We start from the raw sequence: 203,676 nt of genomic DNA on the forward strand, positions 1-203,676 counted from the left end.
ATTATATTATATTATATTATATTATATTATATTATATTATATTATATTATATTATATTATATTATATTATATTATATTATATTATATTATATTATATTATATTATATTATATTATAATTTAATATTTTTCATTTTATATGTAATGATCTTCTTTCTAATTTAATTCATAACTATCTATAAATATTTTTCATTATAAGGCATTATGTACATAGGAAAGCAAAACTTTATTATATTTTCATTTTATTTAATATCTTCTTAAGATTGTCCAAAAAAATTATGGGAAAGAATAATCTTATTATGACATTTCTTTTGATCCTTATAGGTAAATTATGCTTTTTTTTTTTTTTTATCGAAGCGTAATTCTTATTTTTTTTTCTTATATTGATCTAATTTCATTTATGATTTTGTTATGTATGATATTTACAGGTCTATTGTTGTCAGGAACATTAGGATTAAGATGTCACACAGCAAAAGAGTGTCCTAAATGTTTCTTTGGTGTTCCAATATGCTCTAATGGAGTGTGCGGATGTTTTGAAGAAGTAAAAATGATATGTAATCCGGAGAAGTGTTTACCATGTGGCCATGGTACTCCCAAGTGTGTTAAAGGAAAATGTGTGTGTATTAAAGACATATAATTCCAAATATTATCTTGCTTATGAAAAATGTAATCACATTAAGAGAATAATACTCATTCAATACAATTGCTTTTGATGAAGATGTTTTATTTTTTCATAATGGTTAATCTTTCATGAATTCCACTCAATTATTAAACAATAGACAAAATAAAACAAATTGCAAGCATTGAAACCTCATTTGTTATAATAAATCATGTACTCATTTATATTTGAACAATTATAAATATGAGTCGTGATGGGATAAACGAAGTTAATAACGAAAGTAATGCCACGAATCTGACGTGTTCTGTTACTTGTGTAGTAAATAAATAAACAAATTCTGAACATGTTAATTTTTCTCTCTCCTGCACACGGCAATGTTCGGGACAAAATTTTTTCGAACATCTCCATTTTCCCAGAATTTTTTTTTCTCACATGACCATGTTCAGGACAAATATCTCCCGAAATGGTTATTTTCTCGAAAAAAATAATAATTAAGAAAATAATATATTTTTCTTAAAATGTTTAGAATAAAAATGTCCCGAACATGTTAATTTTTCCGAAATAAAAAATTCCTTTCTTACCAATGTGGAAGGATACGTCTATAATTTTCATTATAACTTCGTTACCCAAATTATTTTTCTATAAATATATTATCTGATAATATTGTATTTAATGTTGTGGGAAAAGAAGAAAAAGAAATTTGGATATTAATGTTGGTGGTTATAAGATAAATTATTTGGGATAGGCTTAAGAAATTAAATGAAAATTATGAATAAATTGAGTAAATGAATATGAGTTTTGTCTATTTTTTAAAATTAAATAAGCAAATAGTTAATTAAATTGAAAATATGTTATGAAATTATGAATTATGTCACATTTCTACTGTAAAGATATATATATTTTCGATGCAATTTCTTGAACTTTAACTCATACCTATTATTATACCGGTTGGATATCCGATCATGGCACAAGGCAAAATTTTAAAATTAAATTATTATTTACATTTTCATCTAATTATATATATAATAAAAATCAGGAAAATATAAGAAACATTTTTTTTAGGAAACATAATTAACCTAATCAATGATGCACTTTTGAATAAACTTCTATTTATGAGGTAAAAATTTGATTTGAAATAAGAACACAATAAAAAAATTTATCTAGAAAAAAATATTACTTTTTTTATTCAGAAAAATCTTCATATTATTTCAAAATTAGTATGGATTTGTAAAAAGTATAGTGGTCATTTTTTATCTAGAAAAAAATATTACTTTTTTTCATTTAGAAAAATCTTCATATTATTTCAAAATGAATTTGTAAAAAGTCTAGTGGTCATTTTTTATCTAGAAAAAAATATTACTTTTTTTCATTCAGAAAAATCTTTGTATTATTTCAAAATGGATTTGTAAGAAGTCTAGTGGTCATTTTCATTATATATATATATATATATATATATATATATATATATATATATATATATATATATATATATTAATAACAATAATAATAATAAAACTTAAATTGGATTGCGAGACATGATTAATTTATTTTAGCGTGAGAATAAATAGGTACGGCTGTATGGGTCTAACAGTTGGTCGATTTAAATAAAAAAAAAAGATAAGATTTTTTATATTCCTTCTTCCATTTCTCACTCTAATTAATAAATAAAAAGTATAATCAACATTAACAATTTAATAATTTTTAAGAATAAAAATTTATATATATATATATATATAATAATACTTAAAAATTGGATTGTCGGATCGAGACAAAGGTTAATTTGGATCTTAACGTAAAAGTAAATGGCGACCCGTTAAGGTCAATCCGTGGGTCGATTTAATAAGAAACGAATAAATTTTTTTATATTACTTTTTTTTTGTTTATCTCTCTAATTAATAAATAAAATTATAATCTATATTAACAATTTAAAAAATGTTAAGAATACAAATTTAATTTAATTATATTAAAATAATAAGGGTTCATTAATAAAATATATTCTACACCATTTTTTAAAATTATATAAATTTATTTATTTATTTTTCACTTTTTATACTTAAAACATTAAGGATTTAATAATTAATCAATTTTAAAAATAAAAAAATAATTTAATTATATTAACAAAATAATTATTCTTTTATAAAAAAAATAAAAAAATAAATAAATATATATATATATATATATATATCAATAATTCTATTTATATTAATTATTTTTATATTATTATATTATATATATATTACACTATTTTTTTAAATTATATATTATATATATAACAATCTATTTAATACTTAATTTGTGATAAATAAAAATAAATTATTGTTTTTTATTATTTGTCTATAATTTATATTTAACGAGTAACTAATATATTTTATTCTGAAAAAATAGTTAAAAATAAATTAATCTTTTTGATTATTTATCTATATTTTATATTTAACACAAAATAATAAATAATATTTTTTATATTGAAAATATAATTTTAACTTATTAATAAAAAGGGTCTAATATTTTTTTGAATTTTATCAAGAAAATAAAAAATTTGAAATTTTATTAGTTATAAAATATATATACAACAACATGTATACACAAAGTTATAAATAAAACACATCAATTTGTTTGCTAAGAGATTTGTGAAACAATGAAAGTGTGATTGAGATTTGTGGTTGATTTGCGGAGAGATAAGAGGTTCGTAACAAAAGATTGTGAGTTCACGAGATTAGATGTCTAGTAAGATTGGTGGTTGGATTGTCGATAAATAAAAGACCGGTAACATTGGGATTGAGATGTGATTTGTTGATGAATAGGAGGTGGATTGAGATTTTATGGTTGGTTTGCTCTTGCGAAATTGTGAGATTGGAATGTGGTTTATCGAAGAATAAGAGGCGTGTGAAAGTGATATTGAGTTTGGTGGTTGGTTTGTCGAGGGATAAGAGGTATTAAAGTGTGATTAAGATTTGTGATTGGTTTACCAGATGAGGCCTGTAACATTGGTTTGTCAATGATAAGAGATTTGTTGTTGGTTTGCCTAGAGATAAGATGAGAGATTAGTAACATGAGAGACTAATTAGAAAATAAAAAATATTGGTGGTTAAATAAATGAATGAGATTGTTGGCTTACCGAAGAAGTTAAGGTAAAGAGATTAATGATATGATAAGATTGTTGGTTTGTCAAAAGTGGAATTAAAATATGTTGATACGGTTGAGATAGTTGGGTGCAAAAATGATATTACGAGATTAGTAATATGAAATGTCAATTATGTAAGATATGATACATTTGGTTCACTGAAAAATAAGGATAAAATCAGTGAACTAATGAAAAAAAAAGTTAAATGAATGTCTTCTTATCAAATTTGTTATTTTGTTTCTCTTTTTTGATGAATAACAAAAACAGCATTGTATGAGAGGAGTAAGTCGACCACTATATTGTCTCAATCATTAAAGTCCCTCATGTTCATACCATAGTTATTGTCGACGAAAAGATAAAGATGATAAAAACGATAATTATAGCAACGAAAAAGATGTGAGTATTGTCTATTTTAACTTTGTAATGTAATTTTATTTATTTTGCAACGCATGTTTAGAGTTAAATTATATATTTTAAAAATTATACTCTTCAGTTTTTTAATATTAAATCTCTTTTAATTTTTATAAAATAATATATTATATAATAAATTTAAATATATTTTATAAAATAATATATTATATAATAAATTTAAATATATTATTTATCTTATAAATATATATATAATTTAAAATAAAAAATAATTAATTGACTTCACATATGTACACGTTAACCGTGTATATACTTTATTCTATGCACAATTTTCACTACTCATATTATATATATTTATATATATAATATAAAATAATTAAAATATATTTATTTAACTAATTTAAAAAAAATTTTGAGAAATTATAAAGATTAAAAGGGTTAGTGATTGTGATATATGTGTTAAAATTTAATTTAATTATACGTGTAAGGAATTTATTTTGAATGGTTATAAATCTTATTAACGTGAATTTCACATAATATATGTGAAATAATTTATTTTTTTATACTTAGAAAATAGTTCTTAAATATTCATATAAAGTGAATTAAATGTTTTTTAAAGTATTTTAATAAACAAATTTTAATTCTAAATAGATGTTTTTTTAAATGTACACATATATTAAAAATGATTTAAACACAACGACAAAGTTTGACCTAAAAAAATAATTATTTAATAGGTTATCGAGCTCATAAATTCTCGGGAAGAACAATTAACTATTTAATGGATTTTACCGTTTTCCGAAATAAATCTTAAAAAACGACAAAATAATAACATTACGAATAATACACATCAGACGACTACGATCATTCAAATTCGACAATTTATTTCTCATACTAGATAATCCATCAAAAGAAATTGAGATGTTAACACAAATATGTAGATTATATCGTATAGTCGTATCAATTCAAACTTCCTAACAATTCGCGAAGATCTCAATAATACTTTAAAAAAATATATTATATATTTTAATTATGTTATACTACAAATTAACATATTTTTAATTTTTTTTATCAAAATTTATTTTCATAACTTATATAAAATTATTAATAAATATAAAAATACTGATATCTAATTTTGTTTAATTGAATAAAAATATATAATTTAATTGAGAATAAAATTAATAAATATGAAAAATAATTTTAGAATATAATTTTTATTTTAAATATATTAAAATGAACTCATTAATAATTGAGAAAAGTAATAAACATAAATACTTTTTAAAATAAATTATTTGACTGAAATTTATATAATTAATCCAAATATAGAATCATTTGTAAAATTAAATTGAACAATAAAAAAATTATTGAGAACTTTTTATTTTAGATTATTTTCAAAAATAGAAATATTTAGTATAAAATGTTTGATGTAAACGTTTTTATTTGAATAAAATGTTAAAATATTCATAATATACAATAAAAATATTTTTCATATTTGAATATAAATTAATAAAGTGAAATTTGATGGGCATTAAATTATTTGAATATAAAATATTTCAAATAAAACAAAAGACTAAATTGATATAAGAAAAAAACATTTATATGAAAACATCTTTATACTTAATTGAAAAAAGAAAAGAAAAACATCTTTTTATACTTTAATTCATTACTATATTACATTTTCATGAATAAATTATTAAAAGAAAAAGTATTTATATTGTTATACCTTTATAATTTAATTCACGGACCAGTTTATTTAACATCGACGCTAACTTATTTAACTTATTCGTAGATACGTTTGATACGATTAAACTTGGGTATATTTAATTAATTTTATACGCTCAGTTTATTTATTTTTTATATTTATTAATATTATTTAATAATAAATATTATATATATATATATTAACTTAATTTTAAATATTAATAAATAATTAAATTAAAAAATAGTATATTTAAAAATAAATTATATTAATATATTAAATTTTATAACTGTTTTGTTAATATATAATTTAAAATATTTATAAATGACTTAAATTAAAAAATAATATATTTTAAAATAAATGATATGAATATATTAATTTTTATAAATATAATTTATATAAATATGATAATATATATATATATATATATATTTAATAATATTAAGAATAATTTCTATATTCATATTATATAGATTACTTACACTAAAAATTAGTTTATTTTAAAATAAATAATATAAATATATTAATTTTTACAAGTTTTTATTAATATATATTTTTAATTTAATTAAACGTAGTTGATTTCTAGTGTTCATACACATATTAATTTTTTTATTGTCTCAAATTTTGTTTACAATTTTTTTTAAAAATATTCGATGATTCATTGATGTATTTACCTATTATTTAATGGTCATATAAGTTTATCATAGTTAATAAATAAAATTAATTTATTATTATTATATATCTTTTCTCATAATTTTCACACTCTCCTTTTTCTGACATAATATTTTAATTGTCATTTTAGGGTACTCTTACTCTACGACAATCTAACAAACTCGTACTCCTTAATAATTAATTAAGGATAGTTAGTTTGATTTTCAAAACTATAATTATAAATTAAATTTGTGTATTTATATTTTATATTTTGTTTAATTATTTTATATAATAAAATATATATATTATAAATAATAAATAAAAAATATATTTAAATGTATGTTTTATTATTATAATATTTTTATATAAATATATAAAAATATTAGAAATAGATAGAATATAGGAGAAAAAATGAATAAAATAATTATAAATAAATGAAATAAAATAAAATAATTAGAAAAAAATGAAATTTATAAAAAAGAATGAATAAAAATATATTTAAAAGTGATGAGAGAAATAAACGTTAAGATTATAACTTAAAACCTGATAATGGAAGTAGAGAGAAAATTGAGTTTAAACGCAAAAATGTGTTTGATTATAATTTTTTTCGTTAGCTTATTACGCAAAATTATTATAACAGCTTATTAAGTAAACGCTCAAACGCAAACGATCAAACACAAACGCAAATTATAAACGCCGAATCAAAGAGGACCACAATCTATCTACATTTATATTATATTATATTATATTATAATTTAATTTTATATTTTCACTTTATATATAATGATCTACTTTATAATTTAATTCATAGTTATCTACGTCTATAATTTTCACTTTTTATATATATATTTTGTAAAACATGTACATAGAAATTAAACTTTATCATATTTTTATCTTATTTGATTTTTTCTTAGATTGTAAAAATATTATGGGAAAGAAGTTTTACCATGGCATTTTTTATGATTTTTCTAGGTAAATTATTTTTTTCTTTTATCAAAATAATACTTATTTTTCTCTTATCTTGACCTAATTCATTTATAATTTTATTATGTATTTTTATTATCTATAGATCTTTTATTCTCATAAACGCTTAGGATAAACGCTTAGGATGTAACATACAAGAAGAGGAGTTACCTTGGTTTTTCAGTGTGCTGGAAGGTGTGGATGTGTACCTAAAAAAAATGATAGGTAATCCGGAGAAGTGTATACCATGTGGTCATGGTACTTCCAAGTGTGTTAAAAGGAAAATGTGTATGTATTGAAGACATGTAATTCCAAATATTATATTTCCTATGAAAAATTTAATCACACTAAGAGAATAAAAGACAACAAATACTATTGTTTTTGATGAAGATTTACGAAGTTGTTTCATTTTTCTTCTTATATATTCTATAAACCCATCAAATCTTTTATGTCTGCGCGTTATAATGACTAATTTTTCATGGATAGATTCTACTCGTTATCAATCAATCGAACACACTTAATAATATCTTTTAACTAAAATAAAACAAATTCTAATTTATTTATTTTAGAACGCTGAGTTCAGATTCTCTTTTGGTGTGCGATTAATCTCCGTAAGTTAAACGCATAGCCCGTAAACACATTTAACCATTAAATTAAATGAAAAACTTGTCGCTTGAAATACTCGAACTCAGGACTTTAGAAAGGCTGGGATATCCCGTTCTTGTGACCTCATTTGCTTAAGTGTGATTTGTGTCGCATAGAGATCAAATTGATAAAATAACATCATTATAAATGAACAATTATAAATATCTTGTCTAATAATAATATGTATGTGTTTCCATGAAAAAAAAAGGATATTAAGATAAATTATTTGAAAGTTCAATGCCTTAATTATCTTTGGATATAAGTTCATGGATTTAGTTGGTCTTCTCTAACTATCATTTTTCCCATTCCCAAATTTTACACTTTTACTCCATTGCTCGCTTTCTGCATCATCATCATCATCATCCTTTTGCCAGGAAGTTAAGCAAGGTAAACAAACTCTTATATACTCACGATCAAATTGGAGATCCTTCGTACGAATTTCCGGATAGATCAGTTGGATCGCGAACTCAGCAATCTCCTTATTGTTGTTATCATCACTAGAAGGAAAGATGAATATATTCCGATTAGCCGGTGATATGACTCATCTCGCAAGTGTTCTCGTATTGCTTCTCAAGATCCACACCATCAAATCATGTTCTGGTTTGTTTATCTCATATACTTACTTCTGCTACTTCTTCTTCAATAACTGCAGTTTCAGCAAAATTTGGTCATCTCGAGCTTTAAATATTAGGGTTTCAGCTAGTTTTACTTAGATCTTTTTATTTTCTTTCTTAGGTGTCTCCCTGAAGACTCAAGAGCTTTATGCCATTGTATTTGCAACACGTTACTTGGACTTATTTACTGACTATATCTCGCTTTACAACACCTTGATGAAAATAATATACTTGGCAAGTTCTTTCTCAATTGTCTGGTATATAAGACATCACAGGATTGTTCGCAGATCTTATGACAAAGATCAAGACACATTTCGCCATTATTTCCTTGTTATTCCTTGTTTCTTTTTGGCCTTATTGATACATGAGATGTTCACTTTTAAAGAGGTATAACATCTTCAATTTCTTGTAGTTTTACTAGTTAGCTATCTGCATATGGGCTCATGTTTGTTGAATTTCCATGTATCTGCTAGTTTTCTTATGTCCCCATGATATTCTCTATACGATATTGATAGGTGATGTGGACATTTTCCTTGTATTTGGAAGCTGTTGCCATACTTCCTCAGCTTGTGTTGTTGCAAAGGACTAGAAATATTGACAACTTAACAGGACAATATGTTTTACTACTTGGGTAATCTTTTAGACATTGTTTTTGTTGGATGAATACCCAGTTCAGATCAAAAGAGAGTTTCTTATTTGAAGATTGTGGTTTTCAGAAGATGACCAGTTTCTTTGAATCTCTTTTTTCTGGTGCAGTGCTTACCGAACATTTTACATTCTTAATTGGATTTATAGATTCTTCACTGAGCCACACTATGTTCATTGGATAAGTAAGTATGATCTTTCCCTTCAGCCTCTTCCAATCCTTCTCTATCGAACTGTGTAATTGTTATTGAAGCATCTCTATGATTACAGCTTGGATATCAGGACTTGTCCAGACATTATTATATGCTGATTTCTTCTATTATTACTTCCAAAGGTAAATTTGGTCTGTTTTTGAATCAAACACTAATATATATCTTATATTAAGGTTGCTTAATGTAAGGGTTTTGTTGGCAGCTGGAAGAACAACTCAAAGTTACAGTTACCAGCTTGAGAGATCATATACGGGTATGTAATAGAATTATCCATCTATGTAATGATACTTGCATTCTTTCATTCATTCCGTTACTGTACAACTGAAAATCTTATTATATATGTTTTAAATACTTAAAGTTTATTTGTATTCAAGTAACAACTTCTTTATAAGCTAGAGTCTTGTATGTAGGATAGTGTGTATAGTATTGAAGGATTGACATTAATCACTTGCATTGTATTTGTATCTTTGTTTTTCGATTTTATTTCTAGCTTTCTCCTTCACATTTTTACTCTTTTTGCTTATTGTTAGCTTATATAAATTAACATTCTTTTATGTTTTACTAGGAAAATTTTCCTAAGCTAAATGATAATTTGAAACTGATAAATTTATGGTGAGACATGTTGAAAGCTAAAGAAATGATCTCAAAGGAATGAGGTCAGATATGCTGAAACTAGTTTGAACAAACTGGTTCAAAAATATAATTCGTGTCACTATTGTAGTCTTATAGAGTGAAAAAAGATGGAAGAATTGACTTATTATAGGGTGAATATTACACATTCTTAAGTTTGGCATCAAATTTAAATGTTATTGCTAAAGTAAATAGGCAAAAATAAAATTTTACACTAAGGCTTGTTTGATTTTTAGGTTTTTCTAAAGAATTTTTACATCCAATCATCATTTCATTCTCTAATCACTCTTCTTATCTATCAAAATCATAATTTTAAATCATCACCCGGTGATTTGATGGGTTTGGGTCAGTTCCCTGGTTCAATTAATGAATTTCATATAATAATAAAATAATATAAAATTAGCAAAAAAAATTCTATCAAAAGCGAAATCAGTTGAAGGTGAATGAAAGAATTTGTAATTCTCATTTTTTTAGAATTAGAAATAGATAAACTTAATGTGAAACAAAAAAGGGAGACGAGAACTAAGAGAATGATAAGTGAAAAAAAAAATAAGTGATTTTGTTTAAACTATAATAAATCTGTTGGGTTAACCCGGATTGTCGGATTTTTTTGTCAAACGGCAAGTTGGTCAGAATTAACTAAGTTGAATGCATTTTCAAAAAAACTTAACCCGGTTTTACAATCGGTTCATCGGGTTTCAAAACTATTATCAAAATTACCCTTTATTTTATTTTATTATATAGGATTTAACTTATCGTTTAATTTTGAATTTTTGATAGATAAAAATTAAGATTAATCTTTTTTTTCAATAAACACTAAATTTTTGTTTTTTAAAATTATCAAACAGGGTTTTTAAGGAAAAAAAAAAAAAAACTGATGCTGCACTATTTATTCACTACCTTGAGGGAGTGAGAGAAGGAACAATGAGAAGTCTTCATGCTCTCTTCAGATCGACGACGGCAGAACCAATCAGGAACACAATCCCAATTGCTTCAAAAATCTCTGAGAAATTCGGGCATACCTCTAATGGAATCAATGATCAACAAGAGACCCAATTCATATCCCTAATCCACTCCTCGAGAATCACCCAGCATCTGCAACAGATCCACGCCCAAATCATCGTTCGCGGCCTCTCTTTCAATAGTCGGATCGTGACCCAGTTCATTTCCGCGTCTTCTTTGCTCAAATCGTCTGACTATGCTCTCTCCATCTTTAAAGAGTTTGGGAATCCTAATGTGTATGTCTTCAACGCCTTGATTCGAGGATTGACTGAGAATTCTCGTTTCAAAATCTCAATTTCCCATTTCGTTCTCATGATGGGGTTGAATATTTACCCAAATCAGCTTACTTTCCCTTACGTTCTGAAGTCAGCTGCTGCATTGTTCGAATGCGACCTCGGAAGGGCAATCCATGGAGAAATATTAAAACTCGGACATGAGTTTGATTCCTTTGTTAGAGTTTCTCTAGTTGATATGTATGTGAAAATGGAGATCTTAAACTCTGCACTGCAGGTGTTTGATGAAAGTCCTGAAAGAAATAAGAACGAGAGTTTACTCTTATGGAATGTTTTGATCAATGGGTGTTGTAAAGCTGGGGACTTGGTGAAAGCCATGGAACTGTTTGATACAATGCCTGAAAGAACTTCTGGATCTTGGAATAGCTTGATTAATGGGTTTATGACAAACGGGGAAGTTGAGAAGGCTAAAGAACTCTTTAATAATATGCCGGAGAAGAATGTGGTTTCTTGGACTACTATGGTTAAAGGGTTTTCACAGAATGGGGAAAATGACAAGTCGCTATCGATGTTCTTTACGATGTTAGAACAAGGCGTGAAGCCAAATGATCTTACAGTTGTCTCTGCACTATCAGCTTCTTCTAAGATCGGAGCACTCGATTCTGGAGTACGAATTCATAACTATCTCACGAATAATCATTTTGCGTTGAACAAAGTCATTGGAGCTGCTCTTGTTGATATGTATGGAAAATGCGGGAGAATTGATACAGCAAGTCAAATCTTCGACAAAATCAAACACAAGGACTTGCGAACGTGGAGTGTGATGATTTGGGGATGGGCCATTCACGGCTGTTTCGAGCAAGCTTTGGATTGTTTTACGAAAATGATATCAACCCGTACGGTGCCCACCATTCAAAGTTTCACAACTTTTTAGTTCCAAAATCGAAAATCCGATAAATCAATCATCTTGATGATTTGTGCAGGAATCAAACCGGACGAAGTTGTATTCCTCGCCATCTTAACCGCCTGCCTACACTCAAGACAACCCGACAAGGCACTGGAAATCTTCGACAGTATGAGAAACGATCATTCAATAGAGCCGGCTATGAAACATTACACCTTAATAGTGGATATCCTCGGACGAGCAGGTAGATTGGCCGAAGCCCGAAGCTTTATAAACAAAATGCCGATGGATCCAGATTTCGTAATATGGGGAGCACTTTTTTCAGCCTGCCGAGCTCACAAAGACGTGGAAATGGCAGAATTAGCCTCTAAGAAGCTCCTGCAGCTTCAACCAGATCACCCTGGAGTTCACGTTTTCTTGTCAAACGTCTATGCCGACGTGGAAAGATGGGATGACGTGGAACGGGTAAGAAGTTCGATGAAGGGTAAAGGTGTGGAGAAAGATCCGGGATGGAGTTTTATAGAGGTGGACGGAAAAGTACATAGTTTTCATGCAGGCGATAATGGTGACGACGATCATATGATAAAGATATACAAAATATTGGAGGAAATGAGTAGGAATGTTAGGCGAAAAGGGTATTTTCCGGGGACAGAATGGGTATTGCATAACATCGAGGAAGAAGAAAAAGAAGGAGCTTTATGGAGTCATAGTGAGAAATTGGCGCTTGCGTTTGGCCTTATTAGTACGGAGGCGAAAACGACGATTCGGATTGTCAATAACCAGAGAATCTGTGGCGATTGCCACTCGATGATGAAATACGCCAGTGAAACGACCGAAAGGGAAATCATACTCAGGGATATCAAGCGATTCCATCATTTCAAGGATGGAGTTTGCTCGTGTGGTGATTATTGGTAACTTTCTCAAGCTCTAACGATTTATACATTTTTAATGAGAATGATTCTTGACACACCTTACCGTAGTTGGTTCATTCAATCATATTTTTGTAACAACAAAACAAAAGTATTTGTATTTGTTAAATATTATTGATGAATTCACATAGTGATCAAACATTCAAACTACAGCACAAATTTACTTATAGAAAAAGCTCTCAACTTTACAAGAACTCAATGAATTGAAAGTTGGTTAGTAGCCTTGAAATTGAAAGTAGGTTTTCTGTATTATAGGTCATAATAAACTGATTCGGGTTGACTGTATATTGTCGAATTTTAGTTTGCATCAATAGTTTAGTGGTGAATTCTAGTTTTGTGATCAAACTAACTATAACTACAATAAAATATGAAAAACATAACAATAATAATGGGAGATGAACAAAGTTAAGATCCATGTCTCAAATTTGTATATGAACTAAAAATAAGTTGTTTATCAATAAATAAAATTTAATATTGTTAATTTTGCTAGATTCATAATTAAAATTTTGAGAATTGGGATCCAACTTTGACAGAAACAAAATTAACCCATGATATACTTATTCATAACTAGTCACATTTTCGTACGATTAAAAATAAAATAACAAAATTATCATAATTATATACAATTAATTATATAATACTTCTTGACTACTAATCAACCTATCTTTTTATTATCCAACCATCTTCTCTTTATCGACTTTTATTAACTTAATTCGGTCAACCAATAATCTTATTTTCACTTACTTATCAACTCACTTCTGTCAACTAATATATTCTTTATTACCCAAATATCTTCTCTTTACTAATTTTTATTAACTCACTTCAGTCAACTAACAATTTTATTATCACTCACTTATGCAACTCACTTTCGTTAACTAACATATTTGTATTCCCTCTTTTGCACCGTGTGAGATTTAAACTCTCGATCTTTATTATGTATAATGAACACTTAATCATTACGTCACTTAAAATTGTTGGTTTTTTTTATAATTTTATATATAATATAATTGATATAACTAATAATTATATATATATATATATATATATCATTAATTAAAATGTTGAAATTATATTTCTAGAAATGTTTATCAATTTTGAAGTTGAATTTAAAATATATTTTAAAGTTGAATTTAAAATATAAAACGTTATTAATCTAGTTAGTTAAAATGTTGAACTTATATTGTACTACTACTCTAACATCTCTTTATACTACTCACTCAAACACATTAAAATTAATCCAATTATAAAGCAAATTAATTTTAAGTTGTATACAATCAACAACTTAATTTTAATTCAAATTCAACACTTTTAAGTTCAACTAGTATAAATTTTAAACTTTCAACAAACTTTATAGTAATATATGATATTTCTTTATTTCTTTTAAATAATTCAATCTTGATTTGAAAATTGGCTGCCTGGTTTGAATTTCAAACTATTATTTAAGTTAGCTCGTGCCAAATGTTCTTGGATATTTTAATTTTGATTTCCAATTAAAAATACTTTGATTTAAAAGTCATTAAAATGAAGATAATGCTAGCCAATATGAAAATAAATCACAATAAAAAAAAAATAATTAACTTGTAATAAAAACGTTATATTTTTTTAAATAGCTCAATTATACTATAATTAACTTTTATATATATATATTTAAATATTAGTATTTTAATAGAGGATAAGTAATGATAATAAATCCAATAATGTTTCATCAAACAAACAAGGAAGAATCCTGACCGTTGATCTGACTGTTTCAAAGCCTATAAATTGTTCTTCCCTCCACCTCCATTTTACACGCCAAAACTTCCTCTCTTCCAATACTAACAAAACCAGAGAGATTAATTCTCTGATCAGATCAAGCCACGCCAAGCCAAGCCATGGCTCTCCTAGTCGAGAAAACCACCTCCGGCCGCGAATACAAGGTCAAGGACATGTCGCAGGCTGATTTCGGCCGTCTCGAGCTCGACCTCGCCGAAATCGAAATGCCCGGTCTCATGTCCTGTCGCACTGAATACGGACCTTCTCAACCCTTCAAAGGAGCAAAGATCACAGGATCTCTCCACATGACAATCCAAACCGCTGTCTTGATCGAGACCCTAACCGCCCTCGGCGCAGATGTCCGTTGGTGCTCATGCAACATCTTCTCCACTCAGGATCACGCCGCTGCCGCAATCGCCCGTGATTCTGCTGCCGTGTTTGCCTGGAAAGGCGAAACTTTACAGGAATACTGGTGGTGTACTGAACGAGCCTTGGATTGGGGACCCGATGGCGGACCAGATCTGATTGTTGATGATGGAGGCGACACTACTCTCATTATACATGAAGGAGTTAAGGCTGAGGAGGAGTATGAAAAGACAGGAAAGTTTCCAGATCCGAATTCCACTGATAATGCTGAGTTTCAGATTGTTTTGACTCTGATCCGTGATGGGTTGAAAATCGATCCGAAGAAGTATCACAGGATGAAGGAGAGACTTGTTGGTGTATCTGAGGAAACTACTACTGGTGTCAAGAGACTTTACCAGATGCAGGCTAATGGCACCTTGTTGTTCCCTGCCATTAATGTCAATGATTCTGTCACCAAAAGCAAGGTATAAATATATATATATATATATATATGTTTTTGTTTTCTCTGATCAAAATACTTACATATGTTTGTATTGTATGAACAGTTTGATAACTTGTATGGATGTCGTCATTCACTCCCGGATGGTTTGATGAGGGCTACCGATGTAATGATAGCAGGAAAGGTAGGTGTGGTTTGTGGTTATGGAGACGTGGGTAAAGGTTGTGCTGCGGCATTGAAACAAGCTGGTGCCCGTGTAATCGTAACAGAAATTGACCCAATCTGCGCCCTTCAAGCCTTAATGGAAGGTTACCAAGTTCTAACTCTAGAAGATATAGTCTCAGAAGCAGACATTTTCGTTACCACAACCGGTAACAAAGACATAATTATGCTTAGTGACATGAAGAAGATGAAGAACAATGCAATCGTGTGTAACATTGGGCATTTTGACAATGAGATTGACATGCAAGGGCTGGAGAACTACCCTGGTGTGAAGAGAATCACGATTAAACCACAGACTGACAGATGGGTTTTCCCTGAAACGAAGACTGGTATTATAATTTTGGCTGAGGGGCGACTAATGAACCTGGGGTGTGCGACGGGGCATCCTAGCTTTGTGATGTCGTGTTCGTTTACGAATCAGGTGATTGCTCAGCTTGAGCTGTGGAATGAGAAGAGTACTGGGAAGTATGAGAAGAAGGTTTATGTTTTACCCAAGCATTTGGATGAGAAGGTGGCGGCTCTTCATCTTGGTAAACTTGGGGCTAAGCTCACTAAACTGTCCAAAGATCAATCTGACTATATTAGTATTCCAATTGAAGGACCTTACAAACCGGGTCACTACAGGTACTAGAACAAGAACACAAGAACCAGCCATTGGGTTTTGTTCTGCTTCCATTGTTTAATGTTTTGGATGAATTCGTGTTTAGTTTAGTTGTGTTTGTTCTATCCTCATCGGATCGGTGAAATAAAATATGTTGGTTGTTAATGCTGAAATCTTTAGTTTATCATGAATCAAATCAAAACCATTTCTTTACAATTATTCAACAAATTTGCCAATATACTAGATCCAAATACTACAAGGAAAGGAAAGCACAAAAGGACATTTGTCTATAACTAAAAGTTCAAATCTTTCAACCCTAACTTCACAAACAAATAATCAATTTTAATAAACAAGAGAAGGGCAGCATAAACCCTACTATTACAATCTCATACAATAAACAAACATGGAAAGAAACAATCAAAATAACGATATGATCAAATTCAAGAAAACAAAACAAATCAAATCAATTTCAATCCATAATTCTTCTTCTTAAGGATGTTGGTCGTCTCCACTAATGCTTCTGGCACATCCAGAGATGATCTCACAGCCTCTGTTGTATGGATTTGCTTCATCCTCAACTGCTCTACAATTGTAATAAGAAGCTCCAGGTCTTCTACATGGAACCACATCCTTTTTCAAAGTTGCATAACTTATATACCTCCTCTCCTCCTCCTCCTCCTCCTCCATCATCAACACTCTCCTCCTCCTTATGCCGATCTCCACTTCCTCGATCTCCAATGCTGAACACTCACTCGCATTTCCATTACATAGACTAATAATGGCGTCCGATTCACTGGTTGCGAATGAATTGGGTCCCATATCTGAAATCTCAAGACAGATTGTGAAATGGGTATTGAAGAAGAAAAGGGTTGAAGTTGAAATCAGAAGAAGAATGAAGAGAGAACGAATTTGGGGTTCGATCATTTTACTGATCTGAATGTGAGAAGTGAGAGCTTCACTCTCTCTTGTTGGCTAATGGGATTGCGATTGGGATTAAGGGATGGGCCTGCAACCTTTATGTCAAAAAGAAGAAACCACGTGAAGTTGCCCCTTTTGACCTGATTAAAATTAAGACATGAAAGCTATCTCTTTTCTTTCTTGATTTCGATTCATTTCTTCTATTTGTATGTGGTTATTTCATAAAATTTAATTCTAATCAAGTCATCTTGAACACTCTAGCTACAAAATTTAAGAATAAAACACATTTTAATTAGTAGTTTGACTTATGTATAATATATATGGACATTCTTAATAGCATATGACCAAAATATTGTCTATTTGATCTAATATATGTACATGACGGGGAACATAAATCATCGTCACATAGTTTTATAGGGAAATTTGAAGAAATGACCCTAAAGATTGATGAATTTGTATATGTGGTAACACACTAATTTATATTGATATGGTGGTTACTTTATTTTTTTTAGACGAAAATACCCTATTCGCATAAAGAAGTAGAAAATGAAGGAAATGAAAAAAAATGAGTATTTATACAAACTCTAATACATTTCGCACTTCGCGTTACGCGAATAGAGTATTTTTCGTCCAAAAAAATAAATGACCAACAGATCAATATAAATTAGTGGGTTACCACATATGTAAATTCATCAATCTTTAGGGTCATCTCGTCAAATTTTCTTTTTCATAAGGTTATTTGATTCTTGTGATTTTTAACTTTTTTTTTTAAATCATGGGTTAACTGGGAGTTTTTGTTTCTTTTTGAATGAGAGTTTATATTTTAATGGAAGATATATTAATCTCTACCATCATGTCTCGGGACTTTTTTAAGGAAGAATTATAGAAAAAAAAAATCTTAGTTAAACTATTCTAGTGATTGAATTTTTAAGATGTGAACCAGAGATTCAATTATTTTAGATTTGTATAACAGTAAAATTAGGTTAGACTATAGGACTCTAGTTTAAATGGTAAGAGATTTGTCATTTGTTTAAGGGGACCAATTGTATGTGTTTCATTAACAACTCTACTATGTACAATCGTGGAAACTCTTGTCTAAGGCAGGTTAGATAGCAGTCTAGACTCTAGAGTCCCCCACTTACACGGCAAAATGTTGAATTTGGCTACATTATTTATTAATAACATTTAACAAAATTGTTTTTCATTATTAAGAAAATGTAACTATTATTATATTTAATATATAACATAAAACAAGTCGTAAAAAGAGGTGGATACTATATCGTAAAAACATATTAAATTTATTGCAAGAACTAATCGTGTTCCGAAAAAGAAGAAGAACTCAACATTTAAAAAATACTAATAATATGAGAAGTAAAAACAATTTTATTTCCAAATTAGGACACAACGTAGTTTTTTTTTCTAAATATGTGCATGTATATTAAAAATGAATTTTTTTTATCATAACGACAAAACATTAAATAAAAATAAAATAAAAATAAAAAATAGTACTTAATAAGTTATATAACTAGGAAATCTTCGAGAAAAAATGATTAACTCTCCGATAAACTTTATTAACTTTCATGAACGAATCTTAACAAACGTCATAATAATAACATTATAAATTATACGCATCGGACAACTACAATCATTAAAAGTTCGATGATTTCTTTACAACCAGATAATCCACCAAAAGATAATTGGGATGATAACTCAACTATGTATGTCTGTCTTATAAGTCGCATCAATTAAAAATTTTCAAAATACTATTAACCTCTCAACAATGCACAAGTAAGTGAATTGTCGATTCAACTTTTTCGTGACACATACGACAATAACTAACCATAATACAACTTTTTTTCATGCACATACTATCCGTAAAACCGTGAATAACGTTTCATCCAAAGAACGAAATCTTGAATGAAATTTTTGACTCCCAAAGTTTTTTTAACAAAAATTATATAGAATCATTTTAGTAAACAATTTGTAACAATGTCCCATATGAAAACTATTTATATATGAAGATGTTTCAAACGGGAACACTTATTTGCACCTTATTAAAAGTAAAACGGAAAAAGTCTCCATAATATTTAATTTTCTTTTATATCTAAATCGGTTAAGAAAATCACCGTTCTGAGGATCAAACATCTTCTTTACTATGTCATTTTTGCATATAAAAATGAAAACAAACTAATGTATACGTCGTATTAAACTTATATACAATGTTAGAATCACTATGATATTCTTTTTCATTGAAATATCAAATATGAAATCTATATTTCTCCTTGTAAAAACACAAGATTTACAATTACAAAGACCAAAGCTCGAAAGAAGAAGAAGTTGAGAATAAAGAGCAACAAATCCTAGATTCTGAATTTTCTTATGTGAGCCTTTTTCATTGTTCATCCTATTAACTAATGTTACCAGAATTATTATCATTCGTTTAGTAGATAACAGGTTTCATCTCCGCCAGTATTCCAAAGAAAGTGTGCATAATTTGCAGAATAATAAGAATTACTTGGCTCTGCAGATATTGCCTTCTGATAATTCTCCTCCGCCGCCCAAAGATCCTTTTTCACCTTCCATAGAAATATTGCATACTTGTTCAGAGCTTCAGCATCCACAGGATCCACTTTACAAGCCTTCATGAAATACTCTTCCGATCTGAAATTAATCCAATCCAAATTCAATTCTGAGTTCAAATTCAGTTCTTCAATAAATAATCAAATTTAACACTTTTCTTACCTTTTGTAATCACGGGAGACCAGGTAAAGAAACTGAGCATAATTTGCGAGTAAGAGAGCATTATTCGGATCATGGGCAAGACCCATCTGGTAAAGGATCTCCGTCTGCTTATACTCCTCCTCCGTACTATCCGCCTCAATCTCCGACGTTCCGTTTGGAACTTCCGTCCGATCGCACTTCCCCGATGATTCGCCGTCTCCCTCCGTTCCGTTAGCAACCGGCCGGTATTTTCCGCCGTTGTTTCCTCCGATTGAAGCAGTATTCCCGCTGGAAGAGTGCGAAATCATCGAGAATTTCTTAACCGATGATGAATCGAAGCTGAATTTCTCCTGCTGTTCGTACGCAGGGGATGCGATGATGGCGGCGTTGGCAGACATCGAATGAACGCTGTAATTTGCTAGCAAGATCATAACGTACATCATTAGAGTGGGGGTGTGGGAAAATACTTGCTGAAATAGCCAAACAAATGAGGCGTGCATTTCCTTCTGTACGCGAAGGATTATAACTTGAAGATCTTCGTATAGAAGCTTTTCTCTCATTTGGAGAGTAAAGCTATGGAGCTCACGGATGATGAAAACCATGGAGGAGAACGCCTTCTTCACGGAACAGTAAGCTGATTCATCTTCTTCTTCTTCTTCTTCTCGCCACTGCATCTTCCGTTTTATTATCCGTATAGAGTGAGGGAGTTCTATTCTGTTTACCTTATGCTCAATGTTTGCCGGAATGCGTTCCGATGTATTCATCGGATCAGATGAAATCTCCGATCGATCGAATCTAATCGATTCAGATTCAAATTGAGATTGAGATTCTGATTCGGTTGTTGATTCTTCTTCTTGTGACAAGTGGAATCTCGTAACAATCTCTTGGACACGTTTGGAAAATTCATCATCTGAAAATGTATCCAGACTTGCGATGGAAGCTCGTGACAATATTGTTCTCTGTCTTGTACTACTGCGGTGGTTAGAGGCTTCTTTTCTGGAGCGGTGGAGATTCGTTCCCCAAAAGAAAACAGAACTCCGGCGTCTGTGACTGTGAGAAGCTAAGGCTTGCGACGACGACGAAGAAGAAGACGGTGAGTGATGATAAGACTGAGATAAATGCATACATGTCGTAGCAACAATCTTCATTTCCATCATCATCATCTCTCAAGGTTAGAGAGAACTGAGAAATTGATAACAAACAAACAGGAAAATCAGAACAAAGATCTGCAGAAAGAAAGAAAGGATTGAAAAACGACTTTTATGATTGCTGAGATCTACCGTTAAAAACGCTTATACTTTTCCTTCTATACGTAAAGAACCTGCAATCAAATCAATGAATCAATCACGAAGCCATAGAAGGAAGGTAGCAAGCATCCACACGACACGAATATGCAAACAAGCTCAGGCAGCTTTTGTCTCCGGTGAGGTTATTCCCCAAATTAAACAACGGAGAACGGTTACGGCGGCGATTGACGATTGTCACCGGCGCGGCGGCGAATGAGTGATGTACAGCCTTCTTCACTTATCGTCAAATTGTGACTTGAGAGCGGCGAGTCTAAAAATCTAAGTGGGGGCAGTTTAAATACGAAGAAAATATTTTAAAAATAAAAATAAAATAAAAAATCTCTCCAATGCGTGGAGGGAGAGAGGAGAGAATATGGAATCGGGTGCCACGTAGCAATATATATAGACTGGCAATTGTGAGTCAAATAAGTGAGTTAAATATCTTATTATTATTATTATTATTATTATTATTATTATTATTGTTATTTCCTAGGAATAATTAATTAAATATCTTATTATTATTTATAAGATGCTAATATCAAGCGTCATTTGTCCCCATATCAATAAAATTCTGTGGTCATTGGCCACCGAACCTCTCGGTGTAGTACAGAGAAAATGAATATTTATTTTATTTATAATTCGGTTTTTATTCTACCAATAAATCTTTATTTCAGATTTTGGAACTTGTACATATTTGGACTACAGTATCTTATTTTTAAATAAATTATTAATAATCTATTAATTTAAATCAAATGACAAATATACATGTTAACATTTTTTTATAGAATAATTTCATATTTAAAAAATATATATATATATATTGGAGAGTTTTTGTTTAAAAATATTTTAAAATAACAAAATTTGATAAATGAATAGTATTTTTTTGTTATATTTATATATATTATAATAATTCAAATTCTGTCTGATTTAGGAATTTGAGAGATAATAAATGCAAAAACTAATGACAATGGTGGGCAAAGGGTAGATAATAATTCAGAGATGTTAAAGTGAAACAAATTAATGAAAGCAGAAGGAATTAGGATGTGTTTGATAGGTATAAATTAATAGTGTTTTAATATGGTGTTTTGTTAAGATTTTATTATTGGTATAAATTATATTTCTATATAATTTATATTTCATATTTAGTATAAAATTGTAACTAGTTCTCTAAATACAACACTTTTCTTATAACATTTAATTTTTAATTTCTCATTATAATGTTTGTTAATATTATATATAACTTATTATTATATAATATATTAAATATATTTTATTTAGTTTTAATATTATTATTATATTTAATATATAAAATTTTAAATAGTTCAATATTTTAATTAAAAATTATTTATTTATTTTTATAACGATAATTTTATTAATTATTAATTTATATATTTACTTATATTATATATAATAATTTTATTTTAGTACAATTATTAATAATATTTAAATTAAATAAACATATTTTATGATTTATATTATAATTAATTTTGTATATGTTAATTAAATTTACATGTATAACCATTTATAATATAATAAACAATATTATTTATAATATAAATAAATATAAAATAATAATAATAATAATTAAAATTAAAATTTTAAATTAATATTTATACAAGTTATACTACATCCTTGTACTATATATCAAACACAAAATTATAAACCCTATACAACTTATATTATTTTTTATAATTCATTTCAAACATCAATATATAACCTATACAATTTATACTACCTATATTATTTATACATTGTTATAATTTATATCTCTATACAACTTATACTAACACACGTACCAAACACGTTATCTAAAAATATAAATATTTTTATTTTTCTTTTTTCAGTAAATACTTACATTATAGAAATGCTATATGATTGTTTTGACCATATGCTTTGCTATTAGAAATGGGTGCCTCTTTTATCCTACCACCTTCTAGAAACATGCACGTGCAGTCCCTTAATTTACGTTCTATGAAAAAAAAAACTAATTTTTATGTTATATTCAAAATAATATTCAAAATATTTATAGTTATAATAATAAAAATAATCTAATTTAATTGTTTAATATTTGTAGAAGCCATGGTAAGTGTCACAAAGGCAATTATGCAGCGGAATTTTTCTAACTTTCTGCCCTTGTGCGGCCTGTTTTGCGCACCAAAACAGTCAGCCCAACTCCAACACCGAGGTTAGTTTTTCGCACAGAAACTAACCAGCAAGTTCACAACACAATCAAGAAGTATGCAGAATATGAAAGACACAGAATTACGGGCGAATGCCCAACTTTGAAATATATTCACTCACAAATATGATTACAAAGAAGGCTATAAATCTCAAGGCTGCACACAAAAAGACGCTCACTAGTTGTGGGTATTTCTCTCTACCAAAACTTGACTATTTCGTCTTGTGCAGCTCATGATATATTTATAGCCCTTAAGAATAACAGTAAGAAACTTGGAGACGGAGAAAGCTCTTGGCTAAGTCTTGGCTGAAAACGTCATCCAAGACTTGGCCTTCCGAAATTATAGGGACTTTGACCGGGCCTTCCCGAAATACTCGGTCTCGGCCAGGACTTTGACCGGGCCTTCCCGAAATACTCGGTCTCGGCCAAGACTTCTTCCATCTTTGACTTAACGATGCGCCTTTCTTCGGTCGCCCAGAGGATCGGGACATTATCGGTCCACAACTGGCCCAAGGCCCAATCTCTGGTCGAGGCCTGACCCATGCACAATGATCTGGCCCATGCTGAAACGCTTCGGTCCTCGGTCATCGGTCCTTCTCGGTCGGATGCTTCCGCAAGGCTGACCTTCTCTCGGTCCCTACTTCGGCCAGGCTACCTTCTCTCGGTCCCTGCTTCAGCCAGGCTACCTTCCCTCGGTCCCTGCTCTCTTCTCCACACTTTTCCCACCTTCTGCGCGCACACTCAATGCGCCGGCTGTTGTTACTCTTTCGGCCCTAGGTCGCACGCACACGACCCCCTTCGGCCCGGTCTCGGCACTCCTCATCGTGCCGAGACAAACCCGCATGCTTGCATCGATCTCTCGGTCCTTGTCTTTCAAAACTCGCGCCCCGACAGAATCTTTCGACACTTCGCATATCGCCACTCCGGTGCCCATGCCGCACACCCGCGACATTCTTTTTAGGCACCACTCGGTCCTGGCCTTCCGCAATCAGGCCAAGACCGAGGCCAGCAAGTTACGCTTGTAACACACCACCCCCACCAGACGAAGCCAACGTCCTCGTTGGGGCATGCACTAACCCTGCCTTGCTCAAACACACAAAAATTATTTTCTCGGTCTTGCTAGCTGAACGCACCTTCAGCTTTCTCATCAGGACCGTGTACTTGTATAATCTGCCCCCTCCTGGGACCGAGGTCTTCCTGCTCGCCTTCAGGAATTTCGCCGCACCCAAGTATCTAGAAAAACATTCATCGGTCCCCTCTGCTGGAAATACCTTTAGCACCCCCATTGAGACCGTATACTTGGCTGCTCTACCCACACACGGAGTAGAGATCTTCCCACTTGCACTTGGGAATTCGAGAACGAAGCCCTTTGAGAGATACCTGCCCATTCTCCCCGGAATATGTGATGGTCGCTGCAGCAGACCCACTTCCATCTTCTTCTCGGTCTTGCCCAGTTTACATACCGAACAAGCCATCAACTTTCCCCGCGGCTGATGTTTAGGGCCCTTCTTGGTTACCTTTTTAGCAACTTTCGAAAATCTAGACCCCACAAGCGTCGGGACCTTAGAACAGGCCGACCCTTGACCCTTTCTGGCTTTCTTCTCCAACCCAGTCGACGCTTCTGCCTCCTTCTCTCCAACACAACTTTCAACTAGCTGCATGGCTGCAAGGCATCCCGACTTACTTTTTTTTAGAGATTCATAAGTTTCTTTTATAAATGAGGGATTCTTGGGATCACCAACGAAAATCCCTCCCAAATGAGGCATCACCACCACCATCGCTTGGATCAAAAACTCAAGTCCTAAAATGACTTCATAATCATCTAAAGGGACAGCCATAAACTCGACCTGCCCCTGCCAACTTCCCACCTGGAGATCGGCCTTGGCCATGCCTTTATTTGGCGTGGCTTCAGAATTCACGGCCTTCAGTCGGCCCTTGTGTGGGGACATCACCAATCCCAGCTTCTGAATTTCTCGGTCTGCAACAAAGTTATGAGTGGCCCCTGAATCCACCAGCGCCATCACCTCTCTTCCATTGATACAGACATTCACAAACATCAATCCCAACCCTGGAACCGATTTCTCCGCATGCAAGGCACTCAATAGTTGAATCGGATTAACCCTGGCTTGAAATTCTTCACTAGGTTCCTCATCTTCCTCGGCCAAGAGTGCTGCTACTCTTGCACGCTTTGGACAGTCCTTCATACGGTGGTCGCCATCACAAAGGAAGCACCCCTGGTTGGCCCTGTCCTTGAAAACAAAACTTCCTTTTGTCTCTTTCTTGCTGTAGGATCCCTCAGACTTGGCTGCCTCTTTTCCAAAAGATTTGGCCTTTCCCTTGTCTCTTTGCGTGTGCTTCTTGGCATCAGGGTTCGCACCCCCGATTGCTTTAAAGTCCACTAGGCGATCCGCTGCAGCAACAGCCGAAGGCAAGTTCTTCACATCCTGCCTTCTTAGCTCGGTTTGCGCCCACGGTTGCAAACCCGATACGAAATTAAACAACTTATCCTCTTCAGACATGTCTTTTACATCCAGCATTAAAGAAGTAAAATCCCTAACATACTCCCTGGTCGAGGCACCATGTTTCAAGTTTCGAAGTGCCTCTCTCGCCCTCCAAGATGAGTTTCGAGGCAGAAATTGTTCTTTCAGCTCACCCTTTATGCTTTCCCACGAGTCAATCCTAGCACGATTTGCACTCGTATCATCTGCTACGCGAGCTCTCCACCACAACTTTGCATCCCCCGCAAGGTACATGCTTGTGATGGAAACTTTCTCCTCTTCCGGGATCTTCGCCGCTGCAAAGTAAGTTTCCATGTCCCATAGAAAGTTCTCCAGCTCTTTGGCGCTTCTCACACCACCAAAAGGCTTTGGCTCCGGCACTTTAAATCTAGATGCAGAAACAGGGGCTGTGGCATGGCTGCTGCCAACAGCTTTCTTCAAGAGCCTGATCTCTATGTCGAAGTACTCCAATCTGGACACAAAGTCAGCTTCGGTTACCATCGCTCCCTGGCCAGCCGATTTTGAAGTATCAACCACTCTCTTCAAGAGTTTTATCTCATTCTCGAAGTGTTTCAATCTCGAATCTAGGTTTTCTTGAGTTACTAGTTGCTCCACTCTGGAATCTAGTTCCTCATCCGTCACCAATTCTTCTAGTCGGGCCTCTAGATCCTCTTCAGTCACTAGAGCCTTCTGACCAACAAACTCTGAAACAGCAGCAATGGAATTTCGCGTGGAGACCCATTCTGTATTCAGGTCGCTGATCTGCGCAAATATGGAGGCCTCCTCTCCATTAGTAGGGACTCCGACCAGCGCTTCCAAGCGCTTTAGCCTTGGCTCCAACTCTAAGGTCAGGCTTCGGGTTTCCCTTCTCTCTGTCATGCTTGATAGAACTCGGAAACAGGGCTCTGATACCACCTGTCACAAAGGCAATTATGCAGCGGAATTTTTCTAACTTTCTGCCCTTGTGCGGCCTGTTTTGCGCACCAAAACAGTCAGCCCAACTCCAACACCGAGGTTAGTTTTTCGCACAGAAACTAACCAGCAAGTTCACAACACAATCAAGAAGTATGCAGAATATGAAAGACACAGAATTACGGGCGAATGCCCAACTTTGAAATATATTCACTCACAAATATGATTACAAAGAAGGCTATAAATCTCAAGGCTGCACACAAAAAGACGCTCACTAGTTGTGGGTATTTCTCTCTACCAAAACTTGACTATTTCGTCTTGTGCAGCTCATGATATATTTATAGCCCTTAAGAATAACAGTAAGAAACTTGGAGACGGAGAAAGCTCTTGGCTAAGTCTTGGCTGAAAACGTCATCCAAGACTTGGCCTTCCGAAATTATAGGGACTTTGACCGGGCCTTCCCGAAATACTCGGTCTCGGCCAGGACTTTGACCGGGCCTTCCCGAAATACTCGGTCTCGGCCAAGACTTCTTCCATCTTTGACTTAACGCTGCGCCTTTCTTCGGTCGCCCAGAGGATCGGGACATTATCGGTCCACAACTGGCCCAAGGCCCAATCTCTGGTCGAGGCCTGACCCATGCACAATGATCTGGCCCATGCTGAAACGCTTCGGTCCTCGGTCATCGGTCCTTCTCGGTCGGATGCTTCCGCAAGGCTGACCTTCTCTCGGTCCCTGCTTCGGCCAGGCTACCTTCTCTCGGTCCCTGCTTCAGCCAGGCTACCTTCTCTCGGTCCCTGCTTCAGCCAAGCTACCTTCCCTCGGTCCCTGCTCTCTTCTCCACACTTTTCCCACCTTCTGCGCGCACACTCAATGCGCCGGCTGTTGTTACTCTTTCGGCCCTAGGTCGCACGCACACGACCCCCTTCGGCCCGGTCTCGGCACTCCTCATCGTGCCGAGACAAACCCGCATGCTTGCATCGATCTCTCGGTCCTTGTCTTTCAAAACTCGCGCCCCGACAAAATCTTTCGACACTTCGCATATCGCCACTCCGGTGCCCATGCCGCACACCCGCGACATTCTTTTTAGGCACCACTCGGTCCTGGCCTTCCGCAATCAGGCCAAGACCGAGGCCAGCAAGTTACGCTTGTAACAGTAAGTAAGTAGGTGGCGCTAAAAGTAACCTAACTCTAGACATGTATACATGTTACAAAGTCCTTTAAAAAATAAATACAAAATTTGTCCATATTAAAAAAAATCAATTTTTTACTTAAATTACACATTTTTTAAATCACTTAAACCAACTTTAACAAATTAAAATACGTAAATCTCTAAAATTAATTTTAATATAATTTTATTTAAAAACGTGATAAATTAATTAGAAAAACAAAAATTATACATTAAAATAATATGACAAATATTTTGTCAATTTATAAAAAAAATACAAAATAACTAAAATTTTAATAACTAGGAAAATCCATGCGCGATGCACACGGATAAAAATATATTGTTACAACATCCCGCGTTCATCAAATTTGGTGTTGAATTAAAAATATAAAGTGTTACTAGTCTAGTTGGTTAAAAAGTTGTACTTGTTTTTGTTAGGTTGCGAGTTCGAAATATATTTATAGTATTTTTTATTTTATTTTTAACCGTTTTAAGTTTATGGGCGGGTCAACCCATAATCCGATCCAAGTATCCATTTACTCTCACATATATATCCAAATTAACCACAGTTCTCAACCCCCAATCCGGACACTTTCAAAATTAAGCATCATTATATATATATATATATTTGACCCATATAACACAATCCCATTAATGAAGATGAGTTTGAATATAAAATATCAATTTGATAATTTTTTATACAACTTTTGATAGTTTTTATGTTTGCAAAGAATAATCAAGTGTAGACATTGATTTATATTGTTTTGGAAAAAGAAAAGATGAACATTAGTTTCTAGCTAGGACTATATAAACTTGTTTTTGCACATTTTGCCATTCGTTCATATACATGTAGTTGAATTGCAACATTTAAGTATTTCTAAAAGATTACCCACATTTGATACCTTAAAAGTAAATTTAATGATGACTTGACACCTTTTGAAAAGATAATCTGTTTGGGGTGGAAAATAGCTAGTTTGATGAGAAATGAATGAATATAGAATTGATTGATCCAAGAAAACAAACAAACAAACAAACATGCTGCACCGGATTTTCCTTTTCTTTATTTTCTTTCTTCTTTCTTGTGTCACTTTATGTTTAACTCTAGCTATCTATGATATGATATTATTGGTTTATACTTTATAGAGAGATGAACCACTCTGTTTAATTAATTAATTAATTGGTTTCTGTAGAGAAGTAGATGATTGATCGATCGGTTGGTAGTATTACTTTTAATTACATGTGATCTCGATGGAATTAAGGGTGTCTGGACTCGGGTTGTTTGGGTGTGAAAAGTGGGTTGCAGGCAGCAGCAGGAGGAGGGACCTTCTTCACATGTGCAGGTGCAGCCATGCTTAATTAATTAGATACGACAACCATTTCAAGACACACAACACAACCCACCGCCGCCACCCGACAACAACCCATCCATCTCTCTTCTCATATCTAATTATGCTGTAATTACAAATATATCCCAAGCTTGATTTTTTTACCCTCATTTGGGGGTGGGTGGTCCCAAATTTTAAAATATCTAGCTATATCATATATAGGAAACTCTTTTTTCCACGTGAGAATAATAATAATCACTTTTCTTTTCCTACACCTAGTAGTAGGCTTACCTAGTTACCACACAAAAGGGTCAAGGTAATTAATTGAATAATATATATATTGACCTTTCATCCACTGATTAATATATTTATATTATTTAATATATATATATATAATGAAAAAACATTTGATCAAAGCTAACAATTCCTTAGGATGAGATCAGTGCACATACACAGATTGATGAGTAAATTCATTCTCAATTGGTAGGACAATTTGACAGAGGAAGATTACCTCATTACAAGTTGTTAGAAGGTTATTGAAAATAATTTTATTATTATTAAAGTCACAAGAGTTTATGACTAAAATCTTATTAGAAATTTAATTCTTATTTAAAACGTTTAATTGAAGTTGATATACATGATATTACTAGTAATGACATTCATTTAGATTTAGGGTGTTTAAATAAGAATTGAAATTCGTGATATTTGATCTCTTAAAAATTATTTTTTACGCTTAGAATTATTTTATTGAATTAAATCATAATTCTCAAATTATATATATATATATTAATTAGAATTAAAGGATTTTGATGAATAATAATGAAGGGTGGTTGTGATGGTTCAATCATATTTAAGACTATTAAGGAGATATTTTAAGTAATTGGGATTTGAGAAAAGAGTTCCTATTTGACTTGTCTCTCGGCCCATAACACTTATTTAGTAGCTAGGGATGTATTTTCTTCATTGACTGCTGTTGGCCAACTTGGCCTTATTGATCAACTACATATTACTTGTTCTTCTTTTAAGCATTTTAAGGCCTTTTAGTCAGCATTTCAAATTCATCATTTTAGGATATTATTCCTTTTATTTTATCAATAAAAAAATGTTAGAGAATGGGATATTAAATAAAAAAAACAATTTGTCTAAGAATAACAATTAAATTAACCTCATGTTCCAGGAAATAAAGTTAACAATGGAACTCAGGTCACAAAAAATAAAATAAACCTTTGCAATTCTCCTAATAATTTATAACAGCTTAACTTTATTTTTATACAAATAAATAAGACTAACATATGAATATGTATTGTGAAATAATAAGGTAAAAATATTGAAATTAAACAGTTTGTTTGACAAAAACAAATTGGGAAAGAGAGTTGATATTAAAAAAACATAGGATGTTAATTTCTCCAAAGAGAAAAAAGTTATACAAATTTAAAAATAGCTAATAGGGTTTGAATTTTGTAAGTTAAATATTAGTTTTATGATTAATTATTTTAAAACTAATTTGTAAATATATCAAATTATTATTATTTGATATATAATAGGATATTTCAGAAAATACCAGACCAATATATGATATATTTTCAATTACTAAGAAGAAGGGTTTGATAGAGAATAAATTAGTGTTGGACCAAATGACAGCAATTCCAAATGTCATTTTTAAACCAATTTTTTTTTTTTATAACTGCATATGCAAATTGATCTTTTAATTTATTTTGTTACTGGTAAGATAAAAAAGTTATAATATTTTTTAAATGTATAATTAAATAATTAAATTGTATTATACTTGAAATTTTATCTAATTTATTTATATTTTATTTATAAATTATAAATTTATAATTTTAAATGATACAAATAATATAGAAAATACATTAAAAAAAACAATTATCTGTTACATCATAAATAATACAACAACTAAATGTACAACATAGATAATATAATAGTTAAACGTATTATTGAATTATTTTGTTGTGGATGAATTATTGATGTATAATTAATTTTATCTTAATTTTATTAAATGAATGAGAAAAAATTAAAATTAAATATGTAAAGTTGATAAATATATAGATAATATTAATAAGATTAAAAAGTTAGTGTAAAAATGAATTATTTTAAAAATATTTGTTTGAGTTTGAAAATGAATTTTGAATTAGAGATGAATTACGGTTTGACAATTACTATATTTTTTATTGAGAATAGTTTTATGAGAATAGATTTATGTGTTAGAGATAGTTTTATATATAAATATTTAAGTTTAACCCAAAAAATTGCATCAATCCGTTCACAATCACTTTAATAAAATCTAAGCTTCAATCAAAATAAGAAAATCAACTAATTAGTAATTAGGTATTTTTTATGTTGGGTAAATTTTAAATAATTCATAATACAATATACATGTATATACTTACAAACAATTAGTTATCTAGTTTTGTTTGGTTGTATGTTTAGCGATTTTAAAATGAGGAGGGATAAAAGGAGAGAGTTAGGAAAGAAAATGAAAAAGGAATGATACTTAAAAAAAAAAAAGAAAATTGTGAGTAAAGTTAAATTATTTTATTTTTTTAGCCAATCAAATTACAATAACATTCTCTTATTCACCCCACTCATTTCTCTTTTAAAATATATCTAATCAATAATCATTTTTATTTATTTGTTCATAAATTAATAAGTCATAAGAATAATTTATTTAATATATATAATACAACTATAGAGAAAACGTTTTCGACCAAATGTTACTTGAACAATATTGGCAATCGAATATGTTGAGTGATTTACAATTTCACATTAAGAGTTTGATAATTGGTCAAAGGCAAATTATAATATTATATGATCACTACAAAATTCAAAAAAAAAAAAAGGCAAGAGTCAACCATTAAGATTATTTCCATTCTTTTTTTTTTTTTTTGCGGTGGGTCACTAAAGAAATATAACGTTATTTGATAACAAAAGTTTTTTATGCGAGAAGAATGATAATTATTTATTTTCATGATTTTATTTATACATTACATTGTATACATTTTTTTTTGTTTCTTAAATGATGTTTTTATCACCTTTGATTTAGGTCATAATAAGTTTTGATAAAAATGTTAATATTCATACTTTTAAATCAATCTCTGGCTTTGTTATATTCATACGGTTTATCTTTAAATTCTTTTCCAAAGTCTAACACCATTTTTTTATGAAACTTTATTTCATTTTAAAGTCAAATACTTTTTTATAATTAATTTAAAGTCAGACCCTTTTTTTATTAAATTTTATTAAAATGTTAAGCTAATATAAATTAACTCACTAAAGTATTGTAAGCAAAAAGAAATTTTGTTAAGTGATCAAAGTTTATACTAAAATTACCATGCACAATTTAAGTGTGTATTCTAAATTTTTTATTATAGTTACTTACAAGATTCTCTTTGGAATGAATTCTTTCAATAAATCCCAAATCTCATAATTAAGCTAATCGAATCTAAAAAAAAAAAAGACCAAACATTTGAAAACATTTTTTTAGTTTCCTTACGTCAAATTATCAAATACTGATCAAGATACATATACACATTTAAATATAAACTCAATCAAAGACAAAAATAAAATGTTAAAAATAGTTATTTGCATTGAAATATAAACAATTTTTATTAAAGAAATATTAAACTGGACTTAATTATATATATATATATTATATTAATATTAATATTCAGAAACATAAAATAATTCCCTAATTAAGTTAAAATGTAAGTAATTAAAACTATCTTCTTAAACTAAAAAAGAAATAGAAACATAAAATTATTTTATTGATCCTTTTTTATTATTATTTACTTTTGCAAATACTGATTTTTACCTATCAAAATAATATTAGAGTACTAAGTTAGCAAAAGATTTATTTTATAAACTATAATACTTTTTTTTTTCAAATATAAGATCTAACTTACAGTCCTACATATAACTACGTATAAGTAATTTTTAACTTTTATAACTTAAATACAAAAATATTTCTCAAACATATAAAGTTATAAATTCGATTCTCACTTTTAACGTCTTTTAAAAGAAGTTAAAATCATTGACCATGTTAATATCTCTTCTTGTTTTTGTTATTGTTTTGAATAACAATTTTTTTTATATATAAATAAGGTATATATATAAAGTATGTAAATTTTAGTTTTTGTGTTATGAGTAATGATATATACAACACCCTTATACAACACTTTTGTATAACACCTACCTCATTTGGAAAGAAAGAAAAAATATTTTTCTCTCTTGTATTTTTTTAAAATATATTTTTTCTTTTTTTCCAAATGAGGTAGGTACTAAGCGAAGGTACGGTATAAGAGTGTTATATATATCATCAATCTTCTTTGTGTTGATTAATTATATTTTTCTAATAAAAAAAAAAAAATCCATATGACCCAAAGCAAGTGGGTAACAGCAGCCAATAAAGAAAAGATTCCTACGCGTTATGACCCTTAATTCTTATGGCAGCAGCCAATAGTTTTATTTTATTTTATTTTTTACTAATGAATATTGAGCCAGTCAACCTCGATCCACTTTCTTTAATCCGTATCTATAAATAACAAGCCAAATGTGATCCCTTCCAAACTCAAATCATCTCAATTTTCTGTTTTTCATAAGCTTAATTCATCATCATCATCATAATAATGTCTTCTTCACTACAACTCCTCTTTTTCTTTATATTAATCTTAAATCCATTTCTCAATATGATCTCGGCTCAGTTATCTCCTACTTTCTATGCCACCACTTGTCCAGACGCATTGACCACGGTCAGGACGTCTATCAGACAAGCAGTCTCCCGCGAGCGTCGCATGGCTGCCTCACTCATTCGTCTCCACTTCCACGACTGCTTCGTCCAAGGCTGCGACGCCTCCATATTGCTTGACGAGCAAGCAACCCCCACCAGCGAGAGGAATGCCTTGCCCAACAAGGGATCCGCCAGGGGTTATGAAGTCATTGATAACGCCAAGGCTCAGCTCGAAAACATATGCCCCGGAGTCGTTTCATGCGCTGATATCCTTTCCTTGGCTGCACGCGATGCTTCTTTTGCTGTAACTATCTTACCTTGCATGCATGCTTTTCTTAGTTAATTATAACTTAAGCTTATCAAATTAATTCATGATTTTTTTAGGTTGGTGGTCCTTCATGGACGGTTAAATTGGGAAGAAGAGATTCCACAACCGCAGATATCGATTCGGCTAACGCAGATCTTCCTAGCTTCAAAAGTAGCCTTGATCAACTTATTCAAAACTTTGATAGGAAGGGTCTAACCGAAAGGGACATGGTTGCCTTGTCGGGAGCTCATACAATAGGTCAAGCGCAATGTTTCACATTCAGGGATAGGATCTATAGCAACAACACAAACATTATTGATGCGGGATTTGCCAGTACTCGTAGCCGCCAATGTTCGCAGACTTCCTCTGCTGATGGAGATGCCAAATTGGCACCTCTCGATTTGGTCACGCCAAATTCTTTCGACAATAACTATTTTAAGAATCTTATTCAGAAAAAAGGTCTTCTTGAATCAGATCAAGTGTTATTCAACGGAGGATCTACCGATAGTATCGTAAGGGAATACAGCACCAGCCCGGCTAAGTTCAGTGCGGATTTTAGTTTGGCTATGGTTAAAATGGGTGACATTCAACCCCTCACCGGCCAAAATGGAGTCATAAGGAGGATCTGCAGCTCTTTAAACTAGGGCTCAATATTTTATTTGTAGCAATTGTATAAGTAAAGAAGTGTCAATAATTAATTTGTTTTATTCTTTCTCATATTCAAGTTGTGCTTTTGTTTATAATCCTATTTTGTATCTTTCACAAATATTATATCATTATCATGTTATTATTTTCATGCAAAACAAGAGATATTTTTCACTAACATAATTTAATATATGCACAAAATTTCTATTGAGATTTAGATGATGTATAATTTAAACTGTTAGGGCATAATATATATAAAGGCCCTATATATTTATTTAAGTTTTAAATATTTCCTTATTAATTATTATTTGATTTGAAATTGTTTATTTTTATTTAAAATTATTCATTCTATATTTATTTTTATTTGAAATAGTTTGAATCTTTCAATCAGTACAAAATAAATAACATAACTTCAAGTATAAATAATTTTTATTCTATAGTAAAAATTTGACTCTCTTATAAGTTATAACTAATTTTAAATAATTGATTAGTTAAGATTTCAACTAGACTGTGTTTCTCGTATTTGGATTATAACTTATTTTTTACTAATAAATTAATTTCGTTTTCAAATAAAAATATATTAATTTTCACTAAATGGATAACCGCAATTTTGGTGTAAGTCCTATTTAACGGGTCGATTCAACCATATTATAAATTTTGTATTACGATATCATATTTTATATCTCGCAATCTCTATCATATTATTTATATATATAACTAAATAAGTATTAGACATCTTTCTATTATTCAACAATAATATCCTTTATCATTTAGAAATTATTTTGGGACACAACACAAACACAATATATTTAAATACGGAAAAAACGAATGAGTAACACCTCGTCGTTGTATGAAAATGTAACATAGTAATGCGTTATCGTTTAATAATGAAGTTAAAAAAGTCATTTCAATCAAAACGAATGTGAAAATTTTATCCACAACCAGATTTAGAAAGAAAATGAATATATCACCCATAATAAGAATTTATACATATTTTAAACACATATTTTATAAATTCAAACAAAAATAAATGTGTAAGGAGTAATTTAAAACAAAATAATGTATAAAGATATTTAAAATTTAACTAAGGCATATGAAACGTTATACTGGTTAAAAAAACTATTTTGTGACGACAGTGACAAAACAGTGACAAAACAATGTAGAGGCTCGGGTGGGCTGAAGTTCACCCCCGAAAAAAAAAAATATATTTTATAATAAAATGTGACATTACATTTTTTTTTTAAATTCAATATAATTAACTATTTATTTATATAATTATTTAAAAAATTATAAAATTTACACTTATTTTATCCAAAATTTCTTAATTATTTTTGTAAGTCCATTATAATTTTTGTTTCAAACCAGCAAACTCTCAATCCTGACTATATTGTGATACAAACTACACACACAATACACATTGATTCTTAAAACAATCAAACACATTTATATTTATGACATGTGATAATAATTTATAAATGAACTTATACATAAAGAGAAACAACTAAATGACAAACTCAAAAAATAAACATGAAATTATTAGCACAAAAGAAAATGAAACATTAGACCAATCAAGAACATCCAAGGTTAAGTCTCAAGAAAAATCGATACAAATGAAGAGATTACAAACCGAAGAATCTGAGAATTATGATAATGGAATATGCTAGCCAGCCAGTCATCAACTCATTTCGTCACCATATAATCAATCAATTACAAGCAATCATAATCGACTGTTTACTTTACTCTTGTCCTATCCTATAATCGGAGGAGGAGAGAGTCTAGGTCAACGACTGAGTCGAAATGCTTCACCGGCGGAGTATCCTTACCGCCGCCGCCGTCTTTTACCTTTACCTCCTTCTCTCCGTTCATTCCCTTGAAGATCTCACGCGCAAACAGAAGCACCAAATCGATGGACCCATCAAAACCCTAGTAGTTATAGTCATGGAAAACCGTTCTTTCGATCACATTCTCGGCTGGTTGAAGACCACTCGCCCGGATATCGATGGACTCACTGGAAAAGAATCGAACCCACTCAACGCTTCAGACCCTAATTCCCCTCAGATTCTTGTCTCTGATGACGCTGTCTTTATTGATTCTGACCCAGGTCATTCCATTCAGGCAATAAGAGAACAGATATTTGGGACCAACGATACGTCCGCCGATCCGGCTCCGATGAACGGTTTTGTTCAGCAGGCTCTGTCTATGGAAACAGAAGGAATGGAGAAAACGGTAATGAGCGGGTTTAAACCGGAACTCGTACCTATCTACACCGAGTTAGCAAACGAATTCGCCGTGCTCGACCGTTGGTTCGCTTCTGTTCCTGCGTCAACTCAACCTAACCGATTTTACGTCCACTCCGCGACTTCTCATGGAGCTTCAAGCAATGTTCGTAAAGACCTCATCCATGGCTTCCCTCAAAAAACCATCTTTGATTCCTTGGAGGAGAATGACCTAACATTTGGAATTTATTACCAGAACATACCCGCAACTCTATTTTTTAAGAGCTTGAGAAAGTTGAAGCATACAGTTAAGTTTCACGACTACAAATTGAATTTCAAGTCTCATGCCAGAAAGGGTAAGCTCCCAAATTACTCCGTGATCGAGCAGAGGTATTTTGATATCTCGATTGATCCTGCAAATGATGATCACCCTTCACATGACGTTGCGCTTGGACAGAAGTTTGTGAAGGAGGTTTATGAGATACTTAGGGCTAGCCCTCAATGGAAAGAGATGGCTCTTTTAATAACTTATGATGAGCATGGTGGGTTTTATGATCATGTTCCCACACCTGTAAATAATGTCCCCAACCCTGATGGGATCATCGGGCCTGAACCACATTATTTCCAGTTTGATCGGCTGGGTGTTCGCGTCCCCACTTTCCTTATTTCGCCTTGGGTTGATAAGGCCACAGGTCAGTTTTATATGCTTGGCTTTACTGCAGTTTGTTTGTTTATTAGCTCTGTCAATTAATTTGTATCTTAGTACTAAATAACTTGTAGTCAGCTTGAATATTGGATAAGTTTGTTCTTGAAGGAGATATTCCCTTGATTGTGTTTTAGAAGGTCATATCCTTTATTTCTATATTGGGATATTGATGCTGAATCTCATACATTATTTAATAGACTCACATATGACCAAAGAAGAACTTTCTTAAATTATTAGCTTCTTTACATTGTTTTATACTATATTCATTGGACTTATTATGGTTTTCAAATAATTGTTCCAACGCTGTACTCGTGCTGAGTATTTGGGAAGCTTCATCTTGAAGAGGATATTCATATTCATAGATTGTTATTTTTCAGTTTTTCTTCTTAAATTTTGAATATAATTTTTTAGATGCAAGTCATATTTCAGTAGCCTTTCATTTTGCCCTCTTTGAAGTGGTTTACTAAGAGTTTGATTTATTTATTTTTGTGTGTGGAGCAGCATAATAATTTGATGTAGGCAAAACAAAACTCGATCTTTAGTTGTGGTTATTTTCTATCTTGTTTGTACTTTGAATATTAAGAATGTCTTATACGTGAGACTCTGCTGGATTCTATACCATGCACAAAGATGGCTAATACTAAGTTATCATAAAAGTTTTGGTAAAATGTAATAAATGTGGGATGTGCATTAAGTTGTTAGAAAAAATTAGTGAATTAAGTTTGCTGCACTTGCTTTTTTTACTAGTTTTACTTACTCTTAATATAATCTGTTCATTCCAATTTTTGGTTTTTGCATGCTTTGGCATTCAACATAGACAGTTTAATGTTTTAGTGATGTTTTTGAATTTGTTTGAAAGTCAGATTTGTCGTGATTTACAATTATTGGTCTTTGGAAACATATGGTTTGGTTGAGCATTGGAGAAGTTTCCTTTTAAAAAGGACTGGCTATATAATTGATTAGTTTACTGGATAGAATCAGATTTTTTTAATGGGCACACATCTGGACAAGGAAGTATTTTGTCAATTGATTAGCTCTAACGTTTTCGTATCGCTACATATTATTTGAATTTATTTAAGTTTCCATAATTGGGTTTCCTAAACTTCTGTGCTCACATTGAGCAACTGGGAAGCTTGATGTTGAAAGAGTCCATAAGATTGATTTGACTACTTTTAAAATATTGATACTTAGTAGTTGTTTTGGATACAAAATTATAATTATTTATGGAATCTGGCCAAAGAATTCAGAAAAAATAGTCAGCAACAGAAAGTGGTAAGCCAATTAGTCGGTGAATTGAAAATCTGCTTGAAAATAATAGTAGCAAGTGTGGTTAGCTTGCAACAAAAACTTAAGATGTAATTGAAGCCTTGAAATGCTATTTTTATTTTCTTAATTTGACATTTTAGCTATATGATGAGTTGAGAGGTGACAGAAAACATATTATCTAGGAGGTTATGATGAAGTTCTATTTTTCTTTTGAAATAATCTGATTGTTTAGTACAAAAAAACCTTGTTTGTTTAACATTTTCTTTTGTATTTAATATTTTAAAATGTTATAAAAAGAATAAAATAATGGTATTTTAGTTGATGATTTGATTTGATTAGGTGATTGAATCCTTCATCAAACTTGGCCTAGTGTTTGGGGGGCATGATCATATAATTTTGATATTTCTTTCCAGTGATTTTAATTTTATATTAAGTCTGCTTGTTCTATGAACTTTGTCTGTTTATTTCATATACTAACATTGACACTCCAATTGTCCTGTACAGTGATCCATGAACCAAATGGTCCAACCCCATATTCACAGTTTGAACACTCTTCTATTCCCGCCACTGTGAAAAAGCTTTTTAACCTGAAATCGAACTTCCTAACTAGACGAGATGCATGGGCTGGAACGTTTGAGAATGTGTTCCACATCCGTAATACTCCTCGTGATGATTGTCCAGGTATCCCACTACTTTTTTCTTTCAGTTGACATGAATAATTTTATTTAATTTGTTTACTAGTCAAGTCTTCTTCATTACAAAGGATAATACTATTTTATGTAGGACCAAGAACAAGCCACAAAAAAAAGTATAATCACATTTAAGATGCATTAATCTTGATGTGACATTCTTTTAATAAAGCTATTATAGTTGTATTTATATATAGCTATAGTTAGATAACGATTGTCAATTATAAGCGTATGAACTTTATTTGAACAGCACTGGCTTCATCAATAACTTGGCTCAACATGAGTTGAGCTTTAACATCTGCAGTCTTAGGACTTGTCTGATCAAGGGTTATTTGAAAGAAAAAAACTAGTTTATTTAAAAAAAATATCGTTTGATGTAGTTGATTGAAAAACAGTTTAGTTAGGCATTTTTACTAAATTACCCTTAGATTTGTAAATTTTAAAAGTTAAAATAGGGTGTTTTGGTATTTTAGTTGATGAGTTGATAGAAAAAAATGATGGATGATGGGATAGTGGGTTATTTGAAAAAAACTCCAAATAAACCACACCACACAAGCTCTTAAGGTGGCATTTGATAGGGTACATAAAGACGAAAATTAAAAGTAAGAGCCTTACTAGATTGGTTGGGTGAACTATATTTACAGAGAAGCTGGGGGATGTTAAGATTAGTCTTAGACCATTTGGTCCAAGGGAAGACTCTAAACTGACAGAGTTCCAAGAGGAGTTAATTCAGCTTGCAATGCAACTTTCTGGTGATTTTATTCTGAATACTTACCCGGAAGCTGGGAAAAGGATGACAGTCGGCGAAGCTAACCAATACGCAGAGAAAGCAGTTGAGAGGTTCTTGGAAGCAGGAAGAGCAGCTTTGAAGGCAGGGGCTAATGATTCTTCTTTCGTCAATATGAGGCCCTCACTCACTACCAGAACCTCCACACCATATGCAAGCAGCTATTGATCTCTTATTTTGTACTATATCTGTAAATATGAAGAAGCCTATTTGAGAACACCATCATCATATACTTAAGGACATTATTGTGTAGTGTAAACATTAAATCAATCCCCATAGCTGTTGGTTGGTCTATCTATGGGACCACTATACATTAATGGATGATCATCACCTTATTACTGTAATTTGTAAATCAGCTTGTGTGATAATAATAATAATAATAATAAGTAAAGCCTTCTTCTTCAATTGGGAGTTTTGCTTTCCCTATTTGCAGTCATTTTTAGTTAAATTTTTAGGATTTATTGAGTAATGATTAAAGATTATTGTTTGTATGAGTCCTGAGTTGAAACGGACGCCTGACCGAGTTAGATGGATATCCTCAGTTGAACAAAAGCTGTGAATAAGAGTGCGCAACCAGTCAACATAGCAATTGGAATGTACCCACATGCAACAACCACCCTTCAACCCTTGTGATCATCCACTTGATATCTAATGCATTTAAGCCATCTCAATAATATCAAATTTCAAATAATCTCTTCTTCATCTTCATCATCATCAATGGACTCTGTTTCATGGGAGACCAGCGTCACAGATTCAATCAACACCATCTATCTCCTCTTCTCAGCCTACCTCGTCTTCGTAATGCAGCTCGGGTTCGCCATGCTATGTGCCGGCTCAGTCCGAGCTAAAAACGCTATGAACATAATGCTCACTAACGTAGTAGATGCAGTCGTTGGAAGTATTTCTTATTACCTATTTGGCTTCGCATTTGCATTTGGTACTTCAAACCCCTTCATCGGCACCGAGTTTTTCGCTCTCAAAGATGTCCCAAACAGTTCCTACGATTACAGCTTCTTCCTCTACCAATGGGCTTTTGCCATAGCTGTTGCAGGCATAACCAGCGGCTCAATTGCAGAACGAACCCAATTCAGCGCCTACCTCGTCTTCTCTTTCTTCCTAACCGGCTTCGTCTACCCGATTGTTGCTCACTGGCTTTGGTCGTCCAACGGCTGGTTGAGTCCGAACTCCACGGCCCTATTGTTCGGTTCGGGTGCGATTGATTTCGCTGGGAGTGGCGTCGTTCATTTGGTAGGTGGGGTTGCCGGATTCTGGGGTTCGCTAATAGAAGGACCGAGAGTGGGTCGCTTCGATGCTTTCGGAAAGCCGGTTCCAATGCGAGGTCATAACGCGACCCTTGTTGTTCTCGGAACGTTTCTCCTTTGGTTTGGATGGTTCGGGTTCAACCCAGGTTCGTTTGACAAAGTTCTAGTGGCTTACCCAGATGCATCCGGGCAGGGGAACTGGACTGGTATTGGCCGGACGGCTGTAGCCACCACCTTGGCCGGTTCCACGGCTGGGCTGGTGACCTTGTTCAGCCGTCGGCTGCTGGTTGGTCATTGGGATGCTTTGGACGTGTGTAATGGGGTGCTTGGTGGGTTCGTGGCCATCACCTCAGGTTGCTCGGTGGTGGAGCCTTGGGCGGCTATTCTGTGTGGGTTTGTGGCTGCTTGGGTTCTGATTGGTTTGAACATTGTAGCGTTGAAGCTTAGATTTGATGATCCGTTGGAGGCGACACAGTTACACGGCGGTTGTGGTGCTTGGGGTTTGATATTTACAGGTTTGTTTGCAAAGGAGAAGTTTGTGGTTCAGGCTTATGAATCCGGGGAGATTGGGGTGAGTAGGCCTTATGGGCTGTTGTTGGGAGGAGGGTGGGGTTTGTTTGGAGCTCAGGTGGTGGAACTGGTTGTGATTGTGTTTTGGGTTAGTTTAACTATGGGACCTCTTTTTTATGCTCTTCAAAAGCTTAAGATCTTGAGGATTTCGGTTGATGATGAAGTTGCAGGTCTTGATATCTCTAGCCATGGAGGTTATGCATATTCTACTCATCATGAAGATGCTCCTGGTTATGCTGATTATGTCAGGTTGCAGAATCAATTCATATAATATACAACAATTCTCCATTTCATTTCATTCCATTCATCACTGTAAATGTAAATGTTTGTATGTTGAAAACTGCAATCCAATTTAATTGCAGCATCGAATTTAATTGAAGACTTGTTAATAATGAAATCAGAATTACTCATCTTGTAAACAGTACCATGTTCTTTCTTCTGATTCCTTCTTCGAGGGCAAAAGATCGGGAATGAACAATGTATGAAGAATCAAGGTTAGAGCCAACTGAATAGTGAAACAAGTGTTAGACACAATAATATTGGATACTTAGAAACCTAATCATTCGTTGGCCAAACATTGGAAAATCACGGCATTAATTCACAGTTTTTCCGCATAATTTCAGCTCAAGCACAATGATATCTTTTTTTCGCAGACCAAATCCAAGGGCTCATGAGTCTCCCCAACCCATAAGTTAGAATATTGGTACTCCCCAAACCCATAAGTTAACATAATGGTGCAACATGCAAGGGATAATAGGACAATGCCCTTAAGGTTCAGAAGTCATTTTATCTAATTTCAGCACCATCTCTTATATATAAAAATTTATAGTTATACAACCAAATATTTCAAATATTCTCCACATTCATATTTCATACAAATTATATACTCAAATATGTAGCATATTTTTAAACATTCAAATTATTTATATTTCTCTTCACATATAGTCATATTATCAAATATCTACAATATTTTCAAATATTCAAAACATTCATATTTCATATAAGTCATATGACTCATATCATTACATATCCCTAATATATTTGAATATTCATATTTCATATAAATTAACCATATTATAAAATATATACTATTTCTTCAAATGCTCCAATTATTCATATTGCATATATGACTTCTTTATTCCTTTCAAAATACTTTTTAAACTTCATAATTTCATTAATCATTTTACTCATCTTCATCTTTCCTATTTTCTAATCATATTTATAATTTCATCATTAGTCTTTTCTAAAATCACACATCAACCCTAAATATATTTTTTTTTACAAATACTTTTTTTTTCTAATAAAGGAGAACTAACATATTTTCTTTTACAAATACTTCGTGGTATCAGATTCGTTCATGCATTTTAGTTTCCTTTAACAACTTATCATTATCTCTAAATAAACTTTTATGACATTAATTAATATAGTTATTTAAGACTAAGAAAAATAATGAAATTTTCATAACAATTCTTTTGTCTTAACCCAAAACAAAGTCTTTTTTATTTTATTTTTCTTACTATAACTTTCCTCTTCCCTTCTAGAGGCTTTACATAATTAAAAATAATAATGTCAAGTGTTACATATGCCCATTTAATAAATAATGTGTAACACCTCTTTTATTATATATAATTTGTTATGTTTGTTGCTTCAACCACATACCAAGCTAGTACACACTATGAAGAAGAGAAAAATACAATCCGAAAAAGGCTCTACTAATTTTCATTTATCCACCAATCAAGGGTTAACAAAAAGGAAAATAATTTAACTAATAATTTACTTGAAAAAAGATGAAGAGATGAATACTATATCTATCCCTGAACTTCCTCAAGATGTTACCTATACCCTAATACTGTAAAATGTAAGAAAAATATCTATATTCTTAATCATTTCTCCAATCTAATACACGGAACAAGGGAGATCATAGAAAAAAAAAAGAAAAAAAAAAGTGTACAATTGAAATAATTGTCCGCTATCCCATGGAAATCCAATATTTGTTAAAATGTTATATGTAATAAATTTTATAAATTTTGTTTTTGTGAATAAAGTTTATTTTCGAGATAGGTAAACATGATATTTTTATTGAAAATAATTAATTAATTTTTTAATGAGAGTAGCTAATAAGTTCATTTTTTTAGAAGTTTTTATTATAGGTATATATATTAACCCACAAAAATAGTTTAATTAAGTGGTAAAAATTTTACTTAAAAAATCAAAGATTTTCAGATAAATCCTGTCAAAAATAATACTTGTCACTGTCCATTTAATAAATAATGGGTAACACCTCTTTTATTATATATATATTATTTATTTATTTATTATTGTGTTACAATCACACCTCTTTAAACAAAAATAAAATAAAATTGGTCTTTCAAGCTTTACACAAGTACGACTCAAACAGTTTAAGATATTTCATAATTACTGCTCATATGTTACATCATTTAAGAGATAGTTCGTTAACGAAACACATGTTTTTTTTTTCTGTCCATAATCCGAATTGGGTTCTCCTCATATGTTAGATCATTTAAGAGTTTTAGCGAGATGTATTTGATGACATGATTAATATTAGGAATATATTTCTTCAACATTGATACATGAAAAATGTTATGGATTCCAACTAATTGTGGTGGTAATGTAAACTCATAAGCAACTTTCCCAATTTTCCTTAATATTTCAAATGACCCGACAAATTGAGAACTCAATTTCCTCGTGCTTCAAATCTTAATACTCCCCTTCATCGGTGATATTTTAAGAAATACATGATTGCCTTCACTAAATTTCAAATCTCTTTTACGATTATCGGCATAACTTTTATGTCTGCTTTGAGTGGTAGCTAATCTTTCTGTAATTACACGCACTTTATCTATCATTTTTATAATATATCTGACCCAAAACATCTTTTCTCGCCCACCTCGTCCCAACATATCAGTGAACGACATCTTCGACCATATAATGCTTCATAATGAGTCATCAGAATACTGATTTGTTAGTTGTTGCTATATGCAAACTCTATAAGAGGCAAATGTTTATCTCAGGAGCCTTTTATATCGATGATGGACACACGAAACATGTCTTCCATGACTTGATTGATCCTTTCCATTTGGCCGTCACTTTGAGAGTGAAACACTATGCTAAAGTTCAGTTTTGTCCCCAAACATCGGAGTAGACTTTTCTAAAAGTGAGTGACAAATCGATTATCTCTTTTAAAACAATAGACGACGAGATACCATGCAAACATATAATCTCCTTAAGATATAGTCGTGCTACATTGTCTAATGAAAGTTTTGTTGTTATCTCCTTAAGATATATTTGGTCAGTAATCCAGTATTTCCTTTTTTCTTTTTTGATAGTCCAGACACAATGTCCAAAGAAATGTCTTGCCATTTCCATTGTGGGATCAATAATGAATGTAATAATCTCGCTGACCTTTGATGTTCTGTTTTTATTTCTTGACAAATGAGACATTGAGAAACGAAATCGATCATATTATTTTTTCATGTTGTTCCACCAATAATTCTCTTTCAAATCTCGATACTTTTTTGCGCTACTCGGGTGAATCGTATTTCGTGAGCAGTGTGCTTCCTATAGTACTTCCTTCTTCACAGTCTCATTATTCGGAATACATAATGATTTTAGAATCGCAAAAGTCCATCATTATCCAATTGAAATTTGGTGTTTTTCCCCTTTGTTAAATTTATTTTAACATTCGATAATTGAGAATCATTTTGCTGAGCACTTTTAACTTTCTCGATTATAGTTGGACGGATCATTAAACTTGAAATCAGAAGATGCTCCACTCTTGACGGTCTCCTACTCAAAACATCAACAATCACATTGACCTTTCTAGGGTGATAATTTATTAATAAATTATAATCTTGATGAGATCTAACTATCTTCGTTGACGCATTTCAAACTTTTGTGATCTGTGAAGATTTTCACTTTAGGCCCATATAAGAAATGTCGCCAAATATTTAATTCAAATTCAATTGCTTATAGCTCAAAATCATGAGTATGATAGTTTCGCTCATTCGACTTTATATTTCAAGATACATAAACAATAACATTATTATTTTTCATTTAAATACAGTCCAATCCACTATGTGAAACATCACAATAAATACTCAAATTCTCATCCTCTATAGAATGGAGAATGTGATCAACCATTTCTTCAATTATGAAAACTTTTTTCACAATTTTCAGATCATTTAAACTTCACACATTTTTTTGTCAAACGAGTTAATGAGAGTGTTAATTTAGAGAATTCTTTCACAAACCTTTTATAATTACTAGCTAAACTGAGAAAACTACGTATTTTTGTAATCGTAGAGGGTTTGGGTCATACTTGCATCGTTTCAACTTTCTTTGGATCTACAATTATCCCCTATTTAGTTATAACATGATCTAAGAAAGATATGCTTTCCAGCCAGAACTCACATTTAGAAAATTAAGCATATAACTTATTTTATTTTAAAACTTGTATTATTATTCTTAAATGACTCTGGTGTTACTCTGTGTCTCTAGAGTATACCAATATATCATCGATAAAAATACTATCAAATTTATCGAGGATTTGTTTAAACACCATATTAATGAGATCCATAAAAGTCGTAGGTGGTTAAACCAAATGACATTACTATGTATTTATAATGTCCATACCTTGTTCAAAAAGTAGTTTTAGAGATATCGTCTGACTTGATCTTGAGTTGATGATAGCCGGTCAGTTTTGCTAAAAGCTTGGCCCCTTTTGGGTGATCAAATATGTCATCAATTCTAGGTAGTGGATATTTATTATTTATAATCATTTTGTTAAGTCCTCTTTAGTCAAAGTCAATACAAAGACGCTTGTCCTATCTTTCTCTTTTACAAATAGGACTAAGGCTCTCCAAGAAGTGACACATAACCAAATATAACATTTTTCTAATTACTTTTCTAACTATTTGCGCAACTCCTTTAACTCTGTAGGGCCATACGATATGGAGTTTTTTGTACCGATGGAGTTTCGGTGAAGTCTCTAGTACAATATCGATAGAAAACTCTATTTCTCTATTAGGAGGTAATCCTGATAGATCATTTGAAAAATCATTTTAGAATTAGATCACAATAGCTACTTCCTCTATAGATTTTGCCGTATTCTCGAATCCCAAAAAACTACATTATAGAATTGACATCATTTCCTTAACATATGTTCTACTTTTAAGGCTAAAATTATTCGGGGTGGAGTGATAATAGTTCAACCCACGAAAAAGAAGGTGGGATTTTCAGGAATTTGGAAGATCACTTTTTCTTATTGCAATCAATGGTAACAAAGTATTTTGATAGACAATTTATTCACAGTATGATATCAAAACTACACATATCAAGTACAATAAGATTGACATGTAACTTTTTATTTTCTATACACACATGACAGGATTTGTGAACTATATTTGCAACCACTTTGTCACCTAACGGATTTCACGAATAATATCAATCTCCACAGTTTATGTAATTCAACTATAATTTTTCACGAAAGACTAAAATACAAACGAATTTGTCGCACCATAATCAAACAATATTAGAGCATAAACAAATTATATGAGAATTGTACCTAAAACTGTTGCTTTATATGCATCCACTTGTTTTTCTAATGGAAACACTCATGTCTGTCTTCTTAATGAATGTGTTGTCTTATTGCTTACGTTTATCATTGCTCTCAAACTCAATTGACCTCAAACTCAATTGACCTCTAACTTCTTCTTGATGGAAACTTGCTATGTAATGTCCAAGTTGTTCGCAATTATAACAAGCTTTAAAGATCCAAAGACAATCCTTAGTTTGATGATTCTTTCTGCAATGTGCACATTGCGATGTAGAATTTTGTGGTTGATAAATCTCAGAACGTTGCACTATCGGTTGACCTCAAGTTGGTCTCTTCGACCAATTGAGATACTAGTTTCCTGTAAAAACTGATGGCCTTGTTTTGTTTCCTAAAATTATCATAGTTCTTTTTTTCTGATTTAATTACCCATCTCTCTACGAGTAACGTTTTATCCACCACAATACCGAATGTTTTTAATTGAAAAAGAGTCAAGATTACACTAATCTTTGCCCGTAAACCTAACTCAAGTTCATTTACCCTCTTCTCCACCCGTCCAAGATTTGACAAATTTTGTAAAATGTAAGAACTATTTAGTTCGATACTCCGTCACCTTCATGTTTTCCTTACTTTAATTTGAAAAACTCAATTTTCTATTATTGACGAACACTCAATGGAAAATACGTGAAATATAATTTCTCTTCTTTCCACCAATCGTTTGCATCCCCACGTAATTGAAATACCGAAAAACGCATTTTTTCCATGTCTTTACAATCAAGTACTTCGAATATCTTCTCCAATTCATTCATCCACATCCCGACTTTCAAAAGGTCGATTGCATCCTTAATGTAGGGTGGAGCCATCTTTCTAAACATCATCATGCTGTCTTGCTAATCATGTCTCCTTCTTTCAATCCAATGGTTGAAAAATGTTCCATCTCATTCTATACCTAAGATCAACATTACATGTATTATCATGTGTTAGAGATGAATCTCAATAAAGTTATTTGTGAAAGTCTTTGTCCTAATTTGTACAGTTTGAGGAACCATATGATTTGATACCACTTTTGACTTTACTGCTACGCTCCAAACCCATAGTTTTATTTTGGACGTGCATTCACCGCATTTTATACATATATGTTGTTAATAACACGTTGTGCCGAAAGTAAATCAATAATGTTATATTCATAAATACAAAATACAGAGTGTAAATGCCTTATCTATAATAACTATATATAAGTACTTACATATATATGATTTGATCATTTTGATCCTTATAAACTACTCTGATCTCTGTCTGGAAATAATTAATCCAATTGGAGTGAGTTAAACGCGCGGTAGAAAATAACAATTTTATTTAGTAGTTAAACTAAGTTACATATATTATGATGGAAAAAAACGAGACATACATCACATAATGTATTTACATTTGATAATTACTCTAAGACTCAAATAAATCCCTTTATCTTTATTTTTTTTAACAATATCATCAACATAACACAAATGCTTATGAAGTAATATTCAAAGTTAATTTTACGAAATTAGTGTGATTATTCTAAAAGTAATCTTTATCAGTCTAACAATCAACTTAACATTACAAAACTCATACTTATTCGTTTGTTAGCTTAGCAGAAAAAACCATTAACAACTCATAAGCTAGCAAAATGGTACAATGCCTTTCAAAAATTAGCATAATGGCGCAAGACCCTTAAGGTTCAAACGTTAGCATAATGATGTAACACCCTTCAAAAGCTAGCATAATGCCGCAAGACCCTTAAGATTCAAACGTTAATATAATGGCGCAACACACTTCAAAAATTAACATAATGATGCAATGTTCATTAGGTTCAAATGTTAGTATAATAGCACCAGACCCTTGAGGTTCAAATCATTTCATCTAATTTCAGCACCACCAATAAATATATATATATATCCAAATATTGTCAACATTCATACTTATATTTTCACACAAGTCATATCATTTCAGCACCACCAATAAATAAATATATATATATATATATATATATATATATATATATATATATATATATATATATCCAAATATTGTCAACATTCATACTTATATTTTCATACAAGTCATATCATTATTTATTATTTATCTATAATGTCTTCAACTATCTCAAACATTCATATATATTACATCTAAATCTAAGTTATATACTCAAATTCAAAACATTCATATTTTTCTTCATATATATAATATCTACAATGTCTTCAAATATTTTCAACATTTATATTTCATATGTCATATAATCCTATATCCTTAATAATTAATATCTTCAAATACTCAAAATATTTATATTTCATATAAACCATATTATCAAATATCTATTATGACTTAAAACACTCCAAACATTCCTATTGCATATATGACTTTTTCATTCATTTCAAACACTTTTTAAACTTCATAATTTCGTGAATCATTCTACTCATATTTACATTTTCTATTTTTTATTCATATCTATAATTTCTTCATCACTACTCCTCTCTTAATATCATACATCAACCCTAAACATATTTTTCATTACCAATACTTCATTGTCTTAGATGTGCTCAATGCATTCTTAGTCCTCTTTAATAACTTATCATTATCTCCAAAATAAACTTGTATGAAAGTTTTCATATCTGGTTAATGCTTCTTTGTCTTCACCCAAAACAAAGTAGCTTTTCTTACTCTTTTTGACTCCCTCCCACTTTCCTCTTCCCTTCTAGAGGCTTTAAATAGTCAAAAATAAATAAATAATGTCAAGTGTTACCACTTATCCATGTCAATTTAATAAATAATGTGTAACACCTCTTTAATTTATTATATATATATATATATATATTTTCTGTTTGTTACCCGATCTGCTTCAACCGCACACCATGCAAGTACACACTATGAAGAAGAGAAAAATACAATCCGACAAAGGCTCTACTAATTTTCATTTATCCACTAATCAAGGGTTAACAAAAAGTAAAATAATTTAACTATTATTTTACTTTGAAAAAAGAAGAATATATGAATCCCTGAACTTCCTCAAGATGTTCACATATACCCCCAAAAAAATATCCCTATTCTTATTATTTCTCCAATCATTACACCCGGGAGATCATAGGAAAAAGTATATAGTTGAAATAATTGTCCGCTGTCCCATGGAAATCCAATATTTGTTAGAAATATTATACGCAATAAATTTTATAATTTTTGTGACTCAAAGTTTATTTATAAGAGTGTTATTAGTGAAAATAAATATTCAATTTTTTTTAGATTAGAAACTTTAATTAATTAAATATATATATTAACCCACAAAAATAGTTTAATTAAGTGGTACAAAACTTACTTAAAAAATTAAAGGTTTCAAGATAAATCCGGTCAAAACATAATAATTTATATTATTTATTGAATAAAAGGTCATTATTTTTCTCAAAATAATATTACCTAACTGTGCATCAATATGTGTATAAAAATGTTATTTTAACCGGTCATTAAATTAGAAATAAGAAAAAAATGAAATGAAATGAAAAAAAATACAAGTTATTTTCGCGGGGAAAGTCTCTCCTCCACCTTATTTCAAGCTTTGCAGTTACGTACTCTCTCTCTCTCCTAGAACTCTTCCTTGTAAGAGAGAGAAAAGAGAGTCAGAGTTCGTTATAGTTTTACACTGATTTATTTTCCCTTCCCAACACGTGTATAATAACTACACGCTAGGGAGAGAGAGAGAGAGAAACAATCAGAGCCGGACCGATCATGGCAGCTCCCGGTGGGAATGACTACCTCGGTGTATTGGAGCTAGAGAGCGGTCCAGATCCATTTACGAGACAATCGAATGCAGAGTCCTTGAACGACGAAGATGAGCTCGTTTGGGCGGCGCTTGAGAGGTTGCCGACGAAGAAACGGACGAATTTCGCATTACTACGACGTAGTGCGTCGGAGGCAGTTGGCGGAGAACAGGTGGTGGAGACGGTTGATGTTCGGAGATTAAATCGTAATAGTCGAGAACTCCTTGTTAAGAAGGCACTTGCCACCTCTGAACAAGACAATTATCGTCTTCTCTCTGCCGTTAAGGAACGACTCGATAGGTAATATTTGAATCATCAGTCTCGATCGATTCTCTTAATCCAAACGTGAAATTATTGATTTAGAAGAAGCATTTGGTTGAAATTTGCAATGATTGTTCTTATTTGGTACATTTCTTTTCTATATGTTTGATGATCCGTCTTTAATTTATCTGAATCATGAAGTAGAGAAGAATCATCAGATTGACTGTTGTTTGATTAGACGATCGATTAATTAACTGTGTGTAATGATGATGAACATGCAGAGTCGGAATTGAAGTTCCGAAGGTTGAAGTAAGATTCCAGAATCTGAATATAACAGCGGAGGTTCAAGTTGGATCAAGAGCCTTACCTACTCTAATCAACAGTGCTCGTAATAACATTGAGGTCTGTGTGCGTGTATACATAGTTTTAATTAATTATGAGTCCAAATTGAATTGAAATGATTAGTTCTAAATGATTAACGAGTTCTTGATCTGGCATTTAAATGCAGCAATTGCTAACATTCTTCAGAATATGCCGTCCAAAGAGACATTCTCTTACCATCTTGAACAACATCAATGGCGTGGTTAAACCAGGGAGGTAATTAATTATCTTTTCATTTCACATAGGTAGAAACAGAATATGCCTTTTCAGCAAATTAAACTCTCTCTCTCTCTATTCAGTTTGAAAACACTTATGACAATAACGTGAATTTGTTAGCAGTCATGTGAGAACACATAAGGGTTTAGAAATTATTGAAACTATAGCTTAGCTAATTAAGAGCATTAGAGTTGATAACTTGTAGAGATCGATCACGTTAAGGGACCTAATTTTGCCGCTTTTAACAAAATAAAAGGCAGCTGGAAAGTTGTTAGAATTTGAAAGCACTCTTCTCCTAAACCCTTGCATTTCCGTGCTACCCTTAATGTGTTTCACGTTTGTTTCTAACCGACTTTAAGATATATAGCATACAATTGCTCTACGGAATTTAACTGTTTGTTGTAACATTCAAGCTTCTTTCTAGCTAGGTTTTTCATTATTTGAATTAATTACTAGGAATTTAACATCAATTGGTAGTAGAAGTAGAAAGGCTGCTAGCTAAAATTAAATCTAATTAATTATTGTTACGTACACGGAAAATATTTATATATGCCTACATGCATGTGTTACTTTTTTATTTTGTTTTTAAAATGGCATGTCATTTATGATTAATTGGTATCTCTAGTTGCTATAAATGACAAAGTGTCTGATTGAAAAGAATGCATTAATTTGATCAAACATTAAGCTATGAGGAATATCTGAGTACTTAAAAAGTCTTATTTCATGGCACTACTATTATATGTAGCATTATTTAACTGATTATCAACATAGGATGAGTACCAGTTACCATCTATGTAGATTGTATACTATTTTTTGACATGATTGAATATTTTAACCAATCTAACAAAGTAGGACCAGTGAGTTAAATTATTATTATAATTTTTTTTGTTTGTTTATGATTGAAAACTATAATTCCCCTAATTGACTTTTATTTCAACTCTTATGACGCCAAAATATGTCTTTTATCATTAAAGAACATGAAAGACATGTCTCCTGATCAATAAAAATGATTACAAACAAAATATTGTACAAATTAAAATTCTAAAAAAACAATGAAAATTAACTGTAAGGAAAAAAAAGTGAGAAATCCCCGCTGCATCATGTCAAAAAAACATGTGTGGTATGAAACTAATTACATGGTAAAAAAGAAGCCATAATCCAATTAAGTTGTGATCATATGCATGCACTTAGGTTAACATGAAGCCTTATCTTCGAGGTTTCTCATGGAGTAATATAATACTTATTATGTCGATCTATCTTCATCTCATACCACTCAGTATGTAAATTCAATATCCATCTTAAATTATGTAACCTTTTTCTTTCTTTTTTTGTGATCCTTATTTTTTTTTATTATCAATTTTTACCTATTTTTAATCTCTCCTTTATATATCTTCAACCTCTATTACAATCCTCTCATTGATCAGTCCAACCTTCCCAAAAGTGGAGGGTTGCCCCTTTACCTATGGACCCAATATTGCCAATTTTGTGGATCTCAAGCATAGAATTTGATGTCCTTTTTGCCTTCAATATCCCGACCGTTTCCTTAATTAATTTGACAAACAAACTTAGGATCATAAAAAAGTGTTTTGCTTTAGGAAATCCGCTTCTCCTATTCAGCAAATTATAAAAAAATTACTGTTTTTGTTCCTCAATTCACAGCAGAAAACTTGACTCCTAACTTTCCTTAAAGTTTATTTTGATCTCAGCATTTTCGTTAATATGCAAATTAAATTTGTACTTTTGGTAACTCGTGTGATATTGTGGGTTGATTTTCAGGATGACTCTACTTTTAGGTCCACCTGGTTCTGGAAAGTCCACTCTACTCTTAGCCCTTGCTGGAAAATTAGACCCCACTTTAAAGGTAAATATTCATCATTATTAGACTGAGTTAAAATTTTGCTTTTGGTTATCTTAAGTTACAATAGCACTAAATTTTTTAGTTTGAGGTAAATATTTCAGAACAATTAATTCATTGCAAGAAACTTCAAGAAAGACAAAAAAAAAATCTAGTCACATGAAAAAAAAAGACATGTATAAGTAAATATCCTAATTTCTACTAAATAATAACTAAACATTAAATTTATAATTTCAAATAAATCGTGGTAAAGTAACAAATTATTATGATAATAAATAAAATCAGATATAGTTAAGTGATAATTTAAAACAAATAAACATATCAAAATACAATAATCAACTTTTCTATATTCTTATAATACATTTCTAAAAAATAAGTAAATAATAATATGGATATTAAGCATGTGGTAAACGGACATGTATATTTTATTTTATTTTTAAAAAACGGGAAAATAACCAATTTGAAATTTGGCTCCTAGCTAACTGTACAAAACAGTTCAAAGCTATAAAAAAAAAATGTTCTGATATTTGCATTTAATAAAAAAAAATATAATTGAATTTGATAAACTTTTCCTAGGTAAAAAATAATTATTATTTTGGGACAAATTTGTAAATTATATTATACATATATTTTTTTAATGTTTTTTTTAAATATTTATATCGTTATGCTTTAAACATTATTTTTTTATGGCCCATTTTAAAATTTAAATAAAAAAGGCTTATTGCTAAGTAACCTGACATGCTTTTATTTATTAAAACTAAAATATTATGAAACTAAATTTAAGAGTGATACACTGATACTAAAAATGTCTTATTTTAAAAATTGTGTTAACTAAATAATGCTTATTGCTCTATATTAAAATTGTTTGGCTTTGGGAGATTTTGTAACTTTGTCACACATAATAGTAACCATTAGAAGTTTAGAATGTGCAAGGCAAATATAATAGCGAGAAAAGTTTACCCTTTTCCCTTCACAGCAAAAAACGTATCCATAAAGTGGGTAAGAGAATTCTGCATTCTCCCGGGAGGGTTCTGTGTACAAGCACACTGTAATTAGAGCTCCAGCTATGCCGAACTCTCTCGGGAGATTACTGGTTTTGTTGTTTGATTTGGATATGAAGATTCAGCTATACTTTGAGTTCATCGACGATTTTAAACGAATCATACTCTTGAGACACCTAGGAGGATTTGTGTGTCAGACAATAGTATTCAAACACGAAGTTCTGCTCTCAGCGAGGACTCGATATTTAGATGACAGAGTCCCAAGACTTCGGTCATCAGGAAGATGAACAGTAGTCCATAGGCGAACAACGTACGATGCTAAAATCGTGCCCGTCGAATCTTGTTGTTAGATGACAGTACTTCTTTTTACATGACACAATACTATGCTATATCATGCTCCTTATTTTCTTTTTCCAGAAAAGCGGGGACATCACGTACAATGGGCATAAGCTTAATGAATTTTGCGTGCAGAGGACTTCCGCATACATAAGCCAAACAGATAATCATATTGCAGAACTAACTGTCCGGGAAACACTGGATATTGCTGCTAGATTTCAGGGTGCAAGTAAAGGATTTGCAGGTCTGCTTGTTTTATAAGTAATGCAAAATCTGGAATTTGGAGATTCTGGGGATTAATATAAATCTTTTAGAGTAATCCTTTCACTTATTGTTTCACTGTGATGCTTAAGATGCTAATGTATATGATCCAAGGAAAAGTTCGGTTGGGCTGTCTCCAACATCATTCATTTTGTCGCTCATTTGACGTTTGCACAAATGTGATGCTGAAGTTGAAATACGTGTTCATAAATGCCCTTATTCTAAATGTTTTTGTTTCTTTTTCTTCTACAAAATAAGTAAATTCCTTCAACTGCTCCCCCACTATTTGCAGGATACATGAATGATCTAACCCGTTTAGAGAAAGAAAGGAACATACGTCCTAGTCCAGAAATTGATGCTTTCATGAAGGTAATGTTGTTAAATTCCAATCGTTAGCCAATTTTTGTTTTTGCATCTTCTTTCATTCCAGGTACACATGAGTCACCTGTTTATTCTGCTGATGCTGATTAGAACAGGCATCTTCTGTTGGTGGCAAAAGGCATAGTGTATCAACTGAATATATCCTGAAAGTTCTTGGTTTGGATATATGCTCAGACACCCTTGTGGGTAGTGATATGGTAAGGGGTGTTTCAGGTGGACAGAAGAAGAGAGTCACTACAGGTTTCTTTCCTCCACAATCATACAATGCAAATTAATATCAATTTTCAATATGATGCTGTTATGCTTATATGTTATTTTAGCTCTATTGAGCTATTACACTTTATAAAGTTAATGGTTCAAATGTTGTGTTTATCTTTTTTGATTGGTATGATGCTGTCTTTGCATCCAATGTTGGAATTACGATTCCTACACTTCCTCATCAGAACACCTTAATGGATGCAACATAGTATTCATTAATATCCGAACTAATTGGTGGATTCCTAAATGATTGTGATGCATAGTATTATAGATTTAGATGAGAAATAATAATGGTTTCATAAATTTGAGATTGGATGAGGATGGAAGATCCTAAGTGCTAGGGTTGAGAATTGAGATACAATCTTGAGATGAGAGAGATAGAAACTCTAAGAAGAGATAACAAAACATTCAACTAACTTTCAGCTTGCTAAAACATAGCCATTATTCCTCTATTTATACTGTTCTATTACTAACCACCACTCTTTATAACCGTTAGACGTCTTTACTCCTTTCCTTAATTCTTCCTTCTTCAATTGGCCCTACCCTACCTCCCGTATCAGATTGTTCTGAGAAACAATGGGAGATGAAGAAAAATTCCTCAAACACTAGGTGAGAGAGCCTCAAAAAATGGAGAGTACTAAGCAATTCAGAACTCAAAATACAACAAAGAAACAATGTCAAACATCTATGAGCACCAAACATCAACATCAAATCAAATTGGCCACATACTCACAAAGGCCCGTCCAAGAATCAATTTCGATGAATTATGTAGTAAGTTGGGCATGTATGACATGTACTTACCCAACTTGAAGGGGAGTATGGAGTATATGTAACTATGGTAGGATATGTGATTGAAAGATATAACTTGAGTTGAGTTTCTTAATTGTTCTCATTACATAAATAGTTTAGAACTATTTGTATATATATATAAGTACAAAATATGGAAGCAACTATGTACAAAATATTCGATACATACAGGATTCTTCTCTCAATATTAGCTCCTGATGAATGATGATGAAATTCACCTTACAATGGGAAATAACTTTTGTGCATGGTTAAGAGTTCAAAATAAGTTCCTCGTGATAATTTTAATGCATTTGTGTGTTTGTGTTGCTAGCTTTTTCACAAACAATGATGCTAATGGTGTCAGTCATATATACAGGAGAAATGATAGTTGGGCCAAGAAAAACCCTTTTCATGGATGAGATATCCACTGGACTTGATAGTTCTACTACCTATCAAATTGTCAAATGCTTGGGGAACTTTGTACACCAAATGGAGGCTACAATACTCTTGGCTCTTCTTCAGCCGGCTCCAGAGACATTTGATTTGTTTGATGACCTTATATTGTTATCTGAGGGATATCTAGTGTATCAAGGTCCCCGAGAAAAAGTACTGGAGTTCTTTGAATCTCTAGGATTCCAATTGCCTGATCGTAAAGGAGTTGCAGATTTTCTTCAAGAGGTTAACTTCTTTTACATTACATTTAAGATTGTTGGTTAACTGGTCTTTAATTTTCATTTTGACATGTCTAGGTCACCTCTAGAAAAGATCAACAACAATACTGGGCTGATTCTTCCAAACAATATGTGTATCTCCCTGTTTCAACTATTGCGGAAGCATTTAGAAGTTCTATATATGGGAAGTCGTTGGAAGCTTCACTTTCTGTTCAATATGATAAATCCAAGAACCATTTTTCAGCGTTGGCCAAGTCAAATTCTTCTGTTTCATTGTCAGAACTTTTCAAAACATGCTTTTTCAGAGAGTTAGTGCTGATTAGCAGGCACCGGTTTCTGTACATTTTCCGTACTTGTCAGGTATGCATTATGTTGCAGTTTTCCACATGTGATTATTTAACTATTCAGAAATTCGATTGGGTTCTGCTAGACTGGCTGGTTGACCCATTCTATTTTCCATCTTTCTTACCCCATCTTTTGTCTGTTGATACATAATTGTTTTCATATATTGCAATGACAAGATTATATATAATTGAACCATCATATGTTTCATCTTGTAATCAAATTGTGGTTATTCTCACCAAAGCTCCCTCTAGACCAAACTTTGACTAATTAAGAGGCAAGTTGGGCGTGCACAATTTATTTTACCCAACTTGGGTTAGTGGAGAAATAAAGTCAACCAATCCTATCGTGAATTCATTAGAAATCAAGACATATTAGAGGATACTAATTTTATTTGATTTCATTACTGTAGTCTTTTATATGAGAGGTTTTGTATGCATACAATGTACAATGCACAACGTAAATGTTTATTCATTTGATCTAATATAAAAAAACAGCCTTTAAGGTCTCTCTCACTGCCTTAATTAACAAATTCTTCAAAATAAAAGTAACTATTTTTGTTTTCTTAGTTTGGAAATTCCGAGGACAGCAATGTATGTCATATTTAAATGCTGGTTGAAAATTAAATTTTGGAAAAACTGGCTATGTTGGATTGAAGAAAAGGTGATTGCCAATTTATCTTCCTCTTCTGTGATATATGTGTTTCCTACAACTAGTTTCTTGTGCAGTTTGTCTTTACTTAGATATCTTTCTGATTCATTACTAGAGATGTTATCCTCCCTCAAATGTTTATTATACAGGTTGCTAAGCATAACCTGCATAATTTGTGATTTGTTTTCTTATCTTTTTGGAGATCGGCATCTGGGGTATATCTTGAATTCCTGATCTACATTTTACAGGTAGCATTTGTAGGATTTGTAGCATCCACGGTATTTCTAAGAACACGACTACATCCCACAGATGAGAATAGTGGTGCCTTATATCTTTCTTGTCTTTTCTATGGTCTCATACACATGATGTTCAATGGATTTAGTGAGCTGCCTCTGATGATATTCAGACTTCCAGTTTTCTATAAACAAAGAGACAATTTCTTCTACCCTGCATGGGCCTGGTCTTTATCTAGTTGGATCCTTCGTATACCTTACTCTCTTGTTGAATCGGTGGTGTGGTCATGTATTGTATACTATAGTGTTGGTTTTGCCCCTTCTGCTGGAAGGTACCTTCTGCCTATTACTATTTGGATGAAACCTTTCTTTAGTATCTCTACATGCTAATCAGCTTCCTTTAAATGTTTCAGGTTTTTCCGGTATATGTTGACACTGTTTTCAATCCATCAAATGGCACTAGGTCTTTTCCGAATGATGGCTTCTCTTGCACGAGACATGATCATTGCCAATACATATGGATCAGTTTCATTATTAGTTGTATTCTTGTTGGGTGGATTCATCATTCCAAAATGTAGGTATCTTTAGATTTTCTTCAGATATGATTGGATTGCGAGTTTTCTTGACCGAGTTCCTTATGTTTCAGCAATGATACAGCCCTGGTGGATTTGGGCTTTTTGGTTGTCACCGCTATCCTATGGGCAACGAGCCCTTTCAGTGAATGAGTTTACTGCTACAAGATGGATGAAGGTGCAATTTTAGTACTACTTATTTTTATTTTTGAAAAAGGGTCAACGTTGTATTAAAATTGAAAGCGATCGCAAGGAGCGGTCATTTTTTACTAGAGGGGGGAAAGAAAAGTCAGTGAAATATATTAATTTTTATTTTGCTGAATAGTCTTGAACTATGATAACGAAATGGTATATTTGTCTTTATAAACCAACAAATGAACTAACTGAGCTCAAAATATCTCGTTCTTTGTAGAAATCAACTCTTGGAACAGGCACTGTGGGTTACAATGTTCTCCAATCACATGGTCTACCAATCGAGGATGACTGGGCCTGGTTTGGGGTGTTTGTTTTGTTGCTGTATGGTGTTCTTTTCAATATATTTGTCACTTTGGCCTTGGCGTACCTCAATCGTATGTCTTGATAAATACACGTGTTTATGTTTATGACCATTTTTTGCAATGTAATAGAGTACATATTTTATTAATTATATTTCTGTGATCTTATTGCAGCTATCAGAAAACCTCAGACCATGATTCCATCTGATAATGATGACATGAAATCAGGTTCAGAGGGTGAAAAGCATTCTTTATATATATAGTTTATTGCTTTGAATATTTATTTTACTGTTTTAAAAAAAGAAATTCAATATTTTGTTTCTATTTCCACTACTGTGCAGGGGTTACCGACCAACATACTGCATCAACTACATCTGATAGGAAGAGGGGAATGATTCTTCCATTTCAACCCTTAACCATGACTTTCCATAATGTCAATTACTTTGTTGATATGCCAAAGGTAGTTGATTGTGGTTTTATTTTCTGAAGTCCTTTATAATCTCAAACAACAATTTTTTTGGTTTATCAGGCAATGGCTGCACAAGGTATACCAGAAAAGAGGTTACAACTTTTGTCGAATGTCAGTGGAGTATTTTCCCCAGGAGTTCTAACTGCACTAGTTGGGTCAAGTGGAGCTGGTAAGACCACCTTGATGGATGTTCTTGCTGGGAGGAAAACTGGTGGATACATTGAAGGGGATATTAGAATCTCAGGTTACCCAAAAGAACAAAGAACTTTTGCTAGAATTTCTGGATATGTTGAACAGAACGATATACATTCTCCCCAAGTTACAGTTTACGAGTCTTTATTGTTCTCTTCCAATCTACGTCTTCCAAAAGAAGTGGATGGCAAAAAGAAGCATGTTAGTTTCATTTGGCAGCTGACACCATTCTTTTTATTTTTGAGTTATACAGCTTCAACAGAAAAGTCACCACCATATCTTGCAGGAATTTGTTGAAGAGGTGATGCGGCTGGTAGAGCTTGACCCGTTGAGGGATGCTTTGGTAGGTTTGCCAGGTACCAGCGGCTTATCCACAGAGCAGCGGAAAAGATTGACTATTGCAGTAGAGCTTGTAGCAAATCCTTCTATAGTTTTTATGGATGAACCTACCTCGGGTCTAGATGCAAGAGCTGCAGCTATTGTAATGAGGACAGTTCGTAACACTGTTGACACTGGAAGAACAGTAGTTTGCACAATACATCAGCCAAGTATCGATATATTTGAGGCATTTGATGAGGTAATGCTGTTATATATATCAAATATATTCTACAGAAGTGTGGTTTTTGCAGATATATTTTATTAATGACCTTTAAATTGCAGCTGCTACTGATGAAACGAGGGGGACGAGTTATTTATGGGGGAAAGCTTGGTCAGAAGTCAAATATTATGATAAACTATTTTCAGGTGCTGCCAATATTTGTCCCTGAAGTTTAATAACATTTTTGTAGTTCATTTTGTTTCTAAAGAGGAAACTCATATTCAATTGCTTCTTAAATACCTCATTCCAGGTTTTGATTTGTGACAGAATTTATAGATTTCACTTTTATTGTTAGAATTTCTTTTTGGGAGTTTGTCGTTAAGATGTGCAGACAATATTTATCTTGTAGGCAATTGATAGAATTCCTCCTATTCCAAATGGTTACAACCCAGCTACATGGATGCTTGAGATTAGTACACCAGCTGCTGAAGAAAGAATCGGTAGAGACTTTGCAGATATATACCAAAGTTCTCAACAGTTCAGGTGTCTGCAACAGTATTAGTATTGCATTAGTAGTATGAGTAGATATGCTTTGATTACATACATGTCTGTCTTAAAAAGAAAGCTAAACTAATTAAACCTTTTTTTTCTTTTGATAATTAGGGATGTTGAAGCTTCCATTGAGCGTATGATTGTCCCGCCTTCTGGTTCAGAACCACTAAAATTTGATACGATGTTTTCTCAGAGCTCTTGGTCTCAGCTCAGACTCTGCCTGTGGAAGCAAAACCTTGTTTATTGGAGAAGTCCACCCTATAATCTTGTGAGGCTTTTCTTCACTATCATTTGTGCACTTGCACTTGGATCAATATTTTGGAAAGTTGGTTCTAAGAGGTAAGCAATTTAGTATCATTTGCAACAAATATCTGCTGCTAGCTTTCCACTGTTTTTCTTTAAAGGATGAAGCCATTTCATTGAACCACATTTCTGCAATGACCACAAATTTGCGGTGAAAATATCCAAGCAAAAAACATATCAAGTTATTATACATTTTACGTGCCCACACAAGTCAGACCTTTACTTTTCCACAGATTTTGATTTTATTAATGGGACACGCCCACTTAGATTTGATTCTTGTATTCTCATTTTCATTCACACTAACAAAAACCATCTACATAGTCTAAATTTCAACAATCTATTATTATTATTATTATTATTATTCTTTGGCATCTCTCTTAAATGAAGTGCGGTTTAAACTTGTGCAGGAACTCAACTAAAACCTTAAGGGTCATACTAGGGGCTCTTTATTCATCATGCATGTTTCTTGGGGTAAATAATGCCTCTTCAGTACAACCTATAGTTTCCATTGAAAGAACTGTTTTCTACCGAGAGAGAGCAGCTGGAATGTATTCACCATTTCCTTATGCTGCAGCCCAGGTTAGTATCTCCTATTTACTTGGCTTCTATTTGTGGTGTATCCTGAATACAGGATCTTTCATATGTATTTCCAAGATCCATTATGTTGCCTATATCCATCCAGGCATTAATTAGCAAAGATGAAAAATTGAAAGAAGTTATATATATTTATATTTAATGATTTTTGTGTTCCCATTTGTAGGGACTTGTTGAGATACCATACATTGCTGTGCAGACCATAGTTTACTCTGTAATTACATACCTGATGATAGACTTTGAGAGGACTCTTGGTATGTTTTATTTTCTTATTTATGCGGTGGGGGTGGGTGTTGGTAGTGAATAATAAAAGATGAATGTGGTTTTGCAGGAAAATTTGTTCTGTATGCAATCTTCATGTTCCTGACGTTCACCTACTTCACGACGTATGGGATGATGGCGGTTGGTCTTACTCCTACACAACATTTAGCAGCAGTGATATCTTCAGCGAATTACTCGTTATGGAATCTTCTGTCGGGATTTTTAATTCCAAAACCAGTAAGTAATTATTATTAGTAATTAATTAATTAATGTAGTGGTATAAGGATGATAACATGTAAACAAAAATGTAAAATGGTTGGTGCAGAAAATCCCAGGGTGGTGGATCTGGTTCTACTACATCAGCCCAATCCAGTGGACTCTTCGTGGAATAGTTACATCTCAGCTTTGGGATGTGGAGACAATGATCGACGAGCCATTGTACAAGGGTACAGTGCAGGGTTTCATAAGGGAATCGTTTGGATACGAAGATGGGGACACTGGTCTATCGATTGCCGTCCTAATATGTTTTAGCGTTGTATTCTTTAGTGTTTTTGCAGCTTCTATCAAATTCATCAACTTCCAGAAGAGGTAGTAGCAGTAGTAGAAGATTATTTATGATGACTGCTGATCTGGAAACTTGGTACGTGAAATGATATTTCACTACCCCTCTGCTACTTAATTACTCTTCAGGCTTGCTTAGACTTTCTTCTTCTATTATGTTCCTGAATAGATCCATCTATCTATCTATTTATGTTTTAACATTCTTTTGTAGTAGCAGCAGCACCAGCTCCATCTATCTCAAACCAGAACTTTTATATTATTTTGAATTAAATGCTTCAGTTATTTTATCTTCCTTTCTTCAAGTGCCAATATTAATTGCATGCTATTATATATTAATACTTTTTAATTTTTTTTATTAAAACATATAGAACTCCTCAAAATCATTATCAACTTTTTAAATAACTATTTTTTATTTTAAAACCTTAGTATAAGTTACCTTCCCACATGAATATTATTATTTTTTCTAATTAATAATGATCATCAATATATATATATATATATATATATATATATATATATATAATTAAATAAACATATTGATATATAGATTAAAATTAACAAATTTATATTTAAGTATATTAATATATATAACAACAATATATAAATATATAATTTAAAATAGATTTAAATATATATATATATATATATATATATATATATATATATATATATTATAATACTTTAATTTCAAAAGATTATATCATATTTTTTAATTTAATTATATATATAATTAAAAATTTGATAGATTATGAAAATAATCTTTATATTAGGAATATAAAATAATATATGTGAACAGATTATGAAAATAATTTTATATTAGGCATATAAAATAATATCGTTATTATATTATTAGTTTCCTTATTAATCTTTTGTAATATATATATATTGGAGAGATTTCCCTGATGTAAAGGGCAACAAGATTAAACAAGATTCTCCCTATTCTTTTATAATCTGTTCACATATATTATTTTATATTTCTAATATAAAGATTATTCTCATAATCTATCAAAATTATAAATCATGAATTACTAGTTTGTATTGTAAGAGTATAAATATGTGAATTTTAAGTTAGATTTTAATAAAATTATCACCAGAAAACAAATCCTCTCATTTAGGCCTCTTTTTAGGGTCATTTGTTCAAATTTCCCCCTTAAAGAAGTCCTTGAATTACAAACTAAAGTGTAGCCGATGTGTGCAAGCCATTTCGTATCCTTTCACTCAAGTCCTTTGTCAAACAACTAACAACGGTGTAAGCTAAAGAAGTTAAATGATCTATCGTGAGGTTTTATGCAAAAGGGAAAGTGTGTCAATGATTAGTCCGACGTTTATAGAATCAATAATGATGTGAAGAGAGGCGACATTAAGTCAATATTGTGAACCATTGGTTGTGACATATATTGTTTTAGTGAAACTAACATTCGAAAGATAAATAAGTGAATTGTAAAGGATCTATGTAATTGATAGTTGTATAGATGAGAAATTCTTGATTCTATAAGGGTGTCTCGTGGGATTCTTGTGGATTATGGAAAAAAAGTTATATTATGATAAGTCATTGTCGTATGAAGGAACAATCTAAGAATTTGAGTTGGAATGGGCTTGAAAAAATAATAGAAAAGTTATAGATAAAATGAGTGAATAAACGTAAATTTTGCTCTATTTTTTATGATTTGGATAAACAAATAGTGAATTAAATTGAAAAATTAAGAAATTATGGGGTCATATCACATTTCTACCGTAAAAAAATAAAAATGAAAAATCGAGGTGGGCTAATTTTTTTGTTTTTTTTCCGAGGTGGATCTAACCATAAACCCCTGGTCGTATGTGTCATAAGAAAGTGAAATCGACGACTCACTTACTTTTGTAGTGTCAATGGTGACTAGTATTTTATATTTTTTTGTGAAGTATAACTAAGATTTACTAGATAATGCTCGAGTCTTTGGATAATTACTATAAAATTAGGATTGAGACGGCTAATATGACATAAAACGTTTTTGATTATTATTTCAATTATTTTTTTGTTGGACTATCTAATTGAAAAAATTTGTAGAGAACTTTCAATTACCGTAGTTGTCCGACGTGTATCATTCATAATTTTATTATTATTACGCTTTCTTATATTCATTCTGAAAAATCAGTAAAAAAAATTTTTTTTTACAAATTTACGAGCTTAATAACGTTTGATTTGGATATCGTGTTTATATTAGGTTCTTATTTTCTTATTGTGACTTTTATTTTTTTATTTTTTTTCTCCTATTATATTATGTTTTGTCGTTAATATACCTCAACTTCTTTCTAACAAAAATGTAAGACATTTTAATAATAAAATGTGAGAATAATTTATTTAAAATATTAAATAATTTAATAATAATAAATTGTCGAGAATAAATTCTTATAAAAGTAAAATTTTAAAATGAACATAATACAATCTCAACTCATTAAACAATTTTTTTCTCATTTAAGTCATGATATCTAATCAAGTTCTATGAACAACAATAAATCATAATGGATATAAATTATAGTATCAATTATCCCAACAAAAATTAGTGATTATTTCATATTACTTTGTTAGTTATTTATCAGTATCAAAATATATTTTACATCAAACTGTCAATTGGTTTCGTCAGTCTAATGTTAGACTGAAGGTCTCCGGTTCGAATCCGGGCGAAGCCATTATTTTTTGTAAATTTTACTGCGAACAAACAATGTCATGTTTTACTGCGAACAAACAATGCATATTACACTTATTATTATGTTCTATTTTTAGACAATGATATTATAGATTAAGGTGGAAATGTTGTTTACTTATTTATCTTTTTTATCTCTTGAGTATGAGTGCATGCGAGATTCTAAACAATAAAGGATATTAAAGAGAAAAAAATGTATAATATTTTGTATAGTTAAAATATAATTAATATTAATAGAGATTAAATATGATAGTGTAATATAAAACTGTTATTCTCCCTATATATATATATATATTTTTTTTTAAAATTAATATGAACATATTCTCTACAATATCCAATCATGCATGTTACCTTAAGAAATTTCATATTTTCCCTAGTGAGAAAATGGGGTAGTTTGTTATGGCCATTTGGAGGAGAGAGAGAGAGAGAATCGGAAGTGGGAGGTTTTGAAGTGTTGTGAGAAGTATAGATTTCAATGGCTACGAATGAAGAGATGGGTAGAGAACATTAATGGAAGGCGAAGGATCGATCGATCCATCAATGGAGGAGGACACCTTTCGCAAATGGATGTCAACAAATATCTTCCTGCCACCACTTCAGCCTGAATCATGGGCGTTCTGTCTCGGACCACTACTGCCGCCTCCGCCACCTCCACCTCCACTCGCTCCTCTCTCTTTGCTCCCCTTCTTGCCATCGTCTGTTTCTCCATAGTCCTCCTCTTTGAGGTTCGATCTTTCATTCATTACTCTCTTTTTCTTTTCTTATTTTATTGTGTTCATTTTACCTAACCCAATTCAACAACAACAACAACAACAGGTGGAGAGCTACATTTCACGGACCAAAACAATCGCAGGTCACAACTTAGACCCAACTCCCTGGCATCAATTCCCGGCCAAAAACTTCACCGACGAATCCCGTTTAACCCTTGCATCCAAAATCATACAGTGCTCCTATTTCTCTTGCCATTCTTCGCCGGAGAATAATAATACTAATACTGGGTCATTCTTTAAAACCGACAAGGCAGAGAAATGCCCGGAATTCTTCAGATGGGTACATCAAGATCTAGAGCCATGGGCCGAAACCGGCGTAACTCTAACTCATATACAGAAAGCCAAAAACCACGCATCAATGAGAGTGGTCATAGTGGAAGGGAAACTCTACGTGGATTTATACTACGCCTGTGTGCAGAGCCGGACCATGTTTACTGTTTGGGGATTCTTACAACTTCTTAGAAGATATCCTGGTTTAGTCCCCGACGTAGATTTGATGTTTGATTGTATGGATAAACCCACCATTAACAGGACCCATTACGGATCATTGCCGTTGCCCATGTTTCGTTATTGCACCACTCCTGATCATTTCGACATCCCATTTCCAGATTGGTCTTTCTGGGGTTGGTAAGAAGAACAATTTAAGACAACCCATTTCTAGATTGTGTTGTTTTTGATTTGTTTCAATGTTATTAGGCCAGAGGTTAACATTGGAGCTTGGGATGAAGAATTCAGTAGCATTATTCAAGGTTCTTCACGTCGAAGCTGGCGGAGGAAATGGCCTGTCGCTCATTGGAAAGGTAATCCTGAAGTTAGCTCACCTATTCGCCAGGAGCTGCTGAATTGCAACCACTCTCGTCTTTGGAGGGCACAAATTCTTCGTCAGGTATATAGATAGAGTCATTGCTGAATCCCAAAAACAAAACATAATTTTCAATTGATCATTTCTCAGGATTGGGAGGAAGAAGCCAAGGATGGATTTGAGAATTCGAAACTCTCTAGCCAGTGTGAACACCGGTTGAGTCTCTGTTTCTTTTTCTTACAAGTTTTCATTCCTTAAAATTTCTTAAAACAAAACATTATTGTTGTTGGTGCAGTTACAAGATTTACGCAGAAGGATTTGCATGGTCTGTGAGCTTGAAATACATATTATCATGTGGCTCACTTCCACTTATAATATCTCCTGAATATGAAGATTTCTTTAGCCGTGGACTCGTCCCCATGAAGAACTATTGGCCTATTTCCACAACAAACTTATGTCCCAACATCAAATACGCGGCCGAGTGGGGCAATGCGCATCTGCGCGAGGTATATATGTTCACACAATTTCATCGAATCTATCTATCTATATGACTATATGTATGTTAATCAAGTAACAAACACTCTTTTCCTTTTCAAGGCGGAGGCAATGGGGAAAGCTGCTCAAGATTTCATGGCATCTATGAACATGGACCGCGTTTATGATTACATGTTTCATCTTTTGAACGAATACTCAAAACTACAAAGATTCAAACCCGCACCACTTTCATCTGCCCTGGAAGTCTGCCTTGAATCATTGTATTGCTACGCCGATGAAACCGAGAAAGAGTTCCTGGAGAAATCGGCTTCCATGACAGCCTCCGCCCCTCCTTGTACACTTCAGCTAAAAGATGATAACATCATTGAGAGCTGGTTAGATAATAAGATTAGAGTCATACAAGAAGTTGAGAACTATGTGTCTATTGATTATATTTGATTTCAGATCATTGCTTCTTCTTTTTGTCAATATCTAAGCTTCACCTTTTATAGAATTTAACTTTTCATCAAACTAGTGTTGAGAGAATATTTGATCGATGATAAGTGAGTTTTTAAAATTTTATTATTAAGAACTAATAGAAGAGATGGTGGAGGATGAATCAAATTAAAAATAAATATAATTTATAAAGAAAACTGACTTTTGCCTAGATCAATATTCCAAATTTTCATATAATTTTATATTATTTTCATTTCATATGAAGTTTAAAATTTTTTTATTTTCTCATTTTATTTTATTATAGGGAAGAATGTCAATTTTATCACTGAACTATAATGGGATATACATGTATATCACTGAACTAATTTTTGTTCGTTCATACCACTGTAGTTGAACTTAATATTCATCTATGTCACTACTCCACCAAATCTCTAACCCCGTTAAGTTTATGTTAAATGAGATGACATGTGGGATTGATATGTCATCTTTTTTAATTAATATATTGTAGGATTGACATGTAATCTTTATTAATTAATATATTATATATATATATATTTATAATTCTAAATAATAATATTAATAATTTTTCTCTTCTACCCTAATTAAGCTCACTATTCTTCTTCTTCCCCTATTTTGTTTTTTTTTTTAATTTATGATATTATATGGATTTTTATTAATGTTATTTATGTATGTTCTTAGTTTATTTTTTTGACTACTTAGTGAATTAGGGTAATAAATGATGAGAAAGGTAAAAGTGATTTATTTTATTATTTAAGAATGTTAATAAAAATAAATGTTGAAGATATATTAATTTAAAAAAAAAGAATTATTGTTAATGTCCCTCCAAATGTCTAAATTATTTGGTTAATGAATCTAAAATGTAAACGTTTTATTATTTAGAAATATGAATAAATAAATATAAAATATATATTAATTTTTAAAAAATGACATGTCAATCACATGTGTCATCTTTTAACGAAAAACGTGACGGATTTGGATGTTTTGTTAAACAAATGATATAGATGAACATTAAGCTCAACTACCGTGGTATGAGCGAACAAAAATTAGTTCAGTCATATATGTGAATATTCCGTTATAGTTAAGTGATAAATTTAGCAATCTTCCCATTCATTATATTGTGTATATGACACAACACCAACACCAAATTTTAGTTCTTCAAAATGAGAATTCCTAAAAAGAAAATGCATAATAGTATTGATTTCTACCCAATGAGAATTTATATATATATATATAATGAATAATATTAATAAAATTATAAATTATTAATTTATAATTAATTTTATCATAATTTTTTTTAATGAGTGTGAGTTTAAAAAAATATCAAAGTTTAATTTGTAAAGTTGATAAATATATAATTAGTTATTGAAAAAGTTAAAAAGTTGTTGTAAAAAAGAATATTCCTATAATATTATTTTAAGTTTGAAAATCAGTTTTTTGGTTAGAGATAATTACTATTTTATGTGATATTTACTACATTTTGAGTTTGAGAATAATTATATGGTTTGAAGATGGTCTTAAGTCTACTTGGGTATAAGTTATTTAAATAATCTTTAACCCAAAAATTCTCTCATCCATCACATTATTCAATTCATTACTAAAATACTAAAATAACATTTATTTTAAGTTATTATTTTTTATTTTATCATTATTTATTAATATTTTTAAATATTTTTATCAAAAATATATCACCTCAAAATCATCGCTAATCATTTAAATATCTCATTTGTTTAAATAACCTAAATTTGAAGGAGCAATAGTTTAGACTTGAAAGAAGTGACTTCAAATCATTCACTCCATTTATTTAACTTGGGCTATGCAAAAAAATATAAAAATGATAACTCAAACGATCGGTTTATTGGTTAATCGGTTATAATGATTTCGGTTAATCAATTTTTTACCAGTTAAACGGTTTAGTTTTTTATTAACTATTTTTTTAGCGATTCAACCGATAAACCGGTAAAAATTTAATCATATATATTTATATTAGTTATTTTTATAAATATTAAATATATTATAAATAATATTTAATAATATATATTAGTTTTTTTTATAATTTTAAATTATAATTTATATATAACTGTTTTAAAAAGAATTAATTTATATGGTTATTAGTTTAAAAATGAATAATTTTAAAATATATTATATTGTTAGAATAATATAATATATTATAAAATATTTCTAAATACATTTATGAAATATTATTATAATATTTATAATATATTATATTATAACAAAAAAAAATAGAGAATAATATAAAAGTACGGCACAAATAAAAATTTTGAAAAAAAAAAACTTTAATAAATTTAATACTTAATTTAAAAAAATTGAATTGTCAGTTTACGATTAAACCGGTTAATCGACATAAACCAATGGTTCTAAAACTGATAAAACTGATACCAATACTGGTTAGTTAATCACTTTGTAAAATAAGAGATAAAATCAGATTTAACCAAAAACCATTTAACCGACCAGTTGAATACCTTTATATTTAACAAGTTGTAAAGGAATTTATAAATATTACAATAAAATAGTGAATTGAGTTAATTATACTAAATAATTATTTCATTTAAAAACATTTATTTTATCTTGAGCCTACATTCAATTGAAATAAGATATTAAAACAAACATAATACAAATACATATTAAAATATTAGAATCATATAATAAAAAATATAAACATTGATATTATAACCAGTATAATTTATTATATTAATAAAAGAAACTATTTATAAATAATATATTTTAATTTACCAAATAATATTCATAGTATATAGTATAACAATACTTTCCTCATTTCTCAGATATAAAAAAAAAAACAATATTTCTAGGCAATAAATTACTAGAAATGTGAGATAAGCCAAAATCTTTACAAATAATTTTGTTTAAATAATACAATCAAATAGAGTATAAAATATATTAAATGAAATATTTGAGTAACCGTAAATTTAAGAATGAAATTGACTTCAGTAATATAATTTTGTTCACTCATTTCCCATCTTCATAACCAACCGCCGCTCGTTCTTCATATATCTCACTACGTACTCTTACTCTGTTTCTTTCTTCTATAAATGTTGATGCTTTATTAGGGTTTGATTTTCAATCAATCAATCATGTCTAGCAGCAGCAGCGGCGTCGTCACAGTCTATGGAAACGGCACAATCGCTGAAACCGCCAAAACGTCTACATTCTCCGTCAAGGTTGGCCTTGCTCAGATGCTCCGCGGCGGCGTAATAATGGACGTCGTTAACGCCGAATAGGCACGCATAGCGGAAGAGGCTGGCGCCTGCGCCGTCGTGGCATTGGAACGAGTCCCAGCAGATATCCGCGATCCGCAGCTGATCAAAGAAATCAAACAGGCAGTTACAATCCCTGTTATGGCCAAGGCTCGAATTGGTCATTTCGTTGAATCTCAGATCCTTGAAGCAATTGGAGTCGATTATATCGACGAGAGTGAAGTTCTTACTCACTCCTGCCGATGAGGATAATCATATCAACAAGCATAATTTCCGTATTCCATTCGTCTGTGGTTGCCGTAATCTAGGTGAGGCTCTCCGCCGAATGCGAGAAGGAGCCGCAATGATTCGAACCAAAGGTGAGGCAGGGACCGGAAACATAGTGGAGGCTGTGCGACATGTTCGTTCGGTTATGGGTGAAATTCGTCTTCTCCGTAATATGGATGATGACGAGGTTTTTGCTTATGCTAAGAAAATCGCGGCTCCGTATGACTTAGTTATGCAGACGAAACAGCTGGGGAGACTTCCTGTTGTCCAATTTGCGGCTGGTGGCGTGGGCGCTGATGATGCAGTTGGGGTGTGATGGGGTTTTCGTGGGCTCCGGTGTGTTCAAGAGCGGTGATCCGGCGAAAAGGGCACGAGCTATTGTCCAGGCTGTGACTCATTACAGTGATCCGGAGCTTCTTGCGGAGGTTAGCTGTGGGTTAGGTGAAGCAATGGTGGGGATTAATCTCAATGATGAAAAGGTCGAAAGGTATGCTAATCGCTCAGAGTAGTATTATATATATATATGCTTTGGTTGATCTGGAACTGGAATTGGAACTGATGATCTATAATGGCAGCATACATCTTCTTATTCTTCTTCATTTTATAAATGGGTTTCTTCCTGTTCTTGATTTTATCACAGTTTGAACAAATGGTAATCTTGAATTGAAAAAATTGACTTTTTTGTAAATGAAAGAGATGGGAAGGGAAGGGAAGTCGTCTTCTTCAACAACCTGAACTAATTGAGTCCCCATCGATGATGGGTCATTGTTTATGAATACATTTATTTAATAATAATAATAATAAATGTGTGCAAACTGATGATCATGCACACACATATATATATATATATATATATATGCATTTCAAGAAAGAGATAGATAGAGACTAGAGAGAGAGAAAGAGAAAGAAAGAGAAAGTGGGGTTTCAAGTCAATGGGAAGTACATACAGGATATGTGTGTGTTTCACGAGGAAATTCAGGATCACAGAGGTTGAACCACCGCCGGACATTAAAGAGGCTTTTACTAACTACTCCAATGGCGGCGCTCACATGACAGCTGACCAGCTCCACCAGTTTCTCCTCGATGTTCAGGGAGAATCCGCATCCACGGTCCCCGATGCCCAGCGGATCGTCGATCAGATCCTCCAGAAGCGCCACCACATCGTCAAATTCACCCGTCATGGACTCACTCTTGAAGATTTTCACTACTTCCTCTTCTCCGCCGATCTGAATCCACCAATTCGACCTCAGGTATGTATGTATAATCATATAATCAATCCTTTCAGCTCTAGTAATCACACGATGTTTTCACATTTATTGGATTCATGCGATTTGGCCTCAAAGCAGTTAGCTGTGGGATTGACGATTTCTGTGAACTGGTCATTAAATAAATACGCTGTTTGTTGAACTAAAGTTCTCTGATATGAGTTTTTTATTTGGCACAAAGTGATGATGATTGGCAGGGAGCAGAGCAGAGTGTTTTTTCCCCTTATTTGTGGTCCTCAATCAAAACAGATTCTGAGTCTCTTTATTCCATCTTTCATTGTCAATAAATAAACTACATAGATCCATTGGTATTTTGATTTTAGTGTCATAAAACTCTGTTACAGGTCCACCATGATATGAATGCTCCACTGTCTCACTATTTCATCTATACTGGTCACAACTCTTATTTGACCGGAAACCAACTCAGCAGTGATTGTAGCGACGTGCCGATCATTAATGCGTTGAAAAGAGGCGTTAGAGTAATCGAACTGGATTTATGGCCTAATTCCTCCAAAAACAATGTAAATGTGCTACATGGAAGGTATAATATTATGAAGCACTCACAAGATTAGCTTTCTACAAATTACTATAAAATTGGATGTCATGTCTTTTGTTCATATACAGGACACTTACTACTCCTGTGGACCTAATGAAATGCTTGAAGTCTATTAAAGAACATGCTTTTACGGCCTCTCCTTATCCAGTCATAATAACCTTGGAAGATCATCTTACACCAGATCTTCAGGCCAAAGTAGCAAAGGTTATGTCCTTTTGTAGATACCATATTATTGATTGAAATACTCGTTTGGTTTAACATTCTACCGTTTCATATCATTTGACTGCAGATGCTTACACAAGTATTTGGGAAGTTGCTTTTCTACCCTGAAACAGAATTTCTGAAAGAATTGCCTTCACCAGAAGAGTTAAAACACCGTTTTATCATTTCCACCAAACCTCCTAAAGAGTACCTTGAAGCTGAAACTTTCAATGGAAATAAGTCTCAGAAAGACAAGGATTCTGATGAGGATGTTTGGGGAAAGGAGCCTTTGAAACCTGCTGACAAAGATATAACTGTACTTTCTTTTTCATTTGTGCCTTTTGCAATCTTAGCTTGCTCCATTTGCTTCTTATGTTGTGGGAAATATCTTGCTCTTGCAGAGTGTTGTTAAGGGCAAGAGCGGGGAAAGTCAGGATGATGAAAAAGACGACTCTGAACAAATTTTACAGTCATTAGAACCTCCTGTTTACAAGCGTATTATAGCTATTCATGCGGGAAAACCCACAGGTACACTAAAGGAAGCCCTTGAAATTGATGTTGATAAAGTAAGACGGCTTAGTTTGAGTGAACAAGCACTTGAAAAGGCTGCAGAAACTCATTGGATGAATGTTGTAAGGTAGAAAAATACATTTCCAGCATGAATATCATTTGAACTTGTATATTTTCAAGTTATCAGAATAATATTGATCCTAAAATCTTTTCCACACAAATCTAGGTTCACTCAAAAGAATCTTCTTAGAATTTACCCAAAGGGTACACGGTTTAACTCGTCCAATTACAAGCCATTGCTTGCTTGGACTCATGGAGCTCAAATGGTTGCCTTTAATATGCAGGTTTGTCCCTTTTGTGTTGAGCTATTCTATAGACTTCGTACGTACTCTTTTACTACATGTGATTAAAATTTTGCCTTGCCTGAGCCACTGTGTATTTTGATATTTATAACCACCTTTTGGTAATCGGCTCCAAAGAAGATTATAAAGGTTAAAATGCAGTTTAATTGAGAGGAAACAGTTGTTTTCTGTATCAAACACTTTTTAGGACTTTCAAGTCTGATTTTGACTGGACATCATGAATTCGGGTGACTTCTAAAATCAAACATGGAATTCCAATAACCCAATATCCAATCTACTCATCATTCAAATCATCAAACAAATACCAAAATATCATTTATTTGATATATATTTATACCTAATATCTTTTTACCCTACTAACCTACAACAACAAAAATGTTATATTTGGAAAATAACAGCTTGGTTATTCAAATAACCCGTCCTACTGTTGTGGTTACCATCAAAAGGCTGAAAGTTCAAGAAGTCAACACCTTCAAAAGTCGAAACTAGTAGTTTTTACAGAATAAGGCCTTTGATTTGGGCTATTTGAGATTAACCTACTATTCCCATAATCAATCACATCATTCAAATCATCTACCAAAATACCCTATATTTCTTTAAAAATAAATAAAATAAAATCATTCTATATTATTAATACCTCTGATGTTTTTTTTACCCGAGTAAACCCCAATTTACATTACCCTACACCCAACAAGGTTATTTAGAAATAACATAACCCAAGATCGAACAAGCCCTAAATGGTTCTTTAGTATATAGTTGAATATAAAATGTGGGCACAAGGGGTTAAGTACATCGCCTCTAAACACACTTAACCATTTATGGGAATTCCATAGTTATATAGTTGAATATTGGTGTTTAATTGCAGGGTTATGGTAGGTCTCTGTGGTTGATGCATGGAATGTTTAGATCCAATGGAGGCTGCGGTTTCGTCAAGAAGCCTGATTTCTTGATGCAGATAGGACCAAGTGGGGAGGTGTTCAACCCCAGAACAAAGTCGCTTGTAAAGAAAACCTTGAAGGTGATATTATTATATTATCCCCAGAGCAAGTCAGATTCATATTCTGTATGAGTAAATATCTTCTTGACAATAAAAAAAGGTAAAATCTATATAACTCATCAGGTGAAAGTATATATGGGTGATGGGTGGCATTTGGATTTCAAACAAACACACTTCGATAGATACTCCCCACCTGATTTCTTTTGCAAGGTAATTAAGTTTATGGATCTAAAATCTGGATAATTTCTGAATATGTGGATTTTGATGTACGTAATGATTAACAGGTTGGCATAGCGGGAGTGTGTGATGACGTGAGGATGAAGAAAACAAAGACAAAAGAGGACATGTGGACACCTGTCTGGAACGAAGAGTTTGAATTTCCGCTAACTGTTCCTGAATTGGCTCTACTTCGGATAGAAGTACATGAACACGACATGGAGAAGGATGATTTTGGTGGGCAAACATGTCTGCCTGTTTCGGAGCTAAGGCAAGGGATCCATGCGGTTCCTCTCTTTGGTCAGAAAGGAGAGAAATACAACAATGCTCGTCTTCTTATGTGCTTTCAGTTTGCCTAACAAGCCATTTCCTTAAAATCCCACAAGGATGTTTCTTTTCTCCATGTATGTCCCCTGTAATTTGTGTTTCATGAGAGAGCTGTATCGGTTTCATTTTTTTTTCATTTTTTGTATGTATTTACATGTATTATTTTGCATCTCCATTTGGCCTTTTCTTGTGTCTAGATCCAAAATGTATTATTGTACCATTCAATTTTATATATTCATTTGTAATTTATAAGTCTTTTCGTTCTTACTTGAATTCTCGATAGATCTTTGTGGAAAGGAGTGTCAATGTTTTATCTTACCATTTGGCTCACGAAACTTGTTGGCATCCTTAGCCAAAAAGACCAAAAAGTTTTTTTTTTTTTTTGTAGTGACACTTTCTTAGCCAAATAATAAGGGACTGTCTGATTGAATGGGAGAGTGTCACATATTTTGTTTTGAAAGGATAAAATTTATTCTATTGATGCATCTAATTAATCACCCATTATTTGTCCTTTTCTTTTCAATTTGGTACTCGTTTAACCCTTTTCGAGTGGCGCAAGTCATTTCTAAAAAAAAAAAGCACCCATCATTTGTCATGAGTATGAGTACACGACTTGAGAAACCGGTGAACGGGGAGATTTAAAAAAAATATAGATTCAACATCAATTTCTACTCGAGTTCACGACTCAAGAAACCGGTGAACTGGGAGTTTTTTTTTATAAAAAATTGTGTTTGATTTTCAATAAAAACGTTGAAAAGAAAATGAAAGATAATAACTTTACGAAGTCCTACTAATTTTCTAAAATTAAAACAAAAAATTAGTATTGATTCTTCAACTAAGTTCTTCTTTCAAATTAGTAGATTAGAGTTTAAAATACATTTATATAATTTATATGTTCTCAACTTCATTTCTAATTTAAATACATATAGTTGGAGATTAGACAAGATTAATTATACACCAAATTATTTCTAATTTAGATGTGAAAAAGTTTATTCTTACTAATATTCCAAATCTTCAAAAGAGCGATCTAAATCTCATCTTTGTTCTCTAAGAGCACATTTGATGTTGACTTTGTATTTATTTATTTATTAAAAAACAACATTTCACCTCTAATTTACTTTCAACCACTCAATTCATATAAATTTTTAATACAGAAAAAACATCCAAGTAATTCAACTAATTTAAAACCCCAATAACCAGATAAGTTTTCATCAAACAAAATTTTTATCTAAAAAAACCCAAATAACCCAACATTAAACTATCTCTAAGACATTGGCAAAGAATAGTTGGACAAATACCTCTTTTTAGTGAAGTGGTTGGTTCAACTTCATTGAGATAATCATATAATTAAAAACACTTCCACTTGAAGATGACTGAAATGGCAAGATCGATCTTTCTCATAACTAGTCATTTATGCACAAAGATAAAAGATTGGAACTTTACTTCAGTCATGACTCATGGTCCATCTTCATTAATTACATCTAGACCCACCATCAACCAACTTTGCAATTATGGTGTTAGCCTCTATATGGAAACCCTAAGGAATAGTTAGTATAGTAATACTAGGATCGTGAAGATTCATATTCAAGTGGTAGAACAAATGAACTCATAAGCTTATGGTCATGGATTCGAGTTTTCATTTTGAAAATAATAAGTAGTAAAGCAGGGTAAGGACTAAGGATAGAGACAATAACCATTTTTTTCAAATGAAATTTTAATAAATTGACAATTTTAAAAAAAAAGTTTGACAAATTCAACAAAAACACCATATACTATTCTTACAAAAATAATGCATGGCACTTTAAGCCAAATCTGCTTAACACCACATATATTTTTTGTTGGGTTGGGGGTAATTTTGAGATATTTTCATTATTTTGTTGATGGATAGATACATCCTCTATAGAAGAAAGGGGGGAATCACTTGTGATAAGAAGGGCATGATGGTCATCTTCATCTGGTCAGGTAAAGTTGTAAAGGGGAGCTGTCACAATAATCACCTTTTTCAAGTGGGGGTATGTATGACTTTCTTGCCCCCCACCATCCTTATTCTATTCTTTATTTTAAGGACTTATTAAGGAATACCAAAAATATATTACCAAATATCAATACATTGTATGTATTTTGTATTCAAAATTAAACTAAATTATAAAACTACTTAATTAAATTTGTCATAAGTGTAAATTCTTTTCTTACAAGTCATTTTTTAATACTTACCCATTCATTACTATTGTTATTGTGATTGTAGTTATGGAAAAAAAAATCTTTTTGTTTTGGGAGATTCATATAATTTTGAGTTTTTTTTTTATATCAAAATCATTTTTATCTAATAATTCAAAATACTTTTATTTTATTTTTTTTATAAAATTTATATTTTAAATAGAAAATAACATTACAATAATTCATAAAATAAAAATCCAATAAAAATTCTAAATTACCCAAGATCAAGCAAGCTCAGGTTGATTGAATGAGTGATTCACACTCTTCTTCTTTCTTCATCATTGTATTTTGTTTTGATTTTCTATATATTTATATTATTTTTCTGATTTGTTGTCTTCTTAGTGAGAATTATAAAAAGTATTCCTTGTTAAATAAATAAATGAGATGGTTTAAGTTTGAAATTTTAGAGAGAGAAATAAGTGAATATTGTTATTATACTGTCAATTTCATAATAAATCCAAATTGATATTTTTAATTATTAGAGAATTCCAACCAAACAAACAAATTCACGCGTCTGGAAATTAGAGTGGTTAATCTTTTTCAAGCTTTCCTTTTCAATTGTTCTTTTTCCACTCCCTTAAATAAAATAAAAGTAACAAGAATGTTTGGTTGATTTATTAATAATATTATTTATTTATTTAATAAGGAAACACAAATTATTTTTATGATATATAGGATCTGTTTGGTTCACATTGAAATGAGATTAAAGACAAAGAAGATCAAATCATAGGGGGCCTTTAAGCACCCTCGAAAGCTAAGAAAGAGTTTGAGACGTGGAGATACGGATCAGGTCTTTTGTACAAACCTGCCTGCCTGCCTTCTCATGCATATAATTCCAAACACATCACAAAAGTTATGTCTTTTTCTTTTTTCCTTTAAAAAATATTTGTTTGAAAAATCATTATTTTAATTTTAAGGGTAATTTTTTATTTTTTTTAAACACAGGTTTCGTTTTTTCTTTAAAGTGCGACTAATATTATTCCAAGCAGGTTAAGGTTAAGTACACAAGCCACAAACACATTTAACAATGTGCATAATTTGTTGTTTTACAGGTTAGAACTCAGGACATCAGGGAGGCTAAAAATATCCACATTTTGTTAACACTAGATTAAAAGAGGGATCTCTTTTTATATTATTATAATATTTTCTTATACATCTAATTATATTTCAAACCAAACAAATAATAATCTATATAAATTCAATTCAATTCTTTATACTTCTTACCATTTATATATACTTCATCCTCTATGGTGATTGGTGAAGAGTAGATACCGCAAATTAGCAACGGGTAGGGAGTGAAGTACTCATTTTCGAACCTAATTTTCATTTTATTATTCGATTTCGATTCCGAACCGACAGGTATTTCTATTTCTATCCCATCCCCAATTCGTCGAGTACCTGATCCTCGATGGGTATCCTATTATCCGATTAAAATACTTTTAACATTATAAAGATCGAAGAAAAAAACACAACTTTAATAAATATTTTTAACATTAGTAATATCAAAATATTAAAAATAAAAATTAAAACATTACTTATCTACCTCATAATTTTTGTAAATCTTAAAAAAATAAACTAGAGTGAGAAAAAGTGGGATGAATATTAAAAATAAAAATTTAGTAAAAAGACTGATGAGAGAGTAATATTGTTATTAAAATAAAAGTTAAAGTTGAAAATTTATGTAGAGTAATATTTTTTTAAGGAAATAAAAAGATTAATGTTGAAGTGTAGTATATATATGACTATGATTGGATTGAAGTGTGGATAAGATCAAATTAAATTATGTATTTATGATACATTTATAATGATGAATCATTTGAAAAATCACACATTAACTTTTAATAAAAAAAATATATTCGGGTTTGAGTTCCGCACACTCCCTATTCCCGACCACATACCCAACTGGGTACCTTCTCTCTCTCCTCATGCCCGACCTTGTTTCCGAACCCGATTTAAAATACCTGAACCCAACTATCGGGTATCCACAGGTATCGGACATACGAGTACCCATTGTCAGGATAGTTTCCCAAAGTAACCTTATTTCGCGTTCACTTTCCCAAACTAACCTAATTTGTTCATTCATTCCCAAACTAACCTAGTTTACTATTCAATTTCAGTTTTTTTTTTTATTTATTTATTCTTTTTACATTTAAAATTTATTGTATATAAAACTAAATTATTTATATTTTGATATATATTTTAAATTATTATTTTTATAAATTTAATTATTTATATTTTAATATATAATTTAAATTTAATTATTTTTTATAAATTTGATTATTTATATTTTAATATATATATATATATACATTTTAATTATTATTTATATATATAATAAATATTTTCTTTAATATTCTAATAAATAAATAATTGATAAATACTAATAAATTTAAAATATTTTAACTATAATAATATAATAATTATATATTCATAAAAACTTTTTTTAATTTATCAATTATTTATTAAATATAATAATATTTTTAATTAATATTTTAACCCTAAAAATATGGTAATCTTTTTATTATATTTAATAAATAATTGATAAATTTAAAAATGCTAATATTTAATTATTATATTGTTATGGTTAAAATATTTTAAATTTATTAGTATGTAATTATTTATTAGAATTATTTAATATTTATTACACTATATAAATAATAATTAAAAAGTAAATATATATATATATATTAAAATACAAATAATCAAATTTATAAAAAATAATTATATTTAAATTATATATCAAAATATAAATAATTTAATTTATAAAAATAATAATTTAAAATATATATCAAAATATAAATAATCTAGTTTATATAAATAATAATTTAAAATATATATCAAAATATAAACTTTATATATAATAAAATTTAAATGTAAAAAAAATAAAAAAATAAATAAATAAAAGTGAGTTTGAACATTAAACTAGGTTAGTTTGAGAATGAATGAACAAACTAGCTTAGTTTGGGAAAGTGTACGTCAAACAAGATTCCTTTGGAAAACCGTTCCCCGTTGTCATACAAATGAAGAGGTATAAAATTATTTTAAATTTAAATTAATTACATATTCTTTTATCTGAGTTAACATAATAGATTTAAAGAGATAACTCTTGAGTGACCTCCTTTTCAATACTTTTATATCGTTTAAAAATTGAAATAACTAATAGGAGCATGCTGATAAGAATTGAACCAATGTTTTTTTTTTTTTAAATAATCAAATTAAATATATATTTTTAAATGTGTTGTAATTGTACTCGTATGGTGGACTGGATCTGTTTGGTTCACATCGGGGAGAAAGTGACATGAGAAGGAAGGACAAACAAGGTCAAATCACAGACCCACGCAAGTTTGAGACTTGGAGCATCTAAATACATGGTAATAACATTTTCATCTTTTTTATAATTATTATTTTGGAGTAATATATAATTGCATGAAAATAAAATCAAAACGTTTTTTTGTATGGAATGTTTATTTTTTCTTAAATTAATAATAACTAGAAAACAAACTTTACTTTTAACACAACAATTTTTTTCAAATCAATTACAATTTAAGTAAAATCTTGACACAACTTAACTTAACCTAACTGATAATAAAGGAATAAAACTGGGATAAATACTGATAACTATTATTTTGTATAGTTTTTTTAATATTAAATTAAAAAATAAAGTGTTCAAACAAAATAATAAATTATATTAACAAAAGTTGTTAATAATATATTGTCAATAATTATGTAAAACTAATTAAGTTATTCTGAAAATATATAAAATTATTTAGGCCTTGTTCCATCAAATAAAATTAAATATCATTTTATTATTCTTTTATTTATTTAAATTATTAATCAAAATAATAAAAATACTTTATATTTTAAATTATTATTTTTTATTTTATTTATATATATATATATTAATATTCTTTAAATATTTTTACCAAAAATATTTGTTACCTACTCAAAATCATCAACGATTATTATTTTTCTCTCTATCTAGGTTTTTCAAACAACCCCAATCCAAACAAGCTAATATACAAATAGTTCAAATAAATCCCCTCTTCTAGCCTAGTGGCAACAAGAGGTGGATATCCCCCAGGCCTCCATGAGGTCCTGGGTTCGAGCCCGTCAGGCGGCAAGTTCTGCGCCTAGTTAATTGGTTAAGTATGTTTGCGGGCTATGTACTTAATCCGCGAGGATTAGTCGCACTCCATAAGAGCAGCGGAACTCAGCGTTCTCACACAAAAAAAAAAATAATAATAATAATAATAATAATTCAAATAAATGATATTTTAAAATAAGATATTACCAATAATTAAACATAAAATATGTCATTATTCTTATTCTTATTGAATTAAGATATTTTAAATAAAAAATAAAGACATATTGAGTAGATTGTATTTTAAGAAATACACATTTTACTATATTTAAAAAAATACTATTTTAATAAAATAACAAAAACTAATAATTTTATAATAACAAATGTTATTAATAAATAAAGACAAAAACAAATAATAATTATTTGCTTGATTTATTATAGATTTATTTATAATATTATTATTTCATTTATTTTAAAAAATATAAATAAAAAAGTTTGCTATTATAATATTATTATTTTATATTATTTATTGCAAAAAATATTAGCCGGAGATAAATACATTTAAATAAATACAGGTAAAGTGTCTATTAATCTCTAAAACGTATTATATTAAGTGTCCATTTCATAATGTGTTTTTTTTTAATAAAATATTTGTCATAAAATTATGGTATTCTGTTTAAATATATATTAATTTATCTTAATTACTAATATCCTATCCATACTTTAAAACACGCCTAATGAAATATATATTAATTTATCGAAATTACTATTATCCTATCCTCACTTTAAAACACGCCTAATTACTTTTTTCATGAACACATCCATTGATGTATACATATAAATTTATATACTTTTTCAAATTTGAACTAACAGAATTTAAATTTGAATTTTTAAGTTAGGCGTTATGGATGGTAGGATATATCTTACATGTCGGGGTGGAGTACCTATCTCGGAACCCGTTTTTTATTTTATTACCCGACTCCGACCTTAATAGGTATGTATCACTATTTCTATCTTTATCATCGTTCGTCAGGTATCCAATCTCCGACGAATATTCATAACCCGATTAGAAGAAGCGTTTTGAGTTTAAACGAGGGTCATGACTGTAGGGTGACATGCTAGTTCTCTTTTAATTTAAAAATAATAATAAAAAAGAACCGATTAAAAACTTAGAAAACCGTAGAAGTTGAAGAAGAAGTAAATAATAAAAGTAGTAATATCGAAATGTTAAAAAACATAAAATAAAATATAAACATTATTTGCTATTATATAATTATGTTGTAGATCTAGAAAAATATACTTTATTATTACTAGAGTGAAAAAAAGTTAGAATAAATACTGAAGAAATAAAAAGTTAAATATTGAATTTGAAAAAAATAGAAGAAAATACATTTATATGACATACGTGTTGTCATGTGTTTTTCATCGCACACCGTTCAATTCTTTTGAAGTCAACCATCTGCGACCTGTGATAAAATTCACTACCCATATAATAATTTACAAGTTACATACCACTAAAGATAGACAAAATTTGTTAACACTTAATTTGAAAATCTTATTTATTTTTCTAAAGAGATTTTAAATTTTTTTCACTGTTCTATATATTCTTGTAATTCCTAAAAGTGGTTGTAATTTTTTTTAGGTTTCTCTTATAACATCATGTCATCACTAAAACTCCTCTAAATTGATATACATACAATTAAAAACATAAGACAGAAATATTTGTACAAAACAACAATAAAGTCAATATAAAATTTAAAATTTATAAACAAGTCTTGTTATTAGAGACAATTTAAGTAATACAAATCTTGCATAATAGAAAGAAAAAAAATTGAGTTCTAGTCTTACTAAAATCGTGTTAAAATAAAAAGTTAAAAATATATAATTTGAAATGAAACTAAAAGAGTGAAAAAATAAGTCTTAAATGTTAGTCAAAACTTAAAAACCTAACAAAAATGAAAGAACATAAAACTATATAAAACTATACGTAAAAGCCAAATGCAAAAACATTTATATTATTGTGAACTTTTGTAAAAGTAACTTGACACAATTGAAATTTTTTTCTTAACAAGTTTACAATATATCTATTGTTTTAATTAAATAATGATATATATATATATATATATATATATATATATATATATAATTATTAAAGTTAGAATAAACTTAATAATATTTTAGGTATTTGGGTCACTTATATTTGTCTTATTCTTTTTGTTTTCTTTTATACAATGTGTGTGCCTTATTCCATTAATATTAATGAATGCTGTTTAAATTTGTAAAAAGTAATAAAACAAAATAAAATAGTTGAAAATGGAAATAAAACAACCTTTTTTTCAAAGAAAAATAAAACTGGAAAGAAAACAAACTTAAGAAAAGTACATTTGAATAATATAAAAAGTCATTTTCAACCAAAAAAAATCTAAGATTTATAAATATAAATTCAATATAAAAGGTCTTTTTCAAGAAAAAAGAAGAAGGTAATGGTCTAATTTAATAATATAATTATAATTTCGTGGAAGGTCTTTTTCATTAAAAGTTTGATTAAACCTTACTAACAATACTTAGATTTACTTATAAGAACTCAAATACGTTTTATTAAATAAACTTAATGTATTGGTCATGAAGAATATTTAATCAATTTTAAAATGTATTTGAAAAAAATTAAAAACCTCACAATATTCCCCAATCATGATCAAATTTTAATTTATTTTGCTAATTTCTTATCATATATTGCTAAGAAGAATTATTAGCAGGATATGATTCTAAGTTGATGGGATGTGATTCAAAGTCATTTGTGATAATTGAAATTCGACCTCTTATTTTTTTGAATTTAAATTAACATGCTTGTAAAGCTGATTTATGTGGTGTTAAAATGTTATAATTGAGAAAATTGTCATTATTATATTTATAAAAGAAATGAAAAAAAATAGATTAAGTGTTAGCATTTTATTTTAAATCGTGAATATATATTAAAAATAATAAGAATTGTTTAAACATAATAATAAATCATTATATAAAAAATGATAATAATAATAATAATAATAATAATATAAACACGTTACCTTACATATTATCGAGTTTATAAATTTTGAAGATAAATAAATAACTCTATGTCTTGTTCCACCGACTTTCTATAACGAATATCAGAAAAAATTATAATAATAACATTATGAATGATACACATCGGACGACTATGATAATTAAATATTCGACGATTTCTTTCCAACTAAATAATCCATCGTAGAATAATCTATGATAACCCAAATCACTTCACTCAAACACAACAAATTAATACATAAAGACACGTCACATAATAAATCTCAATCATCCTCAATCAAAGACTAGGTAAGTCGTTAATTCCACATCCTTATATCACACACGATAACGACTTGTCATAATACAATTTTTTTTCATAATGCCACAAAAATCTAACGAGACACTTCTATAGAATCAAGAGATTCTCAACTACACGACTGTCAATTATATAGTTCCAAAGTGGTGAATTAATTAAGTTTCTCCTCCAACTATCTACAAGTTTCAAATAAATTATGTCTTAACCTTCAAATATAAAATAGTGATAATTGAAAAAGAAATGATGGTTTATTATTATTGATTTAGAATAACTTATTATTATTATTATTATTTGTTGTGAGGATTAGGAATTTAGGAGGATAGGATAGCTGGCGTGTCTCCACCACCACCCAGATTGTTATCACTCCTCCTCACATTACCCTCTCTTTCTTATCTCTTCTTATCTTTTATCTATTCTTACCCATTCAATTTTTTTTACTTATTTTCTTATAAAAATATTTTAATTAAGTATTTCAATATTTTAGTAACAAATTTAATTAAGTAAATTGTAGGTATTTTTTTTTTAAATTTTATTATTTGTGGTCCAAAACAATAAAAAGTTTCAAAAAGGGTGAGGCAAGAAAAGATATGTTTGAAACTTTTGCATCCGATTTAACGAAAAGTTTTATTATTTTTTAAAATAAATAAAAAAAGAAATAGAAAAATTATTATTATTATGAGGAAAAAAAGGCAGCAACAGCGACGGCAGTGGCGTCGTTTGATTGGGCCATCTTCTTCGTGGTGGTGTCAAGTGGAGAGTGGACATGGCGGCATCTCTCTTCCAATTCTTGGTTTGGGTTTCTACTGTGTGAAACAAACAACCATCTTTTTTGGCAATAGGTGGATGAAAGCAAGATCTTTCCTTTCCAGTGAAAGGGAATCTGTGCTCCACCAAGTTTGCGTCTTCATTCTGGGTCCCCCATCCATCCATCACCCAATATGCTCTCTCTTTCTCTCATCTCTCATCGACCCACATTTCCATTTCCATTTCCATTTCTTCCGTCTGCTTCTTCTTCCTTTTTCAATCAATCAATACCCTCTAGGAAAATTTTTTATTTTTTTTAAATTTTCATAGCAAATCGGCGATACATATATATAGTTCGTCGCCGGCGATGCCGACGCCGGTTAGTACTGCTAGACAATGTTTGACGGACGAGGCGGCAAGAGCGCTCGACGAAGCAGTTTCCGTCGCCCATCGTCGGAGTCACGCCCAAACAACTTCACTCCACGCCGTATCAGCCCTTTTATCGCTTCCATCATCATTCATTCGCGACGCATGCGCACGCGCCAGGAGTTGTGCTTACTCTCCACGCCTACAGTTCCGGGCACTTGAACTCTGCGTAAGTGTTTCGCTAGACAGAATACCGGTGACGAAGGCGGTCGCGGATGAACCTCCTGTTTCGAATTCGCTCATGGCAGCGATTAAACGTTCTCAAGCGAATCAGAGACGGCATCCGGATACTTTCTATTTGTACCAACAGCTTCAACAGTTTAACAATTGTAATCAATCGTCTTTGTCTTGCGTTAAAGTTGAGCTCAAGCACTTCATCTTATCGATCCTTGATGATCCAATTGTGAGTCGGGTTTTTGGAGATGCTGGGTTTCGTAGCTGCGATTTGAAGTTCGCAATTCTTCAACCTCCCCCAATTTCTAGATTCGCAAGGTCTCGTCTTCCTCCTTTATTTCTATGTAATTTACCAGATTCAGAATTAGACCGATCCGCTTTCACTTTCCCCTACGCTGGACTGGAAATTCAGGACGAGAATAATAACAGAAGAATTGTCGAAATCCTTACGAAGAAGACCAACCCGTTACTGATTGGGGCTTGTGCAAAGGATGCACTAGTTAGCTTCACCGAATCCTTAAGAACAGAGAAACCCGGGACTCTACCGGCTGAACTTGACGGATTGAGGTTGATTTCTCTGGAGAGAGAGATATCTGAGATTTGTGAAGCGAAATTGGAAGTTAAGTTAAAGGAGATTGGCGATTCAGTTGAGCAATGCTCTGGGCCGGGAACATTGATTAATTTGGGGGATTTTAAGAGGTTGATAGTAGAAGATGGGCATGGGGCATCATCATCTTCCATTGATGCTGTAAAGCTTCTTGTTTCAAGATTGACAGGTCTACTTAAAAATCATGGCAGAAAGAAGTTATGGGTAATTGGGGCTGTGGAGAGTTACGAGAATTACAAGATGTTTCTTGCTCAGTTTCCTTGGGTAGAAGGAGATTGGGATTTGCAGACTCTACCCATCACTTCATCAAAGCCATCGCCATATCCAAAATCCAGGTTTGTCCACTTCAAAAGATAGATATAATTTCGCTTTTGGAATCTGAATGGCAGATTTTTAATCTTCATGATGATGATGATGATAACAGGTTAATCGGGTCATTTGTCCCACTTGGTGGTTTTTTCTCTGGACCAACAGAGTTTGAGAATCTACAAAGTGGCAGTGGTGCTCATGGGTTCACTTTATGTGAGCTTTGCAACCAAAAATACGAGCAAGAATCTGAGCAAACAATTGGGGTGCAGTCAAAAGATGATCATGTAATATTAAAGGCCAAGTTAGTTGGTTTAAAGCAGAAATGGAATGACATCTGCCAACGCCTTCACCCAATTCCACGATTCAATCATGGACCTGCGGAAAGCTCTAGATTCGTTGCTAAAACGAAAGAAAATCAGTCCACGAGCTCAAACGAACCATCTGTGGTTCGTGTACCTGAAAATGCAGAGTCTTTGGGGCAGCGACGGCCATCCACAGATCTTGGTTTGGGCTGCTTCAGCAATGAGCAGCATGAAGGGCAGACCAAGAATTTCAAATCTATCTGTAAATTCCTGAGCGAAAGAGTTAGCTGGCAAGACGACGCCATTTGTCAAATTAGTCAAGCCATATCTAACTTCAGAAGTGGAAACAGAAGTAACAGCCAAGGAAGAAGAAGACATAGAGGTGACTTATGGCTTAGCTTTCTTGGACCCGACCAAGTGGGGAAGAAAAAGGTTGCATCTGCACTAGCTGAAGTAATTTACGGTTCAATAGAAAGCTTAATATATGTGGATCTAAGCAGAGAAGATTGGGCTGGTTCAAATATTCGAAGAGGAAAGACCGTGATCGATTATATCTGCGACAAGCTTAGTCTAAAACCTCATTCAGTCGTTCTGCTTGAGAATATAGATAAGGCTGATTTTGTAGCTCAAACTAGTTTGTCTCGGGCAATAACAACCGGGAAATTTGCCGATTCCCATGGAAGAGAGATTGGCTTGAACGACACTATCTTCGTAACAACCTCAGGTTCTTCAGAGTACACAGAGGAACAGATAGCCAAAAGGAAAAGGAAACAGATTGATGTCAACATTGACTCGTCTGAACAGGACAGGCTGGGAAAGAAGAAGAAACACGATACTAGATCATTCCTAGACTTGAATCTGCCTGCAGATTCATTGGAAGAGGAAGAAGAAAAGAGTGACTCGGAAAACTCCAACAATGGTAGTGATTCTTGGGTAGAGAGTTTCTTGATTGAGGTGGACGAGAAGGTGGTTTTCAGGCCTAGAACTTCTTAATAATATTCTTCCCATAAAAGTTTTTCTTTTTTGTATGCAATAATAATAAATAGGATTTTGTATGTTTGTATGTAATAATTGCTGCTGGGCTGGGTAATTTAGTAGCATCTACTTATAATATGGTGGTGCTCCAAATGTAAATTCCTGTATAAAGAAACTAGAGGAATTAATGATGAATGAGGTTTGTGACATTCTTTGGATTTCATGTGTATCAAATGTAAGATGGACAATGAAGATACAATTTGAAAACTACTTCATGTAAACGGTTTCTCATCTTGATCCAGATAGACAACAAAACACAGGGGACAGGAAGAATAGGAAACAGAGAATAAAAGATCAAATTATTCGAAACAAACAAAATTTGAGGTTCGACATAATGGTAAAAAATGTAATCTTAACTAGGAAGAAGACTACTCAACCAACAAGTTCTACATAACAGTAATAATAGATGAGATAAGGGTAGGTGATCAATCACCCACAGCCACAACAAGATCACAATAGAAATAATAGCAGCAGCAATCAATGATGACTTTCCTTTCCTTTTCTTTCTTTTTTTTTGTTCTTTCAGGGTTATAAAAATGGTGTAAGATTACTTATTCTTGGTTGGCTCTGGAAAGCCATAAAGACGAGGATCGGTTTGGTAATAGACCACATCTCCCTCGTTGCTGACATAGTGGTCTTCCCTCATGCTTCTTGAGAGATTACCAAACAGGTGAAACGGGAACAGACCTGATCTCTTTGGCTCTCTGTAGTACTTACCCAGTATCGGTTTAGCAGCCTTTGTCTGAAATGAATTATAACAATATCGATAACAACATCAACAACTGTAATAATAATAATAATAATAATAATTTCAAACTAAATTCTTACCGCTTCAACTAAGTGATAATGTGGCATTTGTGGGAATAGGTGGTGGATGACATGTGTGCCGATGTCGTGGTGGATGTTGTTGATCACACCATAATCGCGGTCCACTGTCGTTAGTCCTCCCCTAAGATAAGTCCATTCCTGCATTGTCGAGAGGCAAAGACAAATCATTCAAATTATCAACTACAAAATAACTTACATCAATCAAACAATAACAATACCTTGCCACGATACCAGGGGAGCTTTTCCTCGTGACCGTGGTGATGCAAATAGGTGACGAGATCTAGCCATGCCACAAAAATCTACATCAAAGAAAAAGATAATTTATATGAAAGTGGAATTTGGGTATTGATTATTATTATAATATAAATTGAGAAAGAAAAAAACTCACCAAGTATGGGACTCCATAAACCTTAAGCAATTGAGGAAGGCCTATTATGGTGGATGAGATGAAAAGAATGGCAGCCATTAAACTCCAGCAAAGAGTTGAGACAGTGACTTCATTCTTCTCACTTGGATGGAACAGATCACTGTAAGGATTGAAATGTGAACCTGTCTTTCCTGGGCTCCTCCACCACTGAAATTACAAAAACAACTTTCTTTAACAGAATTTCCCAAATCAATCTGCTAGCTTATCGAAAAATAAATAAAAGAATCCTCACCAAGTATATTGGATATGCAAACAGAGGGAAAGGAATTTTGAACCTCAAGAACTTGGTTGAGGAATCTAGACTATTATACATTTTCTCCGGCAACTACAAAAATATAAACATGTTACATAAATAAAACCAAGAACACTTGTTTTAAATGAAATCAAAATGGCACTAACCGGCACCCATGACTCATCTTTCTCGACGTTCCCATGGTTTTGGTGATGAGTTCTGTGGCTGATTCTCCTGAAATGTTTACATACTGTGAGAAAGAATAATAATAACAAGAACAATAAATGGGGTTTAATTTAATAAGTTATCAAAACCCTGACCAGCCATGATAAGGGACTAGGATGAAGCTATGAAGAACATGGCCAACCACGCTGTTCAGCAGAGCACTATCCGAAAAGCTTCCATGCCCACTATTTACATGAAAACAAAACGACAATTAGAGGTAACAATTCAATTAAATTCAATAATCATATACATATATTATTATTATTGTTACCAGTCGTGTCCTAGAACAAAGAAGGCCCAAAACATTGTCCCCTGTGCAACCCAATAAATAGGCCAAAACGCCCAATTGTCGAGGTAAATAGCTAAAGAGGCCAAGGCAACAACAACAATGATATCCCTAAAAACATAGCTCATGGACCTCCATGGGTTCTTGACCCAGCAGTGCTTGGGGATAGCAGCCCTTATGTCAGCAATCTTAAACGGTGGAGGGGCACTTGGATCAAAATCAAAGTCATATTCTTCACCACCACCACTACCATTCTCAGTCTTCTTCACAGCACCAGAGTTAACCTTGCTCAGTCCATTATTAGCACCTGCACCACCCATATCACAATTCAAACCAGATTCCATTATATAAACAAAAACAACAACATTACACTTTCAACATGTATGTTTGTATGTATATGTATACCTGCCATTCTTTAAAATGAAGAACAGAGTACAAGTAAAGTTAAAGCTTCTCTTACACTAAATAAGGGGATGGATTATGATGGAGCAAAAGTGTGTTCAGTAGTCACACCAATTTGATTCCTCCCCATTTCAAGGGTTTAATATTCTACATTTCAGTTTTTTTTAAATTCATTCCTAATCAAAGAACATGATTCCTCTTAAAAAAAAAAAAAAAAAAACAGGAATCTGATACTAGGTTTTATCTATATTTTCTTAATATTACAAATATAAGTTAGATTTGATTTCAATAATTGACTTCCTTTGAATATAAACCAAATAAGGTGGTGTGTTAGTGGGGTTTAAAGAAGACAATATTAGAAAAAGGCAATAATAAAAAAGAATTAATTGAGGAGGCAATGCGATGGCACGTGATGAGAGGCGAATGGTGGCCCACCACTAGTGGGGAAAGAATACAAAAGATAGCAGCCCAATTGTCGAATCTCGGCCCAGATAGGCATGTGATTTGGTAGGTCACTTTAGCCCTTAAATGGGGCCCACTTGATTTTTTTAGGGCAGAACCCAGTACCCAGTAAAACAGGGAATAATAATAATAATCGACCATTCCGCCGCCGCCGCCCGACCCCGACCGACCTCCACCGGAACTTTCTCTCTCACACACACTCACACACACACATTACAATCTTAGATCTTGGATTATATCCATCGATACCCACATTATTTGAGATAGAAAGAAAGGAAGGAAAGGTTTCAAATTTTAAATCTAAATGAAACAGGATGCAGAGCAAGAACAAATCCATCATGAATCGATCCCCCATTTCAAATGAAAGAATTACAAAATACAGAGCAAGAAGAGATCAATTGGAAACAGTTACGATATGGAAGATGAAGGAACAATGCAATCAAATTAGAAACTAAATGAATGAATGAATCTATAGAGAACCCATTAATATGAATGATAAGGAAATCTGAAGAAAAGGAATAGATAATACCTTGAACGCCCTGCATCTTGGAATTGTCCCAAGAAAATGGCTAATGGAGATAAGCAGCCACCGTTCTCTCTCTCACACACACACACAAAAACACACACAGAGAGAGATATAGAGAGAGAGAATTAGGTTATAGAAAATAAATGTGTGAAATTGGCAACTCCAAAAGCGGAGCTGCAGAGGTGAGAAGTAAGAAATGAATAGAGAGTAGGTTTGTGTATATATATAGAATTAAGAACAAGAAGAAGAAGAAGAAAGAGAGAGAAATCATGCAAATTTTAGAGAGAGAGAGATTCACGTGTGGAGGAGGAGGAAGAGAGAGAGAGATAAATGTTTTTTTATTATTAATTTTTTACAAAAGTAATAAATAAATAAATAAATAAATATTTGTTATATGAGTAGGTGAAGGTGCTTTGCAATTGCATCCACATATGGCCACATCTCTTACGAGGTATATAACAAAAATCTTTTATTTTGTAATTTCATTTATTTATTATTATTATTATTTGAGTAGTGGAGGCTAACATGAACTTACACTAAAAATAATAATCACAAATAAGCCAATATATCTCGAAATATTTATTAATTAGCAATGTGATGTGTTATCACTTATCAACAAAAACAAACAAAAAAAAATTTACAAAATGTTAACAATTGTCATGCTTCTAAATAATATCACATTTATTTATCAACCTTGCCTTTCCATTTATCAAAATTTTAAAACAATAAAAAATTATGAATCAATTATTATACATAATTTTGTTAAGAACATCTTTAATATACAGAGCTAGATCCCATATATCCTTGATCTTTTAGATAATTTTCGTCACTACACTAGTAAAGGGAGTAAATCATTAAATTTATAATAAGTACAAATACAATAAAATTGATAAAACAGTTGAGCGAATGGTTAAATTTATAATAAGTACAAATTCAATAAAATTGACGAAACAATTAAGGGATGCTGAAGAGATAAACTTAAATACAGAAAAGAGGAAAAGACAAAAGATAAAAACTATGATATAACATAGAAACTAAATTGTTCATCCTCAAATACTAAAGTAAAAAAAAACATTGACAAAAACCTTGAAATCCTAAAAAAATAATACATTTTATCATATTAGTACGAATTCATAGAGGAAAATTAAACAATGGGAGGAAACAAACATCATTATCTGCTTCAATTTAATCTCTCTTCATGAAAAAGGAAAGAGAAAGTGAACGTGGAAGAAGATAATATGATAAAAAAAAAGACAGATATTAAGACAATATATGTTGTGATAAATAGATTAATTTGTGTTTGTAATGTGGTTTTGATTGCTACCATTTAAAGTTTTTGGATAATTTGTTTGTTATCTTACAATCAAAATTAAGATTTGTCTAGATCCTCTCACTTTTTAGAATTCTTAATGAATGTTGTTAAACCATTTTTAAAAAATAAATATTAATTACAAATTATATTTATTTAATTTATAATTTAAACCATTGAATTTGGATGGTTTTTTAATATGTTTATTTTATATTTTATTTTTACTAATTAATGTTTAAATAAAACATTAATTGAAAAAGGATTTAACTTTGTGTTATAATTAAATTTTTATTTATAATAATATTTTATTTGTCAGAGTACTAACTATAAATTTATTATATTTAGATTGGTTAAAAATGCCTCTAATTTGATATAATTAGTGAAATGTATTTTTAATTTTAAAAAATAATTGACTTTAAAAAAATTACAGAAATATTTTTTGTGTGAAATATAATTATTAAAAAAAATTAAAAATATAATTTTGTTTGAATAATATAGATAATTCTAATCCAATTCGAATTTAATCAGATTCGATCTCAATCTAATCCAGAATACTTAATCTAAATGAGTATTTCGGATCCGAATTAGTTTAAACGCTCTACCTTAAAGATAGTTAGTGTAGCACTGTAGCCTACTAGGTTATATTTAATATAACAAATATCATATTGAAAAAGTAGAAATAACACTTCAATTTTGTTTGTTTTAGGTTTTTGAAAATAATTTTAGATGATTTTACAATGTTAGATGAACATAATCTAAGTTAGTTATTAAGAGTAGAGTAATGTACACATTATTTTAAATTGGTTTCGAAATAACTTTATTAAAAATATATATTTAATTAGTATCATTTTGAAAACGTTTGATTTCTTTGTGAATTGATTATCTTATTAATAAAGAGAATATAACCAACAACTCAACTAGACATAAATCATATTGCTTAAGTCATTATCTATATATTAATAACAAGTGTGGAAAAAAAAAGTGTAAAAGAAAGAGACAATTAAACAATTAAAAAAGAAGCCGAAAGAAAAAGAAGGAGAAAATCAAAAGGCTTGGGCTTTGTTAGTGATATTTTATTTATTTTTCTAAAACACACTGATTTTTCATTAAGTAAAGCAAACAAGATTAACCAAAAAAAAACATAAAACCAATCTAATAATGACATAAGCAAACCCCATTTTGAGAACTCTACCCACCATCAAACTCATATAATAGGTTTTTTTTATTTATTTCTCTCTTGGAATCCACCAAAACACTATTTTATATATATTACCGACGATTTTATATATATTATCGTCTTTATCTATTTTAATATTTATAAACTGAGTTTAAAAGTTATAAGTTTAATTTTATTTTTTTATATAATTTATTTATATATTAATCTTATTTATATATATATAATCTTTTAATATATTCATTTTGTTTTTTATATATTATATAATTTATTTATATATTAATTTTATTTATTTATATATATTTAATTATTTTTTTCTTAATTATTTTTATTATAATCTTTTTTAATTAAATAGAAAAAATATTGGGGTTTAATTTGTAAAATTTATAAATATGTAGATAGTATTAAAATGTTAAATAATTTGTAAAAAAATGAGTATTCTGATAATATTCTTTTTAATTTGAAAATAAGTTTTTGAATTCAAATTAAATTATTGTTGGTTTAATATGACATTTATTGTATTTTAAATGTGAAAACAGAATTAAGGATTAAAAATAATCTAAGAATAAGACTATATATTTGTAAGATCATATGTTATAAAAGTGAAATTTAGTGACTAGATCAATCTGTTTAAGTCCTAAAAACTAATTACCGACAAACATCTACATTTGATTTATCCCAAGAACACATGTACATGTGGTTGGCAGGTTCCACTATATATATATTGATAGATCTGGGATCTAAAAGAAATGATTTTGTTTGAATATTTTATTCATCTTTGATCTATATATGATTTGCATATATTTTATTTTAGTAATTGATCAATTTACTACTCGTAATATATATGTCCAAGTGATTCCTGCAAGCATATACTCTGTCCTAACTCCTAATTTAACCATATAAAATGACCAAATAAAAAAATATTTTATAGGCATCCCAAATGATAAAAGTCATCAATCAACATCCAATTTTAGAGATGAAATCTCTTGTAGAAATATGATAACAAACCCGTGCAGTTTACCAACTCCAACTCAAAAACTTAAACTTTATTCTTAAACTAAAAATTACTTAAAATTTAAAAAATGTCAAATTAAAGAATAATTTATCTTTAACTCAAAATTCATTTTTAAATTTAAAGAATATTCTTGGAATATTCTTTTTTACACCAATTTTTTAAACTTTTTTAATATTACCTATATATTTATAAGTTTTACAAATTAAACCTTAATATTTTTTCACACTATCACCCATTAAAAAAATTATGATGAAATTAATTATAAATTAATAATTTAAACAAAAATAAACATATAAAAACAATTATATATATATATATAATTGTATTATATAAAAAAATTAAACATATAAAAACATTATTTAAAAAAATTAAACATATACAAAAATTATATAGAAAACTAAACATATACAAAAATTAAACATATAAAAATGTTACATATATAAAATTATCATAGTTTAAGAATTAGAAGACTAATTTAAAATTAAAAAAATTGGGTTTATGATTAATAATAAAAAATGGTGGAAAATTCAAAACAAGTTTAAGTTTGCAATTGAGTTGGAGTGAAAAAATGATTTCAGGTAAGAGAATGCAATTGGGTTTGGAGATAATCTTAGGACAATCAAGATCAAGTTGAATATATAATTCTCTTTAAATAATGAAGCATATGCATAATGGTGATACTCTTAACTTATTATGATATTTGTTTTTTAATTCAAAATCTTTATTTATACTTGACTTATCTATTTATCATATCAAATAAAAAAGATATGAGAGAAATTAATAAACATTTTTGTTGTGTAAGCACCTTCTCTTCTTCGTAATAATATAAAATGTACCCTAAATTATATATATATATATATATATATATAAATATATATATATATATAAATAAATAAATAAAAAGATACTAAAGAAAAGGGACCACTTACTTTGTTACGTAACTTTCTTCTGATTATATATATATATATATATATATATATATATATATATAAAATGAATTTCAAGATATTTATATGAATATGATGAGATGAAAGATTAAATAAATGTGAACAAAATTAAACATTTTTTTACCTCTTTTGTTGCAATTGTGCCTTCTAAGGAACCATTGTAACCCCCCAAGGGTCAACCTCAAATACATTTGAAAGATGTTTTTGATTTATTTAATTAATATGTGACCATCATTATTCCTCGTGATTTCTGATGATTCTTATGTTATTTATTGTATTAATATATTGGTATTTCAGACATACAAGCTCATAACAGGATGCTCTATTATATTGTATTGCAATTTTTGGAAATCTATTAAAAAAAAATAAAAATAGAGGAGCTTAAATAAAAAGAATAATATTTAAAATATCAATATCTTAAATTCTATTCTAACTAAAAATATTTTAGGTTGGAGTAATAATACTTATTTCCTAAATTTAAAAACCAAAATAAATAAATTTGGAAAGTCATTAATCTTAAATCATTTTCAGAAAAACAATCAAAAGAAAGTTTTTGAAATTTTGGTATTTTACCCTTCACAAGTCATTTACAAGATTTTTTTCATTTAATTTGAAAACATATATTTGTTAGATTTTCATGGTAGTAATGGAATTCCATTTGAAACAAATTTAATGTGTCATAAATTCACAAATTTCAGTTTTTAATATATATGTGCAGTATAAATGTTACAAAATTAATTTTAAATAACCCACTAGAGGCTATGCCTAAAATTAAAGTGAATTTATATTTATAAAATTTAAAATAAATTATTACTTATTTAATTAAATGAAATTTTATAATTATTGTCTATTTCTATTATCATTTGTTTTTAATGTTTTTTAAATTAATTTTATATTTAATTATATATATATATATAGATAATAATAATAATATATTACTATTTTATAATTTAAGTAATATATCATTTTTGATAGCATTTCTTAAACTAATAAAATCAACCGGATATTCTGAAGTACAATTTTACAAAGAAAAAAAAAAGGATAATCTAGCTACTTATTTTATTAAGTTCAAGGGAGCGTAATTGCAAATATCGTTTTCTAAGAACAGTGAAATTGGGCTTGATTGATGTGAATTATTTAGAAAAATTCAAATACATTATCATTAGTAAATCAAAATTTCAAATAAAAAGAAAATAGTACTTTATTCTTTATAATATTTAAATATTAGGAGTATTCTTATTATTTAATATGACCACCATGTGAAACAAACCCTGCTTGTAATGTCTTTGTCTATATCTCATTTATTAACATAATAAAATCATTATTTTTATCAAAGAAAAAATATATAATATATTAAATAATAAAAAGCCATCATTGATAATTATGGTGGCAGTGGCACCACATAGTCAACAAAAGTATGAATCATAAAAAAAAGAAAAAAATATATGAATTTAAAATATCTTTATTATTAGATGGATTCTAAACATGTTAATTATTATTTTTCTATAACATACGTAAATATTATAAATTATAACACTAAATAAAAAAATGTAATTAAATATTAATTATAAAATATTATTCTAATATCATAAGATAATATAATATGTTTAAACAAAAAATAAATTAAGGGACAACCTCACAAGAAACAATAATTTTTATCTTCTACTCTTCTAATTTTGATGTTTTCTTTAATTATTGTTAAGAAACTTCCTTAAAAGTAATTTTTACTACTCCAATTGATTCAATGTCATTTAACACTCAAACAAAACTTCTAAAATGAATAATCTTATATCAGGTTTATGTGATTTTTTAATTCACGCAATAACCAATCACATTATATTATTCCTCACACAATCTATAAGATAGTTTTATTTTAAATCAAATTTCGTTACATTTCTTAATTTATGTAGATAGTTATAACAAACTAGCAATGTAAATTCGTGAAAACATCTTCTAAAAAGAGGAACCGGGTTAAACTCATCCTACTATGTTTGTGTATCCTATACTTTAACTACATCTTAATGTTCATATATAATTTATAGAATTTCAATGAGAATAGCTTTTCATTTCCATTTGGAATTGCTTCCTCATAAGTGCTAATTTATATGTTCTTACTCCCTCCCTCATTTGAACCCATTTGAGACACACCAAATTGGTAGTAATTTCATTTTGATCTTTAAAATAATTAAAAAAATATGTTAGTGTTAGTTATTCATTCATAGAAACTCATTCGAAGTCGGTTTAAATTGAATCATTCGATACAACAAGTTATTTGTATCGCTGACTAAATTTACTCATAAATCAAATTTCTTTCTAAGCAAAACTTGTCTATTTGGGGGAAAGGGGCCATAATTTCATTAAGTGGACATTTGATTTGAAATTAAATTACATTTGGAATGATAGAAATAGAATTAATAATAATAAAAATAATAATAATTGTGTGGAGACAATTTGAATTTTTGGATTGCCTTTATCAAGAAAAGATGTGACCTTCCTTTTATTATTAGTACCCCACACTCAAGAAAATTTCAACCTCTCCTTGTCTTTGAGAGGAGGACAAAGTAACATATTTCATGTTCATGCCAGCCAGGTTGTCCCATACAAATCTACATTAAACTATATATCTAATATTTAATCATTTCATTATAAATTTATAATTTGCTACATTACAATTTAACATTATTTTCTCATTCTATTTTAATAGTTATTTCAACTGTTTAAACATAAATGGAATTCTTGTAAGATATATCATGTCTATATCAATTATCAAATATAGGCCTGGTTTGATTCAACATTTAAACGCTGCGTTTGAACGTTTGCGTAATAAGCAGAAGCCGTCTGTTTGTGCGGAAGGTAAAAAAGTGTTGATCAATGACGTATAAAAAAAACAGATGAAGAGATAGACTTGTTATTATCAAAGATAAAATGTGTACGACAAATGAAAAAGACTACAACTATTAAAATACTAATTACAAGGAAATGTAACCGTGGAATAAATATGATGTAACGAAAATTAATATAAACCACAAACAATTAATGGTTAATATTAATTCACATATTAAAGACAAATCATTACAAATCTCCACCTTACCTTAGTATCACACAACAAGAAGAGTCTTATTAGGTTATTTTCAACTGTCAACATTTAGCAAGTCAAAATATTGGGTGAATTTGTTAAGTGAGACCGGATTCGTGAACATGTCAGCATGATTATGATGAGTGTTGATCTTCTTCAACTTAATTTTTTCCTCGGTACGAAGAAAACGATAACAAACATGATGCACTTGATCTTTGGCCAAACAGATAACACTTAAGTTATCACAAAAAACAATTACCTGATTATGATGGATACCAAAATCACTGATTAATCCTTTCAACCATATACTCTCATTGGTTACTTCTGTTAGCGCCATATACTTAGCCTCGGTAGTGGACAACGTCACAGTCGACTGTAATGTTGCCTTCCAACTAACCACAGAGTCACCAATGGTGTAAACATAACCATACATTGATCTTCTACCATCGATATCTACAACATAATTTGAGTCCGAATAACCAGTTATGAGACGCTGTTATTACTCACATAAATGAGACCAACATCTAATGTGCCTCTTAAATAGCAAAATATTCGATTTACCACTTGTTAATGTTCTTTACCAGGTCGAGACATAAACTTATTAACAGCACTAACTGAATACGCAATATTAGGTCTAATGCATACCATGACATACATTAAACTAGGATAATAAGTGATAGCTAAAAGTTCAGAACAGGTAGTTGTTAAGCCCTAGGTTATGACTGTATTTGTGTAGAAGTTATACAAACCAAAGCCTTCTAGTGGAATTCTTCTAGAAACAGAAGAAGGGATGGCAGAGGAGTTTCGTCTTCGAACATCCATAAAACTCTGGTGTTATTTCCTTATTGCATCTAACAGTCTTGCATTTGCTGCTTCAAATCTAGTAAGCATTTCTGCACTTAAATTCGTTCAAGAGCTTGCGATAATTTGTCAAAGAATAGAAACAAATTTTAATCTCTAACATGATTAAAATCGCATTGCAAGTGAAAAATAGCTCAACAATATTCAACCCCCCTTCGATTGTTGAAGTCGATCCTAACAATATTACAAAATAGTTATAACATCTTATACCTTCAACTTGAGCAAGACCCATCAATCAGAGTGTATATAATCTAGTGTGCCCTTAGTTTTATGAACTCCATTACCGAACTTATTGCGATGTTTTTTTTTCTTTCCGAAAATGCATTGTTCACACAACTCAAGGTTGATAACTTTGTGGCCAGATAGAAGATCCCATTTGGATAAAATTTGCATCCCCCTCTCCCCCATATGTCCAAGTCATATATGCCACAACTTGGTTATATCAGGGTGCCGATTCACAAATTTGGATGTGACCGCAACGGAACTTGTCAACATCTTACCTTGTAGTTATACAAGGTATTCTGTTTGATATCTTTCTGTATTACTTTTGAACCTTTACTGATGCAGAATGTTCCTTTTTCATCGCCAAACTTGAAACCTTTAACATCTAAAATCCTTAAAGATATTAAGTTTTAGAGTCATTTTTTACCATCATAAGTCAAAATCTTAATAATCTCAATACCCACAATTCTACATATGACATCATTTCCCATGACAATGTTTCCACCATCATAATCTTCATAGGTATCGAACCATTCTTTGTTCAGACTCATATGATATGAACCCCCTGAATTCAACTCCCATGTATCAATAGGGTATAGAGAAGCGTTAACTATAAGGGCAATGTCCTCCTCAGAGTCGGTGTCTCTGTCTTTATGTGTTATAGAAGACATAAAATATTTGCCCATTTTTTCTTAGGACAATTATTCTTTCAATGACCAAGTTATTTTTAGTAATTGCATATGTCTTTAGCACTAGGACCCTTAGATTTGTATTTTCGATCCTTCTTCTTTTCAGATCCTTTGTAGTTGACTGTAATGACAATCAACACCTATAATTTCACTACTCGCCTTATGACGTAGTTCTCTAGTATAAAGTTCTAACTAAACTTCCTCTAAAGTCATAGTGTCTTTACTCACAATGGATGATTGAACAAAATTTTCAAATGAGTTGGGTAAAGATACCAACAGAATTAATGCAACATCTTCATCTTCGATCTTAATATCTATATTTCTCAATTCAAATATATAGTGTTTAACTTATCGAGATGTTCACGAAGAAACTTACCTTCAAGCATACGAATAATGAACAAACGTTGCTTTAATAACAACTTGTTAGTTAGTGACTTTGTCATTTACAAAGCCTCTAACTTTGACCACAAACTAATTGTTGTATCTTCATCTGATACCACAATATTCACTTCATCAGCTAGATAGAGTAAAATCGTTGAGTGTGTCTTCTCTTCCAAGATCTCAAGCTCAACAGTAATTTTACTAAAGGTAGACTCTTTTGTAGGACCTGCAACAATTTTCACCTTGTCCTTAGACTATGGTGTCCAGACGCCTTATTTTTTAAGCAAGACTCGCATTTTGATCTGCCATAGACCAAAACTATTTTGCCCTGTGAATTTTTCAATTTTCAGATTCATTGAAGACATCTTCTCGCCAGATAACAAATATTGATAAACTAATCGGATATAACCCGCTCTGATACTAATTGTTGTGTGGAATGTAAGAAAGTGTTGATTAATGACGTATGGAAAAATAGATGAAGAGAGAGACTTGTTATTATCAAAGATAAAAATCTTACGGGCAAATGAAAAAAACTACAACTATTAAAATATAATTACAAGAAAACGTAAACATCTAACTTAAATAAGTATAACCGTAGAATAAATGTGATGTAATGGAAATTAGTATAAAGCACAAACAATTAATGGTTGATATTAAATTCCTATACTAAAGGCAAATCGTTACATTGTCTTAGGAAATGTTTAACTTAAAAGACAGATTCCGCTAATGTGAGGGAGCAACTTGCGGTGCACTCATTCCTGTTACGAGAATTAAATGATGCCCCACCCCAGCTCGAAAAGAGACCAAGACTCCCTCACACCAATAGCGTAATGCTGAAGATGGATTGAAAAGGAAACCCTTTAACCCCTCCCCCTCCATGATGCCTACATACTTGTGTTCGTAGCTTGACCGGTGGTCAAGCCTGTAGTCCGACAGAAAAACAGAAGTCGTCCGTAGAAAGTGATACGTGAATTGCTCAGTAGTGTTCGTCACTATCGTAACTAGCGAAAGTAACTTAATGGTAGAGCATAGCCTTGCCAAGGCTGAGGTTGAGGGTTCAAGTCACTCCTTTCGCTCTTGGCTTCGTCGTTTATTTAGGACTGCTGCTGATGATTTTTTTGTCTCGGCTCTGTGCTTTGGAAAATGCGGTTACACCCAATCCAAGACAATGATATGTCATGCAAAACCCTTTTCTATAGAAATAAAATGAATGATCCCCGCCTCATTTGCAATGAAAGATTCGAGAAGGGACCTATACTTTATTTTATAGAAGACATGAAAAGAAAAACTCATATGCTTGAGTTTGTTGAATCATTCTCAAAGGATCAATGTATTCATGTCCAATCAACCTATCAGGGGTGGCATCTTTTTAGAAATTATACATATGTGAAAGGTATGATACGAGGAAGACCCGTTCTTGTAAGGGAAACTCAGGGTTTAAGATCTCTTGGGATAGTCTCATTTGCATAATACTTCTGGATTACAACTTTGACTTGCTTTAAATAAAGCGCAGTAAAGAGTAAGCCAGAACCCCGCCTTATTTATCCTAATAACTTCGTTACCAAAAAGGAAGCTATGCAGAGCTCTTTTGATAGACCATCAGTGAGTGCTAAGAGTTGTTTGTTAAAGATTGATCTTAGCCGAGAGTTTTCCAAAACTCTCTGCAATGACAATCAAGTTTATATCATAGCGCAAGAAGGAAATATGACGTATGCTCGACTTCGGTTGTCAATGCTATAGGTAGGAGTACATTATGGTAGAGGATCAGTTACCCGAGCAAACTAACCTTCCCCAAGAAGAATTGTGCTATCCCCCATCCCTAAAGAGCAAAAGAGTTGCTTGGTGATCCTGCGACGTCCTTGGTGCCATCGCCTCCTCAAAAAGAGAGTGAGTGCTTGGAAAATAAAGATTTTGGACATATTATTACCAAGAAAAACAGACTCTATGTGAGGCTTCCCGATATAGGTAAAGGTATGGTCAAAGACAATCGTTGAGTGAACTCTATCTTTATTGCATTCCGCTACAATAATTTTTCATAATAAACTCACGCAAACAAAATTATTTAAACACATTTTATGTTCAAACTCAATTCTCTCTCTACCTCTCTCTTCAGCGTTTAAGCTTATAATTTCAAAGTTTTTATCTCTCATCACTTTTAAATATTTTTTTATTCATTCTCTCTTATCTATTTCATTCATTTCTAATAATTTTATGGGAAGAATGCCAATTTTACACACCAAGTTGTAAGAAGGTGTCAAATTTACTTATTAAGTATCAAAATTCCATTTATATGTATGAACTTGTCAAAAAGTGTCAAATATATTTAAAATAACAGAAATGTTAAACGGCGTTAAAATTTTTGCCACATGTAATATCCACATATTTTTTATTTTTTAAAATTGACATTACTTTAACTATTTTTTATTCAAACAAAACATTAAAATCTTTTCTTATTTATTTTCTCTCTCTCTTTATCCTCACATCTTACCATTTTCTTTAAATATTTCTCTCTTTAATTTTATTATTAATAATAATATTTAATTAATTAATTATAAAAATTGTTCTAAAAAGTAACGAGTTATTAGGAATTCGCCACAGCGCTGGCAATTTAGGATTCGGCCAACAAAGATTTCACCACAACATTGACAATTTAGGATTTGATCAATGAATGTTTCAACCAATGACGATGGTAGTGTAAGATTTAACTGAGAAAGACTTGGATTTGGAAGTTACGTCTAGGAGCTGATAAAGTTTTACCTTGATTCGGCATTGTCCGCTAATGGCGACAATGATTTAGGGTTCGACTAATAAAGATTTTGGCCACAACGTCTATGATTTAGGAATCGGCCAACAAAAACTTCCATCAACGACGATGACTAATGACTATTTAAAGTTCAGTTAGGGAGCACTTGAAGGTTAGAAGAAGGTAAAAATTCAAAAGAACTTGGGCTAATCAAAGAGAGAAAAGTTAAAAAAAAAATGGAGAGTTGTGGAGGGATGAGAGAGAAAGTAAAATAAGTTTTGTTTGAATGAAAAAATAATTAAAGGTAATGTCAATTTAAAAAATAAAATAGGTGGATATTAAATGTGGCCAAATTTTTTTGACGTCGTTTAATATTTCTGTTATTTTAAACACATTTGACTTTTTTTTGACAAGTTCATACATATAAATAGAATTTTGATACTTAATAAGTAAATTTGACACTTTCCTACAATTTGGTGGGTAAAATTGACATTCTTCCCATAATTTTATTCATTCTCTCTCATAGGGCTAGTTTGATTCAGCTTATTCTCAGTTTATTGACTATATACAGTTTAATATGACCTCAACTTATTTAATTATTAAACTTGAGTATGTTTGATTCAGCTTATATGCCTAACTTTTTTTTATATTTATAATATTATTTAATGATTAATATTATATATATATATATATATAATGTTATATATAATTCTAAATATATTTAATATAAATATGATATAATATATATATATAAATTAAAATATTTTAAAATTCTCAATCTCTTCTCTCTTATTAGAATTTTTTTTTTTTTTTGTCTTCATTTCTATTTCTATTTTTATTTCAACCAATATTTAGATAATTCATTCATGTATGTACTACTCCATGGTCATATAACTTTCATAGTCAATAAGAAGTAATTTATTATTATTATTATTATTATTATAAATTTTTTACCTTTCCTCTCTCAATTTATTTTTAGGTTTGTTCACCTCCTTCTTATCATCATTCATTTTGATCATGTTGATTCATCTCAATTGTAACAGTTACTTTAATATAATTAATTAATGTTAGTTTATTTCTAAAATTATAATTCTAAATTTAAAAAATTAATAATTTATTTATATTTCATATTTTATTTGATTATTTTATATATTAAGATATATATTATAAATAATAAATAAAAATATATTTAAATGTATTTTTATTATTATAATAATTTTATATAAATATACAAAAATATTATAAATAAATGTAATAGATGAGAGAAGGAATAAAATAAATAAAAAAATATTATTTATGGTCTAAAATTATTGTAGTAACTTATTAATTAAACTATCAAAAATGACATATATTTAATATCTTTTTAATTATTTTATTAATTATCTTTCATCTATTTTTAATATTTTTATATATTTATATAAAATTATTATAATAATAAAATATATATTTAAATATATTTTTTAATTTTTTTATAATATATATATATATATCTTAATATATAAAATAATTAAGTAAAATATAAAATATAAAATATAAAAACCCTTTAATTTATTTTTTTTAATTATAATTTTATAAATTAAACTGCCAATAATTAATTAACTAAAGGTACATTGAGATGAATCAAATTTGGCCCAGAATGAATAGACTCAGAATAAATCAAATAAATCAACAGTTAAAAGATTGGAGAAATTTGACGAAATTTCCAAATTTAGCATAGGCAAAATGATTTTTTCAAATATAATTTTTTCTCTATGGAAAAAGACATTTTTGCCCTTATATTAAAAAAAAAAGTTTTCCATCCTTTCCCTTCCTCCCCTTCAGTTTTCCCCATTTTCCTCCCTCTCCTCCTCTTTTCATATTTCCAAACGACAAACTCTCCCTGATGACGACCGATCCAAACCCCATCTCTCCCCGACGACGATCCAAGCCCCTGAAACCTCACCTTTCCCCGACGACGTTCCAAGCCCACGAAACCCCACCTCTCCCCCGACCCCCGACGACTATCCGAGCCCCCGACGACGATCCAAGCAGAACGACTATCATTGAAAGTGAGTTTTTCCTGTTTTCTGTCTTTTACCTTCCATGCATCTGTCGAAGGCTTTAGTGTTTTAGTGTGAACGATTATCCAAGCAGAAGCAGAACGAACGACTAGTGTTTTAGTGTTTATTGTTTAAGTTTAGTTTTAGGTTTAGGTTTAAGTTTATTGGCTGACTGAATCGTTTTGGGTTTAAAATGCATATGTCGAAAGTTGTTGCAGGCTGTCGAAGACGAATGTGCATTTGTCGTAGACGAATGCGCATTCTTCTACGACAGATGCGCATTCGTCTGCGACAGATGCACATTCGTCTGCGACACATGCATTTTTCGTCTACGACCTTTTGGTTACTTGGTTGTTTGTACAAACAATGTTAGCTTGTTTTCTGACATTGTGATTTACTTATCAGATAACTCAGTACAATTGGGCATGACCCTTTATGCAGTATGTTGATATTGAAGGTCTTGGGTTGGATGAATACTATGAGTTAAGGTACTTTTTTCTTTTTTGGTTTACATTTCTATTGATTTTAATGTTGGAAAGTGTGTATAGGTTATTGACAGACCTATGTACTTCAGTACTATAAAGAATCAAATGGAGGCCAATGATGGAACTGGTTATAAGAATGTCTGTGACATTTTTACTGATATGAGGCTAGTGTTCGACAATGCAATGCAGTATAACGATGAAAAGAGCGATGTTCATTTGATGGCGAAGACTTTGTCAGAAAAACAAAGATATTTTTACAATTGTTTAGAACATTCAAATTAAGTGTCTTACAATAAATGATACATGGTGATAATTTAAATAATGATGAGAATGATTAAATCTTAGTACCCAACTCTAATTGATTGTTTTCAAATAACACTCATTTTATGTACAAAACATCAATAATATAAATATTTTGATTAATGATTATTAGATTGGATAGTAAATTATTAATTATCAATATCATGACATGTCTGATTGGTTTAAATGAAACTTAATTTCTCAACACATATATCAACAATTAAACATCATTTCTAGTAATCTGATTTCAATAGAAATGATTATGACAAAAAAAAACTGCAACAACAAACACCACCACACAGTGATAAAAATAAAACCCTTCTAATTCACAAACATATCAATCAATCAAAATATCATTCTTTGGATTCAAATTTAGAATTGTTCCTCTTTTACTTAGCATTTAAATCAAACTCACCCCCTCCATCACGCCAATCGTTTTGCCCATTATAAGTCTCCTCGTCGTTCAGAAAATCCTCTAAAGGTTCTTTTTGATCATCCCTTTGTGCATTCACCTCTCCACACCCATTGTTATTATTACCCATTTCATTCGGGCTCCCTTCATCCTCAACGCCCATTCTGTGTGCCCACCCATTGTTATTATTACCCATTTCATTCGGACTCCATCCTCAACGCCCATTCTGTGTGCCTCAAAAGCATTCAAACGTACAAGCTAGTGAAGTTATGCTCATTCATTGATTATAGACATCAAAATAACACATGCATAGACCAATAAGCAAAACATAAAATGGAGATTGAGAGATACATATCGCAAACGTCGCAGACGAATATGCATCTGTCGCAGACGAATGCGCATCTGTCGCAGACGAATGCGCAACTGTCGCAGACGAATGCGCATCTGTCGCAGACGACAGATGCGCATTCGTCTGCGACAGATGCACATTCGCCTTCGACAGTCTGCAACAACTTTCGACATATGCATTTTAAACCTAAACTTAAACAATAAACACTAAAACCCTAGTCGTTCGTTCTGCTTATGCTTGGATAGTCGTTCACACTAAAACACTAAAGCCTTCGACAGCTGCATGGAAGGTAAAAGACAGAAAACAGGAAAAACTCACCTTCAATGATAATCGTTATGCTTGGATCGTCGTCGGGGGCTCGGATATGTCGTCGGGGGCTCGGATAGTCGTCTGGGGTCGGGGGAGAGATGGGGTTTGGATCGGTCGTCATCGGGGAGAGTTTGTCGTTTGGAAATATGAAAAGAGGAGGAGAGGGAGGGAAAATGGGGAAAACTGAAGGGGAGAAATGGAAAGGATGGAAAACTGTTTTTTTTTAATTTAAGGGCAAAAACGTCTTTTTCCATAGGAAAAATGTTATATTCGAAAAAATCATTTAGCCTATGCTAAATTTGGAAATAACCCTCCTATCAGGGTTATTTCGTAAAATTTCCCAAAGATTTGGTCAAAGAGAGTGAGCGTGTGAAAATATAAAATGATATATAATAATAAATTAATTTTTTTATTAAAAATGATTCACTTATATGAACATTTAATAATATGTAAATAAATGAATCTTCTAAAAAAAAATAGAAATAAAAATGAAAATGAAGAATTTTCAAATAAGAGGGAGAGAAGAGACTAAGAATTTTAAAATATTATTAAATATTTATATATAATTTATATATTTTTTATATCATAATTATATTAAATATATTTAAAATTATATATTTATAAAAAATAATATATTTATATCATTTATTTTAAAATATATTATTTTTCAATTTTAGTCATTTATTAATATTTAAAATTATATATTAATAAAAATTATAAAAATAAATATATTAATATAATTTATTTTCAAATATACTATTTTTTTTAAATTTAAATCATGTATTAATATTTAAAATTAAATTAATAAATGTGTATAACATTATATATATATATATAATATTAATTATTAAATAATATTATAAATATAAAAAATAAATAAATTTAGCATATAAGCTAAATCAAATATTCATAAATTTAACTATTAAATAAGTTGAGATAATATCAAAACTGTATCTATGAATAACACGAATAAGGTGTCAATAATCTAATCAATAATATATTTTTTTTAAGTCCAATTATATTAAAAATGATAAAAGTTGTTTGAAGACAATGACATAACATATGTTATTAAAAAAAATATATACTCAATAAGTTATCGAATTCGTAGTTATCAAAAAACGATTAACTCTTACTAATACTTTTTGACGATTTGTCTACAACAAAATAGTCCATCAAAAAATAATTGAAATGGTAAAACAAATATGTAGCTCAATCTAAACTTCTCATTAACTACCCAAACTCAGGATTACTCAATAAATTCCAGTATTACTCCATAAATGACTTCAAATACTACTTACCCCTAAAAATGCAAAAGGATGTGAATTGTCGATTCAGTATTTTAGTGACATGTACGATTAACCATAATTCAACATTTTTAATTAACATATCAAATATAATTTCATTTTTCATCGACATATCAAATTTTTTTTTTAATATTTACATAAATAAGAAATACAAATTAAATTATATTTTAAAAAAATTACATTATTGTTATTATTATTATTATTATTATTGTTTAATGAAAAATTAAAAATTAATTAGTACACTAAAAACAAATTCAGAAGAAGGATGCAATAGTATAGATCAACAGTACTAGATGATTTCCTCTTGAGTCAAACTTAATGGAAAACTCATCGGAAAACCTCTCCTACCCTCCGATCTTCCGCCCCTCAGACGTCCACCACCGCGGCGTCGAAACCCATGGGCTGATGGGTCCGGAGGCATCTGGCCCAAATCATGATATCCCCGCGATTGATCTGGAAAACCTAATCGACCAGGAGAATCTCGAAGAGGCTTGTAGAAATTGGGGAATTTTCCGAGCAATAAATCATGGGATTCCGGAGACCTTGTTTGGACAGCTCCTGGAGCATGCCAAGAAAGTGTTCTTGCTTGACTTTGAAACCAAACGGGACTTATTCAAATCTCCGGTGACCTACTTTTGGGGCTCGCCGGCGCTTACGCAGGAAGGGGAGACCATAAATGAAGGAAACATAGACTGGGTCGAAGGTTTCAACTTTCCTCTGTCTCAACTATTTCACCTGCCGATTGAACAAGATCCAAACATAAGAACTTTCAGGTAAATTGCAGAACCGACCTCGTTTGATTGTAATTCTTCAAAATTGGTTTTTGTTTTTGCTATAAATTTTGGGTGTTTGACGTATAAAAAGGGTGTTGTTAGAAGAATATGGGATGCACCAATCCAGATTAGCTAAGACAATTTTCCAAGCCATGGCTAAGAACCTTAACTTGAGTCCAATGCAAGTAAATGATTACTTGTCTTTGAAAACCGGATTCATAAGAGTGTACAGATATCCACAATACTATTCAGACTCTAGCAAGATATGGGGAATGAATCCTCACACCGATAGCTCGGTTCTGTCAATAATTGGACACGATGATGTTGGTGGTCTTCAAATCAAGAAGGATCATAGTTGGCTCGATGTAAAATCAAAGTGTGAATCTTTGGTGGTTAATGTTGGAGACATGATGCAAGCTATGAGTAATGACAAGTACAAAAGCGTGAGGCATGGAGTAAGGGTAAATAATAAGAAAGAAAGGATATCAATAGGGTATTTTGTGTTCCCAGCTGAAGAATGTGTGATCAAGAGTGACATATACAGACCTTTTACTTACTCTGATTTTCATAAACAAGTCCAAGAAGACTTGCTTACTAAAGGCTTCAAAGTCGGCCTACAAAATTTTTTGCTCACCAAAGCGCCATGATGAAAAGAATAATATGTCTGATCTCGACGTTGTAGCTTTCTTTTGGTTTAAGTTATGCTTGTAAATTGGAGTTGTTTCATGGGTATAGAAAATAATAGCAGTTGACATGGAAAGATTATAGAGTGACTAATATAAGAGAGTAAAGATGTCTAATTTCTTCATCCAACATAATTAAGTGGTAAGATAATGGTGTATGCATTAGTAAGTATTACCTTAATTCTTATACTATTACTTGGGCACAACCAATTGAGTATATTATTGTAATTTGTATGTATGTATATACTCGGAGACAAATTAAAAACATGGACATTTGCAACAGTCAAAAGAAATCATGGGCTCAATTTTAATCTCAAGTTCTAGGGTTCCTAAACCTAAACCTCAGAAATAGGTGAATGATCCTACTTATGAACTAGACAAGTTGGTCCCGAAACCAAAGTCAATATATGTCCCCACACTCACAGTGTCATTCTGGCAAATTTAAATCTCGGTGTCAAGTTACCTACTACAGTTTAATGATTTAATAAACAAATTTTGACAGTTTTTTTTCCTCTTTAGAATCTGCCCACGGTTTGGATTAGAAAATAGGATAAACCAAATAATCATGTTTGAAAACGCTTTGGGTCTGGAGCTGAAGCTGTGTCAAAATGAGAAACCGAAAAAAAAAATCTGGTTCTAGAGGTTATTCTAGACATTTTGAACACATATGGTTTTACCAAACTAATGAGATGTGTCGAAATGTCAAAAGAGGCCAAAGGAGCTCCGATCAGAGCCTCAGAGGGCCCAAAAATAGTGAATAAGCAATGATCATCAGGCTTGAAGATCTATTTGCAGAAGACTATAAAAGGTTTCAGGTATTGAATTTGTGTCTATTTCATTTAAATGATAGTCCTAAAGTTTGATGGAGAAAATTGAAGAATAGCTTGTATTGATGGCGCAATGGCTGGAACCGGGAAGCTTGTTACTTGGAGTGATTTAATCGCGACATACAATTTGAACGCTTTAAAACGTATATTGAGAATCAAACTTTTGAGAAAGGAGACTGAGTTAGAAAATTGTTTAGTACAACTAAAGTGTTCAAATGTTCAAATACAGAGGACATGAGTGTAAATACTTTTTTTTAATAAAAAAGTATTTCAAAATTATATATTTTAAATAATCATATACTTCTTTGTATATGTAAAATTCAATTATTACCTCAAAATCTAAAAAATCAATATATCGTATTTACTATAGTTTATTCCTAAAACAAATTGAAACCAATAAAACAAGATAAATAAATAAAAAAAAAACATACAAAATTCAAATTATTTAGACTATGAACTAACTAACAAATTGAAATTAATTACCACCACTAATAATTAATGAAAGGGTTAAAATTAATTAATTTATTTAAAGAGGTTGGAGAATGTAACTAGTTAGTTAGACAGGATTTTGAATTTCTTTCTTCCTACTTTCAAATTCCAATGATCGTTTACAAAGCAACGAATAACAAATAAAAAGTAAGTTTTATTTATTTAATAAAAAATAACTTTTGTTTTTGTTCTAGAGAATATATGATAAACACGAAAACCCTCGAATAGAGGAACATTGAAATTAATGGGCAAAAATTTGTACCAATTTCATTTAATTAAACACGATATGTAGTTATGTACTAACTTTTTTGAATTTTAAATTTTCATTCACCTCCTGTCTTCCAAAATGTAATTGAATTATGTTATGATAAATTTTGTATATACAAGGTTACAAGTTAAAACTTAATACCTTTTATAATATGAATTCTATAAGAACTTGTTTGATAGTGAGTTATTAATAAAAAAATGAATTGTAAATTCAAATTCTTTTTAATGAAAAAATAAATTATTTAAGTTAAAATCAATTTATAATTAGTTAATTTAAAAATATATATATATATTTTTGATGGTTCGAATTTAATAATTTGATTATTAGAATTAGATTTAATGCGATTTGATAAAGATTTATATGAATTTTGTTTGTATATTTCCAATTTTAATATTTTACTCAATTTGATATATGAATGTTCAAACTTTGTTCGTTTTAATTATATGAACTATATTATCTAAGTCTCGAATTATTAAAATTTTAACAGTTTGAAACTTTTTTGAAATGGACAAAATTTTGATGAGTTTATTTGAGTGACTAAAAAATTATAACGTAAATAATTTGAATGTATTTCTATTTTAAATTAATTATATTTTTGAGATATACGTGATATATGTTTGTATGTCTTGAAATGTGTACCATGTTTTAGAATAATTTAAAAAATAAAAAAAAGAAGAGAAATATCATTTGATTTTATAAATGTGTTAATTAATTAAGAAAAAAATAATATGTTAAAATAAGAAAAAAATTGTGAGAATATTTTAATGATTGATATTTAGAATTTTGTGTAACAAATTCAAAATTTGAATCTCATACACTGAAAACGAACTAAATTAGAGGCAAATTTTAATAAAATATCACAATTATAAATAGGGTTTAGTTTAATTATAAGAATAAAGTTTTAGTGTTAGAAAGAAAATGTGACAAGGGCACCGTCAAAAAAGAAAGAAGCTGATTCTTTAATCTCATATCACGTGAACCAATCCCAACCCTGTCCAAGCTATTCCTTCTTCATTCACAGTTCATCACATGCAATTCCGACACAAAACAACAAAACAAGAACACCCATTTTTATTTATTATTATTTTATTTTATTTTTTGTATAAAAGTCGTAAATGCCTTTCTCTATCTGTCCTGTTTTCTTTTATCAGATCATATACTTTCACTTTTCCTCTTTCTCTTCTCTCTCTCCTTAATAATAATAATAATGCCTCTGGCCGCATCGTCTCTTCCCCGCCATGCTTTTCTGTCATCCATTTTGGGTACTACCCTTTTTCTGATTATTGCGTCTCCTCTGCAAGTATCGGCGGTTCTACTTGCAGGGCTGAAGAACCACAACTCCGGCGACTTGCACCACCGGAGACCATCTTTCCAGTCGACCAACTCCTGCTCTATCTTCGTCGGGAACTGGGTCCGAGATGACTCCTACCCCATTTACGAATCCTCCGCCTGCCCCATTATCGACGACCAGTTCAATTGCCAGTTGTACGGCCGTCCCGATTCCGACTATCTTAAGTACCGCTGGAGACCTACTAACTGCGACCTACCTAGGTATGTATAAACATCTTTCCCTCTTCTTCTTCTGCTCTTTAGGTTTGATTTTGGATTTTGGGTTTTTTAAAACATAACATGTTTAATTATAAATTCCCACATTTTGGACTTCTTTCTTTTAAATTTCTACTACTACTACTCTTGACTCTGAGTTGACTCCATTGGGTCATGATTCATTGAATTTATATATATAGATTAGTATGTCATAATTAAATGATTTATATATGTTAAACGTGTCTGGTTATAGAAAGAAATTGGGATTGAATTATTATTGATATTTGTATTGGGGGTGTTGTAGGTTTGACGGTGTAACTTTTCTGACGCGGATGAAAGGGAAGCAGATTATGTTCGTGGGTGATTCATTGGGGAGGGACCAATGGGAGTCGTTGATCTGTATGATATCGACGGCGGTGCCAGCTACACAGACTCAGATGATGAGAGGAGAGCCTCTGTCCACTTTCAAGTTCTTGGTAAGGTATTATTATTATTTTCATTTGAAACAAACATATATATGTGTGTGTCTGATATTTGAAATATACGCACAACAGGATTATGGAGTGACGATTTCTTATTATAAGGCGCCGTATCTAGTGGACATAGATTCAACATCGCAAGGGAAGAGGGTGTTGCGGTTGGGGGAGATATCGGTGAATGCAAAGGCTTGGCACGGGATGGACGTGTTGTGTTTTGACACGGGCCATTGGTGGACTCACACAGGATCACTTCAAGGGTGGGATTATATGGAATGGGGAGGGCAATTGTACGAGGATATGGACAGGGTTGTAGCCATGGAAAAGGGGATGAGAACATGGGCAACATGGGTCGATGCTAATCTAGACCCTTCACGAACCAGACTCTTTTTCCAGTCCATATCTCCCAATCACTACAAGTAAGTTTCTTACTTGTTTCTCTACTACAAGAGATCAATCAAGAGCTACTATGACTCAAGTTTTAGTCTTTTTTATTGAATGAATTGGTATGTATGGACTTACTTGACAGCCCGATGGAGTGGGGGGCGGCAACAAGGAGCTGTTATGGTGAGACAGAGCCGATGACAAAGATGGGATCATCTTACCAAAATCAGGACCAGGACCAGACAAACGTGGTGGACGTTGTGATTAGGGACATGACGAACCCACCCTACCTCCTTGACATAACCGGGCTCTCTGCCATGAGAAAAGACGCCCACCCTTCTATTTACAGCGGTGACCTAACCCCAGACCAAAGGGCCAATCCAGATCACTCCTCCGACTGCAGCCATTGGTGCCTTCCAGGCTTACCCGACACCTGGAACCAATTGTTTTATACTGCTCTCTTCTTTCATTAGAGAATTAGCAGTTCTAATCTAAAAACTGTCTTATTTGGCTAATGCCAACTTGTTTTCATATTTTAGTAGTAAGCATTACACTCAAAGGTGACTCACTGACTGACTGACTGAATACACCTAAATTCATTCTTAGTCCACTAAATGTCAAATCATATATTATATAAATATATATATAGATAAACATCATATGGTGATTTTAATCACCACTTCCACTCTTTAACATTACCTTATTATATATTAAAGATATACTGGTAATATAGTATCCATAATATAGTAAGTACATACTACATTACCTAGCTACTCACCAAACCGTTAACCATCTTCAATGGCATACTTCCATTGTTTCCATTGGTCTGCTGATAAGCCGAGAGGTGGACGCCAAAGGCAGCCCTGCCAGATGGGTCAAGGTTATTCGACCATGAGGGATCCCATCCCACAGCTTCAGCCGTGCTGCAGGCTACGCTTTCCCCTCCTGGAACCGTCATCTGAGCCGAGTTCTGCAAAATGTAATTTCATCAAGTTCTAGTAATAATAGAGGGTATTTGGTTCATGATTTGATTAATTAGATTATTGAGGACATCGATGAGATAGTTTGGCAATTTTCCAAAGATATTATGATAACATTATTTTCGTTTCCAATTAGCTTGAATGTCCGAAATCACCTGTGGGAAGAGCCTATCAAAGATCATTCTGTAGTAATAAGCTTCCTTTGACTTTGGTGTGTTGTGAGGGAAGATATGTGCAGCATTTTGAAGCATCTTGTCGTGCACCTGTACAAAACATGGACACGATTTCAGAGAGAATCTAACGAAGAGAAATCAAATTAGGAGCTACAAAATACTAAGGGAATGCATACGTGCTCCTCGGCATGAGCTTTAAGTCCGTCAATCCACTTGTAGCCCACGCCATCACTGAACTGCTCCTTCTGCCTATACAGTATGTGCTGAAGAAATGAAACTCTACAGTGTCAGTATATTATGAAACATTTATTATTATACAACCATCAAACCGAGTTACAGACCTTTGGCAGGTATGGTTGTTCTTCATCATCAAAGGCTTTTCTTAATATCCATTTCTCAATCATTCCTTCTTCAGGCCTGACCTGAATTTGTCAATATTCAAATGGATTCAGACAACAAACCCACATCATTATCCATTTCAGTTCTTTTTGGGTGAAGTTTTTTTTACCATTTTCCATTTTGGGTCAATGCTCATCGCAACTTCAATGAACTCCTTGTCCAGAAAAGGGACACGAGCTTCTAATCCCCAAGCAGATGTTGATTTATTAGCCCTCAAGCAATCGTATTGATGAAGTGCCTTTATCTAGAAAACATGAACCACGGAGATTTTAGATATGTAGAACATGTAATATGTTTCTTCTAGCAAAGATTATATATGTTTTCTTCACCTTTCTACATGACTCGCGATGGAACTCTTCTTTATTGGGTGCCCTGTGGAAGTACAAGTAACCGCCGAAAACCTCATCTGCACCCTCCCCGGAGATCACCATTTTCACCCCCATGGCCTTGATTTTCCTCGCCATTAGGAACATGGGCGTACTTGCCCTGATTGTGGTGACGTTATACGTCTCAATATGGTAAATCACATCTTCGATGGCATCAATTCCATCCTGGCAGATGTAAAGTTTCGCCACTGAATTAATCGAGAACATGTATATGCATGAATATTCGGGTTCAAGTTGAGGCAGGTTCTTTACCTGAACGGTGAAGTGAAACTCGTGATGAACTGTTCCTATATAATCGGACACTTCTCTTGCGGCTTTCAGATCAGGGGATCCCTGCTTAGAACATAATATATAGTCATCCTAACCGAGCTCGCCAATTTTGGCCTATAATTGATTGATTGATTACCTCTAGACCGACGCAGAATGAATGGAGCTGAGTTCCCCAATGCTTGGCAGCCCTCGTTCCGGCCAAATGGCGAGCCGTGATCGAAGCCACCAACGACGAATCAAGGCCTCCAGAGAGTAGAACGCCAAAAGGCACATCAGTCATCAGTCTCTTAATAACAGCCTGCAACGTTGGAGATTATGATTGTTGTTAGGATTCCTTACATTATCAAACCAATGGAGATTATGATTGTTGTTAATGTTCTTACATTCTCAAAGGCACGTCGAAGGAGAAGCGGATCATATGGAACGGTTGGAATGGAGTCGGAGAACCAAGGAGGATTGTACCATCTCCTAATTGCACCTTGTTTGCTCGAGTACAAATGACCAGGTGGAAACACCTCAAAATGTTCGCAGTCATCGTGCAATCCTTTCAGCTCCGACGAAATCCAAACCGAGCCTATATTTGAAAACAATTTTGAAACGATGAAACAGATAAAATCGCTTGGAACTGTTAAACGCGATGTTGATCTTACCATCAAGTCCCCAACCGATGTATAGTGAAGTGATGCCAATAGCATCACGGCCAACGACGAAGCTGTTGTCTCGTGTATCCAGCAAGACGAAAGAAAACATTCCATCCAACATGTGAACAAAATCCTCCCCATACTCTTCATACTAACAAATCGAATTGAATTGATATAAAATCAAACTGATATATAAACACATGAACATCAAACTAATTAATCTAAGAAGAATGAATACGCACCAAGTGTGCGATAACCTCACAATCGCTCCCAGTGCGGAACTTGTGATTCGACAAAAGTTTTCGCAGATCTTCGTGGTTGTAGATCTCTCCGTTCACCTAGTTCATTCATTCATTAATTTGATAATAAAAGTGATTTATCAATCTATCTAGTACTGTAGTAGTCGAGAGAGTAACGAATTAACTAACCGTGACAACAATATTCCGATCTTCGTTGAAAAGAGGCTGATCACCAGAAGCAGGATCCACAATGGCGAGGCGCTGGTGAGCCAAGTAGAAGTCATTGTGCTGGTATATTCCGCTCCAATCCGGTCCCCGATGCTTCAATCTATATCACACAAGAGCAATTTAACCGCCTTATTTGAGATATTCAAATTATTTCAAAACTGCTTCAAATTTAAACTAGTTTGGAGAGAGAGAGAGAGAGAGAGGAAGAGATGGCGGTTACCTGCGAGAGAGCTGAAGAACGCGAGCTCTTTTGGCCTGGGAATGGTCAGAGCAGCCCAAAACAGCTAAGATTCCACACATATTGAACGATCGGCGATTGATTCACTCTATCTGATCAGCTACAAACAAGAACAGAGATGATCGATCTTCGATGATGCAGCTATTGCAATTTGCAAATCAAAGAGAATGATAGTTTGCAATTGAAGAGGTTACATGTATTGTATTTATGCATGCTTTTTAACCTCCCAAGCGGTCACCTTTTGTCGCTTCAATCTATCCTACACACCGATTGCTTCTTTCAGTTTTTTTAATATATTTTAATCAAATTATTAAATTTCTATGTTATATTTTTTTAATTTTTAAAATTAAATAATTTATTAAATTTATTAATAATTTCAATATATATTTTTTATTATATTCTAAAATATATTTTTATCTTGTAGAATAATATAATACATGGCTCAGGTAAAGTCATCACTAGACTCTTAAAAAGTTTTATAACTCATTACATTAATTAAATTTTATTGATTTATAATACAAAATTATTATATTTTTTAAAATTTGAATTTAAAATATATTAAAAAAACAAGAAAATAATTATTTTTTAGCGTATGATACTTAACAAATATTTTAAATTTAAATAATAAAATATCTAGGCTCTTAAAATGTTATTAATTTTATTCATATTAAAAACATGATTTAAAAAAAAAATATCAAATTGATCTGATTTGGGGTCATTTGTTTCCTAAATATTTTATCAATTCTCATCATTTAGAAAACAAAGTTTTATTCAAACGATTTCAAATATAGCAACTTATTATTTATGTGTGGTTTATAAATAAATAATCAATTTTACTAATTTAACCACCTAACCACTAAAGTTCAAGGATGATTTTAACTTCCGAATTTCAAAAGAATTCGTTAAATATCGGTAATTAATTAGTGACATGAAATTTGTAATATCACGTAGATAATATGTAAAATCGTTTTGTATAACTTTAACAAAAAATAGCCCAAATTTTTAGATTTTAAAGAAGATGTCCGAATTTTCGATTGACTCCAATAAGAAATCCAAATTTACATTTTAGTATTTATAAAAATAAATAAAAATTGAGATTACAAAAGTATAAATGAATAGAAAATGTTTAGAGCATACCAATATTATTTATTTACTGTCATTATTTCCTAAAATGCAACAAAAGATTAGATAAGATAAAAATGAGTGTATTGAACTTATCCTTTTACATATAGAACTGATGATTCATATAAATACCATTTTAGTTAATTATTTTATTTATTTATTGGTTGTGGCTGAAAAGTTTGAATCTTCATTTTCTATAAATGGGAGGGATTTGTTTTCTTCATTTTCACGTCTACACAACAACAAGAACGAGGAGGAGGATGTAAGTTTTAGCTAACAATTGTTTGTTTCTTTAATCCTTCTTTCTTTTTAAAAGTAGTTTTGTTTTTTATAAAATTTCGGAACTTCATTAAAACTACAAGTTCATTGTAATGTTTTATTTTGACTTATCCTTATAAAAAAATTATTTAAGATTAATGTTCCCTTTTATTAACAATAATTGTTTACTTAATAATCTAAAATTCATAATAATGCTTAAGAGATCATTTTTAAAATAAAAACACACACTTGTTCCTTAATGAAAGTGGGTTTTAGTTTTAGTTTTAGTTTTAGTTCTTAAGAAGATCTCCTTTTACATTTTTTACAAATGCCTACCTTTATGGTAAATGCTTGTTTCTCTTTTAAATCCTAAACAATTTTATCTACTTTATTTAATTGTCTTGTTCTAAGCTTTTTGAAAATATAATATTGAAATGGATAATATTACTGTATTGCAATTTTATTTTAAATAAAATAGTTGATATTGTTACCAATTTTATTTTTAAACAATAAAATATTTGTGTTTTTAAACCCCCAAAAAATGTACGATGGATGAAATCCGTCAAACACTTTTTTTTAAATGATAACTCTTTTTCGGATTGCAACTAATTTTCGTGAGTTAAACATATATTTCACGTAAATATCATCCACCAATTTAACCAGACGAACGAAATATATCGCCCTCGAACCCAGACTTATAAGCTGCTTGGAAAATATGTTACACTTTAATAACACTCATAAATGTATTATTCTAAGCATTCACATACCCTCCAGTGATTAAAGATCATTTCTTTACCATCAAATCAAGAATGTTAACTTATTTATTACAATATTTTGCCTCATTTTATAAAAAATGAGATGTTTGCTAATTAAAAAGTTCCATCAAATTCTTTTTATATAACTTAATCTAAAAATTTATAAAAAAAACAATCATTCTTTTCATCCTCAAACAAAAATAAAATTACTTTTACTTTTAATAATTTTTATTATTAAAAGTGAATATAATTGGGTTGAAGATAGTGACACAATATGGGCATAATGCATAGTTTCCATTAAGGACTTTAAATGGATCAAAGATCATCTTTAGATTGAATTAGAAAACACTAAAACACTTAAACTAAAGTAGCATATTCTTATGGAATATTATAATATTCAACTTATTTAATCGCTAATTTTGACTAACTTTAATTCGGATATTTAATCACTAACACCGTGGACAAGGTTGATTCAACTTATTAATTACGTATTTTATTTAAAAATGATAAGGGTATTTATTGGATTTGGTTTAAAAAATATGGGAAGATCGTAAATTTTATTTATAAGTTGGAGCGACGTGTCAAATTTATTTATAATGTCGTAAAATCCTATTTTTATATATAAAGTTGTCAATAAAATATATGATAACAGGAGTCATCTAACGGGGTTAGATTTGTATCTACGTGATGCCACGTATTTATTTTATATTTTTTAAGCTATTTTTTTTTTTCATTTCAAACCTATACTCATCAAATAAAACTATCTTGACTTTTTTTTCCGAACCTAATTTACCTACATTCCTCATTTCACCAACCACCGTCATTGCTGACCTCTTCACCAGCAACCGCCGTCGCCGCCCTCTTCACCAGCAACCGTCGTCGTAACCATTCTCTCGATCGCGACAGTAGTTAGTCCATCGCGATTTTTGTCGCAACCCTAATATAGACGGACGTCAAAAAATGTTAGTTTTATCCTAACTAGTTTCCCTTGATAATTGTATAAACTCTTTTTGTATATCAATATTTGTCTTCTGAAATTTGAAATTTAATTTGATAAATTGAATTAAAATATATACTGCTGTTATAAATAATTTTAACTGACAATTGCTTCCTTGCTGCATTTTTCTTAATAATAAGTTAATATTGTTATGGGATGATATTGAGTTTATAGGTTAATGAGATGATATTTGAATTTGCAGTTATCGAGTTTAAGAGTCTATCTTTAAACAAAACAAATGAAAAACATTTTGCAAAAGTGAGATAACTCCTTTTTCAGGTTAGTTTTAACTAGTTTTCAGTTTTATTTTGATCTCTTGAGCTAGATTCGTAGCCAAGAACATACTGATTTGACTTCAATGCCGCGATCTCATAATTTGTTTGTCTTTCTCTAATCTAAAGACGTTTTTGTCACTGTGGATTAAAGAGTGTAAAAAATAACATAATGAAATTCTATAATTCAAATATTTCCTGATATAACACTAATTTTCGAAAAATGATGAAGGATGCAAGTATTCGCCTTGAATCGAAAACATTTGTCTCCTCCATCATTTTTCTGCAAACCAGACTAAATTAATGTTATATCATTAAATATTTGAATTATAAATTATGGATACATTATAATTAAAACCCGTATAATTTCTTTCCAAAATTATGTTTTTTTTGTACACCGTGCATATAAGACTCTTTTGTCCACATTGATAAAAAACGGTTTTAGATGAAGAGAAAGACATAAACAAATTATAAAGTCGTAGCATTGACGTCAAATCATTATTTTGATTTTTCCTAGTTACAAATCTAGCTCAAGAGATCAAAATAATGTTGAAAGTTGAAAATTGAAAATAATATATCATTCAAATCTAATTCAAATCTAATAGTAAACTCGTTAAAACTAACATGAAAAAGGAGTTAACTCAGTTTTTGCAAAATATTTTTCATTTATTTTGCTTGAAGATATATCTCAAAAGGTAAACCCTTAAACTCAATAGCTATAAATTCAAATATCATCTCATTAACCCCTAAATTCAATATCATCACACTAAAAAATGCAGAAGTGGAGCAGGAGAGATTTACTCATCAAACTGCAATAATAGTAGGTATGGTAAAGAAAGAAATATGTATCAGTTAAAACTATTTATAACAGGTATGGTTTCTAAACAGTAACAGCTAATTTCTGTAACTAATTTTTTCTAAACAGTTGTAACTAGTTTCTAAGTAATAATCTCTTAAAACTCTACAAACTTCAATTTATCATATTAAATTTCAGAACAAAATAATCCTTTTAAACACAAATATTGATATTCAAAAAAAAATTATACATTCATCTAGGTATGATAAAACTAACATTTTTTCACGTCAGTCCATATTAGGGTTGCGGGAAGGTCACCATAGACCAACTTTGTAAATAAAATTGACATTCTTTCAAAAAAAAAAAAAATTAATAATAATAATAATAATATATACATATAACCATAATTAAGTTATTTTTTGAAATATTAACTCATATAAAATAATATGAGAGATATTGAAAATAACAAAATATTTGAATGAAAGAGGAAAAAAAAAATATATATATATATATATATTTTAATTTATGTTTTATTATTATAATTTTATATAAATATATAAGAAATTAGAAGAAAAAAAAATATAATAGATGAGAATAATGAATAAAGATTTGAAAAAGAAAGAATAGATAGAAGGAATAAAATAATATTAAAAAAGTGATCAGATATAAAAATTGCAATAACTTATTATGCAAAAATTATTTAAGCAAATTATTACGGAAAGACAGAGTTTACACAAAGATATTTTGAATTTAAATATTATTCTATTGACCCAAATGGTGTTTGAGATTAAATAACGAAAAAAACAACTTAGGGATGGACAAAGGCTTTTCAAATGATTCACAAAGAAGTATAGTATGGTTACAACATAGGTTTCTTTTTCCATTAACAGTTAAGGCATTGTTTTAATGTAGTCTCTAATTTAATTTATTTCTATTTTCATTAAAAACCAACTATAGTCGAACCTAAACAAATCAGCTCAACTTACTTTCATGAACGAAGAGATTTGACAGCATTCATGAATGCTTCGATTCTTAGCTTATCCTTCTTCAACCCATCCGAGCCACAAATGCCACTACTCACGTCGATACCTTGTGGCCCAAGAACAGCAATTGCTTCCGCAACATTCTCAGGGTAGATTCCTCCTGCCAGAAGCCAACCCTGTTTGCTTTTAATTGGTGGCAGTCTAAATTTGGACCAGTTGAATCCTTTGCCACTACATATAATGCAATGTTTCAGTTTATAAAACAACATAAGTCAAAGTTTTCGATAATGAGGATAAGTTTATATACCTGCCCCCTTTCGCACTGTCAACTAGAATCCAATCTACTAAACCACCATCTTCATCAGAAATATCATTCAAAAGCTCTCCATCTTCATTGGCATGAAGAACATATATCAAACGTCGATTTTCTTCAACCAAAGATGAAAATGCAGCCCGAGAACCATCTCCATGAAGCTGTATGAATTCAAGGTCAGCTGCATCAGAAGCTCTTAATATTGTTTCTGCGTCATCATCTACAAATACCCCGACAGGTTTCGCCCCTAATTCGCGTGCAACTTTTGAAATCTCCTTTGCAGTTGAAATAGAAATTGAACGTTTAGAGTGAGGCCATAGAATCATCCCAATAAGATTAGCCCCTGATTCTGCTGCTAGGATGGCATCTTCAGCAGACATAATTCCACACATTTTAACTAAAGGATGAAGATGATTCTCTTCGCGTTCAATTATATCTAACTTGAACTCCGCGTTTGGATGCTGTTGTAATGCACAGATTCTTGCATTTTCATTTGACAATAATCCTAACTTTGGAAAATGCACTTCATTTTTCTGCAAGCCTGTTAATCAAGAACTTTTAAAATTGTACTAGATGCCTCCATTACAAAGAATAGGTATGCAATTAATTTACCATTCATCTTCATTGGCCATGGAGTATTTGCAGCTTTGGGTTTAAGGTAATCCCCCATTTCCAAACCTGTAAATGAAATAAGAATACTGGCTTCAATTTCCATTTGAAAATACACCATTTACAAACTTAGTCTGAAACAGATTCAGAAACCACAAAAGTACAAATAACAATGTTTACCTGGACTGGCATAAAGAGATGAAGCCCTAAAGCAAGCCATCATATTGTTTACTGTGGAATTAGAAAACAAAAGAAATGAATTAAACCCAAAAAAGAACAACACCACAGAAAGCCCTTAAGAGAATTTAAGCATGGATGATGAAGAAACCGAAAATCAAAATCAAATCATAATAATATTTGAATCAAAATCATACAAACTTATATCTATTCTTACCTGTCGGCTGCCGACAGAAGTTGTAAGCGATGGCCTCGGCGGCTTGTGGCTGCTGGAAAAGAAGAAGAGGATCCGGGAACTCCACTGATGGAGCGGATCACTGGGAGAGAAGCCAAAGGAAGGAGAAAAGAATAGCAGAAAAATAAGTTAGGGTATTTAGCTGGTTCGGGTCGGGGGATCCATCAGAATTATAAGGGTTAGACGCGTTTGGATATTGTATTGATATTCATTACTTTAAAGAGATTATTTATAGGAAAAAAGTTCACTTAGACTTAGGCTTACATATATTTTTTCTCCTTCATTTTATTTATTAATTAAACCAGTTAAATTTATTTTATTTATAATTTTTTTATTACTTTATATTAATTCTTAAATTCTTATTCTTTTAAAAAAAATTTAGTAACTTATTTATTAATTTTATATTTTCCTGTAATATTTTTATGAATAATTTCTTTCTTATTTAATTTAATATTAACAAAAATAAAAGTAATAATTTTTTATTTAATTTTTGATTCATGACTTATATTAGTAATAAGGAATATTGTTTTGTCTAAAATTTGATTATTATATTTTTTTTTGATGAATGAGTTGTTATTATTATTTAATTCTTGATTATTAATTAATTTATTTTTGTGCCAAAGGATTTTTATTGTTAAAAAGATAAGTTATAACAATATTCAAATATTGAGACTAAATAATTTTAAAATAATTAATAAATAATGTTAATATAGGAAAAAACATAAAAAAGAATAATAAATATTTTAAAGTTAATATATATATATAAGATAAAATTAAAATAATTAATAATAAATATTTAAATACTCCTATAAAAATAATAAAAATTTATAAAAAGATAAAATAAAAGATTTATTGATTAATGAAAAAAAAAATATATATATTAATATTTAATTAATAAATAAAAAATAATTATACTTTATTAAAAGAGGTTAAATAAACCTATTTATATGTGTTTAAATAACTTTTTATTAATATTTATGTGTTAGTTGTACTAAGTAAAATAGTGTGCTTAATTTATATTTATTTAAAATGTTGATACTGTTGTTGTTGTTTTTTTGTTTAGGGTAATATATAACACAAATTTACAATATCATATATATATTTATATAAATAATATATTTTTTATTATAAATAAATTTGATATTTTATTTTAAGGTGATGAATAAATTTAATAATTAATTATAAAATAAATTTATATATTTTAAAAATATTGTGATAAAAAATATATGTATAATTTGAAAGGGACCAATAATGTTTAATTAAATAAATGTACTCAATTGAATAGTTGTCATATAATAAATTGACAAGGAAACTACATTAGATTTATTGGTTGGATTTATGTTCATACTCTATCAAATTTGAAATGGATAGACATTTTAATGGAAAGAATATTTAAAAGATTTTATTTTATTTTAGACAATAAATAAAGGTGGGAAAGTTCATACTAAAATCAGAATTGAAATTTATAATTCATAATGTTTTTAATTCAAATATTTTATCATTAAATTATTTTAGAGGGTTCTTAATTTTCTAATTACTGAGGTTATTTGAGGTTTTGTTTTTATTTTTTAATTATTTTGTAACTTTTATTGCTAAGGTTGTCATTTTGTGTTTTGATTATCTGATTCTTGGTCTCCAACACCCAACTATAAGACCAATATCCAAAGTCATAACCCTAATCCTTTTTTTTTCAAAACTCATGGTGCATTCTTATCATTAAAATTGCAATTAAATTACAAAGAGACAAATTATTACATTTTAATAATTAGCGATGAGCATAAATGTATATGTAAGGGAATTGAAGAATGAAAAATGAATGTAGTATTATTGCTATGAATAATGATGAACAAATATCAAAATATTTGAGAACCCATATCATCTTATCATATTTCTTTATCTGTTTTAATACTAAGGTTGCCTTACCAATACGCAAGGGAAGTAATTAACTAGTCAAAGATAGCAAAAGCTGAATTGAAAAGACCATCAAAGTATGCCCACTACCCTATTACCAACCTTTTGCACTACCTATTAATGAACCAACCTCATTTAATCATAGCCAATGCGACTTCATTACCTTCAAATTCAATACAATCAAACCGAACCTTTTGCATCGGTTCTTCCTAGATTCAAAAATAAAATAACAGATCAAATGTATGTGACCAAAACTCACATTATTACCAAGAAGTCACACAATTATATTAAATGGAGATATGATCAGATCATAATCCTAATGAAAATTATATTAGTTTCAATACAAGCCTAGACTTATAGGAGCATTACTAAAGCTCTAAGTTAAACGACAATTTTTTTTACCTATTTTATAAGCGATCATGGTGTTACCAGTACCACCTTCAATAATCTCCATTCCAAAACAAGGGGTTTTGCTCTGTTACTTAGTAAACAAACTATGGTTTACCTAACAAAACTAATAAATTAACAAAAAAATAAGTTGCTGTCAATGAGGAAAATTGACAACATTTGCTTACTATTTTATCACATTCCTTAATCCTGCAGAAAAAAAGAAAATAAGATGAGAATCTATTATTCATTCTGGTGAGTAGTAGTAATCATTTAACCTTGTTTTACTCTTTTTTTTTCTTCAATTCTCTACTACCACCTGTCTTTAATTGCTTCAGAAGCAAACAAAAAAAAACACGTCAGATATTTACATAAACAAAATAATTCCAATTTCTTACATAATTGACCCATTATGGTACCTCAAGTGATAAGAATCTTGACCTAAGAGGCTCTTAAGCTCGATTTTCTTACTATGAAGTAAGAACAATTTGATTGAAGTTGGTTCATGGAGGTGGGATATTGTGCTATAAAAAAACTTGGTCTAAAGAAAAAGAAAAAGAAAGAAAAGGTAAATCTAGACTTGAGAACTTTCTGACAAATCTGAACAAAGAATCTACAATTGACAGTTGACAACTAAGCATCACTAAGGCATTGTTTGGTTGATGCATTCACTTGACTCAGTGGCTATATATTGGTGTTGTGAGTCATCCATCATAAGGTAAAACTTGAGAAGAGTATTAAAGACTATCACCTAACATTGCCACCTTATGACAGCTACTCCACACAGCCAAAGACAATGTCAACAAAGATACTACATTAATAAATCTATCACCAACAAAAAAAAAAACTATCTATCAATATAAGGAGATTGTGCAGTCGAGAATATCAAGTCTTTAAGCGCTTACCTGCATTATCCTGAAATTTCCATTCTTCTATGCATAGGGCCATCCTTTGAAGGATTAGTTTTGAGCCTCAGATGATGATGCATTTCTTTATAAGAGGCTAGCATTTTATCTTGAGTTCCCATCTCCTTCATCAATTGTAGACATAAGAAAATGGCAATAGTTGAAGATGACCGCTCCAGATTTTCCTGCCTGAACAAGGAACTTGAGGCAGCTCTAGCTAAGAACAAGTTGCTGGAGGAGGCAAATCAAGAACTAAGACAAGATGTGATCCGTTTGAAAATGCAGTTGAGTGCACTCAAAGCCCATGATAATGAGAGGAAGGCTATGTTATGGAAAAAGTTACAGAACTCCATCGATAAAGTAGATCAAGAGAGACCACATATGGAAAAAGGTGTTGGGGAAAGGAACAGACATTTCCATGCAGAACTTCTTCAATACACATCTGACAAGACAAAAACTGACATACCAAAACCTAAATCTATGCTGACTGTTGCCACACAACCATTGCACAAGCATAAAGTGCCACCACCACCACCACCACCACCACCATCATCTCCACCAGCCAGAGCCCCAATATGTTGTCCTCCTCCCCCGCCACCACCACCAAGCTCGACTGTGGTTAGATCTAAATCAATACAACGAGTGCCCCAGGTGATGGAGTTCTATCGTTTACTCATGAAGAGGGATGCTCATCAGGAGCAAAAAATCAATCTCGCAACCACTGCTCCAGTTATAAATCCAAGGAACATGATTGGTGAAATCGAGAACCGATCCACTTACCATTTAGCAGTAAGTACAAAAACCAGAAAACTCAGGATAGCTCAAGTGTAAAAGTCTTGAATGCTGTGCTAGCCTCCTCCAAGGAAAAACCCACTTTTTTGTTGTTTTCTGATACATTACATTATTTTTGTATGAACAGATTAAGTCAGAAGTGGAAACACAAGGAGAATTCATAAGCTTCCTTATAAGAACAGTAGCAACCGCATCATTCAAAGACATGTCCGAAGTTGAATCATTTGTCAAATGGTTGGATGGTGAACTAGCTTGCCTGGTTGATGAACGAGCTGTATTGAAGCATTTCCCTCAATGGCCTGAGAGGAAAGCGGATGCATTAAGGGAGGCAGCTTTTAACTACCAGAGCCTGAAGAGCCTTGAATCAGACATCTTGTTATTAAAGGACAACCCAAAATTGCACTTCTCACAGTTATTAAGAAGGATACAAGCACTACAAGACAGGTAACTATACGACTTAATACAAAAACTCAGCATATTAATTTAAGCTGGTGAACCACAATTACTGCAGATTGGAACAAAGTGTTGATAACATTGAGAGGGTTAGAGAAACTACAAGCAAGAGATATAAGGAATTCAATATTCCTTCTGGATGGATGCTCAACACAGGTGTACTTGGTCAGGTAGGTATCTAACTGGTATACACACTTACACATCAAATATATAAGATTTAAAAACTACTAAAAAGAACAACACCCAAAAAAAATAAAAATGGTACCCACTAAGAACATCTTAAAGTACTTAAAGTCTTAAAATAAGAGACTGAGTTCTCATGTTCAATTCCCACTAAGAACACCTTTACAAAATAACCTTGGTCTAAACTTTCTTAAATATTCCGTGCATATAATTGAAAATGAGCATTTAAACACAACAATTAAGCATGACATGAATGCAATAAGCACATTAAGAGTATACTTAACCAATTAGGCTGAATAATTTCTTTTTGTCTAAATTGCTTTTGAAAAAAATTATCTATTAGCAGACAAATTCAGATCTTTTGGGAATTGTTTATCAGATGCTTGTAGATCACCTGTTACTGTGTGATGTCTCTATCAACTGTAAGCTCACCAAATTAATAAAACCTTAACTTACACATTTATTTCCACCCATCCCCCATCCCCCCCACCACACACAATAAAAAAAACACATTTAATAAAAAAATGTTGGTTTTGCAACCAGTTGTGGTTCTCCTTCTTTCTAGATTTAGTTCATTAATTAGTAGACATGTAAGTTGTAGTTGGGTAATATTATCAACATAAACAAGCCAACTTTACTGAAGTTAAACTCTAAAGCTGCAGTTGAAATTGAGTTCACTGACATTGGCAAGGGCGTACATGAGAAGGGTAACCAGCGAACTTCAGGAGAGGATAAACTCACAAGATGAGGACCTCTTGCTTCAAGGAGTCCGGTTTGGTTTTCGAGTGCACCAGGTAAAACAGAAATTCAATTCTAAAACGTAAACTTTTCTTGCACTAGTCATGCTAATTCCTACCCATGTAATATTTCAGTTTGCAGGTGGTTTTGATGCAGAAACCAAGCATGTATTTGAAGAACTAAGGTTGGTTCGAACATCTAGAGATAAAAAAACAGAATATGGTGTGTTAGGATAAACCAGGTTAGTAAAAAACTACAACAAAAGATTGTGGAATTGGGCAACCAACTACTGGGAAGGCGAAATTGTAAGGATTTTATTAGATAAAGTATATAAGAGCTAGTATATGTAATGTTGCTAAGGAAGCTTCTGTTCCAGATGTAAAGTTTCAATATTGCATTTTCATAGAGAAAAATGTGTACATTTAAGCAAAATAATGATTAAAGCACATCATCATAGGGTACAGAAGAAGGAACACATAATCTGAGAAAATAGATCTCAAAGAGCACACCATATATACATGAATGATTCTACTTGAACTTGCAAAGACAAATGCCATAAGTCCACAGACAGGGAAGCTACAAAAAAAATAAGCCCAAGATCGTAGTGTTTAATTACACAGTGAATCGCATTATTAGTACATTACCAAATCGAGATTCAACTATACTATACATCACAAAACATACCAGACACAGGTTTGAGCAAAAATTCGGCGTTCTTAACACAAGAAAAGCATAATCCCAGAGAATCATAGATTCAGTGAATACTAAATTTCAACTACTGATTGAAAACTAATGATAAAATTCAGCTGCCAAATCAAATAGAACCATACCACTATGAAGGCCAAGTGTGAGATACTGCGATAGGGCCTTGAACGCTGCATGCGCCGCATCAAGCAATAAATATTTAGAATATGAACAATAGCCTACATCCAACTAGAAGAATAATGTTTCATTTATCTCTATTAAAATAAATAAAATATGAATTTTAATCTCTACTCTAATCTCTACAAAAATATGTCTCATTCCTAAAATTTTAGATATATTGATACAAGATATATTGATACAAAGAACTTTAGGTCTAACCCACCAAACTGGCTCATTAAAAAGAGTCAGTTTAACCAATCAAAATGTCACAAGTTTGATTACATCTGTAAGCGCTTTGAGTTTAAACGGGGACTATGGTTTTGAGTTGTAGGTTAATCCTCATTTAATTTTAAAGAAAAAAATAGGTCTATCAGTCTCGTTATGTCATTTTATAAGATTATCGCAAAATATTTAACCAACAGATTGCGAAGGGTGTTAGAGACGACCATATCTAATAATCAGATTACGTTTATCAATGATCGTCAAATTTATGATGTCATATTAATAGTTCATCTGAAAGTGCTTTGAGTTTAAACGGGGAACTATGACTGTGGGGTGTCATTCTAATTATCCTTTAATTCAAAAAAAAAAGAATTTTAAGTCTATCAGTCTCGTTTTATCATTTTATAAGATTATCGCAAAATGATTGGCCAACAAATTGCGAAGAGTGTTAAAGTCGGTTATATTTAATAATCAGATTACATTCATCAAATATCGTCAAATTTATGATGTCATATTAATAGTCAATGTGTGCATTAACTCAACTAATTCAAGAGCTGAGAAATGTGTTTTTTTTGTAAAGTTAGACATCGAAAAAATTTATAATAATGTCAATTAAGAGTTTTTATTTGATGTAATGGACAAAATGAGAATGAGTACGAAATGAATTGGTTGGATTAGATTTTACTTCTCGACGGTTAAGGTTTTTGTCATGGTTAATGTGAGTCTTAAGGATTTTTCGAGAACCTTAGAATGATCAAACATGGTGATCCACTCTCTCTTTTCTAAAAATGATGGCTTTCAGAAAACTTGAGAATCATCCGTGGAGTGAATTGTGGGCCAAGAAGATTTCTTTTTTCCATATCACATTTGTTTTTCACTAATGACACACTTTGCATGGTTTTGACTACTCATGAATTTTAAACACTTTCGAGATATTTTTTGGTTATTTAATGCATATTTCGGTCTTCAAATTGATTTCAATAAGTCAGACATCTTTTTTTCAAATTATGTTTCAAATAGAAGAATGATGATGTTAACAAATGTGTTGAAGTTTAGAATTTGTGGTCTACCGTCAACATATCTTGATATGTCATTAAATGCTAAATTATGATCAAAGGTCTCTTAGGACCCGATTATCACTAAAATGAAATATAAACTGTCTAAATGAAAAAAATAAAATAATCTCGAAAGAAGGCCGGGTAATCCTCATTAATAGTGTGTTGTCATCTATGCCCACATATATAATGTCGTTATTCATTTCCCAAGAGTGTGACGGTTAAAATGAAAACAATAATGTGTAAATTTCTATGGGGATCTTCTAACTCATCGTCTTGTCATCCGTTTTGTCATCTAATTAGTTGGAATAATGTTAAATGTTTAAAAGATTAATGAAGTCTAGATATTTGAGCTCTTATTTCTTATAATAAGACTCTTTTATCAAAATGGTGTAGTAGATTTGTAATGGAGACAAATAGTCTTTGGGCATCGATAATCAGATGTAAGTATGGTAATCATTGGTCTAGTTGGTTCACCAAACTGTCTAATTATACAGCGGGATGTAACATTAGGAGGGAAATTTTTGTGAAATTTTTTTCGTGAGTAGCCTAGATTCATTGTGGGGGATGATTATTCGATTAGATTTTGAGACGACATTTGGTGTGGTGTCAAAAGTCTAGCTACGACGTATCTTGAGTTTGCTTCCATTGTTATATGTAGAAATGTCATAGTTAAAGACATGTTTCATTCTCGTTCTAGTGGTTATGCTAGCCGAATTAGATATAGGAGGAGATTAAACATTATGGAGACTTCGTTTCATAATAGAATTTATTTCTTATAGAACGTAAACAAGTATCACCGTCTGAACAAGACATTATGCATTGATAAAATATGAATAATTTCTATGTGGGACATTGCTACAAGTTGTTCGCTAAGATGATTCTATATATTTTTTGTTAGAAAAAACTTTTGGAATCATAAATTCTATCTAAAATCTCATTTTTTATGGGGCGTCATTCATGGTGGAATTCTAATAGATGATATGTGCATTAAAAAATGTTGTATTATGGCCAATCGTTGTCATATGTGTCACGAACATGTTGAATTGACAACTCACTTATTTTGCATTGTCTAGGATGACTAATATTTGGAGTCTTTTGTGAAGTATTACTGATATTTATTGGGTGATACCCGAGTCTTTAGATAATTGCTGAAAAATTGGATTAATATGAATGATATTGCATGCCTATATATTTGAGTTACCATCCAAATTATTTTTTTGTGGACTATCTAGTTGAAGAGAAATCGTCGAACTTTTAATTTATCGTAGTCGTCCGATGCGTATCATTCATAATAATATTATTATGACACTTTCTGAGATTTGTTTAGGTAAGTCAATAGAGTCTGTCGAAGAGTTAATCGTTTATTTTCGGAAATTTACAAGTTTCACAATTTATTAAGTACCAATTTTTTATGTGACAATTTGTCGTTGTGTTTAAATGATTTTTTTACATGGACTTTTAAAAAGAATGTTTATAAAATATACATAATTACTAGTTGTTACATATAAATAAAATGAGAATTTGTAGTGTCGATGTATGAACACTATATATTAAAAGTGACATCCTTCTTCATTAGGTCAACTAAGTTTTTTTCATCTTGGAATTTTATGATTTATTTAAAAATATTTATTTATTTTATTAGATGAAAAAAATTAATTATTTAAACTTTATTTAAGATAAATGATTAAAATAATTTTTTATTTAAAATTAATAAAAGTATAAATATTTTAATATTTGTATTAATAAATGAAGTAATTTGATAATAATATAATACACATTTCTTTTATAAATCTAAAAAAACAAAAAGAATGGCTGATAGAAATATGGATGGACTATATTTGACAAGTTGAAACTTGAAAATAGCCTAAATAAATATTTAGGTTGATTTTTTTTAATATTAAAATATTTTATAGTTTGTTTCTCTCCATCTATAAGGTTTTCCATGAAAATTCTTCCATCTCTCAATCTGAATTCTCAATCCTCTCACCTCTATCCACAACGTCATCACCATGCCCCTGTTTCTTCTCTCGAGCTTTAGGATAAATCTCCAAAGTGACCAACGCAAAATCATAATCTAGCAAGATATATAGATAGAGAGACAATTAAGCGTGTTTTGTGTCCGAGAGAAAGAGAAAATGGGGACTGGTGTATCGAGGAATCTCGACAGTGGCTCTAATGGCGGCGAGGAGATAGACGATGATAGTTTAGACCATGCAGGTGGACAGCTTTACGTATCTTTGAAAATGGAAAACTATAAACTCAAAGGCGAGGTTGTCCCTCATGTCTACGGCTCAGTTCCGCTCGTCGGTTCTTGGGACTGTTCCAAAGCTGTAAGTCATTCTTTTTCCTCTCTCTTATGCTCTATCTATTCTAATTTATTCCAATGCTCCATCTTCCATAGCTTGCAATGGAGCGAGAATCAGCCTCAATGTGGGAGTTGAGCTTTGTAGTTCCCCCTAATCATGGTAATTACATAGCTTGCTCTATTCTTATTATTGTCTGATTATCGAAGTTTAGAGGAATTGATTGATTTGAGATTTGAATTTAGAAACGTTGGATTTCAAATTCCTTTTGAAGCCCAAGTACAGCAGCTCGCCTTACATAGTTGAGGAAGGCTCCAATAGGGTGTTAACAGGGGGAACCTTGCAGGGGGATGCAAGACCCGCTCTCTTCAGGTTGAGCACAGACGTTGTCGTTGAATATCAGGTGTTCATTAAGGCGGACCGAGTTTCTCCTTTTGATCTTGCAGCAAGTTGGAGGGCATATCAGGAAAATCTACAGCCTTCCACTGTTAGGGGAATCCCTGATGTCAGTATAAATTCGGCACCAGATTCGGGGACTGAGGTAGGAATATCCTTGAAGCTAGTGGCAGTTATCTAAGTGAATCGTGTTAACTTGGTCTCATTTTCTGCTTTATGTATATCTTTTGCTTCTTATATGCTAGTGCAGAAGAATATCCATATTGTTCAATTTTTCTCACTGGAATTTTGTTTATACTCTTGCTTTGATGATTATGCATGCAGATGTTTTATGTCAAATTAAAGCAAAGGCACATTAAAATTTTTCAATGGAAAATAATATGAGCTCAAATACACTAGTTATTGTCACTAAGCAGAGCAGATTTCAATGGAATTGAATATTCAAGGTTTGGTCTTGTTAGACAATTGAAGGTATCAAGTATACACTGCCAAAACATTCCTCCAGCAAAGCAAGACTAATTACCTTTTGTATATACTTTTGGTAATAAAGCACAAAAACACACCTAATATGTGCAAATATTCGCGTTCTGGGTTCTTGCTCGAGTAATGGAAAGAATAAGTCACTTCTAAAACTCTTTGAAGCTCAGAATTTTTGCCACTTCCTTGAGTATTTAACTTGGTAAATTTCTCCTATTCAAATTAATTTCATTGTCACTCTAAATCTCTGGTCCATCACTTCTAGCAGTTTTCTTAACCCACTCTTTTGATATAGTACAATCACTTTGCTTGTAAGGCTTAATTAATATAAATTCCTTCTGCTTGCCAATGAAAGTTGATAGAGGGTGCTTTCTGAATGATATGGTTCCCTAGCATAATTGTTTTACAAGGATATCAATATTTCTTTTATCTCTGTCCTAACTGACTCACATCCCCTGTCAGAGTGGCTCTTCAGTGGGATTGGAACTGGATCTTGAACATTATGTTGTCCCAGCGCCTGCAACCTCTGTCAACTCGGCTCTAGTTTATGCTGCGAACATGACAGAAACTCCTAGGTCTCTAACCAGAGGCGGGGAATTCTCCAAGAAAGATGGCCCAGACAATGCTTCATATTACCAAAAGGATGGTACTGTTTCCACTGATTGGCCTACGAGTACCAAGGTTATGTCTCTGATTCATATTGTCCTGCATAAGTAGGACTATTTGGCTTCATGTATTTCTCAGTAAAGATGGTTCATTTTCACTCATAAGATAATTTTTTTATATTCTGAAAATACCAATACTGTATGCATAAAGGTATTATCTCGTGTAACTAAAAGTTTTTTTTTTTTTATATATAAATGCAGCAGCTAATCCATATCACTTTGTATTCTTAACTGGTTAATTTACAAAAATCTTTAGAAGATAAAGACATTCTATTTGACTGACTTGTGTCTGTAATCTGATGTTATGTCATATTATCTTCTACTTCCTTATGCTGTCCCCAAGATTTTCCCCTCTAATGTTTTGCCAATTTTCAAGCTTAGAAAGTCTAAAGGTAGAATATGTTTCATTTCATAGGAGACGGAGGTCATGGTACCAGATACCAAGGTCTATTCCAGTCCAGGAATGTCTGAGTCAAAATCTGTGGGAACTATTGCACCTCTACATAAGCAAGATGGCCACAGAGGTCTTTTGGTAGATAGAGGTGTCGGATCTCCTAGACTAGCCAAATCTTCTAGTGCTGCTAATTTTAGCATTGATCTGAATTTGGATTCAGAAGCCAAGGTTGGTTTGAACAAATTGTTTAGCCTGCTGATTGTTTTTCTGGAAAAATTTGTTTTCTATGCAACTCTTCTAACGGTTTAGACACTTTATCTTAATTTATTTTAGAGTGCTATGCCAGCAGCTGCTGGAGCTGTTGCTGCTGCAGCTGTCGCTGATCAAATGCTTGGACCAAAAGAGGATAGACATCTTGCAATTGTCTTGGTATATCGTGATGCATCTAATTTTCATTTTGATTAATAAAATTGCTGATTGAAGCCCTCCAACGTTTGAGTTAGTTTTTTAGTTTGTCCGTGTCCTCTTTTCTTCTAAAACTGAATATCCCCAGGTTGGTTTGCCAGCTCGTGGAAAGACTTTCACTGCAGCTAAACTCACAAGATATCTTCGGTGGTTGGGTCATGACACCAAGCATTTCAATGTTGGGAAGGTACTTATACTTCATTCTGAGATTGCTCCTTGTTTTAATAGATTTGATCATGATGATAAATCATCAGTATGATTAACCATTCCATCTTTCTACAGTATCGTCGCCTCAAGCATGGAACTAATCAGGTGAGGATGATGTTATCTGAGATTCTTTTATTTTGGTCATTTCAACTTTTAGCTAGTAATTATGCTTAATAATTATATTGGTCATTTCAACTCTGCGAATTATGCTTAGTAGTTAATTAGTCTTGCTCCTTCCTCTCTCTCTCTCAACCTTTTTTCATTTAATTCCATGTCCACTTGATTTTCTCTTATAATGCATGGTATTCTTCTTGCAGTCTGCTGACTTTTTTCGAGCTGACAATCCAGAAGGCATGGAAGCAAGGAATGAGGTGAATCACCTCAAAGAATATGCTTATGCTTTCTTCTCTGTTTAGATTATTCACATTGCCTTGTAGCTGTTAATCATCTGCTATGACATTTATGTCAAAATTCGTCCATTTATTGCAGCTTTTCTATTAAAACTAGAATTTGTCACTATGCAAAAGAATAGAATAACTTATGTTCTGTAATGTCTTCAAAACATGAAACATCTAGGTTTGTATTGACCCAATCTGAAAACAAATATGGAACTTTTGTATGTTTCCAATTTTAAAAAGCAATCTGAAATTTCCAGAAAGTTTGGAAACCTTTTTTTTCTCTTTGTCATAACAAGCACAAATGTCACTGTACAAGTCTTCACGTAAATTCTTTTTTGAAAAGGGTGAGCTATAAAGTTACTTGGAGCTTCATATCATGTTTGATGGTATATACATGTTATTTCCTTTTTCAATCTCTATGAGAAAGAGATTGTGATGAATATTAGAACTCTTTTGTGTTATATTCTGCATGTGTTGGTATCTTGCATTTGTTTCTCAAAATGTGATTCATAACTTTTTTCCCCAACTTTTCTTGGATTTGCAAAAAAAAAGTAACTTTGTTTTCATGAATGATATTACAGCGGGAAATATAAGAGTGTTGAAGTTCTCTCTTGCAAGTTTTAATATATTGCATGTCAATAGGTAGCTGCCCTCGCTATGGATGATATGATTGCGTGGATGCAAGAAGGTGGACAGGTAATTTTCCCTGAGATTGATATGATATTGTCCTCCTGAATTTCTTTCTAATTGATTTCTATGTTACATGTAGGTGGGTATATTTGATGCAACAAACAGTACAAGGCAAAGACGAAATATGCTTATGGTAATGGCTGCAGGAAAATGCAAGGTAATTGCACACCACATCAGTAGGGTAACAGCTAGATTATTCTGAATAAAATTCATCTCATATTGATCAAAGTCTTGATTCATTCACTTAAATACTCCAGAGTGGTCAGTAAACAAAAAATGTTATTGTGCTTGCAAGGGAACTACTTTATCTAATCCTGGCCAATTTCTCAAAAATTCAAAGTAAAGCTTTTACATATGTGAATATTGTAGAATGTATGAACATATTGAATTATCTTGGAAATATACCTCACATGTCATGCCTTATCTACATCAACTCCCGAGAGCCTTTTAGTCTCCCCAAGACATCTTTGGTTACATCTCTTGGAAATGTACATATATATTCTTCAAATATCATCTTCAATAATTGATTTTCAAATTCAAAGTAAAGCACTCTCATACAAGTGTAAACCGTTGTATCACACCTTATTATCAAGCGTTCTCAAATGGGTTCCGTATAGAAGACTCATTTTCATCGATGTTCTTTAATTAATAGTGTGTCTGACTGATACATTTGCTTTGGTACATGACAGACTATGAAACATACATCGGTTTTTGAGAAATCATGTTGGGCCATCCATATATAATTTATTATTTCTTTACTCTAGTGGTGTATGAGCAATTATGTTTCCTTATTATACTATAAATAAGATTCTCTTCTGCAATTCTTATTTACTTTTTGCGTGTTCCATGTTTTTCTGACAGATTATTTTCTTGGAGACACTTTGCAATGATCATCGCCTAATAGAGAGAAATATACGTTTGAAAATTCAGCAAAGCCCTGACTATGCAGAAGAGTACTCTCGCTGCCTCACATTACAAAGTGCTTATTTGATATGTGCATACGTTGAAGGCCTTACAATTACTTAATGATCTTCGTTTACAGGCCAGATTATGAAGCTGGATACCAAGATTTCAAAAAAAGACTTGATAATTATGAAAAAGTAATATCCCTTGGTGAATTTTGACTCATCACGGTGAAACAAATGTTATATTGTAAATTTAGAAATGTCTTCATGTAACAGGTTTACGAGCCAGTAGAAGAGGGATCATATATCAAAATGATCGATAAGGTTAGCGGCCACGGTGGGCAAATACAAGTAAATACATCATCTCTTCTGATTTCTTATTCAATTGAGTGGGTTTGGTGGCAATGATTTGGATTATACTCCTTTATTTTGTAGTTGACACCTCAAAGATTCACCCAAACAAATAAATCTGCTACCAATACATTTTGAGCATACTGTGTGCAAAACCATAGATGACAGTTGACAACTATTTTTGTAAAGAGTTATTTTGTTCAATAGTCTTGAATGTTCGTTTACTGTTGAAGAGAATGAGAGATTACCTTTCCCCCCAATAAGTTAGTAGTTTATTGCCATCATTTTAATTGATCATTCATCACAATGTATGTTGGGGATTTTAATTCTTGTGGATCATTAGTCTTCACAATGCTGTTGAATATATTTCCTTTCGCAGTTGTTTCAACAAAAGAAAAGATGGAGTATTTTTCTAAGGAACTTCATTTGTGCAGGTAAACAATATCAGTGGCTATCTTCCTGGACGGATTGTTTTTTTCTTGGTATGTTATTCCTTCCAATACTGTAGCATATATTGTCCTCCTACTCATATTCCGAGAGCCATATTAGAGGCATATTGTTACAAGTTGTATTTCTTAGTTAGTTTATAACCTTTTTTTTAAGGTCAACTTTTCAATAAAATCAAAGAACGCAAGGGGAATGGAGAAGAATGAAACAGATACAAGTACATAAAAATATTAGATGCCAATAAGATCAAAGAAATTACATCCCGTGCAAGCCCTTCTTTTCCTAATTGATGCAAACGTATGGAGCAGGAATCCTTTTATTCTCTCAATACCGTAGCTTCTCCCTTTGAATGCTTTTATATTCCTTTCTTTCTAGATCTTCCACCACATGATGTGATGGATGGACTTGCAATCATTAGTGATGGTTCTTTCTGATTCCCATCCAATTCATTGGTCCAAAATATCAGTGATTTTGAGCGGCATTAACCAATGAAAATTGAGAATGTTCCGCAGGAGGGCCCACATATATTAGCAAGATTGCAATTATAAGTTATATTTATACCTTTTAGTTATAAGTTAAATTTACTATATATGCAATGTTATAACTTTTATTTAAGTTCTAAGTTACTTATAAGTTATATTAATACCTTTTTAAAAAAAGTTATCAATACCAGCGTGGGTATTCTTTTAATTGATTATGTTCACACTTAAATTTAATAGTTTGGTTTCCTATGTGTCCTATTAATATAGGAATAAGACACATTTAGTTCTTCAAATACTTGCATTGGTGTTGTCAAGCAAACTCTATTGCTAATGCATGGAAGTGATTTCATTGCTATCACGATCCGAGAATGATCCTTGATATTGCACTCGTTCCTGGGCATCTAAGAAGTATTTGAGTATAAAATAACTCTTGATAGTGCCTCCCTTTATTTTTGTGCTCTCAAATTCAACACTCTCTTGTATGAAGAAAAAAATCTAAGTACTTCAAATCCCATTGGGTAGCCTAATATTTATAATCTGTAAATAAGTTTGATGTTTTAATTTCTTTAGTCATTTAAGTCGAAATAGTTCTTGCCCCTGATTGTCAAAGATTTTGTTGAGCATAACCTGAATTTGTTCATCATTTTCCTGCAGGTGAACACACATCTTACACCTCGGCCAATTCTACTAACAAGGCATGGGGAGAGTCGGGATAATGTTAGAGGCAGAATTGGGGGTGATTCTGGTTTGAGGTCAACTATATTATTTGTTTGACTGTCCTTGATAAAAATTCTGAAAAGGCTTTGACCAGATTCTCTTTTTAAAGCTACTATTTTAATTTCAGTTTTTATTAGCTATCCAAATTTCTGTAGTTCTGTTTGACCTTCAATTTAACTTCTCTGTTGTTGCTTTCTTGGAGCAGTGATACAGGAGAGATATATGCTAAGAAACTTTCAAACTTTGTGGAGAAGCGACTGAAAAGTGAACGTGCTGCTTCTGTAAGCTTTGTCAATAAATGACTTCAGTTCACCAAAAAATAAAATAAATGGTTATTTAAAATTCTTACGTTGTTGTTTTTTGTTGTTTTTTATTTTCTGCTTTGATTTTTCCCTTTGAAGCGTTTGAACGTATCTTGCGTTCTTTTTAATAAAAAATTGACCTTTTTAAAAATAAATAAATAAATGACTTCACCATACAGGGCATTCTTTATCCATACAATTGCCTGTCTAGTTTCTATTATTGGTTGTTATCTCAGCTTTAAGTTTCACAACAGTGTATAATAATCATTTGGATACTGATTGCATTTTGGCATCACTTTTGATTTGTATTAGATATGGACCAGCACATTGCAAAGAACAATTATATCTGCCAGTCCTATTGTTGGGTTTCCAAAGGTTTGTGCATGAGTTTTGAAAGTTTTGGAGTTTTATTGTTATTCTAAGGTGATGCCTGTTTTTCTAATTAGATTGTTTGGATTATCTTAGTGAAATAAGATGATTTGGAATAGATAAGTTATATTTAAAACAAATTTATTTAATATTTGGGTTACTTAGTGTTGTTAGGAATATTATATATATCATGTACCGGGACGGATTGGGCTTGAGATAAATGAAGAAAAAAATTTGGAGTGGGCTTGAAAAAAATGAAAGAAAAGAAAATGTAATTAGAGAGAATCAAACCTAGTGTGATTTAAATTTTATGTCACACTAGTCACTAGACAAATAATATAACTATTATTATTTTTAAAAGATTATGATATATAACCCACCAAAGTAGTCCAGTGGTAAGAGTCGGGTTAAGAGATCAAAAGGTTACGGGTGGGAGGTCATAACTGTGTGGTGTCAATGCTAGTTCTCCTTAAATAAAAAATAAATGGAAAAAAAGTTGGGATATATATACTTGTACTTGGTAGGTAATAAATTAAGACAAAATTTGGAGGGGTGAGAAAATAAAGTTATTTTTTTTTAAAGAGAATCTAACCCTGTGTGATTTAATTTGTCACACTAGTCACTAGACAAATAATATAACTATTATTATTTGTAAAAGATTAGTATATGATTTGTTTGGATCCAGATTATCGTGATGATTTTGAGGAGGTAGTGATTTTTTGGTAAAATACTTAAAGGTTATTAATATTTAATAATAAAATATATATTTGTTTAAATAGAAGTTATTTTAGTATTTTAGTTAATGAATTAAGTGATTTGATAGATAAAAGTAGGAGGGAAATAATATTTGATTAGGTTGTGTTATTTAAATAACCCCGACCGAACAAAGTCATATATATAGACTTGTAGGTAATAAATTATTTTCTTTGGCTGAGTTTCAACCAAGTACAGCCCCTACGTAGATCCGTTGTTGATCATTGTACATTATATTAGGTAAATGTGATAATTCTTTACAATATTTGTAAAATATGTTTTGAGATTGATTTCTTACAATAGAATTTAAAATAAAATAAAAATACTTAAAGCTAGATAAGAATGTGAAGTGCACAAATATTTATTCAGACTTTTTATTACATCATTATTTGTTAAGGAAATTTATGGTTAAAATAATATTGGATCTTTTTGTTATCACTTTTTATGATTTACATCATGAACCAGAAAATCTATACTTATTATCTTTTAAAAAAAAAACACAATGATCTATAAAATTTCTGGTCCATAATCTAAATAATAATCTTTATGCTAAATGATGCCAAAATCACACAAAATTCTAGATGATGATCCATAAAATAATCTTATACTAAACAAAACAAAAATCCACACTATAATATGGATCATGATCTGAAAAATAATTTGAATCATGCTACCAAATGAAAAAAGAATTCACTTTCAATTTTAACTTTTGAATATTTTCCATGTTTGTGCCAAACATTGTGATAAATACCAGTTTCAATAGGCTGAATAAATTGATTGGTAATCTAAAAACAAATGTGATCTGATATCATTTTATCTGAAAACAAATAAATGTATGACTAGAATGTTATTGCTAGTTCTTGTCAAGAGGCAAAGTTGTCAGCCTTTTGTCTAATAGTTAATCTAATTCGACCCGATTATTATCCGGAAAACAAACATCATTGAGATAACTTTGTGAATGAGTTAGGTGTTATTGTTGATTTTCTACCAAATCTTGAATATTGTGGAATCTTGTAATTTCTCTCCAACAGTTTATAGGCAAAGGTCTTCAGATTGTTTCTGATTAAACGAGTTTTAAATTCAACTATTTTTCAAACACTTAGATACAATGGCGTGCACTTGATGAGATAAATGCTGGTGTATGTGATGGAATGACGTATGAAGAGATAAAGAAGAACATGGCGGAGGAATACGAGTACGTTATGATATTTGCTTAGGAATTGCATAATAATATAATGTAAATATTTCTTTATGGGTAAGCAGAAGAGTATCCATGCGTGTTTCTCTAAACAACCTGTTTGTGTAAACTCTGTTATAGGTCGAGGAAGAAGGACAAGTTGAGATATCGATATCCTCGCGGAGAATCTTATCTTGATGTTATCCAAAGGTTTTTCAATTTCAATTTAGTCCATCAACCGTCCTTTGATGATTAAACAAACTTAATTTTGAAGTAACTGTTTGTAGGTTGGAGCCTGTAATTATTGAGCTAGAACGGCAGCGTGCACCCGTTGTAGTGATATCCCATCAGGTCAATATTATATGGAGTTTTTTATATATTTTAATTACAAATACGTCTTTACCTATGGTAGATGCATTTTAACACCATATTCTTATAGGCGGTGCTGAGAGCATTATACGCTTATTTTGCTGACCGCCCATTGAAGGAGATTCCACACATTGAGGTATGTATTAATTTGTGGTGTTCCTAGAAGAATAAGTGGATAATTTGGGGTTATTTGGTCAAATGATTAAAAATAGCATTTGTATTTAATATTTTGAAATGTTATGAAAATTAAACTAATAGTACTTTAATTAATGATTTAATTGGTGATATAATAAGGGGTTAAATAAGGCCCTATTATTTTGTGTTCAAATCTAATTAATAAAGTATTGGTAATTTTCAGATGCCACTCCACACCATTATAGAGATCCAAATGGGAGTTAGTGGCGTGCAAGAGAAAAGATACAAGCTGATGGATTGAATTTTAATTATTTTTTTTGCTTTGGGTTGTAAGTCGTCACTATCTCAAAAAATCCTTGTACGATTCAGTTTTTATAACAAGTTTACATAAATGAGATGATGTACAGTAAACTACTACAATGTCATCAATTTCTTAGAACTAATGTATGAAAAATACTTGTATAACATCAATTTTCTATGAACTGTATGGCATGAGAAGCTTTGCATCTTTGTGATTTTTGAATTTTCTTAGTCAAAACCTCTTGTCAAAGAATTTGATAGATTGATGAACATTTCATAATCTATGCAGACATTTAATCATTATTGGATAAAGGTAAGGTCTTGCAATCTTATCCTGTTGGGGATTTTGAACAATGAACTGGTTGGTCATTGTGTGTGTCAATAGTCATTTTATTTGTATTTCTTTCCTTTTCTGTCATTGATGACAAGTCTTTTTTATTTTGTTCCCCGTTTGACTGACTGCTCAAGTGATGGGAACTTTCCCTTTGAATTAGGTCACAGTCTGTCACAGGTCACTGGCCGGGCCTACTGTCACCCCAAAACAAAAAAGGTGGGGTGTGGGGGGTGCTTGCTTATCTTTGCCTAAATCATGCAGGAAAATCTGGAATCAACCAACCTGCATTGCTTTTGTCTTTGCATCAGAATATTATTGTGATCTGATTCCAAGGTATGACAATCCCCTTTCTCAAACTTGACCCTTTATATTCAGTTACTTTAAAGCTGGAAGTTTTGCATAATGTACTGTTTTTCAAGTGAATGGTAAAATATGACCTTGATTTTTTTTTATTAATAGTAAGGATTGATTTCAGATTATTAGGAAATCAATACATCTATGCATACATATAATTGGTTAATTGTTCTTTTATCTTTCAGTAGTAAGTGACAATATGATAGTAAGCCTACTTGAAACTGCTAATTTGTAGTCCATTTAAAATTGTTAAAACTAAAATTCATAAGTGTTCTATTTATTTACTTAGAAAGCTATCACAACACCCAAAGTCACACTTCAAAATGTGAATCAAACTTGACAACTTTGGCTTCTTAAACTCTTTTTTCACTTGAGCTACCTTAGTAGTTTGATTTGGTATAAATTTCTTTTAGAATTCTATGTTAACTAGATTGTTTTTGATTTATGATTTCAGATAATCATTGTAATTTTCTTAACCAAGATTTATGGTATTAGAGGCTGACGTGTCCCCATCAATGAGACCATTCCCCCTCCCTTGGATAAAGGGATTCTCTTTTCCACCTAAGCCCCACCTCTCCCCATTTTTATTATAATACAATTCATGTGTGTGTGTGGATATTATTTAGGTGAACCACAGACAGAAGAAACTTAATGCACAGATGAACCCACAAACTAAACTAATCCCTTATGGAATAGTTACAGAATTCTCTCACGGAAAGCTAAATATCACTAAAAAGTAAAATCCTTTCTATTTCCTTATATACTTTCTTGAGCAGGAATGTTAGGCTCACCCAGTCCGGTTAGCCAATTCTTCAAGAACATGTTCTCCTACGATGGCAACATGATGCTAGCAATGGCGGTAACTTCGTTGATCCTTGTTGTTGCTTTTGTCTTCCTCCTACATGTTTATGCCAAGTGGTTATTAGTTCAGGCCCGCCATAGGAGTAGTGCAGGGTCTCCTATTAATAATTATCTTGGTCCTCGTCCTCCTTATCCTCCTCCCAGTATATCTCACCATAGGTACAACAGTACTAGTTACGAGAGTAGTCGGGGTAGTGATATGATGATGACTAAATTAGGGCTGGACCCGTCAGTTATTGCTTTGATACCCTTATTTGTTTACGAGTCATCATCGAGGAATGTCGGGCTTGAATGTGTGATCTGTATGGGGCAGTTTGAAGAGAAGGAAGTTGGCAGGGAATTACCCAAGTGCGGCCACTCTTTCCATGTTGAGTGTATCGACATGTGGTTGATGTCTCACACCAACTGTCCTTTGTGTCGATCAGCTGTACTTGGGTTTATTCAATCTGAAGAAGAAGAAGAATGTAAGGATACTGTAATGTGTGTTATTAATAACCCTTTTGTGTATGAAGAATTCTCTCATGGAGATTGCCCGGAATTGAATAATTCTAGTTCGAGCAACAACCATAATGAGAAGGACGATGGTGGGTCGGTTTTGGAAATTGTAATCAAGGTTCCTCCTTGTTTTGTAGTTGAGAACAACGATAATGACGATTAATTTATTCGAAGCCATCAGCAAAAAGTTTCAAAGAAGAGTGGATGGCATGACAATTGGGTTTTGGTCAACTTTTGCTCAACCGGTTTACCAAACTTTCAGTACAATAAACTAAAAATACTTGTTTGATTCCTCAAAAGCATCTACCATTATTTAGAAGTGCAATTTAGTTTGAATTAAAACTTTTGAAAGGACCAAACAATTATGTTAGTTTGGTGCACTCGCACCATCTTCCTGATCCGGTTTAGGTTCAGTAACTATTACATGGTTTATGAGGAACAAGATTAATAATGAAGTCAATAAAAACATTTTTAGCTTCCTAAAATATGTTGGTGTCACATCTAGACATGAAAGATGCAATTTTGAAGGGGATCCTATTCTAAATTTTCTTTTTTGCTAGGACATAGCTAAAAAGTATTCAATTTTTCTAAAGATGCTATTGGGCAGTAGAGTTTAATTCTTATGCAACTTTTATTTTTTCTAACTTTTTTTAAGAAAATTATATATATATATATATTTTAATGCTACAATCCATACAAATGATTTAAGCTAGTTACCTAGATATTTTCTTTTTACATTTTCTGGTTTTGGTTTTAGTCGAATGACTTCAAATTTGAGGTGAAATATATTTTTGTGCTAACATTTAGTGGAGCCAGGAATCAATTTAAATAAAAAAAAAAATCAATTTTATCTCTCCCTGTAAAAGGGTATGGAATGATTCATCAGAGTACCCTGCCTCTCCATTTAGTCCATGTAAATTTATAAAGAATCATTAATAATGAAATATTTGAAGTGCATCTTCTTGAGAATAAGATTGGACTGCTAACTAATAAAATTTGTTAGTGTATAAATATATATATTTTTATGTTGATAAAATCAAAATTCACGATAAATTTACAAATTTTAACAAATATCACAAATATTTTTTTAGAACTTTTGTGAATATTTTTTGAATAAAAATTATTTGATAAAAAATATATTTTTAAAGAGAAATTATTAAAATATTTAATAAAAGTAAATTAAAGATTTTGAACTAAACTCACATTTTTCATCATTAAAAATACAACATTTCGAATTAGGATTGTTGAAAAAAAAAAAATAGTTAAAGTGAAAGTGATATTATCCACAGTTCTACACTATCTAATATCAAGACTCTATATTAAATGTTATAATTGGGTAAATGTCCAAGTCAAAAGTTTTTTTTCTCATAAAATTAATGTTATAAATACAAATTAAACTAAGCTTCTCAATCACATAAATAAAATCTCATTTAATATTTGTTCGATAAATTGGGGTTATTTTGATCGAGGTATAATAAAATTATTAATTGAAATATATAAGTTTAAATTTTAAATATTAAATACTTAATCTAATAACCTAATTTTTTTTTATCAAGAAAAACATTTTTCAAAACAATAAAAAATCCAACAACAAACATATATAGATTTTTTTTTAAAATAAAATAAAAAGATGGAGAGTATATGAAGGGAGAAGATCTCGAGGCTGCTCCATCCACTCTGTATCACTTTCTCGTTTAATTTTTATGCAACTTTTTGTTTTTTCTAACCTTTTTTAAGAATATATATATAAATATTTATATATTTTAATGCTACAATTCATAAAGATGATTTAAGTTACTTACCTAAATATATTTGTGGGACACGCAAGATTTTTGATAATATATAGATTATCTCTAGTACTATTTTCGCCTAACCACGCTTAACGAGGAGTTTCATCGGTAATGAAATATTTGAAGTGTATTTTCTTGAGAATAATATTGGATTACTTATTAATAAAAGAAAATGGTCTTTTTTTTTTTAATTTATTAGTATATTTTTTTAAGTTGATAAAATCAAAATTTTATTGATGAAAATAACACAATAAATTTACAAATTTTAACAAATGACTAATTTTGTTTTAGGTTTTGGGATTTGTATGAATAATTTTTTTTAAAGCATCTGATAAAAAATATATTTTTAAAAATAAATTATTAAAATATTTAATAAAAATAAATTAAAAATATTTTGTACTAAACTCATCCTTAAAAATACAATACTCCTGATTGAGATTGATGAATAAAAAGAAGTTAAAATGAAAGTGATATTATCTGCACTATCCAATATCAAATTTCTATTAAATGTTAATTTGGTAAATGTCAAGTGAAAAGTTTTTATTTTATTTTTCTTTTTCTAATAAAATTAAGTTATAAACATAAATTAAACTAAGCTTGTGAACCACATAAAATAAAATTTCATCTAAGTTGATAAATTGGGTTATTTTGATCTAGGTATAACAAATTATTAATTAAAATATATAATTTTAAATATAAAATAATTAATCTAATAACCTAATTTTTTTTATCAAGAAAATTATTTTTTTTTTAAAAAGAGAAAAAAAAATCCTACAACAAAATATAGATTTTTTTGAAAAAAGAAAAGAAAAAGATGGAGAGTATATGAAGGGAGAAGATCTCGAGGCAATCGTCAAAAGAGGCTGTATCACATTCTCGGATCCATCTCTCTTCCGGTAAGAACCCGTTTCTAGATTCTTCTTCCCCGATCCAAAATACTCAATTCCAAGTTTTTCTGTTCTTGTTGATTTTGATCTTCTTTGCTGCTTGCTGCTGCACAGGAAAATGAGTTCGAATTTGAAAGTGCACTCCTTTGAAGAGGTTAGCAAGCACAATCATCAAAAGGATTGCTGGCTTATCATCTCCGGAAAGGTTTATTTATTTATTACTCTTCCTGTTACTCTTATTTTGTATAATTTTGATCGATGATTGCATGATGCTAAAAGAGTTTGAATAATAATTTGAGATTGGGACAAGGATTTTGAATTCTGTTTACTGGGTCTGGAGCAAACCCAATTTCAACAAAACTTCATTTTTATCAATAGTTAAGATCCATGGCAATCGATGGTATATTCTATTGTTGAATGACAGATTTCTAGTAAGAAATTGAGAGAACAATATTTATTCTCATCTCCCTATTAGCTTAGCTTATTGGTTGGTAGATAGAATACTGAGGAGGGTTCAGACCTATTCAGATTCATTAAAGGCCTGCAGCATTCAGGTGTTTGTGGTTGAGATAGATAGTGTTGAATGGTTTGAAATGAATGGGGTATTAATGAATTTTGTCAGCAGTTTAAGGCTCTTAACTTCTGAAAACCGAACACTCCCAGCAGGATCGGGCTAGGATTTTGAACACGATCTTGATTTTTTGTCTTGTTTTCTTTGGGTGAAGTTGACATAGTTCCCCAATTGTTCTAATTTGTGATGTTAAATCAATCAGACTACTATATACACTGTCTTTATGAAAATTGCTTAAACCTTAGTGTCATGTTAGACTAGGTTCATATACACCCCGTTATTCAAATGTGATCCTATCTAAATAGATCCATACCTAATGTTTACACTTGGATCCGGATAGATGTGCAATCGTCAAGAGAATTTGTGTTGGGTTAAGTTAAATTTTAAAACTTTTTCTCATTTGGATTCACATTCACATGAGATACCTCCTAGAAGAAAAATAAAAGTTTTTACAAATGGCTATGTTGCTTTGTTTCATCATCATCATCATCATCTATATATTAGTTATGATCCAACCTCCCTCTTTTTAGGTGTTTGATGTGACCCAGTTCTTGGACGATCATCCGGGAGGCGACGAAGTCTTGATAACTGCAACGGGTGAGTTTTTATTTAAAAACAACTGCCTGATCTATAATGCCAAATGTTAACCTAATCTGAATTCTTTTTAATAAAAAAAATTGCAGGGAAAGATGCAACAGATGATTTTGAGGATGTTGGGCATAGCGATTCCGCGAGAGAGATGTTGGATAAGTATCTGATCGGCGAGATTGACGTAAACACCCTTCCATTGAAAGATCAGTACATACCACCACCAAAAGGAGTACAGAATGATTCATCATCCAGTGTGTTTATTAAGCTACTGCAATTTGTTGTGCCTCTCTTGATATTGGGTTTAGCATTCTATTTGAAGCAGTATGGCAAAAAAGAGTAAAGTAAAAACTCTTCTGAAGAAAGCAGACAGATACTCTATTTCTTTGCTTTTTACCATTTTTAAGATTGGATTGAACCTGAATTGTCATCATCATTTATTTTGATTTAGGGTTTGTTTTCCTAAAGATTTTCATTGTAAAACTGCATCCAGTTCTATAATCTTATATTATCCTTGATTTTATACTAATTGAAATGTTGTCATTGATTGATTTCATACAAAGTCTAATCTATTGCATGAATAATACAGCAAATACAGTATAGAATGAGAACAAAAGAGATAGTCTTTATGTTGACTGCTCCAACTCAAGATTCTTCCAATTGTGTTTTTCAATCACAAAGGAAACAGGGTGTCAAATATAGAAGATCAAAATTCACAAAAGCATACAATTTCTGCAAAAAAAGAGAAAGAGTATTTGAATGGAATCGATCATTTTTCTTTTTATTAGTCTTCCGAGTTGGGGCCATTCGAGTGACCTTTCGATTGATCTTCACCACCAACACCATTTGTCCCATTTGGTAATCTATTAGTCGAGCTCGAAGTAGTAGTAGTAGTAGTAGAATAAGGCGAATAAGTAGAAGACACAACATGGCTACTACCTCTTGAATACCGATTCTGTGCTGCTATTCCACTGCTACTACCACTACTTCTAGTCGTTGCCTTTAACCGAGCTTTTCTTCCTTTTCCCATACATTTCTCCAAATGAGGGGCAAACCTTCCTGCCATTATAGATCGTCCGCAGTTCATACACTCGAAGATCTCGTTCGCCACAGGAGGATGTGTTTGCCCGAAAATGTCCACCACATATTTGCTACTTGTTGTGTCAGCACTGTTACTAGTAGGATCAGCTGCCTTTACCCTAGCTTGGGATGATAGTTTCAGTTCTTCTTCTTCATCTTCATAGTTTCGATCCAGCCCTAGTCTTGCTACACGGTGACACTCCGATGCAACATCCACTATGATCGAATTGAGTAGATCATCGAAACAGTGCACAAGGATCTGTAACATAATAGGTTTTTTTTTATCAGCTCATGATTTTCATTTTGTAAAATAAACTCCAATTCTTACTACCTGTGAATGAGCTGACACAATATCCTCATTTGGTGGCACTGACATGATGATTGCAGATAGTAAGATTCTTCTGCTAGCTATAATATATGTGATGATCCTGCAGAAATGTAGCAATAATGATGAAGCTAATTTGATATAGAACAACAAATAAAATGAGATATTTCTGCTAACGAGCAAGATCAAGCCTTTAAAGGAGTTGGAATCATGTATGGCTGATTCTTCATATATATACGTTATTTGAATATCATAGCCAGTGGAATGAGGAGATTAAGAGACATGATTAATTTTGATAATCTTTTGCGCTTCCAATCAAACTTTGCAGGTTAAGGTTCTAGCTCAATAACCGGAACCTAATATGATAGATAGCTATAAAGAGAGAGAGAATCACCGTTTCTATCGCTGCTTGGAATGAAAGAGATAAGGAGCGACGTAATCTGGAGACAGGTAGGGCAACAAACGATCAGAAGGATGCGAGAACAAACGATGAAGATCGAAATCCAGAAGCGAGATTGATCGATCGTATCTACTAAGAAGGAGGAAAGCCTTTCGTAGAGATAATCTTGAACCGCCAAAAGGAGTCGTCGCCGGTTCCCTGCCGAGGAGATATGATTATATCGCCGCCGATCGGACAAACACACATAGCTTCGAGATCTCACGCTCAAGTAGGAGAGAGAGAGAGTGGGTATATTGCTCCCTGTAATTTTCTAACATTTTCAATTGGGTCCATAAACTTATTTGATTTTAGTTCCACTCCTCAATCTCATTGAAATATAGCCCAGTTTTGAGAAAGAAAACTTTTTTTATGACTTTTTATTTTTATTTTTTTTCTTAACATTTAGTTCTCACTACTTTTTTTTTTATTATTATTTTTATTATATATAAATTTATCAATGACACACCTATGCCACTCAACTCTCTATACCAAATTAATATTTTTATATAATAGAAATTTTAAATAATATTATTTCTTAATTTTAATTCGTTAATGTATTTAAAGTCATAAATATATTATTTATAAACTTTTAAAGTAGTATATATACAATATATATAAAATTTTGAAATTTGTACAATATTTGAGAATTAATAAAGATTTCAATTTTTTACAGAATTTTCTTGTTACATCCCAATAATTAATTAAGTGTTCCTGAATTTTAAATTGATTCCAAATTTAAAATTAAGATAATCTTTTATATATACAATTAACTGATCAAACATTTTTTTGTGTTTAGAATTTTTTATAATTTATAATATAATGTTTAAGGGTAAATTACAATCTGTTTTATTATAATAAATAGATGAATTTTTGGTTGTAGATTTTTACATTTTAAATTTTAACAAAATATTTTTATAAATACATGTTGATGAATCTGTGATATTTTTATTTTATTTTTAATAATTTCTTAAGTTTTTTTTTTTATAATAATAGAGAATTATGTTTCTTTTTAATATAAGTCTGAATAATTTATTTTAGATGGTTAGTCATATAAATTTTTTTTTTTTATCTGACGATCGAGAAAAGGCTTAAAATTAATGTTTTTACCAGTAACGTCGAATAAAAAGAACGTAATGTACCTTTTCTGGGGTCCATTAGGTTAAGTCTTTAGTGTAGTACGTGTTTGAGTTGAGTGAGATTTTTATTTTAAATTATAAATATAAATTAACAATTTTAAGTGAAATAATAATTTAAGTGTTTATTATTTAAAATATGTTGATCATAATTTAAAATATTTTATTCATTTCATTTTGTTTATTATTTTTCTCTTAAATTAAAAAGAAGACTTTTTTATATTTATCATTTTTTGAAGTTATATTTTCTTTTAAAAACAAATGTTTATATAAGTTTTTTACAAAATTTCTTTATAGATAATAAAAATATCTGTATCATTTTTAAAGTTTTAAAACTTTTGAACTAAATGAAAATTTCTTTATTTGTATTTAAGTAAATATTTTGATAAGTTTTTTTTTTTTAAAATTAAAATGTTTAAAAAATGTAATTGGATTTTTTTTTTAAAATTTTATTTAATATAGATGAATCATTATTTTTTTTAAATCTTATTTAAAAATTTTAATGTTGTTTAAAATTTTCAATTATTTTTCTATTTTAATCATGTTTTAAAAAGTACTTTATTAATATGTATCTTTTGTTTTTTTAAATTTATTTGTTCTTTTAAAAAAATATTTGTGTAATTTTTTTATTTTTAATATTTTCTTATATATAAATTTATTCATACTATATTATTAAAAAAAATCATTTAAAATATTATAATAATTTGTTATTATTTATTTTATAGATTAATGAGTTATTTGAAACTATTAAATTATATTATTAAAATTTTATTTTATAAAAAAACATATTAGTTTGGTTCATTTGTTATTAAACGTTATATTTGAAATAATAAAATTTATTTTTGGCTTAGTTAAGAAGTATTGTTTCTCCTACTTTGGTGGTATACTCATGTAGTCGTTTTCTTTGTTTGAACTTTGAACCATAAATTTGATATTGAAATGACTTTGAGTTGAAAAATGAAACAAAAAAAAATTGACATGAGTTTTTTTAATAAAAAAAAATTATTGTAATTTCAAATTGTGTATAAAATATTGCAAGTATATTCCAATGGTGGAGATTAGGAAAGGAGTCTTTCTTTCATTTTCTCAGATAGTGAAGTTTGTTACTATTCATTCTATTATATGGTCGAAAGTTGTCAATTTTACATGGCACAAAAATCAAGGAACAAATGTTATCCTTTTTAAGAGAATAGTTTTCAAAAGAACAGTGTTAAGAATAAAAGTAGTTCCAATTATTGATGTTTTTTTTTTTTCTTTTTTTCTTTTTTCATCTGCATTCTGACTTCCTTTATCTAAATAAAAATAGTATTATTTGTGGGTCTCGTTTTTAATATAAAAAACTTTTGATGCATATTTTTTATTTATATTTTTAAATTCTATGTTACAAAATAAAGTTTCACAACTTTCTAACCACAATTAGATATTTTTAAAGTGATTAATCCATCAACATCTAAACTGAAAAAATAAAGTGAGAGATTAAATTTTGACATTTAAGTAGGATATTAAGTTTGATTAGAACAAAAGATGTGAAATATATATGTTATTTTATTTTTATTCATGAATTTATTTCTCATAATTGTATAGTGAAAAGCCTAACAAAATAAATAAATTCAAATTAAGAAAAACATAACTAAAAATTAATCAAAAGTGCAAGACACTATATTTAAAGCAATATTTGCCACATTTTTTTTTTATATATTTAAAGCAATAGATGATTGGTATGGTAACTGAGGTGATCCGAAAGGATTTTCTTGTTTGACTGGAGATCGGTGCGGATCCGATATCCGACTCGTATATATATATATAATTATAATTATATATATGTTTTATATTATATATGAATAAATATATTTGTATTATATTTTTGTGATAAAAATTTATATAACTTAAACCAATTAAATCATATTATTTCTTTAAGTAAATGTTCTTATTAATTATGTATATATTATTATATATTATCTGAATATTGGAAGTATATTAATAAATAAAAAATATCATTGTTTTCTCTACATCCCTTAATATTAATAAATAAAAAATATCATTATATACAGATCAAACTAGTTTTTAATTAAAAAAATGTATACAAATATTTGATCTCTCTTTTTTCTTTTAAATAGCCAAATCAATTTTTTCCGACAATTCAAGTATTAGAAAATAATTTAAATACTTGGTTTACTGAGGGGAATCTTTATCCCGTCTTAGCGGAAATGATATATAATAAAAATTCTTGTCGGGTGGAACCGGGATGGTAAAGGTTTTGGAGCAGATAGACCCAAACCCCTGAATGACCCAAATCCGTCTTAGGAGTGAATTATATATATATTGTCCATTTCAGGTCTCTTGATAATCTTTCAAGGTAATATATAATGTGTTTTAAATATCAGGACACAATATGAATAATCAAAACAGTCTAGATCCCAGTTTGATATTTTAGTCCATATTTTAAAATATTATAATCCTTTTAATCAATAAATACAAAAAAAGTCATTTATTAAACAATCAAGACTCAATCTTATTGAAAGAAGAGAAGAGAAGAGAGAGAGAGAGGAGTCTGAGAATTGACATGGCTAGAACTGTAGAACATGTGGCCAAGATTTTTCCGGCGGCCATGGCACCTTATCGGTTGGACCAAGTCAATATTGATCCGGGTCAGGGTCAGGGTGAGACCCGATTAGTGAGAGACAAACACTACGCTCTGCATGGACAAATCATGTTCTTCACAGTGGCAGTTATTTTCTCTCTTTGTCTTTTCTCTCTCTTCTCCGTCCCTTATATCCGCCGCCGGTTCCAAACTCGACCACCACAACACGCCGCCACGGAGGAGGAGGTGCCAACAGATTAGTGATTTTATTTCTATATATGATGTTTATGTTTATGATCTCTTATTATAATTCTTATTCATTAATTATATTATAATCTTCCTGTTTTTTCACACAATTGCAATTATTAAATGAAGAGGGACAAGGAGGGAATGACTTGTATCACTGGTGGGTTGGAAGATGGAAGATAAATAAATTATTTGATTTTTCAGCCAATCCCAATCCGTGTTCATTCTTCTCTTATTCCCTCACTCAAATCTCCTATTTCAATCATTTCTCTTATTAAATTAACATGATTATATCCTTACACCCCAGAGCTTCTTTGATCTTGTTTTTTTTTAAAAAAAAATATTGTTTTATAAAAAAATAAAAGTAACTAGGATAAAATTAAAAAAAACCCACATCAAACAAGCTTATTCTCAAATTAATATAATTTATTATTTAAATTCATTTTTTATTATTTTTATTAATATTATAATTTTTTATTAAATATATTGTAATTTAATTATTTTTAATTATATATATATAAATATATTTAGAATATATTTAATAATAAATTATAATATTGATAAAAATATAAATAGTATAACTAAATTTGAATGATTAATTAAATTAGATTAATTTGGAAAGGTAAAAGTTTAAAAAATGTTATTTGAAAATAAGTTTATTTCAACTCACAATATGGCATGCATATATAGTTAATGTTTTAGAGTTATATATTAGAGAGTGCAAAGATGATATAAACTATCATAAGTTGGATTTAATTAACTATATATATTTTCATATATCCATTTAACCGTATATATATATATATATATATATATATATATATATATATATATATATATTAATGTAATGAAATTGTTTTTATATACATTTATACCTAGAGATGGGTTTCTTCTTTGGAAGAGGGGGAGGAGGATTGTGACAGTAAGTAAGATATGGTTTTTTCCGATATGGACGAACAAGTGTACGTACATGAAAAAATATATAAAAGTCCTTCAACTTTGACATGAGGTTCAAACAAGTTTTCAAATATTGAAAAATGCCCTATATGTCACACGAACGAACATTTTATTTCAAATTTAAACGTTAATTATGAACTTAAATATTCATATTGTAGCTTGTGTGACGGTAAATGTTAATTTACTTACTGTTACATCTTTTACACATGTAAGAAAAATAACATTAATTAAAATAATAATTATTTAATATATATATATATATATTATATATTTAATCTATTTAAATTTATAAATAAATAACATAAAATATATTATTTTTTAACCTTTTAATAAATTTATATAGAACTTAACAAAGCTTATAAGGTCATAATTTTAAATTGATGAAATTTAAAATTAAGTTAATTTTTTAAATTTTATTATATAATAACATAATTTTATAATTATAATTAACTATAATAATTAACATAATTTTATAATTATAATAACCCCGCTTTTATTTAAACTTTTTATATGTTGCAAGATATATTTAATTTTATTATAATTATTTTTTTATATATTTGTAAAATTAAAAATAGTATAAGTTATAAAAGTTTATCAAGAAAAAACTTAAAAGTATGGTTAACTATAATTATAAAATTATGTTATTAGGTAACTAGATAATTTAACTTAATTTTAAATTTAGTCAATCTAAAATTTAGATTTACAAAATTTTAAATTTCCATAAAAATTTTAAATTATCATATAAATTAACTTATATTCATTTTAATATTTACAAAATATATATAAATTTATTGAAAATATTTATTTTATAAATTTAAATAAGTTAATCAATTATTTTAAATTATAAAAATATATTTACATATATTGTATATTTTAAATAATTATTAATTTATTTAAATTTATAAAATATAATATTTTAATATATTATTTTTTATTGTGTATCTTTCACACAATAAGAATAGCTGACACTCTTTGGAGTCAACAATTTATCTCAAATAACTATTGAACATATGGTGATCAAGATTTAAGTTTATTTGAAACTCAACTAATTATTATCTTATACCTAAAATATTATTATCTTATACCTAAAATTTGTAATTTGGGTAGAGAACATTATGGAAATACTTATAAATATGAATTAATGAGCTGGTGTACATGGGGTTTTGAAAATTAAGGAGGATAGAAAAAAATTGTAAATAAAATGATTGAAGATTGAAATTAGTAAAATGAGTTAATTAATTACGGTCGAGTCAAGCCTGAACACCCCAGGCTCGAGCTCGACTCGTTTAACATATATTCGAGCTCGGTTATTAAAGTCCGAATTTGGTTTGTATGTATTTAGTTGGGCTCACATGACTCAACACATTTAAAACTCGTTAAAAAAGTTTGTGAAAAGCTCATTTAGAGCTCTGGAGGAAGATTTCCCCCTCCCTTTTTTTTTGAATGTTTATTAAATATTAATTTATTAATAAATATTAATATAGGTTAGAGCAAATTGTAAAACTGACGAAAACACTCAAGAAATAACACATATTTAATGTTGTTCATCAAGTTAAACTTAAATACGTCTGTCTAAAAGATAATATTATTAAGAAAATTAGAATATATATTATATCACGACATTCTAGAGTTATGACATGAGTTTATATATTATTCGATCTTACGAAACTTTAATAGATACATAATTAAATTATTAGAAGCGATGTTCTAAAAGCAAATATTTGAGTTTTCTAAAGTACCTATATGTATATAGGAGTAAGGCTCAACATATACAAAATTCTAATAAATATAAAATTTTACCTGGTATAAAATTCTAGTCGATATAGAATTTAATAGATATATAATTCTAACATATATAAAATTCAAACAAATATAGAATTGAGTCGACTCATTAAGAATTATATACTTTGTATGTTTTTTTTCCAATAATATTGTTACATTCAACAACAATAAAATATGATTTCAAATCTAAGAATTTGTTGATAAATCATTTTAAAATAATTATTAGTATTTTTAAATATAAATTATATGACACACTGCTTTCATTCACATCAATTTCAAATGTAATCAAACCAGTGACATATTAGTCTCTTAAGTCGATTCTTACCATGTATGTGTCCACAACTTATTACCTGAATCATTTACTTAAACATATAAGGAATACAATTTTGACCAACATTGTAAAACTTTGTTAATTAGCAGATAATTTAGCAAAAAAAAATGTTAATTAAAGATAAATTATTAATTATATATTTATATTTTAATAATTTAACAAAATAATCAAATAAAATTTTGAATTCATGTATAATTTTTTATTTTACAAAATAAACCAAGTGAAACAAGTTTTCTAAGTAATAATTGAAACTCTTTAATATAGGAGATAAAATACAAAATTAAATTTAATAAATATAATTAATGATGATCTATTCTCTTTTTTTTTCATTCTCAAAACAATATAATAATATTATCTAAGATAATAAATCATTATTAAAACAAAATCTTCTATGAGATGTGAAAATGGTTAGCCAGACAGCTTTTAACAGAGTTTATTTAATGGCCTTCATTATAAGCAACTAATAATGCAATCTTTACAACAGATTAATATTTTCTAATTGCTTTAGACACTTAATGTATTTATTTTCAAATGCTGTTACACTTAATTATACTTTATAGACAAAATATTATTAGTTACAACATTATATTTTAAATATTAGCATTTGAATTCAGTCACAATTTATTCATAACTTAAGCCATTGTTTCTTAGCATTATGTATAGATTTATAATAAATATTTCGTATGTATACTCCTTATAAAGTATAACAATTTAATTTGTAGATGTTTTTGAAAAAAACTTGAATTACCATGAATATTTTCTTCAACAAAGAAAGGTTGAGTCTAAATTAGTTCATCAATTTCAGATCAACAAAAAAAATTCAATCCTAAAATAAACATTTTAACTCTTCGGATTTATATTTTACGAAGTATTTAAATAAAAATAAAGAAAGAAAGAACAAATTAATTAATACAATTTTCCATTTATTAACGGAGAATGACGATATACACAAAATCCGGTAGATATAAAATAGTTCTTTTGACGTGATTTATATTTATTTTATATGATTGAACTTCTTTAACGGTTTTTTATAATATTTTTTTATGTCTTTTTTCTAACTTATTTTGTTTGAATCACTTTGATTTATCTTGACTTTAAAAAAATATTTATATTGTTACAAAATAAAGTAATAATAAAAGAACTATGATGAAACAAGAAAAAATAATAATTTTATTTATAAACAACAATGTATGAATTACAAATAGAAATAGACCCCATAAAATGAACTATAAATTTGATTAATACAAGTTTTCATGATATTGTCAAAAAGAGAGAATTATTTGCTCAAATTAATCTTCAAATTATATTTGTTTCAATATAATAATCATGAACAATTCTAGACCATTTTAAAATAAATATTTTTTTATTCATAAAACTATGGATTACATGCATAATTTCATATCTTATCATTAAATTTCCTATATTTGACAGCTAATACTTTTTATATAATCAATCTCTTTTACTTACTTTATCACCATCACCCTCAATATAAATTCATCTAACTTCTAGGGTTTTTTCCATTTTCACTTCTCTCTCTCTCTCTCTCTAGATTTCACTCTCCCAAAAATAGAAATGTCTTTGATCATGGCAAGAGCAAAGCCACCGATTGTTCCAAGACCCGCCGGCGTGAGAATCAACCCTTATCCGATGAATTCCGGCCGCCCCATGATTAGTAATTCCAATGAAGTGCGGTTTCAAGCTGAATCCCGTTTTTACCATTTGGATCGGAAAAGGGCTATAGAAGATGCCCAAATGACCGATGCCCCTCGTATCCAATCTGTTCCGATCAGACCATCGGAAAACCAGATGGTCGGGTCTCAGGTGAAGCCAACTGTCGCCGGAGTTCATTTTCAGGCTGGTGTCGCCGGCAGCAGCATGGCGGTAAAGCCGGAGGAAGGGCTTTTGATGTGGAAGCATGGATACATAGACCCTAAAATGGAAATGAAGCGCGCCAAAAGGTAATTTATTCAATAAGTATTATTATATATGGAGATAAAGAGTTCTTTTACATCATTAACTTAAATTTCTGTAATTTCTTTAGGGATTAATTATTGAAATCCTAATATTACCATCATGAAACCTTTTTTTTTTATTGATTAATCTATCAAATACTTAGTTGTATAAGGGATTAGTAATGGGGAAATCTATTCATTGAATCAATTAATGAAGTGAAAAAAAAATGGAAAATCAATTTATTGATGTTTTGAGGTCTCAATTATATTTTAGGAAATTTTGGTTAGGTTTGCTAGATATATTTGTATTTCTATTATTTTTAATGTATTTATTTACTAGTTGTAAATATGTATATAGATTTTGCAACCTTCACCATTAATGGAATAATGATTTTGTTTTTTTCAAAAACAAATATACATGTCTAGCTAGTTCTTTTTAGAAATTTAAATCATTTCAAAACTTGGTTTATATTGATTGATTTTTGAACTTTATTCTTGTGATCTTTCATGAAGTCGAATCAAATGAAAAACGTCTTATATTTTTTTTTAAGTTTGAAAATTTTAAAGATATGGTGCGTTACTTTTATTTAGAAGTCGACAACAATTTCCAAAATCTGGTACAATATTAAATTATTAATTTATAAGTTTATTTTGTTAAAAATTACTTTCTATTATTTATTTGGTCGAAAAGATATTTGACTCTCCGAATCTTTATAATTTAATCACGAACCGTTCAAAATATTACTTATATGAGTCCCATTTTTACGCGTTTTCACTAGATTAATACAATCTAAATTAAGATTATATATCATATATCGATCTAATGTACAAATGATTAAGATTTAAGACCTTTTATAATAAATCACTCCTCTAATATGATTGTTAATACATATTTTGGCCTGAAAATAGATTTAATGAATTGGGTATGTAAATTTAATTTGCAGGATCATATCTAATCGACTTTCTGCTCAGAGGTCTAGATTGAAGAAGCTTGAATATGTCTCCAACACTGAGAAAAAGGCCAGATATCTGGAAGTAAGAATATTACAAATACAAATTAAGCAATAATATAATCCCCTCTTTCACTCTCTTTAATTAATTAATAAATTAATTGCAGGCTGAAATAATAGTACTCACTCAAAAAGTAGAAAGTGAGAGAGATACAAAGAGGAAATTAGAGCTGGAGAACATTTTGATAAGGAAAAAACTGGCTTTTCTTGATCAAAGAACAAACCATAACAATGGTTATACACTTATACTTATCTAACTTGGTTTAATAAATATATATTTTTATAAATCATGCATCTAATTATATGTATTTGCAGATGAGATGGAAAATAATCGAGTGGAAGTAGTAAGGCTGAGAGAACTTCATAAGGAACAGCAATGCATGATGGCAGCAGCGCAGGCGGAAGTCCAGCAGCATCTAGCTCCGGCACCAGCACCAGCACCAGCACCGACACCGGAACCACCATTGGAGGAGGGTTCAGGCTTAATGGATCAAATCTGGGATTATAAGTTCTACTTGAATCCGGATCTTGACTTTGATCACTACTTGGATCCCATCTTCAACATTTATTGATGGAGCCTCCAAAGAGCTTGAGAATTGATCATCGATTGTGTACTAAATATTAATCATGGGATTATAAGTGACTTTTATTGTTGTTTGTTTATTTGAATATTGGTTTGTAAGGAGGTTTTCTTATTTGTTGAATGGTTATTTTATTTATTTGTCATTGTTTGGGAACTTTGATCAATTATCTTCTAAATTAATTACTAAATATCTCTTTCCATATTCTTGCCCTTCTGAAGCTACGATTTTTAGTAAATTTATATTTGGGAAATGTTTTGTGTGGTGGTTTTATTTGTTTATTCTTTTGAAAAAATAATTATTTCAGATTTGTATTTAGGTTGTTGTTTATTTATTTATTTTTTAAATTTTTTATTCAGATATAATATCAAACATTTTTTTTTTTTAATTTACAAAAATTAGCACGGGTAATATGTATTTTTTCCCTAATACATTATATTTTTATTTAAAATATCTCCCTCTAAAAAAACTTGTTTTTATAAATTTATTGTATATTATATTTTATTTAAAATATCTTCCTTTACATTAATTTATTTGATAAAACTCATTATAAATTTATTTCTATTTAATTTACTACATCATTTAACTTAATTTTTACAATTATATAGATGGTCTTGTTAGGTGACATTCCATTTTTTTTTATAATTATAAACAATATATTATTAAAAATGTTATTTTGAGTTTATTATTATTATTTTTAATTACAATCTTAAATTTTAACTTAATTCTAAATATTAATAAATTACAAAATAATTTATTTTAAATAATTATATAAATTAATTCGTTTCTACAAGTTTTAATTAAAATAATAAGAAAAAAAATATTATTTGTAAAATAAAATATACCTAATAATGGATTGTTGATATTGATTTTTGGAAGTTTAGTTTCATATAAATATTTTATTATATTAAACAAAAATTACATCTAAGAGTTTGTTTCATCTTGGTTTACATAGGAGTTTTTTATAGAACAAAAATAAAATGTAGGTTATTTGAAAATTTATTTTATTTTGTTTAATTAATTAATTAATAAATAAATAAAATAGAGAAAAAATAATATAAAGGGAAATTAAAATAAAAGTTTTTAATAATATTTTTTTATAATTAAAAGAAATTGTAATGACTCCAAGGTGTCAATAATAAAAAGTAAAATCAAATAAAAATAATTATACAAGTATACTTATCAAACAAGTTAGCATACAAAGAATTGTTCTAAATTTTAAACACTACAATTTGACTTATCCAATTTATTAAAAAAAATAAAATAATTTTTCAAAAATTATAGACTTAAGGTATTTAAAAAATAAATAAACTTGAATAAATGATGTATTAAGTAAATTCAAATTAAATTTAATAATTAATTGGAAAAATATTGTATATGTAACCCCGGAAAATATACCGGAAAAAATCGTTAGTTCCGTGAAAGCTCGATGTTCGACATCAGTGTGCGTGTTAGTAATTTTTTAAAATAAAACATTATTTAAAAATATTTTAAATAAATTCTGATAGGTTTTAAAATTAATTAATTTGGGTTCAAATTTAAATAATATGGGAATTTGCAAAATCAAATTACAATTTGATATTTTTAGAAATTAGTTGTTTAAATTAATTAAAATAATTAATTTAAAAGATTATTATTTTAAAATAAAGTCCCTAATTGATTTTTGAAAATTAATAAACTGGTATATGTGTACAAATATATTTTAACTAGAGTTCTTTAACTTCGTAGTTTGGTGAAACTCGTGTAAGGGCTTTCGCACTTCAACATTCGTAATCGTTTTAGAAACGGTCTCTATTTATAAATTTGTCTTTTGAAAATCGGTTGAATAATATTTTATTTTAACAAATTATTCTTCCAATTATAGACATACATAGGTCTGTACCTATTTAAAGAATTATAACAACAATTATTTAAATGCTAGTATATGTTGTTGATGATGACTAGGAAGGAAAATACTTGAAGAATATTAAGAGTTCTCGGTCGGATGCGAGACTCCTCGGTCCTAGGTTTGACTTTTCAATCCTAGGTGGAAGTCATCGGTACTAGGTTTAGGAGTTCTCAGTAGGGTGCGAGACTCCTCGGTCTTAGGTCTGACTTCGGTCCCAGCTGAAAAGCCTCGGTCGGATTTGTCGCTCCTAAGTTAAATTTATCGGTCGGACCTCTCGGTCCTTAAGAACATCAAAATTGCAAAATCAAAATTGCAGGTTTTGTAATTTTGACGGAGACTTGAATTATTGGATTCTTTTATCCAAGGACCTGGGTATCTTCACAAAGCTCCCGAGAACATTTAAAACATCATCACAATGTATCAATCGACCTAAGCGATGATCAATTCATTCAAAATAGTTTATGACAAAAAATCGAGTTTTTGGTCTTAAAGTTGTTTTGAAGTGTAAAGAGCTTGTCAATAGCTTACTTATACTTCATATACTTAATTGGTACCAAAATATGAACATTGAATGTTCATTTGGACCAATTCAAGAACTCAAAATTTACAATTATTTTGAAATTTTTGATTTTGATCAAACATGATCGGGGTGAATTAAACATGATCCAAATAGTTTATCAACATCTTTAGAAACATATTGGGAAGATTTTTAAGCTGTTGTTCTTGAGGATTAGCCTAAGAACAGAAAACCATTTTTTCAATTATTATTTTTTATTTGAGATCGATGAAATTGATCGATATAAATGATCCCATGATCGACTTTCAATCAAAAAAATTCAACAACCAGGCATCATACAATCTTATAAAATCTGAAGTATAAAAATTTCAAATTCAAACTGAAAGTATAATTAAAGAGTGATTGAAAACATACCAAAGATTAGAGAACACTCATTGAAACCTTAGGAAAACTTTAAAGATGCTTAAATCTAAGCTTTAAGGCCTTATGCAAATATTTCGAAAAATCCAAAACCTTGAAGCATTAATGACATATTTTATATAAATCTTGATTCGAAGCTTGAGAGTGGATCTCTTGATTTCATAATTGTTAGGGGAGGCGATTTATAACCTGCCGAAGTCGGTTGAGGGAACAAGTTGGCTTGAATAAGCCAAAAGTCATTAATGACATTTTGATTGTTCTTGGTTCAACTTGTCGGAATAGGGCATAAATATGCCTAGGGTTATAGGAGAAATGATCATCTTGGTAAGGTGATCATTTTACCTTTCGTAATAGCTGAAAATGTGGACTATCAACTGAGTTCCATCTTTGAAAAATCAAAGATGGGATTCAATCTTATCTCTCCAGCGATCGCAATGAAGAAGATGATCGGGGAACCAAATGGCGTCGTTTTGGGCGACAATGCAGACGCGGAGCGATCCGTTAGCGTTCTATGAGCTCCGTTACGATTTAGCTAATAGAGCATTAGCTGATCATGTGCGGTGCGGGCGCGTGTTCCCCCATTGCAGTGGTCGACATGACGTATTTTTGGGATCCAACGCTCATCCGATGGTTTTGATTCTTGTTGTAGCCGTTTTTCACAGTTTCGACCACACGAGATCGCATATTTTTATTTTTATTTTAAAACCTAAAAGGTTTGTTTGAAATTGATTTTTCTTTTACTCTTTTGACTTAATTTTGATCTTTTAAAATACACAAAATATTAAAATAAATATGATAAATATTTTGCCAATTTATTATTTATTATTTTATTTTTATATTTTTGGGTTAAATAAATAGTTTTGGGATGAAAAGGGTACCACATTTTATCTTAAATGATTTATTTTTATCCCTTGATTTTTTTTAAAATTATTTTGATATAAAATGAGTAAATTTTTTATCCCAAATAATTTTATTTGGCCATTTTTCTTAATTAATTAGGTTTTAATTATCACAATAATTAATCTGACTAATTATTTTATTAGGTTTTGGTCTTAGAGTTAATTATTTTAATTTTATTTATGTGATAATAATTTAAAATAATAATTTTAATTTTATAAATTTGGTAATTAAAATTTTAATGTTTAGTTGGTCCATTATCTAAAATTAATTAAAAATTAAAACAAAAATAAGTTATTTATTAATTGGGAATATGTTGTATCCATTATCCCACATTAATAAAAAAAAAATAAAGACCAAAATAATTTAAATAAGTATATAGGAAAATGTTGTATCCATTGATTACAGAATAATTAAAATTAAAGGCCAAAATAAATTAAAATAATTAATTGGAAAATATTTATCCATTTATTTTAAATTTATTAAACATAAAGGCCTAAATAAATTAAATAATTAATTTCAAAAATATTAAATTAATTTATCTCAAATTAATTAAAAATAAAGGCTAAAATAAATTAAATAATTAATTTAAAAAATGTTGTATCCATTCCTCCAAAATTAAAATTTAAAATAAATTAAATAATTAATTAAAAAAATATTGGATCCATCTATCCAAAATTAAAATTTAAAATAAATTAAATAATTAATTAAAAAATATTGTATTAATTTATTCCAAACTAAATAAAAATAAAAAATAAACTAAATAATTAGTTGAGAAGATATTGTATCCATTTATTCTAAATTAATTAAAATAAGATCAAGATAAATAAAATAATTTGAAAAAATATTGTAGTCATTTAAATTTTAAAATAATTATTTATAAAATTCTAAAATATAAAAATTATAATAATAATATAGGCAAAAATAATTTTGTGTATTTTTACCGATAATAAATAAACAAAGGGCCAAATATAGTCAAATTTTATGGTCAAAATCAATGCCTCGCACAGACCAATCAGCACGCCAAAGAAGGCTAACAGGCAAGCTTAGGGTTTGCCTTGGGTGGTTTAATCCGAAATCCAATCCGATTCCTAAATACTAATTCGGATTGGATATTTTGGATTGGACTGAGATCAAATTGGATTGAGTTCGGATTGGATTAGAATTATCCAAATTATTCAAATTATCTAAATAAAAATATATTTTTTAATTAATTTTCTTTAAATTAAATTTCATCTAAATATAATATATATTTTACTTATCATCACTTATCACTTGACAACGATATTTATTTATTTATTTATTTATTTATTATTATTATTATTTTTATTATTTTTTTCAGATTCAAATTTAATAATAATAAAAAATTCGAATTTTTTAAAAAAGAATTTAAAAAAAATTGTTGACTAATTTCATATATAAATATTTTTTAGTTTGGATTATCCAAACCATTTTCAATCCAATCCGTATCCGATCCGTATTAATTAGTAAAATGGTTTGGATTACGGATTGGATAAACTTAGTTTGGATTTAATACGGATCGGACAAAACAGATTGATTTTACCCATTTGCTCACCCCTAGACAAGCTAACAAAAATATATACAATGTCAAACGTTAACGAAACGCGGACAGGTCGTCAAAAGATCAGTCGAGCGACTTCTTCCTTGTGACAAGGATAAGAACAATCAAGATTTAAAAAATAGTAAATCATTATCTCGACCATTTCTCGACGAGAAAGTTAAAAAGAGAAATGATCACAAAGGTTGTACGATAATTAACCCAATAACTATAAGTCGCCTTACTCACCGAGGATGTGGAATTCAACCCTACAAGTAGCCGACAAATAATGACTTTTGTCCTAAATCTGACCAATTTGAGTATCAACCGACCTATGCCAGCTATAAAAAAATCCATAGGCCAATACAATACGAAGAATAAGAACCCTAAACCTCAAGGCATTAATCAATCTCTTTAAATATCCGTCATTAAAAATTTGAACTTATTTTTTTTTGTGTTTTATAAATCTTTATATAGAGTTTTTAAGTTAAGTTTTGTTGATCATAAAACTTTAACAAATATTTTTATTAATTGTAAATATCGATATTTATTTAATATTTTAAAATTTAAAATATTAAATTTAAATATATGTCTAGAATTGAAAAAATATTTGGATAAATGAAATGTAAAAGTTCAAAGTAAAAGAGTTAATTAAATCAATAAAGACATAGCGCATAATTACTTTCTCGACTCGAGTGTTGACAAACTACGAACTCAATAAAGAATATCAGAATTTACGTTTATGAGTATAATATTTCTTTCTTTTTTTTAAATAAAGTGGTGCCTCTAAAAATTAAAAAATTAACCATTTAAAATTTAATTTAATTTCTTAAATTAAATTTATATCAATTTATCATTATGATCCCTCATATCTTTTATAAGATTCAAGAATAAAGTAAATATGAGATTTCGATAAATAGTTAGCTTAAAAATTAAATTAATTTTAACTAATTACTTTACAAATTTTAACCACACCAACACTGCCCATAAATACTTTTGGGAGCTTACACAAACAAAATATAATGTATAAAGTATTTTATAAAACAAGTTAATGTAAGATATTTCAAACAAAAATATGAGCAAAATACCTGCTCTACTTTTAAAATTTACACTTCTTCTTTTAAAATATAGACTTTTCATATTTATATTATTTTAAGGATTTTAGAAGTGTGTTCAATTATAAGAGTTGTAAATTTAACATTTATATCATTACAGAATCATGTGCACTTTTAATTAGCAGTCCAAAAAGCCCAATAGGCTGGAAATAGTACTTTTTTGAGGACTTGAACTTGCAAAAAAGAGTCCGTTAGTGATACTAACTTTACAACTAAAAGTCTAAAATTGTAGTGATTATAAATTTAAAACTAAGATCTTCCAAAATTAATTAAAATAGGAAAGGTTATATAAATCTCACGTGAAAACTCAAATTATATTACTCAAATGTACAAATTATTTAAAGCGTTTGTTTCTAAGAATCATTCAAATTTTGTTACTTTATTATATGTTATGATATTATAAGGACATGAACCATTTTAAAATATATATATGTGATAGGATATTAATCCTTCCAAAATATTATTTAACTAACTAGCAACTTTATTATATTAGTTTACTTTATACTAATTTCTTTCATTTTATTTGAAAAATAATCTATTTAGTATTTTTTTTTATTCATAAATTTTTTCTCTTTCTTCATTAATTAAAATTTCATCAAAATTTTCTAAAATAAAATTATAAATAATTTAAGAAAATAAAAATTATTCGTAATAAAATAAATAATTTACGCCTACTAAAACGAAGCCAGTGATTTTTGTAGCATTTCCATTAATTAACCAATTTTATACCTCTTGAATTGATAGAAATTTGGTACCCAACCAATTGTTTTTAGAAATAAATCTAATATTTTGATTATATTTTGATACTACTACCTCATTTAAACATATGAATTATATATATTATAATATATTATTGAAAATCTCTTATCTATTTATCGTATTAATATTACTGTGTTAATTTACACACACATATATATATATTTATTTTTAATACAACTTTTTTTTTCTCTCTTTTTAATACTAGATCATAATTCTATTCAATTATTAATTTATTTATTTAATTATTTTATCAAAATAAATTTATAATATTTTTCTATTTTTTTAATATATATATAAACAAAGCTCTTCTTACCCAAAATTATTTAAATTTAAATAATTTTGTATTTAAATATTATTTTTAAAAACATAAAATAATTTACAAATAGATTTAATTTAACTAAAACCAAAAATATATTTAATTTAACCAAAGACTAATATATATATATATAAATATAAATGAATTAGTTGTACAAATACATCTAAATATTTTTTCTTCTTTAAAACAATATTTATTATTTATGTAAATTTTTAATTTCAAATATATTTACTTATCTATCTCAATTTTTAAAAATCATATATATATATATATATATATATATATATATATATATATATATATATATATATATATATATATGTGATTTTTAGGTTGTAGTTAGAATCAAATAAGAGTCAACTAATTTTTTTTTAATATTGAAAAAAAATATTATTTGATATAAAAAATTATTTAAATTTAAATAATTTTTAATTGATTAATTTTTTGTTCATATTAAAATTTTTATAAATTTATTTTGATCGAATAAATAAATAAATAATTGAATAGGTTTATGACTTAGGATTAAAATGAGAGATAAAATATGTATTAAAATATATATATATATATATATATATATTAAAATATATATATATATAATATTGCCAATATATTTATTTGTGCTTTATATTTTATAACATTATAAAAATATAATTTTATGATAGAAAAAATCATTTTTTTTATAATATATTATAAACGGTATCTAAAGTATTCCCGAAATCAAACTAAACAAAGTTTTATAGCAAAAATAGAGAAATGATCAATTTTCAAGAAGATCTCTAGAGATTTAGAAAAAAGTTTGGCAATAGTTGAAACAAATGAACTGAAAAGTTGGCAAGGCAATCCTAATTAAGCCTAATACATTGAATAATAATTGACTCATTTGTTAAAAATGAAAAGATTGATTAGAAAGTGACCAAGTTTCATTTTTCAATCAAAACTACCTTGTAAAGCCTTTCTGATTTATTTTAATAAAATTTTACGTTTTTTTTTTTACAAAATATATATATTTACTACGTACGTACTGCATTTCTTCGCCTTTTTAGCGAGGGGATATCATCCTCGTCTATATATAATATTGCCCTCAATCTCTTCACTGTTTGTCTGAACAAGTTGACTTATCTAATAAAGACATATCGATTGTCAAATTTGAGATTTCCAATCACATGCTCCATCTATCTTTTAAGATTATAATTAGTTATAAATATGTAAAAAGTATATATTACTATATTTGTACATAATCCGTAGATGTTAGTATTAATCCATATTATTACATTTGTAACTATATATATATATATATATATGTGAAATTAATTCAAGACATCACAAACCCAGGTTTTGTTTTACTCTAAACCCTAAAATGGTCGGTTGGATTTATTTTTCCTAAACCTCGAATTGCTAAAGCCTACTTATAACAACAAACATGTTGACATGTATATAGGGAAACTCATCCTATACTCTCTCTCTCTCTATATATATATATATATATATATATATATATATATGAACGGAAAACACGGAGACAAACATCCTTCATAAATCAAAGAGCTATAGAGAGAGAGAGAGAGGAACTAATTAATGTTGTTGGGGAAATGTGACTACTGTTTCATATTACTAGCTAGCTATATGAAACTTCATAATTTTGAAGAGAGAATGAAACATATATGAATCAAAAAGATAGAACATGCATTAATTAATTATCTGAGATTCTGATCAAACATAAAAAGAAAATAGAATACGTCGACAATAATAATAATAATATATAGTTGAGGCCGGATTACCTTAAAATTAATGCATGGCTACGTACGTACGTACGATACGAAGTCTTGATCGAGCAAGTACCAACAAGATCTCACTAGAACTGATCGATCATCACGATGATCAAATTCATTTAGTCAGACCAAGAGTACTTGCCATTAATCTTGGATATCCTACTACTACTACTCGATCCATGACTATATATATATATATATATTATTAATTTATAAGTTATTAAGCGGGCAAATTCAAGTTCAAGTTCAAGTCCATGAACTTGCCTCTCTTTGAAGACGACCGAAACAACGACAGAGACAAGCTGCTCTCCACTTCCTCCTCCTCCTCGTCTTCCCTAATTGGCCGCACCAGGCTTAGAGTCAGGTTCAAATCAACCTTAATATTCTTCTCTTCACCTTTTCTTTTCAATGACTTTTGCTTCTCATCATGATCAACTACATTGCTGCTCCAGCTTGTATGTGGAATAATATGGTTTTTATTCTTTCCTTCTCCTTGGATTACCAAATAGGGTTCCACTACTTGGATTGTCGACACCCTTTCATTCATTTTCGGCTGCCTAAAATCCTCCCAAGATCCATATATCCTCTTTTCAACTTCATCGCCTTTTAATAATACACCATATTTCTTTGTGGAAACATTAATAACGTGTGAGCTTTCGTTAGATCCAATACGGGAGTTGTCTGTCAAACAAGATCCTGATGATCTCCAATTTCCATAGTCTGCCCAACAAATATCACCACTTCTGTCCAAAATTATATATATACATAACTTTAATTAGGATTAATCATATATAAAAAAATTAAAACCATTTCATATAACTCATGTACAAATTGCAATTTATTTGTTCAGTTTGTTTCGTTCAATGCAAAAATTGCATTAATTGAACGGTGAATCATTCAATTAACAAAAACAAAAACAACATAGTAAGAAACAATCAGAGGTCATAACAACATATCATTCAAAGTGCCTGTATGAGCAACAGTTAAAATGTCTAAGAGTGGAAGAAATGTTTTTAAATTCAAAACCGAGTAACTAGGAAAGTAACCGATGTTAGATCCAACCATCAAGATTTGTGTTGATCTCGGTTCATTTGAGTTATAACTTAAAAACATTCAAGCTTTACCATGTACTTATATGAACTTTTTATTAAATTTGCGACAAAATTATGTAGTAACAAAATTGTTTATCAGTAAAAAAATGTCTAATATATAAATCATGAGTTAATTGATGAGAAATTAATCAAAACAACTATATGATAACTCATCAAATAAGTTGAAATTCTCCAATGAGCTAAGATTATTTTTCAACAAAAAAAAATTACCTGAAACTAGACCTAAGCCCTTTGTCAAGTCTTTGAGGTTGCCAGAAGCCATGAAATAATCCATCATCAATATACCCTTGACCAGTGATAACTGTTGAAGCCAATATTTTCTAAGTAATTAAGTAATACAAGATATGAATATCACACTGAAAAATGAAACCCTAGTTTTCAATTTCTTGAGAGATCGATCAAATTAGTGATGGCTTTATATATATATATGAAATACCTTTGCCCTGATCATCAATCTTCTTGCTCCTATACATCTGTAAGAAGTAAAACAACAATTTGATTCCGATCAGATCTCTGATTATTAGAACTAACTAATTGTTGAAAATTCAAACTTTGCTCTATTTAAGGTATTTCTTGCCTGCAAATGACTCTTTACATGAGCAATGTTTAAGTCCTTCACATTCATCATCTGCAGCACTGATTTAGGTGTTGCCCCTATATATATTTCACAATAAAAATTGAGAAATTAAAATTTTCAATAATCCATAACAAAAACCATTACAACCCAAGTCAGATTTGCTTACTTTCTTGACCTCCAAGTCTTTCAACTGCTTGAACAAAGCAAAGATGTAGTTCTTGTGTCCATTTCAGCCTAGGAACCTTAGATCGAACGTATTGACGAACCCCGGTTGCGCTTACCTTCTTCTGATCACGATCATCAAGATCTGTGGTGTTGCCTGAATCTGCAGCACTTGATGATCTGGGCTTGTTTTCACCATAACCTTCTTGAACAATCTCCATATAATTCCTCTCAACTGAATAATTAGACTTTGAATCTTCAACATCCCCTGCTTCCTCCATCACTGTTACTGATCAAAGCTAGTTTGAATCTACTAGAAGTTGTTAACAAGGAAAGTGAGATTCATTCTTTCTGATGGATGCAGAATTAATTCAGTACTACTACGTCTTCAAGTAAGGGAAACAGAAGTCTAAAATGGTAAACCTAACTCTTATAGAAAGTCATAGAGCTTATGTGGCATGATAGACCTGTCTAAGTTGTACATATTCTCATTTTTTCAAACTTGTCAATAATTATATATATATTAATTAAGTGATCTTGTCCTTATATGTAATGTTACAATATAGATCCATAGGGACACAGTACTTTGAAAAGTGAAAATTGGACTTTGTTAATTGATGATGGCTAAAGTTAATAAAGATTAGAATCACGAGGAGGAGACCTAGTAAACAAGACATGGTAAAAATAAATTTTCATTTTTTTACCCATGATAAACAACAAGATGATGCATGGGGATATGCAAGCACCTAATTATTCAATTAACAAAAATCATTAAATTGGATGCATATATGTTTAAAATAATATTTATGAGTGGTAGAGAACATAAGTGACGAGGAATCCATAGGAGTCAATTAATCCATAGGAGTCAATTAATCCTGTCTTTTGTCATCGATGCTCTAGTGATGTCAATTTTAGAGGTGATTGGGAAGGCGAGGTGGATGGGCATGAAAATAGTTCAAAACGCGGAAGCCTTTAGTGTCGCCCCATACAACATAAGATCGGTGATAGGCAACCCTAATTCAGGTGCGGCCTTCTTGTTGTTGCACCTCCCATGGTTGAGATACGACAACTAGAGTTATTTTACCGGTAACGTTGTTTTGTAACCTTCTCGAGCGAGATTTGCTCATCGAAAAAAGAGGAGACACAATTGTTATCGAGAATCCCACTAAGGTGATATGTTTGAGTGGAAGACAAGGTATTCGTCTGGGATCTTATTTAGGAAGAACAAGGAGGTTTTGAACCTTAACCATTCCTATTTTTTAGAAAGAAAAAATTCTATAACCTAAATGTGGGCGCTGGCGGATTCTAGAACCTGTCGCATTTCAACGATGCCGAATTAACAATGGATAGAAAAAATTCACCGTAGTAGATTCAAAAGAGGATTTTATTTTGAAAGAGCACCAAGATCGAACAATAAAATAATTTGAGTTTGCAAATGACGAACTCATATGGATCAATCATTCTGATGTTGATCTCTACACAAAAACTTGCAAAAGTTATTGCTTCTGTTGATTATAATTATATATAATTTTACATTTTGATATTAACACAAATAATGACACAAATTTTATTCAATGTTTTGGGAGTGGATTTGGTCACGCCTTTTTCTTTGGTAAATTAACTACTTGACACCATTGACTTTGCTACATGCTCTTTCATCTACTAATTTCAGAGTAAGCTAGGGTTTCAGAAATATGTGGAGATAAATTTACTTTTATTTTTGGTGTTTCTATGAAATGTGTTTGATATTGATTATTCCTTGTAATTTATGACAACTTTTGTCATTCTTTGATTTTTCAAATAAAGCTTGACTTTGTCATATTTAGTTGGACGAATAAAAAATTTATCACTCTTCAAAAACATATGAAATTGATGCTATGACGAAAAGTTGGAATGCAGAACTTAGAATGAGAATAACTTTTCAACTTATGCTGGTTTGGTCATAATCAATTATTCCTAACCCGGTCCAGGAGTAGGATAATGTTCCCTATAAACACCAATTCACAATATGAGATTTGCATTACGTGACTAAGGAGATCATGTGGAAGAATGGAGAGAACTCAAAATTAAGAGTTTTTAATCATTTCTTTTCTTTTTTATATTTAAATATAAAGGGAAAAAAATTTGTTAATTTGTCTAAGATGGAGCATTACATATAAGAAAGTCACGTTTATTTCTGATTTTAAAACATTTTAGGCTTCGTTGTTTGTGTCATTCACTTTTTTTTTCTCATTCTATATATTTTTTTTATCTTGTTGGATTCATTCATTTTTTACAAAACTTTTCCGCCTGAATCCTGAACTTTTATAATCATTTACCATTTTCGAGTCTATTTATTTAACTAAATTATGTCGTTTCTAAAAATAAAAAATATTAATCATGTAGTTATTTATAATTTGTATGATTGTGCATAAACTATATATTTTTTAACATGTATATATAGTCATAGTATCTTAAATTATAATTCTGAAATAATTTCTTATCTAAAAAACCAATTACATTTTTATGTGTTACAAAATATTTCTCTTTAATTATTTTAATAAAAAAAATATTTTCTTAATAGAGAAACCTTTAACATGTCAAATGAAGTAACCTTTAATATTGGCAAAGAAAGGGACAAGAAAGAATAGTGATTGATGCATCTCTTGAAATGTTGACACATCCAATGTATAGCTAATTAAAACAAACTCTTTCTTCTTGAGTTTGGTATGTGTCAAAACCGCTCATCTCTTATTATTGACCATACCCAAAAGAAATTGAAAGAAAAAAAAAAAAAACTAGGGTTTAGGGTTAGAGTAATACTAAATTAAATTTTGTAAACTAATTAAGATAATCATTAATCATATGGGGTCCAATCCTCTTAATTAGTTTATGGTAAATAAGAGATAATATTCCCTAGAGAAAAATAATAATAATACAGGATATATTATTTAACTCAATTAATTCCATGATTATTATTTTTAGTTGTCGTAGAGTAGTAATACTCAATGGTCCATTTTTTAATTGATTCAAATTCTTTAGTATATCAACTTTAAGGAATAATATTAAAATGTAACCAAAGACCTAATAGTCCCTGAACTTCTTAAAGTAGTGAATATAACTCAAACTTATCAAAATGTGGATTGTTAACCATATGCCTAACTAGCTAGCTATTTTTTATTTTATTTTTAATTCATATTCTATACCATACATTAAATTTATTTTATTAAAGACAAAATATCCTTAATAAAAGTGAATGAATATATAGGCCAATTATTATAAAATACTTTTAATTATTGACTAGCTAGGTAACATAATTAATTGTCCCATATGGGCATCTTATTCCACTCCGTCTATTTTGAAGTCTTATTTGATATATATTTCCAATGTAAGAAACTATTTGATACTCGATTATATAAGTATGAGGGCCTTTTTGATATTTGTTAGATAAACATAATAATATATATGTACAGATGACAGGTAGATAAATAATATGTATTAATGTATAATAATAGTTGTTGAGAAGTCTGTGCAAAACGATACTCGTTGTCGGTGTTCACGGATTAAAATCGAAGCATCACAATAAATAATTAAATAAATAAATTGTAACTATTTTCTAAGATTCCCTTTTAGATTTCCTAAACAATATTGTTTAGATTTTTCTAAAAAAATATATTATATTTCATAAATCACACTTAAAAACGAAAATCAAATCAATACGACCATTACATTACTCCTAATTATTTTAATTTAAAACGTTATTGGTGAAAATTGAACTCGTGAGATTTAATTTTCTATATATATACTTTTGTTGCTTAAGTTATTAAAATGGATTATCTTTTAATTATTAGTGATTTATCTTTTATAATTGGTTATACGTAGAATTTATAACTATTTTTTTAAAAAAAAAATGCTTCTTATACTTACATGATTCTTTTAGAAATTATTAATAGTTTTGCAATGAAAACACTATTATATTATTTTAAATTTTAAAAAAATCAAAGTTTATTATAAAATTATCTTCGAAGTATATATAATATCATTACAAAAAAGTTTTTCCGATGGTTCTGAAATATAAAAGAAAAACAATAACGAAAAACAAAATTTCCGACAATGTTTTATAATTAGTACTGTGAGGGATGAATTCTTATATATTAAACACTACGAAAATCATCCTAATTGGAGTGAGAATTCTGTAAAAATTTCAATACAACATGATTCAAATTAAATGTTATTTAGAATAATATATTATATTTCAACCATCATAAAAAGTATAACGGTTGAACTAGTGACAAGTCAAAGTAAATATATATATAGGACTTAATTAATTATACATAAGTTAAGACCAATCTTTGGTTTAGAGGTTTTTAGGAAGCTTGTCATATTTCTTTATTTACTTTGAGGTCAAATTAGATGTCACAAGTGTTGTTTTTTCTTCATAAAATAAAATTAAAAAAATGCACATAATTTCCAATATATATGAGATAGGATAAAGACAATATCGATATTTGCTTGGTTTCCATGCAAGCCAGCCAAAGCATGGGCAATGATATTTATAGGTGAGATTTAGGTTATGAAATAATGTTTTTTTTTGTTTTTTGAAATAGTAAGTTTATATTTATTTTATTAATTGGGGTGGGGGTGGCATTGAGACTTGGTAAAACAGGACAATATTGTCAAAGGTCAACTAAGAGGGATTCTTCTCCACATGAATTACAAAACAATTATATATATCGAGTATAACAACAGTCCACCAAACAAATTAAATTAATTATTAATTATTAATATTAATATTAATATACGTTACCCAAGCTCCCTCCCTATTAATGCGGATCAATGCATTATTCCCAGAATGAGCATGTTTGTCTTCTTCCATCTTTCAAAATATGTTTGTTATTTTCATTGGTTTTCTTATTTTCCCAATTCATTAATTTATAAGAATTATATATTTATATATAGGTAATGTTTGGTAAAAACAAAATATTAATTAAACATGGATATAGAAGGCTAGCTAGCTAATGGGTTTAGTTATTAATGTTTTGTTAGTCTGAATTGTGACGACTAATTAATTAATTAAGTTGTTTTTATAACTTCACACAGGTCATGAAGGACCCGCATTAAAAAAAACAAAATAAAGAAAATCATTCATTAAATTTGACATGAAACATTAATAAATAAAAATATATGACTATAAATTTTGTTTCCTCTCAGTCCACACTTATTATACAAGTTGATTAATATATATTAAGTCCTTTGAAAATAACTTTTTCAACACGCAAGTTGATGAGGACTTTGAAAGGCAATTAATTAATACAGTGATTTTTTTAAAATACTATTTTGAGATTTATAGTAATGTTTCATTTGTATGTATTTGATATCATGGACTTGTTTTGTATTAATTAATTTAGTTTTTCAAAAATAAATAATGTGAAAAATATATATATTCATTAGTCAATAGACCAGTGAGACAGGAACTTAAAACAAGAGAAAAGAACAAAAATATCTGTAAAATTAAAATGGAGCTTTTCAAATCATAATGGGTATTTTTTATTGTAAGAATAAGTCCTATATTTTCTTTATTACTTTTTTTTTGGGTTTGGGGTTTAAGGTTTAGGGTTCGTAGATGTGATTACAAAGATTCAAACAAATCTCTTTGTAAAAATAAGCTTTTGAGTGTTCTAAAATGAAACTAAACTAGACTTCGGTTTATTTTGCTTCTTTATTAGAATATTCGTGAATTCAAGAGCGCGGATCTACTCATAAGATTAAATGGGTTAGTCTAGTTGGCCTAAAATATTTTGTATATATAAATTGACTTGTGTAGATTTTGTGAAAAAATTTTAGTTCCGATAGATTTCAAATCCTATTATCCTAGTTCCGCCCACTTGAATTGCATCACTTACATGTTTGTTCTCCCATTCTAGCCATATTTTTTTTTTTTTGAATTTTAAGAAGATAATAGTGCCAACTTAAGAGCTGAAGATTGAATAATGCCAAGTTTGTAATGTTAATGTAGTGAGGAGGAAGTAGTAAATTCAAAGCATGCATGCCTGCCTATGGAGATAATTAATTAATAGAAACAAGTGACAGGTTTTTGTAATTTTGTAAGTGTCAGACAGACAAAGACATATGGAGGAATCTTCCCTAATTGGTGGCGCTAACTAGAAAGTTGACCACTGCGGGCATCATTATCATAAATATACATATGTTTTTTTTTTTTTTTAACTCTTGTAATATATCCACCAATTGACTGTTACCAACCAAAACCATACCTTAATTCATCATTTCCTTCCTGGTCCCCATGCCATTTTTCATTGCTTAATTTGCTATATATATATATATATATCATCATCATCTTCTTCTTCTTTTTTTTCTTAATTAGGGCATAACCATTGACCCTAGAATTCTCCTATTGGTATTCCATGTTCAACATTATAAACTATTTATGTCTTTTTTATCCTAGTTGATAGAGATCTAGCTAGCTAGGTCTAAGTAATGACAATCCAACAGTCTCCCCTACCTCTTTCACCATTCAGTTTCATCAGCCCACTTTCGGCCCAACTTATAAACCCTGCCTGGCCCAATCTTTAAGACTAGCTATGGTTATAAAAATGAGTAACACATTTATTTGGGTAAATAATCAAACTTAATTTAAGTATATTAAAACTTAAAATTGAAACCTCCAACACTTTTACTTCAGCGCGGCAGATTTATGTTATAGCTCAAGTGGACTTCATATTTGGGTTGAGAGAAATACAATAGCCTTCTATAAAGTTCAACGCGATATTGAAGCGCTATGGAGGAACATTGTGACGAAGGGTGGTTCGCTCATAAGAATGTGGAGGGGAATTCTCATGTGTGAGCAGAGTTGGAAATATGCATATCATATTATGAAGTCACTCAAATTATTTCTTACAAAGCGCGGTAAAATATTGAAGATTTATCTTGTAATATTTTCATTTTACTGTTTATAAACTTAAGGTTGAGTTATGATTTTTTATTAGTTTGTTTTTAAAAAATTAAGTATAGGTTTGTCTAGCTAGTTTGATTCAAATTATGTCGTTTTTTTTTTTTTCTTTTTGGAGTTTTTAATTAGATGACACTAAGTCGTTTTCTTAACAAAAAAAAAAAAAAAAAAAACTATTTTTCGGTAAAAATATGATATGAACCCATAATTTTCTAATTTTTTTAATTTAATTCACTATTTGTTTTATAATTTAAAAAATATATATCAAAATTCTATTGATGATGAGGATTTCGAGTTATTGCCTTTCAAAAAGGATAAAAACTGTTTATTTCTTTTATAATGAAAATTAGGGCTCTTCACTTAAAAAACAAAAACATTGTTTGATCGGCCGAGGGTTTAAACTTAATAAATGACAAACAAAAATAAAGAAATACAAGGTTAAATTCCAAATTTTCGATATATTCAAACATATACAAGGAAAATCTATATCAAATTTTGAACATTGAATTGACAATTCATTAATTAAACAGTTTGATTTATGCAGTTTTACTGAGGTGAAAAAACAATACAAATTTTCTCTATTAGGTACAACAACAACAACAAAATATAAAAAATAGGTTTTTTAAGATACAAAATTAAATATACATGTAGGCTCATCTACATTGCAAGTTTAATGCAAGAGATCTCTTGGATTAAACTAAAGTAAATAATAACAATCATCATATTTGTTCTTCTCGGATTTCTTTAACTTCCTTCGGTAGACATTATTTCAAGTTCCGCCCACCACAAAGGCGATATCTTTGGCGTCGCCCCTTCAGGGCTGACAGCCGTGATATCTTTCATTCTGGCAGTGACATCTTCCATAGTTGGTCTCTTTTCTGGATCATGATCAACACATTCCCTCATAACTTCAAACACATTCTCAAGCTGTTGCTCTTTGAATGATTTTAAACTTGGGTCCAGAATCTCTCTTATAGGCTTTTCGCCACTAAAGTATTCGTAAGTCCAGTTAGCAATGGAGCCATCGTGTACAGAGTAAGGAAGCCTACCTGTTATCATCTCGAACAGAAGCACACCAAAGTTATAAACATTGCTCTTTGGATCAGACAATGGTGTCTCCAAGAGAGAGGAGCCTGCTGAAGCCATGTTGGCTTCGGTTACTTCATTCCAGAAACTGAAATCTGATAATTTGGATGCGTAGTCCTCTGTTAGATAGACGGATGAAGACATTAGATTACCATGGGCAATCGGGGGTACCAGCTTGTGCATATGTTCTAGACAATATGCAATTCCCATTGCTATTCTTAACCGTGCCCCCCAGTCCAATCGCTCAGCTTCTCGTACTGCATTGAACCAAACCAGAAATTAGCCACTCAGGCTCAAATTGATTGTACTAGCTAGAATTTCATTTTGGAACTTACTGTGCAGGTGCTCAAAAAGTGTTCCGTTTGGAGCATATTCGAAGACCATCATTCTTGTGAAAGGCTGCTCTTCTTCACAAAAACCGATCAGATTCACAAAGTTCTTATGGTTTACCCGCGAAAGTGTCGCAATCTGGACGACATCAAAAGTAAACACAATGATGAAAAAGTCACTAAAACAGGAAAGAGAACTTATTCTCCATACCTTCTTTCTGAATTGACCCTCTAATGATTTAGACCAATCTTCAGCAGACTTCATTGCTGTAGAAATAACTGCTATCTCTACTCCACTAGAAAGAGTCCCTTTATAAACTGTTCCGTCTGATAATGAACCAATTATATTACTGAAATCTTCGCAAGCAGTTACCAGTTCCGATCTCTGCAGCTTTGGAACACCTGAAATGCAGGTCCGGTAATTGGAAAGGGATAAAATATTGCTAAATTTACGTATCAAGAAGATATAATCTTGAATTACTAACCAGTGACAAATGCTTTTCTTAGCTGGCCACTCAACCCAGTAGCCCAAGGTCCCACCATAACCACCTTATTTCGTCGACAAAAGAAAATGCCAAGTGCGGAAGCCACAAAGAAAAAAGACCCTCCTACTCCAGACCAGATCATCGCACGGTAAATGTGTTTGGAATGATTGTGAGAGCTCTGTCCGGGAATCATATTTGGGGAAGGTGGCAAAGAAGGATGGCTTAGTGGAGGTAAAGGAGTTTCTGGTTGTGAAATTGGTGTCAATACAGGAGAAGGTGATGGAACAAATGATTTAGATGGAGAAGACGATAATGGTGATGGTGATGGGCTTGGTGACAAAGATATATGTGATTGGATTGGAGACGGTGATGGTGAGGGTGAAGGCGAATGCAAAGATGGTGAAGGTGACGGTGATAATTTGGGCTTCTTCTTATTGTGGTGGGCATTTGTCTGCAGTAGTTTCCGTTTTGGGATCCTACAAGAAAAACTCATCAGAATCAGATCATATAAAAAGAGAGAGAAAAAAGTATCGGGTTTCTGCTGTAATTCTATATCGACGAGATTTACCAGGAACCAGAACTGCTAGTGCAACTGACACCCGTGCAAGAACTATAGGTTAGATCGTTCTCATCCACTTGAGATTCAGAAATCAACTTGAGTTGTTGAATTTCAGGAGAAAAATGATCAAGAAATTCATTGTTGTCCAATAAACTGCAAAGTAAGATTTACTAATAAGAAGGCAAGATCATAAGATTGAATGTGTATGAAGGATCTGGATAAAAGAACTGACAGAATCGACAATGACAAATTGTTGTCAAGATTGGTTGGCAAAGATCCACTGAAATTATTGTAGCCTAGATCCAACACTTCCAACTCTTTAAGTTTCCCAATCTCTTCTGGAACTTTTCCCCACAAAGAGTTATTGCGTAAATTGCTTCAGGAAATTAAAGCACATAAATATGAAAAAGGATATTCAGCAAAACATGAAATCCAATCAGATATATATAGATTGCTTGGGTTCTCACATAGATTTAAGGTAAGTTAGCTTTCCTAACTCAGGCGCAAGTGTTCCATCAAGACAAAGATTTTTCAGATTTCTGCAGTTTTAAGTCAAACAATAAATTAACCAAAGTTTCCTAAACCTAAACATAATCATAAACATAGTGAATCAACACTTACAAGGTAATTACTCTCCCATCTGTGCACCCAACTCCAAACCAAGAACAAGGATTGGCATCTTCATCTTGCACGTCATCATTCCAGCTCAACAGGGCACTGTATGGATCTCTTACCACTCTTTCTCTAAATCTCAACAGCGCTTGTCCTGCAATCAGAGCTTGCCCTAATCAGCCAAGAATACACGAGGCAGAAAGATGAAGAGGAGAGAAAAGAAAAGATGGGATACCTTCGGTATTGAGACAGCAGCAAATACTCGATCCGTAATAAAACCAGACTAAAACAAAAAGAAGAACATCCGGCCGAAGAAGCTTGAACCAATCGAAACTCCACCTTGAACCTCTCATCTCATATAATTGAACAGAAATCTAAAAGTAGAAATACACCCGTTTCTTCAATTTAGCAATAATCATTCAAAAGATCAATGCTTGAATATACTCTAGTGAATAGACTTAGTGGGTTTTGCACATGGGATAGCTTAATTGGATGGGTAAACACGAAACGCGTAATTAGATCATTTTTAAAATGATGAAACTATTTCAAACCCGTAACTCGCCGACAAACACCGGCTAAATCGAACGCGATGATCTTAAACACTAGAGAAATAGGCTATAAATTAAAAAAAAAGATGCATCTTTTAGATTGAATTGGGTATTGATAAACTTTCAATTTTCTGCGGCTAAGCTTACATGAAGAATTCAACGGTGGCGACTCTCTTGACTCCTCCCTCTCGCCGGCTACACCTTATAAATTAGCGCCGTCCTCTCGCTCTTGAACCCCACTCAGCACATGCTTTTGTCACGTGCTACCCCCTCTGTCATGTATTTTCTTTCTTGATATGCCAATTTTATTCTAACTCTTTTCTTATCTTCATCTTAAGGGTGAAGACTATTTTGCTCCTTTCACTTTTTTATATTACAACTTTTATAAATAGAACATCACTTTGTAGAATTCATATAGATTGATAGAAAGAATTAGATTTGGAAGTGGGTTTGAAAAAAATTAAGATTAGCTTAAAAGTAATAAAATATATATATATATATATATATATATATATATATATATATATATATATATATATATATATATATATATATATATATATAAAACGAATGTGCAAATATGAAATTTGCTATTTTTATGAAATTAAGGAAACAAATAGTTAATGAAATTATGGATAATGGGTAAGTCCTAATGTAAAGCCGCACATGAATCCAACATATGGATACGGAGTATCCCACAACAACTAAAAAAACGGATGAAAAGTTTGGGTCCAATAAAAAAGGTCGACATAAAGTTCAAAATATCACGAGTTCCTGCTACATGTATTTTGAATGAATGAAAACATAAAACATAGTGGTGAAATATAATGTTATTGATTGGTTAAAAAATAAATAATAATATCACGATATTTTTTTTAAAATATTTTGTATAAAAGCAAATCTAAAAACAAATAAAAATAAAGAAAACTAAAAACAATAAGCGAAATTTTGACTTAAAATAAAAGTTAAGGGGGCGGCACACTCTTTTACTAATTCTTGCTTTCTTATGAAGATTTTTATAATATAAGACTATTATAACAATCTTAAAAAATTACAGTCAAACATATGCTTGTTTTTTTGCATCATTTCATTTTCATGGATGTGTGGTTGTAAGTTTTTGTAACATAGTATTATAGCTTAAAATAAATTAATCCACCCTAGCAGTTTAAAAATATAATAATCTGATATAAGACTTTGTATTAAGATACATTAAAAACATGCATACAGATCACCATTTGTCTTTAAAACATTCTATATCATTTGTTTTCATACATAGTATTATATTTGAAAATAAAATCAAACTAACAAACTTTGTATTAATAAATTAACTAGTGTTAAAATAAAAACAAAAGTATCGTCATTTGTTTTAGACTCTTTACTTTTTTTCCTTTTTATAAATGGTTCAGATCTAAAATTTAAACTCATGATTAATGACGGAACAATGAACAAATTTCAACATTTACTTAAAAAAATGTCATTCCCGGGTCAAATTTTGGTATAACTACTTGATACTGAACGTATCTGGTTCTTTCTATCTTACTGATATATGAGCTCATGATTATGAATTACTAATTCTATTCTTTAAATAAATTAATTACTTATATTTCCATTTGTTATATGGTTGGTATGATGTCTAATTAAATTTTATTTTTATAAGGATAATGTTTACATATAAACTTGATAAATGTGGATACATTTTTTAATGGGGTGGGATGGTGAGTGAGTGAAATTCGGGCCTTCGTTCAGAAATTATAATAAGAAAATTATTATATCTTTTTGCAGAAATTAGTGTTATCTTTTTCAGTTTTATCGGCTATATTTTTTTGGGTGGTTTATATATATGAAGCTGTAATCGATCATAACTTTCAATTTAAATTTAATAAAAATTGAACACTAGACATTATTTAAATTATTTTAGATGCTTTAAAATTGTATATGTTACTTTATAATTATATTAATTTTAATGTATATAATAGTCCACTGTAATAAATTTTACTTAGAATGATCATTAAAAATTCAAACAGATAATGTTTAATTCTGTAAGCTCCATAGACTGGTTAGAATCAGGTCAGTCAAGGATGTGGATGAATTATATATTGCAACTATATGGTTTATGAAAAACTTGATTATTCTTATTTGATATTGATAATAAAACAAGCTAAAAAATGAGCATTACCATGTGTGTCAATTCCATAATTGTTTGTTGCGTGTTTCATCTAATCTTCTTATTGTCTACATTACTTAGAGGAAAATGTGAAATATGTCGTATAATAACCGAACCAATGAACTCTAACTCGATAAGCAACATGACAATTCATATAATTTCCAAATCTAGCTATTTGATATGGCACATCTAATGACTAATTAAGTCTACCACAAAAAAGTAAGTTGATAAAACTTTTAACCAAATATTAAAGACAAAACTGATTAATAATAGTCACTCTATGATGTGATTAGTCCACATTATTATTACATGACAATGGGTGGACCAAAAAAATTGAACTTCCTACCTAATCCAGTAACCCTACCATTAAACAAGCCACATTCTAACATCTTTTATTTATAATTTTCTTCAAACTTTTGCAATCTCAACCTATTATATTCATGCCAACTAAGGTAATTAAGTTAGTATAGATTTTTTTTCAAATATGAAATTATCTTTGAGTTATTGATTCTTGTGTATATTCTAAACTTCAATAACATCAGTTTGAAGTTATAAAAAAAATTGTGTAGAAAGTAATGTTATTTGATAATGATAACATTTTTAATTTGCTCATAATAACTTGGTAGAGCTAAATGTTATACTTTATTTTAGGATGACCTTAATTTAGAGTGCGAGTTAGGATAGAATAGAAAACTTATTATATCAAAAGTTTTATCAAGTAATGCTTTATGTTCGATTCTAATTAAATGTAAATGAATTAAAGAGTATGTTAAAAGCAAGGCATATATTACAAACAAACAAAAATAATTGAAAATACTTAAAATCGGTTGAACTACTTGAGTGAACATATTCATATACATATTTACGGGAAATTTGAGGAAATGACCCTCCAGATGGGCCTAATTACGGATGGTGCGGGCCCATAATTTTAATAGCGCTGGTGACCCTTTTTTTTAATGACAATTATACCCTTGCGTAACGCAACTCTAGTTGCGTGACGCAACCAATTTTTTTTTTTTTCAATTTTTTTTTCGTCTCGCGGTTGCGTGACGCGATTGCGTGACGCGACTGGGACATTTTCGTCCAAAAAATTTCATAATTAAAATTTTTTGAAAATAAAAAAATAAAAAATTGCGTCACGCAACCTGAGGATGCGTGACGCAATAGGGACATTTTCGTCAGAAAAAAAGAGGTCACCAGCGCTATTAAAATTATGAGCCCGCACCATCTGTAATTAGACCCATCTGGAGGGTCATTTCCTCATATTTCCCCGCACTAATAATTCAACCTTAAAAGACAACATTAGTTTGACCCTTAATTAGAAGATTCACAATGTTTCCAACTAAAAATGATTACCTGACTGCACTTTCGACCGTGTGATGAGAAATATAAAATTCAAATCATCCCAACACGACATGTTCTATTTTAAAAAATTATCCCCTCTTTTTTCATGCCAAATCATTCATATTACTAATATTAATAAATATTTCTTTTGTCAAGCAATATTATTTGTGGTCATTCTTGTCATATAATTTGGTTTGAAATGGTTAACAATATTGATACACGGTTACAAATTTATGATCTTTATGGAACCATTATAACTTAATGAAAAAGTCTTATGTTTAAAAAAAAAAATAATAAAAAATAAAAAATAACGTTATTATGGCCGCTTCTTTTCTTTCATTTGAACTTCAAATAATAAAATTTATTCATAGTTGCTAAATGCAACATATTTGTTATTTTTTTATTTTGTTTTAGATTAAATAATAATAAATAACCTATAAATATATCATAATTAAGCATTGAAAGGTCTTAAATCTAAACTAAATCAATTGTATTTGTGTTTTTTTTTATTATATTTAAAGTAAAAAAATTAACTTATCAAAAATATTACAATCATTAAAAGTATTTCCACTAAAGCCGATAATTTATCATAGTCTATGCCTAATTAACACTTTGTCTAAGAAATGTCTTTAAAAGTACTACAATTCATCCATAAATAAATAATATTATTACTTTTCAAAGCAGGAATATATATAACGTTAAAATAAATTAAATATATATATATATATATATATATATATTGATGTAAGTAATTAATCTTTCACTTTATTATTTTAAGGATGTATATTATATTAAAATAACAGTCATGAAATAAATTTACCTAAATTAAAAAAAAAAAGAAACATAAACAAATAAAAAAATCATCAAATTCCATGAATTGATCATGAATGTAGCTAGACCAAATGGTATCATTAAAAAAAAGAATGTTATAAGAAAAATGGAAAAAGAAAAGGTAACATAATTAATAACCTGGCATCCATTATTGTATTTGTGGGACAAAGCCACTCATATCATTTAACTTGCGTGTTGTTGTACATGACACTCCAAGACATTATATTAATATTATTGTATTCATTTATATATGCAATTCAAGTAGTATAATATTATATTTCCAATTTCCATTGTATACAATACTATTGATTAATATACTATTTCATTGAACTTATGGAAAAAAAAAGTTAGGGAGTAAATTTCACATTTCTTCTAGTAAAATGTTAAATGTTAAAGAAGATCCATTAATTAAATATTACCATTTTTAAAATGATTAAAATATTGTATTGAGCACTGGTGAAAAAGGGGTCAAAACCGAGAGTTAAAACTCTCGGTTTTGACCCTATAACTTTCGTTGAAGACACTTTACCGAAGGTTTTAGTAACTTTCGCCATCCCTCGGTATTGACTCTCTCGGGATTTCCACAAAGAGAAAAACCGAGAGTTATATGAGAACTTTCGGATTTTTCTCTTTTGGAAAAACCGAGGGTTTTACTAAGACCTTTCGGTTTTTCTCTTTGTGGAAAAACTGAGGGTTTTATAAAGACCTCTCGGTTTTTCTCTGTGTGGAAAAACCGAGGGTTTTACAAAGACCTTTCGGTTTTTCTCTTTGTGGAAAAACCGAGGGTTTTACAAAGACCTCTCGGTTTTTCTCTGTGTGGAAAAACCGAGGGTTTGACAAAGACCTCTCGGTTTTTCTCTTTGTGGAAAAACCGAGGGTTTTACAAAGACCTTTCGGTTTTTCTCTTTGTGGAAAAATCGAGGGTTTTGCAAACAACTTTCGGTTTTTCTCTTTGTGGAAAAACCGAGAGATATTAGAAAACTCTCGGTTTTTAGCCAAAGAGAAAAAACTGAAAGTTATATTAAAACTCTCGGTTTTTACCCGAAGAGAAAAACCGAAAGTTTTGTAATAACTCTCGGTTTCCTCTTTTGGGTAAAAACCGAGGGTTTGTCATATAACTCTCGGTTTTCTCTTTGGCTAAAATTCGAGAGTTTTCTAATATCTCTCGGTTTTTCCACAAAGAGAAAAACCGAGAGATTTCAATATTACTTTCGATTTTTTCCCGTAAATTTTTTAAAATGTGCGGATTATTTGCTCGCAACCAAAACCTGTTCAGCCAAACCAATATATTAATGATAAAAGAAATACAACATACATTAAACGATCACATTAATTGATCACGAACATTACAAAATTCGAAACCACACTAATATTCCGAATAATCTGTTCTAAATTCAACCACTAATGAAAAAATGTTTTGAATCGAAACAACCTTAGCTTGTGGGGGGAGGAGGTGGTTGTTGCCTCATATACAATTCAATTCTCTCCATTCTTGCGTTCATCTCTGACTTCTCCCTCTCCATTTTTGCTGTAATCTCTAACTTCTCCCGCTCCATTCTTTCCACAATTTCTTCCTTTTCGGATTGCATTTCTTCCATTTTGCGCCTTCTTTCTTCATCCCTCTTCTCCAGTTCCTCCAGCTTGAGCTTCATTATTTGATTCTCTTCTAACAATCGCTCATTGTTTCGCTGTGAACTGTTTCCACTACGACGATCCTCACGAAAGTGTGTGGGCCGGACGCCTGATCCCATTCCGAACACTACCCCGTGTTTTTATTGTCCGAACACCCTCTCCGTCAATTCAAAATCCGATATTCCCGGTTCGTTACTAACAACCTCCTCCATCTCAGCCTGCACAATTCAAATAAAATATCATTTCTATAATAAAAAACTAGGCATATTCAATTCACTTACAATTTTCTCTTGCACGTGTTCGTCCGGGACAGGTGTTGGGTTTTCTTGTGTCGGTTTTGGTGTACGGGTCCTCTTGAATACTTCAATTACAGACGGTGGCCGTCCCATTTCAATCACCTGTTGAAATAAATGATTTATATAATTAATAACAATCTTTATATTAAGTTATTACAAATAATGTACTTACCAACTCGTCTTCAATTTGTGCAAACGGTCTACTTCCCGTTCGATGCGGGAATTTCAGATTCTTCCGATTCTTCATATTTGTAGAACTGTGTCTCTGTATTTGAAATAACAAATGAAGTTAGATTAATTAATATCAACTTTTATTTGAATTATGAAACCGTACCTTAAACGTTTCTGTGAAGAAATGGTTGCGACACACAAACTCTCAATCATCTCGATCGTAGTCCGGTGGAGGATTATCCAGTACCGCCGCCTCGTCTCCTTTGTGGACGCGGATATAATTCTTGTTCAAATCCGACCGCCATCTATCCCATATCTGATTGGCGTGTCCCAACCCGGTCTTTCAAAAATACTCAATGTCACCATTAGTCGCTTCGAACGGATCCTAAAAAAATAACATCCAAATGTTACAAATAATTATTTAATGACGTAATGTATAATCAAGTTATAAGTATTACCTTGATAGCAGTCCACAGTGAATCCAATTGGTCTGCACTTAAAACCTTCCACTTGAGAAGACGGTGTGAGACGGTTGCGGGGTCCCGGATAATCGACCCCACATGTCTAGACCACCGTGTCATTCCCACGTCTGTACCGCCTGGCCTCCCATCCTTCTCTCTAAACGTTAGAGGGATCCTCATCCCCGCTAGCCTCTTAGACAGCGCAATATTCTTGTTCTTCCCCCGTCTCTTGTGGGCAGAAGATTCTTCAAAATTATCAAAATCTTAATTAAATATGTCAATCAATTGAAATACTAACTAATTTGTAAACGAAATACATGTCGATGATGGGTCGGGAGTGGTCCCGTGCTCCTCCTCGTCATCCTGCTCCTCGATAGGCTCCTCAAGACCCTCGTCTTCAGCCTCATCGCTAGGCAGGTTATCAGCGAATGTGCTCTCTATAAACTCTGCAAGATCATCATCGTCTTCAGTCTCGTATGTTCGGGGAGGCGCAGTAGCTATCGGGACCACAAGAATCGGTGGTTGGTCTCTAGAAGACGATCCTCGAAGCTTTAACGACTCGGATTGGGCAAGTAGGTTTTGGTAACTTTTATCCAATTTCTTGGGTGTCTTCCTCATACTCTTCCAAGTTGTTTTAGGACCTTCAGACATTCTTAATTCACACCATTAATAAAAATGAGTGAATAATTGAAATAAAGTAGTAATAAAAATGAATATAAAGTTAAAAACATAATTAAATCTACCTAATTAATTAATCTGAACTATATGTTTGTAAACCGCGGTTTTATTTTTGTCACAATCTTCCAACCGGGTCGGGCTGACATATCAGGGGCGTAGAATACTTGTTTTGCTTGACTCGCCAATATATACGGGTCTTGACTTTGAGAACATCAAGCAATTTATAAAATCTATGCGCATCTTCGACTGGTTCATCGTTATCCGGGACGTCATTAACGTTGGGGAACATATCGTTTATAAATTCGTGCATATAACGTTCTTCGTTGACCTCTTCATTAACTGTATTATTCATCTCCGGTCTCGCATCGTTGAATTCCGGCACGGCATCCTCCGACTGATCATCGTCATCATCATCATCATCGAAGTCATCAGCATCTTCATCGACATCGTCATTCACCACTTGAGTAGTACGTCTTTTTTCTCCATGAAAATACCAATACTGATAATGCACATTTATTCCATAAACAATGAGGTGAGTCTTCACTTCGTCTATTTTCATAAACGGCGTGTTCAAGCATTTCACGCAGGGACATTTCACGGTTTGTCGGGATGTACTCCTAACAACATACTCGAGGAATTTGTCAACGCCTTCCTCGTAATCTGGATGATCTCGACGTAAGGTCATCCAACTTTTATCGGGTACTTCCATATTTCTAATAAAATGGAAAATATCCCGCATTATTATTTACTTAAATTTGTCTAAATTAATTAGGCTTACATAATGCTAACATAATTTCTATCTAATGTCTCATTATCCAACAAAAATTCAACATACTTATAATCTAGAATTATATCATTCATACACCTTTCGAAGCAATCAATTATAATCCAACATAATTTTATTCATACATAATTCATTGCATTTAACAATTCTAACCTACAATCAAATCTAATTCAAACCCAATCTAATCCAACATAATCTAACAAACTTAATACCTAATCTAACATAAATCAAATCAAACAAAAATATCACTTAAATCTAACATGAAAAGCTAACATAATCAAACATAAATCAGACATGATACATAATCTAACATAAATCTAATCGAACATAAATCAAACTTAAATCTAACATGAAGAACTAACCTTGCACAAAAAGAGCAACGAAGAAGAGCAGCGGATGTAGATTGACGGGCGGGCAGGGGGCGGCTGAAATTCGTAATCCAAACCTAAAAACAATAAATTACACCCAAATCACAATCAACCCTAAACCCTAAACCAAAACCTAAATGAAACAACATATAACACAAATCAAACCAATCACAATCAAAACAAAATCAAACCAAAACCTAAATGAAACAACATCTAACACAAATTAAACCAATCACAACCTAAATCAAAATTAAACCCAAATCATACCAACCACAATCAAACCTAAATCAAAATTAAACCCAAATCATACCAACGACAATCAAACCTAAATCAAAATCAAACCCAAATCATACCAACCACAATCAAACCTAAATCAAAATCAAACCCAAATCATACCAACCACAATCAAACCTAAATCAAAATTAAACCCAAATCATACCAACCACAATCAAACCTAAATCAAAATTAAACCCAAATCATACCAACCACAATCAAACCTAAATCAAAATTAAACCCAAATCATACCAACCACAATCAAACCTAAATCAAAATTAAACCCAAATCATACCAACCACAATCAAACCTAAATCAAAATTAAACCCAAATCATACCAACCACAATCAAACATAAATCAAAATTAAACCCAAATCATACCAACCACAATCAAACCTAAATCAAAATTAAACCCAAATCATACCAACCACAATCAAACCTAAATCAAAATTAAACCCAAATCATACCAACCACAATCAAACCTAAATCAAAATTCAACCCAAATCATACTAACAATAACCTAATCTTAAACTTATAACCTAATTTAACAATAATATATACATAATCTAACAATAATCTAACCTAATTTCAAAAATCTAACAATAATCTAACCTAATCTGAAAAATCTAACAAGAATCTAAAATTAATCTAACCTAATTGCAACAATCTAACAATAATCTAACCTAATTGCAAAATAAATAATAAACTAACCTTGCAGGGCGGCGGCGGCGGCGGCAGAGATTCTTCAAGTTTCGGCGGCGGCAGAGGGCGATTCTTCAAAAGCTTCGGTGGTCTTCGGCAGGGCGGCGGCGCAAGGTCTTCGGCAGGGCGGCGGCGCAAGGTCTTCGGCAGGGAGTAGGCGCGGCGGCTTGTTCGTCGGGGAGAGAGATGAGTGCGGCGGAGATGAGAGGAGAAGAGAGAAATGAAATCGGGAAAAAGAAGAGAAAGAGGCGCCCGTTTTTAATTTTATGATGTCATTTCCGAGAGTTGTATATAAAACTCTCGGTTTTACCCTTATTAAAAACCGAGAGTTGTATATAAAACTCTCGGTTTTACCCTTATTAAAACCCGAGAGTTTTATATACAACTCTCGGTTTTGACCCTTATTAAAACCCGAGAGTTTTATATACAACTCTCGGTTTTGACTTAAAACCCGAGAGTTTTATATACAACTCTCGGTTTTCACCCTTATTAAAAACCAAGAGATTTATATACAACTCTCGGTTTAGAGGGGTATTTGCGAAGGTTAAATATATAACTTTCGGGATTATCACTTCCAAATTTGTTAAATTCTTTTGTTTCTCACCTACTAATGACCTTTAACAACATTGATTAAACACATTTGTTATCCTTACAATATTGCACAATCCATATGATCAAACATTACACATATTCTTTACATAATCATACATAAACATTCAAATACACTTCTCTATAATAATAAAACACAATCATAAACATTTCAACATAAAACACAATATTAATTTTTAAAATATAACTCACACTTGATTATATTAGTTAGGAGTCTATATTGGAAAGAAAAAATACTCTAATTTAAAAAATTGAAAATGTAAAAACCGAAAGTTATATAATTAACCTTCGCAAATACACATAAAAAACGAAAGTTGTATATATAACTTTCGGTCTTGAGAAGTATAAAATCCGAAAGTTTTATATAGAACTTTCGGTTTAGATGGATATTTCCGAAGGTAAATATTTAACTTTCGGTTTTATCACTTCCAAATTTGTTAAATTCTTTTGTTTCTCACCTTCTAATGACCTTAAACAACATCGATTTAACACATTTGTTATCCTTACATTATTGCACAATCCATATGATCAAACATTAAACACATTCTTAACATAATCAAACATAAACATTCAAACATAAATACACTTCTCTATAATAATCAAACACAATCATAAACATTTCAACATAAAACACAATATTCATTTTTAAAATATAACTCACACTTGATTATATTAGTTAGGAGTTAAGATTAGTGGCTTAAAAACAAAATAATTTAACAAATTAGGAATTGTCAAAACCGAAAGTTATAACATTAACTTTCATTTTTTATGTGTATTTGCGAAGGATTTACATATAACTCTCGGTCCTGACCATAAACATGTTTTTGGGAAGGGTTAAAACCGAAGGTTTATTTGAAAACCTTCGGTTTTCACCCTTCCCCATACTTAGAAAAAAATTAGATTTTTTCAAACATGGGTCAAAACCGAAGGTTTTCAAATAAACCTTCGGTTTTCACCTCAAAACCGAAGGTTTATTTGAAAACCTTCGGTTTTTACCCTTCCCTATACTTAAAAAAAAATCTAATTTTTTTTTGTAAGTTCAAAACCGAAGGTTTATTTGAAAACCTTCGGTTTTTACCCTTCCCCATACTTAGAAAATTTTCAGATTTTTTTATTGTAAGGTCAAAACCGAAGGTTTATTTGAAAACCTTCGGTTTTTACCCTTCCCTATACTTAGAAAAAAAACTAATTTTTTTTTGTAAGGTCAAAAACGAAGGTTTATTTGAAAACCTTCGGTTTTACCCTTCCCCATACTTAGAAAATTTTTAGATTTTTTTTATTGTAAGGTCAAAACCGAAGGTTTATTTGAAAACCTTCGGTTTTTACCCTTCCCTATACTTAGAAAAAAAACTAATTTTTTTTTGTAAGGTCAAAACCGAAGGTTTATTTGAAAACCTTCGGTTTTTACCCTTCCCCATACTTAGAAAATTTTCAGTTTTTTTTAATGTAAGGTCAAAACCGAAGGTTTATTTGAAAACCTTCAGTTTTTACCCTTCCCTATACTTAGAAAAAAATCTATTTTTTTTTGTAAGGTCAAAACCGAAGGTTTATTTGAAAACCTTCGGTTTTTACCCTTCCCCATACTTAGAAAATTTTCAGATTCTTTTAATGTAAGGTCAAAACCGAAGGTTTATTTGAAAACGTTCGGTTTTTACCCTTCCCTATACTTAGAAAAAAATCTAATTTTTTTATTGTAAGGTCAAAACCGAAGGTTTATTTGAAAACCTTCAGTTTTTACCCTTCCCCATACTTAGAAAATTTTCAGATTTTTTTAATGTAAGGTCAAAACCGAAGGTTTATTTGAAAACGTTCGGTTTTTACCCTTCCCTATACTTAGAAAAAAATCTAATTTTTTTTGTAAGGTCAAAACCGAAGGTTTATTTGAAAACCTTCGGTTTTTACCCTTCCCCATACTTAGAAAATTTTCAGATTCTTTTAATGTTAGGTCAAAACCGAAGGTTTATTTGAAAACGTTCGGTTTTTACCCTTCCCTATACTTAGAAAAAAATCTAATTTTTTTATTGTAAGGTCAAAACCGAAGGTTTATTTGAAAACCTTCGGTTTTTACCCTTCCCCATACTTAGAAAATTTTCAGACTTTTTTAATGTAAGGTCAAAACCGAAGGTTTATTTGAAAACGTTCGGTTTTTACCCTTCCCTATACTTAGAAAAAAATCTAATTTTTTTTGTAAGGTCAAAACCGAAGGTTTATTTGAAAACCTTTGGTTTTTACCTCAACATTTAAAAAAAATGGGTCAAAACCGAAGGTTTTCAAATAAACCTTCGGTTTTGGCGATGCGGTTTTTTTAAAAAAAAGGTGAAAAGTCAACAAAAACATAATTATTTAAAACATATTAAACAAAACCGAACAAACATAATAACAATAATTCATAAATATTAAAACATAACTGTCATAAACCGATAATAAATCCATAATAAATCTAGAAATTAATTATTATATGGGGTGGAAGGAGGGGGTGGTTGATTTAGTCGACTCCTCAACAAGACAAGTTCCTGTTCGAGATTCTCTAATCTCTGAGACATTTCGGCCCGGTCCGCTTTGATTTCACTCAGCAAACGACCTCTTTCGGCATCCCTTAATCGGATTTGTTCCATTTCCAGCGTCATCTTTCTGACCTCTTCCTCACGTGCCGCAATTTCTAATTGTGTTATCAGATTCTGGTAATACGAATGCAGTTTCTCCGGTGTACGCCGAAGTCTCTTCCATGTCGAATCACCCATATCCTAAATGCATTTCAGATATATGTATATATATATATATATATATTAATCAAACAAAATAACGTAAATTAATTAACATAAATCTATATCTATAATATATATATATATATAAACTTAATAAATCTAAATCTTACAATAAACAAAATAAAAAAAACCAAATCAAACAAATTACCTGAAGGGAGGAGAAGAACCCGCGGCTTGGAGGAGGCAGGCGGCGGCGGCGGAAGAGAGAGAAAGGAGAAATGAGCGGAATGGAAAAGAGAAGGCTTAGGGTTTGTATTTATAGAGGTTGAGGCCGAAGGTTTTCATAAAACTTTCGGTTTTGATTTTAGTCAAAACCGACGGTTTATTAAAAACCCTTCGGAAATAACCATTACCAAATTTAGAATTTTTTTTTAATGAGCAAAACCGAAGGTTTTTTGTAAAACTTTCGGAAATGAGAATTTCAAAAAAGGCAAAACCGAAGGGTCTTTGAATAACCTTCGCAATTAAAAAACCAAGGGATTTCAAAACCGAAGGTTTTTATAAAAACCTTCGCAATTAACCCACATACAACACTTAGAATTTTTTTGGGTTTTTTGGGAAGGTAAAAACCGAAAGTTCTTTGAAGAACTTTCGGTAATAGTTAATAAACCCGAAGGTTTTACACCCCACTCGGAATTTATTTTTAATCCCGAAGGATTTGTTCCTCTCGGGAGTATTTAGGAGAGGTTTACAAAACCTTCGGTAAAAACCGTCGGTAAAGGTCCTTTTTTTTTTACCAGTGGAGAAATTATAAATAAGGTATGTTTTATAAAGGGAATAATACATGGTTCTAATTCATATTTGACGTCTATTTCATACTAAAATAGTAAAAGTAATGATTATTGAACTTATCTTAGGATAAGTTTGATTCAGTATATATTAGTTTATTGGTTTCAGCTAATTCTACTAAAATATTAAAATTTGATAAGTTTGATTCATTTGAAAAATATTTAATAACTAATATTATATATATATTAATACTAATCATTTTTTTTTACATATTATTAATAATATAAAACTCACTATTTAATTAATTATATATGTATAAACTTAATATATACTATTTAAATAATTTTAATATTTTATTAACTTAATTTTAAATATTAATCAATTATTTTAAATTAAAAAATAAATTATATGAATATATTAGTTTTGATAATTTTTATATTTTTTTTATTTTCTAATTTTTATCTATTGTTTAATTTATTTCTTATAACAAAATTAAAATTTAATTTATTAATCCATTTTAACTATTATACAACTTTGAAAATGTTATTAATATTTTTTATTTTTGGATCATAAGTGAAGTCTCTAAACTCATTTATATATTTTTGAATTTTTTTGTTAATAATTTTTAATATTTTGTATCTAAAAAAAAAGAATATAATATTTTGTTATTTTAAATAATAAATATAAATAAAGTGAAGATAGATTTATATGTTTAAAATTGTGTCTCTAGATAAATGCCTTTTTGTTAAAAAAGAAAATTAAATGTTTAAATTTATATTTTATTATTATTATAATTAAATAGAATTATATTAATAAGAAAAGTAAAATAATAAAAAAAAAAGTAAAAATAGGAGAATGAAGGTATAAATAATATTAAAATAAAATAGTTGAGATTATAAACTTAAATTTGAATTATAAATAAAGGATATTGCATTGGTGTATTATACCGAGTCTCTACATAAAATTGAGTTTATAATTAAAATATTAAGTATAAATTATTATTTTTAACTAACTTATTAGTTAAAATTATTACACAAATCGATCCTCTTATAGGTTGAATCAAACATGCCCTATGTTTAACATCACAAACTAATTTCACATTATCTAATTTAAGGTTATAGTAAGATTATTGATAAAAGTAATATTAGATGAATTAATTATTTTATTTTGGATAAAGTTCATACCAAATGACTTTGGGAGACTAAGGCCTTGTTTGATCTTTGGGTTATTGGGGTTTTATTCGGGTTTTATCCCAAATAACCTTGTTTGATGAAATTAAGAAAAACCCAGTTTTTTATTTTTTATTTCCAAAAATACCCCTACTTCTCTTCCTCTCTCAATACATTTTAAAAATATATTAATTTAATTTATATTTAAATAAAATTTAAAATATAATATAATAAAATAAATATTAAAAATTATAGATATAATAATATTAACTTTTATTAATATATCAATTAAAATTAAAATAAATAATAATTTTATAATTATAATTTAAATATTATATAAGATAATATAGTATATTATAATTTTATTTATATTGTGTATTTAATTTTATTTAATATAATAACATAAAATTTTAAATGAAATAAATTTTATAATATAATAACAAAAAATCAAACAATTCTATTATAGTATTTATTTAGAAAAATAATTTAAAGTTAGTTTATACCAAAAAATAAATAAAAATAATAAATTTCTTTATAAATATTTAATTTAAATGAGATATATTTATAAATTAAATAATATTTTTTATTTAAATATATTTAACTTTATTTTCTAGTATAATTATTTATTAAAATAAATTTAAATTTTAAATGGTATATTAGATAATATAGTTGGTTAGAATTTTATTTATATTTTTAATTTATTTTTATTTAATATAATTAATATAATTTTTTTAAATGAAATAATTTATTAATTTAAATTATATAAAAATAAATTTTATAATGTAATAAAATAAATATAATATATATGTATATATTAATATTATTTTTTAATAATATAAAATAAAATATTTAATTAAAGGATAATTTTGGTATTTTAATTTATAAAATGATTGATTTGATTTGAGATGTGATGGTTAGGTTTTGAACGAGGCCTAAGAGAATTAATAGTGTAAGTCCCACCAAAAAATATATATATATATATATAAATAAATAAATAAATGATGGGTGACCTATTCAATCAGTTACCTTATTCTTATTAATTAATTAATATAATAATTATAAAGTAGAAAGAGATATATTGTCCTTTTTAAACATTAACATTGCTTTTCTCACACAGCAAATGAAAGCGACATCTAGTCTTTATTTATTTTATTTTTCTCTAAAACAAAGTCTTCTTTTAACTGATTTAGATTACAAAAATATGTATTCTTACATTTTAATATAGTCATTTTTTATTTTTTATTTTCTAATTGAATTTGATACTTTTTAATTCAAATTAAGGGTAGACTTGTTGTTGTTGCCATTTTCATTGATCTTATAAAAAAGTTTAGTCCATTAGAAATTATAGACAATTTATTGGATTTAGTTTTAGATATTAATTTTTGTTCTTTCAAATAAAATATATAAAATAATTTTTTAATCATATACTAGTTCATTGCACAAAATTTTAAAAAAATATATAATTATTTTGGAATCAACTTAAGTTGGCTATCAAGATAATTAAACGGACTTATCTATTTTAAAAAATAAAATCATACAAAGCGAATAATTAGATTAAATAATGGAAAATAAATCAATTATTAATATTTATTATTTAATTTCGTAACTATTTTAAAAAAAAAATAAATAAAGATATTTATTAATAATAATATTATATTTTTTAAACTATTATATATATATATATATTATAAG

General features: G+C 30.4%; 24 protein-coding genes and 1 pseudogene across 27 annotated transcripts; 17 read left to right on the forward strand and 8 right to left on the reverse strand.

Annotated features, from left to right (window-relative positions):
- The first annotated feature begins 8,364 nt into the window (after positions 1-8,364).
- LOC124926445 (ER lumen protein-retaining receptor) lies at positions 8,365-10,035 on the forward strand. The gene is made up of 6 exons (XM_047466673.1): positions 8,365-8,662; positions 8,798-9,063; positions 9,192-9,307; positions 9,433-9,506; positions 9,592-9,655; positions 9,736-10,035. The coding sequence occupies exons 1-6, from the start codon at positions 8,572-8,574 to the stop codon at positions 9,770-9,772; spliced, it is 648 nt and encodes a 215-aa protein (XP_047322629.1). The 5' UTR covers positions 8,365-8,571; the 3' UTR covers positions 9,773-10,035.
- A 1,013-nt stretch (positions 10,036-11,048) lies between these two features.
- On the forward strand, positions 11,049-13,370 carry LOC124927465 (pentatricopeptide repeat-containing protein At1g04840). The gene is made up of 2 exons (XM_047467874.1): positions 11,049-12,294; positions 12,382-13,370. The coding sequence occupies exons 1-2, from the start codon at positions 11,088-11,090 to the stop codon at positions 13,215-13,217; spliced, it is 2,043 nt and encodes a 680-aa protein (XP_047323830.1). The 5' UTR covers positions 11,049-11,087; the 3' UTR covers positions 13,218-13,370.
- A 1,666-nt stretch (positions 13,371-15,036) lies between these two features.
- Positions 15,037-16,770, forward strand: LOC124926539 (adenosylhomocysteinase-like). The gene is made up of 2 exons (XM_047466787.1): positions 15,037-15,813; positions 15,895-16,770. Exons 1-2 carry the CDS (start codon positions 15,103-15,105, stop codon positions 16,639-16,641), a joined length of 1,458 nt encoding a protein of 485 aa, XP_047322743.1. The 5' UTR covers positions 15,037-15,102; the 3' UTR covers positions 16,642-16,770.
- Positions 16,771-16,876: 106 nt separating this feature from the next.
- LOC124926540 (protein RALF-like 24) lies at positions 16,877-17,608 on the reverse strand. The gene has a single exon (XM_047466788.1). The coding sequence runs from the start codon at positions 17,533-17,535 to the stop codon at positions 17,101-17,103; it is 435 nt and encodes a 144-aa protein (XP_047322744.1). The 5' UTR covers positions 17,536-17,608; the 3' UTR covers positions 16,877-17,100.
- Positions 17,609-19,780: 2,172 nt separating this feature from the next.
- Positions 19,781-21,836, reverse strand: LOC124923684. The gene is made up of 3 exons (XM_047463650.1): positions 21,531-21,836; positions 20,272-21,432; positions 19,781-20,190 (listed from the first exon to the last, which is right to left on the reverse strand). Exons 2-3 carry the CDS (start codon positions 21,411-21,413, stop codon positions 19,962-19,964), a joined length of 1,371 nt encoding a protein of 456 aa, XP_047319606.1. The 5' UTR covers positions 21,414-21,432; positions 21,531-21,836; the 3' UTR covers positions 19,781-19,961.
- Positions 21,837-34,232: 12,396 nt separating this feature from the next.
- Positions 34,233-35,403, forward strand: LOC124927513 (lignin-forming anionic peroxidase-like). The gene is made up of 2 exons (XM_047467942.1): positions 34,233-34,664; positions 34,745-35,403. Exons 1-2 carry the CDS (start codon positions 34,260-34,262, stop codon positions 35,309-35,311), a joined length of 972 nt encoding a protein of 323 aa, XP_047323898.1. The 5' UTR covers positions 34,233-34,259; the 3' UTR covers positions 35,312-35,403.
- A 1,619-nt stretch (positions 35,404-37,022) lies between these two features.
- LOC124923616 (non-specific phospholipase C1) lies at positions 37,023-41,381 on the forward strand. The gene is made up of 3 exons (XM_047463582.1): positions 37,023-38,220; positions 40,005-40,181; positions 40,834-41,381. Exons 1-3 carry the CDS (start codon positions 37,110-37,112, stop codon positions 41,142-41,144), a joined length of 1,599 nt encoding a protein of 532 aa, XP_047319538.1. The 5' UTR covers positions 37,023-37,109; the 3' UTR covers positions 41,145-41,381.
- A 108-nt stretch (positions 41,382-41,489) lies between these two features.
- Positions 41,490-43,184, forward strand: LOC124923617 (ammonium transporter 1 member 3). Its single transcript, XM_047463583.1, has one exon. It carries the CDS (start codon positions 41,628-41,630, stop codon positions 43,077-43,079), a length of 1,452 nt encoding a protein of 483 aa, XP_047319539.1. The 5' UTR covers positions 41,490-41,627; the 3' UTR covers positions 43,080-43,184.
- An 8,829-nt stretch (positions 43,185-52,013) lies between these two features.
- LOC124923615 (ABC transporter G family member 31) lies at positions 52,014-64,609 on the forward strand. Of its 2 annotated transcripts, XM_047463580.1 has the most exons (24): positions 52,014-52,462; positions 52,705-52,825; positions 52,932-53,020; positions 54,797-54,881; positions 56,294-56,456; positions 56,766-56,842; positions 56,950-57,094; positions 58,275-58,576; positions 58,648-58,929; positions 59,811-60,127; positions 60,209-60,369; positions 60,442-60,545; positions 60,780-60,936; positions 61,036-61,089; positions 61,203-61,321; positions 61,391-61,723; positions 61,809-62,099; positions 62,183-62,266; positions 62,470-62,603; positions 62,724-62,951; positions 63,323-63,494; positions 63,676-63,763; positions 63,841-64,007; positions 64,096-64,609. In XM_047463580.1, the coding sequence occupies exons 1-24, from the start codon at positions 52,131-52,133 to the stop codon at positions 64,360-64,362; spliced, it is 4,272 nt and encodes a 1,423-aa protein (XP_047319536.1). In that variant the 5' UTR covers positions 52,014-52,130; the 3' UTR covers positions 64,363-64,609. The 2 variants fall into 2 exon arrangements, with proteins under 2 accessions (XP_047319536.1, XP_047319537.1); XM_047463581.1 differs by lacking the exons at positions 52,014-52,462; positions 52,705-52,825; positions 52,932-53,020; positions 54,797-54,881 and adding an exon at positions 55,855-56,186.
- Positions 64,610-67,426: 2,817 nt separating this feature from the next.
- LOC124926300 (O-glucosyltransferase rumi homolog) lies at positions 67,427-69,598 on the forward strand. The gene is made up of 6 exons (XM_047466496.1): positions 67,427-67,740; positions 67,832-68,412; positions 68,482-68,671; positions 68,738-68,802; positions 68,883-69,093; positions 69,185-69,598. The coding sequence occupies exons 1-6, from the start codon at positions 67,624-67,626 to the stop codon at positions 69,518-69,520; spliced, it is 1,500 nt and encodes a 499-aa protein (XP_047322452.1). The 5' UTR covers positions 67,427-67,623; the 3' UTR covers positions 69,521-69,598.
- A 3,024-nt stretch (positions 69,599-72,622) lies between these two features.
- LOC124925370 lies at positions 72,623-73,666 on the forward strand (annotated as a pseudogene).
- Positions 73,667-73,756: 90 nt separating this feature from the next.
- On the forward strand, positions 73,757-77,721 carry LOC124925369 (phosphoinositide phospholipase C 4-like). The gene is made up of 9 exons (XM_047465354.1): positions 73,757-74,288; positions 74,648-74,844; positions 74,928-75,063; positions 75,149-75,376; positions 75,462-75,697; positions 75,797-75,914; positions 76,798-76,950; positions 77,053-77,139; positions 77,214-77,721. Exons 1-9 carry the CDS (start codon positions 73,971-73,973, stop codon positions 77,502-77,504), a joined length of 1,764 nt encoding a protein of 587 aa, XP_047321310.1. The 5' UTR covers positions 73,757-73,970; the 3' UTR covers positions 77,505-77,721.
- Positions 77,722-87,926: 10,205 nt separating this feature from the next.
- Positions 87,927-90,880, forward strand: LOC124925663 (protein SMAX1-LIKE 6). Its single transcript, XM_047465733.1, has 2 exons — positions 87,927-89,411; positions 89,501-90,880. Exons 1-2 carry the CDS (start codon positions 88,237-88,239, stop codon positions 90,678-90,680), a joined length of 2,355 nt encoding a protein of 784 aa, XP_047321689.1. The 5' UTR covers positions 87,927-88,236; the 3' UTR covers positions 90,681-90,880.
- A 113-nt stretch (positions 90,881-90,993) lies between these two features.
- LOC124925664 (omega-3 fatty acid desaturase, endoplasmic reticulum-like) lies at positions 90,994-94,323 on the reverse strand. The gene is made up of 9 exons (XM_047465734.1): positions 94,114-94,323; positions 92,706-93,027; positions 92,530-92,619; positions 92,377-92,443; positions 92,210-92,302; positions 91,939-92,124; positions 91,769-91,849; positions 91,551-91,688; positions 90,994-91,464 (listed from the first exon to the last, which is right to left on the reverse strand). The coding sequence occupies exons 1-9, from the start codon at positions 94,127-94,129 to the stop codon at positions 91,270-91,272; spliced, it is 1,188 nt and encodes a 395-aa protein (XP_047321690.1). The 5' UTR covers positions 94,130-94,323; the 3' UTR covers positions 90,994-91,269.
- A 17,692-nt stretch (positions 94,324-112,015) lies between these two features.
- On the forward strand, positions 112,016-113,308 carry LOC124926130 (gibberellin 2-beta-dioxygenase 8). The gene is made up of 2 exons (XM_047466304.1): positions 112,016-112,498; positions 112,590-113,308. The coding sequence occupies exons 1-2, from the start codon at positions 112,044-112,046 to the stop codon at positions 113,143-113,145; spliced, it is 1,011 nt and encodes a 336-aa protein (XP_047322260.1). The 5' UTR covers positions 112,016-112,043; the 3' UTR covers positions 113,146-113,308.
- Positions 113,309-115,902: 2,594 nt separating this feature from the next.
- On the forward strand, positions 115,903-117,829 carry LOC124928170 (protein PMR5). The gene is made up of 4 exons (XM_047468697.1): positions 115,903-116,316; positions 116,615-116,786; positions 116,865-117,205; positions 117,316-117,829. The coding sequence occupies exons 1-4, from the start codon at positions 115,973-115,975 to the stop codon at positions 117,641-117,643; spliced, it is 1,185 nt and encodes a 394-aa protein (XP_047324653.1). The 5' UTR covers positions 115,903-115,972; the 3' UTR covers positions 117,644-117,829.
- Positions 117,830-117,858: 29 nt separating this feature from the next.
- On the reverse strand, positions 117,859-120,850 carry LOC124928172 (asparagine synthetase [glutamine-hydrolyzing] 1-like). The gene is made up of 12 exons (XM_047468701.1): positions 120,707-120,850; positions 120,448-120,586; positions 120,262-120,357; positions 120,029-120,170; positions 119,762-119,952; positions 119,515-119,676; positions 119,052-119,441; positions 118,832-118,966; positions 118,665-118,745; positions 118,500-118,586; positions 118,306-118,413; positions 117,859-118,140 (listed from the first exon to the last, which is right to left on the reverse strand). Exons 1-12 carry the CDS (start codon positions 120,784-120,786, stop codon positions 117,937-117,939), a joined length of 1,815 nt encoding a protein of 604 aa, XP_047324657.1. The 5' UTR covers positions 120,787-120,850; the 3' UTR covers positions 117,859-117,936.
- A 4,911-nt stretch (positions 120,851-125,761) lies between these two features.
- LOC124928171 (N-(5'-phosphoribosyl)anthranilate isomerase 1, chloroplastic-like) lies at positions 125,762-127,339 on the reverse strand. 2 transcript variants are annotated; one of them, XM_047468699.1, is made up of 5 exons: positions 127,224-127,339; positions 127,010-127,060; positions 126,833-126,898; positions 126,215-126,761; positions 125,762-126,138 (listed from the first exon to the last, which is right to left on the reverse strand). In XM_047468699.1, the coding sequence occupies exons 2-5, from the start codon at positions 127,050-127,052 to the stop codon at positions 125,913-125,915; spliced, it is 882 nt and encodes a 293-aa protein (XP_047324655.1). In that variant the 5' UTR covers positions 127,053-127,060; positions 127,224-127,339; the 3' UTR covers positions 125,762-125,912. The 2 variants fall into 2 exon arrangements, with proteins under 2 accessions (XP_047324655.1, XP_047324656.1); XM_047468700.1 differs by lacking the exon at positions 127,224-127,339 and having other exon boundaries at positions 127,010-127,135.
- A 3,051-nt stretch (positions 127,340-130,390) lies between these two features.
- LOC124926323 (protein CHUP1, chloroplastic) lies at positions 130,391-133,017 on the forward strand. Of its 2 annotated transcripts, none has more exons than XM_047466523.1 (5): positions 130,391-131,233; positions 131,364-131,680; positions 131,748-131,859; positions 132,529-132,666; positions 132,745-133,017. In XM_047466523.1, exons 1-5 carry the CDS (start codon positions 130,595-130,597, stop codon positions 132,844-132,846), a joined length of 1,308 nt encoding a protein of 435 aa, XP_047322479.1. In that variant the 5' UTR covers positions 130,391-130,594; the 3' UTR covers positions 132,847-133,017. The 2 variants fall into 2 exon arrangements, with proteins under 2 accessions (XP_047322479.1, XP_047322480.1); XM_047466524.1 differs by having other exon boundaries at positions 130,394-131,233; positions 132,535-132,666.
- Positions 133,018-136,695: 3,678 nt separating this feature from the next.
- LOC124923613 (6-phosphofructo-2-kinase/fructose-2,6-bisphosphatase) lies at positions 136,696-147,264 on the forward strand. Its single transcript, XM_047463578.1, has 23 exons — positions 136,696-137,084; positions 137,156-137,219; positions 137,303-137,598; positions 138,393-138,611; positions 139,011-139,217; positions 139,323-139,418; positions 139,543-139,641; positions 139,737-139,766; positions 139,979-140,032; positions 140,702-140,755; positions 140,829-140,906; positions 141,611-141,702; positions 141,792-141,849; positions 141,931-142,005; positions 142,440-142,487; positions 143,589-143,686; positions 143,857-143,932; positions 144,266-144,328; positions 146,179-146,270; positions 146,394-146,462; positions 146,540-146,603; positions 146,692-146,757; positions 146,980-147,264. Exons 1-23 carry the CDS (start codon positions 136,890-136,892, stop codon positions 147,055-147,057), a joined length of 2,271 nt encoding a protein of 756 aa, XP_047319534.1. The 5' UTR covers positions 136,696-136,889; the 3' UTR covers positions 147,058-147,264.
- Positions 147,265-147,403: 139 nt separating this feature from the next.
- On the forward strand, positions 147,404-149,286 carry LOC124923614 (RING-H2 finger protein ATL63-like). The gene is made up of 2 exons (XM_047463579.1): positions 147,404-147,723; positions 148,521-149,286. The coding sequence occupies exon 2, from the start codon at positions 148,523-148,525 to the stop codon at positions 149,261-149,263; it is 741 nt and encodes a 246-aa protein (XP_047319535.1). The 5' UTR covers positions 147,404-147,723; positions 148,521-148,522; the 3' UTR covers positions 149,264-149,286.
- Positions 149,287-151,693: 2,407 nt separating this feature from the next.
- Positions 151,694-153,461, forward strand: LOC124927531 (cytochrome b5-like). The gene is made up of 4 exons (XM_047467963.1): positions 151,694-151,786; positions 151,892-151,982; positions 152,879-152,945; positions 153,032-153,461. Exons 1-4 carry the CDS (start codon positions 151,716-151,718, stop codon positions 153,277-153,279), a joined length of 477 nt encoding a protein of 158 aa, XP_047323919.1. The 5' UTR covers positions 151,694-151,715; the 3' UTR covers positions 153,280-153,461.
- Positions 153,462-153,614: 153 nt separating this feature from the next.
- On the reverse strand, positions 153,615-155,023 carry LOC124927530 (SAGA-associated factor 11). The gene is made up of 3 exons (XM_047467962.1): positions 154,736-155,023; positions 154,348-154,444; positions 153,615-154,275 (listed from the first exon to the last, which is right to left on the reverse strand). Exons 2-3 carry the CDS (start codon positions 154,390-154,392, stop codon positions 153,721-153,723), a joined length of 600 nt encoding a protein of 199 aa, XP_047323918.1. The 5' UTR covers positions 154,393-154,444; positions 154,736-155,023; the 3' UTR covers positions 153,615-153,720.
- Positions 155,024-174,812: 19,789 nt separating this feature from the next.
- Positions 174,813-176,714, reverse strand: LOC124924995 (two-component response regulator ORR23-like). The gene is made up of 5 exons (XM_047464975.1): positions 176,448-176,714; positions 176,282-176,358; positions 176,141-176,177; positions 175,915-176,005; positions 174,813-175,335 (listed from the first exon to the last, which is right to left on the reverse strand). Exons 1-5 carry the CDS (start codon positions 176,662-176,664, stop codon positions 174,813-174,815), a joined length of 945 nt encoding a protein of 314 aa, XP_047320931.1. The 5' UTR covers positions 176,665-176,714.
- Positions 176,715-183,875: 7,161 nt separating this feature from the next.
- Positions 183,876-187,259, reverse strand: LOC124925841 (inactive receptor-like serine/threonine-protein kinase At2g40270). Its single transcript, XM_047465954.1, has 10 exons — positions 187,156-187,259; positions 186,696-186,834; positions 186,470-186,614; positions 186,316-186,387; positions 186,081-186,224; positions 185,858-186,001; positions 185,290-185,765; positions 185,016-185,206; positions 184,811-184,943; positions 183,876-184,732 (listed from the first exon to the last, which is right to left on the reverse strand). The coding sequence occupies exons 2-10, from the start codon at positions 186,811-186,813 to the stop codon at positions 184,134-184,136; spliced, it is 2,022 nt and encodes a 673-aa protein (XP_047321910.1). The 5' UTR covers positions 186,814-186,834; positions 187,156-187,259; the 3' UTR covers positions 183,876-184,133.
- Between the last annotated feature and the right edge of the window lie 16,417 nt (positions 187,260-203,676).

The sequence above is a fragment of the Impatiens glandulifera genome, chromosome 2 (genome assembly GCF_907164915.1).
Source record: "Impatiens glandulifera chromosome 2, dImpGla2.1, whole genome shotgun sequence".
In the NCBI taxonomy this organism is placed as follows: Eukaryota; Viridiplantae; Streptophyta; class Magnoliopsida; order Ericales; family Balsaminaceae; genus Impatiens; species Impatiens glandulifera.

Excerpts from the sequence above, each read along its gene's own strand:
- LOC124926445 (XM_047466673.1), top strand. The coding sequence starts at position 8,572 with ATGAATATATTCCGATTAGCCGGTGATATGACTCATCTCGCAAGTGTT. Across the intron at positions 9,308-9,432 it reads CAATATGTTTTACTACTTGG|TGCTTACCGAACATTTTACA; the intron begins GTAATCTTTTAG and ends TTTCTGGTGCAG. Across the intron at positions 9,656-9,735 it reads TTCTATTATTACTTCCAAAG|CTGGAAGAACAACTCAAAGT; the intron begins GTAAATTTGGTC and ends TTTTGTTGGCAG.
- LOC124927465 (XM_047467874.1), top strand. The coding sequence starts at position 11,088 with ATGAGAAGTCTTCATGCTCTCTTCAGATCGACGACGGCAGAACCAATC. Across the intron at positions 12,295-12,381 it reads TACGAAAATGATATCAACCC|GAATCAAACCGGACGAAGTT; the intron begins GTACGGTGCCCA and ends TGATTTGTGCAG.
- LOC124926539 (XM_047466787.1), top strand. The coding sequence starts at position 15,103 with ATGGCTCTCCTAGTCGAGAAAACCACCTCCGGCCGCGAATACAAGGTC. Across the intron at positions 15,814-15,894 it reads ATTCTGTCACCAAAAGCAAG|TTTGATAACTTGTATGGATG; the intron begins GTATAAATATAT and ends TTGTATGAACAG.
- LOC124926540 (XM_047466788.1), bottom strand. The coding sequence starts at position 17,535 with ATGATCGAACCCCAAATTCGTTCTCTCTTCATTCTTCTTCTGATTTCA.
- LOC124923684 (XM_047463650.1), bottom strand. The coding sequence starts at position 21,413 with ATGATGATGATGGAAATGAAGATTGTTGCTACGACATGTATGCATTTA. Across the intron at positions 20,191-20,271 it reads GTCTCCCGTGATTACAAAAG|ATCGGAAGAGTATTTCATGA; the intron begins GTAAGAAAAGTG and ends GATTAATTTCAG.
- LOC124927513 (XM_047467942.1), top strand. The coding sequence starts at position 34,260 with ATGTCTTCTTCACTACAACTCCTCTTTTTCTTTATATTAATCTTAAAT. Across the intron at positions 34,665-34,744 it reads CACGCGATGCTTCTTTTGCT|GTTGGTGGTCCTTCATGGAC; the intron begins GTAACTATCTTA and ends TGATTTTTTTAG.
- LOC124923616 (XM_047463582.1), top strand. The coding sequence starts at position 37,110 with ATGCTTCACCGGCGGAGTATCCTTACCGCCGCCGCCGTCTTTTACCTT. Across the intron at positions 38,221-40,004 it reads TTGGGTTGATAAGGCCACAG|TGATCCATGAACCAAATGGT; the intron begins GTCAGTTTTATA and ends TGTCCTGTACAG. Across the intron at positions 40,182-40,833 it reads TCCTCGTGATGATTGTCCAG|AGAAGCTGGGGGATGTTAAG; the intron begins GTATCCCACTAC and ends CTATATTTACAG.
- LOC124923617 (XM_047463583.1), top strand. The coding sequence starts at position 41,628 with ATGCATTTAAGCCATCTCAATAATATCAAATTTCAAATAATCTCTTCT.
- LOC124923615 (XM_047463580.1), top strand. The coding sequence starts at position 52,131 with ATGGCAGCTCCCGGTGGGAATGACTACCTCGGTGTATTGGAGCTAGAG. Across the intron at positions 56,457-56,765 it reads TGCAAGTAAAGGATTTGCAG|GATACATGAATGATCTAACC; the intron begins GTCTGCTTGTTT and ends CACTATTTGCAG. Across the intron at positions 62,952-63,322 it reads TGGAAAGTTGGTTCTAAGAG|GAACTCAACTAAAACCTTAA; the intron begins GTAAGCAATTTA and ends AAACTTGTGCAG.
- LOC124926300 (XM_047466496.1), top strand. The coding sequence starts at position 67,624 with ATGGGCGTTCTGTCTCGGACCACTACTGCCGCCTCCGCCACCTCCACC. Across the intron at positions 68,413-68,481 it reads GATTGGTCTTTCTGGGGTTG|GCCAGAGGTTAACATTGGAG; the intron begins GTAAGAAGAACA and ends CAATGTTATTAG. Across the intron at positions 68,672-68,737 it reads GGGCACAAATTCTTCGTCAG|GATTGGGAGGAAGAAGCCAA; the intron begins GTATATAGATAG and ends ATCATTTCTCAG.
- LOC124925369 (XM_047465354.1), top strand. The coding sequence starts at position 73,971 with ATGGGAAGTACATACAGGATATGTGTGTGTTTCACGAGGAAATTCAGG. Across the intron at positions 75,698-75,796 it reads CATTGGATGAATGTTGTAAG|GTTCACTCAAAAGAATCTTC; the intron begins GTAGAAAAATAC and ends ACACAAATCTAG. Across the intron at positions 75,915-76,797 it reads TGGTTGCCTTTAATATGCAG|GGTTATGGTAGGTCTCTGTG; the intron begins GTTTGTCCCTTT and ends GTTTAATTGCAG.
- LOC124925663 (XM_047465733.1), top strand. The coding sequence starts at position 88,237 with ATGCCGACGCCGGTTAGTACTGCTAGACAATGTTTGACGGACGAGGCG. Across the intron at positions 89,412-89,500 it reads TCGCCATATCCAAAATCCAG|GTTAATCGGGTCATTTGTCC; the intron begins GTTTGTCCACTT and ends TGATGATAACAG.
- LOC124925664 (XM_047465734.1), bottom strand. Across the intron at positions 92,620-92,705 it reads TTTGTTCTAGGACACGACTG|TGGGCATGGAAGCTTTTCGG; the intron begins GTAACAATAATA and ends TCATGTAAATAG. Across the intron at positions 92,444-92,529 it reads CTAGTCCCTTATCATGGCTG|GAGAATCAGCCACAGAACTC; the intron begins GTCAGGGTTTTG and ends TAAACATTTCAG.
- LOC124926130 (XM_047466304.1), top strand. The coding sequence starts at position 112,044 with ATGGAAAACTCATCGGAAAACCTCTCCTACCCTCCGATCTTCCGCCCC. Across the intron at positions 112,499-112,589 it reads CCAAACATAAGAACTTTCAG|GGTGTTGTTAGAAGAATATG; the intron begins GTAAATTGCAGA and ends ACGTATAAAAAG.
- LOC124928170 (XM_047468697.1), top strand. The coding sequence starts at position 115,973 with ATGCCTCTGGCCGCATCGTCTCTTCCCCGCCATGCTTTTCTGTCATCC. Across the intron at positions 116,317-116,614 it reads ACTAACTGCGACCTACCTAG|GTTTGACGGTGTAACTTTTC; the intron begins GTATGTATAAAC and ends GGGGTGTTGTAG. Across the intron at positions 116,787-116,864 it reads TGTCCACTTTCAAGTTCTTG|GATTATGGAGTGACGATTTC; the intron begins GTAAGGTATTAT and ends TACGCACAACAG.
- LOC124928172 (XM_047468701.1), bottom strand. The coding sequence starts at position 120,786 with ATGTGTGGAATCTTAGCTGTTTTGGGCTGCTCTGACCATTCCCAGGCC. Across the intron at positions 118,967-119,051 it reads ATCGCGAGTCATGTAGAAAG|ATAAAGGCACTTCATCAATA; the intron begins GTGAAGAAAACA and ends CATGTTTTCTAG. Across the intron at positions 118,746-118,831 it reads TTGACCCAAAATGGAAAATG|GTCAGGCCTGAAGAAGGAAT; the intron begins GTAAAAAAAACT and ends TGACAAATTCAG.
- LOC124928171 (XM_047468699.1), bottom strand. The coding sequence starts at position 127,052 with ATGATGGCTTGCTTTAGGGCTTCATCTCTTTATGCCAGTCCAG. Across the intron at positions 126,762-126,832 it reads ATGGCCAATGAAGATGAATG|GCTTGCAGAAAAATGAAGTG; the intron begins GTAAATTAATTG and ends CTTGATTAACAG. Across the intron at positions 126,139-126,214 it reads GACAGTGCGAAAGGGGGCAG|TGGCAAAGGATTCAACTGGT; the intron begins GTATATAAACTT and ends CATTATATGTAG.
- LOC124926323 (XM_047466523.1), top strand. The coding sequence starts at position 130,595 with ATGGCAATAGTTGAAGATGACCGCTCCAGATTTTCCTGCCTGAACAAG. Across the intron at positions 131,234-131,363 it reads GATCCACTTACCATTTAGCA|ATTAAGTCAGAAGTGGAAAC; the intron begins GTAAGTACAAAA and ends TTGTATGAACAG. Across the intron at positions 132,667-132,744 it reads TTGGTTTTCGAGTGCACCAG|TTTGCAGGTGGTTTTGATGC; the intron begins GTAAAACAGAAA and ends GTAATATTTCAG.
- LOC124923613 (XM_047463578.1), top strand. The coding sequence starts at position 136,890 with ATGGGGACTGGTGTATCGAGGAATCTCGACAGTGGCTCTAATGGCGGC. Across the intron at positions 142,488-143,588 it reads GACGGATTGTTTTTTTCTTG|GTGAACACACATCTTACACC; the intron begins GTATGTTATTCC and ends ATTTTCCTGCAG. Across the intron at positions 144,329-146,178 it reads CTATTGTTGGGTTTCCAAAG|ATACAATGGCGTGCACTTGA; the intron begins GTTTGTGCATGA and ends TCAAACACTTAG.
- LOC124923614 (XM_047463579.1), top strand. The coding sequence starts at position 148,523 with ATGTTAGGCTCACCCAGTCCGGTTAGCCAATTCTTCAAGAACATGTTC.
- LOC124927531 (XM_047467963.1), top strand. The coding sequence starts at position 151,716 with ATGAAGGGAGAAGATCTCGAGGCAATCGTCAAAAGAGGCTGTATCACA. Across the intron at positions 151,787-151,891 it reads TCGGATCCATCTCTCTTCCG|GAAAATGAGTTCGAATTTGA; the intron begins GTAAGAACCCGT and ends GCTGCTGCACAG. Across the intron at positions 151,983-152,878 it reads GGCTTATCATCTCCGGAAAG|GTGTTTGATGTGACCCAGTT; the intron begins GTTTATTTATTT and ends CCCTCTTTTTAG.
- LOC124927530 (XM_047467962.1), bottom strand. The coding sequence starts at position 154,392 with ATGTCAGTGCCACCAAATGAGGATATTGTGTCAGCTCATTCACAG. Across the intron at positions 154,276-154,347 it reads TTGTGTCAGCTCATTCACAG|ATCCTTGTGCACTGTTTCGA; the intron begins GTAGTAAGAATT and ends ATTATGTTACAG.
- LOC124924995 (XM_047464975.1), bottom strand. The coding sequence starts at position 176,664 with ATGGAGATTGTTCAAGAAGGTTATGGTGAAAACAAGCCCAGATCATCA. Across the intron at positions 176,178-176,281 it reads ATGTAAAGAGTCATTTGCAG|ATGTATAGGAGCAAGAAGAT; the intron begins GCAAGAAATACC and ends TACTTCTTACAG. Across the intron at positions 176,006-176,140 it reads GATTGATGATCAGGGCAAAG|TTATCACTGGTCAAGGGTAT; the intron begins GTATTTCATATA and ends TGGCTTCAACAG.
- LOC124925841 (XM_047465954.1), bottom strand. The coding sequence starts at position 186,813 with ATGAGAGGTTCAAGGTGGAGTTTCGATTGGTTCAAGCTTCTTCGGCCG. Across the intron at positions 186,388-186,469 it reads GATGGGAGAGTAATTACCTT|AAATCTGAAAAATCTTTGTC; the intron begins GTAAGTGTTGAT and ends TTAAAACTGCAG. Across the intron at positions 186,225-186,315 it reads CTAACTTACCTTAAATCTAT|CAATTTACGCAATAACTCTT; the intron begins GTGAGAACCCAA and ends AATTTCCTGAAG.